At 38.9% G+C, this 288358-nt stretch overlaps 3 protein-coding genes, 1 long non-coding RNA gene and 2 pseudogenes across 6 annotated transcripts; all 6 read left to right on the top strand.

The window, feature by feature from the left end:
• The first annotated feature begins 55186 nt into the window (after nucleotides 1–55186).
• GAB1 (GRB2 associated binding protein 1) lies at nucleotides 55187–186905 on the top strand. Of its 2 annotated transcripts, XM_023226001.3 has the most exons (11): nucleotides 55187–56263; nucleotides 135546–135840; nucleotides 153556–153781; nucleotides 158243–158844; nucleotides 160050–160135; nucleotides 160321–160624; nucleotides 173742–173831; nucleotides 175450–175543; nucleotides 176485–176608; nucleotides 182737–182859; nucleotides 185792–186905. In XM_023226001.3, the coding sequence occupies exons 1-11, from the start codon at nucleotides 56192–56194 to the stop codon at nucleotides 185948–185950; spliced, it is 2175 nt and encodes a 724-aa protein (XP_023081769.1). In that variant the 5' UTR covers nucleotides 55187–56191; the 3' UTR covers nucleotides 185951–186905. The 2 variants fall into 2 exon arrangements, with proteins under 2 accessions (XP_023081769.1, XP_023081768.1); XM_023226000.3 differs by lacking the exon at nucleotides 173742–173831.
• LOC111551921 lies at nucleotides 100797–114642 on the top strand. The gene is made up of 3 exons (XR_002734505.1): nucleotides 100797–100879; nucleotides 110313–110509; nucleotides 113740–114642. It is a non-coding gene; the product is annotated as an uncharacterized LOC111551921 (long non-coding RNA).
• LOC111551920 (40S ribosomal protein SA-like) lies at nucleotides 144965–146087 on the top strand. The gene has a single exon (XM_023226002.1). The coding sequence runs from the start codon at nucleotides 145044–145046 to the stop codon at nucleotides 145875–145877; it is 834 nt and encodes a 277-aa protein (XP_023081770.1). The 5' UTR covers nucleotides 144965–145043; the 3' UTR covers nucleotides 145878–146087.
• A 35450-nt stretch (nucleotides 186906–222355) lies between the features above and the next one.
• Nucleotides 222356–222865, top strand: LOC111551911 (annotated as a pseudogene). Its single transcript, XR_002734502.2, has one exon. The product of XR_002734502.2 is annotated as a 40S ribosomal protein S15a pseudogene (transcript).
• An 8563-nt stretch (nucleotides 222866–231428) lies between these two features.
• On the top strand, nucleotides 231429–272077 carry SMARCA5 (SWI/SNF related, matrix associated, actin dependent regulator of chromatin, subfamily a, member 5). The gene is made up of 24 exons (XM_023225961.1): nucleotides 231429–232090; nucleotides 235380–235454; nucleotides 239381–239547; nucleotides 242245–242345; nucleotides 243352–243452; nucleotides 244187–244366; nucleotides 245788–245943; nucleotides 246507–246638; nucleotides 248383–248451; nucleotides 252382–252491; nucleotides 253964–254190; nucleotides 256064–256185; nucleotides 256258–256410; nucleotides 257804–257936; nucleotides 260918–261066; nucleotides 261263–261382; nucleotides 262145–262255; nucleotides 263160–263273; nucleotides 263610–263732; nucleotides 264470–264602; nucleotides 265081–265199; nucleotides 265690–265902; nucleotides 267700–267807; nucleotides 270828–272077. The coding sequence occupies exons 1-24, from the start codon at nucleotides 231914–231916 to the stop codon at nucleotides 270891–270893; spliced, it is 3159 nt and encodes a 1052-aa protein (XP_023081729.1). The 5' UTR covers nucleotides 231429–231913; the 3' UTR covers nucleotides 270894–272077.
• A 2618-nt stretch (nucleotides 272078–274695) lies between these two features.
• Nucleotides 274696–288358, top strand: part of LOC111551940 — a 13806-nt pseudogene continuing 143 nt past the window's right edge.

Raw genomic sequence — 288358 nt, 5'->3', positions numbered from 1 at the left:
CCTGCCCCAATGTGTCTGCTGACACTGGAAGAGGGAGAAGATTACTACTATAAATACAATGCAGAGCAGTGCACTGAAAGTAACGACAACGACAAAAACCTTAATCTAGTGCAAGCTATGACTGGATTGACTCAATATCCCACACTAATGGCCTGATAGAAGAAGCATTCTTATTTCTAGGCATAAATATTATTTGCCTCAGTCTCTACTATTCTTCAATGTACAATGTCTGACGTTTCATTAAATATTTCAGTCATACAAAAGGCAAGGAGAAAAAAACACCACCAATTGTTAAGAGATAAATGAATTACTAAAAGGAGACTCAGAAATGACCCAGAGGCTGGGCACAGCGGCTCACACCTGTAATCCCAGCACTTTGGGAGGCCAAGGCGGGTGGATCACCTAAAGTCAGGAGTTCAAGACCAGCCGGGCCAACATGGTGAAACCCCATCTCTACTAAAAATACAAAAATTAGAGGGGCATGGTGGCAGTTTCCTGTAATCCCGGCTAAACAGGAGGCTGAGGCAGGAGAACTGCTTGAACCTGGGAGGTGGATGTTGCAGTGAGCTGAGATTGCAAAGCTGAGATTGCATCACTGCACTCCAGCAAGGGTGACAGAGCTAGACTCCGTCTCAAAAAAAAAGAAAGAAAGAAAGAAATGACCCAGATGGGGGAAGTATCAGTCCGGGACTTCAAAATAACTACATATAATATGTTAAAGGATATACAGGAAAAGATGGATGACCTCCTTGAACACATTGGTATTTCAGCAGAGAAATGAAAACTTTTAAAAAGAGTCCAATGAAAATGCTAGAATTTTTTTTTCAGTAATAGAGGTAGCTTCCTTTGACAAGCTGATTAGTAGAATGAACGTGGTAGAAGAAAGACACAACAAACATTGTAACAAATGTGCCACTCTGGCAGGGGAATGCTGACAATAGGGGAGGCTAGGCATGTGTGAGGATAGAGGTATGTGGGATGACTCTGTACCTTCCCCTCAAATTTGCTTGAACCTAAAACTTTTTTTAAAAGTCTTTAAATAAATTACAATTTAAAAAAGAAACAGAGGAAGCCAGATGCAGTGGCTCACGCCTGTAATCCCAGCACTTTGGGAGACCAAGGCAGGCATATCACCTGAGGTCAGGAGTTCGAGACCAGCCTGGCCAATAATATGGCAAAACCCCATCTCTACTAAAACTACAAAAATTAGCCAGGTGTGGTGGCAGGAGCCTGTAGTCCCAGCTACTCAGGGGGGCTGAGGCAGGAGAATCTCTTGAACCTGGGAGGCAGAGGCTGCAGAGAGCTAAGATCACATTACTGCGCTCCAGCCTTGGCAGCAGAGTGAGACTCTTTAAAGAAAAAAAAAGGAAACAGGGATAATTGCGAAAAGAAGTTATGAAATAAGAAGACTAGAATGAGAAAGACTAACATATATCTAATTACAGTCCCAAAAGAAGACACAGGAGAGAATTTAGCAGAGAAAAGATTTGATGTATATTTTCAGCAAATCTTAACCATTGGTGAATGGTTAAGATTTTCTCAAATTCTTAAAATATAGCAACTCACAGATTCAAGATGACTTACGAACTTCAAGCAGGATAATTTTTTAAAAATCCACAACTATCTATTTCATAGTAAAATTGCAAAAGACCAAAGTCAGATAACATTTTAAAAGTGATCAGAGTTGTGAAAATTAGAATAACAAATTCAAAAAAGTGTCAGTTCTCCTCAAAATGATCTAAAGATTTAATACAATGCAAACAATTCTAAAATGTTTTTGTGGAATTTGACAATCCATTTCTAAGATGTAAATGAAAGTAAAAGAGGTCCATAAGAGCCAAGACACTTTTTTTTTTTTTTTTTTTTTTTTGGATAGAGTCTTGCTCTGTCATCCAGGCTGGAATGCAGTAGCATGATCTCGGCTCACTGCAACCTCCACCTCCCAGGCTCAAGCAATTCTCTGCCTCAGCCTCCTGAGAAGCTGGAATTACAGGCGCCCACCACCATGCCTGGCTAACTTTTTTGTATTTTTAGTAGAGACAGGGTTTTACCATCTTGGCCATGCTGGTCTTGAACTCCTGACCTCATGATCCAACCACCTCCGCCTCCCAAAGTGCTAGGATTACAGGCTTGAGCCACTGTGCCCGGCCTTGAGACACTCTTGAGAAAGAAGGTAGGAACTTGTGCTACCAGTTATCAAGTTTATAGTAAAGTCATTGTAACTAACACAATGTGGTTTTGGCACAGGAATAGACAAATGAGTTATGGAAGAGAATGGAACCCTATGTGCATATAGCCATTTGGTAAATGATAGAGTTGGTGTTGCAGTTCAGTGCAAAGTAATTGTGTACTTCAATGTACCACTGAACCAGTTCCAAGTGGAGGAAAGATCTAAATGTGAAAGGCAAAAAATAAAGCTTTAAAAATATAACAAAAGAGAGTATCTCCATGACCTTAAGGGTAATTAAAGCTTTTAGAAAGATTTTAATATTTTTTTTTTGTTTTTGAGACAGGGTCTCACTCTGTAGCCCAGGCTGGAGTGCAGTGGCTCAATCATAGCTCTTTGCAGGCACAATCATAGCTCACTGCAGTCACAAACTCCTGGGCTCAAGCAGCTCACCCACTTCAGCCTCCCGAGTAGCTGGAACTTCAGGCACGAGCCACCACACCTGACTAATTTTTAAAGTTTTAGTGGAGGCAAGGTTTTTCTATGTTGCCCAGGCTGGTCTGGAACTCCTGAGCTCAAGCGATCCTCTTGCTTTGGCCTCCCATGATAGTGGGAGTATGGATCTGAGCCACTGCACTCAGCCAAAAGATTTTTAATTGACAATTTTAAAGAAAAAGTTGACAAATTTGGTTACATTAAAATTAAGAATTCCTCAAAAGCTATCATGAAAAAGTAAAAGGCAAGACATAAAATGTGAAGAAGTATTTCAATGCATAAAGACACAAAAGACACAAAATTCAAATTCCGAATATTTTTAAAAACACTACTTAATACATAAAAGAGGAGAAAACAAGAAAAGGAAACAGTATTGAACCCTGGGAAAAGTTATGCCACAGAAAAGTGGCTTCTATATGCCAGGCAAGTAACAAATCTTAATTTCACAACGACTGGTCAGATCTATAATATCCTAATGTTTCAAAAAAGGAAACTGAGTTTCCAGACAGCAATAGCTTTTCCAGGATTACACAGCTAGTAAATGTCAATGTCTGAATTCAAGATTAAGTCTTCTGACCAAAACCCATAGCTTTTGCAGTTTACTGTGCATCTTGCTTTACACCATTGTCTGTGATTAACAAAATTCAGAGAGAATTCACTTTTCTTTGTTTACTTACCTGCTGGAGATTTGCCCCCTTCCTTAACAAATAATTTCTTCTTGAAACTTGCATCCAACACTTAAAATGTGTGTATTTAATGTATCTTATGAATGCTGCAGCTTTCCTTCATTGTAGACCCTGCCACGTGTGGTTTAAGAAGCCCTGCAGGTGATTGCAATTCACACTCTAATTTGAGAATCACTGCTCTGTACTTACCTTGATTTAGCTCAGAGAACCACACAGCTGGGCATGGTGGTGCACACCTGTAATCCCAGCACTTTGGGAGGCCAAGGTGGACCATTCCCTTGAGCTCAGGAGTTTGAGACCAGCCTGGCCAACATGGCGAAACCCCATCTGTACAAGAAGTACAAAAATTAACCTGGTGTGGTGGCAGATGCCTGTAGTCCCAGCTACTTGGGAGGCTGAGGCAGAGCATTGTTTGAACCGGGAGGCAGAGGTTGCAGTGAGCTGAGATCACACCACTGCACTCCAGCCTGGATGACAGAGTGAAACTCTGTCAAAAAGACACAGTTTTCATTTGTCTGAAAACGGCTTCCTCTCATCTCCTTAGAAAATTCTTTTTTGTCTTGTTCAAGCTCATTGCTAATTCTACTTAATGTAGGAAACTTTCCAAGCCTGGAGAAACTAACTTCAGTTTCTCCCATCATCTGGAAAGAGTCACCTCCCCCAGCTCCAACGCTATCCCAGTACAGGATATTCACATTGTTTCTTAAGAGAAAAATAAATAAACACAGAAACTGAAATCAAAACTTCAAACCAACCACAAAGTGCAGTTGGTGTATGTTTGAACAGTATGTGAATAAACATGTGACATGTTTATTTTACTGTTTAGAGCTTCAACTTCTGGACTAAAGGAACTATACCATATATGCACTCTCTGGCAATGTGGGAGCCAAACACATTTTTAAATATCGAATAATAGCAGAAATTCTCAAAGCATGGTTCTGCCTGAGTATTTGCTATGGAATCACAGGATTGGATTTAATCGATGTGAAAAATAATTGCTTGCATGTAAAAATTGTTCTTCAGAGGTTATGTCCCCATGATGCTCCAGATATTGCCTGGAATATATGCAGGCTCTGACCCCTCTTCCCATGGTCACCTCCCTGTGGCTTTCTGTGCTTCTGGCTTGGCTTTCCCTGGGAAGAAACGCTGAAAACTTTCTTGGTACTGAGCCATTCTCCCATCTGGGATAAAGATTAAGAAAGAGGAGGGGAGCTTTTGATCAGATTATAAATGCCAGATGCTACCACATTAATAGCCCTACAGATCCCAATGGTACTTACTTCAAACATTTGATTTTCCAACTCTCCTCTCTAAAGAATGTGCTGGTAACTGTCAGGAGTCACAGAGGAGTGGCCCACTACGTTCATGAGCACTTGCCACTGACAGATTAAAAGGAAATCCCCAGACCTTATTGTGGTTTATCAGCTTTCACACGGAGCAATGTTTCCCAGATTGGAGACTTCCATAGCTCAGGGAATCATGAGAATTGTTAAAGAGGTCAGCATATCGGCTTCAAGCCAAGAGGACATAAACCAACATCAACGAAAGGCATTCTAGCCTTAGAATTAATATAGACTTATAGGAAACCACTCAGTTATCATAAATAAAAAAGCTCTTTGATTGTTTTCCTCATAAAACCTGAGGAAGAGTACATTGGTCAAAGCTGATGTGCAGAAAGAAAGTGGCAAAAAGAAATGTGAGTGATAACAGAAAAAAGAGGAGAAAACAGAATAGTCAAAGAAGTGAATGTGGAAAAGAAATAAATAGTGAATAGAAGGAAGTAGTGCTATAGAACAAAATCAGTTTCTAACTCAAAATTCTTAATTATGGTAATAATTTTAAGCCCAGCCTCTGAGGGAAAAATAGTTATGATGGAGTCTAAGATCTATTGGACCAGGATTACTGATTTTTCCTCTTGCCTTAGACTCCATTGTGGCTTGGCCAGCACTGCTACTGACAGTCTTTATGTAAAATTTAGAAATTTTGTTCATTGTGGATTTTCTTGCATAATTTTATTTTTAAAATATTCCATTAAAATATTATGTACCTTGATTATGGAGTTTTTGGTGCCCCTTAAATTTTGCACCTAAGGTGAGTGCCTCACTTTTACCATTGTTTTGGCCCCATGAATCAATCACACTTTTCTTCAAAATTTAGTTTGATATCATCAGAATAAGTAAGGGAGATATAGAGGCATTTCTTTCAAATGGAAAGACCAGCTAATCATCTGGGTTAAGGTAAATAAAGATTTTAAGACTAGAAGACCTCTTGGGAGGCTATTTTCACAAATTATACCTTGAAGAATTATATGTGAAGATTTATTCTGAATAAAGTTTTTCCTGGGTGCTCATTTATGTGATCTAACCAAAGCCACATAAACATTATTATGATTACATCTTGATCTGTTACAGATATCAGGCCCTGAAATAAAACCAAAGACTCTTGTCCCACCAGCTCCGATGAAAACAGCAAACTGGCCAGGTTTGGTGGCTCATGCCTGTAATCCCAGCACTTTGGGAGGCCAAGGCGGGTGGATCACCTGAGGTCAGAGTTCAAGACCAGCCTGGCCAACATGGCGAGACCCTGTCTCTACTAAAAGTACAAAAACTAGCAGGGCGTGATGGTGGGCACCTGTAATCCCAGCTACTCAGGAGACTGAGGCAGAAGAATTGCTTGAACCCAAGAGGCGGAGGTTGCAGTGAGCCAAGATCATGCCACTGCACTCTAGCCTGGGCAACAGAGAGAGAGACTCCGTCTCAAAAAAAAAAAAAAAAAACCAAACTGGGAACACAGCAACTCCCAGGTATAAATTACAAATTACAATGTGAACCTGACAAGGTTCTCCCTCGAGCGATGTAAGAAAGTTCAGAAAAAACATGTTTTGAATGTCAATTCATCTGTTCCTGTGGAAAAGGATACATACACCTGGATTCATATTAAGTCTCTATATGTGGACTGTAGCAGAAGACTACAGAAATACATTTGGATAGAAAAAACCGTTGTGGCCAGGCACTGTGGCTCACACCTGTAATCCCAGCATTTTGGGGAAGCTGAGGAAGGAGGATCACTTGAGCCCAGGAGTTCGAGACCAGCCTGTGCAAAATAGTGAGACCCTGTATCTACAAAAATATATATATATGTATTATTTAAAAAATTGTTTAAACCCTCATGAAATAAAACTAAAGTGACAGACCTGAGAAAATCTGTTTTTATATTACCTCTCAAAGGAATATATGGCCAGGCGTGGTGGCTCACACCTGTAATCCCAGCACTTTGGGATGCCAAGGCAGGTGGATCATCTGAGGTCAGGAGTTCGAGACCTGCCTGTCCAACCATCTAAAAATACAAAAATTAGCTGGGCATGGTGGTGCATGCCTGTACTCCCAGCAATACTCAGGAGGCTGAGACAGGAGAATCGCTTGAACCCAGAAGGCAGAGGTTAAAATGACCTGAGATGGCACCACTGCACTCCAGCCTGGGTGACAGAGTGAGACTCCATCTCGAAAAACAAAAACAACAACAACAACAACAAAACATAAAAACAGAGGAATATATAATATCATGTTCCCACTGCAAATGTAGGTGACTCAGAAATTTGGTACATGTAATTAATAAAAATTGTTTTTATTATTTTGTTTTCATTTAAGAGAGGACAGACAGAGTGATAGGCATTTTACTATTATTATTTTTCTTAATTCCCAAAATAACCATAAATGGGAGATTCTACTATCCTCATTTTCCACATGAAGGAACTGAAGCTTACAAAAGAGTTTTGCCCCCAGCCAATCTAGCAACTTGTTAACAGCGGGTGGGGCAAGATTTTTAACCTGAGTCTGTTTGATTCCAAAATCTATGCTTTTCTCTATACCATCGGTTGACAAACTACAGTCCACATGCCAAGCCCACCATGCGACCTCACAGTCTGCAAGCTGAGAATGTCTTTTACATTTTCAAATGGTTGAAAAAAAGTCAAAAGAAGGATATTACTTTGTGACATGTGAAAATTACATGAAATTCAAATTTCAGTGTCCCTAAATGAAGTTTCATTGGAGCACAGCCACACCCAAATACTATCTATGGTTGTTTCATACTACAATGGCAGTTGAGTAATTGCTACAGAGACCGTCTGTTCCACAACCCTAAAATATTTACTGTTTAGCCTTTTTAAGCTAAAGCTTGCCAACCTCTGTTTTGAACTACCTTGTCTCTTAATTTGGTAGTGGAAATTTTAAAAGTATCATTTAAAAAAAAAATAATCCCAGTTTTACTATGCTTTGTTTAGTATTAGATATATATTAGATATAGCTGACACTCCTAAAGCACATCTCTTTTTTTATTATTTTTATTATTTTATTTTTTATTACACTTTAAGTTCTAGGGCACATGTGCACAACGTGCAGGTTTGTTACATAGGTATACATGTGCCATGTTGGTGTGCTGCACCCATTAACTCGTCATTTACATTAGGTATATCTCCTAATGCTATCCCTCCCCGCTCCCCCCACCCCACGACAGAACATCTCTTTATGCTGCTCTTGCAAAAGCTAAATCTCCCTGCTTGCACCTCCAACCTGCAAGAAAAATCTCATTCCTACCTCAACGTTCTACCAATCAGATCGTTACATTTTTCTTTAACTTAATTGCAGTTCTCCATTTAACCTACATGGAAGAGAAAAATCTAAACAGGAACACAGACGTAAGTGCTGGTTTCTTGACAAGTCATGGATTTCTGCCATGACTGATTATAGGAGCCATAAGAAGCCAAGGAGCTCACATTTAAGTACCAGCAAAAGAATACTTTTTCAAGCTATATAATTCCATGTATAGAGAATAACAAAATTATGGCAAACACCACCACACCACACTGCAAACAAAATAAAGAAACAATTGTAAAACTGTGGCTAAATATCTAGTTTCTAACATCTACTTCCAATGGATTTCTGCTGCCTGCATTTCCTTTGACAGCCAGTCTGCTGACCTGGCATCCAAGACATCATTATGTAAAATGTTCTGGGAATCCAACAGTCAGTTCTCAGCATCTTAGGTCTAGCCTCCAAGCATTATTTATAATGCTAATGTCAGCACCATGAGCCAATTGTATTCCCATAATCCCCTTCCAAAAGTAGAAGAAAGAAAACTCCCCAGAAATATCTATCCCTGGGATGTCAAAGGTAAGGCTGAGAGCAATGTTGCAGTCGCCTGTTTCTGTAGCTCTTGCTTTCTGACTCTCAGAGCAGTCTCTTTGGCTATTTCTCTAGGGCTTTCCAGTGCTACCCTCCAGCTTGTAATGTTTTTTCTTATGACTTTTTGCCATCCGCTAAAGGAATTCATTGAACTAATGTGAAATATTATTAACAAGGCTGGCAGAATGCTCTTCCGTGGATAATGAGGTAGAGGTTTCTCTGCCAAAATAAATTTTCATAGGTACACATTCTATTTCTCAGTCTGATCACTAGTGGTTTAATTTTTCGTTTCCTAATCTTCAGCCTTAGTCAAACCATCTTTTCATAGGGAAAATATTCCTAGCAACCTAAAGGACACAACTGACTTTCCATGAAAATAAACTCCACTTCTCCATTCTCCTAGCCTCCCAGATTTCTAACACATTTAATCTTTTCTAGAGTCTGCCAAAGTCAAAGGAGTTCATAAAATACATCATGCACCAATCTGCTTTTCAGACCAACTTGATATGATGCAGTTGAATTTTGACAGGCTAGCAGAAAGGAAATGACTTAAATCAGAAGCAGGCTTGGTTTAAAATTGTCTTGTCTGTGTGGTTGTTATTTTTTTCCTAGATGGTTCCAGAAAAAATAAATACGATTCTTGAGAGTGTCTACTTTGGAAATTGTTTTTTCCCTTCTTTGTCATTCTCTGTGTGATCCCAAGGGGCTACTGGAGAGAATTTTCCGGGAGCAAAAGGAAGGGAAAAGCCAGTGAAAAACTCAATTTGCTCTTAATAACAACTCTTTTTCACATGTTGATGAGCTGTCTCATCAGCCAGCAATGGAATCATTGTTAAAGACTTCTCTGATTCCTTGACCTTAGGAAAGTAAGTATCATTTAGTCCAGGATCAAAACCAGGTTGAAAAGTTCTCTTTAAGAATCTTCATAATAAGCCAGAAATGACTTATATAACTAGGTGGTTCGGATGAAATCTTTAATATTCAAAATACTTTAGAAAGAAAAACAAGCTTTTAAAAATGACAAACCCCAATGAGAGCAAAGAAAACCCTTTAAAAATGTGGGAAGAAGCTGAGTCAGACTCTGTCAGCAAGCTTCACTGAGGTCTGGGGACTTGTACCAACATGACTTTTTTTTTTTTTTTTTGAACTTACACAGCAACTTTTAGCCAAAGATCTCAGTGTATTCTATAAAAGGAAAATTATCTAACATCCCATTGGAGGGGATAGGTTCAGGATATTACCACTGTCTCTCTAAATCAGGGTTTGTCAACCTCTGCACGATTGACATTTTGAGTTGAATTATTCTTTATTGTGGAACCTGTCCTGTGTAATGTGGGATGTTGAGCAGCAACCCTGAACTCTACGCACTAGATGCCAGCAGCCTCACCTTCCCCGCATGTCCTTCCTCCCTTGTTGTGACAACCAAAAATGTCTCTAGACTTTGCCAAGTAACCTCTGGGGAGAAAAATAGCCCCCAGTTGAGAAACACTTTTCTAAATGAACCCACCAAGGCACAGAGCAGTCAATAGACTTATATGGGCCAGGCACGGTGGCTCATGCCTGTAATCCCAGCACTTTGGGATGTCGAGACAGGTGGATCACCTGAGGTCAGGAGTTTGAGACCAGACCAACCAACATGGAGAAACCCCGTCTCTACTAAAAATACAAAATTAGCTGGATGTGGTGGCACATGCCTGTAATCCCAGCTACTCAGGAAGCTGAGACAGGAGAATTGCTTGAACCCGGGAGGCACAGGTTGCAGTGAGCCAAGATCACACCATTGCACTCCAGCCTGGACAACGAGAGCAATGCTCCTTCTCAAAAAAAATTGACTTATATGATAGCACTCAGCCAAAAAGGCAGTCTCAAAACTAGAAGAAAATGATAATTCCCAAGTCCCAAACATGTAACCCATACCACCAGTGCTCCCTACTTTAGTGGAAACTCATCTCTCAGACCACCCCTGAGTCACTAATTTATTCCTGAATTTGGTTAGTTCTGGAAACACATCCACTAGGACTTAGTTGTCAGTATAAATTTTCCCTCATGCTGCACTGAATGGTTGGCTGTGTTGTGTATAACTGATTGGTGTTATTCTCCTGGGGATCACTAAGCGAATTCTGAGACTAACTTCTTTCTGAAAGCAGGTAAGTCTATATAGCATGAAACGGATCAGAAGCAACCCTGTTATTCTACATGCAGAATCATTTATAGCTAAAGCCTTTACTAAATGCAGAGCCACTGATGGAGCAGAACGGGATAGGACAAGGAGTTCACAGGATGACTTAGCTGAGCAGATGAACATTTTAGATTTTATCTGGTAAGTCCCTCAACCACATTAATTTTTGCAGAGCATTTCTTGGAAATTGTTGCTATGTGTACTTTTTCTTAACTGACTTATTTAAACAGAACACTTTATTTGCGCACAAATTTTTTGATATGTTGGTGCTTGTCTCTTGATAAATTATAAAATGCCTGTCCCCGGCCGTGCACAGTGGCTCACACCTGTAATCCCAGCACTTTCGGGGACCGAGGCGGGCAGATCATGAGGTCAGGAGATCGAGACCATCCTGGCTAACACGGTGAAACCCCGTCTCTACTAAAAATACAAAAATTAGCCGGGCTTGGTGCGGGCACCTGTAGTCCCAGCTACTAGGGAGGCTGAGGCAGGAGAATGGCGTGAACCCGGGAGGCGGAGCTTGCAGTGAGCTGAGATTGCACCACTGCACTCCAGCGTGGGTGACAGAGCAAGACTCTGTCTCAGAAAAAAGCCTGTCCCCTCCCTCCTTTTTGTTCACATCAGCTTGTGAACTTGCTGATCCCTCCAGATGAATCAGTGAAGGCAGGTACAGATTAACTTGGGCAATGAGTCACTTCAAGCATTTTGGGAATAGAAACAGGTGTAATAATTTATTTTTAAAACTTGAACTCAGAGACGCAAAAGAAGAGTGGAATGCCATGCTTGTGTGACTGTTGCAGAAAGCTGGGTGTAAAGCTGTACCATTTAGCTCTATAGTCAATGAACATATGCTGTGTATCTACTGAATCTGAGGCCCTGTGCTGATGCTACAGAAAATGCAAGAATGCCCAGAGTCAGATGGGCCTGGTGTCTCACACCTGTAATTCCATCACTTTGGGAGGCCCAGGCAGACAGAACACTTGAGGCCAGGAGTTCGAGACCAGCCTGGCTAGCATAATGAAACCCTGTCTCTACTAAAAATGCAAAATTAGCCAGGACTGGTGGCAGATTCCTGTAATCCCAGCTACTTGGGAGGCTGAGGCAGGAGAATCACTTGAACCTAGAAGCTGGAGGTTGCAGTGAGCCAAGATCAGGCCACTGTACTCCAGCCTGGGCAAAAGAGTGAGGCTTCATCTTCAAAAAAAAAAAAAAAAAAAAAAAAAAAAATGCCCCAGAGTCATGTTCTGCATTGATTTTTTTTTTTTTTTTTTTCGTCATAGACTAGGGAAAAACTGTTACATATGCAGAAGTAATTATACTGTGAGGCAGAAGGTAATCAGTGCTGTAAAGGGGAACAGGGGAAGTGTGTATTTTTGACATTCACAATTTTTGGCCCCACGATACCACAAAGAGTTAGGTTCTCATCACAAGATAGGGCAGGTGGTATATAGCAGAAAATGCTCTAAATTTAGGGTCAAAAAATCTGGGCTGAAACCTAGTTTTTCCATTTTCTAGTTGCATGTCTTTCAGCATGTTATATAACTTCTCCGAGCCTCCATTTCCTCATAACAGAAAGACAACAATAGTGCCTCAGAGGGTAACTAGGAACAGCATGACTTTCGTTAAACATTCAGACAAAAATGTTGCAGTTTCCAATGTTAGGGTCAAGCATAGCTATACTTTGTTGGATGCTTGCCTTGTGCAAAGTCTTTTAATATATCATCTTTAACCTACACAATTATCCTATAAAATAGGCATCATTAGTCCACTTTTATAGATAAGGAAGTCGAAGCCAAAAGTGACTAAGTGATTAGTCTAAAGTACACAGCTAGTATTCCACAGACTCTATTGAATCTATTGAACCCAAAGCCCACCCAACTCAAAAGCATGTATAATTTTCATATCACCATGCTGCCACTTCACCATAGTCTCTATTTTGTATAATAAAGCAAGAACATTACAAATAAACAAGTTAACATAGCACCCATTGACATATGAGATTGATAAAATAACCATCAAGAAAAATAGTATTGATTTATCATATTTCAAGAATGGAAAAATAGAACAAATACAAGTTACCCCCAACAGGATTCTTAAGAAAATGAGACCAAATGACCTAGAATTTGAGACAAAAAAAAAAATGTGTGAGGAAGTTTACAGAAGTCCTACCCGTTCCTAGAACTGGCAAGTTTCAACACCTGAGCAGATGGAGGGCCTGAAGCCCTCAGGAGCTTTTCTGAGTTTGGGTTTGAGCTCAGAACCCAGCAGCAACTCTCTTACCATAGGAAGAAAGAAAAGATCAGGCAACAGCTGTACTACAGGGTGCGAAGAAAAAGAAAGAATTAGCTATTTGTCCTCAAGAAATGGAGATATTTTCTTTTTGGCAAGCTATAGTGCAACATGTCAGGTGGAAATAGTCTATTTTCATATTAGGTTGGTGCAAAAGTAATCACAGTTTTTGCCACTTTAATGGCAAAATACTAATACTTGCACCTAATACTTTACAAATTGAAAATGTTGCTCTTCTGAGAGAGAACATGGAGATATAGAGTCAGGAAAAATATCTAAGACCAATCATGATTTAAGGAGAATCCCCCACCAATAAAGTAATCTACAAAGACTGGGTCCATACAGCTCTCTCACGTAATCCTCAGGACAACCACGTACGGCATATGCTCTATGACTATTTTGCAAATGAAAACATCTAAGTGCAATGATCCTTTCATTTTTCTCAAGGTGTCTGTGGAGCAGTCATTGTGTTGCTTTGCAAGAAGTGGCCACCTTCAACATGGGAAGATGTCCTCTCTGGCCCCATCTAGGTCTGCCTTTTCCCTCAACACAAACACTTCCCACTCAGTCTGCTCTACCTCTCTCTGCACACTGTCCATCTGGCACAAAGAAGGAACACCAGCTGGTACATAAACCAGCACTGGAGGTATTTCCAGTAGCCTATGACCTCTGAATGGATCAACCCTCCACAGTCAACTCCTGAGTATCTGCAAAAGACTTGCACATCTCCTTGGCAAAGTTCTGGCACGTAAGTGTTATTTCAACAACACAAGAGAATCATTCCACAATTTAAAGGAATTTTCATCTTGGCCAACACAAAGTAGTAGGAAGATAAATCTGCAGGGAAAAAGGAATTATAGAGCCTCCAATGTCAAAGAAAAATCCATTCATTGTGGATTATCTCTTGCTCTCCTCCATTAAGGCAGATAATTGGGGTTACCTGAATCTCTAACCTTACAACACTGCTGAAAGCTAGGTATTAATCTATTTTTATAGCTGATGAAAATGAGTGTCAGAGGTTAAGCAACTTGCCTCAGGCCTTACAGCTAGTAGGTGTTGGAAGAGCGGCTCTTCAACCTCACTTACCTTTGGTAAGGCACTCCCCTCCCAATAAAGCAAACAGCAGAGTGAAATGAAGGGAAGACACTCCTTCTCTTTAAAAGCATGATTAAGAACAGTTAAAAATTTGGGGCTCAAATATCCAGGCTTACACTTTGTCAGCTACCTATAGTGAATGTTGTATCTTGTCCTGGCCTTTTCCATATACCCAGTAACTTTCAGGCCCCTATCAATGGTCTGTGCTCAATGGCTAAAGAATAATATTAACATTAGCCCAAACAACATTGCATTGCAAAGAAAAAATCAAACAGGGAGAACAATATCAAGATATATGATTCAAGAGCTAAGCACAGTGGTGCACATCTGTAGTCCCAGCTACTCGGGAATCTGAGACAGGAGGATGACTCGAGCCCAGGAGTTCTAGTCTGAGCAATATAGTGAGACTCTGTCACTAAAAGTGATAACAATAAAAAGACATATGATTAATTCCAAGTCAGATAAAAAAGACTTCTCATCTTCAGATAAGCTTGGATCTATCACTTCATTAATACCAACAGTGAAAGTTGCCACTAAACATTGATTATGTTAGCTCTAATTTAGAAAGTAGAAGTTAACATTTCTATATCAAGTTGAGAAAACTAAAACTAAGCAACTTGCACAAGGCCATTGTCCTAATAAGTGCTAAAACCTAGATTCAACCTGGGTGTTTCTCACTTGTAAGCCTGCAGCCTTCCTAACTGCACTAACGTTTATAACTAAGAACTGTTTGTATGTGTAGCTCATCACATAATTACTTCTCAGTCCCTCATAATTCTTAGATGATGGAAAGTCACAAGACTGAGAAATCTGAATAGAGCCAACGCCCAGAAACTGTCACCACTGGATTTAGTGCCTAAAATTTCACACTTTCAGTCAGCCAATGAGAAAACCCAGTCAAATGCAAGAGCAAGCTAGAATGAATAGCATAACAACCAACTAAGTTGGTGACAAAGTCCTGGGAAACACTCAAGAGAGATTTCAGTTTACTGGTGAAAAAAGGAGGGCATTGGACACCCAGGAGAAGTAGAAAATGGCCTCAGCCTCAACAACAAAACCAACTGTAGCACCACGGCTTGCCCTTGCTAGAAGCACTCCCCATCTGATGCATGGAAAATGACTTGTATAAGATTTTTTAGCAAGGCAACGGTTAATGTAGTATTAGAACTCAGAGGGCCCAGCTGCTAATATAAAAATATGTTCAGAAGACAGGGCTAGTATCTAAATTGTGTCTTCAAGAAACAAATGGAGTCAAAATTCTGATTCCTCAGCCAGACACGTTTGCTACAGGTCCCAAACAGGCACATACATAGAGTCATCCCATGCCCACATACTTTATTATCAGTTGAGGTTCTGACCCCAAATCTTTCCTCCTCTGTTGAGCTGCGTAAACACAACCCCACCACTAGCCTAGTTAAGACTTAGCCTAGAAGCAGGTGAACTTTTGTAGGCCAGTGGCTCTGCATTAGTCACCTTGAGGACTTGTTAAAAGTTGGACTGCTGGGCCCCACCCACTGATATTTTGATTCAGTTTTTCTAGGGTAGGACCTGAGAGTTGTTTACATTTCTCATAAGTTCTCTGATGATGTTGATGCCACTGGTCTGTGGATCACACATTGAAAATGACTGTTATAGACCTACACTCAAGGCTTGTCCCCAGGGTCCTACAGCTACAGAAGCAGGAGGAGGCAAGGCGAATTCCAAGAAAATGCACTTCTACAGAACAGCAAAAACAGCTGGCCAACCCCTCCTTTCCCCAGAGTCCTACCTGAATCCTCCTAGGACTTCCAAAGGCCCAGGGCCACCTTTCAATTGACAGGCTACCTCAGGCCCATCTCTCATTGCACCAGATATATAGGGAAAAAAAGAAAAACAAAATTGAAAAGACAGTCTGAAAAGCAAAGTAAGTCCCACTTCCCTCCAAAGGTTATTCTAAGCAGTAATAAAAACATGTTAACCCCCTTGCTCCTCCCCCAGAAACTCCACTGTCTATCATGATGACCAAGTTATTGATCATCGCTTTTGTGGAAAAATGAGGTTAAGCTTAGATGTGCAATTAACAAGGCTTATAGTCACATGCTTTGCCAGCTGAACTACACTTTGCAAAAATATTTACCATAAAATAAAGAAATTGGCACATCCAATAAAAATATTACAGACATTTTATTTGGCCATCCTAGAGAAACAGCCACAGAAGTGATCAACACATAATAACCTCCCAGTTATTTTTCTCTTTAAGACCTATGGTTTCTTAAAGTGTTTTTTTTTTTTTTTTTTTTTTTTTTGAGACAGTCTTACTCTGTCGCCCATGCTGGAGTGCAGTGACACAATCTCAGCTCACTGCAAGTTTTGCCTCCCTGGTTCTCCTATCTCAGCCTCCTGAGTAGCTGGGATTACAGGTGCGCACCACCACGCCTGGTTAATTTTTACATTTTTAGTAGAGACGGAGTTTCGCCATGTTGGTCAGGATGGTCTCAAATTCCTGACCTCAAGTGACCTGCCCGCCTCGGTCTCCCAAAGTGCTGTGACTACAGGCGTGAGCCACCACGCCTGGCCACTTAAAGCGCTTTTAACCATGCAAATTGGAGAGGCTAGAGTTAATTTTATAATGCATTAGATAGTTACTGGGATAGCTATTGATTTTTTTCACTTCAAATGGCATTCAATTAAGGAATATGTACAAATATTCACTCCTTCCAGCTTGAATCATCATTTATAAAATTTTAGAGGCTAGAACACATAAAATATTTTTAGCTTGGAAGATGTGTTGCAGGGTGGAATGTTTGTGGGAAATGTCCTCTACATGAAGGATTTCTGCTCAAAAATGTCTTGATTAATTAACATAAACAGCTTTGAGGAAAAAGAGAACAGCATCTCAAGTCTGGCAGGATCCTGGCACGGCTCTTTGGAAATTCCAAGGCAAGCCAAGCACAGGGAAACCAGGCCTCTTCCATCCATGGCTGGTCCAGTTCCAGGGAAACGCCTTGGGCTTGGGAGAGCTCTGGAAATGCTCTGCTCTAGTTGGCAGTAAACCAAAGTCCATTTCTTCTTTTGCTCCCAGGTCCCCTGAGATAATGAATTGGCTTCAGAGCCCTGGAGAAATGGGATACAGCTGAGGAGACCTGGAGGACCCTGTTAAGAATGACCTCAGTCAGGTACAGTGGCTCATACCTATAATCCCAGCACTTCAGGAGGATTGCTTGAGGCTGGGAGTTTGGGACCATCCTAGGCAACATAGTAAGACCCTGTCTCTACAAAAAAAAAAAAAAAAAAAAAAAAAATTGAAGAATGGCCTTGATGCCCTGCTCTGCACTGTGAGCTTGTCCTTCCAGAATTTCAAAATAGAATGAATGGAATGTAGCATTATGAGAAAGAAATATAATATTTACTGAAAGTATCCTGCTGAGCTTTTAAAACATATGTTATTTAGTTCTTGCATTAATACTGCAAGACAGATATTATTGCCTTTTCTATAATACCAGGGGAAAAAAAGGTGAGCAGGAAGGCTAAGTCATCTGCCCCGCATCACGTAACACATTAGTGACAGAACTGGGATAGGGACAAGAGCCTGTTTTATACCAAAGTAACCATCTTCTCCACTGGATTCCTCCAATTAACTATAGAAAAGGGGAAAGTTCAAAACAGCTCAACACTATTATGTTATTTTAAGCCATTCAGACACGGCGTGGGAAATAAGTAGTTTGCAGGTTTTTCTCAATATCAAGGAGTGATTCCCACCACCAGGTTCTTGGGCAACATTGCAACATTGTGAAAAAGGTGATGTTGGTTTACAACCTTTCTATATCCCAGCCTCCCTCTCTTGTACTTCTACTACTCCTCTACCATCCAGGGCCTACATTAGCCCCTCATCAGAGCTCTCCTCTCACTCCTGGAGTTTTCCAGAATCCTGATGTGGTCTCCCATCCAATGTCATAAAGACCACGTAATTGCACCAGTGTACAGGGGAGAGGTCCTTTGTACAAGAAGAAACCCATCTCATACTAGTCTTAGACAAACACCCTTGCTTAAAAATTAACCTTTCCCCTCTTACCACCAACCTCTTTTCGGTACTTCCAATGCTTCCATATACCTGGGCTCAATTTGTGAAATAAGAGTAAAATGCTATCTGAGTAAAATAATTTGCACCACTTGGATGACAGATGGGTTGAACTATTCAGAGGTATCTGTATTTTAAAGGAAGAGTTCTTAATGAATTTTGAACACTGAAAATTTTCCTGAGCTGGAAAGTTTTTCTAGATGTATTTCTTTCTGATTCTATCATGGTTCACTCTTATCTCTCAATCAGTCAGGGAACAGTCATGGACTTAGTGTCCCCCATATGAAAGTTTGCCAAGGCTGGGTGCGGTGGCTCACACCTAAAATCCTAGCACTTTGGGAGGCCGAGGCGGGCAGATTGCCTGAGCTCAGGAGTTCGAGACCAGCCTGGGCAACATGGTGAAACCCCATCTCTACTAAAATACAAAAAATTAGCCGGGCATGGTGGTACACACCTGTAGTCCCAGCTCCTCGGGAGGCTGAGACAGAAGAATCACTTGAACCCAGGAGGCAGAGATTGCAGTGAGCCGAGATCATGCCCCTGTACTCCAGCCTAGGCGACAGAGTGAGACTCTGTCTTCAAAAAAAAAAAAAGTGAAAGTTTGCCAAAGTGTGATCTAACATTACCAGGTTTTGATTTGATTAGCCTTTTTGCTGCTGCAGTTTCTTCTAAATAAAAGAAAAAAATTAATATTTCCATGAATAATCTTCTACCTAGGACTAAAATAGCACCAAGAAAACCTATCAGAGTTCAAAGACCTATGTGACTTGCCCAAATTTTAGAAGAATTGAAATGTGTAGTTTTCCCGAAAATATGTCATTAAGTATTATATATCAGAAAACTTAAACCAAGTGTGGTGGCTCACACCTGTAATCTCAGCACTTTGCAAGGCCAAGACAGGAGGGTCTCTTGAGCATAGGAATTCAAGACAAGCCTGGGCAAGATAGCAACACACCCATGTCTACAAAAAAAGAAAATTGTTTTTAATTAGCTGGATGTGGTGCTATGTACCTGTAGTCCTAGCTACTTAAGCTGAAGTGGGAGGATCACTTGAGCCCAGGAGTTCGAGGCTGCAATGATCTATGATCACACCACTGCACTCCAGCAGCAGTGAGTCTGCTGGAGCAAGTGCCTGTCTCAAAAAAAAAAAAAAAAAAAAAAAAAAAAGAAAAAGAAAGAAAGAAAAGAAATTAATTGTTTTGATGTATAGTAGTCAAAATATTCTTTGTTCAGACATGCCACTTGCCTAGGATTGTTGAATAGCTGGTAAGTCCTGTCTTGTTTAGCATCAAAATACATATAGCCATAGCAATTTTAAGAAACTAAAATATTAAACTATATATTTGCTTTCAAAGCAAAAGTTACATAAAGTATCTTTGACTGTTATTAAGAAAAAAATGCCTGTATATTTAAAAATTCAATGCTATGTTTTCCAAAGCAGGATGGATGGAGACTCCCTTACTGGTGCAGAAGGTCAAGCTTGCCTTAATGGTCTTAGACAAACACTCCTTGCTTAAAAATTCGCCTTTTCTACAATGTTTGAAAATAGAAGGAGAAGGAAATATGGATAGTGGAAAGAAGAAAAAAGTAGGTGAGGCCTTCAGAACCCTGCCATCTGTTCTTTATCACCTAATATAGATCTGTATTTTTCCCAATCACCACTCTTTGGGCATCTACTATAGGGGACAGTTTATGTCAGTGATGACATAGTTACAGACTGTTCCTCCCAGGCCCACATCTATACAGTTTATGTCAGTGATGACATAGTTACAGACTCTTCCTCCCAGGCCCACATCTATACATGCCATCACTTCAGGTCCACAGGCCACCCCACTATTTCTCCGCCTTAACCCTGGCCCTTCTGTCCGTGGGCCTTTGCTCAAGCCATTTGTCTCTTCCAAACACATACTCACCCAATCCTCAATCTCCCTCCTAATTAAACTAATAGTAGATTAATCTTTAATTAAATTTTATGCTTTTCTCAAGGCCCATTTGAAATGCTCCTTTTTTCAAGGTCCCTTTCTTGTGGCTTCCCAAGGGTGGCACATTTCTCCCTGTTGGAACCTTTCAGGTATTGGCTTTGTGTTACTGAGTGGGCCTTGTGTGATAGTTATTTGTGTTCCATAACAGATTCCCCCTACTAGAACTTCTACCAGAAAAGGAAACAGCTTGTTTATGCTTGTACTTTTAGAAAGGGCTGCTACCGTGTCTAGAGCAGAGGAGGTGTTCAATAAATGTGTTTTCCAATGGAAGTAAGATGAAAATTTCAGACAGGCAATGAAAATAAATAACCCTAACTATTTCCTTCTTGAGTTTTTTAACTTCCCATCTGCCTGGACGCTTCCCCTGCTTTGCTTTGAATACGAGGTTAAGTTTTGTGTTCTCACACTTTGCCTTCGGTTAGCTGTGATCCTGCCAGGAGATGACAACCCTCATCTAGAGGGATAAGAGTGGGCACAAGCTATGGCCCACCATGAGGAAAAAGAAGTAATAGGAGACCAGAAGCCCGGCCAAGCAGGCTTGTTTGTTCATCTCCCATGCTGACCTGCTTGGTGGCTTTATAGGTCACTTTCTATATTAAGGCCTTATATCTAGTGCAAAAAAATTAAAGTTTATGACTTTTTTAACATCTGGAGAGACCATCAACAATAGATAGGGTCTAGTGTCCTGTGGTTTCATAGTCCCCTCTGGGCAATGGTATAGAACAGCATATTTTTTTAAGCCTCAATCAAAAAGCAGGTTTAGGTAGCAATCTGGAAGGTTCTCCATGCTAAGGTGTGTTTTGTTTTTTGTTTTTGTTTTTTTTGAGACGCAGTCTTACTCTGTTGCCCAGGCTGGAGTGCAGTGGCGTGATCTCGGCTCACTGCAAACTCCACCTCCCAGGTTCAAGTGATTCTCCTGCCCCAGCGTCCGAGTAGCTGGGATTACAGGCATGCACCACCACACCTGGCTAATTTTTGTATTTTTAGTAGAGACAGGGTTTCACCATATTAGCTAGGCTGGTCTCGAACTCCTGACCTCAGGTGATCCACCCACCTCGGCCTCCCAAAATGCTGGGCTTACAGGTGTGAGCCACCATGCCCAGCCCATGCTAAGTTTTTAAATTGTGCCTAAATCCTCTAGAGGCATTTTCATTTTACTAAGTGACTTGATAGTTTGTTCTACAGCAAGGTTATTTTTCCCACCAGCCAACCTCACCCAAGTACTGCTGCTTAGGTTTTTTTCTTTCTGTGCCACTACTGCCCATCAGAGAACATGGTCCCAGCCTTCTGGGCAGAGAGGGAAGTATTCACAAATAGCCTTAACTGCCAATGAAGACCGTCCATTGGGCAGTTTGCACAAAGGCATGGCAGTTTTCTGGAGACTTTGGTGCCTCTCCAGGTGTGCTGTGAGGTTAAAGAAAGGCGGGCCGGGTATAGTGGCTCAAGACTGTAATCCCAGCACTTTGGGAGGCCGAGGTGGGTGGATCACCTGAGGTCAGGAGTTCGAGACCAGCCTGACCAACATGCAGAAACACTGTCTCTACTAAAAATACAGAATTAGCTGGGCATGGTGGCACATGCCCGTAATCCCAGCTACTCAGGAGGCTGAGGCAGGAGAATCACTTGAACCCAGGAGGCAGAGGTTGCAGTGAGCCGAGATGGCACCACTGCACTCCAGCCTAGGGAATTAAAAAAAAAAAGGAAAGACTTGCCCTGGGTGCCATGGCACTGGCCTGGACATTGTCAGTAAGTGTATTCCAAGACATCCTCCCTCCTCTTCCTTTCCTACTGTCCTGTGTGCCCTGCCCACCTTGGCTCTGCCAGGTAACTCTCTTGTACTACCGCTTTGTTAGATTGTAAATTCCAGGGCAATCTCAGTAGTATATTGTTATTATCTAAGGCTGACTTGCCGGGCGCGGTGGCTCAAGCCTGTAATCCCAGCACTTTGGGAGGCCGAGACGGGCGGATCACGAGGTCAGGAGATCAAGACCATCCTGGCTATCACGGTGAAACCCCGTCTCTACTAAAAATACAAAAAACTAGCCGGGCGAGGTGGCGGGCGCCTGTAGTCCCAGCTACTTGGGAGGCTGAGGCAGGAGAATGGCGTAAACCCGGGAGGCGGAGCTTGCAGTGAGCTGAGATCCGGCCACTGCACTCCAGCCTGGGCGACAGAACAAGACTCCGTCTCAACAAAAAAAAAAAAAAAAAAAAAAAAAAGGCTGACTTAGGAAGTATAAAACTGAATAGAACCTGTTTCTTCTTCAGCTTCTTCACTCACTTGTCTAGACTGAGTCACTGCCTATGACCTCTTACTTATCCTAGGGAACAGTCCAGTTAGAGGCTCAAGGAGCATAGTTGGGAGACCTAGATGATATTTCAGCCTGAGAGAAGGAATATGTCTCCAATGAGGAGTCCCCAGGGACATCTCCTGGCTGAATCAGACCTGAAAAAAGAGAAAATGATTCCTTTTAGCTAGCTTGCATGTGCCACTCCTGCATCCCCACCTGCGTGTTACCCTGAATTAGCTTCTGAACTTCTCAGCTTCAATATCTTTCTGCACATGTCCCTGCCTTTGTTACCTGTCAATGAAAGCCAGAATAGCAAGCTGCTACCACTTTCTTACCGGTTGGCGAGAAAACACCTGAACTTCTCATATCCGCCTACTTTCACCTGTGAAAAGAGTGGGGCTACTCAGGTGTGAGAAGGATAAAAGAGAAACTGGGGGACCCAAGAAAATTCCCACCTGTGACACAGTTTTTCCTGAGGCCATGCTATGTACTCCCTCACCAGTTTATCTTCAACCCTTCTCTAATGATAAAAGCTGTGCACCCCTGTTGGTGGGAGTGTAAATTGGTTCAACCATTGTGGAAGACAGTGTGGCGATTCCTCAAGGATCTAGAACTAGAAATACCATTCGACCCAGCAATCCCATTACTGGGTATATACCCAAAGAATTAGAAATCATGCTACTATAAAGACACATGCACACATATGTTTATTGTGGCACTATTCACAATAGCAAAGACTTGGAACCAACCCAAATGTCCATCCATGATAGACTGGATTAAGAAAATGTGGAACATATACACCATAGAATACTATGCAGCCATAAAAAAGGATGAGTTCACATCCTTTGTAGGGACATGGATGAAGCTGGAAACCATCATTCTCAGTAAACTATCACAAGGATAGAAAACCAAACACCGCATGTTCTCACTCATAGGTGGGAATTGAATGATGAGAACATTTGGAAACAGGGCTGGGAACATCACACACCGGGGCCTGTAGGAGGGTGGAGGCCTGGGGGAGGGATAGCATTAGGAGAAATAACTAATGCAAATGATGAGTTGATGGGTGCAGCAAACCAACATGGCACATGTATGCCTTTGTATGAAAACTGCATGTTGTGCACATGTACCCTAGAACTTAAAGTATAATAATAATAAAATAAAATATAACAGTTCATAACAGAAAAAAAAAGCTATGCACCCAGGTGCCCCTCCACACTTCAGTGGGGACACTGGTTCATATGCATGCATGCCAATTTCCTGAAGCTCCTCAGACACATCTCCTGGGAGATTTTCCTTGGCACAAAAGAAAGAATGATAGATCTCTTCTTTATCCATTTCTCTAATCTGATTTTGTTTTACAAAATTGCAAATCCAGGGTGAAGAAGGTTAGTATAGTAGGTTAAGTGCAGGGTTCTAAAGTCAGAAAAGTCTGGGTTCAAACTGTGACTCTGTAACATATAGTTTTATGTCTGTAAGCATATCACTTTGGGTTTCTTGGCCTTCATTTCCTCAAGTAAATAAAGGAGATAATAGCTAACTTGCCCAGTACTGTGACGATAATACATGTTTCTACATGTCCTTAGCACAGTAAGTATTCAACAATGGCAGATATTACCCATACTGGGTGAAGGCTCAGGTCTACATGGTCATATGTGTTAATGGTGCTCCCTGGAATTGCTCAGTGCAATGACTGCAGGAACCTTTTACCCCATAGTTCTGGGAAGATGTAAGTAAAGATGAGGACCTTTAAAAGTTTACATGAAGCAGAAGTTAGACAGAGTGGGCAATTCCCAGCAGTGACACCAAGTATACACTTGGTTCAGGGAAATTCTGGAGTAAAGAGAAGAAAACATTATTTTTCTTTTTTGGAGACAGGGTCTTGCTCTGTTGCCCAGGCTGGAGAGAAGTGATGGGATCACAGCTCACCATAGCCTCGGCCTCCGTGCTTAAACAATCCTCCCAGCTCAGTCTCCCTAGTAGCTGGGACGACAGGCACGCATGACCATGCCCAGGTATTTTTTTTTTCTATTTTTTTCTTTTAGAGAAGGGGGTCTCACTTTGTTGTTCAGGCTTGTTTTGAACTCCTGGGTTCAAGTGATCATCCCGTCTTGGCCCCTCAAAGTGCTGGGATTACAGATATGAGCCACTATACCCACCCAAAAACTTTAAAAAATATTTTTTTCCTGCATCAAGGGAGTGATACATTGCAGAACTTATTTAAAGTACAGACTTGCATTTGTAACCAAATAAACACCTCAATTTTTTTTAAGAACACTATAAAAATAAAGAATAACTTTATTATTGTAAGTTCATGTGAAACACTAACTAGAATTTCTGAGTATGTAATGGGATATTAGGTACAAACAGGAGAGATGCTGTGCCAATTGGACATAATTAGAAACAGCGATTATACATCATTGTTGCCATTGAGGAGCTTCTGGCCGGGCATGGTGGCTCATGCCCGTAATCCCAGCAATTTGGGAGGCCAAGGCAGGAGGATCCCCTGGGATCAGGAGTTCAAGACCAGTCTGGCCAACATGGTGAAACCCTGTCTCTACTAAAAATACAAAAATTAGCTGGGCATGGTGGTGCATGCCTGTAATCCCAGCTACTTTGGGAGGCTGAGACAGGAGAACCGCTTGAACCCAGGAGACAGAGGTTGCAGTGAGCCAAGATTGTGCCATTTCACTACAGTCTAGACAAGAGCGAAAATCCAGCTCAAAAAAAAAAAAAAAAAAAAAAAAGGCTTCTGGTCAGGGATTCTTAACTTGAGAATTATGGACAAGCCTTGAAGGACCCACCAGCCTCCAGAAATTGTGTACACAATTGTGTGTGTATTTGTGGGCAATTTCTACTCAGAATGTCCAGAGCTTTCTTCAGATTCTCAAAAGGATTTAAAAGAGAAAAAAAGAAGAAGAAGGAAAAAGAAAAGATGAAGAATCACAGATCAAGACTAAATGACCATTGAATTATAGTAATTTTTCTACGGAATGCTACAAAAGTAGAGTACTCACGGTCATCTAATTCTGGGGTTCTCACACTGGTTTAGGTAAAGGACAAACTTAATTCTTGGCCTGCTGAACTTAAGATAAGCTTAGTGTTTCATTCCTCTGTAAACATGTGATTTTTCAATACATTTGGATTTCTCAGAAATTGTTCACAAAACTTGTGCCAAAATCTATGATTCCCTTGGTATTACATTTGGACTGCTCCAAGCCACAGGGTAATTTACAACCAGCCCACTGTGTTGAGCCCACCCCCCTGTATGACCAATAGGAAGAGAAGTTTGGCAGCAACACTGCCTTAATGAATGAAAAATGCAAACCTTGCAAATCCCTCTGCATTTAAATCCCCCAGAGTCCTGATGCAGACACATTTCCAAAAAGCCTGCATTTCCAAGATATAATTTACTGTCCTTAGAGGTTTGTGTGGGCCACCCAAAGTACATGGGCCTTATTAAAGCAGCTTTTATCAGCCAATCAGATATAGTGTTTTTTATTATCAAATGGGGGAAATCTGATGAAATGAGCAGCTTTGGTGAGAAATGATAAATTGCACAGTGTCATGGCATATTCTGGTGAGCATTTGCACATAGGGTCACAGCAGAGAGAGGAGCATTGATCTCTGTGTCTCCACATGGCTTCACCACATTCCACCCCAGTATCTTGAAGAAGGAAGAAGACTTTAGGCTTGTTGTACCTTTGTATGGCATATTCTACATAAAAACAAATGTGCACTGAGAGAGAAGCTACCACTAAATTCTCATGGGTAGAAGTCAGTGATTTTTTGTTGTTGTTGTTGTAGACTTGACCTCAGTGAGGCAGAGACTCCAGGGAGGTGCTGGATAGAGGAAATCTTGTCCTTTGGAAAATACGCTTTTCTTGGAGCATGGGGTACTAGTCCCCTAGAATAGGATTTTATTACACAACACAGGATACAAATTATAGTGCAGGTCCAGGATCCATTATTTAAAGCCCTTGGGGCAAGATGTGTTTCAGAATTTGAAATCTTTCATTTCTTAAGGCCAAGAACAGTGTCTCATGCCCATAGTCCCAGCTACTCAAGAGCTGAGGCAGGAGGATTGCTTGAACCTGAGAGTTTGAAGTTACAGTGAGATATGATTATACCACTGCACTCCAGCCTGGGCAACAGAGCAAGACCCCATCTCTAAAAATGTTAAAATAAAATAGAATCTTTCCAATTCTTAGAAGTTACAGCTGGGGCAGTGGCTCATGCCTGTAATCCTAGCACTTTGGGAGGCCAAGACAGGAGGATCACTTGAGTCCCGGAGTTAGAGACTAGCCTAGGCAATGTGGCAAAACCCTGACTCCATAAAAAAAATACGAAAAATTAGCCAGGTGTGGTGGTGCACACATGTAATCCCAGCTACTTGGGAGACTGAGGTGGGAGGATCACCTGAGCCCAGGAGGTTGAAGTGCAGTGAGCCAAGATCGTGCCACTGCACTCCAGCCTGAGCAACAGAGTGAAACCCTGTCTCGAAAAAAAAAAAAAAAAAAAAAGAGACTTGCTGAAGGCTCAGATGATCATTAGCATTTAAAATATTAATATAGGGTATATATACTCTATAAGTAAGAGGATGGGGAAACATCCTATTACTAAACAAATTATTTTCATTATTTTCTTCTGCCAATGTTAAAGTGTTGATCATGTCCCCTGTCATGGCCCCAAGATGGCGATGGGTACAGCAGATACAAGAATATTATTTTCATTCAGTGATAATCAACAGCCAGGAGAAAGGTGCTGGGGTTTCATGTCATGTTTCTCTTTCCTATCGTGGAGAAAAATTCATTCCTAGAAGCCCCAAGGAGACTTCCCTCAGATACTATTGCCTAGAACTGTGTCCCAGATATATCCAATACAAATTCCAGACAAAAATGCATTCCCTGAACTTGTGAGAGATATGTCTTCCCTGCACACACTGTTGTTATAGCTGAAGAAAATCCAGAATTCTTATGCAAGGAATAAGGACAAAATAGAACTGGATAAAGCAACAAATGGAGACTAACACCAGAGTGTAGCAAAAAGCCAAGACAAGGTTCTAATTCTTAGGAAGGAAATAGCATAAATTGCCGAAATAGCATCTGATTAAAGCATTAGCCACTTGAGATCATAATCTGCGTGCTGCCTCTTCTAAGAAGCAACCATGGGCACTGAAGCAGACTTGTTACTCAGGTACATAGACTAATTTTTATTGGTTTATCCAGTGGTGATTTGTATCTTATCTTGGGATTTTACATGGAAGTCATGATGCTTTACTCTCTGCAATCTAAGGGAAAGGAACGAAGCTGGAGGAGGTGGGAGTAAGAAAATAGAAAATGAGACCAGGCAAAGTGGCTCACACCTGTAATCCCAGCACTTTGGGAGACCGAGGCAGGTGGACCACCTGAGGTCAGGAGTTTGAGACTAGCCTGGCCAACATGGTGAAACCCCTTTTCTACTAAAAATACAAAAAATTAGCCAGGAGTGGTGACACGTGCCTGTAATCCCAGCTACTTGGGAGGCTGAGGCAGGAGAATCACTTGAACCTGGGAGGTGGAGGCTGCAGTGAGCCAAGATCACGACATTGCACTCCAGCTTGGGCAACAAGAGCAAAACTCCATCTCAAAAAAAAAGAAAAAAAAAAAAAAAAGAAAGAAAAGAAAAGAAAAAGAAAGAAAAGGAAAAAAAAGAAAAAGAAACTAGAAAATGAGGCAATAGGGTGGGTGCAGGGGCTCGTACCTGTAATCCCAGCACTTTGGGAGGAAGAGACAGGCAGATCACTTGAGGCCAGGAGTTCAAGACCAGCCTGGCCAACATGATGAAACACCATCTCTACTAAAAATACAAAAATTAGCTGGGCATGGTGGCACACACCTGTAGTCCCAGCTACTTGGTAGGCTGAGGCAGGAGAATTGCTTGAACCCAGAAGGCAGAGGCTGCGGTGAGCCGAGATCACACCACTGCACTCCAGCCTGGGCAACAGAGTGAAACTCTGTCTTAAAAAAAAAAAAGAAAGGCAATACAGAGATAAGTTATAGACTAGACAAGGAGGTCAGCAAACTACAGACTTTAGGTCAAATCCAGTCTGCTGCCTATTTTTATAAATAAAGATTTATTGGAACACAGTGATGCTTTTTGGTTTACGCATTGTTTATGGTTGCTTGTGTGCTACCAGCAGAATTGATTAATTGCAACAGAGACCATATGGCTTACAAAACCTAAATGTTTGCAGTCGAGCCCATCCTGGAAAAACTTGCTGATCCCTATGCTGGTCCCAACCACCAAAGCAAGGTGATAAAAAAAAAAAAAAATGTGCCCTAAAATCTAGGCACAAGGTCATAGGCATCTGCAAAGTTATAGGGCCATGGCCACTAGGAGAAAGGAAATCACAAGGGTAAGGCTGTAATTCAGAGTTCACAGCAGGATTAGAGCATTAAACAGGTGACTTAGATGAGATGTCACAATGAAAGCCAAGGTAGATGCATAGTTCTTCCAAATAAGCATCTAAATAAGGCAAGGGTGAGTGAGTGTGCGAGTGTGTGTCTGAGTGTGTGTGTGTGTGTGTTCATCTGTGTGTAATTCAAACACTGAAGGCAGGGACTCCATAATTAGGGTGAGAGCACCAAATATGAGCACACTACAAATAAGGGAAACTTAGTGGTCAACACAGATTTATAGCACAGAGCCCTACTTTGTATATTACGTTTGGGATAAACCTGGTTTGAGAGCAACCTAAAGTGACTGAAATGATTCCTGCCTCAAGTAAATTGTTTTGGCAAGTGAGGGGAGCTGAGCCATGTGTGGCAAGATCAGCAGCACATCTGAAAATCACTAGGATCAGTAGAGGAGGAAAATGAACACTAGGGTGCTGCATGAACTTAACCATTTCAATTTGGGGTAATTGAGACTGTTGATCTAGAATCATCACTCCCTACCTTTGATAGCACTAAAGAAAAACCAGACCAGGCCTAGTGGCTCACGCCTATAATCCCAGCACTTTGGGAGGCCAAGGTGGGTGGATCACCTGAGGTCAGGAGTTCGAGACCAGCCTGGTTGACACGATGAAACCCGGTTTCTACTAAAAACACAAAAATTAGCCGGGCGTGGTGGCATGCACCTTTAATCCCAGCTACTTGGGAGGCTGAGGCAGGAGAATCGCTTGAACCCAGGAGGCGGAAGTTGTACTGAGCTGAGATCACGCCATTGCACTCTAGTCTGGCCAATAAGAGCGAAACTCCATCTCAAAAAACAAACAAACAACAAAAAATCATATTCTGATTGTCTTTTTTCAAGATTTTCTTCTATTTGTGTAAGTACAAAATACCATCTACATCTCCCCTCTTCACTCTAATGCTGTTGTTGTAACATGATGCAAGATTATATTTTAGGTTCGCGTTTCCTGGTGGCAGCTGGAAAGGCACCTTAATATCTGTATTAAAAATACTTGGAAATTGCATTGTGAGAAGGCCTTCCTGTGGGCAGTGAATCCACCTCACGGTGGAGGATTCTCACAGCTCCATCAAAGAGGGTGTTCCCTTCCGGGGGCAGTGTCCTTGCCTCTTCCTGTTCTTCTACAGTCCAGATTTCATATGAAAGCCTCCCTGACCCTTAGAGATTTAGGTAAACTTGGCCTGAACTTCTAGAGTAGCAGCTTGTGTGAGTCCAGTGCCCCTAAACACACTTCCAAGAATTCCTGACCTTTTAACTCCATGGTTTCCTCTGCCTTTGCTCCTACACATGCTTCTGTAAACTGGGTTTCATCCTGTTATGGGTTTAATTGTGTGCCTGAAGAAAGATGTGGTGAAGTTCTAACCCCCACCACTTCAGAATGTGACCTTATTGGGAGGCAGTCAAGTTAAGATGAGGTCATTAAGGTGAGCTCTAATCCAACATGACTGCGGTCCTTATGAAAAGACAAAATTTGGACACCGAGACAGGTACACATAGAGGAAAGATGAAGTGAAGAGACAAAGGGAGAAGACAGTCACCTATAAACCAGGGAATGCCTAAGGCTACCAGAAACTCAGAGAGGTCCTTTCCTAGAGTCTTCAGAGAAAGAATGGCCCTGCCAATGCCATGATTTCAGAATTCTAGCCTTCAGAACTGTGAGAAAAGGCATTTCTCTTGTCCTAGGCCTTGTAGATTCTGTACTTTGTTACAGCAGCCCTGATAAATGAATGCATGTATACTCTACTGGCCTGGGCTCAAAGCTCCACCCCTTGCTCATAGGGCACCAACAAATCTGCTGATGCCACACCTTTCCTGAGTTCACTCAGTAATTACCAAGAGCAGTGACTGCACAGCCTCCACCCTGGATCTTTCTGCCTTCCCACGGCCTCTCCCTCACACTCCACCTCAGGGACATCTAGCACAAGAGGAAGCTTCCTGGGAGGTGAGGGCTGGATCCCTGGCCAAGCCTGTCTGCCTTTTTGAAAGCTCTCAGAGTTCTGAGAAAATCGTCTTCTCTATTTCATTTTTCTATCATGATGTTTAATCCTGGGGTTTCTGTTGCTACTTAGATTTGCACCTACTACTTTGTCCACAGATAATACAAAAGAATAGCAAAAAGATCTAGGTGTTACAGTTCAGAGGTGGAAAGAGAAGAAAGTGTGGGGCCTTTTCTTTAACTTAGGACCTCTGAGACACAGTGCATTGACTTGACAGCAACAGATCCAGGGACTAGAGCTCAGTTATCTGTACAGTCAACATTCCACATGATCAGAGAAGCATAATCTTGAAACCAAATGGCTAATCTGTTGATAGAAAGAGTCTAATTTTGTAAAAATGTGAAGAGATTTATTCTGAGCCAAATATGACTGACCAGGGACTGAGGCACAGTCTCAAGAGGACCTAAGGACACATGTCCAAGGTGGTTGTGCTGCAGCTTGGTTTTATACGTTGTAGGGAGACATAAGACATCAATCAACACATGTAAGGTGTACATGTTTTGGTCTAGAAAGGCAGGACAACTCAAAGGTGGGCAGGACTTCCAGGTCACTAGTGGATTCAAAGATTTTCTGATTGGCAATTAGTTGAAAAAGTTCGGTTATTACCTAAAGACCTGGAATAAACAGAAGAGTGTCTGGGTAAAGATAAAGGTTTATGGAGACCAAGGTCGGTATGCAGATAAAGCCAGGCTTCAAAGAGAATAGATTGTAAATTTCTTATCAGACTTTAAAAGGTGCCAGACTCTTAGTTAATTCCCTCCTGGACCAGGGAAAAGACCTAGAATAGGAAGGGGATGCTCTACAGAAAATAGATTTTCCCCATAAGAGACAGTTTTGCAGGGCTATTTCAAAATGTGTGAAATAAATTTATTTTGGGGTAAAATACTTCCATTTATTTCAGGACCTGCTATTGGTCATGTTAGTATCTTATTGCTACAAAGAGTCTGCCTGTCACCCAGGCTGGAGTGTAGTGGCACGATCTCAGCTCACTGCAATCTCCGCCTTCTTGGTTCAAGCAATTTTCCTGTCTCAGCCTCCCAAGTAGCTGGGATTACAGGTGCGCGCTACCATGCCCGGCTTATTTTTGTATGTTTAGTAGCGACAGGGTTTCACTATTTGGCTACGCTGGTCTCGAACTCCTATCCTCAGGTGATCCTCCTGCCTCAGCGTCCCAAAGTGCTGGGATTACAGGTGTGAGCCACCTCGCTCGGACTGTTTTAGGGTTAATGTGGGTCAGTTGTGCCTGAATTCTACAGGCAGAAAGGTATAATGAGTCATGTCTGACTCCCCATTCCCATCATGGCCTGAACTAATTCTTTGGGTTAACTTTATAATGCCCTTGGCCTAGAAGGGGGCCCATTCAGTTGGTTCAGGGGCTTAGAATTTTATTTTTCGTTTACAAACCCAAGAGCCCTACTTAATTTGCAATATAAAATATGATTGCCAAGCATGTGGAAATACTCAGATTATCTGGTCTGAGTGCAGTGGTGTTTGCAACTAATTGACCACACCAAGTACAGATTTCTTTGTTCCTTCTCCACTCCCCCTGCTTCACTTGACTAGCCTAAAAAAAAATGAATAAAAATAAAAAATAAAAATACCCAGATCATCTCTTGATAAAGTTTTGTTTTTTTTTTTTTTTCCTCTAAATAAAGTACACAGACAAGGAGAAAGATGTTATGATCTGGATGATCTATAAATATCAAATCAGTATAATTGCCGGCAGGTAGCATACTCTGGTTATGGTGATTAAAAGCATGAGTTCTATAGTCCAATAGAACTTGAGTTTTAACCACAGCTTTACTACTTAATGCCTATATAACCTCAGGAAAGTTCCATAATCTCTGTTTTTTAATCCTGTAAAATGAAGATAATAATGCTTAACTCATTATTATTATAAGTTACAACAATTACATGAGCTAATAATGCATGTCAAGTGCTTAGCACAGTTTCCGCCTAATCCTTCTATAGGTTTTATCTGTTATTCCTTTGAAAACACCATCTCTCTAGGTGGGAACACGGGTGTGGCTGCTAGCTGGCATCAGGAATTGTGTTTTGTTGCTGATAACACAGACTCAAAATGACAGTGATTTAAACAAAACAGAAGACATATTCTCTCCCTCTCTCTCTCTAAGGAAGAGTGAGCTGGCCATGGTGGCATACATCTGTAATTTCAACTACTCAGGAAGCAGAAGATTGCTTAAACCCAGGAGTTCAAGGCCAACCTGGGCAACATAGCCAGTCCCGGCTTTAAAAATAAGAGTAGTGGTGGGCAGCCCAGGGTAGGTATGGCGTCTCACAATCATCGGGATCCCAGAGCCTTGCCACTCTTTACTCATGCTTCCTTTCATGTGGCTTCCTTCCTTAAGGTTACTTCATAATGCAAGATGGAGCTCCAACCATTACGTCTGAATCACAGATCATAGACAGGCTCTATTTCCTTCAGTGAACCTTCCCAGAGTCTCAGCTAAAATTTCTGTTTACGTATCATTAGCCAGAACACAGTCAAATGACCACAACCACACCTAGCAGCAAAGTAGGCTGGAAATACAGTCTTTGAAGAGTTCTCTTGGCAGGGTGCAGTGGCTCACACCTGTAATCCCAAAGCTTTGGGAGGCTGAGGTAGGCAGATCCCATGAGGCTAGTAGTTCAAGATGAGCCTGGGAAATATAGTGAGACCCTGTCTCTAACAACAACAACAACAAAAATACAGAAATTAGCCAGGCATGGTGGCATGTGCCTGCAGTCCCAGCTACTTGGGGGCGCTGAGGTGGGAGGGTCAATTGAGCCCAGGAAGTCAAAGCTGCAGTGAGCAGTGATCACGCCACTGCACCCCAGCCTGGGCAACAGAGGGAGACCCTGAGACCCTGTCTGAAGGAAAAAAAAAGTTATCTGACTGAGGATGACAGGAAGAATAGGTTTTGATAGGCAGCTCTGGCCTCTAGAACAAGAGCCGTTCTCCTTCCCCAACATAATCTTTGCAAAGACTTGGAGCTCTAAAGGACCTGAGTTCTGAGGTCCTGAGAGAAGGAAGGGTCACCCAGAAAGGCCAGAAGAGAACTGAATCTAGGAGACCTGTCAAATCTCCTTGGTATGAAAATACAATATGATTTTTAGAGACAGAGGAAAAAGGGAATTGGCAGGAAACGAAGGCCTTGATTTGACAAAGTTCTCCCAATTTTAGAGAGTAGAATTTGAACATGTCTCAGTATCACTGTCCACTCTGAGCTGGTACTTTTTTAACACCTGTAAGGCAGTTACTGTCAAATAAACCCTGGACAAAGAATTCTGGGTCTGAACTGGCTCTACCACTCCCTCAAAGGGCTTCGAACAGCCTCTTTCTTCCTGAAAGGACGAGGAAAAGAAAATAACACTGACTGCCTATTTTAAAGGAAGAAGGTGTTTGCAGCTTTATATTCTTTATATCACGCTATCCTCACAACAGTGAGGTGGATATTCTTAACCCTCAAGGTATAGACTAAGAAACTGAGGATCGGAGAAGTTAGATAACTTGCTCAGGGACACTCAGCTAGGAAGTGGCAGAGCCAAGATTGAAGCTGAGGTCAGGCTCCTTCTGTGGCCTCAGCTCTTCCCTATAACCATGGACCAGCTTCCATGCCCTTCCCTTGGATTCTGGGTGAAGCAAAAATGAGCCTGACCCATTGGGAGGTGGATAAACTGAGATTCAAAAAGGCCACCTGACTTGGCCAAGACCCAGAAATTCTCCACCAGTTTTGCTCAGCATCCTTGCTTCTATTTTCTTATAGAACTATTGCGTCAGGCACGATTTTAGTATCTGTTGATAATGAAAATCATGATATGATGGTGGTGTTTTGTGTCACACTGTTCATTCTCTAGAGAAAACAAATAAAGGTTTAATGGTCAATTGCCTTTAGAAAATACAGAATGTAATACTCCCTTCCTTGATACTCTCAGTGCACAAAAAGCCTTCAGCAAATAATTTGGTTTAATTTAATTTAAAAGCATGTTTTAAAAATATTCCCTGTTTCAGTAAATGGTATTATCTTATCTTCCATCCAATTACCCATATCAGAAACTTTCAGACACACCGCCCAGCCTCTCCTCTCTCTGCCACACACATACTATATTTCTGCCCATCTCTACATACTCACTGCCTGTCACCTGGCTTCTGTCACTATAGCCCTTCTGCAGCAGCAAACTCATTGGATTCACCTGCTTCCAGTCTTTTCCCTCCTCAAATCTATTCCCCATACTATATCAAGGATGATCTTAAATATGTAAATCACCTCACTATGTAAACCTTTAAGACAAAGTCCAGAATCCCTAAGTTGGCCCAGACCCTTTCTCTGGCCTAAAACCCTTGATATGCCACATGCGTCACATAGGAATCTTTTCACATTTTCCAATGTTCTGCTCCATCTCTCCTCCCCATCTTTCTGTATATCATTCACCCCACTTGGCCCACTCTTCCTACACTCCTTTACCTGGCCAACTCCAACTTATCCTTCAGGTCTCAGTTAAAAATCTCCTTCCCTCAACTATGACCTGGAGGTCAGATTACATCTCCTGGCTATAGATTCCCACAGATGCCCTTGCACGTCTCCTGCCATCACATTCATCCCTGGAAATGAAATGTGTTGGGGTTTTTTGTTTTTGTTTTTGAGATGGAGTCTCACTCTGTCACCCAGGCTGGAGTGCAGTGTCACAATCTTGGTTCGCTGCACACTACACCTCTCAGGTGCAAGTGATTCTCCTGCCTCAGCCTCCCGAGTAGCTGGGATTACAGGCAAGTTCCACCACGCCCGGCTAATTTTTGTATTTTTTAGTAGAGACAGGTTTCGCCATGTTGGCAAGGCTGGTCTCAAACTCCTGACCTCAGGTGATACACCCACCTCGGTCACCTAAACTGTTGGGATTACAGGTGTGAGCCACTATGCCCTTGCCAAAACAATATTTTTAAATACAGGTTAGGGTAATATAAATAAAGAAATAAATAAATAATTACTTATATGGTCAAATTAATTCAAAGAATTCACAAATTCCTACGAATATTTCTTAAGGTCCTAGGGTATGCAGGGTTCTTTCTTGTTGTAAGTGGGACTTCAAAGTACATAAGAGATCTATGCCTGTAATCCCAGCTACTCAGGAGGCTGAGGCAGGAGAATCGCTTGAACCTGGGAGGTAGAGGTTGCAGTGAGCCGAGATCATGCTAATGCACTCCAGCCTGTGTGACACAGCAAGACTCTGTCTCAAAACAAAACAAAAAAGCATATGTACATATACAGTTTCACATATTAAGCCCAATCTCCTTATCTGGCTTCAAGACTCTTCAGAATCTTCCCAGCCTTCCTATCAATGATCCCTAGTCTCATCTTTTTGCATCTGGGCCTCAGGGATATTATTTTCTCCGTCTAGAATGTAAGATTTTGGCCTCTTATCAGCCCAAAACAGAACCACCCATCAAAGCCTAGCTCAGATTCAACCTCCTCCAAGGAGCCTGCCCTACCCCTACAGTAAACACTAATTTCTCCCTTCTCTGAATACTTTGTAAACCACCAGAAGTGTATGCCAGTGATAACACACCTAGCGTTCATGGTCATCTTGTTTCACAATTGTGGAGAACATTATTGTATAATAATTAACTACTGTTTTCTCCTTAGATTTTCTTGCTTCTTTCCTTTCCTTGCAACGCGGTCAGGGCCAAGTTCTGGCCACAGAGAAGGAAGCAAGAAAAAAAAATCTGTGTTTTGTGTCCCAAAAGCCTGAATTGCCAGAGCAATTTTTAAAATTAGATCAAAGGGAGGAAGAGACTAACAGAAGTTTCCCCCAGACTGGGTGGAGAAGAGAGAAGTAAGGAAAGAGAGATATGGAGCCAAGAGAAACCAATGCATCCCGCTGACAATTTCTCAACCTGTTTCAGGGCAGATCTCTAGGGAGGGGCCAGGACCTCTGAGAGGTGTGGGGATGGAAAGAAACAGGTGTCTGTATGATGCTTACTGGACAGAGCTCCAGGGAGACAGTCAGGTCCCAGAGAACTTGTCTGCAATATGTGTCTGAGCAGATAAGGATATGAATATCACAAATACTCTTAACCTTGGTTTGGCAAGAAGGAAGCCGAATAATTCCTGGGCCTTCCAAATATAGCATAGGAATATTCCAGAGGCTTGTAGGGCCTGAAGGGGCCATGCAGAGCCTTCGGGAATGAAGGACATCTTAGTGTCAATCTGTATGCAAAAACAATTGGAGCAGTGGATGCCTCATGGACAAATCAGTCAAGGAAGAGATGGGCCCCTTTTCCAATATCTTGGCACTCTTTACATTCCCTAGAATTTAGACAACCTGGAGGTTAACCCTACTAGACTATAAGCTTCTTGATGGAAAATATTTCATAAAATTTCCTTGTGGTATCTTCTCACATAGTGCCTAGGGTGGTGTCTTGTACAAGAAAGTAAATTAATAACTGAATAAATTGTGTTCTCCAGAAGGAAATTCCTGATCTCGATCTGGAGACTCCAAAGGAGTTCCTACTTTTCTCCCAGGCACCAAAAGGAGATGGACCAAGTCTCTTCATTGAATCTCCTTTGACTTTGTATACTGTTGGTATTGTAGGTGTTTCCATCAACTTACTAGACATTTTAATTATTTATTTATTTGTTTATTTACTTACTTACTTGAGACAGGGTCTTGCTCTGTTGCCCAGGCTGGAGTTCAGTGGTGCAATCTTGGCTCACTGCAACCTCCACCTCCCGGGTTTAAGTCATCCTCCCACCTCACCCTTCCAAGCAGCTAGGACTATAGGCATGCACCACCATGCCTAGCTAATTTTTGTATTTTTAGTAGAGACAGGGTTTCACTATGTCACCCAGGCTGGTCTTGAACTCCTGGCCTGGCCTCAAGGGATCGGCCTGCCTCATCTTCCCAAAGTGCTGGGATTACAGGCATGAGCAACCTTGCCTGGACATTTTTATTTAGGTATCTAAGTGCAGGAATAGAAGAAAAGAAAAAAAAGAATGATATTTGGTGGAATATGTTATTGCATAAGTTTAAATGACCTTAGCAAAATTTTAAAAAGAAATTCTGGCAAAATATAAATAAATTACAATTTTTTTTGTTTCATTATCTTTTTAGATAGGGTCTCGCTCTTTGCCCAGACTGGAGTGCAGTGGCACAATCTCAGCTCACTGAAACCTCCACCTTCCAGGTTCAAGCAATTCTCATGCCTCAGCCTCCCAAATAGCTGGGATTACAGGCTTGTGCCCCAACACCCGGCTAATTTTTTTGTAGTTTTAGTAGAGACAGGCTTTCGCCATGTTGCCCAGGCTGGTCTCAAACTCCTGAGCTCAGGTGATCCACCTGCCTGGGCCTCTCAAAGTGCTTGGATTATAGGCGTGAGCCACCTCACCCGGCCATTAGCTATAATTAGTGCAAAATAACTTTTGCAGTGAAGACGGTTAGACACTGGGTTTAGGAAATTATACTTTTTAAAGCAGGAGGGTTTGGAAGTCTGGGATGAAAGAGCTGCCACTCAGAAGTGTCCCCATTGCAGGCTGGGCGTGGTGGCTCAAGCCTGTAATCCCAGCACTTTGGGAGGCCGAGACGGGCGGATCACGAGGTCAGGAGATCAAGACCATCCTAGCTAACACGGTGAAACCCCGTCTCTACTAAAAAAAAATGCAAAAAACTAGCCGGGCGAGGTGGCGGGCGCCTGTAGTCCCAGCTACTGGGGAGGCTGAGGCAGGAGAATGGCGTAAAACCGGGAGGTGGAGCTTGCAGTGAGCTGAGATCCGGCCACTGCACTCCAGCCTGGGCGACAGAGCGAGACTCCGTCTCAAAAAAATAAATAAATAAATAAAAATAAAAGAAGTGTCTCCATTGCAACAAAATATTGCTGGATCTTCTGCAGGCACTTCTGGATTCTCATTCTGCACCTTGGATTCTCATTCCTATTTAGAATTATCATCTCATTTTCTCTCATGCTTCCTGATCTCAGCTCTTTGTAGATTTATAGGTCCACAAATATCCAGGTCTATTCTGATCAGCATTTGTTTTAAACAACCTGGAGGAAGGCTAAGAAGGGTCCACACCATGATCCAAGAGAGGGCTATGCCATGATGGCCAGGTCAGTGAGGCCAGAGGCAGTGGAGGTCACCTGCTCAAGTAGACAAGGGCAGTTCTGGGTTGAGCCCTCTATCTGTATAACTGGGTTCCCCATTCTTACCTCCTGGGTCACTGAAATTTATATCATCAATTACCCCAATCTCAATTATTCCATTTGGTTTGCAATTTAGCTTTGCTCCTGGCTACAGATTTCTGATACCTCCTAAAATCTATTTCAGTTTAAATGATGTTAGTACATTTTTAAAAAGGAATTCCGAGAAAATAGAAATAGATTTATAAACAGCCTTTCATAAGAATAGCTGTTGCCAGTTCAGCTGCTTCACCACAATACAGCCTTCCAGATATTGGGCAAGATCTGATACCCAACTAGAACTCTGGTCACTGAGTGAGTATAACTCCAGACTGGGTTTCAAATAAGCCTAATCAATAGAGCAAAATTTTCAAATACGTAAATGAAACAAAGCTAAAAGACATGGCTAATATGATGGAGACTTTTAAAGGCTTTTGAGAGCTTCAAAGGCTGGCTCAAGAGCAACAGAATGAAATTTAACAGCCCTGAGTTTGGGTTCCAAATACCATCTCATAAATACATATGATGGAAAAATGGCTTGACTATTTTATGTGAAGAGGCTTGGGTGTTTTTGTTGATCATAAGTTCAGTATAAAGTGACATAGTTGCTCTAAAAGCTAATCCTCCTGTAGGCTGCATTAATAGGATTGTGTCCAAATCACGTAAGGCAATAATCTCAATATACTCACCTTCAACTAGTCAGGCAGCAGCTGACTATTCTGTTGTGACCTCCTTTCTACAAGAGGGTCATTAACAACCACAGACAACACAGGGGAAGGAGAAGTCTGGGCTTTCCATTGTACAGGGAATTGTTGGGATAACTGTTTAGCCAGAGCAATGACTCTATATCAAAATTAAAACTCTTTTGGTTCAATAAATAGTTCATTTGGTTTAGGCAAAAATGGGGCGTGGATCCTAATGATATAGAAAGAGCTGCCATTCAGATGAAATGCACAGGTATTGCTGAGCTCATTGTTTATCTCTGGCATCTGCTCTGGTTCTTTGGTTCCCATAGAGTGCTGGCTTTAAATATTTTGACTATCACCCCTGGAAACAGGAATGTCTCGTACAATCCAAGTTAGGAATATTGCTGAGCTTTAGTAAAGGTGACAGCCAGGAAACGGAATGTCATTGGGAAGGCTGGCAATATTGGCTCTTGGTTTCTCCCTTCTGTTTTATTCTTCTTTGTTTGTATGAGACAGCTTTCTCCAGACCCTACTCCGCTTGTCAGAACCTGGCTTTCACTCTATCCTGGTTCCAAATTCCCAATAGAAGAAATTTTTCTGGCAGAGTATGGGTCAAGTGCCTTCCCCTACCAACAGTGGCCAAATGGGTAGAGTACCTTAGGTAAATATGGCTGCTAGAAACCCACTCCTGTGGATTGAGATGGGGATGATTAACACAGTCATTCCGTGGCAGCTAAATACCCCAAAACTTTTTATATAAGTTTCTTAATTTTCTTTGATGTCGCAGGCCCCTTTAAGAAGTTGGAGAAACTTGGCCAGGCGTGGTGGCTCACGACTGTAATCCCAGAATTTTGGGAGGCCAAGGTGGGCAGATCACCTAAGCTCAGGAGTTCAAGACCAGCCTGGCCAACATGGTGAAACCCTATCTCTACTAAAAATACAAAAATTAACTGGGTGTCATGGCGGGCGCCTGTAATCCCAGCTGCTGGAGAGGCCGAAGCAGGAGAATCACTTAAACCTGGGAGGCAGAGGTTGCAGCAAACTGAGGTTGCGCCACTGCACTCCAGCCTGGGTGACAGTGCAAGACTCCATCTCAAAAAAAAAAAAAAAGGCCAGGCGCGGTGGCTCAAGCCTGTAATCCCAGCACTTTGGGAGGCCGAGACGGGCGGATCACGAGGTCAGGAGATAGAGACCATCCTGGCTAACACGGTGAAACCCTGTCTCTACTAAAAAATACAAAAAACTAGCCGGACGAGGTGGCGGGCGCCTGTAGTCCCAGCTACTCGGGATGCTGAGGCAGGAGAATGGCTTAAACCCGGGAGGCGGAGCTTGCAGTGAACTGAGACCCGGCCACGGCACTCCAGCCTGGGCGACAGAGCGAGACTCCGTCTCAAGAACAACAACAACAACAACAACAAAAAGGCCAAGCGCAGTGGCTCATGCCTGTAATTTCAACACTTTGGGAGGCCGAGGCAGGTGGATCACAAGGTCAGGAGTTCAAGACCAGCCTGGCCAATATAGTGAAACCCTGTCTCTACTAAAAATACAAAAATTAGCTGGGCATGGTGCGGGTGCCTGTAGTCCCAGCTATTCGGGAAGCTGAGGCAGGAGAATTACTTGAACCAGGGAGGCAGAGGTTGCAGTGAGCCCAGATCGTGCCACTGCACTCCAGCCTGGAAGACAGAACCAGACTCCATCTCAAAAAAAAATAAGTTGGAGAAACTTACCTTTTCCTCCACACAAAACACACACACACAAACACACAATTTGGTCCGTGCTTTTATAACAGGTTCCTAGAACCTTGAAATGTATTCATTGATCCCAGAATAAAAAAACCCTGACCTATAGAATGAAATACTTAAGGGAGAAAATATGATTATCTGCAATCAAATAGCTAAAGAATTATTGGGAAAGGTGATGACAATTTGGAAATGTATGCATAGTAAAAAAAAAAAAAAAAACTGGAATGCTATGTAAAAATGTAAACGTGGTTCTCTCTGGAAGTGGTATAATGAATGACTCCTTTTTTTTTTTTTTTTTTTTTTTTTTTTTTGCTTGGTTTCCAATTATACTCCTGAGAACATATCTGGCTACTTTTAAAATGAGATAAAGCATTTTTTAAATAGAAGACACTAAGTTTTTAACTGTCCTAGACGGAGTTTAGAACAGTGGGTGGAGTTAACAAGAACACAGATTGTGACTCAATGGTACAGGTTGTCTCAGGAATAATCACATTGTCCCTGTATCTATCCTTGCCCTACTATAATCTGTTCTCAAAAGTCAGTTGTGTTAAAACATAAGTCAGAGTAAGTCTCTCTACTCAGAACCCTGCCAAGGCTGTCCAGTTTACTCAAGGTAAGAGCCAAATTGCATTTGCCTACAAGGCGTCATATGAACTTGTTTCTGTTATGCCTCTTACCTCATCTCCTGTAACTCTCCCTCCAGCTCGTTTTGATTGCTCTCTGTTCCTTAAATTCCATCACTTCCTTATGTCTTTGCAAATGGCATGTTCTCAGTGAGGCTCACCCTATTTTAAATTGCAATCCCCCTCCCCAGTCGCCACTGTTACTCTCCACGCACCTTACTCTACTCACTTCCTTTTTCCCACCGGACTTATCACCTTCTAACATACTAATGTAAATTACTTTCTGATGTGTTGCTTATTACCTGTTTCTCCTAACCTGAATGTAAGCTCCATTGAATTTGTTGTCTGATTTGCTGAATGCTAATCACCTAGAATAGTGTCTGACTGATAGCAAACACTGAATGGACCTGTGTTGGAGGGCGGTAGGAAGAAAGTGGAGTAAGCCAGAAAAATAGAGCAAAGGAAAGAGGAAGGGAAAGAAGACTGCAAGTGGTTGAGCAGAGAAGGAAATGCTTTCACAGAGAAGGAATTCCTAAAATGGGGAGAAGTATGGCTTGGATAACTTCAAAGTTTTACTGCAAATCTAAGATTCTATAATGATAGGACTCTTCATTTCTCCATCATAACTCAGATTTTTACTTAGATTTATTGCTTGCCACATGTCTTACATGAACGGAAGATAACTGACTCAGGTCACATTAAATAAAAAGAGAGGTTTTAACTTAACATGTGCAATTTCATGGACTCAGGGGTAGAAACTCCAGTGTGTTCCCTGGCAGGGCTGAAACCAGGAGGGCCTCTCAGTCCTGGTGCTTCATGAGCATTCATTTCTTCCTCTCAGCAGACATCTCATTTCTCCTTACTGGAGAGCCACAGGACCTCCCAGCTCCCGGACCCATCACTAACAAACTAGACTCTCTGTCTCAATTCCAAATTCTTCAAGTTTCAGAGTTTCTTATTCTGGGATCAATGGTTACTTTCAAGGTTCACTGATTGGCTTGGCACATCTTATCAATTGCTTTCCCATAGTTCAAGTGATGCTGTCACCAGAGACAACAGCATCAGAGAGTGAAACCATGACCAAAGGGTCCACCCTGCTGGGCTCGTGAAGGGAGGTAGCTCTGAGGGAGGACGCACATGGGCTGAACAAGCAAATTGGCTAGCACACCAAGGCACCATCCCACTGGAATCTAACTGCATTAACATTCTGAACAATCTAATTGCACTTCCAAAGCAATTTCCTGTCTGGAAGAGGTTGCTGGTTTCTTTGAAGCTAAAATAGGCACATCCTTCACTTATAAAAATAATAAACAGCTTTCTGAGAAACTTCTAAGGAAATTTTTCTACCACCTGGAAAAGCACAGTAAGAGGATTCATCTCCCAGAATAGGAGTGGCAGAGAATTTACCCTGAAATAGAGCTGACAACATTAGCAAAATTCTCCACCATGATCACAGACGTAAATATAACTGAATTTTTATTATGAACAAACTTTTCATTGAGGTGTAACATATAGAAATCTGCACAAATCGTAAGTGTTCAACTGGCTGATTTTTCCAAAAGTGAACAAACCCATGTAACCAGAACCCAGATCAAGATATCAACATTACCATCCTATTAGAAGCAACTCCCCAGCCCATCCACACACCCAAAGTAACCATTCTCCAGATTTCCAGAGAGTAGCATTGCCTAAAATTCCTGTTTAAATCTTTTACTTTTTTTCCCCTAGTTGGGTTGACTATCTTTTTATTTTTTAAAGCAATTTTATCGAGGAATAGTTGACATTCAATAAAGTGTAAGTATTTAAAGCATATAATTTGATAAGTTTTGGCACAGATACCTACCGTGAAACCATCACCACAATCAATATAGCAAATATATCTATCCCTCCCAACCCCAGGCAACCACTGATCTATCTTCTGTCATTACGGATTAGTCTATATTTTCTAAAATTTTATGTAACTGGGATCCTACAATATGTCCTTATTTTTGTCTGGCTTCTTTCATTCAGCATCATGATTTTGAAATTCATTCATGTTGTTACATGTAGCACAAGTTCATTCCTTTTTATTATTGAGTAGCATCCCATTATATACCACACTTTGTTTTTATCCGCTAACGTGCTGATGGGCATTTGGGTTATCTCCAATTTGGTGCTATTTAAAATAAAGCTGTTATGAACATTGTGCACAAGTCTTTGTATTGACATATGCTTTAATTTACCTTGGGTAAATATTTGGGAGTGGAATGTCTAGGTCATATGGTAGGTGTGTGTTTAACTTTATAAGAAACTGTCGGCCGGGCATGGTGGCTCACGCCTGTAATCCCAGCACTTTGGGAGGCTGAGGCGGGCAGATACCTGAGGTCGGGAGTTCGAGACCAGCCTGACCAACATGATGAAACCCCGTTTCTACTAAAAATACAAAAATTAGCCAGGCACAGAGGTGTGCGCCTGTAATCCCAGCTACTCGGGAGGCTGAGGCAGGAGAATCACTTGAACGTGGCAGGCAGAGGTTGTGGTGAGCCTAGATCGTGCCATTGCACTCCAGCCTGGGCGACAAGAGCGAAACTCCGCCTCAAAAAAAAAAAAAAGAAACTGTCAAAATGTCTTCTATTTCACATTCCCAAAAACAGTGAGTTTTACTTGCTCAGTCTTCTCAGTAACACTTGATATGATCAATCTTTTAAAATTTTAGTCATTCTAATATGTGTATGCATGTCAAATTATATCTGATTGTGATTTTAATTTGCATATTCTTATTGACTAGTGATTTTGAGCACATCTTTTGATATGCTTGCCATCTGCTTTTTTTTTTTTTTTTTTTTTTTTGAGACAGGGTGTTGCTCTGTCACCCAGGCTACGGTGCAGTGGCATGATCACAGTTCACTACAGCTTCTAACTCCTGGGCTTAAGCAATCCTCCCACCTCAGCCTCCCGAGTAGCTGGGACTATAGTCACATGCCACCACACCTGTTTAATTTAAAAACTTTTTTTTGTAGAGGCAAGGTCTTACTATGTTGCTCAGGCTGGACTCACACTCTTGGACTCAAGCAATCCTCCCACCCCAGCCTCTCAAAGTGCTGGGATTACAGACGTGAGCCAACACACCCAGCTTATATTTGTTGTTGTTGTTGCTTGTACAAATCTTCTACTCATTTTTAAGTTGGATTGTTTGTTGCTACATTTTTGAGTTTTATAGTTCTTTTTTTTTTTTTTGAGACGGAGTTTTGCTCTTGTTGCCCAGGCTGGAGTGCCATGGCGTGATCTCGGCTCACTGCAATCTCCATCTCCCAGGTTCAAGCAATTCTCCTGCCTCAGCCTCCTGAGTAGCTGGGATTACAGGCATGCGCCACCATGCCCGGCTAATTTTGTATTTTTAGTAGAGACGGGGTTTCTCCATGTTAGTCAGGCTGGCCTTGAACTCCTGATTTCAAGTGATCCACCCTCTTTGGCCTCCCAAACGTGCTGGGATTACAGGCTTGAGCCACTGTACCCAGCCTGAATTTGTATAGTTCTTTATATATTTTTGTAGTTTTAGTACAAAAAAATCCTCACTGAGGATCACACAGTGTTGAAATAGCTCCTCTTCTCCCCAGCCAGAGCAGAAAACACCATAATGCACAGAGCATTCATGAGTTCATTGAAGGAGTTTGTCTCAGTAGTGGTAAAGTTAGCGCTAGATTAAATGATGCTGTGATCCTGCCTAAGAAAACATGAAAACGTAACAGCAACGTCCCGTAAAATCATATTGTTTTCAAGTAACTACGTTCCAGAACAAAGCTCAATACATTTATAGAAAAACAAAAATATCCAACACTCAACAAGATAAAATGTAGAATGTGTGATATCCAATCAGAGATTAGCAAGAGTTAGGTAAATATGGCCCAAAATGAGTGGGGGAAAAAAATCAATCAATTGAAGCCAATTTAGAAATTAGAAGCTGATTTAGAAATTACAGATGATGACATTAGTGGTCAAAAACATTAGAACAGTTATTATAGCTATATCCCATATGTTCAGAAAGCTAGAGGAATGACTTAGCACGGTAAGTAGAGACACGGAAGATATTATGAAGACCCAAATTAAATTTCTTTCTTTCTTTCTTTCTTTTTTTTTGAGATGGAGTCTCGTTTTTGTCGCCCAGACCGTGTCACTGCACTATTGTCACCCAGAGTGCAGTGACATGGTCTTGGCTCACTGCAACCTCTGCCTCCTGAGTTCAAGCGATTCTCACGCCTCAGCCTCCCAAGTTATCTGGGATTATAGGCATGTGCCATCACGCCCAGCTAGTTTTTGTATTTTTAGTAGAGACACGGTTACACCACGTTGGCCAGGGTGATCTCAAACTCCTGACCTCAAGTGATCTGTCTGCCTCGGCCTCCCAAAGTGCTGGGATTAAAGGCATGAGCTACCATGTCTGGCTCATAATTTTGAGTTTAAAAGAAAATTGAGTTAAGTAAATATAAGTTTTAATTTAATGGAATATTTTTGCTGATGCAAAAGAGAAAAAGAATGGTTTAAATTCAAGAAGTGTGAAAAGGCAATAACCATATAAAATAGCTCTAATTCTATTTTATATATAGCGTTTTCATGTCACAATTACAAAGGGATTAGTTTATGTTTTTAAATAAAAACTCTCTTTTAGCCCACTTCATAACCTAAATTCGGAAAATTAAGTTTAGAGACAAAATTATGTAGCTTAGGCAGTGATTCCATAATGTGTTTACATTTATCATAGTCTACCCTGTAATGATGGCAAATAAAATGTTGATGAAAAGAGTCAAATTCTGTAAAATGTTTGAAGAGATTTATTCTGAGCCAAGTATGAGTGACCATGGTCCGTGACACAGCCCACAGGAGTCCTGAGAACATGTGCCCAAGGGGGTCAGGGTACAGCTTGGTTTTATACATTTTAGGGAGGCATGAGACATCAATCAAATATGTTTAAGAAATACATTGGTTTTGTTCAGAAAGGTGGGACAACTCAAAGCTGGGGGCAGGTAAGAAGGGGTGCTTGCAGGCTATAGGTAAATTTAAGCATGTTCTGGTTGACAATTGGTTGAGTTTACCTGAAGACCTGGGATTAATGAAAAGGAATGTTCAGGTTAAGATAAAGGACTGTGGGGGCCAAGTTTTATTGTGCAGAGGAATCTCTCAGCAGATTTCAGAGAGAGATATCAGGTTGTAAAATGTTTCTTTTCTTTTCTTTTTTTTTTTTTTGAGACAGAGTCTCACACTGTTCTCCGGGCTGGAGTGAATTGGCACAATCTTGGTTCACTGCAACCTCCACCTCCCAGGTTCAAGTGATTCTCCTGCCTCAGCCTCCCAAATAGCTGGGATTACAGGCGCCTGCCACCATGATCAGCTAAGTATTGTTATTTTTAGTAGAGACGGGGTTTCACTATGTTGGCCAGGCTGGTCTTGAACACTTGACCTCGTGATCCACCCTCCTCAGCCTCCCAAAGTGCTAGGATTACAGGCGTGAGCCACCGTGCCCGGCAGTAAAATGTTTCTCATGGGACCCAAAAGGGTGCCTGGCTCTTAGTTGATTATCTTGTAGATCTGGAAAGAAAGGAAGGAAAACAAAGGGGGAAGGGAATTCTCTATAGAATGTGGATGTTGCCGACTAGAGACTTTGCAAGGCAATTTTGAGGAATGGCAAGGAAATATATTTTGGAGGTTAAATATTTTTTTCCTTGTCTCATAATGTTATCCCAGAGTCAGACTGAAAAGTAAGTCACAATATATAGGGTCAAATAAAACCTGTCTGATGCGAATTGATGGTTTGTAGGGCATGACTCCCTAGACTCCTTAGATAGGAATTTGGGCAAGATAAAAAATCAGAGCTTAGTCCTCAAAAATATCTTAAAAATAAGCAATATTTTGTTCCTTTGCAAAGGACTATTTTCACATTATACCAATATAAATCTTATTGCAAGGATATTTTCATTTTGAGACTCAAACACAACTTCCTTATAAATGATTAAATGTGTAAACATTTCAAATTCTAAAGTGTAGGTGGGACCTTTGAGAGATAATTATTAGGTGAGTGCAAAAGTAATTGTGGTTTTTGCACTGTTGGAATTTGCCATTTGATATTGAAATACATTCTTAAATAAATGTGGTTATGTTATACATCATTTTAACGGGCACTTCTCACTTCATTTATTTTTTTATTTTTTTGCTAATTACTTATTACTTGCTGTTTATTTTATGTTTATTTTAGACTATGAAAATGATGTCAGACAAGAAGCAAATTTAAGTGATTTTCTTATTTGAGTTCAAAATGGGTCATAAAGCAGTGGAGACAACTTGCACCATCAAAGCATTTGGCCCAGGAGCTGCTAACGAAGGTACAGTGCAGTGGGGGTTCAAGAAGTTTTGCAAAGGAGATGAGAGCCTTGAAGGTGGAGAGTGTAGTGGCTGGCCATCGGAAGTAGACAATGACCAATTGAGAGCAATCATTGAAGCTGATCCTCTTACAACTACATAAGAAGTTGCCGAAGAGCTCAACATTGAGCCTTCTATGGTCGTTCAGCATTTGAAGCAAATTGAAAAGGTGAAAAAGCTCAATAAGTGGTTGCCTCATAAGCTGACTGAAAATGAAAAAATATCATCATTTTGAAGTGTCATCCTCTCTTATTCTATGCAACAACGAAGCATTTCTCAATTGGATTGTGATGTGCGACAAAAAGTGGATTGAATACGACAACCATTTGACAAGCAGCTCAGTGGTTGGACTGAGAAGAAGCTCCAAAGCACTTCCCAAAGCCACACTTGCACCAAAAAAATGCCATGGATACTGTTTGGTGGTCTGCTGCCAGTCCACTACAGCTTTCTGAATCCCGGCAAAACAATTACATCTGAGAAGAATGCTCAGCAAATGGGTGAGATGAACCGAAAACTGCAATGACTGCAGCCGGCATTGGTCAACAGAAAGGACCCAATTCTTCTCCATAACAATGCCTGACCCTACGTCAAACAGCCAACGCTTCAAAAGTTGAACGAATTGGGCTACGAAGTTTTGCCTTATCCACCATATTTACCTGACCTCTTGCCAACTGACTACCGGCGAGCTTCTTCAAGTATCTTGACAACTTCTTGCAGGTAAAATGCTTCCACACCTGCAGGAGACAGAAAATGCTTTCCAAGAGTTCATCAAATCCTGAAGCACGAATTTTTATGCTACAGGAATAAACAAACTTATTTCTTGTTGACAAAAATGTGTCGTTATGATTCCTATTTTGATTAATGAAGATGTGTTGGAGACTAGTTACGATGATTTAAAATTCACAGTCCAAAACCCTAATTACTTTTGCACCAACCAAATAGGTTATAAGAGCTCTGCCCTTGTAAATGGGACCGGTGACCTTATGCAAAAGGCCTACTGCAGCCTGTTTGTGTCTCTTGCTGTATGAGGACACAGCAAGAAGGCACGATCTATGAGGAACAAGCCCTCACTAAACATTGAATCTACTGGTACCTTGATGGTGGACTTACCAGCATCCAGAATTATAAGCAATAAATGTTTATTGTTTATCTATTACCCAGTCTAAGGTATTTTGTTACAGCAGCTTGAATAGTCTAGGTCACTCGATGGCAGAGACATCCATAAAGCTAGTGAAGCTTCAGCTCAGGGCCCTGTCATTGCACAGGCCTCTCATGAGAGTGGGGAGCTTCTGGGAGAAGTGGAGTGTCCTAGTGGGGAGAGGATGTCAAGCTGTACTCAGGAAGCATATGTATGTAAAGATTCTGGTAAATTACCTATAAATCTTAGAAGAAGGACATCTGCATCTCCAGGGCTTCAGGAATTTGTTGGTGATTTATTTCCTCATTCTAAATACATATTTATCATAATTTCGTATTTGTAATTGCATTTTTTTTCTTTAAAAAGACTCCCAAACTATATAAACTTCTGGTCCCAGGACATGAAGATTTGCCCCTGCAGAATAATTGTGTATCTATCTGAGGTCACTGAACATGAATTTACAGTGATGCCACTCATCCTGTTCTGTGACTTGTTCCAACAGCACTTGGCTGGTTGGGTGCAGAAGAAAGTACAGTCAAGCTGGGCATGGTGGCTTATGTCTGTAATCCCAGCACTTTGGGAGGCCAAGGTGAGTGAATCACCTGAGGCTAGGAGTTTGAGAGCAGACTAGCCAACATGGCAAAATCCTGTCTCTGTCAAAAAAAAATACAAAAATTAGTTGAGCATGGTGGTGTGCAACTGTAGTCCCAGCTACTGGGTGGGCTGAGGTGGGAGAATCACTTGAACCTGGGAAGCAGAGGTTGCAGTGAGCTGAGATAGCACCACTGCACTCCAGCCTAGGTGACAGCATGAGACCCCACCTCTAAAAAGGAAAAAAAAAAAAAAAAAGAAAGGACAGTCAGGTTTGTCCAGAGTTGGGGTTTTGTGAGATAGGAATGTTTACGGAAAATGTGGACCACAGAATTTAAGCTGGATAAGGGGAAGGGAGTGAAGAAAGGAGACGTCTGATAGATCACGGGAAAGCACAAGTCTTAATAGACTAGAAAAGCTGTTGAGAAGAAGGAATAATTACATAGGGAGATATTGACAAATCAAGTTGAAAGATGTATAGCTAAAGTGTGGGATGCTGGAAGGGAATAACAAAATGCACACAAGTGATTGCTTGAGGTAATTTGGATAGATTTTTGTTTTTCTTTCTTTCTTTCTTTTTTTTTTTTTTTTTTTTGAGATAGAGTTTCACCTTGTTTGGGTTGGAGTGCAATGGTGTGCGATATTGGCTCACCGCAACCTCCGTCTCCTGAGTTTGAGCGATTCTCCAGCTTCAGCCTCTGGAGTAGCTGGGATTACAGACACGTGCTACCATGCCCAGCTAATTTTGTATTTTCAGTAGATACCAGGTTTCTCCATGTTGGTCAGGCTGGTCTTGAACTCCCAACCCGACGTGATCTGCCCTCCTCGGCCTCCCAAAGTGCTGGGATTACAGGTGTGAGCCACCTCGCCCTGCCTGATTTGGATAGATTTGAATGTCACAGGAGATGAAATGGTCATTTGCTTTAAGAAAATGTCTAAATCTGATCTCCAAGGACCTGCATAATCTGTCCCTTGCCTGCCTCTGTACCTCAGCCAGTGCCAATGTCTTTGTCATTCACCTCACTGCTGCCTTCATTCAGTTCATTAAATGCTCCTTCCAGCCTGAAGACCTGCACACCTAGCACCTTCTCTTTTGTCTGGAATACTCTCCCTTACTATGTCCACCAGGCCAACTTCTTCTTATCCTGAGGATCTCAACTTAAAGTCTTTTCCTGGCAGGCGCTGTGGCTCTTGCCTGTAATCCCAGCACTTTGGGAGGCCAAGGCGGGTGGATCACCTGAGGTCAGAAGTTCGAGACCAGCCTGGCCAATATGGTGAAACCCCACCTCTACTAAAAATACAAAAATTAGCCGGGCGTGGTGGCATTCGCCTGTGATCCCAGCTACTTGGGAGACTGAGACAGGAAAATAGCTTGAACCCAGGAGGTGGAGGTTGCAGTGAGCCAAGATTGTGCCACTGCACTCCAGGCTGAGAGACACAGTGAGAATATGTCTCAAAAAAAAAAAAAAAAAAAGTCTTTTCCTCAGGAAAGTCCTTCCCAATCTACCACCCTACTCCTGGCAGGTACATCCACTATTATATGCCCAAACAATACTATATTTTCTTCCATAGAATTTAGCAACTGTATTGCAGAAATGATGGGGTTAATTATCTACAAAAGCTTTTCTCTAGGAAAGAGGAGTGTAGGGACAGGTCTGGCTTTTCTCCCTACTGTATCCTGGGTCCTCAGGGACTGGCATATAATAGGCATCCCATAAATATTTGTTGTATGAATAAAATTTAAGATATATGTAATAACTTTTTCCAGCATGCCTTTTAAGTTATAAAGATGTCAAACATGATTTAACAAATCATCTAAATGTGACATATAAAAATACGGCAAATTTCATTTCTAAAATATATACATGGAGACATATCTATCTTCAACCTCTCTTCAACCCGGATTTAATTTCCAGAAATACAAGCCTAAAACAACTCAGTAGAAGATAGGAAAAACACTTAAAGATTTCTTACATAGGAATGAGGTAACTAAATGCCTTATTTGAAATAAAGAAAAAGTTATTGGAAATTCCCAAAGCTAAATAATACAAGATATATTACAATTTTCTATTTACAAAGGACTTTATAACTGAGTGTAGGAAGTGGTCAGTTCGCTAAAGCCAATAGTTAACTATTCAACAATACTAGTCTTACTAATGCTAATTATAAATACTTTTGGCTTAATGTAGATACACGCTGCCTATGGGAGAAGTGGAAAACAAATTTGATGGTTTATTTTCATTTGGAAAATTTGTGGCATGATTTATGTTCACATACTTAAAAAGAAGTGCTTTGGTTTATTAGCTGCCATAAAAATTACACTTGCTTATGTTTCAGAAAGAACATTAAGGAACACAGCAACAAACAGCAAAAATCCTACAATATCTAATATGTGCCTGATATTTAAAACTACCACTTCTTTTTTCTTTCTTTCTTTCTTTTTTTCTTTTTTTTGAGACAGACTCTTACTCAGCCCCCCAGGCTGGAGTGCAGTGGCCCTATGTCGGCTCTCTGCAACCTCCCTGTCCGGGGTTCAGGGGATTCTTGTAGCTCAGCCTTCTGAGTAGCTGGGACTACAGGCACGCACCACCACACCCGGCTAATTTTTGTGTTTTTAGTAGAGACTAGGTTTTCACCACGTTGGCCAGGATGATCTCGACCTCCTGGCCTCAGGTGACCTGCTCACCTAGACCTCCTAAAGTGCTGGGATTAGAAGTGCAAGCCATCACGCCCAACCAACACTACCATTTTCCGTTTTTTTTGTTTTGTTTTGTTTTTTAGAGACAGAGTCTCTCTCTGTTACCCAAGTTGAAGTGCAGTGGCTCTATGTTGGCTCTCTGCAACCTCCCTGTCCTGGGTTCAAGCGATCCTCCTGCCTCAGCCTCCCGAGTAGCTGGGACTACAGGCACATGCCATCACACCCGGCTAATTTTTGTGTTTTCAGTAGAGACTGGGTTTCACCACGTTGGCCAAGATGGGTCTCGAACTCCTGAACTCTAGTGACCTGCTCACCTAGACCTCCCAAAGTGCTGGGAATACAAGCGCGAACCATTGCCCCGGACCAACCGACCAACACCACCATTTCTTTCTTTCTTTCTTTCTTTCTTTTTTTTAGAGATGGAGTCTCACCCTGTCGCCCAAGCTGAAGTGCAGTGGCGCGATCTCGGCTCAATGCAACCTCCGCCTCCCTGGTCAAGCGATTCTGCTGCTTCAGCCTCCCGAGTAGCTGGGACTACAGGCGCACGCCGCCACGGCTAATTTTTTGTATTTTAATAGAGGGAGGTTTTCACCTAGTTGCCCAGGCTGGTCTCAAACTCCTGAGCTCAGGCAATCCACCCACCTAGGCTTCCCAAAGTGTTAGGATTACAGGCGTGAGCCACCGCCGGCCAACACTACCATTTCTATTCATTAAACTTCTGCAAAATCGGTGTTACAATTCCCATTTCACATATCAGGAAACTGAGACTCAGAGACATTGTGTAGTTTACCCAAGGTCACGACTACTCACTTGATGACCTGAAAAGTGCATCCAGATCTGCAAGAAGTTCAGCCCTTGTGATACTGTTAAGTACATGCCAAAAGATGAAGGTCTCTAAGCCCCAGTGGGAATCAGCCTTTCTCAGATTTTTTTTTTTTTTTTTTTTGAGACTGAGTCTCAATCTGTAGTTTTGTTGACGCTTTATTTGCTTACTACCCTATGCCACCACCTCCATATATGCAGGGACCTTTGTCTTGTCACTACTCCAGCACCTAATTTCTTATTACAATCATCCAACATTTTCAAACTCAGAGGAGCTTCAGAATATGAATGTTGTGTTAATAAGAAAATGACTGAAGTTGTCTTTCCAGAAATGCTCATTTATCTCCTCATATTTTTAGCACTTCTATCTGATTATATTATCTGCTGAAATTTGCTTTGGGGCTTTTTCACAAATAAATTGGAGATGTTTCTATTACAGAATCATGTTAAACTCAGGATCAGGTATAATAATTGTGTAACACACAAGTAGGCAAATAGAACTAGGGGACCCAGTAAATTTCTTTCTCTCTATTTTTAAACGGAGTTTTGCTCTTGTTACCCAGACTGGAGCGCAGTGGTGCGATCCCGGCTCACCGCAATTTCCGCCTCTTGGGTACAAGCGATTTTCCTGCCTCAGCATCCCGAGTAGCTGGGATTATGGGCGCGCGCCACCACGCCAGGCTAATTTTTGTATTTTCAGTAGAGAGGGTGTTTCTCCATGTTGGTCAGGCTGGTCTTGAACTCCCGACCTCCGTTGATCCGCCCGCCTCGGCCTCCCAAAGTGCTGGGATTACAGCGTGAGCCACCGCGCCCGACCGACTTTCCCTCTTTTAGTCCAGCATCCCAACAGTAGATTTCAAACAAATACAAAGTTAATTGGAATAGACAACAAATGGAAGGAGTGTGAGACTTCAAAATGTCCCAGAGATAGGACCCAATCAAATCCTTGGCCCCGCCAAGCGCCCCCATCACTCTGGCAGAACAGCTCCAGAGACCAGTCCAGGCCAGCCCAGGGTTCCCATCTGTCCTCCCCTCCAAGCTGGTAGCGCCCGCGCCCTCTTGTTCTGTCCTTTAATCTCGCGTGGCGGGGACCGGCAGGATGGTGGTCTCCAAGCGGTTTTGTTTTTCGGGCTCTCAAGTAAAGAAAACGCCCGAAACTCCTGATCTCGGGCACAGCACAAGCTCCGAACTGACACCGGGCTGAGTCAAGACGGCAAGCCCCGGACTGAACATTCGAACGTCCCTCGGTCCTCCCCGCGCCCGAGCCCCGGTGCCTCCGCCCTAGCCGAGGCCTCTGCGGTCTTCCCGGGCGAGGAGCGGACTGGGGGCCGCCGGACGGCGGAGGACCCTGCTCCTGCTTTCCGAACTACAGATCCCAGGGTGCCTCTCGGACTCGCGCTCCCTCCCTCCCTTGCTCCCTCCCTTCGTCCGTCTCCTCCCCCAGCCCTTGTTGTTTTGGCTGGAAGCGCTCCGGCGGAGTTTCAGAGAAAGTCTGGGCAGAAACCGGAGCCGGGCCTGAACGTGGGAAGGGGAGGAGGAAAGGGAGGAAGAGGGATCCCGGAGGCCGGGAGAGGGAGGGATCGGGATCTGGGGCCGAGCCGCTCAGAACCTGCCGCGCGCCCCGGGGTGGGGGAGGCGGCGGGGGAGGAGCGCGAGAGGACGGGACAGCGGGATCCCTCCCAGGAGCCAAGTCGCCAAGCGCCTCGTTCCTCCGCCGCTCCCCGCCCTCTTCGGCGGCAACGAGAGCGGACCCACCCTTCAGCTTGACCTGCGACCTCCCTGCGCCCGCCGCTCAGAGACGCCCCTCGCTTCGCCGCCAACCCTGCGGCTCCATCTGTGACCCGGGACCAGCCCCGCGCCCGCTGCCCGTAGGCGGCTCGCGGCTTCCCCTTTCCTCGGCGTTCCCCGAGTGCCGCGAAGTGACCCACCCTCCCCCGAGGAGAGGGAAGGAGGATCGCTCCGGGCGCACCGAAACCTAGGGCGGGCGGGCGAGCGGGAGTGGGCACCGCGCGGGGCATTGTGTGTGTATGTGTTCGTGTGTGTGCGTGAGCAGCACTGTGTCTCCTTCGGAAAGCGCTCTGGGGAGGTCTTGTCCCTAGGGGGCGGAGCGCCAGGGACCGAGGCTCCGGCTCCGAGTCGGGGCAGAGTCCCGCTGAGTCCGAGCGCTGCTGAGGCAGCTGGCGAGACGGCACGTCTGGAGGCGAGGCGGACGCACCTTTTGAAAGGAGGCCGGCGAGCCCGCGGCCCCGGCTCGCGTTCTGTTCAGGTTCGTGGGCCTGCAGAGGAGAGACTCGAACTCGTGGAACCCACGCACCGTGGAGCCTGTCTGCCCAGTCCGTCCGGGGTGCGCGACAAGGAGAGCTAGGTTCTTGCCGCTGCGCGCTCGACAGGCGTCGGCTGTGTCGGGAGCGCGCCCGCCGCCCCTCAGCTGCCGGGCCCGGAGCCCTAGACGCGCGCACCATGAGCGGTGGTGAAGTGGTCTGCTCCGGATGGCTTCGCAAGTCCCCCCCGGAGAAAAAGTTGAAGCGTTATGTAAGTACAGCTGTGGGCACCACTCCGCGGGCCTCGGCGTCCACACCCCTCCCCAGTTGGCTCGCCGGCGGCTGCAGCTGGCCGAGCGCGGGGTTGGTTCTTAAACGAATGCCGGTCTCTTTCCCCTTGGCCCCTACCCCTGGCGGGCTCGGGACCCGGTGCCTTGCACTCCCTCACCCCCAGGCATCCACTTGGCTAGACAACTTTCTTCCTTCAGGTTCCAGACAGCCTGCTTTGCGGACCTGCTCGCCCCATAAAAGGGCCTAGACTTCCAGCTAAACTGCTACGTGCTTTTCTTCTTCCTTAGGAAGGATGGGGTGCGATGGAGAGAGGAGCCTTCCTGCTTTATCCCTGCATCTGATTATTGGGCTGATGGGTGCTAAAGTTCCCGCATCGGGAAAACCGCCGAGGTTTTAGGGCTCACTAGCCCTTTCTTTTTGGTGGGCGCTCCCTCTCCTCCGCCCCTCGAGATGGGTTGCGGGAAGCGGGCTGTGGACCTGAGGAGTTGATAGTAGAGACAAGCATATCGAATGCGCGCAAAGGGGAAAGAAAGAAAAGTTATTACGCGCCCTGCCGTTTGCTTAGCAGGGTTCACATTTTCGCGGTTTTGAATTGAGGGACTTTGGAGTTTGGCCCGGGAGCCTTGGCGGTTTGCTGCGAGAGGAGGGCGCTGGGGGGAGCCTAGTGGCTGGTGTTTGGGCGCCTTGGATGTGCTGTCAAACTCGGCAGGAGGGGACAGCTGAAGCCAGAAGGGTTTTCAGTTACGGTCCTTTCCCAGGGAACCAGAGTGACTTTAATGGTGTTTGTGTAATTGATACAAGATGCTATGTGTTAAACCGTTTTAGCTGTTACGAAAAATATTCCTTGAAAGTATCAACCTTGCTTTAGTGGAAACCTGTGTCCTCTTCAGAGGTCTGGGATCTTATTCTTCCTCTCCATTGGTGGTTTTGTTACTGCCCCCTTGCAAAGGAAAGAAATCACACTTTTGCCCTGACATCTGTACCAAATATTTTTCTAGTAAAATGTGTTTGCAAAAGCAAAATTTATGCCCCCTTAAATATATAAATTTAATGCCTGTAGTAATGGAACCCGTTTGTCGTTGAAGAATATCTACACCCAGTATTAGAGCTCAGGTTAATCCTATTAGTCACTGTTTGCTTGTATAGAACAGAGTGAAGTATTTAACTTCACTGACAACTCACCAGTGAATTTCTGATTTATTTTCTGCCAGAATTTATTATAGACAAGGAATTTTATTGAAGGACTCGATGCCACAAATCATAAGAAAGCTCTCCAGAGATGTGTAATACCTCCAAATCCTATCCATCTATCAGTTTTCCTGAATATCCTAGTAAAAATGCTAACTTTATTCCAAAAATATGAGGGAGGCAGTGTTTTTTTTTTTTTTCCAGCTGTTCTAAAGGGAAAGGGGTGTGTGTGTGTGTGTGTGTGTGTGTGTGTGTGACAGAGAGAGAAGGAAGGGAGGAAGGGGTAGGGACATAAATATATTTGTTTTGAGAAGGCCCAATTTAGGAAAGACAGATTCTTGGAGGAACTAAAGAATAAGACATTTGCTGAACAAGAAAGTGATAATATAGGTTTAATTCATTCTTTCACATGGTTCATTCATGACTAACTCAAAAGACGCCAGGCACTGTATTAGACACCAACCATAAGGTCAGAAAATACAGTAGGAAAAAAGCCCTGCCTCTTGGGCTTAGAATTCAGTTGAACTATTAACCAGGAAAAAAATCAGCCAAAAAGATTATGTCTTAACAAGAAAAACAAACAAAAAGGAAAGTATAATTTGATCATTACAACTGTTTTCTGAGGTAGATGTCATCTCTATTTTACAGAAAACAGTCCTGCATTTGAACCCAGATCTGCCTGATTGATTTGACTGTAAAAGGTTAATGACTCTCACCTCGTTCATTTCAAATGTGGAGCTTAGACTAGGTTATCTCTAAAGGTCCTTCAGGCTCACACCTGTAATCCCAGCACTTTGGGAGGCCGAGGCCGGTGGATCACCTGAGGTCAGAAGACCAGCCTGGCCAATATGGCGAAACCCTGTCTCTACTAAAAATACAAAAAATAGCCGGGCGTGGTGGTGTGCGCCTGTAATCCCAGCTACTGGGGAGACTGAGGCAGGAGAAATGCTTGAATCCGGGAGGTGGAGGTTGCAGTGAGCAGAGTTTGTGCCACTGCACTGCAGCCTGGATGACAGGGTGAGACTCTGTCTCAAAAACAGCAACAGCAAAATAAAGTTCCTTTCAGATTTTAACTTTTCCTGACTCTGAATATTAGTTGAGAATACAAGAATGAGGTGGGCTATGGATCAGGTACACAATGCTAAGGAAACGTTAAGACCTGGTCTTTGCCTTTAAGTAGCTTTTTGAGTCTTTAGGACCATGAGGCAAGCATATGTGAAAAAGGCAACGATGCAAAGTGGTATATGACTGTGTGTCTAAGTTGAGCGGTATGGATATTTTCTGGCTGTTCTGAGGAACAAGTTCAATGTAGACTGAAACTATGGGAACATTTGAGAGAGACAGTGGGCTGCCTACATTGTGTTTTCCACAGGAGGATGAATATGCCTAACAGCTTGGGAGAAACTAGGATTTTCTTTGCCTGGTGTAGCACTGGTGTTTTCTTTACCCGTGAATAAAGTAGATGCAGATAGTCTGGGAAGACAGTGGACAGGGTGGCTGTCAGAATAGAGGAAACCAGCATGGAGTATAATGAGTTAAATAAGGCTTATTTAACTGTTAGGTTAAATAAGGCTTTTATTTTAGCTGTCAGGTTGGTGGCCCAGAAGATTTTGACATTCCTAGATTATTGATCTTTGGCATTGGTGTCCAGTTTAGGTGGTTTTTGCTAAAGTAGCTTTGACCATCAAAGATATAGGCATGTATACATGCATTTCCTATGCTTATTTTTTTCATGTAGAATGTTTATTTTTCTGGATCAAGTAAATATTGTTGGCCACCCAGTAGGCAAAATGTTTCTGGATAATGATTTGTAATGAATGGATTCGCTATGAAAAGGTATCTTGAATTCTTGGTACTATAATTATTAAATGAGACTTCAGGGAGTTTGAGCATCATGATTCTGTTTGGAATATTTGGCCCATGGGACTTTGACAATTATCTCACTGTTCACAGCATTTATGGTAGTCCGAACACTGATTAAGATGATCCATAAGGGCTTTTAAGTGACAAAAAAATTGTTTTAATTTTTTTTAATTAATTTTTTTTTTTGAGATGGAGTCTTGCTCTGTCACCCAGGCTGGAGTGCAGTGACACGATCTTGGCTCACTGCAACCTCCACCTCCCAGATTCAAACAGTTTTCCTGCCTCAGCCTCCCCAGCAGCTGGGATTACAGGCATGCACCACCACGCCCACCTAATGTTTGTATTTTTAGTAGAGATGGGATTTCGCCATGCTAGCCAGGCTGGTCTCAAACTCCTGACCTCAGGTGATCCGCCCGCCTCAGCCTCCCAAAGTGCTGTGAGTACAGGCATGAACCACCACACCTGGCCTTAAATTGTTTTAATTTTATCTTTAAAGCCATCTCATATATGGCCCCCAGTGTATTCCATTTACAAGTCTGTTTTATGTTTACTGTTTCATAGTCAACTCAAGCAGGATTGGTTTTTTACACACTAGTGTGTTAGTCTGATGTGTAAGCTTTTCTTGAATTTTCTAAAGAGTGACACAAAAGAAAATGAAAGTCAAGAGTAGTCAGCAGATTCCCCAGCTTTTCCTTCTCTTTTTAATTTTTTCTATATTCGCAAAAGGGTTCTTTCTTCCTGTATGTGTTTCATTCTCCTGGAAGTTTTTAAAATCTACTTAAAATGTAGGTGAAAATTTTTAATGCTTATTTTCAGGGTTGCTACTGTGGTGTTGCAGTTTTCATCCTGTGTTATATATTAAACAGCTGCTTTTTTACTTTGTTAAGGACCTGATGGAATTATAAACAGATTACTGTCACTAGGGTTACAGAAAACAAGTAAAGTCTTGGTAGTATGCACTCAACAATGGTGCTCAGATTTTTAAAGAATTATTTAAAGAAATAATGGTGGAATTTTCATCAGAACCTGAAATTTTAGCTGAAACAAGATGCAAGTCTGTAAACAAAGTACTGTTTTAAGACAGCTGGCTCCCGCAGCTAGCTCTACAGGAGGAGCTTCCTTGCCTGAAGCCTGAACGCTAAGTTTGGGCTCCTCCATAGCCCAGCTGTCAGCATTGGGCAGGTGCACAATCTCAGCAGGAGAACCTGCTTCTGAGGCCAGAGCAAGGTGGCCTGTTAGCTCACAGTCAGCCTGGGAGCAAGGCCCCAGCCAGTTCTTAGGTGGGTAATCTGTACCCAGCGTGGGCTCTCCGTCTGCTCTGCAGCTGTCAATTAACAGGACAGCTCTTGTCTGGACTTCGAAAACACACCCCTGGTTCTGGAAATGGGCCTAGAAACAGAAATAGCCTCTCCTACTGGGTGGGCACCTGACATCTGACATGGAGGAGGGGGGCATGGGCAGGCCAAGTGTCAGCATCTCCTTGGTTCAAGGACAACCCAGGACCTGTGCTAAGCATGAAAGCCCTGCTCTGTAGTGTCACTACAACAAAGAGCACTGTCATGTCTAGAAGCTCTTCCTACACCTTTTTGGCAATTACCACTAGCAATCAATGGATTCTGATGTTTCTGCTTACAGTGACTGAATAAGCATAATTATTCTATTGAAGGAAATTTGTTCTTGCCATCCTCATGTTAGTAAACATAATTCAGATTCCCAGTGTTTTTACCTTTTAAAGTGTGTAGCAAGAACGTTTTTTCTATTAACATAGATCATCAACTTGCAATTACATGAAGCCTTTACGACAGTTAATGATAGTTCATTTGTTGTGCCTGGGCTTAATGATAAGTGCAAAACTCTCCATGTGAAACTTGCTGAATCTCTAAATCTGACTGCTACCTTTTGAGATTCAAAATTGCTGTTAGGAAGGTGCATTAGTTTGGAGAGTAGAGAATTCTGCTGGCTCTTTAAAAATTTTTTTTAAGAGATCATCTTGGAACAAAAGATGGCAAGAGTTATAGTTGGATAATCTGTTTGACAAGTGACTGGTTATTTCAGTGTATTTTGCCATAATCTGCTTAAAAATGTAAGGAGTAAAACACACCATTTTTTGAGAGTAAGTAAAATTCCATATTTTGGACTTAATGTAAAAATATGCAGATAAGCTATTGATAATTTGCAGACTGAGAAAGTTTCAGAGGTGATAGATTCTTTTTTTTTTTTTATTGGGACGGAGTTTCGCTCTTGTCCAGGCTGGAGTGCAATGGCATGATCTTGGCTCATGGCTTACTGCAACCTCTGTCTCCCGGATTCAACTGATTCTCCTGCCTCAATCTCCCAAGTAGCTGGGATTGCAGGCTCCCATCACCACACCCGGCTAATTTTTTTTTTTTGTATTTTCAGTAGAGAATGGGGTATCACCACGTTGGCCAGACTGGTCTCGAACTCCTGACCTCAGGTGATCCGCCCGCCTCGGCCTCCCATAGTGCTGGGATTACAGGCGTAAGCCACCTTGCCTGGCCAGAGGTGATAGATTGAAAACATGTATTAGGTACTCAGCCCTCCTAATTTTCTTACAGATACAGCCAGAAGGAGCGTTGTAGTAGGTGGGCTACTACTTTACTTCTGAAGAATTTTGTTTTAAAATGTAATTTGATGCAACCACTGATGCTTTTACTGGGGATGTTTTGCTACAGTGGAAGAAAACTCAAACTGAGTGTCAGGATCCGAATTCTACTTGGCTTTGCCACTACTCACCCACAGGAGCATTTGACCATTCTGATCTTCAGTTTCCTTATCTGTAATATGGGTGAGGGAAGAGCTATAGATCTTCAGCAGAAGCTCTGTTGCAGTTTAGCATTCCTCTTAGACATTTTCTTGGGTGGAAGGGACAAATGGGGAGCTCTTCAATAAGCTACAACATAAATTTTGGGGGGACATCATCCTTTTGGGGAAATCTTTATTATTTATCTTAAATAGTTTAGTGACTGCTTAAGCAGTATTCTTTGGGGACTCTTGGTTTTTAACTAAAGGCAGACCTGTGTGCAGGGCCTTTGGCTGCTGTGCTCCTGGGCTGGGTTCTGTGTCTTGAGCCCCTGTGCAATGCCTGGCTCAGAGTAGGAGCTCAACAGATGCCTGTTGACTGAATAATAAACAAGTATCGCAGGAGCTTTTGTTATGTGCCATGTGTGGAATGCAAGGAAGGAAAAGCCCACTCCCTGCCCTTAAGGAGTTTCTAATCTGTTTGTGAAGACAAGCTGTCAATCATTTTATAGGAGATATGTTATACGGCCATATATGATTAGTTGCCAAATGAAGTACTATTACCTAAGAGTTTAGAGTGAGAACAGGGGATGGAAGGGTGGGAGACGCCAGGGAGGACTCTGCAAATGAATTTTACACTTTGCTGTTGTAAGAGCTGGTGTACTGCCGGCAGCAACAGCAAAATCTTAAGGGAGGGCTGGTTTTAAAGGAAGAACAAACATTTGTGTTGAGTTTAGATGTCCTCATGAAAAAAACTGCTTCCCAACACCCCAGTTTCATGTGTGGAGTGTGGCTGTCAGCTGTATCTTCTAGTTTGAGAAGTTTTTGTTTCTGCTAAGATCTATTGTTCCTCATGGGCTCCTGAGCACAAGTGAATTTTCTGCATCAAACTAGAAAGGAACAAAACAACTTGTTTGGTCACCTGAACTTATTAAAATTCCAAGGGACATGAGTTGTTTAAGATTTCTTTATGTCTGTTTTAAGCTAAGTAATTCATTCTGGCAAGCAGTTAGTTTACAACAGAGAGGGAGCATGTTCTGGTGGGAGGGAGAATAAAAGAGCCTTTGATTCATTTGCTTCTGAGTTCCAGCAGCAGGGCCAGGGCTGCCTTGGGCTAGCGTCTTATTTCGGACTTTGGAAGCCATCTTAGCCCAGCTGTGTGAGTGCCAGCTTGTGTTGAGGGGGGAGAGAATAACACCAACGGATCACATGAAACCCCCTCTCACTGTGGATGGAGGGGTTTCTCTCATTTCACATTCCTCGCATCAACACGGTGCTTAATTTCCACGAAGTTAGAGCTCCATCTGAATTTGCCATTTGAACTTGGATTGAAGTCACGATCTTTCTGTGACTCCTTTTATCTCAGTCTGCCAACTAATACAGAAAACTTATCAGGTCACAGGTCTCTTTATTCTCCCCTCTTGGGGTATAACACCCATAAAATTAGCATTCTTTCTTTTTTATATTACCCCTGGCAAAAAGTGGCCCATTGTACTGTGGATTTCCATATTTATTAAATAACTAGGCTCTTCCGTTGCCAGTGGGATGGCTATAGGAGCCTCAGTCAATTGTAGATGACAATTTAGGCCAGTAGAATTGCTGGGGAAAGTCATTTTTAGTAACTGGAAATTTTTGCTCATTCTAGGCTTGTATGTTTGAGCATCTTAAATAATAGAAGAATGCCCTAACTAGAAAAAAGAATCATTTCTCTTTTAAGCAATTCACTTATTCATGGAGCAAAGTTCTCCCTAGTTTAAAAGTTCTCATTGCTGAATAAAGTACACTATAACCTAAGAGCTTTTGACCTTCTCCCAGCCCGTTTTTAAAAAGAATTAAGACTATGCACTGTAATGCATGTTTGGTTGTTATCTCTGTTACATTAGCTCTTGAAGCATTCTGATTACAACTTGTAGCTGCCAAGCCCTGTCCTGCAGTATTATCTGGAACAAAAATTTTCCATGTGGTTGTTTTTAGCAGAGCTACTATATGCAAACTGCACGTGGAGGATATAAGTTATAAAGGAATAGAACTTCTAGAAGGAGAAATGTGAGTTAACTTTTTTCTACCATTTAATCGTTCTTTCCTCACCTCTTAGTGTGTGTTTCAGTAATGTTTATCATCTTTCTAAACTGAGTTTTCTTTTATTTTTATATACTCAAAAGAATGCCACATTTACCAAGTGTTTTTCTGATGGTGGTTTTCTTTTCTGCCAGCTTTTTACTTTGAATTCATACTTGGCCTAGGCAGTTCTCTTAAGTTATGTGTTCAAAAAACAATGTCCTAAGAGGAAAAAAACAAATGGCCACATTGTGCCATGAATTAAAAACAATATACCAAGAGTCCAAACATTTCAATGTAAAAAATATTAAGCCTTTCTTTTTTTAGGAAGACAAATATTAAACTTTGCTTTAACTATCCTGTTGATTGTTTTTCCTTTTCCTTTTTTATTTATTTTCTTTTGGTTTGACTCATGTAGCTGAAATTTATTTCGAAAACAGTTTTATACGTACTAAAGAATACTGCACGTAGGGGAAAGCATCAAAATTCCATTTCACATTTCAAGAGAAACGTGAGAGGAGGCCATCCTCCTATCAGAAGAGGGGCAAAATGTCAAATAATACCGAGGTTTTATAACTTACTTTTATGTTGCTTGGTTAAGTTATTTACCATTATTGACTAGAGATATTTAGCTATTTAAATGTGGAATAAGCAGGTAAATGCAATTTAAGTTAAGCAAGTTTCATATTTGCTTTTGTGAAATGAAGTCCTGGACATAAGCATGGGAAGAACTCAACTCATTTTGTTGTAGTGTTTTAAACAGGAAATAGAGACAGGGTCTCTCTACATTCCCCAGGCTGGTCTCGAACTCCTGGCCCCAAGTGATCTTCTGCTTCATTTTTGTAGGTTTTATTGTATTTAATGCATTAGCCAGCCAGTTGCTATACCATTTTATTTGCTAACTTTTTTTAAATGAGAGGAAGGTAAAAGCACTCTGTGCCATAATTCCCTACCCTCTCTTTTCCTATTCATTTCTACTTCTCTGTGATATAAGCCTAGATATCAAGATCACAAAATATTTGTGTCCCAATCTTTACACACACATTCTTTCACCTTTTCTCTAAAAAGAGAGTGTTAATTTGTGTCACTCTTACGTAGTAATCAAGAAGAGAAATAATAATGTTCCACCCAGCATGTAGATTGTTTTTCTCTCCTGAAATGCAGCTTTTAGTTACTGCTGTATTGGGAAATGTGGTTAGGCCACTTTCTGACTGGCAGAACTCCTCCCTGAGATGACTACCTGATGAAAGAATTACCTGCCTGTGTGCCTTCCCAGCTCCAGTCCTTAGCACATTCCCATCACTGCTGTGGCCAGAGTTGGAGTTGCCAAGACTAAGGTGCTGGTGGAGGGACGATGACTCCTTGATTATCGAGAGAGAAGTGCTTTAATCTTTGAGTTTTGTAAGAGAGATACTAGGTAAAAGCTACCTTCGGCGTTTTGAATTCCAGTGCTGTTGTGTAGAGCTTGATGAGGAACGATGACCTCATTCAGCTAGGGGGATATTTTTTGAACCCTCTACCCTCTGGCAAAGTTATAATTGACCCCACAGTTATGTAGGAATATTTACTTTACATGTTCTTGACAGTTTCAGGTTTACATGTTTGAAGTGTTGAGAAAAGGTAAAAGGAAATATTGAACTCCTAAGAATGTAAAATATTTGGGAAGGTACTTTGTTCCTAGTGATGCTGTTACATAAAACCAAAGCCTTCTGAGTAATCTTTGCTGGGTATGTAGGTCATTTACCTCTAAAGAAAAAGGCACACAATTAAACTGGCGCTATTGAACGGTATTATTTTTCTTTCTATTCCTTTAAGCAGTCAAATAGTTGAGAGACAAATTTATAAATGCTGAATGTTTCAAATGGGAAAAGCAAGCCTAATATATTTTTCTAGTTGATTTTCATAGTGACCCACAGTATACAGAGAAAAAGGTGTATACACAGGAATTTGTGAAAATTATGGCTTCACTTATCATTCTTTGGTGTTTGTAATAGGATATTAATTTCCAGAGGACAGAGATGGCATTTGTTCTCTGTCTCAGCTATATAGTGCAGTGCCTTGCACATACTGTTAAACAGCACGATCAAATGTAGAATTTTGAGCCTAAAATTGTAAATTCTCTTGTCCAATGTTTCTTAACCTTTTCTAACCCACTCCTCTCTCATGTATTGTTTGAGTGTCCTTTGGCTTTTAATCCAGTTTTATTTTCTATGATTTGCATTACAAAAACAATAGCTATATTGAAACTTTTTGCTAATTACACATATCTCCTTCTCCACCCAAAAGAACCCAACCCAATCCTTTTATGGGGAATGAAAATAAGCCTAAGGGAGATGAATTGATTAGTCCAAAGTCATGCTACTTAACCAATTGTTCTGTCAGGGCCCATCTCTCACCTCCCAGATAAAATCCTTTCTGTCAGAGTGAATGCTCACATGAACAGGGCACTGTGAAGAATGCAAAAGAAGAGGACCAAGTGAACACTGTTTTCACCTTTGAGAGCTGTGTGCTGCTAGGGGACACGGGTTGCATTTCGTTCTACAAATTACATAATGATCAGTGATGTGTGAGACATTCTGGTAGAAGAATCCAGCAAAGATAGGTTAATTCAGGTACTCTGTGAAGGCTTAATGAAAGTGGCAAGAGCCGTTTCACCAGGACCTTAAAGGTGGACTCAATTTTCAAAGATGAGGCTGGAATAAGATCTGATTTCTGTTTCTCCTTTTCCCAGCCAGACTCTTGCATTGCTGTTTACATTTGGTTATCCCTTTTTTTCACCTGCTGTTCATTTCATAATGGAATACAGCTGGGTCCTTTTTCCATCACCCTTATTTAAACACCAGTCTCTGATGTTCCTAAGTGTTGGAGTTCTTGAGGGTTCCAGTGCTAGCCCTGGTTGGTCTCCTCCTCTTTTCATCTTAGTTGGTTCTTCATCTGTTGTGAGATCGTGAACTCCTTTGAAAATGTGAGGCTGTCAGTTACCATAAGAATTCTTACCAACTTAGACACAAACATTATTATAATCTTGGATGTTTTCTGACCTTTAAATCTCATCTATGGCTCTTAACACCTAGTTAAATGTCCTGAATTATATGTTGATAATTTGAGTACTCTTTCTCAGCCCAATTCTCATTCCATAGATCTATGGATCTAACGGTTTAAATCCAAAACTGCTTATATAGCCCACAGCAACTCAGAGTCAGAATGCCCACAGCAGATCTTATCATCCTTTCCCTTAAACCTGGTCTTCTTGGCTGTTCCTCGTACAGTGGCTCAGCCAGGTTTTCTTTTACTTTTCTCTCTCATTCTCCACACCCAATGACCAAACCCTGTCAGTTTTACCTCCCAAGTATCTCGATTTATTGGCCACTCTTGCTTAAGCGATCTTTGCCTTCTGGATTGCTGCAATAGCCAGTTGCAGTTGCTGCTCTCTGCCTCCTCTTGGTCCCCTCTTAACTGTCTTGTCAAGGCAGCCAGAATGACTTTTCTGAAATACCAATCTGATAATGCCATTCCATAGCTCGAAGCTGTTCTGCGGCATTCTTTGGCTCTTCGGAGTGCCTCTGCCTCTTCCTTTGGCTTGCATGGCCCTTTATGTGGCAGCAGCACATCCATCCAGTAGTGTTTGTTGTTCCCATCTCCACTCAGTCTCTCCCCTTCAGCTGTACTGAACTTTCATGGTCCAGATCAGCTCTGAGATTGCTCTCTCTCCGGGCCTTTGCACATGCTCTCCTCTCCTCCAGGAGTCCTTGACCCTCTCTTTTCTGTCTCACAACCAGGCTAACTTTGGGAGCCTTTTCTGAACTCCACCACCACTGCCACATGTACACACAGACATATTGTGCTGGGAGCATCTGTTTTGTCCTCCTGTCACGCTCTGTTATTCTCATAGCATAGCACTTGCCACACTTGATATTTGCTTGTTTACTTGCTTATTTCCCCTCCCATGGTGGGGCCATGTTGTGACTTTTGTGAGCCCCAGGTACATGTGCCTTCATAGGTTCCCCCCTCCCTAGGTTAAAAAAATTAAAAATTGTATTTTGCAACTATGTCAGTATAAAGATGAATATATTCTAACCTGGAGTAGTTATTTTTCATTTTTTATTTTGATTTTTAAAAGGAAATATTAAGACACTTTTTGTGTGCTCCTAAAAGTATCATGGGCCCCAAGCACTGTGCCTTCTGTCTGATGGATATGTTGGCCCTGTTAAATGAACAGAAATACTTTTAAGATAAAGTTGACAGCATATGTTAACTGATTGATGGGGACTAAGAAAAGGGAGGAGTTACGCAGTTATTTTGTCATGTGGCACTGTTATCATGGCTTAGATAGCTCACTAAAACACTCTTAACACTTTGTGTTTTAGGCTGGGCATGGTGGCTCACCCCTGTAATCCCAGCACTTTGCGAGGTGGGGCGGCTGTGTTATCTGAGGTGGGGAGATAGAGACCAGCCTGGCCAACATGGTGAAACCCTGTCTCTACTAATAATACAGAAATTAGTTGGGTGTGGTGGTGCATGCCTGTAATTCTAGCTATTCGGGAGGCTGAGGCAGGAGAATCTCTTGAACCCCGGAGGCAGAGGTTGTGGTGAGCCGAGATCGTGCCATTGCACCCCAGCCAGGGCAACAAGAGTGAAACCGTCTCAAAAAAAAAAAAAGGCTTTGTATTTTAGTCCCTGGTAATGGAAAAATATATGTGTATATATAGATTTATATAAAATACATTTAAAAATATGTATTTAGGAGCAAAATTTGATTATGTAAAAAATGTGTTCTATGAGCTGTTTAATATGCACATTTCTTCACGATGTTTCTGTGTATGGCAGTTTTTAGTAGACATGGGTAGGTGATTTTGACCCCCTCCACGGGACATTTTGAAACAGGAAAGGTTCCCTTGTCCCCCTCGCAGGGCATGCAATGGGGATGTGCTCACTTCTTCAGGGCCCCACTGCTCAAACCTCTAGGGAAGCATACAGACAAGCAGGCTGAGGGGCTCTGACCCCACCGCAGTGTCTAGGGGTGAAAGTTTACAATTGAAGCCCCAGTGGGCGTGTGTTACGGGGTGCTCTTTTAGTTTGCCCTCTATAGACAACGTGTGTTAACCAGCTCAGTTAGACCCCCTTCCTTATCACAAGGACAGAGGGATTTCTGTATCCCAGGGTTTCTTGCCTTGGTGTACCAGAAGAATTGGATCACACGTGGAGCTGGAGAATGAGTGCAAGGTTTTATTGAGTAGAAGTAGCTCTCAGCAGATGGGGGAGCCAGAAGGGAGATGGTTTTCTCCTGGAGTGGGGTCACTCAGCCGCCTGACTCTTCTCCAGCGTCTCCGGCCATACTCTGAGTTGTTGGGCCAGTCCATGGTCAGCTTGCCTGCGGGTGCTCTTCCACGGTGTGCTCGCTGGACGACCAGCCGCTTGTGTCTTCTCCCGCGAACGTCTTCGTCAGGACCTCCAGCCGCCTGTTCCTAGGGTCTCTGGAGGGGGAGGTTTTTATAGACACAGATGGGGGCGTGGCCGGCCAGGGTGGTCTTGGGAAAGGCGACCTTAGGGCGCCAAGGCTGGAGTGCCAGGCCTCACCTAGGATCGTGGGGGTTGACCCCTAGTCAGGGACCACGCCTTCCTCCCTTCCATATCATTTAAAGGGACCACGCTCTTCCCTTCCCAGCACTTCCATATCAAGTTAACAATTTCTGGAGACAGTTTGGTTGCTACAGCTAGGGGGAGGAATGCTTCTGGTATCTAGTGGGAAGAAGCAGGGATGCTACTAAACACGCTGTGTTGCACAGATTTATCTGGCTCAAAATATCAGTGTGCTGAAGTTGAGAAATCCTCATGTAGAGGGGTTCATAAAGCTTGGTTCTTTTAGTATTATGCAATTTTTAAGCAGCACAGCATACTCCCTTCATCTCACGGAAAAGAGGTGAAAGTTACTCTCTCAATTTTGGTTCTTGCTTTCCTATTCCACTCTTTGTAAGTGTTTACTTCTATTGGATTTTCTTTCTTGTCTCTTTATTAAGAGACATCATTAAATATTCATTTAGTATATTTCCCTGTGTTTCCAGTTGGATTGTGTCATAGCACCGGAAGCAAGCATTTATATTTCTGACCAAAATAATTTTTGAGAAAAACAGTCATTGAGATGGCTGAGCCTTTGATCACTAGAGGGTTTAGGTGATAAGCAAATTCTCTCTCCAAGGATCTATTGTCATTTAAATCATTACCAAAACACTAATTTTTTTCCTTTGCTCTCCTAGCTTAGAGTACAGCCAATTGTTGTATGGTAGGGGGATGCTGAGTCATTTTTTCATGCATTTTCTTACCTCTTGGCTGCAATATCACCATTCATTGTTCACAAGCCACCCAGCTTGTTTACTTTTTATAAATTACATGTAATCAAGTCCTCTTTCAGGTCTGGCTACTGTAATTGGCAGCAGCCACAGAGCAGGGCTGACAAGTCTGCATTTATGCTGATGTCTCATATTCAGCCCACTCTGCAAGCTTTCTTTCCTCTTCCATGTGTATTTTAGAGGGAAGGCAAATAGAAGGAATGCAAAGAGAGAACTGTTAAGGTGTTCTCTCTTTTCAGATGATCCTAAGATACTTATAGCTTGGCAGAGTCCTTGTGTCATTTGGTTGGGAAAAAACAAGGGTCTAGAGCAGTCAGTGGTCCTTAAACTTCAGTGTGCATAACAATCACTGGGTAACTTCTAAAGTGAAGATTCTTGGGCTCTACCCTCCTTCTAATATTTTTATTAAGTCTGGGTAGAGGTCCAGAAAACTGCAGTTTCTAACTTGAACCCCTGCTGATTCTGATGTAGATGGTCCTTAGGTTACTCTTGGAGAAATCCTGAGTTGGGCACAGAGGGAAAAAGAGACAAGAAAGAAAATCCAATAGAAGTAAATACTTATAAAGAGTGGAATAGGAAAGCAAGAACCAAAACTGAGGGAGTAACTTTAATCTCTCTTCTGTGAGATGAAGGGAGTATGCTGTGCTGCTTAAAAAGATAAGTGTTTAGTTTTTTTCTGGCAGTGAACGAGATCAAACTGTCCTTCAAAGAGGACATATTTAGAGGATGACAAAAGTGAAAAGGAATTTTTAGAAAGGTTAGAATATGAGAAAGTACCTGTTGCCGAGAAACTCAAAAGACATGATTAAATCAAAGAAAGTATTTTGTAGGTGTCTGTTTAAAGAAGAATGTGCATTCCTGAATCAAGAGTTTATGAATGGCTTAAAGATGAAGAGGAGAGATGAAGGAAGATTAGCTGTTCACCAGAAGTTCTGGTTATTCTGGTTATTGGATCTGAAAGCATATTATTAAAGTATAGTCTGGATTTCCTGGACTAGTTCACATTTCTAATATTCTTTCCCATTGTTTTTATAATACATGTCTGTTTTGCCCTAATTTTTGGTTAGTTGAGATGTGATGTGTAAAAGAACACCAAAAGTGGGTCTACTTCACTGAGGAAGCTCTCTTGCTTTCCAGCTCTGTGTTTGTGTATGTGCGTGTTAAATGTGTATTTTCTAATCTATCTCTTTTAACCTAAACTTTGATTTTAAAGCCCACATTAGAGAAAGAGCAAGAGAGACAGACTGACTCCACTTTAGAAAATTGGTCAAGAAGCGGACCAGGTGGGAATGGTTACTTAATCCTAGCAGAGGAATAAAGTACTTGATTTCCAGCTACCTATTGAATGTACTCTGCTTCTGGACAGCTATTCCTTTTCTTTTTTTGACATATTATTTCCATAGGGGAACTTGATAGTTTGATTCAGTAACCTTGGCGAGAGATCCTGACCGAAAAAAAAAAAAAAAAAGAATTTTGGAAGATAATTATAAAGTGATGAGTATCACCAGCATTTGTTAAATCATTCTTTCTTTATTCTAATTATCACTGTATTAAAGTGTTCACTTTTCCACATACATGCTCTAGAAACCCAGATTGTACTTTAGAACTTTCACTACTATAGTGTATTAACTAGCTTGCTAATCCTTTTTACCATCTTTCATGTTCTCTCCCTGCCATCTGCTCACAAGATTTTATAGAATCTTCATACCTGCATTGTAAGTGTTGAGGATCATTATTGTTATTGTATGAAGTGTCTACCACACCCTCTCATTGCACTCAGAGTCCAAGTAAGTGTAGTTAGTAGATCACTTTGCTCTGAAGTGAATAGAAGGGTTGTTGCTGTATGCTGGTGGAGACCCAAAACCAGCTTCTTCCATTTACTCTGGCAATCAAGAAAGGCTAGACTCCTGTGTCTTCTACCCTGCACTTTGAAGACTGGGCTTAGGACTTGCTGTCTTCATTTCAGGTGACCTTATTTTCTTGCTTTCTTTTGTTTTTAAAATCATATACTTGGTATATCTTGGTGTATCTCCTTTTTATGAGCCTCTTAGTATTCCTAACTTTTCAGATTTTTTTTCTTCCTTGTGATTTATTCTAACTCATATACTGTTTAACATAGTGATGGGTGTTTCCAGTGAATATTTTATATTTTCTGAAAACAAGTGCAAATGCTCTTAGAAGCATTTAATGTTAATTAAATAGCTATCAAAATGCAACATTAAGAAATCACATAAATTTTCTGTGGAAGTATTTTAACTCACAGTTTTCATTTTGTGTTTAACGTATAGAGAAAAAAAGGGTTATAAAATATTAGGTAAGCAGATTTATTGCCCTTTGCCTAAGTTACTAAAGGGAAGTGTTTCTTTTAAAAAAACTTGGTGTAGAAGATTTATCATTAAACTATAATATATATTTGACCTTGTAATATTTTTGTTTACTTATATTTGAATAGAAAATGTGCATAGATTTACTTAAAATGTCTAGTATATTGGTATTCATTATTTCTTTAAGTTATAATTTTTAATACGCAGAGATTTCCAAATCTTTAATATCTACCTACTTATGCCAGTGATTCTTAAATATCTAAAAGATACTCTTACAGTAGCTTTTATGCACACTAAATTTTTTAGCAAATGTACTTTGCTCCAAGTTGGAGAATTAGTTATATGTTGAGAAGCCCATGCTTTTACTAAGTGAAATTGAAACATAGATATTGAAATATTTTTCATCCAACTAAGTTCTAGCCTTGAAAACATCTGTTTGTTTTCAAACAGGATCTGTTTTTGTAAACCATAAACTTCCAAAGCAGAATAGATTTTCTTCCAGATTTCTACTGAAATACCTCAAGAAGAAGAACATGACTCAAAAGAGGATAAAGGCTAATTTTTCTTAATGAAAGAAGAAAAACATTTTTTACTCTTTCTATTCTTAATTTAGGCCTAGGAAATACCCTGAGTCCAAGGCCAGCTGGTTTCAGCATGCAGAGATAAGACTAGAACATGCTTCCTGATGCCCAGACCAGAGCTGTTCTCATTACCATTTCTATATCCACCTCCATCTTTAGTGGGTTGCTGTGATTTCCAGCATTCAAACCCTTGCACATTTCCAGAGCCTTTTAGCTGTCTCATGAAGCAGTTTATCCCAATTGCTGCCTTTTAAATTTTTATTTTCAATTGTAATTAAAACAAAACAACAACACATACCATAAACTTGACCATCTTAATCATTTTTAAGTGTATGGCACAGTAGGTTAAGTATTTAGATTGTTGTGCCAGCCCAATCTCTCCTGCTTCTCCGTTCAATCTCAGCAGCATTGGAAACAACAGAAGGGGCTTTATGCAAACACCTTTCAGGAAGGCGTGTGCCTCACCTGTGTTTGCTCCTTCACAGTAATAGGAAGTTAATTATGTGGGATTTGCTCACCTGATCCACAGAGATGATCCTACTGTAGTGCACATTTGGAAATCCCACACCCCTTTCTTCCCCTGAGGAAAAAAATCTTTCCTGATCCTAGATTCAGTGCTCTGTTTAATCTTGAGCATATGAGAATGAGTCACCATGGGTAAGTGTGTAATCTCATTTATACCTTTCTTCCAACCCCCCTTTAATTTTTTAAATTTATGTTACTGGATCCTGCTTTCCTACATAAGGGCTGGTGATTTGGAAACTAATTTTGGGACTGCGAGGTGTTGAGATTTTTTTTTTTGGAACCAGTGCTTTCTGTTCTGCTGAACATGAAGCTGCATGGCCTAACTTCTGAAATTCAGGCTATGTATGGAATGTCTGTGTGGATGAAGAAACAAGCCAATGCCTTTTTTTGGGTCGGGGCCGGGGGGAGGCTGGGAGAATGATGAATGAAAATGTTAAGATAGTCTGATTTTGTGGGGGAAACATTCAGATTTTGAAAATATGTACAAACCAAAGACGAGCAGTTAGTTGCTTTGTGATTTTATTTTACCCACAAAAGAAATACTTGATACTGTGCCGAAGATGATGTTGAATAGGTATATTAACTCAGATAAAATAACTGAGTTCTACTTTTGATTCCAGTTATCCCTATCTATACAATGCGTAAATGCTATTTCCATTTCTTCATTTGTGGAATGAAAAACATTTCACTGCAAAATTATTTTTAAAAAAGTACTTTAAGGTACATTGGAATCTTTAGGATACTTTGAACATGGTGCTTAAAGAATGTAAATGGTTAATACTTGCTTTCATGCCCATAGAGGAATATGGGAGTGGGACTGACTTGAATATCAAAATGAAACTCTGTATCCATTTTTAAATACAGTATGCATTTGAGCAAAGCCTTTCTCCCTAAATGCTTATTTTAAATTGGCAGTTGCTCAGCCAACAGTCAGTAATCTCAGTTAGCAAGTGTTTGGCACGCCTGTTTTTTAACCTGCACAGGTTCAGTTCACACAAAGTAAGGGAGGATTAGGTTATGTGATGCAAATACCACGTTAGCCTCATTAACATATTTTGAATAACTGTATTTGAATATTTGCCAGCTAAGCTAGGCCATCTGAAGGCCTTCCGAACGAATTGGGAGTTTCTGAGCGGAGTGTAGAGATTTGAGCCTGTAAACTTTCTACTTTTTCTTCTTGAGAGGAAAGATTTTAGAGGATGCTATTTAAAATGCTTTCCATACCCTTTCAAAAGAACACCCCCTTTTTTTTTTTTTAATTCTGCAGAAATTTTGGACTTTCTACCACCCTTTTATATATCTTTAAAAGAGGTACCATAAGGCATGTCTCAGAAATACCTTTAGGTAATCTATCCTGAGTGGGTTTGAGGTTCTACTCAGCCTGTTTTTTGTCTTTGCAGAATTTAGTCCTGAAGCTCTTTCTGTGAGTCTAGCTGGAGAACCTCTTCTGCAAACTTACTGTGTGAATGCCAGTGGTTGGAACAGGACAGATAGGATAAACTAGGGTGCCTGTAAACTCCTACTTAGTGGATGCTCAGATCATAAAGATGCCAGCCTGGTTCAACTCTATATAGTATAGAAATTGTTTTTGCAAGCCTCCAGTTTTGTGGCCTGACATCTGTATCTGTTCAGAAATACTTTTTTGACTTTGACACCTGTCTGGCTGAAACCACAACCTTGGGCTCTAAAACTGGGCAAGGGAGGAGTCCACTGGAACCAGGAGTTCTCAGATATTTTGATATACAGGGTTTTAGGGGTGAGAACATGAGGCAGCATATACTTAGCTCTCTAGTTTTCATTCTGGGGGACAGGTGAGGGAAGTATCAAAATCACCAGGGAAGTCTTTGAAAATCATTCACCTTGATTATTTTTTTCCTGTTTACCTGTTGTGGTGAAGGGTGGGTAGGGATGACTGTGTGATGAGGTGGCGTTTTGAATCTAGAATCTGCGGAAGCTGTGGGTGCTTACCACAGTGTGGTAGTTTCCATAGTTTGGGCCAGTTTGCAACCTGTCTTGTACTTTACCCTTTGGAATGGAAAGATACAGTCTCATGATGCCAACTCTTACCCCTCCTTAAGTATGTATTTAGTAGCATTTCCAGGAAATGATTCCTTCTACCTGAGGACTTTTTCCTTTTCTTTATCTCTTCAGAGATGATTCTTAAGACTTATTTTGAAATCATATATATATATACACACACACATATATATATATGAATTATCAGAAACAGGGAAGAATAAATTTGAGCATTCCTATTTTTTTATACATGTTTTGTAAATCTCTCCTTTAGTGGAAGGGAAAGAGGATGCAACTATGCTGAGAAATGTGTCTATTATGTAAATTGCTATTTAAAAAAAAAACACTTTTAAAAACTAAGAACCTGGGAAAGAACTCTAGTACATTAAACCAAGCCCTAAATTTTCAACAGACATTTTAATGAGTATATATTTTATACGTTGATTGTGTGTACATGTGTGTGTATGCTTTAAAGTTTTTAGATTGAAGTTACTAAATTTCAGCTCACTTTTGTTGAACTTAAATGATTTACTCGTAATTTTGTCAGTGATTCTTACATTACACGATCACCATCTACTCATAATTAATTGTATAGACACAATTTTAAATTTCATAACTTTTTTCCAGTTGATTTGTTACAGCCTGTTTAAAAGACAAATTTATAGGCAATTGTAATCTTCATGAAGCAATGTGAGTTGATGAATACCTTTGAATGTCGTTTCAGTATTTTTCTTTTTTATTATAAAATGTTAAATATGTCATTTGTGGAGCTTCTCTCGTGTTGGTTTGTTGTATTTGACACAATAGGAGTACTCATGCAGTGTTTGTTACCAGTTTCACGATATGCATTCAACATCTCTGAAGGTGGTGAATACAAAATCTGTTTTTCAAACAAGTACATACATGAAACTAAAACAATTTATTCAAGTCCTAAAACAACATTAGTGAAACTTCAGTTCTGCCACTGGGCCTACATTTAAACTGATAGCATGTGTGTGTGGGAAGAAGATACAAATTACTGATAATCTCTTTAGAATGCATTAATATTTTCAGGCCCAAATATGAATATTCAGTAGGTTCATCAGATTAAAAAAGCTAAATGAAATTTAAGTACTGACTTGTATGTTTCCTTTAATTAATTTTGGTGACTTACTAGTTGGTATTTGTGGGGATATGTAGAATTTTTTGAATTGGTTTTTGTATTCTCCGTGTTTTAGTTATAAGGCACTATAAGGAGAAAGTGAATGAAGAGGCTGCCTTCAGGTGTAGTAAGGTTTAACTTGTATCCCTGTTCCAACTTGTCCTACTCTCAGCTTGCTCCTTAGCTCCCTGGCTTATTTACATATTGTATAATCCAGACTGGCTTGTCCCGTTTGGTAGGTTGGTTATAAACTGCAGAGCTAAGTAAATGTGTGATAACATTTTAAATGGTATGAGAAGTTAAACAGTACTTAAGAAGTGATGTCGTAAAGAGCCCCAGCTGTCAGGTGCCCCAGGGTTGGCCTCCTTTGGGGCCATTTCCGTTTTCTCTGAGTAACAGGAAATACATGTGAAACTATAGTAAAGTCTGGTCAGATGATGACCCCCTCATCCAGATGACAAGCAGCATGCCGGATCTGATACTGAAAATGTTTGATACTAAAAGTAGATTATTAACTATTTCCATTAATGAGTTTTGTATATAGGCGGAACAAATCAACAAAAAACCCATGGAAGCATTTTTTTCTGTCTTTACCTGGTATGAAAACAGTAAAGGCTAGACAAGTCCTGTTCTCCTCCTCCCTTGGTGTATAATGAGAGAACATTTCCATGTGCTTTGTGATGACCATTTCTAATGGCTGCATCATACTGTGTCCAGTTGTAGGATTATTGGGTTTCCCAAAACATCCACTGCTCTTCAGTGTTTAACATTATGAAAAGTTGTGCCTTATCCCCTGTGTGAGTGCTGTAAGCTCTCTGTAAGGCTGTATGCCCTGGTCATTGTTGAGTATGTCCTTTTCATATTCATTTATAATCAGGCCAGCCAAAGATTGGAATCTAGTGGTAGATGTTGAAGTCTTTCTTAGAATACTTCGTCCTTCCCTACTTGGTCTCGCTGAGATTTTCTGGGGTTCCCAGTGCCAAAGGGTGTTTGTTAACCCCTAACGTGATGGTGATGATTTCTCCCTATCATGTTACACTGTGCAGACTCTCACTCTCATTTGCTCCAATTTCAGGGTTCCTTGGTTCAAAGATGCTGGGGAACCCTAACTTTGAAGATCTCAATTTAACAGCAACCTGCCTTTCTCCATGAGTCACTCTTAGTTCAAAATACCCAAAAAGAGATTCTCATTTCTGTAGGATGGGCAAGTTGCAGCCTGCTTGATTTTTTAGTCTGGTTTATAATGATTTTACAGAGTAGAAGAGGAAATGGCTCTTTGTTGAATGTTGCATAAAACTATATGGCCTTGTGCAAGTGATCTAACTTTATATGAATCCTGGCTTGAAGACAGAAGTTTCTTTTGTATAAGTGGATTCACCACTCTGTGTCCTACTCTGAAATAATGAGGGGGAGAATAATCCCATATATAGCACATCAATTTTAAAAAATCAGAATTCAAGAACTGGGAAATTTTTCAGTTTACATTCTCCTGATTCTGATTTTGTTTCTTACATTCTTTTTCTATTTTAAATTTGCTTTTATTATTTGAGATAAAAAATACTTTGTTTCCATTCTAAGTTTTGTTTTTTGAACTAAAGGCTAAAAACCCTGCATTCATGGTATTACTGCCTTTTCAGTGGTTAACTGTTAGATTTTATAATCAGAAGATTGAGATCTTTAAAGGACAAAATGGAAAATAAAATTAGGTTTGGGATAAGGAATCCTACTTGGACACTACAAAAATAGAAGAAAAAAAAGGTGAATGAATAATTGGCAAAACAAACTCTTTTTCCTGTAAGTTCCCTTTTCCCAAATTCTTGCCATCATGCTAAAAAAAGTTGTCTCATGGGTTGATTTTTCTCAGAATCTTGATGCTTGTTGTTAATAAAAATTTTTTTCATGTGCCAAAGTTTTGTTTTTCATGTGACTTCTGCGGCAATTTTGGTTTTACTGAAAATATTTTTTCAAGTATGGGGTAAAAGTTATTGGTAATAAGCCAAAAGGAAAATTTAAGGTGAACTTCTATACAATTTAGTTTTACTGACTAGGGGAAATCAAATGCATTGTCCAAGGTAACTGAAGTTAGATTATTGTAGGAGAAATATCAATTCTAATTAAACATAAACTGTGAGTGCTTATTTCCAGTTTCAAAACTTACATTTTTCAATTTCTACCTCATCCTTTCCCCATCGAGGCATATTTTTGATATCAAGCTAATATAAAGTGCTGCTACTGACTGAGCCAACCTAATGGAATGACATCACTGTTTCTGTCGGAATAGTTAAGCAGGGAGTTAAAAAATTCAAATTTTTGGGAAAGAGTTTTTTTTGGAGGGACTTCTTTTGCAATACACAACCTTCAGACATGCCAGAAAGTAACTGTGGATGCATTTTAGGGTGTAGCCAGTGTCGTATTGCATCTTTCAGTCTGATAGGTAAAAATAAATCATATTTTAGATTACTATTAAAATAGCATGCTGATATATTCATCTTGTCCTTCCTTTTAAGAAATATATTTCAGAAATGCTAGTAACATCTTGCTCAGCAGCTCACTCTGACACCCTGACTTACTAGGGAGATCTCACTGTACTTGTTTGTTCTGCAAATCTTACAGTGGCCTTTGACCAAAGGCAATGAAATGTTACCTGACTTGGCATATCAGTCAGGATTCTCAGTTGCAAGCAATAGACATCTCTGACTAATTTAATCATAAAAGGAGTTTATTAAGGATGTTAGGTAGCCACAGTTTCTCTGGGAAAGCTGAGAACCCACCTTGGCAGCTTATCAGCTAGGATCAATGATGCTGAACTGATCTAGGGAATATATTGCCACTGCCTTCTGGCACATGATCGTAGGCCCTGCATCTTTCACCACCAGCACCAGTCACGCGAGAACCCAAATGCCACCACCGCTGCCTTTGGGAACTGCATCACTGCCCCTGCCTCTGGCCCCGGTTTCTATACGGTTCTTACTATTTGTAACTGCTTGAGATTCTAAATGTGGGATGGATTATTTGGTGGAGCCAATGTACCTGGTAATGTGACTGCACTTTGGTTGCAAGGGTGGTTGAAAAAGCAGTGACTTGGAGTTTTCAGCTTTTGAAGTGTTGTGTGTGTGGTTTTTTTTTTGTTTTTTTGTTTGTTTGTTTGTTTTTAAGAAACATGGTCTTGTTATGTTGCTCAGGCTAGTCTTGAACTCCTGGGCTCAAGCAATCCTCCCACCTTGGCCTCCCAAGGTGCTGGGATTACAGGTGTGAGCCACCGCGCCTAGCCTGTAGTGTTAATGGTTTTCCAAACATAGGAAGGAAAGTTCAGATGCTGGGTAACCGAAAAGAATCACATAAGTCCACTATACATGGCATACTGGAGGTGGAGGGGGAAGGATAGAAAAATAAGGAGAACAGTTACCTTCCTTCAGTACTTAAAATGCTAATAATAGTTATGAGAAAAATGTTATAACAAAACCCATAGTTTCTCAGTATTTTCGTAATAGCAGCATCCATATGTTACCAGAAAGGGGTCCTGAGCCAGACCCCAAGAGAGGGGCTCTTAGATATCCTGTAAGAAAGAATTTGAGACAAATCTGTGGAGAGAAAAGCAAGTTTATTAAGAAAGTAAAGGAATAAAGAATGACTACTCCATAGACAGAGCAGCCCTGAGGGCTGCTGGTTGGCTATTTGTATGCTTATTATATGCTAAACAAGGGGTGGATTATTCATGAGTTTTCCAGGAAAGGGATGGGCAATTCCCAGAACTGAGAGTTTCTCCCCCTTTTAGACTCTATGGGGTAACTCCTGATGTTGCCATGGTATTTGTAAACTGTCATGGCGCTGATGGGAGTGTCTCTTAGCATGCAAATGCATTATAATTAGTGTATAATGAGCAGTGAGGATGACCAGAACTCACTTTCATAACCATCTTGGTTTTGGTGGGTTTTGGCCGGCCTTTTCTACTGACTTCTGTTTCGTCAGCAAGGTCTTTGTGACCTGTATATTGTGCTCACCTGCTATCTCATCCTGTGACTAAGACTGTCTAACCTCCTGGCAAGGCAACTCAGTAGGTCTCAGCCTTATTTTACCCAGCCCCATTCAAGATGGAGTCACTCTGGTTCAAATGCCTCTGACACATAGGCATAATACTCTGTTGAACAGTTGCTGTGTGCTTGATAGTTCTTTGTTTTATAATGTTATCTCTGATTCATACAACAGCCTTGAAAAGTAGACATTGTTCCCATTTTGTAAGGTAAAGGAGCTGATGCTCAGAGTAACTTCCCAAAATCACACAGCACATATGGCAGTACTGAAATTCAAACCCACATGTATCTGTTTCAACACCTCTCTTCTTGCTATCATATCAGCATTCCTCCTCATAGAAATTTTGTGAAAAAGCACAGATAACTTCCTTGATTTAAACTAGAAATTTTTGAGAGTCCTGAATTGTTTGCCTTAATAATCCACTACTTATCATTTATCATGAGCTGTGAGATCCTGCTAGGTTCAGGAGAGTGACTGGGACCAGAGCTACAGACTCAGGAGTCATAAGACCTTACGAGCTCCTGGGTGCTGTGGGCAATGCTGAGGTGGTCCTGGGAAGAACTTGCAGAGTAAGAGAAGTGGTGCTATAGGACCTAACAAAACATGAGCTAGAGGTGGGTTAGAAAGAGACAGAGTGGTTTTTACCTGGTAGAAGGAAAACCTGAACAGGAACCTGTTAGGGGAGCCCCAGAGCATAGCTGAAGAAGGAAAGTGTGGTTGGGAGCCAAGAACCAAAATAGGATAAGGTGGAAAATAGGCCATTGGAGTGGATGGCCAAGTGGGAAGTTATGCTCGCCTTTGTAGTTTGAAATCAAATTTGCAGAATCTTTACCTTCTCTGTAAGTGTCCCATGAGGTGCAGTGATAGAACCCCTGCACTAGTTTAGGTTCAGAGACTCGGTGGACACATGCAATTTTGTGTTTGAATTTTTAGTTTCTTGTTTTTTAATGCTGCCTTGGCTCTGGTGGTCTTTGGGGCCTCACCCAGGCAGTGAGCAGCCTAGATGGACTAGGATGTTCCCCACATCCCACCCTAGAGTCACATCTGTTGTGTTAGAGGCCGTCATCCCTTGAGAATGACTTAAATTCATCCTGGCCATGGTGGCTCAGGCCTGGAATCCCAGCACTTTGGGAGGCTGAGGTGGGCAGACTACCTGAAGTCAGGAGTTCAAGACCGGTGTGGTCAACATGGTGAAACCCCATCTCTACTAAAAATACCAAAATTAGCTGGACATGGTGGCAGCCGCCTGTAATCCCAGCTACTTGGGAGGCTGAGGCAGGAGAATCTCTTGAACCGAGGAAGCAGAGGTTGCGGTGAGCCGAGACCATACTATTGCACTCCAACCTGGGCTACAAGAGGGAAACTTTGTCTCCAAAAAAAAAAAAAAAAAAAAAGAAAAGAATGACTTAGATTGATTCCCTCTCAGTCTGTTATTTTGTATCTGCCCACATTGATGCTAATCTGCCACTCTCCTTCCTACTTGCCTGGGCTTGTGAAATCTCCTGACCATTTATGCTATTTGTCTTTTTGCAAATCAAAAGAGCCTAATGTCACCTTGAAGCATCATGGTAATTAAACTTAAGAAAGGATGAGTGATTACGGTTTAGCTTATTTGCGGGTTCGTTATTTAATTCCTCCCTCTTTAGAGAACTTCTAGAGTACATAGACATACAAATTTAGTTGCAAGTAAGAATGAGAGTACACCTGAGTAGTTTACATAAAATTGTGGGGAAGACTGGGTATGTGTTGAAACAGACAGTGTTTGTGGGGCTAGGTGTCCAGAGTAGAGTCTGTCTTGGATGGGCCTTCAACAGAATGGCTTTTTCCTGACATAGGTGCAGCCTCGTCTTGTGCATGCTTATCACAACAGCATGTTTCTCCTATGTTCTGGGGGATGGGGATTCCTTCCTTTCATTCCTTTCTCTTCACTGCTACAGCCCCAGTGTTTGCTTGTTCACTCCCCGCGTCCCACATCAATGTCAATCAACTCTACCCTGCACTAGTTGGCATTGAGATCTGTGAAAAGGAGTGGAAGCAGGGGAGACAAAAATTAAAGCTCTCCCTGCATCTCCTTTTTAGTTAATTGTTCCTCATCCTCTCTACCCCAATGGTGAAGCAGATGCAGGTAGAGGAAGAAGCAGGGGGAAATGATACCTAACATTACTAACATTCTTTTCTGTTCATCATACCTCTACTCCCTCCCCATTTACCCTCATCCCCATTCTCTTTTCTAATTCTTCAGTATCTTTCTTCCCTATTAGACTGTAAGATCCAGGAGGATAAAAGCCATGTCATTGTTGGTCTCTGATGTGCCCCACCAGTGTCTAGTACAGGACCTGACATATAGAAGACACCAAGATATGCTTGCTTGGTGAATGAGTGAGGCATGAAAGGGGGATTGGGGGAGTATACTGTTTTTCTCTATACCCCTCTTGACAACTTTACCCAGTTGTGATTTTTCACCTGTGTATCCTCCCATCTCTGATCTTGAAGGGGCCTGCCTCCTGGCCAGCAGCAAGAAGATGGATCCCACAGTGGGTGCTGAACACATTTTCCCATAGAGCATTTTTCTGCATGGTGGTTAGTGTCTGTTGGAAATATACTGTATACTTAAGGGAGCTTTCTTGGCTGGACATAGTACCTGTAACGTACAATATGGTTTTTATGGGAAAATGCATTGAGTTCAAATGAATCTACTTACATGCAAACTTTTGGATTAAAACTTTTCCATTAGTTGGGGACTACCATTACATGTTCTCCTGTCAGACTTTTATTCATTACTAGTATATAAATGAACAATAAGCCATTTCTTTGGAGAAAGACCAGAGCCAGAAGTCTTTCCTTCTGAGATTATAAATCATTACATTAAAATGAATTTCATTCATCCAACAAACGTTGGTAGTTTATTTCAAATGTATTTATAGAGTGCCTGGCGCATGTAGGGCGTTGTACAGAGGAATCATATGTAAATAAAATAGGGACCCTATCCTGGTGAGGTCATAGTCAGATTTCCGTTTAAATTGAAATTGGACTCATAGTCCACAAGGTCACTTCCAGCTCTGAAATTCAGTAATTCTGTGATTTTTATTCTCTATTCATTTGCATATTTTCCTTGTTGTATGTGATTCTATTATCAAATTTATTTTTAGGTAATAATAGAGAAAGCATATTTACATTAATAACAATTAAGTAACCCCACCATTATAGCTTTTAAGTAATTCTAAATTTGTTATTTATAAAAATGGAAAACCTAGGAACAAACCATTTAATTCTAGCTTTTTATTATAAAAAGAGTAGAGCCACATACATTATGAAATTGACGTAAAAATAGAATGACAGAGACTTGACTTTAAAAGTTTAAGTATTCCATAAGGATAATATATATGGGTGTTGGGATTGCAAATATTTTTGTGTTTTTTTCTAAATGCGTTTCTGTGGTTTTCAACGTTTATGTGATAGGTATGTGTTATTCCCTCGCTATCACCTCATATACATACACACATATGCAGGCACATTCATTCCTTGTTATTGCTGAGTAATATCTCATTGTATGGATATATCACACTTTATCCAAAATGGACTACACTAATTATTATTATTATTATTTTGAGACATGGTCTGGCTCTGTCATCCAGGCTAGCATGCAATGGCATGATCTCGGCTCATTGCAACGTCTGCTTCCCAGGCTTAAGCCATCCTCCCACCTCAGCCTCCCAAGTAGCTGGGACTATAGGCATGCACCACCATGCTCAGCTAGTTTTTTTGTGGGTGTGTTTTTTGTAGAGACGGGGTTTCGCCATGTTGTCCAGGATAGTCTTGAACTCCTGGGCTCGAGCCATTCACCTGCCTCAGCCTCCCAAAGTGCTGGGATTACAGGTGTGAGGCACCGGCCTGCCTGAATTACACTAATTTTTGAATTGAAAATCGCATGGTCCTCAAGGCCCTCCTTAATTTCCCAGGCTCATTTCTCTTCCCTGTCTCTGTCCACATCTCAAGCCTTTCATGGTTGGGTGCCATTCCTTCCTTCCCTTTTTTTTTTTTTTTTTTGAGATGGAGTCTCGCTGTGTCGCCCAGGCTGGAGTGCAGTGGCGCAATCTCTGCTCACTGCAAGCTCCGCCTCCTGGGTTCACACCATTCTCCTGCTTCAGCCTCCCGAATAGCTGGGACCACAGGCGCCCGCCACCATGCCCGGCTAATTTTTTGTATTTTGTTTAGTAGAGATGGGGTTTCACTGTGTTGGCCAGGATGGTCTTGATCTCCTGACCTCGTGATCCGCCCACCTCGGCCTCCCAAAGTGCTGGGATTATAAGCGTGAGCCACCACGCCCAGCCGGGTGCCATTCTTTCTTTAAGGACAATCTCAAATGGTACTTTTTTCCCAAAATTTTTTCCCTTGATTCATTGAATAACAGTGTTTACTGTATTTTATCCAGGCCACAGTTTTAGCTTGTGCTTTTTGTAATTTGTATAATTGTCTCTCATTTCAGATTCTAACCATGAGACAGGGACATTTCTGTTGGTATCAGAAATAGCCTTGCAAAGGCTGTAACGTAGGGTAATTGGTAGTTATTATTTCTAATTGGGAAGCTACAAAACTTTGTCTCAGGAATTAAGGAGGGTAACTACATTTTGGGAAAAAACCTGTCTTCCCATCGTTGGTACAGTGACCTAATGTCGCGCGCATAGTTGGAACTCAATAAATGCTTATTGGAAATGGACCCAATATCTGGTAGTAGGACTGGGGGCATTTTCAATGTCCCTGGAAAGGAAATTCGATATTTATTTATACCACATACTTAGAAGTCCTAAATTTAAAAGGGAGAGAGTGAGAATATACGTTGGTCAAATGAGGAAAATGTATATAAAGTACCTCTTTGCAGGAAAGCCCCAGAGCCATCGCTTTTAACTTTTATATTGGACATGCCATATTTGGATATGGTCAGTAAATGTTTGCTTTTTTTTTTCTTTACAGAGGGGTAAGTTCCAGTACCTTAATGAAACAGTCTGTAATAAATTCTCCTGTAAGTGCAAAGGCTGAGGGTATGTCTTCCATGTTTTTTGATGCCCTATTTGGATCAACCTTCAGTCAGATGTAGAAGTGCAAATCAGATGAGGGTCTTTTTTGAGACAGAGACTTGCTGTGTTAACCAGGCTGAAGTACAGTGGCACAGTCTTGGCTCACTGTAACCTCTGCTTCCCGAGTTCAAACAGTTCTCACGCCTCTGCCTCCCAAGTAGCTGGGACTACAGATGCCCACCACCATGCCTGATTAATTTTTGGTATTTTAGTAGAGACGAGGTTTCACCCAGGCTGATCTCAAACTCCTGACCTCAATCATTCCATCCGCCTCAGCCTCCCAAAGTGCTAGGATTCCAGGCATGAGCCACCACCACTGCTCAGCCAGGGTCCTTGAGTTCAAATCATGGAGCGGTCCACAGAGCACTCTTCTCAGGTGCAGGGTAGAAAGGACTTTGATTCTGGACTAGTATTTTTAGTCACATCTACAGGTCTTTGAAAGGGAAAAAAGATATTATTGATAGGTCCTGTTTTTTGAGGAAAAAAACAAACAAACATTCCTATCTACCTGGCAAATAATTTATTCTATTCTAATGATAATTATTTTATGTGGTTAAAGATCAGAGAAAGGGAGCCATAGGCAGGACAGCAGCCCAGTGTTGGTACCACACTCTTGGGAATTACTTAATTTCTGTTTTCTTCATAACAGTTGTCCGTTTCTTAGACTGTGCTATATTTGGAGTGGATGACACTGGTGGTGATTGTCTAAAACTTAGATATTTAAACAGTTTGAAAACTTGTTGGAGTAGGAATTATAAAAGCTTTATAGTTTTCATTATCTTCTCCATTCCCACTCTTCCAAGTTACTACAAATATGCCTAATTTCTATAAATATATGCAACCTAAAATATTTCAGTTGTAATACACAAGTAGTTCTTTGAAGTAGATTCCTATGGAGATTTTTCTTCATATTTTATAGAGTTCTTCAGATATTTTCCTCTTGCTTATAATACTTATAAAGCTATATTTATTTTCTTTTGTCTAAACTCATTCAATTTTATGTGTATTTTTCTCACCTGCTCTTTTGTTTGTTTACTGCGATATAAGGCTGTATAAAGAAATACTTGGTGCTTTCTGTGACAGCAGACCATATAAAGAAATATGAACTCTTTTTTTTTTGACAGAGGCTGGAGTGTAATGGCGCAATCTTGGCTTACTGCAACCTCTGCCTCCCAGGTTCAAGCAATTCTCCTGCCTCAGCCTCCTGACTAACTGGGATTACAGGTGCCCATCACCACACCCGGCTAATTTTTTTTTTTTTGTTTGTGTTTTGAGATGGAGTCTTGCTCTGTTGTCCAGGCTGGAGTGCAGTGGCATGATCTCTGCTCCCTGCAATCTCCACCTTCTGGGTTCAAGCGATTCTCCACCCTCAGCCTCTCGAGTAGCTGGGATTACAGGTGCACACCACCACGCTCGGCTAATTGTTTTTTAATTTAATTTAATTTTATTTTAGTTTAGTTTAGTTTAGTTTAGTTTACTTTAGTTTAGTTTAGTTTAGTTTTTGAGACAGAGGCTCGCTCTGTCGCCCAGGCTGGAGTGCAGTGGCTGGATCTCAGCTCACTGCAAGCTCCGCCTCCTGGGTTCACGCCATTCACGCCTCAGCCTCCTGAGTAGCTGGGACTACAGGCGCCCGCCACCTTGCCCAGCTAGTTTTTTGTATTTTTTTAGTAGAGACGGGGTTTCACCCTGTTAGCCAGGATGATCTCGATTTCCTGACCTCGTGATCCGCCTGTCTTGGCCTCCCAAAGTGCTAGGATTACAGGCTTGAGCCACCGCGTCCGGCCTAATTGTTTTATTTTTTAGTAGAGACGGGGTTTTGCCATGTTGGCCGGGCTGGTCTCAAACTCCTAACCTCAGGTGATCCACCCACCTTGGCCTCCCAGAGTGCTGGGATTACAGGTGTGAGCCACCGCACCCGGCCATTTTTTTTGTATTTTTAGTAGAGACGAGGTTTCACCATGTTGGCCAGGTTGGTCTTGAACTCCTGACCTCAAGTGATCCTCCCTTCTCAGCCTCCCAAAGTGCTGGGATTACAGATGTGAACAACTGCAACTGGCTAAGAAATACCAACTCTTACAAGCGCTTTAATTTATTTTATACCACTCTGGCTATAGTGAGAAAAGGCACTATTTTTACACTTGATATACTTTTTATAAGATAAAAATCGATGTAGGATGAAAATATCCTGTTGCTCTAGTAATTCCCACAGAACGTCAGCCTCAATAATAGAAGATGAGAAAAGAAGTTTTGTGGTGTTTGCTCTTTTATAAACTCATATTTGGAGAAGGAACACAATATATATATGATTTCCTCATAACTGCTGTTGGTGCCCCAAATCTGATATTGTTGCATGATAAACTGACATTGCTTCCTACTTCTGAAGGAATGATTGAATTTGAAGCTAACGTGCTTACTAAACCGGGAAGCTGCTATTACAGAATGCACAGGAAGTCAAGCTGCCTGTGTAGTTGCGCTGAGACTTGAGACTCATGTGTTGTGACCTGTGCTTTCTGCATGTCTCCCCATCATCATAACTGTTTTGAAAACTGGCTTCAAATAAGCAAAAGGCCTAGTGTTATTTCCATAGCAGCACTAAAATTAATGAATAAGAGTTACAGAGTTGACTGAATATAAAGGAGATATGTCTAACAATTACAGTTCTCCAAAACCTAGTGTGCTCCCTCTTGGTCCTTGTAAGTGGTCAAACAAAAATGGCATAAGCACTCACTTAGGTGTTGCATTGGTCAGGGACCTGGTGGGAGGCAGATGGCACACACAAGTTAGATAATTTGGGGAACATTTCATTAAAAAATAAAAATGTAGGAAATAGTAAGAATATACAAGGGCAAGTAAGAGGATATGGGGCAAGGGCTAGTATCTGTACGTGAAGAAGAAAGTGGAGGGAATGTTATCAAACCACTGGCTGTGTACAAATGGCTGCCTTATAGGAGCTGAGGTCTCCAGTCAAGGGAGACTGTCTACCGAGAACATACGGGGACATAGCCAGCAGTTCTGTTCCCTGACCCTGGGCTCCTCTGTCTCCAGCCATTGTCCCTTTTGACCAAACCTAACCAGTGGAAGACAAGGATTGATGCAGTCCTTGACAGATCAGACTCTTCAGGCTCAATGAGTACAAATAGGTGGGGAGTAGATTGGAGTTTAGTTGAAACAGTCCAGGGCAGATGTTATAGTGAATGGGACAACCCTGCTGTCCTCATTGATACTACAGAACTCATTTTTTTTTTTAATTATTATACTTTAAGTTCTAGGGTACATGTGCACAATATGCAGGTTTGTTACATATGTGTACATGTGCCATGTTGGTGTGCTGCACCCATTAACTCGTCATTTACATTAGGTATATCTCCTAATGCTATCCCTCCCCCAAGCCCCCATCCCACGACAGGCCCGGGTGTGTGACGTTCCCCATCCTGTGTCCAAGTGTTCTCATTGTTCAGTTCCCAACTATGAGTGAGAACATGCAGTGTTTGGTTTTCTGTCCTTGCGATAATTAGCTCAGAATGGTGGTTTCCAGCTTCATCCATGCCCCTACAAAGGACATGAACTTGGCCTTTTTTATGGCTGCATAGTATTCCATGGTGTATATGTGCCACATTTTCTTAATCCAGTCTATCATTGATGGACATTTGGGTTGGTTCCAAGTCTTTGCTATTGTGAATAGTGCCACAATAAACATACGTGTGCATGTGTCTTTATAGCAGCATGACTTATAATCCTTTGGGTATATCCCCAGTAATGGGATGGCTGGGTCAAATGGTGTTTCTAGTTCTAGATCCTTGAGGAATTGCCACACTGTCTTCCACAATGGTTGAACTAGTTTACAGTCCCACCAACAGTATAAAAGTGTTCCTATGTCTCCACATCCTCTCCAGCACCTGTTGTTGCCTGACTTTTTCATGATTGCCATTCTAACTGGTGTGAGATGGTATGTCATTGTGGTTTTGATTTGCATTTCTCTGATGGCCAGTGATGATGAGCATTTTTTCATGCATCTGTTGGCTGCATAAATGTCTTCTTTTGAGAAGTGTCTGTTCATATCCTTCACTCACTTTTTGATGGGGTTGTTTGATTTTTTCTTGTAAATTTGTTTAAGTTCTTTGTAGATTCTGGATATTAGCCCTTTGTCAGATGGGTAGATTGTAAGAATTTTCTCCTGTTCTCTAGGTTGCCTGTTCACTCTGATGGTAGTTTCTTTTGCTGTGCAGTAGCTCTTTAGTTTAATTAGATCCCATTTGTCAATTTTGGCTTTTGTTGACATTGCTTTTGGTGTTTCAGTCATGAAGTCCTTGCCCATGCCTATGTCCTGAATGGTATTGCCTAGGTTTTCTTCTAGGGTTTTTATGGTTTTAGGTCTAACATTTCAATCTTTAATCCATCTTGAATTAATTTTTGTATAAGGTGTAAGGAAGGGCTCCAGTTTCAACTTTCTACATACAGCTAGCCAGTTTTCCCAGCTTCATTTATTAAATAGGGAATCCTTTCTCCATATCTTGTTTTTGTCTGGTTTGTCAAAGATCAGATGGTTGTAGATGTGTGGTGTTTTTTCTGAGGGGTCTTTACAGAACTCATTTTTATAAAGAATCATTGACTTTCAAAAATACTTGAGATTACCCAGTTCAAGCATCAAAAAATACAGACTTCCTGTTCATTCAGCATCTAGTTTATTCAATTATGGAGAACACAGTTTTACATTATGAAGCATCTTGTCTGGGCACGGTGGCTAATGCCTGTAATCTGAGCACTTTCGGAGCCTCAGGTGGGGTGGATCACTTGAGGTCAGGAGTTCAAGACCAGCCTGGCCAACATGGTGAAACCCCATCTCTAATTAAAAAAGAAAAAGAAAATGCATCTTGTTCTGTTTTTGAACAACTGTAATTATTAGGAAGGTTATTCTTGCATTGAAATGTGCCTTCCTGTACCTTCTGTTGCTTGCTAGTTCTTTCGTTTGCTATTCTCTTGCGTTGTGTCTTTTGACCCCTTTATGACATTTTTGGTATTTGTTTAACAGGCACTCACTTATTCAACATCTATTTATTGAATGCTTGCTATGGGCCAGGACTTGTTCTTGGTGCTGGGAATTCAGTTGTGAACAACACAAAGCTTCTGCTTTCATGAAAATTACATAGTAGTAGATAGAGACAGACACTGAGCGAATACATAATATGATCTCTGTAGGTGATAACTACTGAGATTAACAGCAGTTAACCATGGTCACAAGAGAAAACTGTGGCTTAAATTAGTTCTGAAGTCGTTCTGAGTCAACTGTGTAATGCAGTGGCCAAAAAGCCTAAATCCATCTTAGACTGTTTGAATCAAATGACCATGTTAGGGAGGTTGTGTTTGCTTTCTTATTGTCAAGCTGAGCCTGGTGTATAGCGTTTACATTTTGGAGAGACACTGGCAAGTGGAAACTTGTTCAGGGGCATCCCCATGATAGCCTTGTAAACAGTTGAAGAAAGCCATCATATTTGCATGGAGTGTTCCCTAAGCCAAACCTTTCTGGTTTTGCCAGCAGTTTCTCATGTGGTATGATTTCTATACTCTTAACTGTCCTGGTCTTTCTCCAGATAATTAATTTCCTCTTAAAATGATGCTCCCAGAATTCAACTCATCTTTCCAGATGTGGTTTCAACTTGGGTAATGCTTATTAGACTATTTCTTCCCTTGATCTAGTTATTTAATTTTACTAATGCATCTGAGGATTGAATTTCCTTTAAAAAAGAAAAAAAAAAAAAACAGCTGTGTTACTTGACTCTTAGTGTTGAGCTAAGCTGTAAAGCCAGGTCTCCAGCACTTCCGTTCGTACAATTTATATACATAAATATATTAGCCAACATCTCTATTAAAATGTCATCTCATCGCTGTCTATGCAATATTCTACATTAAGATCCTTTGGAATATTGTCTTTCATCTAACTTGTGTCATCTACAGAATTAACAAGCATATTCTCAAACTTCATCTAGGTGTTTAATATAATTGTTTAATTAAAAAAGAGTAATAGCACCAGACCTTTCCTTCAGATTATAGCAGCTCAATAATTAATCCTGTTTTAGTATGACATTTCAAATAACTGTGAACAGCCTTAATATGTCATCCATTTTACATTTCTGCATTTTATCCAAACATTTTGAAAAATGAAGATACAGTCTTCATTTCATGATGGCATTTCCATCTGGTACTAGGCTTAACAAAAAACTTACTAGAGGCTGGGATTGGTGGCTCATGCCTGTAACCCCGGCATTTGGGAGGCCAAGGCGGGCAGATCACTTGAGCTCAGGAGTTTGAGACCAGCCTGAGCAACGTGGCAAAAATGCAAATCTACAAAAAAATACAAAAATTAACTGGCCATGGTGGCATGCGCCTGTAGTCCCAGCTGCTTGGGAGGCTGAGGCACAAGAATTGCTTGTGCTGGGAAGGCGGAGGTTGCGGTGAGCTGAGATTGCACCATTGTACTCCAGCCTGGGTGATGGGAGTGAAACCCTGTCTCTCTCTTTCTCTGTAAATATATATATATATAAAATTTACCTCTCTAACCTTGCAGGGAGTGACCTTTCTTTTTTGTTCAGTCTCAGTTATGTGTCCAAAGCATTGGTATATGTTTTTGGTTTAGTTTTTAATTTGCAAGCTCCATGTAAGACTACAGTGGGTTTTGTGTCAGATGCCTTCATATTTATGAGTTGGAGTGAAGACAGGGGGAGTATTGACCTCATTCTTCCTGGAGATCTTCTTGTTTTCCAAGGAGTTTGGTGTCGTATTTTATAGGATTTTCTAGATTATATGTATGACATCTTGACTCCACTCAGATGCCCAAGAACCCTTACATTTTGGTGGCAGCATGACTTTCAAGAGGGTTTGCTTCTCTTGCTTAGTACAAAAGTGTCCATGGATTAGAATGTGATTAAACACATCAAGTCAGGTGACTTGTCACTGAGGGTTTGTATTGGTTGCAAGTACCAGAAATGTGCCTGTGCCGACTGGGGAATCAGTCAAAGGAAAGGAAAACCTGTTCAACAATTTTTCTTGCTTTTCATGTGCTGCAGAGAAAAGGCTAAATCCCATCTGGTGCACACTATTGTGGGAATCTTATACTTTAGATTCATAAACACAGTATGTTCAAATTTGCTATATTTGGCATTTGCTTGAGTATGTTCGGTGTGTATTTTATACTGTCAAATTTCTTTCCTTTTGATAATAGCTGACTTTTAGTTGACTAAAAAAGTAGCAGTCACAGTTAGGTTTACTATCTGTGGCTATCACAGGGTTCACATGGGCATCATTGTCCAACCAAAGTTGCTTCTGAAGTGCTGCCATACAGTCATGGTCCTCATGAACACTTGTCCTTTGTTTTACCATTGTCCTGGAAGAATTACTTTCATGAGTGTCTGGGTTTGGAGGAAAAATTGTATAGCTCCTATGGATATGTCCCAAAGTATTCTAGAAAGCAAGTCATTCCCATTGTGCAGTTATTGCTTTGACATCTGGCCTTCCTTACTTACCTTTGCTACAAAAAGAATCCAGAATGACTTGTAAGGCTGGTAAACCCAGCGATTCTTGGAATACTTTTTCAAGAATGCTCCTCCAGGAATGCTCTTGGAGTCTCACTCTGTAGCCCAAGCTGGAGTGCTGTGGTGTGATCCTGGCTCACTGCAACCTCTGCCCCCTGGGCTCAAGGGATACTCATGCTTCAGCCTCTCGAGTAACTGGGACTACAGGTGCCTGCCACCATGCCTGGCTGATTTTTTGTATTTTACTAGAGACAAGGTTTCACCATGTTGCCCAGGGTGGTCTCGAATGCCTGAGCTCAGGCGATGTGTCCGCCTCGGCCTCCCAATGTGCTGGGATTACAGGCATGAGCCACTACACCCGGCCTGAAAACACATTTTCTTAATGTGACTAAACTTTTCTAGCTGAATGGATCTATTTTAAAACTTGCCAATGAAAGCTCATTAGTAGTATCTGCTAATTAAATGCAGTTTTTATACCTAACAGACCTTTTAAAGACGTGTGGCCTTGCAAACCCCATTGCTTCTTGCTATATCTGAGCACTTGCCACCTGGTGGTAAGGAGACCATTCCATCTCCTTCACTAAATGGTAGCCCCTGGATGTCAGGGATCATTGCTGACTTATCTTGCCTCCCAACATTGATCATGCAGTAGGTATGGCTGAGAAAGAGGGAGATAAGGGAAGAAAGGGAGCTGTGAATAAGCCATTGCTTTCTGCTTCATTTGTAGGAGTTGAAGTCTCTTCAGCTACCTGTTTAGGAGAATGAAAGCAAGTATTTTAGGAAATGGCCTCTGCAGTTTTCCGAATCATTTAGTTTCCTAAGCTTGTTACTCTGTAGGGGACTTCTCAACCTCTGCACTGTTGATATCGTGGCCTGGATCATTCTTTGTTGTGTGGCCTGCCCTGTGCATTGTAGTGTGTTTAGTTAGCAGCAGCATCCTTGGTCTCTGCCCACTAGATGCCAGTAGTGCACCCCATCCCCAGCTGTGACAACAAAAGTGTTTCCAGGCATTGCCAAATGTACCCTGGAGGCAAAATAGCCGTCCCCTAATTGAGATTGAGAACTGCTGCTGTGTAGGAGCTCCTGTCTGGGACAAATGCAGACCAGAGAAACCAGCAAGTAATAGAAATGTGGCTTTGGAAGGGAATTTAGAAATCATCTGGAATGTTGTATCCTGGAGAACTCCTTGCCCCACACCAGCACCACTCCCCAACCCCCTACACCCCCAACCCCCAACCCCGCCTTTATACCTATGCTTTATACTTGCAGAACTATAACCTAAGGGAAGGAGTGAATATTAAAAAGAAAAAAATACAAGTATATGAGCTAATACTGTTTGGGGCCTGTGGGGTTATTTGTTTTAAGTTTGCTTACAGATCATGAACATGTGTCTACTTTCAAGTTACTCAAAATAAGAAAGCATAAGCTTACAGAAATAGGTCAGGGAGAAAAACACAGAAAAACTAATGTTCAGCACCACTAAAAAAGAATTCAAGGTGTATGTTGAACATTTTTCAGATTAAAAAGAACTCACTGGAGTGTGGCTGGATCGCTGGTGCAGCCCTGTGTAGCTCTCTGGGCTTCAGCTGAGGCTATTTTTAAGTACATGCATCAAAAAAGAGATATAGAGAAGAGTATTTAAAGTAATGATAATTTGTCTTTTTCAAAAAATGACTTATTTTCTAAACCTGAAAAATAGCCATCATGATACTGGAGAAATAGCCGAGACATTAATATTTCCTCTATAGCTTATTATGTTTTATAAGGGCATTTTGTGTCTTACTAAGAATTCTCACATAAAGGTAAGAACACCAAATTAAATATTAGCTCTCGTGGTTATTTTAAGACTCATCTCAATAACCAAGAGAATTTGGTTCTCACACTTTGTACCTTTTGATTGTAAACAGCTTTAAACAGGTTTATGTTGTACTTCATCAAAAATTATAGAGGATCTGCAGACTGAGACGCATTGGGACTGAAATTAGGCAATTCAGAGTTTCTCATGCATGTAAGCTGCTTTTATTGTGATCCCTATCATTCTTAGTCTGTCTTTTCAAATATTCTACTGGAAAGACTTGTGAGTTGAGGGCACAGGAGAAAATGGCAGGATCTCGAGCCACCAGGCCTCACCATACCTGCTCTTTGAGGTAGAGTAGAAGCTAACTGATGCATGTTTTCCAGAATAATATTTAGATTTAGTCTGGTGTTTTTTGTTTCTATTTTCTTCCTCTTGTTTTGTTTGCTTTGGTTTAAGCTCAATACAGTCACATCTGAATTTACACAACAAAAATGTTTCCGAAAAGTTGTGGATGAATCCATTTTTAATAAGCCAAGTACTATAAAAAGCATCAGAAGAACTTGTTAATTGAACTTATCCTAATGTTGTTCTAGTCACCTGTTTCTTTTAATAGACGTTGTGGTTGCAACAATCCTTTGATTAGTTCCTTTTTGGAAGCTGACTTTTGTTGGGGGTGGGGGGGAGAGGGTTTAAACTTAAATTTGACACCTTGATTCTCATTGAAAAAACTTTCAACCATGTATGGTTGGTGATTTGTTGAAATTTATAACTGAAAACCTGCCACTCTGCTTTTAGTATTTGAAATCCCTTGGCAGGGAGACATTTTTCTTAGAACAGATATTTTGGAGGACCTCAGGAAGTTAATTATTCTGGCAAGAAGTTTTTTTGAACTTTTTTGGATCATTTTGATATTATGCTAATTTATCTTAAAAAATGGATACTAAGTTGAATAACTGTATAATCCTGGCAGATAAGAGCATGTCAGATGTCTTGGCACAGTTTGGGGAAAGAGGGGACTTTCCCATTTCTTTATGTAATCCACCATCATGATGTGGGAGTTTTATGAAATTTCTTCTGTTATACTGAAATACTTAGCTTTTTATGCCATATGTGCTGCTCAGTGAAAACAGGCTGTGTGTGCCTGTATATGTTTAAATGAAATAAAAAAGAGAAGTGAAATCCAAGAAATTTCTGGTTTGCAGTGGTGATTATTTTTAGCCACGTTCATGTGTTTTAAACAATCTCTTTTCGGTCTGTTGAATGGAACTTGGTACAGAACGTCCCATAGAAATAATAGTATAGTACATGTGGTGGCAAAGTTTCCAGATTAGCCCTCAAAGATTATTTAACTCATCATATACTCACACGCTTTGCCGTACAGGGGGCAATGATGTATAGCATATAAAAACACTGTTTAATGATACTAAACCTACAGCAACTTTCAATACTAGGAATGAAATAAAATTGAAAAATTGTAAAAATGAATAAGGATAAATTTTGTTTCTCTGAAAGGGTTGCTTCTGAGGAAAAGTAGTTTTAAAGAGACTTAGTGGTGTGGTAGAAGAACTCCCGGCAGACCTAAAGATGTAGCAGGTGTGTAGCAGTTTGGGCATCTTGTAGATGTGTAGATGTGTAGCAGTTTGGACATCTTGGACAAGTAAATCATACTCACAAGCCTGTTTCTTTTAATGTCATGGGGGTAGTTGTATGGATCGGAGCAGAATTTGTGTGAAGGTGGTTTGCAAACTGTAAAGTCCTGTGCAAATATACAATATATGTTCTGATTCTTTTCTTAATTATGAAAATCCTGTGTCCTGGCCTTTCTTTTTCTTGACACTTGTACATTAGTAATAAAAATCTTTATGCTTAACAACAATTAGTAAGGTCCTTTTTCACTCACAAATATAATAAATGCATGTTATTTTGACTCACATGGATAATACAAACATTTGCTTTTTTGATACAGCCTATTGGAACTTCCAAAGTCAGTGTCTCTCTCTCTCTCTCTCTCCCCCCCCCCCACCCCCTCTCTCTCGCTCGCTCGCTCACTCGTTTTTCTAGGCTCTAAACCTCTCTTGTTTTTTCCTTGTCTGAGTATCTCTTTCTTAACCACCTTCTCAAGTTTCAGGTTATACAACAGAGCTAATACTCCAAGCCCTGGCCTCTCTCTGACCTTGTACCTGTGGCCTGGGACCAGCTCCCCACTGCCAGACCCTGCAGCTGACCCTTTGTATCTCCCAGTAGTCTGAGCAGCATTCATTTGCTCAAGGTCTCACTAGAGACCAAACAGAGGCAGCCTCTCTGGAGAGACCATGGCCTCCCAACAGTATTTTTGATGTCACTGGCCTACCCTTAGGCCCTGATGCCAGGAACTAGAAGTGATAGGGGCCAAATCCCCCAAACCCGAGGAACTTTTCTGGTAAAAATTGTGTTATGATAAAAAAGGGGACTCAGTGGCCATTGCAGACCAAAGCCTTATTCATTGAGGTGGGATAGGGATTGCTGGGGACCACAATTCAGAGTTATGTATGTAACAGAGTTGTGCATATAATTCAGCAAAGAGGCAAGTTGAAAAGGGTTTATTAAAGCATTAATGTTTGTGTCAAATGTATAAAATTCAGGAAACAGGCACAGCAATAACATTTAATGTTGGAAGAGGACTTAGAGATACAAAAAATACAGTTTATTCATTCTGGAGCAGAGAAATCTTAAGCTGGATAGGTTAACTGATTTGCAGGTGTCTCCTGCCTTCCAATCCTGAGTCCTTAAGGATATCCTTAAGATGATACACCTGGGTTTTGCCATGCTCTGTTCCCTGGGTACGGTTAACACTGATTTTGCATAACTATGTGCTGAGACCCTAGGATCTAACAAACTATAAAGCCTAGAAATGAAATAGGAGGTAGCCTACAATATCAGCCACCTCTGATTCCCTTCTCCCACCACAGGGAGAATTAGATTGACTGGCTGATCGATTGACTGATTGAGACAGGGTCTTGCTCTGTCACCCAGGCTAGACTGCAGTGATTTCCACTCACTGCAGCCTCGACCTCCTGGGCTCAAGTGATCTTCCCACCTCAGCCTCCTGAGTAGCTGGCACTACGTGTGCACACCACAGTGCCCGGCTAATTTTTTGTCTGTTAGAGACAGGATTTTGCCATGTTGCCCAGGCTGGCCTTGAACTCCTGGGCTCAAGCTATCCTGCCTTGGCCTCTCAAAGTGCTAGGATTACAGATGTGAGGCACTGTGCCTCGCCAGGAATATGTATTAAGCAAGGTAATTTGTAGGAGCTTGGAGAGAACCAGCAATATGACACAGTTTCTGCTCTTTTGGGGCTTACAATGCAGTATTAGATCATCAGAGGGGGTCCATTCTGGACCATACCTTGAATTAGGTGGTAGCATCCTAGATTCTAATTTTGTTTTTTCCATTGAATTTCTAACATGGACCCTGGTTAAGTCTAAGAGATCATTTAAATCTTGGGCCTCGGTTTTTTTATTCATAAAATGAAAATATTGAATCTTGAAACCCTCTTATTTTTACATTCTGTGTACAAAAGTCTCATGGTACTATCTTTGTTTTACTTATCAGATTTTGAATCTCTAGTACTCTTTTTATTTGAAGATACTCTTAGCCAAGCTATAAAATCAAATTAATTTATATGCTGTTATGACAGGCAACTTAGCAATTCATGTAACCACAGGCTAGAGAAAGTTTGGACATATATAATGATTCATTTCTTCAATTTTAAGGCAGACCTACATCCCAAGCTTATGTAAAATAATTTGGATTATTACATATTCCCATAGTTCTGCCTAAAATAAAATATAATTGCTTTGGAAAATTCAGAGACTTAGAAAGTAAATTAGAGGATTGTTTATTATAAAAGAACTTTGGACCCTACAAAGGAATTTAACCACAGTTTTCTTTTCTTTGTTAATAGACAGAGTCTGGCTGTGTTGCCCAGGCTGGTCAACTCCTGGCCTCAAGTGATCCTCTTTCCTTGCCCTCCCAAAGTGTTGGGATTACAGGCTTGAGCCACCACTCCCAGCCGACAGAATTCTTTTCAGTAGTGAATTCCTCTAGTGCATTGAAAATGTAATATGATTTGCAGATGTTTAGCTTATGTACACCAGAAAGAAATAGTTACATGTATTTACAGTTGATGGTTCTCTGCAGCAGTGCTGAGTATATGCCAGATATGCTTTTCGTTAACTAATTGTGGGGATTTTCTGTAGGTTGAAAGATTTTTTGCTGTTGTGTTGGAATTTTACTGACCTGTCTTTCCTCCCTCTCCACGTTCTTCCCAGTAGTTCAAATAGCATTCACATGTAAAATGACTGGTTAAAATATGGGAGATCATCTCTGGCTGTGGGAGAAGTCACCCATTTAGGGGATCAGCCTGTAACTGAGGAGGTAGGACACTTTCTGTAGTGGGAGGAACATAAGCCACGTACGACCAGATTTAGTTCAAATGCCAGTGCTACCTCTCCCTTGCATTAAGCAAGTTACTGAAACCTTCAGAATCTAGTTTTCATCTGTAATATAGGAGTAATGATGATAATGCTTTAATCACTAGGGAATTTGTCTTTTCTGAAAGGGCTAGCACACAGTAGGTACTCAATGCAAGTTAGCTTTTGCGCTTCCCTTCAAATCCAGGGAACATGTGACAGCAACAAGACTGTAGCCCTGGGAGTTGCTGTGTCTGCAGCCTCTTTAAGGTGTTAGGCAGACAGGATGTAAGCACTAGAAAGATTCAGCACGGTATCACTGGGTATAGTGGTTCAGCCCTTGGCCTCTGTAGCCCAAGAGCCTGTGTTCGGGTCTACTAACTGTGCTCTTGAAATGTCTGCTACTTTTAGGTCAGTTTCCTTATCTGTAAACTGAGACTAATGGCATTTACCTAATTGGGTTGTTGGAGATCAAGTACCTTAATTGATATAAAGTCCCTGGGAGGTGGTGTTTTGCTCCAGTCTGTTATAGGGGGAGAATTTTGTTCTTAGAGTTCGGTGAAGACCATTTTTTAAAACTGAGTGGAATAGCTATAGGCATTATAAAGACAACCGATATGTCCACTTGAAGAAGCTCTTGTTTCTGAACAGTACTTGGCCAGTTTCTTTAACAGGAGATGGCTTTGCTTTTAGAAGCCTGCCCTGGAGTCTTCCATCTCTTCCACCCTCCCTGCACGTCAGCTCTGTATGGCTTTTGTTATTGATGTGGAGCAGTTGAAGTCACTGAGTTGGGTGCAGGCCAGGTCAGCATTACTGAGGTCATATATTACTTTCCTAGACTCTAGTCATGAACAGGATGTTGGAAGTCAAAGGTACAGAGAAGCTGCCTTTTTAGGCTGCTCACATGAAAGGTGTGTTTGCTTTCTTCATCATTTTTATTCTAATAGATCAGAATCTTATTCAGTATCTTGGTAGCATTTTTTTCTTTTACTCTACAACCTTTATGCCGCCGGGCTGTCATTTTGCTTATTCTTTGGTTAGACAGACTAATGCTGTTTTGTTATGCACTTTCTTCATTGTTATTTCATTGTTGAAACATCTCTTCTTCAGTTAACTAAATATTTATTTAAGGCAGGGAGAATTCCTCAGTGAAGCTGTATATTTCTTTAGGTATTACAGATATATTCTAAAACATTTAGGAATTATTCAGTTTACATATTTTTTTCCTGTGGAAATGAAATAATACTGTGGAGAAAGTATTCATTGAAATAGCAAGTGAAAATGTGTTTCCCCCAGGAATAATGTAAAAAGAACATGGTTTTATTTTCTGCTTTGCTTTTGTATTTGGGACTTGGGGAAACTATGCTTTTGTTACTTTGGAAAAGGAATGGAATTTTATCAGACATTTTCCTGAAACTCCCTACCTTCTTTTTTTCCTGAAATACTGCCTTCAAAGTCCTGTTTTGGTCTGTTAGGAGGTTCCATCATTCAAAAAATGAAAGAGCTTGGTTAGTTTAGGTTATTTTGTTGATCTGTTGTCTTTAAAGAAAGAAGAGACTGTCAGAGGAAGATAGTCTGAGAAATAACAGTTGGAGGATCATATGACCAATAGTGTGAAACTTGGGACACTGATTTTTTAGCTTGAGCAGTTAAGTTTTTTTTTTTTTCTTTTTCAATGTCTGCAAGTAAATACGTGGCCTCAGACCCTGTTATGGTTTATGATGGGTGAGAGTGCAGAGAAAGTGACATTCTCCAGGTTTAAACTTTATTCTGACTCTGTTCCCTAATCGTGAGGATTTTTATGGTTTTTGTAACTGCTATTGTGAAATAGAAACTGATTGCTAGTTGACTTTGGCTATTGCTAAATTGTGACATGCGTGCACTTCTTTTTAATTTAACAGTTGTTTTCTGCTGCTTTCTCAGTTTGAAAGTACTAATTATGAATAAGAATTCCTAGAAATATTCTTCTTCCATAATGATATGTCACAGATGTTTGAGTGCTACATACACTCTCCTCTCCATTTTTAAGTCAATTTAGTGAAGATAAAATGTAGATAATAGCTGTGTGTTTTAATGAGTTTGGGGCCACTCCCCAGAGGCTCTGTATTTCAGTATGTTATGGGACCCCTCTGATCTTTCTGAAATGGCCACCATCAGATCATTGAAACTTAATGTGCAGTTTAAAATGTGTGTTTCTGAGATTTATATATATGATTTGGACACAGAATAACTTGCGCTGTTTCCAAAACCACATTCTTCGTCCTCTTATAGAACCCAGTGAAAGGAGGAAGCTGTGCCTTAAATGTCATGTTCTTTATACTTAGGTCCTTAAAAAATGTATACTTTTATCATTTGTTATAGAAGATTTTGAAAATTCTGAGAAGTGTAAGAAAAGAAAAATTACTTGTAACTCTACTGCTCAGAGAAAAACTGCTGTTAAGATGTTGAGGTATTTACTTCCAGACTCATTTTTCTATACATATTTATATAGCTATATATAGTTATTCATTTGTAAGAATGACTATAAACTGTTTTGAAACCTGCTTTTTTAACATAACAATATATGTGAGCACATTTTCCACATCCCAAAATATTTTTGAAAAATATTTCTTTTAAATGTCTGCATAGTTTTGTACCCATTATAATTTGGCTCTGGAAAAAGTTCAAGGTATGCTAAATAGCCCTGGCACAATAGCTCACACCTGTAATTCTGATACTTTTGGGGGCCAAGGTAGGAGGATCACTTGAGGCCAGAAGTTCGAGACCAGCTTGGTCAACCTTGTACGACCTATTTTACAAAAAAGTGAAAAAACTACCCAGGCATGGTAACACTGTCATAGTCCTAGCTACTTTGGAGGCTGAGGTAGAAGTTGAGCCCAGGAGTTTGAGGGTGCAGTGAGTTATGATCGTACCACTGCACTCCAACCTGGGTGACAGAGCAAGACCTTGTCTCCAACAGCAACAACAAAACATATATATATATAAATATATGTGAAATTCAAAAGTCCACTTTGGTGATAAGGTCTTCTTTCTAAATTATAGAAATAATTGGCTTAAAAGGGAAATTGAGAACATGCTAACTTTGTGCTTTATTCAAGATAGGTTTGTTTATTCTTTACTGCATTTCTATAACAAAACATTTTCTTCAACTGTATAATCCTTGGCATAGTAATAACTAGTTATAATAATTAATTTTTAATTAGTTGTTCGTGAAGTTTTCAAAACATCAACTTTTATCCCACTAAAAATAAGTGAAATAATTTTGAAACATTTCTTTCCTTTAAATTTGAAGTAAGATTCAAGTTTTTTGCAACTAAATTTTGGGTTCGTCTGCCATGGTAAGTTGGTGCTATTGGCTGTGCTGTAATTTCGGGGTGAACCTGACTTTCCTTGATAGGACAGGAAAGGCTGTGGCTGTCAGGGAAATGGAACCAGATGGTCTTCATGATGGATGCCAAGCTCCCAACAGAGACAAATGCTACACCCGACAGACTAGGGCAGCAGCACATGTTAGGGTGATTGCTCACCCTTTCCTGGAGAGGGGAGAACTCTTCCCTTCTGCTGGTGTATTTTGCAGCTAGTTTTTGCAGGCTCTGTTCAGTGTGGTGTAGCAAGTATCCAGGCAGTTAACTTCTAATGGGCAGTGATGGAGGAGGTGATGGCAGTAGCTGGGACCGAGTTGGCAGCTAGTGAGGCTGTCTGATGAAATCCACATTTTGGCATCCTTGAAGTCTTTCAAAGGAATCTGGCTAAGTCACTTAACCTTGTGTCATTTTGGTTTACTTGGCTTTTAAGGGGGAGTAGTAATTAAACCAATGGGAGCCATTAGTCAGTGGCTCTTAGTGGCAGTTTGCAGTTTAAAAATGGAAACCTGCAGTCACAGAGCCATTGACTCGTAATAACACCAGAGGCTTGTCCTTGACCCAAGGGGTTTGATTTGGGGAAATGAACATGTTTGAGAGTCCTGTGTCCTGAGTTTATTTATCAGCATAGCTACTTAGGAGTAGTATAGTATCACTTTGGACATACTTCTTAATCTCTCTGAATCTCCTCTGTAAAAATAATCACAATTCTTTAAACATAAGTGAGAGCTTGTATTTTATATAAGTATGTGGCACAGTTATTAGTTCCTCACTAGATATTAATTAGTTCCTATGAAAATGATAGATCGGTGCCAAGTCATCTGACCTTGCTGTGTAGGCTTATGTGTATGCAGATCACTGGGGTTCTGCAGCCCTGGAACAGTGTTTTCTTTTCTGAATTAATTACAGCCTCATGTACCGACCTTAACTCCAATATGCAAATCATTGTGAAAAGATGCCCAAAATACAGTGACTTAAACAAGTTAAGAGGTTGTTGGTGCTTTCCTCCTCTCAGAAGAGCTCAAGGGATCCATACTGATTCAGGACTAGCATGGTACCTCAATAGAAAAATTCCTTCCTCTTGTTTCTCCGCCATCTTGAGAGAGTTGCCCTCATCTTCACAGTCAAAGATGGCTCATCATGTACTTATTTCAGCCTAAGGGAAAGGAGATGATCTACAAGTTGTACAGATCATTTTCATTTACATCCTATTGGCCAGAACATGACCACAGCGAGCTCCAAGGGAGGCTGGGAAATACAATTATTAGCTAGAAGACACCCTGCTAGAGCTTCTGTTACTATAGAACAAGATCAGCAAACAGTGGTCTGAGTGCCAAGTCAGCCAGCCACAAATTATTTACAAATTAACTATAGTTTGTAAATAAAAGTGTATTGGCCGGTTACGGTAGCTCATGCCTGTAATCCCAGCACTTTGGGAGGTCAAGGCAGGAGAATAGCTTGAGCCCAGGAGTTCAAGACAAGCCAGAGCAACATGGTGAAACCCTGTTTATACAAAAAATTAAAAAAAAAATTAGCCAGGTGTGGCTGTGTGCACCTGTCATCCTGGCTACTTGGGAGACTGAGGTGGGAGGATCAATTTAGCCCAGGAGGTCAAGGCTGCAGTGAGCCATGATCGCACCATTGCACTCCAGCCTGGGTAACAGAGTGATAAATAAATAAAAATAAAAGTGTATTGGAACACAGGTGTGCCCATTTGTGTATAAATTACCTGCTTTCACATGACAGTGGAAGAGTTGAGTATCCAAAATGCATGGGACCAGAGTATTTCTAATTTCAGATTTTTTTGGACTTTTGGAATATTTGTGAATACGTAATGCGATATCTTGGGGATGAGAGTGAAGTCTAATATGAAATTTATGTTTAAGTATACCATATGCATAGCCTGAAGGCAATTTTGTATAAATAATATTTTTTATTTTTGAGACAGAGTCTTATTCTGTCACCCAGGCTGGAGTGACAGTGGTGTGATCATGGTTTACTGCAGCTTTGACCTCTTGAGCTCAAGCGATTCTCCCACTTTAGCCTCCCAGTAGCTAGGACTAAAGGCATGCACCACCACGCCCAGCTAATTTTTTGATTTTTTATAGGGATGAGGTCTTGCTATGTTGCCCAGGCTAGTTTCAAACTTCTGGGCTCAAGCAGTCCATCCACCTCACTTCCCAAAATGCTGGGTTTACAGGCATTAGTCACTGCTTCTGGCCCAATTTTATACAATATTTTAAATTACAAAATTTTGTACATGAAACAAATTTTGATTGTGTTTTGACTGCAACCTGTCACGTGTGGTCAGGTATATGAATTCTCACTTGTAGTGTTGTGTCAGTGCCCAAAAAGTGTCAGATTTTAGAAGACTTTAGGTTTTCAGATTAGTAATACACAACATGTAGTTGCTACAGAAAACCTAAAGTATTTATTATATTGCCCTTTACAGAATATTTTTCTGTTGACGTCTACTATAGACAATGGGAAAATGAATATGCGAGGAGCAACTGGTAGTCTCTGCCACAGTAAAGGGAATAGTAAGAAGAGTGAATCACTACCTTGGAAATGTAGAGTTAGAACTTTGTACTTAGGCATACTAGTGGCCCATGGGGCAGTGAGTTGGTATGCAGGTGATTTTGTTGTTGTTGTTGTTGTTGTTTGTTTAAGACAGAGTTTCACTCTTTTTGCCCAGACTGGAGTGCAATGATGCTATCTTGGCTCACAACAACCTCTGCCTCCTGGGTTCAAGCAGTTCTCCTGCCTCAGCCTCCCGAGTTGCTGGGATTACAGGCATGCACCACCATGCCTGGCTAATTTTGTATTTTTAGTAGAAACAGGGTTTCTCCATGTTGGTCAGGCTGGTCTCGAACTCCCAGCCTCAGGTGATCCACCTACCTTGGCCTCCCAAAGCGCTGGGATAATAGGCATGAGCCACCATGCCTGGCAAGTGATTGTTGAAGAAGTAAGGTTCAGGGACGGATTTGAGGAGCCAGGCATGAAGTAGCCTGGTGGAGGTGAAGGGAAGAAGACACAGAAGGCTGCTTACTGACGTGAGCTTCCATCTTTAAAGTGGAGCATCCTAACTCCTGGACTTTTCCCTCTTCCTGCAGCTCACTGCTGTGTCTTGCATTCGATTCTTGCTTATCAGCAGTGCCACTCTGGTAGGTCAGACTCTTTCCTCCCATTGACTTCTTACTGGTCTCCCTGCCTGGACACTCATCCTTCTCCACAGTCACCTCCTCTAAGTGTGGCTCTTACATTAGTCCCATCTAAAGAACTTCCAAGGAGTCCCCATTACCTACTCAATAAAGCCAAGCCCCTAAGGTCCTCCCACTCCTTGATCCTGATCTTGATCCTATCCTGTCTTCCTTCACAATCTTACACACGCTGTAGATGCCAGCCCAACAGAAACACCTTGTGTCTGTGCTGTACTTTGCCATCACCACGTATTTGCTCTTGTCTCCTTGCTTCTGTCCAAAGGCTTTGGGGATTTGGGACTATGGCTTAGCACGTGGTGGAACGTTCATTGCTGGGCACAGGGGGTTTCTGACTTCATTGTGGCACCTCTCAACATCTGTATTTCCCTCTCCAGGCCCCACCCCCTACCCTTATAACCTAAGGATAAGTGCTCCCTTTTTGAATGCCCCCTTTTTAAATTATACCAAGCACTATATATAACTCCCGAGGTACTTACTGCTTTCTGTGTGGGATTATAGTTATTCCATATATGTTTCTAATCTTGCAGAGACAGAATCTGAGGCCAGGTCCAGATCTGACTGATCAGTTTCATCTAATAGGTGCCTAGTGGCTATTTTGTTGATCAGTGTTGCAATGATGCTGTCTACAAACAGTGCTACCTACAATTTAGTGTGTTTCACTAAAAATGTAACTTAACACCTGGAGGAATTTAAGTGCAAATGCAAATAGATTTTTGTATGTGTGTGTGAGACAGAGTCTCGCTCTGTCGCCCAGGCCAGAGAGCAGTGGAGCACTCTCTCCTCACTGTAACCTCCACCTCCCGGGTTCAAGCAATTCTCCTGCCTCAGCTTCCCAAGTAGCTGGGACTACAGACGTGCATCAATCACCACGCCCAGCCAATTTTTGTATTTTTAATAGAGATGGGGCTTCACCATGTTGGCCAGGCTGGTCTCGAACTCCCGATCTCAGGTGATCCACCCACCTCCGCTTCCCAAAGTTCTAGGATTACGGACATGAGCCACTGCGCCCGGCCTAGAGTTCTGATAACTGTGTTGAAAATAAGTACCACTTAAGATCTTAAAAACACCAATTTTTAGGTAGTTGTTAGCAAAAAAAAAAGTATATGTATATATATTTAACTGTTTTCTTCAGACCTGAAGCAGTATTTAAATACATTCATATTAGAAGTTTTAAACAGTTCCTTGAAAAGCCAAGGCTGAGCCAGAAATCAGACAGAGCTTTTGCGAGGCATAAGGAGGAGCATGTGGGCAGAACCCCCTGAGTGCAAGAGCTGGGCCACCTGCAGGAAAACTGCCCAGTCTACTCTGCAGAGAAGGATTGGAGCATTTTCTACACCAGCCTGCCAGGAACACACCTGACTGCACAAAGATCCATCTAAAATCACTCACATTCTACTCACAGAAGGTGGTATTTTCACAGCTTCATCTTTCCTCAGTTGGTAATCAAATGTAAGAAGAGCTTTTATTTTTATAGGAATGATTTAGCTTATGGAGTACCAATCTAATCCTTTTCCTTCCTCTGTCTTTTTACCCAAGCATAGAATGAGGAGACCAATATATATGATCTAATACTTGCTTACGCTGGAAAAGGATTTATGTCATTCACTCATCTCCTTTTCATTAAAAAAACCTAGTGAGATTGGCGGCAATGTTGAGAAGCAGATGTTTGAGCATAAATTTCAAATGTGTATTTAGAAAAATTGAAAGGATTGTTAGGAAAGACATTAAGCAGGTAACGTGGTCGGGGGGTTGAATCTGTGAGTTCAACAGCAGGCGCTTGTAGCATAAAATATAGTAGTGCTTCCAGCCCCCTCTGACCTAGGGATGTCTAAGAGATGAGGAAGGAAAGTGCAAGGGTCTCTTTTCTTGTGGTTTATGCATTTTGAAGTTATTAAAGCATAAGACAATTTATTCTGGAATTTTTACTCAAGCTTAAGATAAAAACTATGACCTTTTTGTGAACATTACTGCTTCACCTCCCTCTCCTAACTCTACTTTTATTTAATATTCCATATCCAGTGTCTAGCAGCGTACTCATCAAACAGTAAGTGCTCAGTACATATTTGTTGAATGAATATCAAATAAGTGGATTCTGGCACTTAATTATAAGAGCTTTTTGGAAGATGAAAAGATTCTTAAGCAAAATGATTTTTTAAAGATGTAAAGATAAAAGAAGCTTGTCTTCCAGTCCCCTTCCTCCCTTGACTCTGCCAGCCCCCTTCAATACATGCCTTACTGGCACCTCTCCTGGATTTAGCTTTAAAAGTTCGGGAGGAGTGAAGGTGTGTGTCCTCATATTACTAAAAGAAAAACCCTAGTGTTGTGTAACAGTGTTTCACGGGCTCTTTCATAATAAACATAATATTAGACACAGCCAAAGTAAGTTCATTTGGAATTAATAATCCAATATTTCACAGTGCTGGTTTGAGGTACAGATCTAGGCCTTGTGTGCAACAGAATAGAATTTTAGAAGTAGAGTAAAAAGTTTCATCCACTAAGCTGTTTCTCATTGGCCTGCAGTCTGATTATTTCAAAGTTTTGGAGTTTAACACGAACTTAGGTGTTCAGCTAATAATAAGATTAAGGGTGTTTGTGGGCAACCAAATATAATTTATATCTCTTAATTTTGAGCTCATAATATTTCTGCTCTGGGTGTATAAGAGGTATCACAGAAGAAAAATCTCAATTAGAGTGAGATAATTTGTGAAGTAATAAGTAGGTTTTTTTTTTTGGTTTTTTTTTGTTTTTTTAAGGAAGCACACTAGTGTAGTGGTTAGGTTTTTGACTTTGCATCATAGAGACCTGCAGTTGATTATTTTACCAACCTCACTATTTTCTCTCAACCCTCCAAATCTTTATTTCTTCACCTGGAAACTGGGAATAGTAACAGTACTTTCCTCAGAGACTCATTGATTAGATAATTCATGTAAAACACCCAGAACAGTGCTACATAATAGTGTTTATGCCAGTTATGATTAAGCCTATGCTGCTGGGCCAAAGAGCCCCCAAAATACAGTGAATTAAGGAGCATTCAACTTTTTTTTATATTGCTCATATGAAAGGGTAAGTATTCCAGGCTTGCAAAGAATCATGTTCTTTGCAGAAATTTAGGGACCCAGATTTCTTCCATCTTGTTGCTCCCTGCTTCCTACATCTCAGGGTTCCTCTACATAGTCAAAGATAGATGGTCGGTAGGTCTGTGTCCCAGCTTGAGGGGACAAGAAGAAGTGTGGAGGCAGCATTCCCGCTGTCTTTATGCTCAGACCTAGAAAAGCCATGCATCCTTGCCATGTACTTTGCATTGGGGAGAATTAAGTAACATGGCCGCCCACATCTGGCTGCCAGAGAGACTGAGTAGTGTAATTTCTACCTGGATGACCATGTGCTCAGTTACAATCCATTCATTGTGGAAGAACAGAAGAACAGATTTGGGTGAGCAGGTAATGGTCTGCTGCATGGTGCTTAATAAATGCAACCATTATTTATTTATTTATTCAAAATAACATTTCAAGTAATGGTCTAAATGTCTTTGTTCTAGGGGAAGAGGAATCGAAGAGCTTCTGTAACACAGTCTGTGCTACATACCACATATCTCTCATAAGTGTTATTATTTTTTGGAAGGGAGCCCTTTAAGTATTGAACTACAAATCAAGGTAAACCTTGAGGAAGAAAAGAAAGAGTGGATAATAAGCAGTAGAAGGGATGGGAATGTGTTAAAAGGAGTGAATGCTAATTAGCTGTATGCTCTTCCTTCCTCTCAGCCAGCCATCTGGGCAACAAGAAAGGCTTGCTAAAGTTAAATAAATTTAACCCCTTATCTGACCTGGCAAGGACAAAGTACACTGGCTTCTGAAGAAACTTTTTCTTGGGAGCAAGGTAGTTATTTCAAAGTGCAGAAAAAGGCAAAGGGGCGCAGAGAAGCACAGAGAAGGTGCTACGGGTGGGGGCAGTTGCACAGGTAAAACATTCATCTTGGCTTTTCTTTTTAAAAGATAAACTTTGTCCCATGTAAAGAGGAAAACGACATAGATATTCATGGAGATTATCTGATTTGTCACTGTTGCCAAAGAAAAAAAACAAAGGTAAAGTACATGAATTTCTGCATTCAGAAGAAAGTACTTCAGGTAAAAATTAACTATTAAGCAACTTTTCTCAACAGAAGAAATGCCCAAATTCTTAAGGACAGCCAAGTTGTGAGTCAGAGAGCTAGTGTTAAAACAGATATTTTTAAATACATGTATGAATTACCTCCTTACATTACTTTATTCTTGTGTTTTTAGCAACTGCCAAAAACAATTATAAGAAATGAAATAATGTCCTGAGCTGCCACATGATATTTTTTAAAATCTGCAATTTTATTCTTGACAAGTAACATACACTACATGCTTTTGTGTGCAAGTAATGCTCAGATGTTTGATAACGGAGTGATCTTAAAGAGGAGGCATCTGTTTTTGTTTTTATAAGTAGTTCATTGCCTAACTACCGAAAATAGCTGCAGTTATTTTAAACAGATGGTCCCAAGTTTAATAGGGAAGAAAGTAGAAGTGAGTCTATTTCCCCAGTTTTTATTTTTACCCCACAAAAATGGTAAAAATAATTAACAGTATATAATTTGAACCAAATTCTGTCAAAATACTTTTTTCTAAGGTACTCTTTCTGAGAGAGGAGATTTGTAAATTGAAGTATTTGATGTGGTAGAGTTGAAAGCCAATATAATGCTTAAATTTCTACTTTCTGATAGTGTTCATCAAAATGATTGCTGCATTGTTGAAACAGAGCTTTTGATTTTTAAAAGACAATTAGATTGTGGTAAGATGTATGAAACCCACCAAAACTTACTTCAGAAGTTTGGAAATCTTAAGAGGGGTGGTGGTGGTGACATGTTAAGAGTAGGATCTTGCCAGATGATCAGAAAGAATATGGGTTGATGACATTAATATTTTTATGATTTCTGAATTCCTCAGGAGTCCTAAGTTAATAGTTGATAACCTACTCTCTAGTTTCTGACACTGAAGCTAATGAATATTTTGACAATGCAACAACAAATTTGTATTTATAAGGGACTCCGAAGAAGAATGCATTTGTGTGGTATACAGATGCTGTTACTATACCTCAGTTTGAGCAGATTATAGTAGTAGCTGGGCCCAACTCCTATTGTATATCGCTCTCCATCTGTAAAGAAGATGAATAGGTGAAGTTTTTTACTTCTGAAATACTAGGTTGTTAAAGCTTACTGAGATTTTTACTTTCCATTAGTGATAGCTGTACCTTTTTCATATCTATGGGCTATATTTCCATGTGTATGTCCACAAAGTACTTGCAGTTCTTTGATTTTGAATTTTGCATTTTCTTTACTATTTCAGTGACTATGCACAACTGGTAGTTCTTGGGCATTTGTGGACTGTGGGCTGTAAGCCTGCTTACATGGAATCTTTCAGTTTTGCTTCTGTCCGAATTTGTCTACATGGAAAATACCAGACTGGCTCATATGAAATGATAAAATCGTAGTCCACGGGTAGCAAACTATGGCCTGTGGGCCTGATACTGTTTAAGAAGGTTCTTCACATTTACAAAGGGTTTAAAAAAAAAAAAAAAGAAGAAGAAGAAGAAGAAGAGTACGAGACAGAAAGCATGTGTAGCCTACAAAGCCTAAAATATTTATGCTCTGGCCCTTTACAAAAAGATTTGCTGTCCCCTGTCATAGATAAATAGTACAGTGTTAAGTGGTTAAGGGCACTGGCTCTGGGTGAGGCCAGACTACTAGGTTCAGATCCTGGCTTTACTGTTTCCAGTATGACCTTGGTTAAGTTACTTAATGTCTTTGTGACTCATTTTCTCATCTATAAATGAGAATAAATTACAGCCTACCTCATAGGTCTGTGATGAGGATTAAGTTAATGTATAAAGTGCATAGAACAATGTCTGGTACTTAATGAGTATTCAGTAAATGTTAATAATTGTTATTGCATTGGAAAAAATCTTGAAAGATCATCTAAACTAATGTTTGCTTTCCAGTGGCGAATGTCCAAATTATTAAAGACCATTTTTCTGATTTCTGCATCAAGAGTGGAGGGTCATTTTCTTTTTAATGCTGCCTGCTTTACCAAAAAAAGAAAAGACAGGCCCATAGTCAAATGTAAAAAGTGCTTGAAAACATAAAAAAGTTTAACCACAGCTGCTTTATAAGTTAAGAAAAGGACAATCAAAGCTCTTTAAATTAAATGAAACTTAAAAAAAGGCAAGCACAAAAATCCTTTTATATACTTAGGACAAGCAGAAGAAGAAATAAAGTGGAAATAAAAGATGTGGAAGATAATGTTAGAAGGAAGGGGAAACAGGAATAAGAAAGGTAGTCAGCAGCTGGGCGCTGTGTCTCACGCCTGTAATCCCAGCACTTTGGGAGGCCAAGGCAGGCGAACCAGGAGGTCAGGAGATGGAGACCATCCTGGCTAACACGGTGAAACCCTCTCTCTACTAAAAATACAAAAAAATTAGCTGGGCGTGATTGTACACGCCTATAGTCCCAGCTACTCAGGAGGCTGAGGCAGGAGAAACACTCCTCCCAGGAGGTGGAGGTCGCAGTGAGCCGAGATCATGCTACTGCACTCCATCCAGCCTGGGCGACAGAGCGAGACTCCGTCTCAAAACAAAAAAACAAAGGTAGTCAGCAGAAGAGAAGAAAGATTCGGATCAGAAGGGAGGCTGGAGGTTTTTTAAGGAAGTCCAGTGTTGACATCCCTCCTTCCCTTGGGAACCCACCTCAGTTAATCTGTGTGTCCAATTTAAATGCTTCCATTTGAAGAAAAGCCTGAATTGTTTATTTTCTATTGCAGAAATAAATTTTTATCATCAAGTAGTATTAACTGAATATACATTATATGTAACTTGTGTTCCCTCAGAAAACTGATCATGTGTATACAAAAGCATCATATTTTGTATCTTTATTTTTAGGTCAAGCAATTCTGTCCCCCTTAGCCACTTAGTTTAATTATCATCATTGTCAGCATCAAACATTTGTTAGGTTCCTAAATACGTTTCTTCATGTTTAATGCTTCTTTATTCTACTTGTTCTTTCAAGTAGGGAAAGGACAAACTTAATTATTTCCAAAATGTAGACAATGGTTAAAAAACAGGAAAATTTTTAATGAAGTGCAATTCATTCTCTCTTTTTCCTTCTTTTGTACTCAGGTTGTTTATTCTGTTGATGGATATTGGACTGGAGTGATGAGTGTTCTAGGATGGGTATTTCATGATGTCAGGGGACTCAAGTAATGGCTTTGCATGAAGATTACACAGTAAAGCTGCACATTGATCACCTCATCTTATTAGCTGATGGAGATGTTTGAGAGGACAGGATTGCTGGGCTTTCAAGCCTATAAGCTCCCAGGATTTGATCCTAAGAGCTTGATCATTGTCATTGCCCCTAGGGACCGTATTAAGAACAGTCGTGGCTTAGTCTACTTAAACACATCTTATGAGAGTGTTAGAACAATTCCCCATGTCTTTTGAATTGTTTAGATAAGGTTAGGACTTTCAGATCAACTTGAGTTTTAATTTTTAGCATTTATAGAATTCTAAAGTTAATCCTGTTTGTTTTTGTCTTCCTCCAGTAAAATTTAAGTTTGCCGAGGTAGGCAGAATTTTGTTTCTTGAACCACTATCCCTCCAGCGGCTAGAACAGTGGAACATGTAGGTGTTCAATAAATATTTTTAAATAAGTGAATGAATGAATAGGTTAAATATAATCATTATTTTTTAATGAACTCTCCTTTCCAGAGACATATAAGTTGCCAGTTGATGGCATTTTCGATTTCTTTTTGTAAAAAGAATATTTTAAAATTTGAATGAATTCTATTTAACAGATACACAGATGAGTACATAAAAGGTGCTTTGAACATGAAATCCATGTTTTCGTGGATTCGTATTTTTGCAACTTAAATGGTGAATGATAAGATTGTTAGATGCAAATAACACTGGAAGTTAAAGACCTTTAATTGTAACTCTCCCTAAAATGTTTGTGAGAGCTTATAAAATGTTGTTCCCTTTATTCTATTATAAAAGGGCATTATAATAAATATGAAGTTTTGAAACTACGTTCTTTTAAATGAGGTGAATTATAGAACTCTGTTATTACCCATTATACTGTGCTCCCTATTTTAAAGCATGCCCTCCACATACCCTTTCTAAAGACTTGCGGGTAACAAAATGAGAAGTAAGTCAAGAAAGGAGAAGGCACAGCTTGCCGAGATTGATGGACTGCCCCCCACCCCCGGGAGAGCAGCATAGGAAATTGCAGGATGAAATCTGTGTGCCAGTCTTGGCAGCACCCATTCCTGTTGAAGGAGAAGGACATGTGGATGAGGGGGGGAGGATTCCAGCAGAGGGGACCCAGGAAAGGAGGGGATGGTGACAACAGGAAGTGTAATGGGAAGATTGGGGAAGTTGAAGATCTGATAAAGGTAGTTGGTGAGGTGAAGAAAGGAGACTCCACTAAAACTTGACCCTAGGAGCATTCTCTGCCAAATGGCATGGGGTAGTGATACTGACCCTGGACAAGGAGAGAAGCAAATGTACTCCTAGCCCTACTTGGGACCTTAAGGAAAGACTCATCCATGGTCATGATACTGTAAATGCTGTTTATTGGTTTTAAGCTCTTTAACTCACCCCTTGGAGTGAAAAACAATAGAAAGTTGAGCTGGTTACAGAACAGACTGTAAATGTTATGAACCTTGAAAATGTAAACTATAGATACAGCAGATGGAAATTAGGAGTGGAAGGGCATGAGGAAAGATGGGGGGAAAGGATGAAAACTGATTGTTCCAAGGAGCTAGAAGATGTACTCTAAGACTGATTAAAAACAGCAGCTCGATCGTGTGGCTTAATGTCCTTCTGGTTGAGGGACTGGAATGTGTGGTGCCACTACATTGGGGTAAAGGAGGTGGGTAAGCTGTCAAGACAGGACTTCAGTAGATAATATCTAAAAGAGATAAGTCATATATAAGCATATTATTTGGAAATACGGGGTTTCTCTTTCAGTGTTCTGATAAGAGACTGGATTCAGCCCAGATAGTTCAAATGCATACTATAATGAATGGGCTACTTATGGTGTTATGGGTGGTTTACATTCTTGGGGTTGAGGGACAGAGGAAGAAATAATAAATACTAATTTTATAAACTGTGTCCACAGGCTCATTGAGCCCTGAGACAGTGGAAGAGTGGCCACCCAGGGGTGCAGTGGTCAGGGATGTAAGGAGGCACTGCTGGAAGCACAGGGAATAAATGCTCCCACCTCTGCCCAAACACAGAGAAAGGCAGAGATTGAGTGGGGGTTAGGTAAAGTGGGGAGGGGTAAGACAAGAATAACCAGCAGGGAAGGTAGGTAGAACTTGGGGTGGGGTTATTATATTGCCTGATAAACTCTTCTATACAGTTTGATAATCTCTTGCAAGGAGATGGAATATTTTAATGTAAATATTTGCTTTTAGCACCTACTATTTCATCTAATGTGACAGGCGCTTGGTGGACCAGTAGTGACTTAAACAAGATCTCTGCCCTCAAGTAGCTTATAGTCTGATTGGAAAGACAAAATGCTACCAAAACTAGCAAAAAAACAAACAAAAAATACGGTTACACATTGTGATTAATGCTGTAATTTAATTTCAGAGCACACAAAAAGGTTAGTCCTGCTTGTATAAACTTAATTCTATAATAATGATACTGCAGTGATTTTTACAATATAATTAATTATTTGGGAGTGGGAAAAAATCTTTTGAGTAGCCCATTTTGCTCTATTTAACTATAAATACACTACATGCTACAAATCAGATGTACAGATGAAACAGCTGCTGCTTCATTGTTTTTTTCCTGTTACTCATTTTAATGAATAATTTGAACAGACTCCAAAACATTAAATTAGATGTATAAACATACTTTAAGGATTATATCATAATGTTGGTGTATTTAAAACTTAGTGGTGATGTCATTATCTAAAAATAGGAAATTTTAAGAAAACAAATTATTTGAGCTATTTTATCCTCTATACTTTGGCAGTAAAACAGACAAGGGCTAAAAATCAACCCAAGCATCCATATCCAAGTGTAGAGAGCTGTGAAATTCCCCCACCTTCTTCCTCCTGACATATGAACCTTGATAATTAAAATATATCTTTCTGAGGTCCCTGCATGAAATTTGACTTTTCTTGCCTTTCTAATAGAGATACGAGCAATGGCAGAGACAGGAAAAAGGACTTAGAAGCAGAAGAGTTTTACTCTGTCTTCCTTGATGCTTTCTGTGGCTGAAGGGTTTTGTCCAAAGGGAAAAGATAAATGAACAGAGGAAGATGGATATAGGCTCATTCCTCATCCCTCCCACCTTCCGTAGCATTCACAACAGTCTGAGAACTGACACATTCGAGTCCTGGGTTCCTCTATCATAAGCATTTGCTTATTAAAATAAACCTTTGAATACTTCATCTACTCTGATTCAGGCTACTCTCTTTCCTCCATGAAAAAGCTGGTGAGGGTGTTTGAAGCTGATACTATATACATGTAAGATGTAGTCATGAATCATTGGAAGCTCACTGCTTTTAGAACCTGCCAAAATTACCATACTAATGCACTTTTGTGAAGGCTGTTAAAATGGTAATTAAGAAAATAAACTCTGCTTATTTTAGTATCTTTATTCATTTCAGAATTTTTTTTGTGTGGCTCTCTCATTTGATTTTTACACAGTTTTTAGAAGCAGAATTTCTGCTGTTGCAGGGGGAAGTTTTATATGTTCAAGTATTTAAATATGAGAGAAAATCTAGAATTGCCTCTACAAATCATTTTGTTTATAATAATCATGACTTATGCATTCTGTGTGCTCTAGAAATCAAGAAATAGAACACTGAATCATTTAAGGCCAGAAACTATATCCACTACTTGTATCTCCCTTTCGGGATGATTTTCTGATGTTTTGTTCAGTGTGTGTCATTTGTGTAACCCTGGCTGTCTGTCTTGAAAATTTATGTCACTAATGATGGTAGGGGGTGGGTGGGTGGGGGGGGCCATCTGATTGGTTGTTTACATAAATTAGTTGTAGTGTCTGTTATCTTTATATTTAAATAACTGTGTATGTTAGTACAAAACTCTAGTATAAAATGGGCAGCTGGCCGGGTGCAGTGACTCACATCTGTAATCCCAGCACTTTGGGAAGCTGAGGCAGGAGGATCGCTTGAGCTCAGGAGTTCGAGACCAACCTAAGCAACACGAGGAAATCTCATCTTTACAAGAAAAAAAAATTAAGTAAAATGGCCCGTTGGTGTAGAGGAGAGACAGACAAAACCCACACCCTTTCTAGACAGAAAGATCCCCGTCTAGATGAGTGTGCTTTCTGGTAGGAGTCACACAGTCTGCCATCACTGAACCATGTGTCTTTTACTTTACCTGTTCTTTGATTTTGAAATACTTTGGAAATGAAATCTTAGATTTTTCAGAGTTGTCTTTATGGAAATGATTTTGTTTGTTATTCATGTCTAGGACATCTGAAAACCAAAAGTGGCCAGACCATGTCAATCTTGAAACTAGCAGCCAGTAAATTGTCTTCTTAAATATTAAGAAAGCAATATACTACCTAGATGCAATCAAAGATGTCAGCTTTTCCTTAAAAGGCAATGATCAAAAGTCCAAAGGTGCACAAGGAAATAGTTGACCTACCCAAGTTGAAACAAAAGTTCTGTTTCTAGGACAAAAGTGTTTAATAGGAATTCATAAGTAATCTTTCTGTTTTTGAGTGACTGATTTGCAGTTCAAAGTACAGGTAACCTCTTTGTGCTTTGTGTTTTATATTGTTGTGTTTTTGTTTGTTTTCCCACATTTTGCCTTTTTTGAAATTTTCCCTGCTCATAAGCACTCCACTAGGGGGCAGACAAAATAATAGAGAAGAAAAGAAACCCGTATCAATACACTGCATCCAGTATACATTTACGTGACATGTTTGCTGCTCCTTCTCCATACTGTGGGGGAAAGTCTTTCCCTTCATTTGTCCTTCTTATAAGGGCACTCAAAGTGATTTTTAGCACACTTATTTTTGCATTTAAAATATAAACATGTTTCCACAAGTTTAATGGTAATTTAAAAATTCGTTGTCATAGTAATTTTTTATTTTTTTTTCTGGTATGTCTACCAGTGAACCACTTAATAACGAACACTTAGTTGTGTATTTATGACTGTAATGACGATCCCTATTTTGTTTACCCATCCACACTAAATTCAGTCTCTACTTTTTTTGTTTGTTTGTTTGAGATAGGATTTCACTCTATCACCCAGGCTGGTGATAGAGTGGTGTGATCTCGGCTCACTGCATCCTCCACCTCCTGGGTTCAAGTGATTCTCATGCCTCAGTCTCCCCAGTAGCTCAGATTACAGGTGTGTGCCACCACGCCTGGCTCATTGTTTTGTATTTTTAGTAGAGACAGGGTTTCACCATGTTGACCAGGCTGGTCTTGATCTCCTGATCTCAAATGATCCACCCTACTTGGCCTCCCAAAGTGCTGGGACTACATGCGTGAGCCACTATGCCTGGCCTGAGTCTCTACTTTTTGTCAGGCACGTGTCCATGTGTTCAGTTTTGAAAATACAGCAGCAAAGAGAAAGAGCCTGGATGATTGAGTACAGAAAGGGGGTAGTTATGGCTGCCTCCTAAGCCATTTGGTGAAAAGACTAGGCTGTGAAAGGAAACAAAAGAGATTCTTGATGGCTAATGCTGGGTGGTTTTTATTTCTAATTATTCCTTTATAACAGCTCATAATGATTAGAATGCCATATGGAGCTGGAGTTGGGGCTTCAGTTGTGAGAGAATAAGTTCCCCTTCTTAATCTATGCCATGTCTTGGGAGGCTAGCTGAAGACTTTTTATTTTTTATTTTTAATTCTTCCTTTATCTTTGCTCCAGCAAGAATCAATTCCAGTTACCAAAAATGTATTTACTTTAGCCAACCTGGGGTTACAGACTCTTTAAATGAAAGTCAAGCAATGGCTGGGTGCAATGGCTCACGTCTGTAATCCCAGCACTTTAGGAGGCTGAGGCAAGCAGATCACCTGAGGTTGGGAGTTCAAGACCAGCCTGGCCAACACAATGAAACCCCATCTCTACTAAAAATACAGAAAATGATCTGGGTGTGGCAGCACACACCTGTAATCCCAGCTACTTGGGAGGCTGAGGCAGGAGAGTCACTTGAACCTGGGAGGCAGAGGTTGCAGTGAGCCGAGATCACACCACTGTACTCCAGCCTGGGCAACGGAGCAAGACTCCATCTCAAAAAAAAAAAAAAAAAATCATTGCTTTGCCTCTTTGTGGTCAGTTATTCAGCAAAATACAGAAGGGTGTTTTTGTTTTTATTTCTTTTTTTATATCATAAAATTTATTTTAACTACAGATGTGTTTTGTTTTCTCAACTTTCTCTCTAGGTTGGAACAGTTATCTTTGTAGATAACTATAAGTAGGTTGTCTAGTAAAGTTTTAAAGTACAAACACTTAAATTGTCTAGGAGTGAAGCTGATTTTTTTTCTGAGACTGTCTTTAGGTTACAATGCTTAACATAAATTGAAGTATCAAGAGATCTTTTTTTGGAATAAATTATTCATCTATTAGATTTAATAAATCATTCCACACACTGTGAGACTGCAATTGTTGGTAAACAAGGGGATAACATTTCTGTTGTGAGGATTATACAGATTTGTTTTAGTCATTATTTGCTTAGAGCATCAACTGCATTCTGTACCAGACTGAGCAAGGCCTAACAGAACATTCATTGAGTTATAATTACATATCTTAAATGCTAGAATGATTTTGGGATGCTTTGTTGAGTTAGAAAGTAAATAAATATCTAGTGTTTTTATAATCATGAAATGCATTTTCTTCATGGGTTTCAGGAAGCATTTCAGTGAGGGCTTCATCTTTTCCTCCATAATTCTAGCATGGTAAGCAAGACTTGGGAAAAGTCACAATAGGTGGAAAATTAAGGAATTAAAATTTTAAACCTGCTTCAGAAGGTTGTGTGGCTCATGAAACCAAAGATATATTCATCCTTATTTTAAAAACTAGCTACTTAAAAGTATGTATGATATGAATAAAGATTAGATGAAAATATGGAGACAGATTTTTTAATGGTGGCAGGATTATGTATAATTTTCCCCCTCACTTTTCAGTTGACGTTGTTGCTAGCTTTTTATTAAAAATAAATTTGTTAAAGTAAATGCCCATATAGCTTACATGATTTTTTTTTTCTGGAGAACACTTTGCTTGGATATCGGACAACCTTCAGAAATAATAGACTCCACCATAGTACTTTAAGAGGCAAAGACATTTAAAATTTATGATTTATAAGTATAAGCTAAGCTTATGTTTGCAGGGTTTTTTTTCCTCTTCTTTTTAGCAGCTGCTAAAATTTTAAGATTTCTTAGAATTAAAGATGAGAAAATTTAAACCAATGCTATCCAGTGCTAAGAGTGATTTCACATAAATTATAGAGACCAAATAGACTTTTGTCTACACTAATAAAATATTCCTTTGAATCCTTCATAATCTTAGAATAACTGCCCTAGGCAATCCAGGTTGATTCAAGCATTACGGATTTTAGTTGGAAAATTTTCCCTGTGTTTGATTTAGAATTATCTAGCTTTTCCAGGAACAGAACAACAAAGAGAATTGTTGTCTTTAACATGCCTACCCTTATGTACCATTTGGGATATAAGGACGTTTGTCTGTGTTCATAGCATATGTATCTGTGTTCCACTTGACTTCTGGCCTACTTTTCTCTATTTCACCAGTATCTATCTACAGTCTTAGGAATGAGGAATGGGGAAGAGATCACTGGATTGGAGAGGGGATGTGTTGAGTGGAAAAATACAGGCCAGATAACTTCCTTCAGAATTTCATGAAGGTCAGGTTCGACCACAAAGAACTCAAACAAATTTATAAGAAAAAAACAAACAACCCCATCAAAAAGTGGGCAAAGGATATGAACAGACATTTCTCAAAAGACGACATTCATACAGCCAACAGACACATGAAAAAATGCTCATCATCACTGGCCATCAGAGAAATGCAAATCAAAACCACAATGACATACCATCTCACACCAGTTAGAATGGCAATCATTAAAAAGTCAGGAAACAACAGGTGCTGGAGAGGATGTGGAGAAATAGGAACACTTTTACACTGTTGGTGGGATTGTAAACTAGTTCAACCATTATGGAAAACAGTATGGCGATTCCTCAGGGATCTAGATCTAGATGTACCATATGACCCAGCCATCCCACTACTGGGTATATACCCAAAGGATTGTAAATCATGCTGCTATAAAGACACATGCACATGTATGTTTATTGTGGCACTATTCACAATAGCAAAGACTTGGAATCAACCCAAATGTCCATCAGTCACAGACTGGATTAAGAAAATGTGGCACATATACACCATGGAATATTATGCAGCCGTAAAAAAGGATGAGTTTGCGTCCTTTGTAGGGACATGGATGCAGCTGGAAACCATCATTCTTAGCAAACTATCACAAGAACAGAAAACCAAACACCACATGTTCTCACTCATAGGTGGGAACTGAACAATGACATCACTTGGACTCGGGAAGGGGAACATCACACACCGGGGCCTATCATGGGGAGGGGGGAGGGGAGAGGGATTGCATTGGGAGTTATACCTGATACAAATGACGAATTGATGGGTGCTGACGAGTTGATGGGTGCAGCACACCAACATGGCACAAGTATACATATGTAACAAACCTGCACGTTATGCACATGTACCCTAGAACTTAAAGTATAATAAAAAAAAAAATTAAAAAAAAAAAAAAAAGAGTTGGAGATTTGTGGTATTTTGAAGCCCTCTAATTAAATGGGGGAATAGGTACCATCTCTTCCTTTCTTGTTCACCTTCCCCTGTCCTACCCTTCTTCATTCTAGTTAAATACCAACAATTGTATATTTAAAGTAAAATACTGAAATGTGAAATTCTGTGGTGAAATGTGGGATGTCCAGATGACATCTACTTAAACCCAAAGCCAATCCCTGTGCTCCAAACTCAAGGTTTATATTTAGAAGACAGTGCAGATCCTGTATTTTTAAAACGCCGTAAACATGTTTATGTGGTTATTTTTAGCTTTTACAGACTTTAGTGAACTTCCAATTTGGCAAGTCAGACACGGTTGTTGTCTGTTACCTCAGATGCCAGCACTTTCTGAATGACTCGGGTTGTCTCACTGGGTTTCTAACATGTTGAAAGCAGATGAGTGTGTAAGTTATCTTGTGTCAACTGCACATGGTCTATCTAATCTAATCTAACCTATCTATATGGGTGATTGTATGTGTACTTGTTTTCTTTTTTCTTCTTTATTTTTTTTTTTTTAGCTTTTGTGAACTGGTAACAATTTTGCTTGGAGCACAAGATGAGTTGGGTTCTGCCAGATGGCACTGTTATTTCTCTGGCAGAAGTAGCAAGTCATTTTCTCTTTTCCTTCAACACTTCTCTCCTTGTCCTCAAGCATTAAATCATGCATATACAATACAAATCCTTACAACCACTGTTCTTTTCAGTCCATTGTATCTATTTCCTGTTGACCAAAGGTTATGAGGCTTGGGTAGTGTAGAGGGAGATGAAAAGTTGACAGAAAAAAGAAAGCTGGGCTCATTTTAGGGGCAAAACACCATAAAATAGGCAAGATGGCGCTTGGATTTATTGAAAACAAAAAGAAATAAATAGGCAACCATTTTTCTTGTATGGTGAGATGATTTTCTGCATGGTGCATGCATGAAGAATCGTTTTCCTCCAAGAATCACGTTTTATGAAAGGGTGACACCCCTAGCCCACATGGGGAAAGAGGGAGACGTCATTATTGGCACTTGAGCTGAGCCTTCCACATTTGCATCAGACATCTTGATTTTGTAATCTGTGCCATAATTTTTTTCTTGCATTCAACCTTGTACTTAGTCCTTCTCTTTAGATGAAGTTATTCATTCTTGCTTATTGGACTTAATGTAGTTTATAGTCAGTGGCTCCAGAATGCATAATTTATCTCCTTGGAAGGATGTCTTTCTAAAGAAACTTTTCATTGCCATATATCTTGTTCTGGGAGCTTTAGACTGAGTTTTATGTTCAGAAGAAAATGATATTTAAGCATTATTTTGGCTTTTTACATATAAATATAATTATGGAAATTTGAAATTTGATTTGTAACACTTCAGTGTTTTCCCTCTAGTTCTTAATGTGAAAGTGTTGTTTTTAAACAGTGATACAAATCTTAATATAGCAGCGTTTTATTTTGTTGTAAATTGTGGTGAATGTTCAATAAGAAACTCAGAAAAGAAAATGGGAATGTTTTGTTTTGCTGGAGACTCAAAACAGTAGTTCTAACCCAGAAATAATTATTTTGGATTGGATAGCTGAACAAGAAATATAATTTAGGATCAGTTCATTTTTTGAAGATAAATTTTCATTGAGAAATTCTGGATTGTGTTTTATTAATTGGTGTTTTATTAATGATCAATTTTATTTAAGCAAGCATTTCCTTTCCTAATCATGATAATAACAACATATGAGACATATTTTTAGGAAAGAGTAAGTTTGTGGAACACGGTGAAATTAGGAAATAGACCCACATACTTGTTAGGATCTCAGGCACAACTGCTTGCAATAGCATTACACAATTTAAATATTTGTTGTGGATTTTATTATTAGAGCTGTACCTTCTTCAGCAATTGATCTTGCTTGTCTCTTAAGTTGAAGAAATATCCTTTAAAACTGCACTGTCCAACCTGGGCAACCCACTGAAACCTAATCTCTACCAAAAAATTGAAACGTTAGCCAGGCGTGGTGGCATGCACGTGTGGTCCCAGCTACCGGAAAGGCTGAGGTGGGAGGATTGCTTGAGCCCAGGAGGTTGATGCTGCTGTGAGCCGTGACTGCACCATTGCACACAGCCTGGGCAACAGAGCGAGACCCTGTTTCAAAACCAAAAACAAACTGCATTGTCCATATGATAGCTGCTAGCGACATGTGACTAAATTTAAATAAGTTAGAAAATCAGTTCCTCAGTTGCATCAGCCACTTTTCAAGTTTTGTAGTCACATGTGGCTAATGGATCCTGTGATGGTCAGCACAGCCATTTTCATTATCACAGAAAGTTCTGTTGGACAGCACTGCTCTAAAACTGCAGTTAGAATTTGCTTCTGTGCAGGAAGATTATGTCTTTAATTTGAGAGATGACATGAATTTTCTGCTGCATAAAAAACATTTATTTTCTCATGGTCTTATTCTTTATTTAAACAAGACGTTATTAAACGTCAAATGGACATTGACATTATACTTCATAGCATATGCCATTTTATCTTTATTCTCTGTGACGACGTTACATTCTGCCCTCTGAGAGACTGGGAAGTCATCACACACACACACACATACACACAAATGTATGGATATACAGAGAGAGACTGTATATGTATATATACATAAAAATGCTATCAGATAATATTCAATGACTAAAATGTGTGGGCCTTCTCATAGTACTGTAGGCACTGTGAAGTTGTAGGCGCCTAATATTAACATATTGGCACGGTTTCAGTCTCCCAGGGTTCATATTGACTTATTCCCTAATTAAGTTAGTTTCACTTTGTGTTCACTGAGCCTTGTGGGCTGGAGATTTGAGAGTTTATGGCTGAATTCTTACAACAATAAGAAAACCCACTATTGGTTTGTTACATCATCCATTATACCTGAAGGCCAAGTTAGTGAAGAACAGAGACAGCATCATTACCAAATGAATTAAGACATTCATTCATTCGTTCATTTATTCAGGCAACAGTTACTACCCATGCCTTTTAACCACCAAGTCCTTGCATGCTGTACACTATGCTGAACACTTAAAGAGGAATAAGACAGAGTCTTGGGGGAGGAAAGCAGCTGTACAAAGGGTTGATTGAAATGCCAAGGGAGAGTGCTATGATGGAGGTTTGCACAAGGTACTGTGGACATTTTGGAGTAGTCAGCTGGACCTGGCCGAGGTGACAGGGGAGCCAGTATTTGCAGAAAGAAAGGTGTTGTCAGTACTCCTTCACACCAAATTCCATCTACTCCACATGGAAAATATGAGTTTCTTACCATGATCTCTCAGTATTTTGGGAATTTTGCAAACCATGGGGAGAAAAAATCTCTTAAAAAAAAAAAAAAGACATTCCTAAGCATCACTTTGATGGCTGTGTAAGACTCCTGTATGGTGGTATATCATCGTTTATTTACTCAGTTTCCTATTGTGACCAACCATCCGGGTTTGTTCCGGACTGAGCCATTTTCTAGGATGTGGCACTTGCAGAGCTAAAACGACAGTAGTCTCAGGAAAACTGGGATAGTTGATCATCCTACCTTCTGTTGACTATTTAGATCATTTCAAATATTTACTTATAGAAACAATACTGTGCTGAATATTTTGGTGCCTAGGTATTTAGCCACATTTTTTTTTTTTTTTTCATTATTTCCTTAGGTGAGAGTCCTAGAAATGGAATAGCTCAGTGACTGTGGACATGTTTTGGAGCTCATGGCAGTGCTCAGGGTTCTTTATTGCATTTTTTGCTGTATTCAGCTAGATTGGTAGGAATCTGCCTGGACATTTGCACCACTTCTGCCTCCACAAGGTCTTAGGGAGATGGGCAGAAGACTTGTTCTTCACTAGTTGCAACTCATGTTCCAAATCTCTAGCTGGCCAGATGGCATGTAAACTCCAAGTAACTCTTGTCTTGGCCAGAAGTAGGCCAAAAGCCAGTCTCAAAAGATGAAGTGAACTCTGTGTCCCCATTTTCCTCTGCCCACATCCTGACCTGAGCTCACTGACTGACTGCACATGGTGGTAAGAAAAGGGTGAGCTCCAGTGGACCCAAGGCCAGTGGCCTTTCTTCCCAGTACACACTGAGCTGTGAGTCACCCCAGGCCACCATCCTACTCACATGGAACATTGCATGTTTAACTTTGTTTGGCTCCCAGCCAGTTTCTCACTTTTTCAGCCTCCTCTTGGTTAGGGTAAGGAAGCTTACAAAACCACCAGAGTTAGAGTGTGGGCACAGCCCCAACAATTGGGAATATGAGGAGAGAAATGAAATGGTACTTTCAAGTAAAAATATACTCAGCTTGCCCCACAATGCTGTAATGAGAATTAATACAGCCATGAGGTGACATACTTTCCTGTGGAACTTAATAAATAAATTTTCCTAATTGGGGTCCAAGGCATACCAGCCTCATACCAAATTGTTCTCGGTAGTAAGATGTATTAAAGTCAAGTCCTATTTTCAGTGTTCTTAACGTGTTAACAGGGGTCCTGTGAACCCTTAAAACTGTACAATATTACCTATATGCCTTTTTTCTAAGAAAAGTTTTCATTACTTTAATCAGATACTCAAAGCAGTCTATGACCCAGAAAAAGTTTAAGAACCACCTGTGTATATTAAATACTAAGGGGTTTTTGTCATTGCTTTTTTTTTTTTTTTTTTTTTTGGCTTTTTGTTTATTTTATGTAGTGCTTATGCCTAGGCTTTGAGGTAGACATTAATTTAGCAGTAGTTTCAACAAGTAAATTATATGCACTATTATTGAGAAGTCAAAATTCCTGAAGTCTTTCCCTAGCTAGTATAGTATTTCTGAGTCAAATTTGATTTTTTTCCTCTTATGAAATTGTTTTATTTCCAACTAATTTGTTGTATCCAGGCAATGTATGTAAACTCTAATATCTTAAGTTTATGGAACAGTTGAAAGCTTAGATCTAGGCATTGTTCTGCATTATTTTCGGTGTATTCTTTTGTTTATATTACTAAGCTAAAGTTAGCTCAGATAGCACAAGGCTAGAAAATGGTGACAATAGTTTGAAAACAGGAAATTTTAGGCTTCTGTGTGTTTGGAACAGATGATCATAATGATAGAGCCAGTGGAGTGGAAACTTCCACCGAGCCTGTTTTTTCCTTATTTTGCTCTATGAGAAAAGATGGTGCTTCCTGGAAAACAACTCAAGTATTTTAAAGCAAATGATTTTCCTTTGTCCCTGCTTCATGGTTAATTTGTTTTTCTTTATTTTATTTACCCTAGTAATAGTATTATGGAAATATTTTTAATAGGCAAAGTAATTCCCAAAGTACTTTTTTTAGGTATTTAAATATCTAAATGTATTACCATTAACTGCATGGTTTTTAAAGAAAATTAAAGCAATATATTATAATGACTTTAAGGAAAGAAAAATAAATTAATTCCTCCATTTTAAGTGTTCCCAACTTTCCTTGTTTATTTGTTTAACCCCCTAAGTGCCAGTCTTTAAAGTCGTTATTCTTTATCTGTCTAGGCTATTTCCTGGCTAAGACTCCTTCCACATGTATCCAGGAATTCTATATTTAAAAGAAAAGTTAAATATCCATTCACTAATTGCAGAGTAATAATAAAATAGCATTTCCACATACACACAAACTTTTTGTTCTGTGCACATCATTCCTAGATTATTTTAAACATATAATTTTTTAAAACTATAAAAGCAATAAATGGAAACATTTTGAAAAACAAAGTATATAAAATAAAAATATGAGACTCATCTGGCCCTTTCATCTGGCCTATTCCTAGTCATCACAGTTAACAACTTAGTATGTGTCCTTCCAGACCTGTTCTCTAAACATAGTGTGTGTTTGTACAAACACACAGTTATCTCACACAAATGGAATTATATACTGTATGTACAATTCCGCACCTTGTTTTTTTTATTTAACAGCTATCTTGTGGGCATTGCTCATGTGTATAGATCTGTGTCACTTTTTGAATGACTTGCCTAGCTTTATTGTGTAGCTGTTCCATAATTTATTTGACCATTATTCTGCTGATAAAATTTAGATTACAACCTATCTTATGAAAAATAGCATTTTCATCTTGTGAAACACACATCTTCAACCCCAACGTTTTACAGATTTCTGAGAGTATATTGAAATTTTGAATTCTACTAAAGAAGTCACAGTAATGGTCTTTCCTTAAATATCCGTTGTGAAATACCCTTTAAGAGATTTCTTTTTTTTTTTTTTGAGACGGAGTCTCGCTCTGTCGCTCAGGCTGGAGTGCAGTGGCCGGATCTCAGCTCACTGCAAGCTCTGCCTCCCGGGTTCACGCCATTCTCCTGCCTCAGCCTCGCAAGTAGCTGGGATTACAGGCGCCCGCCACCTCGCCTGGCTAATTTTTTTTTTTTTTTGTATTTTTAGTAGAGACGGGGTTTCACCATGTTAGCCAGGATGGTCTCGTTCTCCTGACCTCGTGGTCTGCCCATCTCGGCCTCCCAAAGTGCTGGGATTACAGGCTTGAGCCACCGTGCCCGGCAAGAGATTTCAAAATAAAAAATTCTGCTGTACTTTTTTCCCCACACTTTCTCAGGAAAAGAAAGGGTTAGTAAAATTATAGTGGTGAGGCTTCCTGGTAGAAGGGAAGTTGGCTCAGGAATGTAGAAAGTGTTGCTCTTCAGCTATCTGGACAAGGTATACTTTGTTAGGGCTTAACAACTACCAAGAGACCCCAAGATGCAGTCAGCAGAGTTCTTTTTCAAGTGCTTAAGGGAATGGGCTTGTTAATGGACTACTTGTGCGATATTGCTGAGAGCTCAGAGCAACAGGAGCAGATGCCTTATCTCAGGGGGAGTTGAGGAAAGCTTTAAAGAGCAGGTCTTGAGGTAGTTCTTGAAGGATGAGTAGGAGCTCATGGTGAGGGAGATAAGGTATTTCAGACTGAAAAACCAACAAGGACCATGTGGGTGCTGTCCGAGGCCATCTGTGGAGGTAAGAGATTGGAGAGATGAGACAGTTAAGTATGGTTTGGAAGAACCATGTATGCCATCTTACTGAAGGAGTGTGGACTTCAATAACAACTTTGAACTTTTTTTTCCCATCTGAAGTCTTTTTATTTAATCTCAATGGCTCTCTGTGATGATTATTCTGATGGACAACATCTCACCAAGGCTTTGAGCACTTACAATGTGTGAAGTGCTGTTGCAGATACAAAAAAAAAAAAAAAGGAATTAGCTTTCAAGGAGCTTAATGTCCAGTTGTGAAAATAATTCGTAAGTGTTTGGAGAGTTTGAAAATGTTAAATAATAAACTGTTCCAGTCTATTCTACAGCAATGCATGAGGTATTACAGAGCAGTAATTGATTGTCAGTGGTAGAAAGGGAGGGTGTGGGGAGGAAAGGGGAAGGTTGGGAAAAAAGAACCTTGAAGAATGAATTGGGTTTGAAAGATATTTGCTAGTGGGGTAAATATTGTGAACAAAAATAGGAAGATAGAGACAGCACTGACATGGACAGAAGGTATTACTATAAGAAGATGAAGAATGAGACGTAGGCTTGAAAGGACCTGTGTTTTTTTTTTTTTTTTTTTTTTTGGAAATTTTACTTTAATGACCAGTATAATCCTATTGATTGGATCTGTGGTTCTCAATCTTGGTGGCACATTAGAATCATCTGTTGAGTGTTTAAAGCTGCCTATTCCCTTCATCCCCACCCCCCTATATTATAATCTAGTTGGCCTGAGGTGAAGCCCCAAGCTTTTTTTTTTTTTTTTTTTTTTTGAAGCAAAGCTCTCCGGATATTTCTAATGTGCATTCAGGTTAGAGAACCCATGGACCACCCTGACCTCTTCTCTGATCTTCTCTCTTGCCTGCCCATATATTGGCTACTTCCTCCATAATTAGCTCTTCCAGTAAAGGTACAGGGAAAAGATTAGGGAATTTTGGCAAGCATCACACCAGGCATGTGAGCTGTCATTTATACCACAGAGAACTCACAAAATGGGGTGTACAGCAGTTACAATGTTTTTCTTTAAAGCTGAAGCAATTTGCTAGTTAGGTTAATTAGGCAAAATTTGTGAATTTGTTAGTAATGTTACAGCCATTAATGGCTTGGGGTTAATCCAGGTTAAAATATATTTCCTTCCCACCAAATAGTGGGACTCTATCTGTACTTTCTTACCCATACTCTAAGGTGTGTGAAAAGCCTGTCTTAAGACCCAGCTTCAGTGTGACAGTTCTACAGGTTAGCATATCTAATTTGCTAAATACAGAAAATGTTTAAAAAATAGTTCTTTTAAAATGATGTTTAAAAACATCTCTTTTATGTCTGTAGAGTTTTAAAATACACACCTCTAGGCTTGTCTAACCAATTCTTGAATGTGCTGGGCAGATCGCAGTTATATCACTATCCCTGTAATGCATAAATAGTAATGAGAACTTCTGTATTTTTAATCCTTGCCTCAAATATTTTTGATTGCGTATTTAGCAGACATTGACCGAGCACCTCCTTAGCGCTAGGCAATGGGAAAGGAAAGAAGAAAGGTTAAAATGCCTTCAGCCCTCAGTAACAATTCAAATGTAGAGATGTCAAATGATGTAGGAACAAGGTGGAAATAGAGAGCTCAGAGCCTCAGAGGGCTGAGCTAAAATCTAGGGAGTAGATTTTGTGCCAAGAGGTCAGAGGCAGGACAGAGCAGAGTGTTTGGGAAACTACAAATATTTCCAATGTGGTTGGAAGGCAGAGAGGCAAGAAGTGAGGCTGGAAAGATTTAGGGGTGGAGATGGGGCACGAGTTGATTGGAGGGCCCTGTGTACCCTGCCAGAGTTTGGCTTTTAACCTGTAGGCACAGGAGGCAGTCACAGGAGCATAGGGAATTGGCTTAAGATATTGGTACTTTTAAGTTACCCCCAAATCCAGACTTAACTGTTTACTTCTTGTTAACAACATTATTTGTTCAACTCAAAATTGGAGTGACTATTGCATATAAGAAATGGCTACAAAATAAGTTTTTACATAGTCCTTCTCAACTATGCAGACATCTTGCAAATTTTAGCTTCCTCATTACCTGCTCGTAATGGCAGTCTAATCGTTAAAATGCTTTTTTGTTTGAATTTCTTTTAAAATTACTTTGAGTATTTGGTTTTGAAGGTTTCTAGAAAGCCTGTCCTTTTTGTCTGCTACTGCTCTGCAGGATTGGCAAGGCAGTGTATGGCTTTCTCTCGAGCTACCAAGGCAGCAAGGATAAAAATAGGACAAACTTTAAGAATCTCAGATATTTTCAGATAACAAAGACTGATTTATGTGGGCCCGTTTTGTGCTCTGACAAAACATAGAGACGCTTTTGTGCTGAGATTAGCAAGGGTGCTGATGTCAGTTCTCTTGTCGAGCATCAAGCTTTATTCTGTGGCTAAATTGTGCTTTGTACCATAATCCAGAGAACCTTTGTATCTGCCTTATTAAAGTGTGTAGTTTATGTAATTGCTTTTGTTTTCCAGTTTAATCTGTGCCAGATTCAATGAGGGTGACTCATTTTGTGACTGAGACAAACAGTCACATTTGGACCATGTTAAAAATAAATAAATAAATGGCAGGTGCTGCTTGGCTAAGTTCTGTGTTTTAATGCTGTAATTTCCTGCCGTAAGGGTTCACGTCTTGTATAATGTCTACTCAGCCTCTAATCGCAAGCCCAATATATCTAGTGCACCTCAATTCATTGCTACTCATTTCTTGATTATTTATTTTAGTTCCTAAGGGCTTTTTGATTTTTAACAATGTGATTTCAATAGGGAAACCAAGGAATGAATGGGGGGAGCCACAGTTAGCTGGAAAACAAAGAGTGACACATAAGCTGTAGCAAAAGGACATGTTTCATGCTTTTCTGTTTTTGCCATTTTCCCAAGATGTTTTGTGCATGTGTTTTGGTAAAGTTATTTATGTTTATTTTATTATGTATGTGTTCAGTATTGGAGTTCTTTTTCTCAAATGGAAGATGCTTTGAAAGCACTGTCTTCATTGTGGCCCATGTATCAAATCTAATCTCAAAAATTTTACAAGTCTACTCTCTCAGGAGAATTCTATTTATTTATTGTACAGATATTCTATGTACCAGGCCCAGTGCTATGGCAAATAAAGCAGACATGGTCGCTATCTTACCAAACTGTTCAGTCTGTTTGGGGAGTTAGATACTACACAAATAAATACAAGGAAAAATTGAATTGCAAAATTACACAATCACTACATAGGTAAGTAATAGGATCTCTAAAACTATGCTATTACTTTACTTTACACTGGAGTTGGTTGCGTTGAGGGTAGTCAGGAAAGAGAAGCCGTGAAGGTTGGAGTTGGCCAGGCAAAAAGTGAGGGAAAGAATAAAATGTATTTAGGAGAAAACATGTGCAAAGTCCCTGAGACAGGTAAGAGTTTAGCCTCCTATAAACCCTATTATTGGAGGGGAAAAGTGACAGTTGATAAAAATTGAGAGAAAAAAGACAGGAAACTGTATTTAAAAGATGAGCTATACAAGCACAGCAATATGGTACTATTTAATAGTACAGGGGCAAATGACACTCCATACAGTGCAATAGCCTCTGACAGCCTCTTAAAGTGCAGTATAGAAATGGATGCTTATAACACTTAGTCTGAATCATTGGGGAATGGATTATGTTTAGTGAAGAATGTAGTAAAGCATTTTAGAAAGATTTGCATGCAAGACAATATTAAGTTTTAAAAAGTCATTTCTGTATCTTTAAATACATCATCTTTAAATGAAGCTTCACTGTCTGGAAAAATCACTTACTGAAAGATACGATTTCTTTAGAGCCCTGTATAAATAACATCATATTCTATATTATTTTGCTTTACTTCTGCATTACTTTTTAAAGCTTACTGCTTGATAGGGAAGTATCCATAGAGGCATAATTTTACTAAGAGGGGGTATTTATTTATTTTGCAGTGAGTAGATCCATATTCAATGAATGGATTTTTATACTCCAGAACACAGTGCTAAAATCATGTGAATCCAACACTTTATGACTTTCAATATTATCTAAAACATCCATAGGATTCTACCCTGCCTTCCCCCGGACACGAATTATTTACGTATTCCTTTGAGCTCGGTGAAGAATGAGAAGTTAATTTAAAATATTGATGATATTAAAGACCTATATAATGTTTTTAGGTCTTTGTGATCTCTCTAGTAATCCTCTTGTTAAAGGATTGCCTAAATATTCCTTGTTAAAGGAATACCTGTTCATTTAGCAATACCTCTGCAGACATTTTGCCTGGGTTGCTATAGTCTCAAGTATTTTCATGTGTGTTAAACCTTTTTTTCACAATTAGTCAATTCTTTGAAGGTAGCAATAATGAATTATATACTTGTTTTCCTTCCCACAAGTAGCAAAGGGAATGTTTTATTCCACTGGGGTTCATAAGATGTCTTGTTTCTGAGTCCTTCCACTTCCCAGAGTGTCCCCACTACCGCCTGCCCTGCTTTCTTCTTCTTCTTCTTTTTTTTTTTTTTTTTCTTTTTTTTTGAGGAGGAGGAGTCTTGTTCTGTCCAGGCTGGAGCACAGTGATCTCAGCTCACTGCAACCTCCCACTCCGGGTTTAAGCCATTCTCCTGCCTCAGCCTCCTGAGTAGCTAGGATTACAGGAACCTGCCACCACATCCAGCTAATTTTTGTATTTTTTAGTAGAGACGGGTTTCACCATGTTGACCAGGCTGGTCTCAAACTCCTGACCTCAAGTGATCCGCCCACGTCAGCCTCCCAACGTGCTGGAATTACAGGCATGAGCCACTGTGCCCAGCCCCAGAGTGTCCTCTTGAGGCAATCTTACCTAGAATGTTGAATCTGGAGCAGAGAATGTCTCTCAGTAAATGACTGAGACTTGCTAAAATAGGCCTCTTTCTGTCTAGCTGCCTCCCTGAGGAATAATTTCAAAGAGGAGTAAGGTGTAAGTTTGTTTCCAGGCACACATGTTGGGGTTAAAAGCTGATAAGGAAGACTGTTTGTCATTTGGTTCTGCTTTTATTATTTGGTGAACATAGATTTAGGGAGGGTGATAGTAAAATAATTTTTAGGCTTCTTCTCTAGGTGTAGTATTAACTTCAAATTTTACCAGAACCTGTGGAGGAGGTGTATGATGAGTGTAGTACAGATTGCCCATGTGTGTTTGTTGGGAAGAGGAGGGGAATTATTAAAAAGAGTTAAATCCCATACTCAAGAATACAGGTCTTATTCGTGTAGTCTTTGAACAACAGGCTGTGTGGCTAAAAGAGAGACACAATCGATTGCTTCCCAGGCAAGAAGCCAGAAAAGCTTCAAAACCCTTTTTCCCCTCCCTACTTCTTACCACTACACCTAAAAAAAAGAGAAGCCTTTTAAATGTTTAAAATCTGTAGGAGTCTTATGAAGAAGCAGCTTTATGTGTATTCTTTATGGAATGATACTAACGCATGAAAATTTGTTGCTTTTTAAAAAATTGTGGCAAAATATACATAACAAAATTGATCATTTTAACTATTTTTAATATACAGTTCACTAGCATTAAGTATTAATACAATCACAGCGCCACTGCAACCATGGCCACCATCATCTCCAGAACTTTATCTTCAACTAAAACTCTAGGCCCATTAGATGCTAGAATAACTCTCCATTCCCCACCTCCCCCCAGGGGCTGACAAACACCATTCTGCTTTCTGTCTGTATGAATTTGACTACTTGAACTACCTCATATAAGTGGAATCATACAATATTTGTCTTTTTATGACTGGCTTGTTTTACTTAACAAAATGTCCAGCTTCATTCTTTTGCACATGGATTTCTAGTTTTCCTAACACCATTTGTTGAAACCATGACTTTTTCATATTTAGTAAAAACTGAATCTTCCTTGATTTATTGCCTTGATATTATATAGCAGGAGATTTAATAGAAGATACTGAATATATATACATTATTAAGTTAATTGAATTGTTAGTAAACATTGCTTTGCAGAGTGGCAGATATCCTGTGGTAAAAACACACACACAAATACACACACACATATTGTGACTTTCTCTGAACAATGCATTTGTAAAATCAGTTTGATAAATGTGCATCTTTTTGAAAATATTATCTCAAGTTAATACTGAATGGATATTTTTGTTTTGTTTCTAGGCATGGAAGAGGAGATGGTTCGTGTTACGCAGTGGCCGTTTAACTGGAGATCCAGATGTTTTGGAATATTACAAAAATGATCATGCCAAGAAGCCTATTCGTATTATTGATTTAAATTTATGTCAACAAGTAGATGCTGGATTGACATTTAACAAAAAAGAGTTTGAAAACAGCTACATTTTTGATATCAACACTATTGACCGGATTTTCTACTTGGTAGCAGACAGCGAGGAGGAGATGAATAAGTGGGTTCGTTGTATTTGTGACATCTGTGGGTTTAATCCAACAGAAGAAGGTGAGTTCAAGATATTATTCAACCTGAATTCTTCTTTTCTGCTACATTTCTAGAAATGTCATACAATTCTTTGTTATTTTAGTTACACAATATTATGTTTTATTTTTATAATAGGAACTTGACATTTGGAAAAAGCACTGACTCCTTTAATTAGTTTGGGGAGAAACTGTTTACAAGTTTTAGAGTGACAGACTTAGACATATTGGGGCAGTTTTTAAATATCCTGAGGTAGAAGGTGACAAGAAGACATTTTAAGAACATTTATTGAGTTCCAATATAAATATTCAGTTTAACCATATAACACTGTGGATATTTGACTATTTTTCACCTATTAAAAAATAGCATATTTGGCCGGGCGCGGTGGCTCATGCCTGCAAACCCAGCACTCTGGGAGGCTGAGGCGGGCAGATCACGAGGTCAGGAGATCAAGACCATTCTGGCTAACACAGTGAAACCCTGTCTCTACTAAAAATACAAAAAAGGAAAGAAAAAAAAAAGCCGGGCTTTGTGGCAGACACCTGTGATCCCAGCTACTCAGGAGGCTGAGGCAGGAGATGGCGTGAACCCAAGAGACGGAGCTTGCAGTGAGCCGAGATGGCGCCACTGCACTTCAGCCTGGACGACAGAGTGAGACTCCATCTCAAAAAAAAGAAAAAAAAAAAGCACTTTTATGGAACGCAACCCAGTTCTTTAGGTGCTGTTTAAAAATGTATTTAAAAACTATATTAGATTATGGCCGGGCACAGTGGCTCATTCGTGTAGTCCCTGCACTTTGGGAGACTGAGGCAGGTGGATTACTTGAGGTCAGGAGTTCTTCAAGACCAGCCTGGTCAACATGGTGAAACGCCATCTCTACTAAAAATACAAAAATTATCCTGGCGTGGTGGCACATGCCTGTAGTTCCAGCTACTCAGGAGGCTGAGGCAGGAGAATTGCTTGAACCCAGGAGGTGGAGGCTACAGTGAGCCAAGACTGCACCATTGCACTCCAGTCTGGGTGACAGAGCAACACACCGTCTCAAAAAACTATATTAGATTATCCCATTTATGCCTAGTGTTCCATTATTGGAACGCCAAGCATGTGGGAGTTATTTTTATCCCACTGCTCAAGGTCATCGCCAAGGTCTGATTGTAAACATTCAAAAAATTGCAACCTCAAGCATAAATGGGTTATGAAGTTGGGAAATAGCCAAGGAGATTATCATTACCTGTGAAATGCAAGTGAGAATCAGTCACAAAACACAATGAACAAGTACCAAACAAATGAATTACTTAGCACAGGTCCTACAAGGAGCATGGAGGAAGGAAGAGGGGTTCAAGGTTTGGGTAAGAGGTAGTGAAGGAAAGCTTCTGAAAGGAAAATAAATTGCAAAATGTAGGCTTTTGAAAGAAATAGTATTTCTGCATAAATGAAAGGAGGGATGCAGAACCCTCCAGGCTTAGGGACTTGGGAAAGAACAGACCCAAAGAGGGAACTGAATTTTACTTGACTGGGGCAGGAGGGCTCTGAATGGAAAAGGCCCAAGGACAGTTGCTTACAGATCTTGAATGAGGGACTGAGATTTGGGGTACCTATCCTGGAAAGAGCTGAGTGACTAGAGGGCTCAAGAAGAATTTTACAAGGGGAATTCTACCTTGGGTACTTTATTATCATTATTATTATTATTATTTTTGAGGTAGGGTCTCACTTTGTCACCTAGGCTGGAGTACAGTGGCATGATCTCTGCTCACTGCAACCTCTGTCTCCCAGGTTCAAGCAATTCTCGTGCCTCAGCCTTCTGAGTAGCTGGGATTACAGGTGTGCACCACCATGCTTGGCTAATTGTTAGTATTTTTAACAGAGATGGGGTTTCACCATGTTGGCCAGGCTGGTCTCAACTCCTGGCCTCAAGTGATCCACCCGCCTCAGCCTCCCAAAGTGCTGGGATTACAGGCGTGAGCCACTGCACCTGACCCCAGGCACTTTTTTATAGCTGGCTAACCACTTCTTCTCTCTGCTCTTCCTTTTTAAACAAACGCTAAACACGTAGGTAGGGGACTCCAGTACAAAGTAGCTTTGTAGAGCCAAGAATCAGAAATAAAGGTGAACTGAGGTCTTTGACCTTCTTGTCTTTGTGGTTATACTCACATTTAGAAGTGTGCATTTCCGAACATCTACATTTAGGAGTGCTGTAGATACCATAAGGAGTGGAAAATTGTGTTAATAATCAACACCAAGATTCGGATTGAAGTAGAACTAATCATCTCTAATGAGCTCAGGCCAGCGTGCTGCTTCCTCTCTGGCCAGTCAGCAGCCCTGGGGAAAGGAGCCTGCCAGGGCTGGGGTTTGCCCAGTGGGGTTGGGGAAACCCCTTGATGAGGGAGTTCAGAATCTCACGGGAACAGCACTCTAAGAGGGAAGGAAGGATCCAGCTTCGCTAGGAGGGGCTGATGAAATAGAGATCTTCAGCAGAGCCCTAGTGATTAAAAACCTCAAGAAATTGTTTCACAGGAGGAATTAAGGCTTCAGTTGTTTTTGTGCAGTTACTAAATGTGATCACAGTGTAAGTGGGCATGGGGGTGCTACTTCTAACTTCAGTTAAAACCCTATCCTTTCCTGTTTGCATTTATAGTTTGTATTTGAGTGCAGCAGAGGGTTTCAGAGTTAAAATTACAAATAAGATAGCTCTTTTTAATGGTTAACATCTAGTCAGTAATGATAATTATTGGATTTAGACAGCACATTAGTTTTATTATGTGATGGATTTTCAGTTAAAATAATTTGTCATTTTATCATCTTCTTCTTGTTTGCCTATTGCCTTTTCAATGTAGAATTTGTTTGGGGTGACATAAGGGCAGACTTTTGTCTCTGTTGGTTGTCTGTATAGATTGAGCTGATCCAAAAAGCTAAGTCGTAGATGTCCTTCCACCGCTCTTACTTCTTTTTACAATGCTCCTAAATATATTTACAAAGGAAATGGGATGTTCTTATACAGAATGTGCATTCTTCAGTCAAGGAATATGAGTCTGATTTTTTGAAGCCCATTCAAGGGTGGGTAGAGTTGAGAACCCAGAATAAGAATTTCTAATTCTCAAGTGTCTGAGATTAACTTTGCAAGTTTTAAGGCACAGCGTCTTGTCTATTTGGCCACCTTAGGATGATTCTTATCGTTTGGGAGCCTGACAGACACCCACTCAGCTCTGAGAAGGAAAGCTTGGTGTGCTTTTAGAAAATTGATTGATTAGGTCAACAAATTATTTGAGTTTGCTGACACTCTACTAGGCTGTGGGAATTCATTCAACAGATATACATTAGGTGATTAGTTAAGGAGCCAAAAGGTAAACATCACAGACTGAGCATCTAATGGGAGAGGAGTCATTAAGAGAAATATCCAAAATAATTCATGATAATAATTGATGAGTGCAAGTTTATATATACACATGTATATATAAATTATACATTAAAATATATATACAGTGTATATATATGTGTAAAAGTATAATTATGTGGAAGTTTATGAATATAGTTCTTTTGCTCATAGAGCTTACAGTCAGTCTAGTAGGAGAGACAAATAATCCAGGAATTATACTACTGATTCATAAACGCTCTGCTAAAGAAGAACTAGATAAGCATAGTTAGCAGCAGCATCTGATTTAATCTTAAGAGGGTCAGGAAAAGCCTAGGTAGTTTTCAGTGGCTCTGTGATTATAACTGATAATGTACTGAGAGCTTTATTTTTGTACTTAGCAGAACATTTTCATCAATTTTAGAAGTCAGAATCAGTCTCTCCCGATGTCTGTTTTCATGTTATAAAATTTCTACCAAATAGAGGTGAAGTTTCAAAACGTAGAAGCTGCAGTGATCTTTTCAGTGGCAAAACTCCCAGGTCCTTACAAAAAAAAAAAGATGAGAGGTATATTTAAGTTGAATGCAACTCTCAATTTGTGAACTTTTCGTCTTTACAATATCCATGGTTGGGGGAGGGTTGTAAGAAAATTCATAGTATGATTAATCAGATTTCTTATATATAGTCTGTGAGTTGGCTACCAAGTACAGCTGTGTTAATCACAAGTCAGTTTTATGTGTTCATTAACAGAGAAAACAAGTATCTAAGGACTTTAATCTGCCAATACATTCTACATTGAGGTAATGAGCTATATCAAAATGCAACTGCATTTATTTTTTAAATTCTATGATTGAGATTTTTCAAAACTTCATCCTGGTTATTTCCCCAAATAGCCGCATTTAGAAGTGTCTTAATATACTGTGTTGAAGTATTTGTTGAGTTTCTTGGAATGAATCTGTAAAGCATGAACAGTTCTTCATTATGTAGTATTAAGCAGCCAAAATCATATTTATTCTGTAATTTTGGTTTTTGATCCATAATGGCAAAACTGCAAAAAGACTTTGAAAGTATTTCACACATTTAAGTTCTAAACAGCAGAATACTGCTATTATCCTTTGTAATCATATTCATACAGTTTAATAGGACAGGGTAAACATCAAAATGCCTTTGTTCTTCCACTGACTTGACTACCTGCTTTATATTCTCTTGTGTCCAAATAGATATCACCACCAATCACTAAATAATAGATGTTTTTGTTTTTATCTAGATCTGTCCCAAGCCCTCTGTTCTTCCTGTTTCAGAGAGCTGACTGTCCTCCTACTCTTGGCTTGAAAATTAGCTAACAGCACAAGATAATTTTTTACTATGCTAATTTCAGACTAGATGTGAGAAGAAATAGACCATGCCTGGTTATCACAGTCTAAGAAAATAACTGTCCCCAGTCCCTGTGAGAATAACTAATTTTCCCCTGAAAACAAAAGGAAAAGGGAAAAATCTGACCTGTGTTTTGATTCCAGGAACCTCTCAAAATATCGTTACCATGTTATTTCCGCTGCCCCAGGTGACCACTGCTATTATTGAATACTCAAAGTGCTGGCAGGCTATATCTGTTTTTAAGTCCTAGCTCATTAAACTGTGTGTGATTCCTATGAATGCTTTTCTTTAGTAGTTTTGAGGGTAGAAACTAATTTCTTTGTTTTTCTTGGAAATGTACAGATTTATTTTTGTTTCTACAACACAAGGTAGAAGCTGTTAGATCTGCTAAACAAGTATTGGGAAGCAGCTCACTAACTTCATATAAAGGCCTCTAGTCTAATTAGATGCAGAATTAGAAAGTTGCCTCTGAGTTGCTTTTCTCAAAATGCGCATATCATGGTGGCTTAATAAAAAATAAGTAAAATTATCTGTTTGATATTCTCCCCTTGAGTCAAGTAGGTTAAACTAACATGTAAGAATATACATACACTTTCTTTCCTGTAAAGCAGTCTTTCTCAATTGGGGGCTTTTTAAAATTTCTTTTTATTTACTTTTTTTTATTGAGGTATAACTTACTGTGAGGGGCACAAATCTTAAGCATACAGTTCAATGTAGTTTTATATATTGATCTGTATCTACATGGAGAATACAGATGTCTGTGTATAACTGCCCCTCAGATTAAGAAATGGAACACTTCCCTCCTCCCCTAGAAAATTTTCTCGTGCCTCTTTCCAGTAAAGCCTCCACCCAAATTAACTTTTTTAAAAATTGCTTTTATTACTATGGATTAGTTTGGCCTATTCTTGAACTTTATGTAAGTGGAACCATTATTTTCTCCAGTATTAAGCCTGTGAGATTCATCCATGTGGTAGCATGTAACAACAGTTCTTCATTCCTTGTAGCATTTCATTGTGTGAATATATCACAAATTATGGATCTATTTGAGTGTTGATTGATGTTTGGGTTGTTTTCAATTTTTAGTTAACACAAAGCTGTAGTGAACATTTCTTTATATGTCTTTGATGAACATAAACACTTAGTTCTTTTGGGTATACACCCATGAGTATGACTGCTGTGTTACAGTACAGACGTATATTTAGCTTTAATAGGTTGAACAGGTGTAGTTTTCCAGAGTTAGTGTACCAGTTGCCTACCTACCAGCAGCGTGTGAGAGCTTATATTCTCATCAATGTTTGATGTTGTCAGTCTTTAATTTTAGCTATTCTATTGGATGTTAGTGGTATCTTGTGGTGTTAATTTGCATTTTCCTGAGAACCAATTCAACTAGAGAGTTTTTAGTTCTTTTTTCTTTTTCTTTTTTTTTTTTTTTTTTTCTTTTTTTGCACATTTCCAAGCCACTGCTCCTGAGATCTTGATTTATTGAGTCTCCTATGGTGGGGCCCAGTCAATTAGGTATCTACAATTCCCCACAAGTGATTCTTAGGCCTTCAAACCTCTGGATAAGAATTACGGCATTTGTCAGCATTTCTTAAAGGTTTATTTTAAAGTCTCCAAGAATATTTCACAATCTACTAAAGAGAGAGTCATGGCAAATAAAAAGTTTTTCTACTTGAAACAGATTAAACAGATCATGCTATATTTAAGCGTCTTCAGTAGTTGAGTGAATAAATTGAAGAAACTGCAATGCAGGCTGCTTCCCAGAAAATTGCAACTACTGCCATGTCTTATTTGTATCCACTTGTTAGCTTTGCCTTTTTCAAATGTTCTTCCATAAAAAATGGTGTATTTAGAAGTGAGAAAATGGTATGTTAGCATTAATGATGATGCATGCTCTTTGTAGACCCTTATTTGCTAAGTTAGACAGTTCTATTCGAAATGCTTCTCTTTACAGGAAGAAAAATTCTTAAGCACACCAGATAAGTCATTAATCAATAGAAGCAGAGTAACCCTGACCTGTTTACATTTAATTGTGAACACGAAGGTAAACTTTTACACTAGAAACCAAAAAAATTATTCTATCAGTAGATATAGCCCATCTTCAGGGAAAAGAATCCTATCTGGTCTCCTGAAAAGAACATGGGGCTCACCACAGTTTTATTATGGTATGCTCAGGTACAGTAAGTTAGTGGTTACAAAATCAAAAGAGCCTGTCACGTCAAGTTTGAAACCTTCTACCTCACGAATAAGAAAGAATAGAATTGTTTCCTCGGGCTTCAACTCTTCTGCCATTTGGGGTTTCTTTAAGTAATTATTTTGAATGTTTAGAGTCATTGTCTTGGCACCCCAACTTTTGTGAGGGATACTAACACGAGGGCATTATGGTTTCAAATAGAATAAACCGGGCATGAGGTTAGGGGTCATGTGGGCCAGTTTATTATTTGTGGATTTCATCACATGATAATCTACTCTTCACTGGAAGCTTCTTCACTGAAAGGCTTTCCCTAGCAGTACTTAATAACTTCCTAAGTAAATTTCGATTAGGAGTTTGCTCCCGCAGCTTATTGGCCTTTAATGGATGTTAATTGTACTCTTCATGCCTTCTGTTTGAAGAAATAGGAAATAACTTTATACACATAAGCAAACCCTAAACTCATGTTTGGTTCTTAGAAGCTTGATACCAGCATTACTTAGAAAGAGCAGTAAGTCAGAAACTCAAGGCAGAAAGCAAAATGGCCTTTTCCATTACCGGTATGGTAGTATAGAATAGAGGCAAATCACATGTCTTTATAAAATAGAACAGAAGTTTATTTTTTCAGACCAGTTGCTTAGCTTTGGTCAGAAATATAATGTTAGAGAATATTTACACACAGTGAAATGCTTGTATTAAAATATGCAGAGCTGAGTACATAGTCAAATTAACATGAGTAAAATAATCCCAAAGACTACAACTTTGAAGATAGTGCATTGTAGATAGTGCATTGTCTGAGCCAAAGTAGTGGAGTGGTTCCCTCTTCCCTTTTAAAGTCCTCTGTATGTTAATGTGGTTTGGAGGGGTCTCTACTAAAAATACAAAAAATCAGCCGGGCGAGGTGGCGGGCGCCTGTAGTCCCAGCTACTCAGGAGGCTGAGGCAGGAGAATGGTGTGAACCTGGGAGGGGGAGCTTGCAGTGAGCGGAGATCATGCCATTGCACTCCAGCCTGGGTGACAGAGCGAGACTCTGTCTTTAAAAAATATATATATATATATATATATATATGTCTTCATGTGCTATGAAAAAGGTTTTTTTTTTGTTTTTTTTTTTTTTGTTTTTTTTTTCAAAAAAGGAACCTTTGAATCTCTGTCCTCTTTTCAGAAAATTGAGAGGATCTTGCAGGTATAAAGAGGGTAAGATACTTCTGTCATTTACAGGTGGGAGAAGTGGAAGGTTAACAATGAGATGGTCCCATTGTGTTAATAAAACAAAGTCAGACAAATGTAATTGCCTGGCTAGGTGATTTTCTTTTCTACTCAGTGCATTTAGTGTATAGCCATGAAGTTTATAAAAAGTGCTAAAAGTGTATCTGTAAAAACAACCACCTGAAAAAGTTATTTTAGTAGTTACAGTGAAAAGCTAGAATTCATACTATTTCATATAGGGAAGTATTTCCAGTGAGTAGTGTTTTTTGGTCAGAACTAAAAATTGAGCTGGTTTATTCCATTTTACCATGCCTTTACTGTAGAGGAAAGGGGAAGTATATGGAATATACTTGTGAATACAGTTTGTAGGATACATTAACAGTTTTCTGAGTGGGCTGCTCGTTTTTCCTCAATATTGTATATATATTTTTTAAGCTCTTCTTTAAAAGATAAATATTTTTCATACTTCTGTTAAATCCTCAAGGATTAACTCTGAGTCACAATTTGTGGTATTTTAAATCTTTTTAAATAAATCTGTATATTTGCAACTGAATCAAAACAGTAAAACATTTCACAGGGTAGGGTCTGATGACCATTTTATAATCAACATTTTTAGACGCCACAACAGGTATTTATGAGCATCCACTGAAATTATGGCATTATGTCATATAAATATGCAAAAATTCATTTTTCTATTCTTGTGTTTATACATAAGAAAGAAAATGCCGGGCATGGTGGCTCCCTGTAATCCCAGCACTTTGAGAGGCCAAGGCAGATAGATCACGAAGTCAGGAGATTGAGACCATCCTGGCCAACATGGTGAAACCCTGTCTCCACTAAAAATACAAAAATTAGCTGGGCGTGGTGGCGCCTGCCTGTAGTCCCAGCTACTCGGGAGGCTGAGGCAGGAGAATTGCTTGAACCAGGGAGTTGGAGGTTGCAGTGAACCGAGATTGTGCCACTGCACTCCAGCCTGGTGGCAGAGCAAGACTCCGACTTTAAAAAAAAAAAAAGAAAAGAAAAAGGCCTTTCTGTGCTACCCACAGAGGGGTCCATACGGCATTGTTCTGGATTCCCGTCGTAACTTAAAGGGAAACTTTCACAATGTCCAGAGCCCTTGATGGCCTGTGGATGAAGGAGGAGGATGTCCTTAAGTTCCTTGCAGCAGGAACCCACTTAGGTGGCACCAATCTTGACTTCCAGATGGGACAGTACATCTATAAAAGGAAAAGTGATGGCATCTACATCATACATCTGAAGAGGACCTGGGAGAAGCTTCTGCTGGCACCTCGTACCATTGCTCCCGTTGAAAACCCTGCAGATGTCAGTGTTATATCCTCCAGGAATACCGACCAGAGGGCCATGCTGAAGTTTGCTGTTGCCACTGGAGCCAATCCAGTTGCTGGCTGCCTCACTCCTGGAACCTTCAGTAGCCAGTTGCAAGCAGCCTTCTGGGAGCCATGGCTTCTTGTGGTTACTGACCCCAGAGCTGACCACCAGCCTTTCATGGAGGCATCTTATGTTAACCTACCTACCATTGCTCTGTGTAACACAGATTCTCCTCTGTGCCATGTGGACATTGCCATCCCATGCAACAACAAGGGAGCTCACTCCGTGGGTTTGATGTGGATGCTCTCTCAGGAAGTTCTGCGCATGCGTGGCACCATTTCCCGTGAACACCCATTGGAGGTCATGCCTGAGCTCTACTTCTACAGAGATCCTGAAGCGATTGAAAAAGAAGAGCAGGCTGCTGCTGAAAAGGCAGTGACCAAGGAGGAATTTCACTGTGAATGGACTGCTCCAGCTCTTGAGTTCACTGCTACTCAGCCTGAGGTTGCACAATGGTCTGAAGGCATGCAGGTGCCTTCTGTGCCTCTTCAGCAGTTCCCTACTAAAGACTGGAGCGCTCAGCTCCTACCCATACCACTGAATGGGTAGGAGCAACCACTGAATGGTCTTAAGCTGTTCTTGGACGGGCTCTTAAGCAACATGGAAAATAAACATCAGTATCTAAATAAAAAAAAATTTAAAAAAACAAAAAATTAACTCCTGGCATAAGGTGTTAGCTTTTGTTAGATGAGCTATGAAGACTTGACATTACATGGAGCATAGTAAAGATAAAGTTAGAAGTTGGTTCAACTTCTCTTTACTCAGGCCAGATTCTCTAACAGAAAATTTTTGAACTTGATTCATCTCGGAGTGCTCAGAATTTTTGAGGAGCAAATCCCAAAACTGCACATGCAGATGAATGGGTCTTAACAGATTTGGAAGTGCTGCTTGCCTTAATTTCTTCTAACTTGACACAAAGTCTGTAATCCCAGCACTTTGGGAGACTGAGGCAGGAGAATCTCTTAAACCCAGGAGTTTGAGACCAGCCTGGGCAACATGTGAGATACTGTCTCAACAAAAAGTTTAAAAAATTAACCAGGTGTGGTAGTGTGTGCCTGTAGCCCCAGCTACATACGAGGGGAGGATCGTTTGAGCCCTGGAGTTCCAGGCTGCAGTGAGCTAAAATGGTGCCACTGCACTCCAGCCTGGGCACAGAGGGAGACCCTGTCTCAAAAATAATAATAATAAATAATAAAACAAATAGAGCGATCAGTGAGTGTCTGCCCTGTGAATGAAACATTTTTTCAGCATCTGCAACATGTAACACAATGCATAGGAGTTCTGATCCTTGTTTGTTATTGGGATTAGATATACACTGTCATATTTAGCCATATTAATGTGTGATTATTCAGGCTTCATAATTAGGATATGACTTCTTAGGTCCAAGAGGTTGTAAAATGAGCTAAATAAACATGATTGTGGTACATTTGTGAATATTACAGTTAAATACATAAAGGCATTATCAAAAGCATGTGGATTTATTCTTATAATTTATTATCTAGAGAAAATAGAGCAGATATTTAACCTCTCTATGGTAAATTAACAAGCCAAATGACATGCGTTACTGATGCAGAACTTTGTTCCCTAGTTCAGCTAAACCGGGCTCTTGTCACAAGACGAGGAAAGATTAGGAACACAGACACATTGAAGGGTGAGGGGAACGGAATTTATTGGGCCAAAGAGGAAAAGAAGAAAAAAAGTACCTTCAGTAACGTGAGAGGGGGTCCTCCTAATAGGCTCCCCACCTCACAGACTGAATTCCAGGCCACCACCCAGGAACTGAAAAGGCCAGGCTCCTCCCCGTATCTATCACTCCCCGCTCTAAAGAAGTACATCTAACTGCCTTTAGAGTAAGGGTAAGGACGAAGACCAGTCTTAACTTCTTCCTGCTGACAAGGGTACCTGTTTTGGGAAAACAGCAGTCAGATCCCCCTCAGCGGCCATCTAGGGTCCCTGGCAAAAGGGGCCATCATTCAAGGCTCCGGTTGTATGACTGTTTGGAGTTTGATGACCTGAAGGTGAGAATAAACAAACCGGGTTATTAGAAAACATGTATCAAAACAGAACGGGGTAGCGGATAAGGACAGCTCAAAAATCCCAAGGCCTTTTATTGGTTTGCACAGGGAGTGGGAGGCCAAAGCCTGACTGGTTAAAAAAAAAAAAAAAACTTTTACTCTTTATCCAGCATGTCAGGCTTCTGTGTTCCCTTCCCCCAAGCACAATCCTAAGTCAACTAGTTTAAGGTTTGGGAAATTAACTTTTCCCAGTTTGGAGGATGCATCAGAGGGGAGGGTCCCGTAGTACAGAGACACAATTACCTATCAGTGAAGGGAGGACAGAGGAGGAAAAAGAAGATTTTTTCAAAGGAGTCCTAGGGATTCAGAATGCATTTGAAAGGGGTACAGACTAAAGGTGAATGGCTACTCATCTAGAAAGAGGGGAGCGAGGCATCGCAAATTCCCTTCTCTTCCTAGTGAATACCCAGGGTGTGTGAGGGAGAGAAAGTGAAGCATGTCTTTCTTCCATCATTATATCCCCAAGTCCCCACAACCTCTACAGGGTGCCACCCATGGGTGTCAAAGTGGCCCTATGTTAACGGGGGCCTAGGAGGGTGGGAATATCTGCTCTTACCCACACATGCCCTATCCTCCCTGCTGTCAGTAGCCTTTGAATTCCCTAGACTGCATTTATGCCATGGATATTGACATAGCCTTTATGCATAAAAGGAGAAGCCTGGCTTAATGGGTAGGAATAAGTCATGCTCACCTGCACTGTGCCTTTTTTTTTTTTTTTTTTAACTTCCATTATTGTCTGCTTGTGGACCTCTCAGATCTAGTTTTATTTCCTAGGGCCTTTATCCAAAGCTTAGAATTGAGTTTGAGACAAAAATGTGTCTTGGGGGTTGTGTGGACTCCTTATCATAAGCCGAATGCTAAGGTGAAGCTGTGGAATTTAGTCCTCCTCCAACAAGAGAGAGAAAAGGATGTCTTGTGACACACCCAGATAAATGGTGGCTATAGTTATGCTTGCTAAGATCTGGGTGCATGGGACCTGGCTTTGGTTAGCTCCCCTGGTCTTACTCTCCCAAAAAGGAAACTTCCGGGTGATGGGCATCCTGTTTATTCCCATCACTTGACAGGAATTGCAGGATAATTACTGAGAACTAGAATATTGCTCCAGATTTTTACATTATCCATCCCCTTAGCTCCTTCTGAGCTGCAGCCAGAGATTGCTGGTTGGTTCACAGGAATAAGCAGGGTTAGTTTAAAATGTAGACAAGAACTTAAAAACAACGAGTGAGTCTAGAATATAATGACAAATGTATGACAAGTTTTGAAACATTTTCTCTCTCCAGTTCTCGTTTTTGTTAAAAACAAATCATGATAGTACTGAGTTGTTTGCAAGATAGACTTTAGTCTTATACTTGGCCCCATTTGCATAAAGTGCACCAAAATATATATATATATATATATATCTATATATACACACACACATATACATATATACATACACACATACACATTTTTTTTTTTGAGATGGAGTCTTACTCTGTTGTCCAGGTGGGAGTGCAGTAGCACAATCTTGGCTCACTGCAACCTCCACCTCCTAGGTTCAAGTGATTCTCCCACCTCAGCCTCCTGAGTAGCTGGTACTACAGGCACGCACCACCACACCTGGCTAATTTTTGTATTTTTAGTAGAGATGGGGTTTCAACCATGTTGGCCAGGTTGGTCTTGAACTCCTGACCACAAGTGACCTGCCCGCTTCGGCCTCCCAAAGTGCTGGGATTACAGGTGTGAGCCATTGTGCCCAGCCCAAATAATTAATTTAACATAGGCCTTTTAGATTGACTTTGATGGAACTCGATTCCACAAGGAATCTCAGATAGGACTTTCTAAAGCCAAGTCCACCCATGAGTTTGTACCCTCAAATACCTGTAAGTTGGGTAAACTCCACTCTTCTTGAGATCCCAAGAACATGTGGTTCCCGGGCCTGTCGGAAAGTGACATTCTCTACTCACCACAGGTTAGGAACCCTGTACAGGACTGTGTAGATGAGCTATGAGGCCAATTTTCCCAAGGGGCTTTATTCGGCTCTCCAAGTAGAGCTTGACTCCTTAAAGGGAAGCATACCCTTCCAGTCAAAGCCTTGGTAAAACAACCAGTTTCTCCAATTGCATCCTGTTGCAAATGAAAATGGATTCTTATTGCACTGATGCAAACAATCATATTGCCATAAGTTAAGAATACTCACAACTAGTTTCCAAATTCTGGAGAAGAGAGGCAGAGAGACAAATATGCTCCAAACTTTGTTCACAGGATTATACCTTACTCAATTATTAAAGGCTGTGAATAGCTCAAAATAAGTTTCCTTGGAGTCTGATAAACAAGGATCAGCAGTGTTCCAGGCAAAAGTCAAAAAGGTTACTTCAGTTTTCTATTAGTTCAGTCCATTTAGTTAACTCTTGTTTTGCTTGATATTTGTGAACATTTCAGCTCTCCGTGAGTTGTGTGCATTTTTCCTTTATTCCAATGTCACAATCTCCTAAGTTATCAGAAACCTACGTTTGAAAGCATGTGTCAAAGTTCTGTAGCCGATTATAAGCCATCTTTTGAAGAGGATCAAAACAAGACAATTGTCTGTGAGTAATGAAATGTCAGGGTAGTTATAGTCAGAAACACAACTGAAAAAGAAATTTGGTTATCTCTGGTTTACAATAACATAACAACCTTAATTGTGATTGATAGCATATACTCAGGTATTAGAATTTTAGAAATCCCATACAATTTTGGAACATATAATAATAATAATATTCCCTAAGATATAACCTGAAGAAGATTAAACATCATTTTGGCAATCCCATGTACCTAAACATATCAAATCTTCTGGGTGCTCTGGGGCCCTCTGTAGCATCCAAAAAGCCAGGTGTCAGCAAAGACAATTTTGAAACTGAAGTTTGATTTTGGGAAGCCTGTTAATTATGTTAGAGGGTTAAAGCACTTGATATTATGAAATAGAATTCCAGATTACCTTAAGTTATTTATTTTGCCAAAATGATGACTCAGAAATTTTTGGAAAAGCAGAAACCTTTTATAACCCCTTAAGACTTTTGCCAAAGAGATTAGTGCCTTAAGAGTACCTTATTGTGCTTTTATTTCAGTGCTCAATTTACAGAAAAACCATATTATACCCTTTTAAATTTAGTTAATATGTTCACACTTGGAATTTATTTTGCAAGATTAATTTTTACAATCCTTTCACAACTTGTTTGAACTTTTAGCTTTATCTTATCAAATTCAAAATAATCCTTTAACCCCAGGCAAAAATTTACATTTTGACATCTGCATTTTACCAATGATCTTTAGGCTGTTTCTATGTCTCAAAGATTAAAGTCACGTGAACTAAAAAAGTACCACAGCTTTTATCTTCCCTTTCAATATTTGATCCAAGCACCTATCCTTTTCTATAATTAATTAGAGCTCTTTTTATAGACATCACATATAACAGCACATATATAACTACACAGACAGGCAGAAGAAAACCCAGTAACCACAAGTTTTTCATTTGCCAACTTCCTAATTGGATGATTTGCCTCCGGATTGAGCCCATAAAGAGACAGGGTTAGGAAAACATGCAGCTTCTAAGGCCTAATAAGCAGGCATAACTGGGAGGCAAAAACAGATTTTGAGAGAGATCTATTCACTTTTAATTCTTGGGGTTTCATGAGGAAAACAGAGGTCTGTCCCTTCTCATGCCAGCATTAAGGGTGGCAAGGCAAAATGGAGAAAAATAATTCAGGTGACTAGAAAAAACCCTTTTCCAGCAAAGCAAGATCCAGGAAGAGAAAAACATAAAGGCCTTTTAAATATACCTATAATTTGGATATCCATTTTTAATTAAGCTGAGTGCTGTTTAAGAAAATTCTTTTAAATTCCTTGTTGTCCAACTTTACCTGCACCAAGTGGTCAGTATTTGTGGCTTTCAAACTTTACTAAAGGCTCAGAAAAGGAAAATCAAGGCAGTTTGTGGAGAGGAAGAGAATAAACAAATAGCAAAAGTCACATATATATCAAACCAGAAAGGACTCTGCCTAAGCCAGGATTGAGCCTGGGCCGCCACTGTAAAATGGCAGAGGCTAAAGAAAGCATTGCCACATGTTTATAGGTCACACTTCCAAGGACGTAAAACAAGATGGAGGCCTGCAGCAAAGTTTGCTACTGACCATACAGAAAGACATGCCAAGCACACCAGATTGGCTAAAGCTTAAGACAAGCCTCACAAATCTTTTTCATAATTAAATTTTACAGAGAAATAAACAGTTATCCTTATTCCTAGTCTAGTAAAACATCTGCCAAAAAAAAAAAAAGGGGGGCCTCGCTTTAAAGTAAGTTAACTCCTGACCTGGTGGAGAAGAGGAAGACAGCTTAAATGCAAGGCTGTGTTAACTGCTAACAGGGTGGAGAAAAGAAAAAGATGCCTGATGAAGAACCTCTCATTCTTATGCAAATAGGTCTCAGTGTCTACTAGGAGAGAGACATGGTGGGGAATGCTGGCCAGTCCGCTGCGCAAAGGCCTTTTGGCCTTAGCTACCACTGTGTATCTCAAAAAAAGGAGGAAAAGGCCGACATTCTCGATCCCTGGGAGTGACAGGAGTTGTGGGGAGGCGTAATTTACTCTACCCTCAGAAGTCTGAGGACAAAAAGGCTTAGAGATGCAAGGTAAAAAGACTTTTTGGTTTGCATCTTACCCTTTCTCATGCCCCACATTTGGGAACCAAAAATGATGCAGAATTTTGTTCTTAGTTCAACTAAAACTGAGTTTTTGTCACATGACCTGGAAGGATTAGGAACACATTGAAGGACACTTTGAGGGGAACGGAATTTATTGGGCAAAAAAGGAAAAGAAGAAAAATAAACTTCCAGCAAAGCGAGATGGGGTCCTTCTAACAGGCCCCCCAACCTCACGGATTGAATACGAGGCCACCACACGGGAACTGAAGAGGCTTCAGTTTCAACCCAGCCTTTTCTTTTCTGTAATAATATAAATAACAATATAAATTTGAGCAGATTTATTCATGTATGAACATTTGCCTTTTTCTGGATTATTTATGGCCTTCTATTGCTAACCAGACTAACAGAGCATTTTTTTCTGGGCCTTTAATATACTTGGTTATGGCAGTGACTACAGCGGGATTTTATTCTAGAATTTCACCTGGTTTTCAAATTGCTTCATTCTGTACAATTTAGCTCTTTTCGTATTTCTCTCAAAACATAGTTAAGGGAATAATAAATTACTACTTTACTTGCTGGGCCTCTTTTCATGAAAATACTACAAAAATCCACTACATGGCAAATAAAGTTACGAGCTGAGGGAAGAGGTGATGCCTTAAAGAAGCTCTTGCCTTGAACATGAATAGACTTTATTTTCACCATCCCAGAATTAGAAGTATTTATCTCTAGTCTGCTAAGAGGTAGAAAGAAAAGAATGATCATCGAAATAAACACAGGGTAAAGAGCTGACCCTGCTACTCACAGGACCACGGGCCTGGTGGCTCAGGCCTGTAATCCCAGCACGTTGGGAGACCGAAGCGGGTGGATCACGAGGTCAGGAGATCGAGACCATCCTGGCTAACATGGTGAAACTCCATCTCTACTAAAAATACAAAAATTAGCCAGGCGAGGTGGCGGGCGCCTGTAGTCCCGGGTACTCGGGAGGCTGAGGCAGGAGAATGGCGTGAACCCGGGAGGCGGAGCTTGCGGTGAGTCCAGATCGCGCCACTGCACTCCAGCCTGGGCGACAGAGCGAGACTCCGTCTCAAAAAAAAAAGAAAAAGAAACTGTGTAATTAAGTGGGTCTCCTTGGAAGGTTGGGTTGGCTCGGGAAGCACTTTATTATCATGGAGTTTTAAAGTATCTTTCTCTTCCACTAAGGTTGTAGAACAGCTTCCTTCTCGTAGCCTCAAAACTGAAGACTGTTCAAGGCAAGGTTAGCCGTGGCTTTTTTAGAGGAGCGGGAATATATAGAGAGTCCTACTCTTTAGATCTCTTTGACAAGAATAAAAAATACTTGCTGTATAAAGTTCGCCATTTAGGTAGTGTTGTTTTAGCTGACATTGTCATGATTTATTCTGTTTGTGTGTGTTGAAACCATTTGTCTCCACAGTAGCTTTGTTTTTCCAAAAATTCTCTAACTGTGATAGACGTGATAGTTAAACTTTGTGTTGCAGATCCTGTTAAGCCACCTGGCAGCTCCTTACAAGCACCAGCTGATTTACCTTTAGCTATAAATACAGCACCACCATCCACCCAGGCGGATTCATCCTCTGCTACTCTACCTCCTCCATATCAGCTAATCAATGTTCCACCACACCTGGAAACTCTTGGCATTCAGGAGGATCCTCAAGACTACCTGTTGCTCATCAACTGTCAAAGCAAGAAACCCGAACCCACCAGGTAAATTATACATGCCTGTGTGAGAGAGACACAGAGGCGTATGTATGTGTGTACACATTAAGATTCTTATCTTTTAAACTTTTTAAATTTTGACTTGCAGGCTTGAAAGAAACCATCTGTATAGGCATATGTTTAGGCTTTATATTTCAGGTTTACATTCCCCTATTGATTTCTGATATTCAGGAGATTGTATCGAAGAGACACAATCTCTGCCATCTTTGACAAAGAGCAGTTTTCCCTACAAGGCTCTTTTGGAAGTCTGTCTACTATTTTGTAGTCTTTGTTACAGACTCACAGTATTACTTGCTTAACAGATTTCACTGATTTATAAATGGTGATCTTGCTCCATTTCTTATGTGATTATAAACCAGCCAAGGGTCATCTTTTGTTTCTGAAGAAGGAGAGGAATACCTTCTACTAGAAGATTTTGAAAGCAAAACGATTCCATTGCAGTGAGTGTGTTGTGGTGGTTTTGGATCTGTGTGAGAAATTAATCATACAGGTAAAATCCCGATATAGCAAATTCCATGGAATATACAAATTGGATGTTAGTGAAATTTGATCAAATATATTCCTAAAATATTATGAAACTTTTAGTCTTCATATCTAGCAATGAAGCAGAGCTTACCCTTTTTTTTTTTTTAACCTTTTTTTCTGTTTTTTTTTTTTAAAGAGATAAGGTCTTGCTCTGTTGCCCAGGCTGGAGTGCAGTGGCACACTCATAGTTCACTGTAACCCCAAACTCCTGGGCTCAAGTATTCCTCCCACTGCAGCCTCCTAAAGCACTGGGATTACAGGTGTGAGCCACTGCACTTGACCTCCCTTTACAAATTTTTAAGTAGAAAGAAGTATATGGAGTACAGCACTTGACTGAAGGAATCATCAAGCCTGTCCCAAATTCTTAGTTTCTCTACCATCTCCTTCCCTGCCCCCACATCCCTTTCCTCTTCTAAGCTATAAGGCATTTTAATTGGATCCTCCTTGTTCCTTGATGTTGAATAGTTGGAAGAGTTAAGGCAGTAAAGAGTCAAGAAGCAGTTGTTTTACTGTTTTTAAAAGGAGCAGAAAAATGATTGAGAGGCCAGTCTCTGCCATTAATAGCTATGTGACAATTAGTGATACCAGTCAATTAAGTATATTTTATTTATGTATTAATCAGCTGGGGTCTGGATAGAGAGTATATTTCTTGATAGACATGAAAAAAAATTTTTAAACAAGATTATTATATTTTTTAAGCATTATTTTATGACAAAAAGATTTTTTTAAATGCAGAAAGTGATTATTGCTGGACTAGGATCAGACAAAGTACTTGTTCAAAAATTTTGATGTAGAATATGTTAAGATTCACAAAATAGTTTCTCTGAACCATGCCCTGAGATGATGGAAACAGCTCACATTCATTCCAAAGCTGGATTTCTATGTATTTGTTGTAATGGGATTTTACCTGTAAGAGCAGAAAAAAATTTATAAATCAACATTTGTTAATATCAAATTCTAACTTGATTTTGCTTGTTTGCTGTGAGTATTTAAAAATTATACACTGGCAACTTTGTTACCTATGCTACTAACTAATATTTTATTTTATAAAAGTTCACAATTATTTTTCAGTAGCAACTTTTTAGAAGCCAACAGCCGAGTGACAGTTCTATATTTTATTTTTATTTTCATAATTTCACTGGTATCACAGCTTTCCTCTTGCAGTACAACTTATGCTCAAAATCATCACCCAGATGTATTTTGCTATCTATATTTTACAAAAGTGACAGTTAAATAGCAAATATTTATGAGGTAACCACTATGTGCCCAATATTATGCTAGGTGCTATGAAGGTACAAACTATATAAAATAGAGTCTACTCAGATATAGTCACCTTTGGAGTTTACAAGTAAGAGTTAAGTGAAAACATGCAACCATTAAATATTTAGAGATGAAGATAATATACGAGAGTTGCCTTGCAAACTCTTGTTTGTTCTGCAAGACTTTGGTTAGAATGTGCTCCTCTAGGAAGCATTCCTCTCAAACTCCCAAGTTAGCTTAAATATCTTTCTGGGTTTTTATAGTATCCCAGTTATGCCTTCATACCTTGTTTTATCGCAGTGTTAGAAACGGCTTGATGTTTTTACTTATTCTTCACTAACTGTAAGCTAGTCAGAGCAAGGAGCTTTACTTATTACTCATAATTCCTCTAGCTTCTCTTAACTCTGCATTTGAATTAAATGAAGTACAAATTTTAGAATATGCATAGGCGCATTAGAAATTCCACAAAGGGACAGTGCAAGTGTTTTTAAGATGGAGAAAACAAAAGCCTCATAGGAAGAATAGGATGTGAACTACACCTAGTTGGTGAGAGAAGAGAAGAAAATCATTAGTAATTTGTGCAAAAATAGCTTGAGGGAAAGAAAAGATGTGAGTGAGCATGGTGGGAGGAAGATAATGAGGAGGAGAGCGTCTTAGAGGATAGGATGGAGAAGGTGGAGCCAGGTTATTAGTAGCCTCAGTGTCGCGTGGATTCGTGTGAGGCCTTATAGTTCCCACACCCTGTAGGGGCCCTTACTAGGTTTTTCTCTTGAATATGTGAGTGGTATAACAGCTGTGCTTTGAAAATATTGATCTTATGGAAGTCTGGCCCCATGAATAGATTGAAAGAGGCAGAGAGTAGAGGAAATTCCACTAAGGAGGTTTCAGTCACATAGATCTCAGCAGGGACAGGGACCTGAACTTGGGATTGTGGCAATGGGAATAGAGCAAGGGAATAAGTACACGGCTAAGAAGAAGGGCTCGGTGCCTGCATGACTGGAGATCAAAGAGAAGGAATCAAGCTGATTGCGTTTTGAGCCTAGGGAATCTGGATAAAGTCATTTTTTTCAGTGCAAGCCAGAAAAGCAGTCAACTTAAGTAAATGGATTTCAATTTGAGGCACACAAGCAAGGTAATACTGGAATAACCAAGTAGAAATATTAGTTTGAGAACATGGGACTTGGAATTTGGTAAGATGATGGAAGTTGTCAGCATTCAGAGAAGAAAATGAAGTTCTGAAAAAGGAGGATGATCTCTAATAGCATGTGTGGTAAAAGGTTAGGACTAATCTCTGTTGGCCATACGCTGGGAGAGAGACAGGAAGGAGCCAGTAAGTGAAACAAGAAAGTAATCAGCGAGGGAGAAGGGTTTAAAATGGAGGGTTTTAAGATGTTTTTAAGATGAAGAAAACAAAAGCATAATGTGGCACAGTGTGGGTTTTTCTCATAGTAAAGGGGGAGACTTTACTGTGCTTAGTGCCAGATGTTATTAAGAAATCATGGAAGGTAAGCCCTTAAAAAAAATCATAGTTATTTATTTATTTATTTATTTATTTTGAGACGGAGTCTTGCTTTGTCCACCAGGCTGGAGTTCAGTGGCGCGATCTCGGCTCACTGCAAGCTCCGCCTCCTGGGTTCAAGCCATTCTCCTGCCTCAGCCTCCCGGGTAGCTGAGACTACAGGCGCCCGCCACTGCACCCGGCTAATCTTTTGTATTTTTAGTAGAGACGGGGTTTCACCGTGGTCTCGATCTCCTGACCCTGTGATCCGCCCGCCTTGGCCTCCCAAAGTGCTGGGATTACAGGCGTGAGCCACCGTGCCCGGCAATCATAGTTATTTAAAGAAATATTGTTTAAATTCCTACAGGACTTTGGATAACATGCAGAAGTAGTTCAGGTATCTTGTTTAGCATTAAGAAAGTGAGACTGTGCTTGTGTTTTTAGCTTCATCTTGTCATATACCCAAATTTTGTGATACCTCAAAATGCAGAGACTGAAAATGTACGTAAATGTACTTTAATGAGATTTCTCAAAGTGAGTTATTGTTTGGAGTTGGTTAACTCTGTATCATGTATTTCGATCCTCTTTAATGTTGGCTAAATGTTTGTTAAAGAAAAGTAGTGGAAAGGAAGATATGTGAAAAACAATTAGATGTCACTTTCTTGTAAGTCACATTGACCTTATTCAATACCAAGTAATCATTAGACTTTTAATTTTACAGAACAACAAATTTGCCACAGGGAGGTTTAAGACCAATGGATCAACTATATAAACTGTACTAGCACTAGGTTTTTGCATGCTCTTCAGAGGAAATGCTTTTCCTTGTGTCTATGCATTAATCATTTACCTTTCCCAGAGTTTTGTAATGTTTAATTCCAGTGCTTCAGGGATTGTGTTTTTATGTGCAAATTTAATAGGTGGAGTTGGGGGTGTGGGCAGATATAGGACAGAATTAGAATGCTTCTGTTGGTTTTGTGGTGGCGGTTTTGTTGTCTGGTGTATAATCATAAAAGCTAAAGAACATTTATGCTTTAAATCCTATGGATCACACAAAAAATCTAATGAGAAAAGCCCTACCTTTTGATTGCTAAGCTATGAATATGTTTATAAAAAATGTATTCTTAGTCTTCACCTTGTTTATTCTGTCATTAACAATTTTTATTTAGAACACACGCTGATTCTGCAAAATCCACCTCTTCTGAAACAGACTGCAATGATAACGTCCCTTCTCATAAAAATCCTGCTTCCTCCCAGAGCAAACATGGAATGAATGGCTTTTTTCAGCAGCAAATGATATACGACTCTCCACCTTCACGTGCCACATCTGCTTCAGTTGACTCCAGCCTTTATAACCTGCCCAGGAGTTATTCCCATGATGTGTTACCAAAGGTGTCTCCATCAAGTACTGAAGCAGATGGAGAACTCTATGTTTTTAATACCCCTTCTGGGACATCGAGTGTAGAGACTCAAATGAGGCATGTATCTATTAGTTATGACATTCCTCCAACACCTGGTAATACTTATCAGATTCCACGAACATTTCCAGAAGGAACCTTGGGACAGACATCAAAGCTAGACACTATTCCAGATATTCCTCCACCTCGGCCACCGAAACCACATCCAGCTCATGACCGATCTCCTGTGGAAACGTGTAGTATCCCACGCACCGCCTCAGACACTGACAGTAGTTACTGTATCCCTACAGCAGGGATGCCGCCATCACGTAGTAATACCATTTCCACTGTGGATTTAAACAAATTGCGAAAAGGTCAGCTCTAGTTGACTTCTTCTCTATTAGAGGTTAATGATAGAAAATCGATTTTTCTGAATATTTGTTCTTTTAAGTGTAGTTAAATATATTATGCTACAAAATACAGTCCATTTTTTTCCAGCTCTACAGTTACCTGGACGGGTATATGTGCATTCATGCTCTGCTAGAAGGGAAAGAGAGTTGGAGTTTCTCACCCCTGAAGAAGTATGGCCTTAGTAATGCCTTCCTGCCTCAGGAAGTGTGCCCTTCTCTCTCCCACTGTCTATAATCCTGGGTGGATAGGCCCTCTGTTGGGACAGAAGCGCAGGAAATGGACCAGCCACAAAGCCTCTCCGAGTCATACCCTTTCCTGTATTTGTATGCCATTATGACCGCTTCTAAGTCACATCTGTTGGGCTCTATTTCCTTCCTTCCTATATAAGCAGTTTTTGTGTTGTGTCTGACAGGTGATACTCTGTTCTAGTCAAGCCATTCTGCTTTCTCTTTGATTTTTACTTGTGTTTAAAGAGCTGAATCTTCTTTCCCCTTATCACTACTACTTCACTAATTGTTAGTGAGTATACTTTCCTATACTGTCTCCTAGAGTCTGAACCAAAAGTTACAGACCTTGAGAGGAGAAGAGAAAATGAGTCTGGGTGATTCTCTGAGATTCTCAAAGTCCTAAAAATAGAAAGCTAAAGTTTTTAATGCACATATTCTAAATACTATGTGCTAAAATTTCTGTATTTTGTGGTAGAGTTTTCCCCAGCTATCTCCAAGAAGATAAATATTTAATTGTGATTACTACTTAAATCAGTACTTATTTCACCATTCAATAACAATTTCTAACTCCTTTCTTGAAGTGACTGTATAACCTAGTTATAAGTTAGTGAGATGTAAGTTAGGCCCAAGGTGGTGCAAACAATGAGAAAATAGAGGTGTTTCTCTTCATCTTTAGATAACCTATCTTATCCCAGACTTAGACATTCACTCACACTCAAAATTAGATATTGGTGTTGGTTAGCATAGGAGTGAGTGTCTGCATTTTCTAGTGGTTTAATATGCCGATTCAAGATACAATTCTATGAGCATCCTTTTTAAAATCTATGTGTGTGCATGTGTGTCTGCATATGTATAATGAGAGAAAGAGAATAGGTCATCCCAATGACCCTGAGAGCTGGCAGAGATGGGAAGAAATGTTGATAGTTTGTTCTTTATTTTAGATGCTAGTTCTCAAGACTGCTATGATATTCCACGAACATTTCCAAGTGATAGATCTAGTTCACTTGAAGGCTTCCATAACCACTTTGTAAGTATAATTGACCTTGGCATCATCAAGTATTTCATTGTCTAAATCTTCATAATTAGTGCCATGGGACTAAGTGATATCATGAAATAAAAGTATGCTGAGATCCATATGAATGGGTTTGACTTACAATTGTGTTTTCATGTGTGACAAGAGTTTTTATTAAAATAAATATATATGTGTTTTAGAAAGTCAAAAATGTGTTGACAGTGGGAAGTGTTTCAAGTGAAGAACTGGATGAAAATTACGTCCCAATGAATCCCAATTCACCACCACGACAACATTCCAGCAGTTTTACAGAACCAATTCAGGAAGCCAATTATGTGCCAATGACTCCAGGAACATTTGATTTTTCCTCATTTGGAATGCAAGTTCCTCCTCCTGCTCATATGGGCTTCAGGTCCAGCCCAAAAACCCCTCCCAGAAGGCCAGTTCCTGTTGCAGACTGTGAACCACCCCCTGTGGATAGGAACCTCAAGCCAGACAGAAAAGGTAAGGAGAGCATGGCAAAGTAAAAGGCTTGGGGAGTGCCAAGTTAGATCTATTTTTAACTGCCATTAAATCCAAAACAGAATTTGGACTAGAAATTCTGAAATATTTCATAGTTCCATAGCCATCAACTTATTTAAGCAAAGCAGTACTGCCATTTATAAATTAACAGTTACTATATCACATGTTGATGTGAGGTGATATTTATAAGTCTCCTATCTCTAGAGCAGAGGTTACATGCTAAAATACTCATAGGGTGAGCGGACAACTGGGGAGAATTAGAAGAAACTGGACTGCCCTAGCCCCATCTAATGGGAGTAACTAACCTACTCGGCTACAATCCTTTGTTGACTTGTGAAGTGATGCACCCATTCAGGCAAATCTTCTGGTATTTCAGGAGAAGCCAGAGATTTCAGATTTTATATGTATTATCTCTCGATTTTTAAAGTTCTATCAACTAATTTAATTATTTTTAAGAAAATATTGCAGGCCAACCCAAACACTTCTGCAAGCTAGATAATGGCCTTCAGCCGCTATTTAGTAACCTCTTCTCTAGAGTATATAATATCAAATCAGACTTAAGATTATTAATGTATTTGTCATAATTATTTAAGAACAGTGAGACTGTATAATCTTTCCATTCTGTTCCTATAACAACTTCTTAAGAATTACTTTGTCTTTGCTGGGGTAATAAATGCTTCTAGTCTATCATTTTTTTTTTTTTTTTCATGCTGGCCTGCATAAGTAACATTAAGTTCTAAGGTAACATAGTTTGTTAAGAAGTCTGTAAAGGAAACTGTTCAGCCAAATTGGGTAATATCTACCCAGGTTTTTAAAATTGGGGTTTAAGTGGTTAAAACACAGACAATTTGATTTGTTGCACTATGCTGTTAGTGTGGCTTAATCTTGACAACCAAGTAAATTTGTGTAAATGTAAATGTGATGAATGATACAATATCTGGCTTACCTAAGGGTGTTTCAGCACATTTGAAAACTCTCCTGCTATATGTAGCTTTTTAAGACCGCATAATGTTTGTGTCAGTTTCTCCTTAACCTGGGCTTAGATAATTAATAGTAGTTCTAATTAAGTCCTGGTTGTGAGGAAAAGAGACTGAGGCTCAGAGTATCTTAAGAAAAAGGATTTGGTTTTGTTTGTAAGTAAAGATAACCTCCTTGTTTCAATAGGAGGTTAACCTCCTTCAACAAGGAGGTTTTCAGGAACTGAGGCAATTCCAGGGGACTGTTGCTATGTCCTGCTCTCTCTGTGCATTTCTGTTTTACAGGAAATCTTTGCATCTGGTTTGTTCTCTTTCGCATTCTTACCTTCTTTTCTGTTTTCTTTTCTGATTCTTTTCTGTTTCTTACTCTGTATCCTCTACTTAAATGGATTCTGCTTTCTAAGAGCTTTGGCCTCCAATGCTCCCCTTCTGTGGCCTCAATTCTGCCTCCTAGCTCCTTTTTATGTGCCCTTGCAGCTTCTGCATCAGCTTCTCATTGCCTTACTTATTATTTACTCACTTTAGATTGCTTAGAGATTATGTGATTGGTCTATGTGTGTCACACCCACGACAACCCAGTCTGCCCAGGCAGCAGGGCTGTGATTGTGATGTGGATCTCAGAAAGGATGTGAGCATCAGAGACTCTCTATTGGATAATGCTTCCTTTTGTTTTTCTTTTTCTTTGTCTCTAAATCTATTTTAGACACTACTGGTCATTTTCTTTGCATATGATTTGCAAAAATATGTTTGGACATGTATAGCTTTGTAATTGGTTCACACAGATCACTGAAGGATTGAGATACAAGTGTCATGAACTCTTTGAAATATTGAATATCTTTTTTAATGTTAAACTGGTGCTTTCCTTGTTTTCCAGTAACGAGTGCATGTTAGTGGCAGATCTCTACTTTTCAACTCCAAATCTAACAGTTTTATATTTTGAGGTCTCGCATAAATGTGGAGGGAGTAAGATTTGGGTGAGGGTGCAAAGCTCTTAAATCCTACCTCCCTTGCTCCTCTGCTGCTCTTTTCTCCCCTTGAGCTCTGTAGAACAGTTTGAAAACTCCAGTACATTTCACAGTTGTGATTCCATGTGGTAAGCATAATATGAAATCAGGAAACATCTTTGTTTATAAGTTAGAAAAGACCTGAGATCATAGTGATTAGCTTTTAGTATCCTCTAAGTCTGATATCACTCATGTATCCCACATTATTATGATATACGTTTTATGTATATATCACAATATATACTACATATCATGTATACTGCATATTTCATAATTATACATCCCTATGTGTTTAGTGAAAGTGCTATTATTCTAGTACACTAGAGACTAACCGCACTAGTTCTTTAACGTAAAGGAACTTAATAGAACAGAACAAAGTAGGTTCTTAGTTATTTCTAGAGATTGTGTTCATTCTTTTAAAATTTAACTGAACTGATCAGAGACTATCGTGAGTTCATTGGCCACATTATTTATTTGGCACGTTTGTTTAGATACAAAAATGAACTAAAAAAGAGCACCCAGAGTGAAATACCCATATAATTTTTGCTAGAATCAAGAATAGACTCAGCAAAACAGTAAAGAGGTCCCTAAAGTCATAGTATTCAAAAAAATTTGCTTTTCTTTAGTACTATTCTACTTTTTAAATAGTTATGATACAGGAGAGGAGGCTTGAGAATGTATTTAACATTACAAGGCAAACTTTGTAAACTCACTTTACAAAGTTATGACTTCATAAACTCACTTTACAAAGCTATAACTTCAAGAAAAACACATTTTAAAGTCCAAATTCAGATCTCAAAGCAGTTTACCCACAAACACTTAAACGAAAATAATGTCTCATTTGGTCCTATAATTTTTCTCAGTATTCATAGCATCAGGTGAATCTATTTTCTTTTTTTTTTTTTTTTTTTTTGAGACGGAGTCTTGCTTTGTGGCCCAGGCTGGAGTGCAGTGGCCGGATCTCAGCTCACTGCAAGCTCCGCCTCCCGGGTTTACACCATTCTCCTGCCTCAGCCTCCGGAGTAGCTGGGACTACAGGCGCCCACCACCTCGCCCGGCTAGTTTTTTGTATTTTTTAGTAGAGACTGGGTTTCACCGTGTTAGCCAGGATGGTTTCAGTCTCCTGACCTCGTGATCTGCCCGTCTCGGCCTCCCAAAGTGCTGGGATTACAGGCTTGAGCCACCGCGCCCGGCCAGGTGAATCTATTTTCATTTCAAATTTCATGACGTCAGAAAAATGACTTAATCTATTATTTCAGTATCTCTTATGTAAAACTCATAATAAGCAAATCTAATTCTATCAAATATGGCTTGATTAGTTTCAGAGCTCCATATAACTAGTTCATTGCCCTGTATGTCTGGTTTTTGAGATTGTCTTTGGAAGGATCTCTAAGAAACCGGTAACATTCTGGTCTTCTTTATATCCCCAATTATAGATGTCAGCTGCTGTAGTTTGCGTACAGATGAACTTTTCAAATACTTCTGACTAATTGAAGCTGCAGAAATACATAGATGTTCTGAACACTTAAACATAATTATCTTAGACCCTTTGCCTATCACCCAATTCATGATAGTGATATTGTCATCATACTGTTTCTGTCACTGTAGTGTTTGTTTTGAGCTACATGTTGTCTGTATTAATAGAAGCGTATTTTATGCATACTGTATTAAATATTGGGAAAGCAGATGAGTCACTGGAAATACAGGACAAATTATATTTTGACCTCTTCAATTGAAAATTTTATATTTCTGATGGAAAGGGGATTTTGTAAAGTTTGGGAAATTTATCTATCTGTTGTAACTTCTCTTTATGTCATGACATAAATCTACTATCGTTAATCGCTAAACTTATCTAAGGCCCCCTATCTCTGTCTAGTCCCTGTCTAGCATGATGCAGCAGCTGTGTGAGCCCCACGTGGTGTCTTTGTGTTGTTATGTTTGGCCTTGTCCATTCACTCCTTTCTGCAACAGTCTGAACATTAATTGCTGTACTGACTTTTTTTTAAGCCAGTGCAAGGTTTTGTATGGTGTTTTTATACACCAGTTTGGTTAAAGTACCTTCAGCCTTAGATCCTTACTACTGTGTGGGGAGCATACAGAAGACTGACTAATCCTGAGAGCTTCCCTGGGTGGCTCTTTTGGCACAGTGATGGATTTCCTCTAAACGTTTTTTCAAGAGATCTTTTAAAGTTTCTGAATGTGATTAAAAATTAACATGCACTTTTTAAAATTTTTATTCTTTTGTATTGCAATTTTTATTTTAGTTTCAAGGGGGTGCATGTGCAGGTTTGTTACCTGTGTATATTATGTGATGCTGAGATTTAGGATATGAATGATCCTGTCACTCAGGAACTGAACATAGCACCCAATTGTTAGTTGTTCAACCCTTTCCCCCTGCCTCCTTCCCCTCTCTGGTGGTACCCAGTGTCTGTTGTTGCCATCTTTATGTCCATGTTTAGCTCTCACTTACAAGTGAGAACATGTGATATTTGGTTTTCTGGTCCTCCGTTTATTTGCTTAGGATAATGGCCTCCACCTGCATCCGTGTTGCTGCAAAGGACATGATTTCATTCTTTTTATGGCTGTGTAGTATTCCATGGCGTATATGTACCACATTTTCTTTATCCAGTCAACTGTTGATGGGCACCTAGGTTGATTCCATGTCTTTGCTATTATAAACACTGCTGCAGTGAACATGCGAGTGCATGTGTCTTTTTGGTAGAAAGATTTTTTTCTTTTGGATGTATACCCAGTAGTGGGATTGCTGGGTTTTATGGTAGTTCTGTTTTAGTTCTTTGAGAAGCCTCCAAACTGCCTTCCACAGTAGCTGAACTAATTTACATTCCCACCAACAGTATATAAGCATTCCCTTTTCTCCACAGCCTCCTGAGCATCTGTTGTTTTTTGACTTTTTAGTAATAGCTGTTTGGACTAGTGTGAGATGGTATCTCATTGTAGTTTTGATTTGCATTTCTCTGATGATTAGTGATGGAGTATTTTTTAAATATATTTGTTGGCCACTTGTATGTCTCATTTCTGTATGTGTCAGTTCATGTCTTTCATCCATTTTTTAATGGGGTTGTTTTTTGCTTGTTGAGTTTCTTGCAGATTCTGGATATTACCCCTTTGTCAGATGCATAGTTTGTGCATATTTTCTCCCATTCTGTAGGTTGTCTGGTTACTCTGTTGATAGTCTCTTTTGCTGTGCAAAAGCTCTTTAGTTTAATTAGGTCCCACTTGTCAATTTCTGGTTTGTTGCAATTGCTTTTGAAGACTTGGTCATAATGTCTAGTTTCTTGAGGGTTTTTATCAGAAAGAGATGTTGGATTTTATCGAAAGCTTTTACTGTGTATATCGAGATGATCATATGTTTTTTGTTTTTAATTGTTTACATGGTGAATCACATTTATTGATTTGTATATGTTGAACCACTTTGCACCTTAGGAGTAAAGACTACTTGATCATTAACGTGCTTTTTAAAAACTACAAGTATACAATAATCAGTGTTTGGAGAATGTATCAGTAATACCAGTACATGTAACTAGATTTTGATAAACAGGTATTAAAGTTTAACTCTTAAGTCAAGCTTTGGGTTAGATTTGTTACCATTTAAAGGAAATAAGTATGGAGCGCATTTTTACAGGATAGCCTTAACATGGGGTTTCTTCCTCTCAATATTCTCTTGACTTCAAAGTATAATTATCATTATTACATTTCTCTTTATACCATGAGACCATTAAAATGTATAACAATTTTTCACTTCTCTGCCTTGATTACTTTCTGGAATTAACAAATGATAATGTGAATTACTTTTACTCTTTCTTGATTTTGGAGATGCTTACTGAAAGTAGTAGAATAGTCTGCAAAACTTTTAGAAGAGTAAAAAATGTAGGCTTAAAAAAAGTTTAGTCTTTGTAAAGCCTGTAGTAATACAGAAAATAGAATGTCTACTTTGTGTGGAATTTATGTAAGTAGTTACCTATTAGAATAATGCATTAATAGATCACATCTGTTTATTTGAAATATGACCTCGCATGACTGCCTTGACTGTATTTGAGATGACCAACTTGAAATACCCTTAGAATTTAGTTCTTCCCTTTTTCCATTTAAATGACAAGCAAAAATGACTGGGCACAGTGGCTCAGCCCGTAATCCCAGCCTTTGGGGAGACCAAGGTGGGCAGATCACCTGAGGTCGGGAGTTTGAGACCAGCCTGACCAACACTGGCGAAACCTGTCTCTAGTAAAAATACAAAAAAAAAAATCCAGGCATGGTGGCACGTGCCTGTAATCCCAGCTACTCGGGAGGCTAAGGCATGAGAATTGTTGGAACCTAGGAGTTGGAGGTTGCAGTGAGCTGAGATCGTGCTACTGCACTCCAGCCTGGGCAACAGAGCAAGACTCCATCTCAAAAAAAAAAGACAAGCAAAAATGTCTTTTTTGTGTGTGTGAGATTGATCAGATTAAACACCACTAGCTTTAAGAGAAAGCCAGTTCATTAACATTCATACAACACAGATTTAAGCACCTATCAGTTACAGGATATAAATTCTCCAAACAAGGAAAAGGTTGCTCCCCTGAAGAAGCTCACCCTCTAGGAGAGGACGTGGAGAAGTAAACACATTATCATAATTACCGTGGAAGGGGCTGTGGTTGAAGTAAACTCTTGGCACTATTAGGGAAGCTCCCCTGAGGAAAGTCTGAGAGTGTGAGTGGCAATTAAATGATGCTAGGGGAGGGCAGCCTGGCAAAGTATCTTCTCGTTAGAATAAACAACATGCCCAGGTCCTTTAAAAAGAGGGGAGATGAGACAGGCCCAGAGTCGTGGGGAGGTAGGTGGGCGGGCAAAAAGGAGGGAGGAAAGTACCAAAGGAGGGATGAATGCCAGATGCCTTGTAGTTGCCTGATCCTGAAGGAGTTATAATTTATGGTAATGAGTTTGGACTTTATTCTGAGCGCACCATTAAAGAATTTTATGCAGGCACATAACATAATCAGGTTGGCCCTAGAAAGCTCATTCTGATTTAAGAATACAATGGAGAAAATAATTGTATTCTGTAATGTAAGATGTTATAAAAATCACTTTTCTTTCTCAGAGAGTGCTTTGTCCAGTTTTCCAAAATCCAGGGTTCTTGAAGCCTTTGTTAAGACAGGATCAAACAGGAAAGGCATAGCAAAAGTCCCCGTCTGGCTCCCTCAACTTGGGGAACTTACAGTGATTTTTGGAAGTTTTGAGGCACTTGGAGCATAAGTGGAACTCATATAGCCATGCAGTGCGAGTTCATCACTTCCAGAGAAACAAAACAGGTAAATGAAGTGCTCATTTTTTAAAAAAGATATCAGACAAACAATTTTTTATTTTCTGGTGTGAATGTCTGATGCATGTCAGGGCCTTCATTTTAAAAGAGCACCCTGCTCTTTGCTGCTCTGTTTCTTAGGGTTGTATGAAATGGTGGTGCTACATTAAGACTAGCTTTACATTTTGCCTTGACATCAGTGTTTGCACAGAAAGATTTTATGCAGTTTGCAAGGCTATTTTCTTTCTTTTTCTTTTAGAGATGGGTTCTCACTGTGTTGTCCAGGCTGGTCTCAAACTCCTGGGCTCAAGTGATCCTCCTGCCTCAGCCTCCCACAGTGTTGGGATTACAGGCGTGAGCCACTGTGCCTGGCCTGCAGTGCTGTTTTCTTTGGCATACTTGGGGACAATTCCTTAGAATTAAAATTGTCTCTTTTTTTTTTTTTTTTGAAGGGCTTTAGCTTTTAAGGGTTTAAAAGTGTCCTCCTCTATAAGAATTCACGTGATACAAGAGAACAAAGCAAAGGGAGGGTATGAATCATATGCTGCATGCTCTTCTAGATGGCATATATTTTCTAGTTAGCGTGTTTTCCGTTTTTTCTTTTAAAAACCATTAAAATAATTTACAGTGATGAGGTTACAGTGTACAGCAGTATATTAGAAAAATGTTAGACCAAGAATACAAAAAGCCAGAATTCATTTCTGGTAATACTATTAACAACCACTCCTTCCCATTAAATGACATTGGACAAATCCATTGACTTTTCTTCACATAAATTTTCTTATTTTAAAATGTAAAATTAGATCATCTCTAATCGTACTCCCAATTAGGGAGCATATCACATGATCAAGAGATTGACATTAACAACCCTCCTAAGAATTAAAGCACAGATAGAAATTTCCCCAGTTGTCAGTGCTCTTCACTAAATTATGTTGCACTCTTTGTTCAAACCAAGTCTAGCAAAAGCCAAGTTGTAACTGCCTTGGACTTAAAGGTTCAGGTTCACATGAGTTCTCTGTTTACTCTCAGAATTTGAGAATCACCAAAGTTGTTTTATTTTTGCCTTTGCTTTAATATTCTTATTTCTTATTATCTATTTTCATACTTTTCTTCAGCAATCAGTAAAACATTGGCCTATACAGGCAGTAAAGGAGGAGAAAAGGCTAAGACAGGCCTTCTTACACCTTGGACTTTTTTTCTCCTTTCTCTCAAGTAATATAGGGCTATTCTTTGGGTATGATTTTCATGTCTGTCTGGAACATAAATGTCAAATTGAGTTTGGAAGCATAGAGAAATCAAGCTAACAAAATGCCTAAGTGACATAGTACAATTCAGTGCAACATTTCCACATTGTAGCTACTGCCCTAAAATTAACCTTAAGCTTTGCACAGAGTAGAAAATACATGTAACTTTTATAAATGCATTTTTAAAAATCTCAATATGATTATATCATATTGTTCTATTAAGAAAACCAAGGAATACCCTAGAAAAGGAGTATCCTTTTAGTACCCACCCCAGAAAAAAAGGTAATGGAGATGAGGAAGAACTTGAGTGAAAGGCTTACTGATTTCTTGCATCTGATTTTGGCTCATACGAGTCTCCTTGGAACATATGACATCTTTAAAAATTACTTAATCCACATTATCTTCATCATTACAATCACTTACATTTTATATATGTTTTCACTGTTACCAAGAGGAAATTACTGGTCATGAAGGTAAACCCTTCAGAGAAATGTAACGATTTTACAGCTCTGATGTTGGAAGTATTTAAAATTTAGTTGAGATAACTTACTATATACAAAAGCAAAGCAATACAAATACTCTTCTAAGAGTAACTATAGTAAAGACTGTAGGTTTGAAATAAGGATATAGGACGAAGAATATGAACCCTCTCTCTAGATGCACAGGATTTACATTCTGGCTCTACCAGTCATCATCTGTGTGACTCTGGGCAAGTTACTTAAGTTCTATAAACCCCAACCAGCTTGGTGATACAATTATTAAAATCTCTTTTAAATTGTACCTTCCTGACATGGTTGTTGAGAGGTGTTAGCATGTCTAATACCTAAGAACTTCTCAATAGATGTTCATGATTGATAATTAAGTGTAATGGCATTTCTCTGGGCAGTCTTAGAGAATGTGTTCTAACTTGAGCTTTGTGTAGAAATTAAAGTCACTGATTGATAAAGCAGTGATGGATATTGATAGTAAAAGAATGTAGAAAAGGGCTGAAATTTTAAAGATGTACATGAGAAATAGAGAATGGTCTAGCCAGAGCAGAGCACAATTCAAGGGAAGAATGTGATGTAAACACATCCGTAGTTTATTCTTGTGGCATTTCCATATTCTCCATGACTTCTCCAAATAAGTCATATGTATTCTGTGTTCTTGTCTGTAAAATCATTGCTATCTTGAAATGTAATTCATTGAATAGAACACTCGAAAGTTGCTGGATACTATGTTGCACTTGTTGAAGTCAGAATAAAAATACACAGATGAATCTTTAACATTTTATTTGGGAAGCAAGACTGCAATTTGAGATACACAGACCAAGTGGTCTTTGTTATGTCTGAAGAACAAGGAGGAGGTTGGGAGTTTTATTAGAAAGAGAAATCTTACGTATTGTTTTAAAAGAAAGCTCACTGGCACTAGAGAATTTCTTGGGAACTGGCAAGATCTGACTGGTGAATGATGGTGGTAGGTGAAACCAGTTTTAGAGTCATGGCAAGTCATTTCAGCAGCTACTACATAAAACCGGTCTTAGGGTTGCAGCAGGCGTTTCAGCACCAGGGGTTGTGGAAATGTTAATTCTTGGGTCAATTGCTCTGTGCCGTGAGTGCTTTTTCACCCCGGCCCTCAACCCTAATTTAGTTGGCTACAACAAGAATGGCCCAATTTGTATAATCAACTTTCACACACCTTTGTCACATAATGGACCTTTAATGGCTGCTGTCTTTCTTCTGTCCTTTTCGGTTTGAAAATCATTCTCCTAGCTAGAGAAGACTAAAGCAAGATAGGAGTTGAGTTTCTCTTGCTTTTTTAATTTTTTTTTAATCTATTATTATTAGTTTTTCTTCCCAAACACGTTTGTTCTTGCCTTGTTTCTCTTCCTCTAGGAATAGGTTTTTAAAAGACCCTCCATGTAATTTTTCATAGGCTGTGAGCATTCTGGATTATATCATCACACCAGCATTCACACAGGCTCGGGTAACTTTCTCATTGACCTTGACTCCCTGCTCCTTCCATTTCAGTCCTTCCCATTTTAAAAGCTCTTTTTGTTGTCATATTGGGAAATTATTAGCATTTTGAGACCAAATGCAGATGCTCAAAGGGGATGGACTACATAACTCTGAGAATTTGTACCTAAGGATCCAGGAAATGGTGTCATTACTAAGGGCGTTGGAGGTGGAAAATGGCATTGGTTTGGAGGAGAAACAATTAGTTTCAGCTTCAGAAGGATAATTGGAGGTGACCTGTCAGGCAGTTGGAAGGTAGAACTAGATAAAAAGGTGAGAAACCATAACTTGGTAAGATTTAGCAGTCATGTGACCTTGATTATTTAACCACAAACATAGATAAGATACTGGGGGCGCAAAGCTGAGAAACACAAAGAGTGACCACTGGGAGATAACTATGGTGAAAAAAATCAGGAGGGAGCTGCAGAGCTAATGAAAACAGATCCTTCAGAAAAGGAGGAGTGTATCTCACACATTAGGTCAAGACCAGCAAACCAAAAGTAGTTCTAAGAGCATTTTGTAATTAAACCTGACATCACTGATGTGTCAACTCTCTGTGGCATTCACGTTGACATCCCCCCAAGCCACATCTGTAAATCCAGAGTAGTATCAACTAGAGACATAAGTGTAGGAATGAGCACATTTCTTCTTTCCTCTACTTGGGTTCCTTAGTTTGTGACTGTGTAGCACAGAGTGCTGCAAGATCTCCAGCCACAATGGAGAGTTCAAAACTGAACTCCAAGCAGCTCCAACATAGTATCCAGCTGAATTTCCTAAGATTCTCTGTATCCCTAAAGGTCTGGAAAGGTAAGACAATGTGGTATAGAACAGGAGTGCCACACCAGCAAGTGGCAGGCTAGAGGAAGTCTTAACTCTGCCTCCGGTTAAAGTGTAACCTGAACAAATCACTTAACCCCTTTCTTTGGGTGAATCTCATTCATAAAATGAAGAAACTAGATTTGTAAGGGCCTTTCACTCCAAAATAATCATATTATTTTAATACTAAGACTTACCCTCTTCCTCTGTTCTTTTTTTTTTTTTTTTTTTTTTGAAGGGTAGCACACTATTTGGGGGAGTTTAAAAAGTCATCGTAGCCGGACGCGGTGGCTCACGCCTGTAATCACAGCACTTTGGGAGGCTGAGGCAGGCGGATCACGAGGTCAGCAGATCGAGACCATCCTGGCTGACACGGTGAAACCCCGTCTCTACTAAAAATACAAAATATTAGCCGGACGTGGTGGCGGACGCCTGTAGTCCCAGCTACTCAGGAGGCTGAGGCAGGAGAATGGAGTGAACCCAGGAGGCGGAGCTTGCAGTGAGCTGAGATTGCACCACTACCCTCCAGCCTGGGAGACAGAGCGAGACTCTGTCTTAAAAAAAAAAAAAAAAAAAAATTGTCGTCTTCCTTTGCTTTAGAAAAGGGTCCTGCCGGTGTGGGCCCTGGGTTAGGGAGTTTTAGGGGTAGGGAGTGAGTCTTGCCCAAAATTTTAGTATTTACCTTTTAAAATCAGGCTGCCTCATTTCTGAATAAACTGAATGTATTGTCATACTTAGAAAATTGGTTAGGAAATTTTTTATATAACCTCTACAGAATTATATTTTAAGAAGCTTTGAGATTTCGATAGGTAAGGTGCTAGATATCAGCATTTAACCAGCAAATTCTGATTCTGCCACCTAATAGATGTCAACTCAACTTTGTAAATTCCAAGAAAAAAGAAAATTTAGTGCCACTAATAATGGAGTGGCTTAAATCACTGATTCAAATGATACTGCAACTCTGGCATCCAGGCTTCTAATGGGAAAGATGCCTTTCACAGGCTTTTCAGCAGTGCTTTTATGTGGCAGACATTAAATGAAAGGAAGACGATGGTAACTGAATTTATGCTTTCATATACTTAATTAAACTGAAGCTAGGCAATCGGTATAACCAGAATCTAAACATCTAATTCTTGCAGATGAAGCCATTGGGCAACCAGTTAGTATCCAGAGGAAAGAAATGTTGGTCTTGTATTGGTTTTAGATTAGTAAATATAGTAGTGGCCACTTGCTTCTCTAGAAGAGTCTTGGTTAGGAGGTGCAGGACAAGATTAAGGTTTTAAAAACATCTCTACCAAATTAGAAAAGTAATATTACAAGGACGTAGGCCTTCAGGCTTTCATATGAGACACTAGATTTCAAAGAAAAGAAAGATGTAATTGAGATCTGACTAGGGTATTCTACAAATTTTTTATTTGATCCAGTTTTCTAAGACATGTTAGAAGAAAAACTAACATGGCACATATTTTCCCTCTGTTCCCCCAACTGAAGATAACAACTAACCAGGCTGATTATCGCACTAAAATCCTACCATCTTTTATACCTCCTTGCTGCTTACATGGTTGCATGTAAATTCCTCTTTTCCGTTGTGCTGAGCATGAGCATGAATTTTATGTGTAGCAAGACTGAAATATTCTCCACAACAAACTTTTGTTCATGCTTTTAGATGTAACATTTTTTGCACAGGGCTTTGTTGCTTTTTTTACAGAATCCATTTTCCAATTAATAAATAACATTATATTAAGAGAGTCTTCTTTTTACCAATTAGGTCAAAGTCCTAAAATTTTAAGACTCAAACCCCATGGTTTAGAGCGAACTGATTCACAAACCATAGGTGACTTTGCTACAAGAAGAAAGGGTATGTACTTTAGCACCGCATGTGGTATGGGGCACTGGGAATTTATTTTGTAATGTTCTTTTTTTTTTCTAAAAGAAAGAAGAACCTTAAATACTATTGCTGTTGTAAATAAAACTTTCCAGCACATTATTTCTAAAGTGAATGCTTCCCACATATGCCATTAACAGCATGTTAAATATTTGATAATATGTGATATTCAGACTTGTCCTTTTGCATTATTCTTTTAACTTTTTAGACAACATTTTATCCTTTAAATTTGTGAACTGTTTGTGATTTTCTGTTGTCTTCTGTCTTTGTATGTATATGTATTCTGTTCTGACACAGAAGAATCATTTCCATGGATTAATTGTGCCATTATTTAAAATCTGACAGCTAAACTGCTATTAGCCTTTGGTTGTCAAAAAGTAAAACATTAACAGTTAAAGAAATACTTTCAGTCAGTGGAATATTCTGTATCTGTCTATTTTAAGAATATAGAGAAGCAAAATGGTTTTAGCTAAAATTTAATAAGTTTATTTGGTCTTCATTATATGTGAGTTGACAAAATACTTATGAGCCTCAATGTGTATGGTCCTTTAAAATGACCATTCATTTTATAGTGTAATGGTAATTATGCCATAATTGATTAAAATTGAACATACATGGGCAAAGACTATAAATAAATCTGGAAAGATGAAATTTTTTGTTAAGAGTGGCAGAATGAAACATAACTGAAATATTTACCTAATATGTTTAGGTAGTCTCCTAAAATATCTAGTATTAAATAGTATTGTTTTAGTTCTTTTGCTCACTCCACAAATTTCTGAAAAGATCTCAGTTTTGACTTTAAGAAAATGGCTAAGAACTCTGGTATATACTGGTTTAATTGTCTACTGCAATGTGAGGTAAATAAAGATCACTTATAAATGGAAATTATTATTAGCATTTACTTAATTGTATATAATTTACCAAGAGATTTGTTGGTTAAATTACACTAACAATTTGAAGTAAAATAATTGTGGCCTTTTTTCAGAGTAGAGTTTGGATCTAAAGATATAAATACTGTTTCGTTTTGTTTGTTTCCAGACTGGGCATGAATTATTTTAAAAGATTCAAACATTTTTTTGGTTTGGGGTTTTAACAAAGTTTTGTTTTTAATAGTTTCTATGCATCATTTTATATATATATATATATATATATATATAGTTATATACTTCAGTATTGAAGAATAGGAATGATTTTACATAGATGATTAAATTTCCTTATAGAGTATGAAATTGGTGAAATAATTTATCAAATAATGAAACGTATAAAGCAACTATAGAGAAACTGGGTCACATTACTCTTTCTTCATCTCATTTAGTTTATATTCATAAAACATGTACTTAGGCAACATGTTGTAATAGAGGTTTAGGCTTTGAGGTAACAATCATGAAACATTTGATTTAGCTTTTACCACTAATTACTTAGCTATGTAACCTTGGGCGAATCATGTAACATTCATGAACCTCATTTCATGTGTGAAACTAGGTGGTCTTAGGTTTGCTCTATCAAATATAGAGTTACAGAGAGAGAATCTTGTTTGTTTTCCAAAGTTCTGTACACTAAAAATCTCTTTTTCTCTTTTTTTTTTTTTCAGTCAAGCCAGCACCTTTAGAAATAAAACCTTTGCCAGAATGGGAAGAATTACAAGCCCCAGTTAGATCTCCCATCACTAGGAGTTTTGCTCGAGAGTAAGTCCTTTGTCTAAAATATGTAGTTTGTATGAATAATGTGACTATCTAGAATTGTTCATTATCCTGGAAAACATCTAGAATAGTGGTTCTCAATGGATGATCTGAAGAGCCCCCTTTTTAGGGGTTCTGTGAAGTCAAAACCATTTTCATTAATATATTAAGATGTTATTTGCTGTATTTATTCTCCTACTGAGTGTACAGTGGAGTTTTCCAGAGGTTACATGATAAGTGATGATATCATTGTGACACCCAATAGAATGTGTGTGTTTGTGTACTACTTGTGTTTTAAAAATATGTCTATTCTCATTTCTAATGTGGCAAAATGAATAGGTACAACTCATGTAAACAAAAATTTCTTGGGATTCTCAATAATTTTTAAGAGTGTAAAGGTTTATGAAACCAAACATTTCTGAGGATTACTAATCTTGAAAATGTGGTCATCTCTTGTGGAGATTATTTAACCGAGACTTATTTAAATGTATATAGGGAAATGAGAGGAATTTATGAAGTTACAAACCTGCGTTGAACATATATTCATGTTTTACGTGTGTATATATTATATATTATGTACATTATATATTATATAATATATATTAAAATATATATAGTTTTTTAAAAATAGAAATTCTTGTCTTCCGTTTTATGTCTGTAACTTTCTACTTATCACCAAGTCACTGGTAGTGGGTTTTTTTTTTTTTTTTTTTTGGCTTGTTTTACACAAAATATTTTGCTGTCCAAAATATACTTTTATAATACAGTTATAAATATTAGTTATGTGTTTATGCACAAAAATTATGTCATTATAAATTTGTACAATGAATGATTGTAAACATAAGGGAATATTTCTGAAAGAATGCAGACTATCATTTTTATTTGGGGAATAATTTTAGGTATTGTTGTCAAGGCTTATGTTTGTGATAACATGTTTCTGTAATTAGCTCTTCTAGGTTTCCCATGTCCCCCCGACCGGATTCAGTGCATAGCACAACTTCAAGCAGTGACTCACATGACAGTGAAGAGAATTATGTTCCCATGAACCCAAACCTGTCCAGTGAAGACCCAGTATGTAAAGTTTTAACTTCTCCTTTTCTGAGCAGCCCTTTTCAGTCAATTCAAGCTAGAACTGTTCTGTCTATAAATTTTATCCTCATATCTTTATATACTTAAGAAAAAGCAATAAAAGACAACTTTTTAAAAGCTTATTAAAAATAATGTCATAAACTCTAAAAACAATAAAAGGTGAAAGTAAACTGTAAATGAGTTAAAAAAAAAAAAGGTTGCCTGGCACAGCAGCACAGCCCTGTAGTTTCAGCTGTTTGGGAGGCTGAGGTGGGAGGATCACTTGAGTCCTTGAGTCCAGCGGTTTGAGGCTAGCCTGGGCAACATGTCACCCCATATCTAATTAGAAAAAAAATAAAGTTTTCAGTTATATGTCATTTAAGAGATACTTGATTTTTGCTACTCTTCAAGAAAATACACTGGCAGCATTTTATAATATAGTTCTCTAAGGCCATGTCACAGCACTCTAATGGTGAAATGGTCTTATAAATAAGTAATATACCCTTAGATAGGTGTAAAGATTAAATAAGACCTCTTATAAACGTAACATGTTTCAGGTTGGCTATACTATCATAAAGCATGAGAATTTTCTAATGGTAGTGAGCATTTTGTTCCTCAGAAATCAGGTAGTTGCCAGAAAATACTTAAAATGTTTAAGAATACAAACCAATTTTAATTTTAAAAAATATTTGGCTTTAGCTTTTCCTTAAGTCAGATTTAATGTTTGCTTTGTTATTTGTATTTTAGTAGATAAGTATATCTGTTAGGATTACATTCCCCTCTGAATAAAAGAAAATAAATATTCGTGACTCAAGAGAGAATTTTCTTTCTTTCTCATGGAAAAGTCTTGAGAGAGTCAATCCAAGGCTGTTGTGGCAGCTCTGTTCCATAGAGTCTTCAGGGATTCAGACCTTTTCCAGCTCTCCGGTCTGCTTTCCTTGGGTGTGGCACATATGCTCATTGGACAAGATGACGCTCCAGCCAACAGAGTCACATGCCAACTCCAGGTGGAGGAAAGGGAGAAAAAGAAGGGTATAGCCCAACTGCCTCATAAGGACAGTTCCTCAAAGCTGCTGTATACAAACCATTAACCAGAACTCAGCCTGTGTGGCCACACTGAGACACAAAGGTGCTAGAAAACATGGCCTTAGATCCGAGGAACAGTGAGCCCACCTGAAAATCCCATGCACATGGGAGCGGGGAGAGCAGGTATTGAGGGACAGTCAGGCCATATCTACCAGGATAAGCAAATACTTAATGTCAAAATTTGGAATGAGTAACATTTTAGTGGCCCTATATTATTTAAAATAGCCCTATTTAGAGGTATAAAATAGAAAGCCCAATTCTATCAATGAATTGGTTTTTCATCCTTTATAGACTTTAGGCAGAACCAGGTTACTTACAACTATATGTTGTCAGGAAACATAATTAAGTGATATGAACAACTTGATTTTGTGCTTAAATTACTTAACTTTAAAATATTACCAAATCTTAGCCAGGCACAGTGGCATGCGCCTGTAGTCCCAGCTACCCAGGAGACTGAAGCAGGAGGATCTATTGAGCCTAGGAGTTCACACCCAACCTGGGCAACATAGTGAGACCTCGTCTATAAAACTTTTTTAAATATCAAATTTATAAAGTATTCAAAAATAATATAATCAATATATCAATAATATTTTCACTGATTTTTCAAGGCAGGGTAATTTTTATTGACTTTTGCTTTTGTATTCACTACTTTTCAGTTTATTATTATTTAAGTTAATTAGTTTTCCTCAGTATAGTAAGTTGACTCTAGTAAAACTCTAGATCCTAAATTCTCGGTCAGAGTAGATATTGTCACCTATTTCTAACTTTGGGTAGTTAAGTGAACTGTTTTTTTATTTTCAAGTAGTTAGAGTATTTTCGGAGGTACTGAAGACTGTGTCTTTTTGCCCAAAATAGTAAATAGCCATAAAAAATTTGGAAAGGCCCATATAATAGGAAAGTTTAAAAATGTGATTTGTCATAGGTAAGTGTTAGATGAAGGGAAAAGATGAAGAGTATTACAATCAGAAATCAAAGGAAATCAAAATACAATTTTTTTTTTTTTTTGAGATGGAGTCTCGCTGTGTCGCCCAGGCTGGAGTGCAGTGTGGCCGGATCTCAGCTCACTGCAAGCTCCGCCTCCCAGGTTTACGCCACTCTCCTGCCTCAGCCTCCCGAATAGCTGGGACTACAGGCACCCACCACCTCGCCCGGCTAGTTTTTTGTATTTTTTAGTAGAGACAGGGTTTCACCAGGTTAGCCAGGATGACCTCGTGATCCGCCCGCCTCGGCCTCCTAAAGTGCTGGGATTACAGGCTTGAACCACTGGCCACAAAGGTACTTTTACTTGCCACCAGTAGAGGTGTCTAAATAAACACAATATAGTGAATTTCTTTTTTTTTTTTTTTTTTGGAGCCAGATTCTCGTTCTGTCACCTAGGCTGGAATGCAGTGGCATGATCTCAGCTCTCTGCAGCCTCCACCTCCTGGGTTTCAAACAATTCTCCTGACTCAGCCTCCTGAGTAGCTGGGATTACAGGTTTGCGCCACCACTCACGACTAATTTTTGTGTTTTTGGTAGAGATAGGGTTTCATCATGTTGCCCAGGATGGTCTCAAACTCCTGACCTCAAATGATCTCCCTGCCTTGGCTTCCCAAAGTGCTGGGATTACAGGCGTGAGCCACTGCACCTGGCCTGTGATGAATTTCTGAAGTACTTAGGTCCTATGTATTAGAAAAAAGCACAAATGACCCAGGAGGACATACCTATCTACCAAGTACAACAGAAAAGTCAATTCCATCTCCTCATGCTGCCAAATACAAGGACTCATCATAGTCCATTGAACTCTCCCTTAGAAAAGAATATGAGAATTATAGCAAATATTTAACAAACTTCTTTAATTTTGCATCAAAACTCATGCATTATCAAGTGAATTCTGAATGTGACACCTGAAATTCAAATGATGGTAAACCATAACTAAAGGCATACATATTGTTATGTGATAATAACAACAAAAATATGTTAAATGATTTTACATAATTTTTTAAAAATCTAGGCCAGGTGTGTTGGTTCACACCTGTAATCCCAGCACTTTAGGAGGCTGAGGCGGATCACCTGAGGTCAGTAGTGTGAGACCAGCCTAGCCAACATGGTGAAACCCCATCTCTACTAAAAATACAAAAATTGGCCAGGTGTGGTGGCAGACGCCTGTAATCCCAGTTACTCAGGAGGCTGAGGCAGGAGGATTGCTTGAATCCATGAGGCAGAGATTGCAGTGAGCCAAGATCAAGCCACTGCCCTCCAGCCCAGGTGACAAAGACTCCACCTCAAAAAAAAAAAAAAAAAAAAAAAAAAAAAAACTAGCACTACTGGTTTGTTGTTTAATTCAAAGAGCACTTATAATACCTTATGGAATCTTAGAGTTTCTCTAAACTGTTTTGGGAAAATACTGGGTGAAAGGCTAGAATACAGACAGGCTGTTCCCACTGGAGATTAAATCAAGAGCAAATAGACTTCCTTGTAGACACACAAATGTTAACAATACTTAAAGATGGAAAAATGTTCAGTTCTAGTAATAGCAGACATAAAATAGGTTAACTAGCCACCCTGAGAAATTCTGTTTAGGAGCAGCTATGCAGGTCTTTTGAATTTATGCATTTCTTTTATAGCCTTGTAATACTGTGAACACTTCTAGATATTTCTAATCAGAGAAATGGAGGTTATGGGTCTTTCATTGATCACATTTGAATATAGAATTTTTTACACACTCATGGCTGATTTTATGTGACAATGATATATAGAGTCATTCGGGTAAAAAATTTCATGATGATTTCAGTTTCTCCATGAATTAGAAAAAAGGGAGGGATTGCTATTTATATCGAGGACCAAAACTTGCTTACATTTTTTGTGTTCTACATGTTATTTTTGATTTTTTATTTTTTTCAGACAGAGTTTCCCTGTTGCCTAGGCTGGAGTGCAGTGGTGCGATCTTGGCTCACTGCAACCTCCGCCTCCCGGGTTCAAGTGATTATCCTGCCTCAACCTCCCAAGTAGGTGGGATTACAGGCGCCCACCACCACACCTGGCTAATTTTTGTAGTTTTTAGTAAAGATGGGGTTTCACCATGTTGGCCAGGCTGGTCTCGAACTCCTGACCTCAGGTGGTCCGCCCACCTCAGCCTCCCAAAGTACTGGGATTACAGGCCTGAGCCACTGCACTTAACCGTTTTCTATATTTTTTTAATGTTTTATTTGCAGTAATTGTTAAATTTGGTTGAAAAAATCTGTTTCTTCAAATAGGAACATTACATTTAGTTGTGCAGGTTGTTTACTGCATAAACATACTGCATACCTGATTATATGAAATTCAGGCTATGTGCTGCTTACCACGCTGCACCCGCCCACAGCACAGAGCCGTGTCAACCCAGTGCAAGCACCACCTTTTAATAATTTGCAAAAAGGTTCCATACCAGCTATTAGCAGCCTTGCTACGAAATGAGGGAATAGTGTCAATATTTCCCTAGAAGTGTCTTTTCCCTAAGGCACAGTTTTTTCTGCTTAACCTAAGCAAAAAGAAATGAAGTAGCAACATAAAAAGAATCAACAGAACCACCAGATGTATGCAGTTTTCAAACTATTTTATTCATCATAACATGTACAAATTTTTAACTTTGTTAAATCATTATGGTTTTCTTCAAAAGTATGAGATAATATATAAGCATTAATATCAACAGTGCACAAGGATGAAAATCCCTAATGAGAAATACAGTCTTGCATATGAGAAGCCAAGAACGTTTCTAGATTGGGTTAAAAGGAGTAAGGCATGGAAACAAGTCACTTGTTTGAGCACATGTATAATAGAACCCTGTTGTAATTAGAGTGGAGGGAATATATAGGGACTTAGGTTCATGCCAGCTTTTCCTTTCTATTTAGCATTGATCTTCAAGTGCCTGTTTTTCATTTTTCTGCCTCAAGTTTTTTGTTCCTGTTGTTTATTGCTGTCATCTATCTTCCTACCTTCTTTACCTTTTTTTTTTAGAGAGTAGTCCTACTGTACAAATCATCTGAAATGGTTATTTACAAATTCCAGAGTTGTCTTCATTCTACTCTCTTTAAAATCTTAGCACTATTTTTGTCCAAAATTTTAATTCTTTTTAAACCCACAAGTTAGTATTATTAGTGCTCTTGTTATATAAACTATGCTTATTTATGTTTTTCTGCATGTTTAGTGGCTTATCACTTCTTCTTGTATCTCAGGTCTTCCTTAGGTAAAAATTTTCCTTCTCTCTTAAATATGTTCTTTAAAATGAATGCCTTTCAGGAAGGAAAAGATCAGGCTAAGGAAATTAAGTGGTAAAAAATCCAGTCGATTGAAACAAAATAGACTTAGCCAATGGAGTCAAATAAATTTTAGTGTGAAAGCCTTTAAATAAAATGCAGAAAGTTTTTTAAAAATTTAATTTGAAAACAAGGAATATAAAGATCCTGCAAATGCATAATTGAGTACAGATATAATTTTAATAATGTTCAAGTTGGGTTATCATAGCGAACTATCTCTTGATGTCTCAATCTTAGTGTGAACCAAGTTTAACTTTTGAAACTACGTTTAGCTTGCTCTAAGCTAGGCTTTAATCAGTTTTTTTTTTTTTTTTTTTTTGAGGCGGAGTCTTGCTCTGTCGCCGGGACTGGAGTGCAGTGGCCGGATCTCAGCTCACTGCAAGCTCCGCCTCCCGGGTTTACGCCATTCTCCTGCCTCAGCCTCCCGAGTAGCTGAGACTACAGGCGCCCGCCACCTCGCCCAGCTAGTTTTTGTATTTTTAGTAGAGACGGGGTTTCACCGTGTTAGCCAGGATGGTCTCGATCTCCTGACCTCGTGATCCGCCCGTCTCGGCCTCCCAAAGTGCTGGGATTACAGGCTTGAGCCACCGCGCCCGGCCTTTAATCAGTTTTTTAAGTATTACTTATTTTCTTTCTATCCTAAAAGGTTGTTTAACTTTTTAAGCTGTGTCCTCTTGAAAGCAAAGATTTAGGCTTCCATAGATGTCCAACAGTATGAGTGGTATGTCTGGTGAATGTCTGACCGTTGATTTTGTTGTCTAATACTTTCAGAATCTCTTTGGCAGTAACAGTCTTGATGGAGGAAGCAGCCCTATGATCAAGCCCAAAGGAGACAAACAGGTGGAATACCTAGATCTCGACTTGGATTCTGGGAAATCCACACCACCACGTAAGGTGAGTGACATGTGACATGCCTCTTCTGTGTATACAGTTCACACTTCAAACCTGAAGAATTATCTCCTTTGGGATAATTTTATTAAGTTATGTTTAATATAAATTTAGTCTGGTCTGCTACTTGATGCTGTCTCATAAATCACAAATAACATAGTTATGGAAAGTGATTTTTTTTTCCTTTCTGACGGTTAGAAGTTTTATACTTTCTACTCTTTTAGTGGTTACCATTGAAATAATTATTTAACAAATTGTTTTTTGTTTTTTTTGTTTGTTTGTTTGTTTTCTGAGACAGAGTCTTGCTCTGTTGCCTAGACTGGAGTGCAGTAGTGTGATCTTGGCTCACTGCAACCTCCGCTTCGCAGGTCCAAATGAATCTTCTGCCTCAGCCTCCCAAATAGCAGGGATTACAGATGTGCACCACCACTCCTGGCTAATTTTTGTATTTTTAGTAGAGACACGGTTTCACCATGTTGGTCAGGATGGTCTCGAACTCCTGACCTCAAGTGATCCACCCACCTCAGCCCTCCAAAGTGCTGGGTTACAGGCGGAAGCCACTGCATCCAGCCATTATTTAATGAATTCTAACGTTAACCGGTATAGTGTCTTTACTCTCCTTAAAATGTTCAAATTATGTGCTATTTTTATCCAAAATTTTAATGTTATCTTTTTTGTTAAACCCAAAAATTAGACAGTATTATTACTGCTCTTATTATATAACAATGTTTATTTACATTTTCCTACATGTTTACCAGCTTATCATTCCTTCCTATTTCTCAGACTTTCCTTCTGCAATAATTTTCCCTCCGCCTGAAAGGAAGGTGAAAGGACACTTCTAGGGAAATATTGACACTATTCCCTCATTTCGTAGCAAGGCTGCTAATAGCTGGTATGGAACCTTTTTGCAAATTATTAAAAGGTGCTTCTTGCACTGGGGTGACAGAGCTCTGTGCTGTGGGTGAGCAGCACATAGCCTCCCTTTAGAAGTGCCTTTAGTGGAGGTCTGTTGGTAATACTTTTTTTCAGTTTCTGTATAACTTAAATGTCTTTATTTTGCCTTCACTCTTGGAAACACAGTTTTCTTGAGTTTACAGTTCTTAACAATAATTTTCCCTCAGCCCATGGAAGATACTGTCCCACTACTGTCTTGCTTCTATTCCGATGGAAAAATTGCTGTCAGTCTAATTGTAATTCCCTTGTAGGTAATGTTTTTTCTGACTGGATGATTTTAAGGTCATTTCTATATCTTTGGTATTCTATAGGTTCACTACAATATGTCTAGACATAGATTCCTTTTTATTTATCTTGCTTAGAAGTGCTCCCTTCTTTTTGGATTCATATTTTTTATCATTTCTGGTAAAATCTCAGTCACTAATCAAATATTGCTTTTCCATTTCTAAAATGAAGTTCGGTTTGGGTCTTTTTCAAATATGTCTGGCCAATTTAATAGCTCCTCTTTCAATATCTGAAGTCCTTGGAGGTCTGAATCTGTGTATATTGTTTCTCTTCACACTCTCTACAGCTTGTTTCTTTGTGCGCTTTATGTATTTTTATTGCAAACTCATTTTGTTGAACATATCTTCTGAGGACCTAAATTTCCTCCATAAACTATTTGTATTTGCTTCTGCTAGGGACCAGGAGGTGCTACCACCCTAGGACTACATCACTTCCCTTCAGGGGTCCCTAGCTTGATGGGATAGTCTCAGTTTCAGCATCACCTCCAATCCTGATTGCATTTTTGAGACTGACATTCATCCTAAAGCCAACACCACGTTTACATTTAGAAGCTCACCACTCCCTCTACTTCTCTTATACTGTAGACATTTCACTTTCTAGTGAGTGCAGCAGTGCATTGATAATTTTATTTAAGTATCTATATCTTGTTGAATTTTCGGAATAAGAAGGCATCAGCTTATGTAGTTTGTCATTCTTGAAATATAACTTTTCAAAAAACATTTCTTGTTAGCTCTCAAAGTAAACACTGATTCATGTTCTCAGAGCTTAAGAGAAAGTCAAGCTTAAGTCGACAGGAGAATCAAGCTATGTTAAGATGAAACGGCATTTGCTGTCCCTATTTTATATGAATTTCATCTGTCATGGAAGCATTAGTTTGAATTCTTTTTTTTTTTTTTGAGACGGAGTCTTGCTCTGTTGCCCAGGCTGCAGTGCAGTGGCACGATCTCAGCTCACTGCAACCTCTGCCGCCCGGGTTCAAGAGATTCTCCTGCCTCAGCCTCCCAAGTAGCTGGGATTACAGGCGCATGCCACCGTGCCAGGCTAATTTTTGTATTTTTAGTAGACATGGGATTTCAGCATCTTGGCCAGGCTGATCTTAAACTCCTGACCTCGTGATCCAACCATCTCACCTTCCCAAAGTGCTGGGATTACAGGCGTGAGCCACTGCACCTGGCCTAGTTTGAATTCTTAAATATAATAATTTTAAATTTAAGGCAAAAATAGTATATAGTTAGGAGAGAGACATTTTTAGGTTGAGGTAGTTGATGTTATTTTTTGTGTATGACCCAGAAGAATTTTAAGAGTATTCATGGCTGGGCGTGGTGGCTCACGCCTATAATCCCAGCACTTTGGGAGGCTGAGGCAGGCAGATCATGAGGTCAGGAGTTCGAGACCAGCCTGACCAATATGGTGAAACCCTGTCTCTACTAAAAATGCAAAATTGGCCAGGCATGGTGGCACATGCCTGTAATCCCAGCTACTCAGGAGGCTGAGACAGGAGAATTGCTTGAACCCAGGAGGCGGAGGTTGCAGTGAGCTGAGATCGTGCCATTGCACTCCAGCCTGGGCAATAAGATCAAAATTCCTTCTCTAAAAAAAAAAGTATTCACAGTGCATGTGTGTTTGTGTTTTAAGACTGAGTTGTACTCAGAAACACTCCTTTATATGTTGGACTTTTTGTTTTTTCTTTGTGTTTTAGCAAAAGAGCAGTGGCTCAGGCAGCAGTGTAGCAGATGAGAGAGTGGATTATGTTGTTGTTGACCAACAGAAGACCTTGGCCCTAAAGAGTACCCGGGAAGCCTGGACAGACGGGAGACAGTCCACAGAATCAGAAACGCCAACAAAGAGTGTGAAATGAAAATATTGCCTTGCCATTTCTGAACAAAAGAAAACTGAATTGTAAAGATAAATCCCTTTTGAAGAATGACTTGACACTTCTACTGTAGGTAGATCCTCAAATGAGTAGAGTTGAAGTCAAAGGACCTTTCTGACATAATCAAGCAATCTAGACTAAAGTGGTGCTTTGTGGTATCTGAACAATTCATAACATGTATATAATGTGGGAAAATAGTATTGTTTAGCTCCCAGAGAAACGTTTGTTCCATAGTTAACACACTCGTAGTATTACTGTATTTATGCACTTTTTCATCTAAAACATTGTTTCGGGTATTCCCAATGTACCTTACCATAATTCCTTTGGGAGTTCTTGTTTGTTGTCACACTACTTTATATAACAATACTAAGTCAACTAAGCTACTTTTAGATTTGGAAATTGCTGTTTAAACTACAGTCTAACATTAAAATGAGAGGTAGATTCACAAGTTAGCTTTCTACCTGAAGCTTCAGGTGATAACCATTAGCTTATACTTGGACTCATCATTTGTTGCCTTCCAAAATGCTGAGGATAATGTATGTACTGGTGTCAGGACCTAGTTCTCTGGTTAATGTACGTTTAGTTTTTAATGGTGGAACTTTGTTATATTTTGTTAATTACAGTGTTTTTGGTTCATTGAGTGAAGATTCCGCCGGGTGGGATCTTGCACCTTTGAAAGACTGAATAATTATACTACCAAGAAAGCCTACAAATCATTGATGGCATGCAGTGATGATGTGCTCTCACACTTGTTAACATGTATTAAGTGTTATTTGCAAAAGGTAGATTATGTAACTAATCAGGTACGTACCAGGCAGTGATGTGCTAATACACTGATCAGGTTTAGACAATGAGCTTTGGTTGTGTTCTTGTTAGTCCTAATATTGGTTTTCAGTTTGGAATTAATAAAGCAGTTGACATTCACTGTTAGTTACAGCAACATACTGTGATTTTTAATTAGATAGTAATTCAGATTTATTACTCTAGAAATTCTGTCTTGATACCATAGTGCCCTTTCTATGATTTTTTTACTTAATATTCTTCTTGGCCTTATATTTAAATCCCTATGCAATTAATATTTTATATCTGCATTTTTTTTAAAAAAAAATAGATGTTATATAAGTGATTCTTATATGTAGCACCGGTTGCTCTTCCACTAAAAGAATTACAGATTTTGTACTGTGATTTATATTCACTGCCCCAATTCAAGAAATATTGGAGCCTTGCTACAATGTGAAATGTTAGCCACGGACTCCTTCCAACCAGATTTCTGAAACCACCAGAGGGATGGTATAATTCTGTCTCACCTATAACACGGTCCTGTGACATAGATATTAAGACCACAAGTTATAGTGAGGCTACAATTATATTCATCTGTCTTGGCTTTGCAGCCTAATTTAGAAAGCACATATAGTTGTTTTTTAACCAAGTTACATACAATCTCATGTACTGATTTGAGACTTACAACAATTTTTGGAGGGGGCATAGAGAAAGGAGTGCCCACAGTTGAGGCATGATTCCCTCCATTCAGACCTCTGACTGTTGCCTGAGTACACAGATGTGCCCTGATTTCTGGCCCATTGGCCATAGTACTGTGCTTAATCACTGTAATAGGTTTATTTTCCCAATCCACAAACTAAAAATGTTCATAACAAGATGAATTGTATACTAGTAACATTTGATGTTTTAACATCAAATGTTATATTTGCTTTAACATTAATTTTTTAAATATTTGCTTCTTTTTAAACAAAAACTAAAACCGGAAGTGAATTTTTAGGTGGATTTTTAAATAAACAAGATTGATTGAGTTTGGTGTGCAAGCTGTTTTATAATGAAACCACAAAATAAAATCTAAAATCACTGAAATGTGCCTAAACTATCAAAACACACGATATAGCTAATGTGTAAAGATACTAAATTCTGTTACTTGGAGGATGAATATATTTAAGACTTAAAACACAATAATTATTAAGTACATGATTCATTCAAAAATAAAAATCTTTACAGCTGCCTATCAGAAGGGTCTAAAGCACTTATGAATGTTTTTAGTCTAATTTATCATTGACTTTTTACAAGTCACCATATTTGAAGATCTGTAGCACTCTGATTTTCAGAAAATTTTTCATTCTGAATAATTTTTAAATGGTGATGTATTAGAAAGGCAGTTTGCTTTAGAAAACTAAATCGCATTGAACATTGTATTCAAGAATTAAATTAAAAGTTTCTTACAGAGCAGTATTTTCCAAAAGTTTTTAACACTAGAATCTTCTTTAGATGAAATTTTATGTATAACCCCAATACATGAAGCCTGAAAACTCAGTTTTATCAATATAAATGTATTTTAGGTTCACATTATGCTTATTCATTTTGGCTCATTACTAAGCATAGTAAGATTCTGAATTATTTCTGAATAACAAAAATGTGGAGTTATACATAGTTGATGAAACCAGCAGCCAATTTATAGCTGTGCCCTATTTTATATGTATACTTAATCAAGAAAATTTTGATTCACACAAATGTAAGCAAAAATAATAGGTTTTAAACATACATCTCAGGAAATTTTTTAATTAGAGATAGCAAAAGTTATTCAAGATCTATAGAAAGATAAATTATCCTGGTAGTGCAAGTTAATACATAAGCAGTCTCCAGTATGGTAAAGTAGGGTATATAACACATCAGGATGTGCATTTTTATTAAGTTTTAAAATATGCAAGTATAAAAACTAAATTTGAATCAAACCCTTTTAACTCACCTCCAAGAAGCTACACTTTGGCCAAGAATGGGCTAAAAACCACTGGTTCACCATGTGACAGTTATGATGTTGGAGATTGGAAATCTTCCTTCACATTAGAGTTCTTTACCTTAATTCCTTATTTTGAAAAATTGTAAGATTTTATGAAGGTTTGAATACCAAAGCACAGTTCTGCTTTCAAACATTAAAATTCAAACTTGAAAAAGCTGTTTAACCCATGGAAGATATCATTTAGTAAGATGTAAAAGATTTTTTAAATCTACACTTCAGTTTATACATCTTTATCATTATCAATACTATGTAAGTTACTGTGAGCATTTTAGAGAATTCCATAAAGGTACTATGAGTGTGTCTGTATGTGTGTGTATATATAGCATTGTATTTAATCATAGACTAAATTTAATTTGATATAGAAATATTACTTTACTTGTACATTAAGGTCATAATTTCTGCTGGACTCTTTTATATTTAATTAATGGGGATTATAGTCTTCCTTCATAAATGCATTTAAACCGGAAATTGAACACCAGTGTTTTTCTTTTTCTACTTATGGGGAGTTGTCTGCTTCCCCCTTTAGAGAAAACAGTATTTTTATATTTTGTTAAAATATTAACTACTTTATGCCTACACACTATGCTGTAGATACTGATCATAATTCTTGGGTGTTCACAAACACTCCTAGTGCCTCTTTTTTAGCCCATTGAAAGTGTTGGTATTACTACCTTCACTACAGAGCCTTTGGCCCTCTAATAATGCTGAGGTGGGCTGATCCTTCCTGTTTCTGTCTTCAGATCATTCTGGTAGGTCTTTTCCTCCACTGTCAGGTAAGCAGTCAGGTCCGTGACAGGGATTGGACATAGGAACAAATTAAGTGGATACACACAGTGAGAAAGATACATACATTCTGTGGTAACAACTACTGTCAATAACATCTGATGTTACATGCACATTTATATATATATAATTTTAAAAACTGAACTATGAGAAGCCATGGTATAAATGAATATTGTAGACATCATGGACTTGATATGATAGAAATCAACTGTCAGGTTGAGATAGTTGTTTTTAATCTGTCTAAATAGTTTATGCATTACTACAGTTAAAAATAATTTAATTTGTCTTCTATAGACTTAATTTTATTCCGGTTCAGTATAATCTCTATTAACAGAGTTTCAGCAAACTGATTGGTCAAGGTATTAACATAACTTCTACTTCCTTTGCTTAAAAAGATGTGGTTTTACGTAAGTTCTTGATTACTGATGATCATCCCAAATTTTGACAACAAAATCATATGTATAAATTTATTTCTCCCGTCTTGCTCATCATCTTTTGTAAAGGTCCATTGTAGATCTTTTCTGCTACCAAATAAAACTTTTCAAACAATTTGGTTTCAAGACCTTAAATAGACAATTTGGATACTAAGATTGTGAACTGATAAGCACATTTAAATTTGTATTTCCAACCCTTCCTTAGAGTCTTTGTCTGCATCAAAAACCCAATTCTGCCATTAACTGTGCTTCCCAGTCCCACCTCTGTATGTCACTTATTTTCTGCAACAAAGATCTCACTAAATCATGTTGAAACACAAGTCATGATCCTCTCTAACTAAATAGGAAAAGCTCCCTGGAAAAACTCTGTTGCCACATGCATATGCCCTGTTACTCCTCCAGCCAGCCAGTGCTGCCAGCATGTTATTGAGTAAAAGGCCAAATAAATAAGGGCCTGCATGCAACCTTTATCTTCAGAAACTAGGTTTTATATGTAAAAGATAACTTGGGAAATGATTGTTTATTAACTGGCTGGGATTTTTCATTTCTGTGAGAGTTTCAAACGTCTCTAGTACTTTATAAAATCTCAACAATTGCTGTAAGTCAGCACTTTGGTCCATTCAGCCCACCCAGCCCACTTGCAACTCTGACTGTCACTGAATCATATCTGGGAAGTTTGGGTAGGGTGAGGCTTTCTTCTTCAAGATTATTTTCTCATATGTCTATCACCTTCTAAACCATGAGACTTCTGGGTATTTGCATGTAACTTCTTTGAGGAAGTTAACACCATCTCTGATATAGACACACTTTTTGAGTTGCAGTTTCTATTAGAATTTTTTGGAGACTAACTTGCCAATTCTGTGAATATTACTGAATGTTTAAAAAGCTGAGTCTGTAATGGGAAGCATTTTATTAACTGTTGTGATTGGGTAACATGTCCCCTTAGATTCCTGATTTAAAATTACACAAAATAACTATTTTTGATAAAGGAACACCTACAGAAAATTAAGTTTCTAAGATGTTTCTATACTTCATTAGAAAAGATTTTTTTACTATTCCTTACGGTTATTGGTGGTGATTAACACTTAACGTGTATCTCCTCTGATTTTGTGTTCCATTTGGTGCTTGGAACATTTGGAGTACTTTGTGCGGGGGACGTACAGTGGTATAGGAAATTTTAAAATTCAAATAATACCCAAAAAAGCCCACTTTATCAGATATGGTATTGTGATGGTTAATATTATGTGTCAACTTGGTGAGGCTATGGCACCCAGTTTGGTCAAACACTAGCCTAGATGTTGCTGTGAATATATTTTGTAGATATGATTAACATTTACAATCAGTTGATTTTAAGTAAAGCAGATTCTCATCCATAATGTTGTTGAACCTCATTCAATCAGCTAAAGGCCTTAAGAGCAAAAGCCAAGGTTTCCAAAAGAAGTAATTCAGCCTCAAGATCATAACAAATTAATCCTGCCTGAGTTTCCATCCTGCTGGCCTACCTGCCTTGTAGATTTTGAACTGAAGACTGCATCGTCACCTCTTACCTGATCCAGTCTGCTGGCCTACCCTACCAATTTCAGACTTGCCAGTTCCTACAATCCTGGAGCCTTTCTTAAAACTAATTCTCTCTCTTTCTCTCTCTCTGTCTCCCCTGTGTGTGTGTGTGTCTGTGTGTATGTATGTATCTTCAAACACACATATAAAACATATAGGTATGTAAGAATATATAGATATCTTACAGATAGTGTATCTTATTGGTTCTGTTTTTCTGGAGAAACATGACTGATAAACATTGAATCATTAATCTGTGTGCCTCTCATACCAGGCAATGGTTTTGAAGTTTAATTTGCAGTGTATTAGCAGTCTGCTCCAAAAGTTTCTTTTGAAGCCATTTACCGACAGTGAACCTTGTTTCCACTTCTGGCCATAACTTTTTATCTTCTAGGAACCATCAAATCAGCACCTCCAATGATGGAAAACAGTATTCTAAGAACACAGATTATTGGATTCTCGTCACATAGGGTACAGGATACTATTAAGGACAGAATTTCATTTGTAACCCTGGGATGTAGTCTTCACCTCTTCACCTTTGTTACATGCTATGACCCTACACATTTATTTAGTTTTCCCTGCTTTAAATTTCCATTTTGTTTGTAAAACATATTACCCTGTGTACCTCTAAAGCTGTTTTTTTTGTCAGCCTTGTTAAAACACTGCATTTGAAAGTTGCTTATTCCAGTCCTTAGACAAAACAGTAATTTTGGAAGTCACACTAAGAAGAAAATACTGTTGTCCCAAATTTTGTTTCTACTTGATGGTGGTTTATTCATAATTTAGTCATTTCACTAAGGTAGCTGCTACACATGTTGAATTATTCAAGGTGCTTTCGGAAACATGAAATAAATCTACCTCATCTTTATCTTTACAAATATGTGTGAAAAAAAAAATACACAACAGTAAGTAATTATTTCTGAGGTACCAACTATGAGCTACCAAAGAAAAAGTTCTATAGTCAAGAAAACCTTCATAAAGATGGAGATTGAGCTGGACATTGGAGGATTTGCAAGAAGGTTAGCTTGCTGTTGGTTTGTTTCATGAGAAGAGGTACAGAAAAAGACAAAAGCAGAATATGGAGAACTATGTATTGGGTGGAGGCTTATGAAATATTGTATCAGTTATGCTGTATAATCAGAATGCAGTGACTTTAAAAAGTCATTTATTCTCATAGTTTCCATGATCAGAAATTTAGGAGTGTCTTGGCCAAACAGTTTTGGTCCAGAGTCTCTACTGAAATTACAGTTAAGTCAGCTGTGACTGGAGTTATCTAGGGCTGAAGGATCTGCCTCAGGTGGTTTAGTCACATGGCTGGCAAGTTGGTGCCGCCTGTTGCTGGGAGGCTTTGTTCCTCTTCATGTGGCTGCTTCACAGAGCTGCTTGAGTATCCTTGTAGCACAGGGGCTGGCTTCCCCCAAAGCTAGTGATCCCAGATACCAAACAAATGACCTAGCCTTAGAGGTCACACACAGTCATCTCTGCTGTGCAGTAATGGGTTTTACAGTTCACTCCTTGATTCACTGTGGGAGGAGACTTGCAAGGGTATGAATCCAGGAAGCAAGGATCACTGGGAGCCATTTAAGATGCTAGCTGTCACAAAGGCAGAATTAAGAGTTGAGAGATGAGGCCAAGGATGGAAGACTTTTGAAAATGTCAGAACAATAACCCAAAGCATGGAAAGAGTAGGCCACAAGAAGTCAGGAGGCAGTTCTAAACCTAGGTCTGTGAGTTTCACTGTGTGTGCTTTTAAACTATTGAACAGTTGCTGTTCAATATAATACATAGGTAGTCCTCATACTACACATTTATCACAGGTCAGGTGGCTAGAAGTCAAGCATCAAGGCTGGGTTGATTTGATTTCTTCTGAGGTCTCTTCACTTGTAGATAGCCATCTTCTCACTGTGTCCTCAGATGGTCTTTTTTTCTGTGTTGACACCCCTGGTTCTGCTCTCTCATTATAAAGACATCAGTCATACTAGATTAGGTAAAATGAATAATTTTACCTTAATTACTTCTTTAACGACCCTATCTCCAAAAAAAACTGACACATTCTGAGCTTGTGGCTATGTTTATATCTCATCTACCTGGCTATGTTAACTTTTCCCATCAGGAAAAGATGGCACACTCAAAGGAGTAATTGAGGACAGTTGAATGAAGGGACTATTGCATTGGCAAGGTTAAGGGAACCAACAAAGAGTGGTTAAAAACCCTGAGTAATCTGCATGTGGTGGTGCATGCCTATAGTCCCCGCTACTCAGGAGGCTGAAGCAGGAGGATTGTGTGAGTCCAGGGGTTCAAAGCTGCAGTGAGCTATGATCACACCACTGCACTCTAGCCTTGGTGACAGAGCAAAATGACCTCAGCTCTTAAAAAATAAAATCCTGAGCAACGGTAAGTGACTAGCAGCAGTGAGAAGCCATTACCACTTCTAGAACTACGGAGGCAAGTGGAGGAAGCTGTTATACCCAGCAAGAGCTGTAGCAGGGGGAGACAGTTTGCCAACAGACACTTTAATCTTAGGTAAAGGGATACACACACTATCAAATGCTGACCAGCAGTGAAGAAACCAGGGTACCTCTCTCACAGCTTGCCATTGGCTAAAACCAACCAGCAGCCAGAAAGCCTGGGAACCCAGAATATGTAATACATAGAAGTCAGTCTCCCAGGGCACATGGGAAGGCAGAGAAGGGTGGAGGACACATCAGGTACAGCAAACAGAGAAAATCCTTAACAATCTTCATATCTGTCATCATGTCAAACCAATAAGTCAATTAATCTTTTATTGATGATCCTCATGGAAATAAAGCATCTGTAGAAGACTGGGTTGCTTAACAGCTGATCCAACCTCTCTCTGGAGTACCCTCCTGTACTTAAGCTGTAAGGATAAAAACTACATTTCCCAGACTTCCTTGCAACTAGGGCACTGCTTATAATTAACTTTTCACCAGTGATACTTGCTTAAACTCAGAAACTGAGTTCAGTGGAGAGAAAGAAGTCTGTGAGGCATCAATATTAAATCCCGCAGTTTGCATTTAGGATGTGAAGTAATGGATTCCTGCTAAGGAATTCCTGCAGTGGTGCATGCTTGAAGCCAATACTTGCCATGGTAGATTACTGTACCCTGAAGGTGTTATGGTTTCAACCACTGGTTCAGTGGTTTCCTAAACCCAGATTCCTGATTGTTCCCATGTCTAGCAGTTCTGTAGCGTTGTTCTGAGAATCCTTCCTAAAGAGCCTTCATACCTACCAGTGAGTGGTGTGATTTTAATCTGCATTAAATTATCTGTTGTTTAAAAATTACTAGCGTGGATTAATTCTCTTGAGCCAAGCTTGTTGCATTCTGAATTTTTTTTTTCTACTTTCACATTGTAAAACTCTAATTAAAGACAATCTGGGAGAGTAACAAGAAAAATGCCCACAAACCATGTTACTTCCCTACCTTTGCCTAAATGTGCAGTTGAACTTTACTTTTTGCATTAACTATTATCATAAATGCTTTCCTGGTGTTAAGCATCTGAATTATTTTTAAAGACTGCATAATATCCCTTCAAATATTTTGAAATACTAAGTGATCATATCCAATATTGATATAGATGTGAGTGATAGGACACTATCATCTACACAACTAGGAGCATAAATTGGTAAAACTTTTTAATTTTTTTTTATTTTTAATTAATTTTTTTTATTTTTGAGATGGAACTTTAACTGTTGCCCAAGCTGGAGTGCAGTGGCGTGATCTTGGCTTATTGCAATCTCCACCTCCCAAGTTCAAGCCATTCTCCTGCCTCAGCCTCCCAAGTAGCTGAGATTACAGGCATGCACCACCACACCTGATTAATTTTGTATTGTTAGTAGAGATGGGATTTCACCATGTTGGCCAGGCTGGTCTCAAACTCCTAACCTCAGGTGATCCACCCACCTCAGCCTCCTAAAGTGCTGGGATATTACAAGCGTGAGCCACCACGCCCAGCCTCAACTTTTTCAAAGAGCAGTTTATACACATGATTTTAAAGTCTTGAAACCGTAGTTAGCCTTTAACTTAGCAATTACATTTCAAGCAATTGGCATTAAAGAATTAATCACAAAAAATTGTCTCCAATGAATCAGGGGCTTATCCAACAATGGAGAGGCAATTAAGTTGTACATACACATGTATATAGCAATTTATAATATAGAATAATAATTTTTAAAAGCATGTCCTTCCAACAGAGGAGACCTCAAAAAGGAAAGGCAGATCAAGTATTTGAGAGATCCAGTCCTACCTTATCCTTGTTTAAATTACATTACCTTCACATTTTTGTTTGTACATTGGAAGATAAGTTTAAGATTTTATTTGGAAAATAGGTTTTACTACTTGAAAAAAATGTTAACTCTTGCAATAAAAGAATATTTGATGTCATGAATGGTTCTTCAAGACTATTGGTGTAAAAATTAAGACTATATAACCTGAGTATAATCCTGTTTTTGCATATAACTAACAGGATTAAAACAGCAGGATATCTCTACAGATACTGCAGACATTAAAATGATAAACAAGAAAAATTATGGACAACCTTAGGCCAATGTATTTGAAAACTATATAAAATGAACAAATCACTAGAAAAGACAATTCACTAAAACTGAAAAAAAAAATTGAATTGTTCTGTATCAGCTAAAATGAATTTTATAATTAAAAACCTTTTTCCAAAGAAAACTCTGAGCTTAGGTAACATCTCAATGGGTTCTATCAAACATTTAAGAAACAAATAGTTCTACCAAATATTTAAGAAATAAAAAATAAATCCTGATAAGTCAAGAATGCAAGGTTCTTATCAATAAAAAAAGAGGAATTAATCACATGATCTCAATTGATGCAGAAAATTGTTAATGAACTTCAACATCTATTCATGATTTAAAGAACAACTCTTAGCAACATGAAATAAACGGGAAATTTATGAAAAAAAGAATATTTAAACATTTATCAGCAAACCTCACACTTAATGGTGAAATATTGACACCTTTCTCTTTGAGACCTGGAACAAGACAAATATGTCCATTATCACCACTTCTATTCAGCATTGTACTGAAGGACCTATGCAGGGAAAATTATAAGAATTGGAGAAGTAAAACTGCTGTTATCCACAGACAATATGACTGTGTATGTAGAAAGCTGAAACAAATATACGGGTAAAAGGTTGTTAGAAATAAGGTTAACATACAAAAATCAATTTTTGTATATAACAATTTGAATATGAAATTTTGATAACATCAAAGAATCGATCAGAAATACATTTAAAATAGTATGTGCAAAACCTCTGCTATAAAATATTAAGAATAAAGTCAAAACAGGAATAAAAAAGAGTATATGATGTGCATGGGTGGGGTAATTCAATGATGTGAAGATACCAGTTTTCCCCAAAATTGATCTTTAAGTTCAATGCAATCTCATTCAAAACTCCAGGAGGTTTTAGTTTTTTGTTTTTATTTTGTTTTTGTTTTAAATGAACCTGAGAAGCTGATTCTTAAGTGTCCACGGAAGTACAAAAGACCAAGTATAGTCAAAATATTCTTGAAAAATAACAATGTGGAAGAAGTATTCTACAGGATTTACAACTTATTATAAAGATGTAGCAAGTAATATTGGTACCAGGAAGAAAAAGTACGCCAACGGAACTCAAAAGAGAACACAGAAACAGAACTACATATATATGGACACTGATTTATGACATAGTAGCTGCAGAGCAGTGGAAAAGCAATGTGGACCACATGGATATCCATATAAATAAAAGAAGAAAATTGACCTGTGACTCACATCATAAACAAGTATCAATTCCTAGTGAACCGTAGATATAACTGTTAAAGGCAAAGCAATAACAAAGCTTATACAGGATAATCATATGATTCAAAAAAAAGGTTTCTTAAAGAGGACAAAAAAGGAATTAACCAAAAAATAAAAGATTGACAAATTGAATTATATCAAAGTTAAGAACATCTACTCATCAATAGATACTGTTACAATAACCAAAAGCAAAACACACAGTGGGAAACTTAACAAAGGATTCATAAACTAATTATATTTAGAACTCCTATAGATCAGTAACAAAAATGCAGTAACTCAAAAAGGGGCAGGAGACAAGAGAATGCAAACAAAACCCACGTTATACTACTGCACATCCACTCAAATGATTAAAAAGACTGTCAATACCAAGCATTGCCAAGAATGTGAGAGTTAATCTCATGCAGTGCTAGTAGGGGTCAAATAAATAAGATCACTTTGAAAGACTGTCATTATTTACAAAAGTTAGACATATGAATACCTTATGGCCTAAAAATCATACTACCGAGTTAGACCCAACTGAAATGCATGCAACCTGTGTACCAAGAGACAGACGTAAGAATGTTCATGGTAGTATTATTTATAAAAACAAAATGAGCAAAATAATCCAAATGCCCATCAACTGTAGAAAGGATAAGTGAATAGTTTTATTTTAATAATTCAGATATTTAAATGAATAAATTACAGCCACTCATAAGCATATAGATGAATTTCTCAAATATAAGATTGACTAAAAGATGCTAGATAAAAAAGAATACCTAACATATGATTTTACCCAAATAAAGTTCAAAGACAGTGCAAAAACTAAACCATGGTGTTTAACGCATGCTTAGATGGCAAAACTATAAAGGAAGTAAGGAGTTAATTTCCTAAAAATGAGGATAGTAATTACACTGGACGGGAAGGACAGGTAAAAGGTTGGGAGGGGCGCGTGTGGTTTTTGGAGTGGTGGCAATGTTCTATTTATTCACTTGGGTGGTGGTTGCCTAGGTGTGTTCACTTTGTAATAATTCATTGTGCTGCATATTTTTGTTTTGTGAATTCTATGTGTGTTTTATTTCATAACGAAAAGATTAAAAATAAACTACTGCCAAAAATGTTTGACCTGAATCTAACATCCAGAAGACAGAGGGACAATTTAATTGACACCACCAGGAAACAGACAAAATATAGAACATTCTATATAAGACAACTTGCCTGGTCTCTACAAAAAGATGAAGTCTTTTTTTTTTTTTTTAAGTGAGGGAACGCTCCAGAACAAAAGAGACAAAAGCATAGCAACCACAATACTTCATGGGGGAAGAAAGTGATTTAAGACATTTTAGGCACAAATAGCACATTTAAAATATGAACTAGATAATAAATGGCATTAAATAATTACTTATAATTTTTCTGGTGTAATAACATTATGGCAATGTAATTGAATGTCCTTCTTATATAAATGGCTGCTGAATTATGTAGGGTTAAAACATCTGAAAATAATATTGGAAAAAAATGCACACACATATACATATAGGTACAGAGATAAATAAAGCAAAATAGTTGGCATGTGCCTGCAGTCCCATCTACTTGGGAGGCTGAGATGGAAGGATTGCTTGAGCTCAGAAGTTTTTGAGACCAGCCTGGGCAACACAGTGAGACTCTGTGTTTTAAAAAAATAAGATATAAGTTAAAATCAAAATATTAATAATTATTCCATCAAGGTGGTAAATGTTTATCGTACTATTCTTTCAAATTTTCTATTGAAGAGTTTTATAGTAGACAGTTGAAAAGTAGTCGAACAATTCAATTATCTTTTTTATACCTGGAAAAAATGAGAGGAAGAGAAAAAAAAGGAAGGGAGGAAGGCAGGCAAGAAGCCAGGCTGTCAGGAAGGAAGAAAGGAAGGAAAGAATACACATATAATACATGGGAAAATGCTTGGATTCATTAGAAGAATAAGTAAACAAAATAAGCCATTAGTATGAATTGGCAATGATTTAAAAAAAATGATTCGAATAATATCTCTGTATGTTGCATATGTTCTCCACATCCCTTTTCTCAATTTCACATGTTAATCTAAATAACATCACAGAATAATTTTTGTAAGGTATATATTTCATTCTATTCTACAATGTTTTTAATAAATAATACAATCATAGGGTTCAAAACATAAAAAGCATAAAAAATTTTACAGAAAAAAGTCCCCCTCTCTCCTATGCCTATGTTATATGTCCTTCCAGAGATATGCTGTGCACTCATAAGCAAACTCAGACACACTAGTTCATATGTATTAAGGGACTTTTAAATTTAGGTTCTTCTTGACCTTACTTTGGTTTTTTCTCCTAAGATTATATATGCACATTGCCAGCAGCCATGAACAAGTTGTTATTTGGTGGACAGCACCCTCTTGTGCATGAACTGAATTTTCAAGGGAACTCTGACAAAAAGTAGAATAAATTACATGAATATTCTCTCACGGAATTACAATTGTAAAAGTTCCTTGAAGCCATATGGTCTGCCCCCTTACCTTCAATAAATCAGTTATGGCCGGCCCTAAAGTATTAGTCATTTTCTTTTAAATCTTCAGAAGAAGGTGTCCCCACACTTGCCTTACCAATTTCACATACATTTTGTGTTTTTTTGATCTCCAAAACATTCTCACATCCATAATATTTTGTTTGATTACAACCTGAATTATTGTCCTCCTTTTCCACTGAAATATGTAAATAATTTGCATACCACACAACTCGCCCATTTAAACTATATAGCTGATTTTTAGTGTATTTGCAGCCTTGTACAACCATCACCACAATTAATTTAGAGCATTTTCATCAGTCCAAAAAGAAATTCCATACCCATTAGCAATCACTACCAATTCCCCCAGTCTTGCCCCAGCCCTAGGCAATCATGAACCTATTTTCTGGTTCTATAGATTTTCTTTTTCTGGACAATTAATAAAAACAGAACCCATACAATATGTGGCATAGCCGTTTACGACTAGCTTCTTTTCTTTAGCATACTGTATACAAGGTTCATGTATATTGTAGCATGTATCAGTACTGCTTTCCTTTTTATTGCTGAATAATATTCCATTTTATGGCTGTGCTACATTTTAATTATCCATTCATCAGTTGATGGACTTTTGGATTGTTTCCACTTTCAAGGCAGTATGAATAAACGCTGCTCTAGATATTTGGCCCCCTTTTTATTTTATTTTTTTAAGACATTTTAGGCACAAATAGCACATTTAAAATATGAACTCCATCTCACTCTGTCACCCAGGCTGGAGTGCAATGGCACGATCTCGGCTCACTGCAACCTCCATCTCCCAAGTTCAAGCAATTCTCCTGCCTCAGCCTCCCGAGTAGCTGGGATTACAGGCATGCGCCACCACGCCCAGCTAATTTTGTATTTTTAGTAGAGATGGGGTTTTACCATGTTGGTCAGGTTGGTCGCAAACTCCTGACCTCAGGCGATGCAGCTGCCTCAGCCTCGGCCTCCCAAGATTACAGGCGTGAGCCACTGTGCCTGGCCTTTTTTTTTTTTTTTTTTTGAGACAGAGTCTTGCTCTGTCACCCAGGCTAGGGTTGAGTGACACAATCTCGACTCACTGCAGCCTCCACTTCCAGGTTCAAGTAATTTTCCTGCCCCACTCTCCCAAGTAGCTGGGACTACAGGCACGAGCCACCACGCCCAGCTAATTTTTGTATTTGTAGTGGAGACGGGGTTTCACCACATTGACTAGGCTAGTCTCGAACTCCTGGCCTCAGGTGATCCTCCCACCCTAGCCTCCCAAAATGTTCGGATCACAAGCGTAAGCCACCATGCCCAACTGCCCTCCTTTTTCAACTGCAAAGATGGAACTCTCCTGAGCTGAGATGATCAGAGGCTTACAAAAAGAGGACTCGACTTTGCCCATCGCCACCACCATTACCAAAAGCACTCCAACTACAGTGGTATCCCCCACATCTCCAATTCACCTAAGTCCTGTCATCTATCATCTCTAATTCTTCACCCCCAAAATGACCATCCCATCACTTGCCACAGTCTCCCACCTCTTCCTAAGCCTTAAGCCTTTCCTCTGGTTCTCTAAAGGAAGAGCTATATCTCAATTTTATTCCCAAACTGACTTCACTAAACGTGAGCTCTCCTGAGGATACCACTTCCCATCTCCTTCAAGTGCAAGTATTTTCCTGTCATACCGTAGACCCTAAGAGCAGGACACGAGTTCCCTTCCTGCTCTTCCAACACTACTTCAAACAAGTTCTCAATCCTCATCCCCAAACTGTAACTAGAGGAGCTTAAGACACCACCATCCTTGTCGCTATATTCTAGTGACGTCTGTTCACTCCCTCTCATTCAGAGGTCACTCTCTCTCATCCCCCATGCCTCAATGCCTTCCCTTCTTCTATACCTCTTGCAATTTTCTGGGTAACTTTAACATCCTTCAGGGCAATGTGTACAGCACACCAGCCTCTCCGTGTGCCTTGAACTCCAATGACCTTTTCCTCCAGCCAGCCAGCCACTGTGAAGTTTCTTCCCTAGAACTTGTGGAATCAGGCCAATTCACTAAATGAACAATTGGCAGAATATACTTTAATATTTGTTACTATTAATAAAGCTTACCACTGTACTCCACATCGGATGGGATAGATTTAATAGCTTTTGATAATTTCCTGTGACATTTTAGTTGAATAGTGTTACTTCATCTTCACAACAGCTTTTAAGGAACGTGCAATTCATTTCTGATCTGATCGTTCTGTTCTTGTAGCTGAAAAACGCTGCACCAGCAAAAAGATGGAGAAAAGTTGGAAAGGAGGCTAGGCAGCACACAGCAAGTCTGGTGCCTGATCCCAGAGGGAGGTAAGATTGATAGGCAGGGAGGTGGTGAAGATGGAAAAGTATTCAAGAATAGAAATATATTAATGACACATTCATACTTATCAGTGCATGTTTTCTTATTAATAAATTTTTATGACCTTCAGTCTTTTCTTTCTCCTCAGATAATGAATATTTTCATTCTCTTCTCTCTTTTCTTCTGTTACTGCCTTAGTTTGCTCCTACCTCTTTTATCACATATATCACTGCTGGTTACCTCCCGACTGCTGTCATCTCTAATTATTTCCCCACCCAGTGTCTCCTGTGCCTTCTGAATTCACGATCTCTATTCACCTTCATGACTGCCAAATGAATCTTTCTCCATCACAAATCTGATCTCATAACTCACTTGCCTAATACCCTTCAGAGGCTCCCACAGCCTTCAAAGTAAAATCCAATTCATTCATTAACTTTTTCCTCAAACCCTACGCTTGGAGCTGCACCTCTGGGTGCCTTTGGGTAGGCACCTCTGGGTAACAATAAATTTTAAGTCAATATGTTATTTAATTCTCAACAATAACAATGATAAAAAATGTCATATGTAAAGTCAATATAGCATCTGAATAAATTACATGTATCAGATGTAAACATGAAATTATAGGAAGTTTAAAATTATCGAAATCATTGAGGACTCAAAGTCATCATAAACTGATAAAAATGAATTATGATGAGCAGGAACTCAAAGTCACTATGAAGGAATCAATTTTTAAAATAAAACTTTGTTAAAATTATAAAAGTAAAGTTCTTTAGGATCATTCCAGTGCTTACTCTAATATCTTGTTTTCTTCAGAAATAATCACCAGATTTGCCAGTCTTTCTTGTGATATTGTAGACTTTAAGTGGTTCTAAAAAATTTTTGATTTCGAGAGGCTACGTTTTCACACACAAAATGATACTAGAAAAGAAAATATATCTTTGAGAATTTCAAAGTATTTTGGAATGTGTTCAGTAAATTATCTCCATTAATATATCACAATAATTAAATAGAATTAATACTAGTCTTTGGAAAATAAGGTTTCCAGATACTCATACATCAATGAACCACAGCTATCACATATATGGAATCAGAACCTACTTCTTATTATAACATGACCCCCCCCGATGACTCATGTGTACATTAAAGTTTGAGAAGCACTGACAGAAAAGTCGTGATGCCTCAGTATTGTTTTTTCTTATTTTGAAAAAATAAAATGATGTTGAGATATAATTCATGAATATGAAACTGCATGTATTTAAACATATAAATTGATGAGTTTCAATGTATGTACACGTCTAGGAAATCACCATTGCAATCTACTTTTTAAATATAATACTGTTTTAGCTAATGTAGAAACAAAGAAAAGAGCATGTTATTTGATGCTGGATCAAAGAGGGCTTGATTTTGACATCTGGAGTCAAATTGAGACATCTTAGTCTTCTAGATTGTCTTTGCAGTATCAATATCAAGGGACTTTATTTAGAATTTGTAACATATGTTTTTTAAAGTGGTAAGAAACACATAAAATTAACCATCTTAACCATTTTAAAATGTGTAGTTCAATATTAAGTATATTCACATTGTTGTGAAACATATCTCCAGAACTTTTTCATATTGCAACTGTATACACATTAAACAACATCTCTGTCACTCCTATTTTGGTATATGTGCTGCCAAAGCAAGCACAATAACGTGTGCTTTTGTAAGTTTATCACTTTATTTATCTTCATAGAATTTCTTAGTTTCTTTGATGCTTTCAAGGCCATTATTTACATCGAACTTAGTCCTGCATCATGTTCATTATACCTGTATTTTGACTTAAAATATGCCAAATTAGTCCTAAGAAAGTAGGTTTAAAGTGGATATTTTCAATTTATGCCTACATCTTGACTTCTAGACTCTACATCTTTATTAATATTATCAATACTTTCCACAAAAGGATTTTATACTACCTACAATTCAGTTCTTAGTGGCCTGATGGCATCATCTCAATTTTCCCATAGATATTGACAATAGCTTCAAATTTATGTTCAATAAACGTTTTCTCTGACATATTTCAACATGTTGAAACAAAAATGTATTATTTATTATAATAATTGCATAGTTATTGGGTAAAATAAAGAAATTTAGTGTCAAAACAGATTCTTCTGCTGCTTCATCCATTACCAAGTTTAAAGAGTGAATAGAACAAAGAGTATAGAATCTCTAGAATGTTTTTTGGAGGATCCTGCTTTGAACTCTGTTGTGTTTGATAGGGAGGCAGAGCAAGATGGCAGAATAGAAAGCTCCACAGATCATTCCCCCAACAAGGACTCCAAGCTAACAAGCATCTACACAGAAAAAACTCCTTCATAAGAACCAAAAGTCAGGTGAGCACTCGTAGCACCTGGTTTCAATTTCCTATCACAGAAAGAGGCACCAAAGAGATGGAAAAAAACAGTCCTGAGTCGCCAACACCACCCTTCCGCCACCCCCCAGCAGCAGCAACTCTGGGTGCTGGAGGAGGGAGAATACAGCAATCGTGAGGCATTGAACTCAGTGCTGTCCTGTTAGAACAGAAAGGAAAACCAGACCAAACTCAGCTGACAGGGAGTGAGCATTTAAACCAGGCCCTAGCCAGAGGGAAATCACCAATCCCATCCCAGTGGTCTGAACTTGAGTTCCTGCAAACTACAACGCCAAGGGCTACGGCACTCTGTGTCTCCAAGTACATTTGAAAGGCAGTCTAGGCCATAAGGACTGCAGCCCTGAGCAAGTCCTAGTGCTGAACTAGGTCCAGAAACAGTGGACTGGGAGGGGAGCACACGGCATACTGAGACAACAGCCAGGGCAGCCAAGGGAGTGCTGGCATCACCCATCCCCTAACTCCAGGCTGCACAGCTCATGGCTTCAAAAGAGACCTCTTCCTTTCACTTGAGGAGAGGCGTGGGAAAAGTGGGGAGGACTTTGTCTTGCATCTTGGATACCAGCTCAATCAACCACAGCAGGAAAGGGAACCAGGCAAAGTCTTGAGGCCCCTGTTCCAGGCCCTAGCTCTCAGACAACATTTCTAGACACACCCTGGGCCACAAGGAATCTGCTGCCTTGAAGAAAAGGATCCAGTCCTGGCGGCATTCATCACCCACTAACTGAAGAGACCTTGGGCCCTGAATAATCAGTAGCAATAAACAGGTACTACATTGAGGGCCTTGGGTGAGCCTCTGAGATTTCCTGGTTTCAGGTGAGAGTCAGAACATTCCCAGCCTTGGTGGCTATGGGACAGAACTTCTCCTTCAAAAAGCAGAGGGAAATGTAAGGGACTTTGTCTTGCACTTTAGCTACCAGTTTGGCCACAGGTGGGTAGAGCACCAAGCAGACTCTTGGGGTCCCTAGTTCCAGGACATAACTCTTGGACAGCATTTCTTGACCTGCCCTGGGCTTCAGGAGAGCTCACTGCCCTGAAGGATGCATCTCAGGTCAGGCAGCATTCACAACAAGCTGGCTTAAGAGCCCTTGGGCCTTAAGGGAACATCGGTGGTAGTCTGGCAGTACTCCTCATGGCCAGGGTAGCCGTGGCTATGAGGTAAGGTTCCTCTGTCTTTGGAAAGGGGAAGAAAGAGTGGGAAGGACTTCATCTTGTGGTTTGAGTGCCTGCTCAGCTGTAATATAATAGAACACCTGGTAGACTTCTGAGGTTTTTAAATCTAGTCCCTGACTCCTGGACAGCAGTTCTGGACCCACCCAGCACCTGGGGGACCTTGCTGCCCTGAAGAAAAGAACAGAAGCCTGGTTGGCTTTGCCACCTGCTGATTGTAAAGCCCCAGGGCTTGAGCAAACATAGGCCATGGCCAGGGAGTAGTTATAGCAGGCCTTGTGCAAGATCCAGTGCTATGCTGCCTTCAGGTCTGACCCAACACAGTCACAGTGGTTGGTCACATGGGTGCTTGTGTTACTCTACCTCCAGCTTCAGGTGGCTCAGAACAGAGAGAGATTGACTCTGTATGCTTGGGAGAGAGTAATGGAAGAGAACAAGAGTCACTGCCTGGTAATCCAGAAAATTCTGCTGGATCTTGTCCAAGACCATCAAGGCGGTACCATTATGAGTCTGCAAGAACCACAGAGTTACTGGGCTTGGGATGACCCAAAGAGCAGATATAGCTTAGATCACAACAACCAAGTCTTTTCAATATCTGGAAAGACTTCCCAAGAAAGATGGCTATGAATAAGCCCAGACAGTGAAGATTACAATATATACCTAACTCTTCAATGCCAAGACACCAAAGAACATCTAATAACATCAATGCCATCCAGGAAAACATGACCTCACCAAATGAATTAAGTAAGTCACCAGTAACCAATTCTGAAGAAACAGAGCTATGTGACCTTTCAGACAGAGAACTCAAAATTGTTGTGTTAAGGAAACTCAAAGAAATTCAAGATAATGCAGAGAGGGAATTCAGAATTCTATCAGATAACTTTAACAAAGAGATTGAAATAAAAGAGTCAAGCAGAAATTTTGGAGGTTAAAAATTGCAATTGGCATGCAGATAAACGCATCGAGTCTTTTAGTGGCAAATTTGGTCAAGGGGAAGAAAGAATAAGTGAGCTTGAAGGCAGGGTATTTGAAAATACAGGTCAGAAGAGACAAAGGAAAAAAGAATAAAAAACAATGAAGCACACCTACAGGATCTAGAAAATAGCCCCTAAAAGGCAAACATACGAGTTACTGTAGAGGACTACGTGCTCGCAAACAAGACGTTCCCGATAAGTCCTGCTCTTGTAAACGAAGCAGGGCGTTCCCGAAAAGCAGGGCGTTCCCCACAAGTCCTGCTCTTGAAAACGAAGCAGGGTGTTCCTTCCCTGTTTGCAGGGAGGACAAAGGAGCCAGCTGCAAACGGCAGACCCTGGGGGCTTGTTTATGTGTAAACGTCTTGAAAATCCAGAAAGTCAGGGAAAGGTCAGAAAAACAACAATGTGTCTTGTGACACAAACGACTGTATAAAATAAAGCAGAGCATGCCATTCGGGGCGGCCGCCATGTTTGTCTTGTCTTGTGTTGTCTTGTGTGTTCATTCCTTTGTTTAGGAAACATGCGGACCCCAGCAGTTACTGACTTTATGCTGTGCACGGTGGCTCACACCTGTAATCCTAGCACTTTGGGAGGCCAATGCAAGAGGATCACAAAGTCAGGAGATCAAGACCTTCCTGGTCAACATGGTGAAATCTCGTCTCTACTAAAAATACCAAAATTAGCTGGGGGTGGTGGCGTGCACCTGTAGTCCCAGCTACTCAGGAGGTTGAGGCAGGAGAATTGCTTGAACTCAGGAGGCAAAGTAAGCCGGCATCATGCTACTGCACTCAAACTTGAGTGATAGAGTGAGACTCTGTCTCAAAAAAAAAAAAAAAATCGTAAGTACACAGAAAAACAGAGACTATTACAACACTGTAATTGTAGTGTGTAAACTACACTTAACCTAAGTAGAAAGACTAAACAATGAACTGATCAAAAATAATAACTAAAACAACTTTTCAAGACATAGTCAATACCATAAGATATAAATAGAAACAAGAAAAAGTTAAAAAGCAGGGGGACAAAGTTAAGGCACAGAGTTTTTATTCGTTTTCTTTTTGCTTGTTTGTTTATGCAAATAGTGTTAAGTTCTTATCAGGTTAGAATCACAGGTTATAAGATAACATCTGCAAGACTCATGGTAACCCCAAACCAAAACACATACAATGGGTACACAAAAAATAAAAAGCAAGAAACTAAATCATATCACCAGAGATAATTACCTTCACTACAGGAAAACAGGAAGAAAAGAAAGAAGGAAGAGAAGACCACAAAACAACCACAAAACAAATAACAAAATGGCAGGAATACATCCATAATTATCAACAATAACATTAAATATAAATGGACTAAACTCTCCAGTGAAAAGTCACAGACTGGCTGAATGAATAAAAAAAAGACCCATTGATCTGCTGCCTACAAGAAACATGTTTCACCTATAAAGACACGTAGACTGAATATAAAGGGATGAAGAAAGATATTCCATGTAAATGGAAACCAAAAAAGAGCACGAGTCTCTATATTTATATCAGACAAAATAGGTTTCAAGACAAAAACTATAAGAAGAGACAAAGAAGGTCACCATATAATGATAAAGGGGTCAATTCAGCAAGAAGATATAATAATTGTATATATATATATATATATATATATATATGCACCCAATACTGGAGAATCCAGATATATAAAGGAAATATAATTAGAGCTAAAGAGAGAGATAGGCCCTAATACAAAAATAGCTGGAGACTTCAACATCCTACTTTCAGCATTGAACAGATAATCCAGACAGAAAATTAACAAAGAAACATCAGACTTAATCTGCATTGTAGACCAAATGGATGAAATAGATAATCACAGAACATTACATCCAAGAGCTGCAGAATACACATTCTTTTATTCAGCACATGAATTAGTCTCAACAATATGCCACATGTTAGGTCACACTAAAGCATTCAAAAAAATTGAAATTATATCAGGCACCTTCTCTTACCACAATGGAATAAAAACTAGAAATTAATAACAAGAGAAATTTTGGAAACTATGCAAATACATGGAAATTAAACAATGTGCTCCTAAATAACCAGTGGGTCAATGAAGAAATTAAGAAGAAAATTGAAACATTTCTTGAAACAAATGATAATGAAAACATAATGTACCAAAACCAATGGAATACAGCAAAAGCAGTACTAAGAGCAAATTTTATAGCTATAAGTGCCACATCAAAAAAGAGGAAAAACTTCAAATAAACAATCTAACAATGTATCTTAAAGACCTAGAAAAGCAAGAGCAAATCAAACCCAAAATCATTAGAAGAAAATAAATAATAAAAATCACAGCAGAAATAAATGAAATTGAAATAAAAAAATACAAATGATCAATGAAAAATATTGATTTTTTGAAAATCAACTTGACAAAATCACAATGGACAAACCTTTAGCCAACTAAGAAAAAAAAAGAGAGGATCCAAATAAATAAAATCACAAATGAAAAAGGAGACACTACCATGAATACTGCAGAAATTCAAAATATCATTAGTGGCTACTATGAACAACTATCTGTTAATAAGTTGGAAAATCTAGAAGAAATGACAAATTCCTAGATACATACAATCTACCAAAATCAAAATAGGAAAAAGTCCTAAACCTGAACAGACCAATAACAAGTAACAAGATCGAGGCTGTAATAAAAACTATCCCAGTAAAAAAAAGCTCAGGACCTCACGGCTTCACTGCTAACTTTGATCCAACATTTAAAGAAGAACAAATATCAATCCTACTCAAACTATGCTGAAAAATAGAGGAGAAGGGAATACCTACAAACTCATTCTACAAGGCTAGTGTTACCAAATACCAAAACCAGACAAAGGCATATCAAAAAAAAGAAAATGGCAGGCCAACATATCTGATGAATACTGATGCAAAAATCCTCAACAAAACACTAGCAAAGCTAATTCAACAATACATAGAAAAATCACTCATTGTGATCAACTGGGATTTATCCCTGGAACACAAGGATGGTACAACATATACAAATCAATCAATATGAAACATCATATCAATAGAATGAGGGATAAAAGCCATATGATCATTTCAGTTAGTGCTAAAAAAGCATTTGATGAAATTCAACATCCCTTTATAATGAAAACCCTTAAAAAACTGGGGATAGAAGGAACATACTTCAACATAACAAAAGCCATATACAACAGACCCACAGCTAGAAGGCTTAGAGGAAAGAAAATCTTTCCTCTAAAATCTGGAACATGACAAGGATGCCCACTGCCATCACTTTTATTCAACATAGTACAAGAGAACAAGACAAGAGAATGATGTAAATCAGACAAGAGAAAGATATAAAGGGTAACCAAATTGGAAAGAAAGAAGTCAAATTATCCTTGTTTGCAGATGCTATCATATTACATTTAGAAAAAGCTAAAGACTCCATAAGAAACAGAACTGATAAATTCAGTAAAGTTGCAGAATACGAAATCAACATATAAAAATTAGTAGCAATTATAGTACTGTTCTATATACCAAGAGTAAAAAATGTGAAAAAAGTAATACTATTTACAATAGCCACACATAAAATTAAATACCCAGAAATTAACCAAAGAAGTGAAAAATCCCTATAATGAAAACTATAAAACACTGATGAAAGAAATTGAAGAGGACACCAAAAAATGTACAAATATTCCATGTTCACAGATTAGAAGAATAAATATTGTTAAATGTCTATACTACCCAAAGTAATCTACAGATTCAGTGCAATCCCTATCTAAACACCAATGACACTCTTCACAGAAATAAAAAGAAACCTAAAATTTATATGGAACCACAAAAAAACCAAAATAGCCAAAGCTGTCCCAGCAAAAAGAACAAAACTGGAGGAATCACATTATCTTACTTCAAATTATACTACAGAGGTATAGTAACCAAAACAGCATGGTACTTGCATAAAAACAGACACATAGACCAATGGAACAGCATAGAGAATCCAGAATCAAATCCACAGACCTACAGTGAACTCATTTTCGACAAAGATGCCAAGAACCTACATTGGGGAAAAGATGGTCTCTTCAATAAAGAGTGCTGGGAAAACTGAATATCCATATTGAGAAGAACAAAACTAGACCCCTATCTCTCACCATATACAAAAATCAAATCAAAATGGATTAAAGACTTAACTCTAAGACCTCAAACCATTTAACTACTACAAGAAAACATTGGGTAAAATCTTCAGGATATTGGTCTGGGCAAAATAATTATTGAACAATACCCCACAAGCACAGACAACGAAATTAAAAATGGACAAATGGGATAACATCAAGTTAAAAATCTTCTTCATAGCAAAGGAAACAATCAACAAAGTGAAAAGATAATGCACAGAATGGGAAAATGAGGAAATACTACTCATCTAAAAAAGGGATTAATAACCAGAATATACAAGGAGCTCAAACAACTCTATAGGAAAAAAACTAGTAATTCTATCAAAAAATGGGCAAAAGATTTGAATAGATATTTCTCAAAAAGAAGACATACAAATAGCAAACAGTCATATGAAAAGGTGCTCAATATCACTGATCATCAAAGAAATGCAAATCAAAACTACAAAGAGATGTCATCGTACCCCAGCTAAAATAACTTATATCCAAAAGACAGATAATAACAAATATTGACGAGGATGTGGAGAAAAGAGAACCCTTCCTTATACATTGTTGGTAGGAATGCAAATTGGTGCAAGTACTATAGAGAACAGTTGGAGGTTCCTAAAAAACTAAAACTTGAGCTGCCATATTGGTCCTGCAATCTCACTGTTGGTTATAGGCCCAAAAGAAAGGAAATCAGTATATCGAAGAGACATCTGCACTCTATGTTGGGTGCAGCACTGTTTACAATAGCTAACATCCAGAAGCAACATAAGTGTCCATCAACAGATGAATGGATAAAGAAAATGTGGTACAAAGATACAATGGACTACCACTCAGGCATAAAAAAGAATGAGGCTGGGTGTGGCTCAGAAGTATGAACAGACTCAGGCCTGTAATCCCAGCACTTTGGGAGACTGAGGTGGGCAGACTGTTTAAGCCCAGGAGTTCAAGGGCTGCCTGGGCAACATAGCAAAACCCCATTTCCAGAAAAAATGGAAAAATTAGCCATGCAAAGTGGTGCACACCTGTAGTCTGAGCTACTTGGGAGGCTGATGTGGGAGGATCACCTGAGCCCAGGAAGTCAAGGCTGCAGACAGACATGATCATGCTACCGTACTCCAGGCTGGGTGACAGAGTGAGACCCTGTCTCAACAAATGAAAGAAAAAAACAGTAAAGAATGAGATCCAGTCATCTGCAACAACATTGATGGAACTGAAGATTATTTTGTTAAGTGAAATAGGCCAGGCACAGAAAGACAAACATCACATTATTTGTGGGATCTGAAAATCAAAACAATTGAACTGGTGGACAAAGAGAGTAGAAGATTGGTTACCGGAGGCTGGGAAGGGTAGTGGGAGACTGGCGCGGTGAGAGAGGTTGGGGAAGGTGGGGGCTGGTTAAGAGGTACAAAAAAATGTAGAAAGAATGGATATCTACTATTTGATAGCACAACAGGGTGACTATAGTCAATAACTTAATTGTACATTTTAAAATTAAAAAAAGAAATCTATGTTTCCCACAAATACACATGGCATTGGCATTGTCATATCCATGATATCTCAACCTGTTTGGAACAAGATTTTATCCTTGCTTGGTCCCCTCACCAATAGGATTTATCCTTGCTTGGTCCCCTCACCAATAGGAAGAATTTATCTACAATAAGTTTCTGAAAAATCCCAGTTTGAGCTATCCTTTGAAAGTTAAAATTTCTTACACTGTAACAGACTCAAGTCTGGCTACTTGCTGCTCAGAGGCTAAAAACAAGAGAAGCAAGTTTTGGTGAAAGAAAAGCAACTTTATTCAAGTGCCAGCGCTTGGGGAATGGCCACGCTTATGTCCTTAAAAGACCATTCCAAACTTTAGGCTGAGGAGAGGGGATTTAAAAGGTGAAGGTGGAATGGGAGGCATGTGTAAGTGGTGTGAGATACAAGGTCTGTGTGTCCATGTTCCAGGGGCTATCTTGAGTCATGAACCACATGGAGCCTGGGCTGGTGTCATTTCAGCAATGGCCAGGGCTGACGCAGTGGCTCATGCCTACAATTCCTGCATTTTGGGAGGCCAAGGCGGATGAATCTCCTAGAGGTTGGGAGTTCGAGACCAGGCTGACCAACATGCAGAAACCCCATCTCTACTAAAAAATACAAAATTAGCTGGGCATGGTGGTGCATGCCTGTAAACCCAGCTACTTGGGAGGCCGAGGCAGGAGAATCGCTTGAACCCAGGAGGCATAAGTCACGGTGAGCCGAGATCGCGCCACTGCACTCCAGCCTGGGCAACTAGAACGAAACTCTGTTTCAAAAAGAAAAAAAAGAAAAAAAAAGAGAGTGAACCATTGTTTAACATTCAAATTATTGGCCATGACCTAGAAAGATTATTAATAGAGTCTCTGAGGCTTTTTTTCTCTATGAGGTTTTTCTTTATATTCTTCTATTACAGTTGATATGAAAGCAGAAAATATATTCTTAAACTGTTCCATCAATGATATAATAGTTACATTTTGATTCATTAATGATGATCTGGTTTTTGTTGCCCAAGCTGGCCCTTGAACTTCTAAGCTCAAGAGAACCTCCTGTCTCAGCCTCCTGAGTAATATGATAACATGATCTGTTTTACATGAAGTACTTATGGATTTAAACTACTGCTGGGACCCAGCAATAGGATATTGGTATAGTAAAGAAACGGAAAAAAATCTGAGCTGCAATATAAAATGTCAAATTTAGCCAGTATACCAGTACCAATAGGAGATTGTTTTAAGTTTCCAAGACATTTGATAATCATTACATCAGCCAGAAAAATAGCTCTTTGTTTATAAGCATGGGTTATTTTAGATATTTTAGCTATTAAATCAGTGAGATTTGTCATTTATCAAATTTGTTCCTCTTTTACAAGCAAAATATCAATCAGATTAGAAAATGGCCCTTCCATCTGTTAGAAAATTATAATATACTGATTTTGTTAGAATAAGATACATTAGTACCATCTGTTGGAAAATTATCACTATAATTATACAAATCATCTGAAATAATTAAGATATCTGTATTAGTCATCTATTGTTCCTTAACTACCTGACAACTTAGCAAACTTAAACAACAACATGGTTAGCATCTTACACAGATTCTCAGGATCAGCAGTTGGAAGTCTCTTAGAGGGCAAGTTCTTGCCGAAGATTGTAGCCAAGATGTCAGCCTAGGCTCTAGTTATCTGAAGGCTTGACTGGGGCTGGAGAATCTGCTTCTAGCACGGCTCCTTCACATGGCTGTTGGCAGGAGGCTTCAGTACCTCACCCAGTGGGCCTCTACCTAGGTCAGCTTAAGTGTCCTAACATTGTGGAATCATGCTGAAAAGCAAGTGGAATATTCCTACAGTGTCTTTCCTATTATTCTATTTAACATGTAAACAATTAATTTAGAGATGAAAATCTAGAGGCTTGAATTATAAAATAAAGTCTTCATAACAGGTCATATCATACTGTTTAGAAAAGGGTGGCTTAGTCCAAACCAAAATACTTAGAAAACCTAGGAAGTTAGGTCCCAGACTTAGAATGTGGCTAGTGAAGTGATAAGAAACATGCCTTGATCCATATGAGCTAGACCATGGGCACAAATCCAGAATTTCATTTAGTTTTATGAAGTTACAGTGGCCTAGGTCAGGATTAAAATAAAACAAAATAAATAAAACAAGTTGTCTTCCTATTCCCCTTGAATTGAAAGCAGAGTTAGGGAAAACATGAAAACCCACAGAAATTTAAGATTTAGTTGCAATTGTATCTTTGAGTGTATTTTTTATTTACAGTTTTCACTCTTCCAATAAAAATTATCTGTAATGTGAAATTAAACCCTATTAATTCAAAGCAATAGATTATTTTTCCCAATGAGAGGTAGTTACCAGAACACTCAGTTGCCTAACTTACAAAAAAATCACCTAGTAAGGTATTGGAGCACTAACTCAAGAAGAAAATAATAAAAGAGAATAAGGCTTCTAACAAGAGAGTGGGCAGTGCAACATTCCAGCCAGTACTCAGCTCTGGAAATATGATGTGTGAAATAACACTTGTTTGGGGCAAGTTTTGGACCAAGCCAAGGGCCTTTTCACTATATTTAGGACCCAGAGTTGGCTGGGTGTGGTGGCTCATGACTGACCACACTTTGGGAGGCTGAGGCGGGTGGATCACTGAAGGTCAAAAGTTCGAGAACAGCCTGGCTAACATGGCAAAACCCCGCCTCCACTAAAAAAAAAAAACAAAAACAAAAAACCAAAACCCCCAAAATTAGCTGGGTGTGGTAGCAGGAGTCTGTAATCTCAGCCACTCCAGAGGTTGGGTGGGAGAATCGCTTGAACCCGAGAGGCAGGAGGTTGCAGTGAGCCAAGGTCGTGCCACTGTACTCCAGCCTGGGCAACAGACTCCATCTCAAAAAAAAAAAAAAAAAAAAGGACCCAGGGTTGTTTGCAGTCAGAGCAGTACCACTTGGCTGAAGACATCTGTATTTAGGCAGAGGTAGTGGCAAGAAAGAGCTACTCGGCATAAAACATAAATGTAATCAAGAGTATTATTTAAAATGTTACCAACAAGATCAACTCATCTGTCATTCTCATACATTGCATGTGATTTGGCCTTACTAATATGGATTTCGCTAATGTTTCAACTGCCTGTTCTTTGTGTTACTATTTTTAACAAGGAAATGGAGGTTGAGAGAAGGGAGAAAAAGGCTACTGCCTTAGTTCCTGAATCAGCCAAGGCGTTTTACATTTTTATCTTTTAATCCAAATTATCCTGGAATCAGATTCTCAGCATATTGGTCAAGGTTTTGCTTTCTGTTAGCAACTAAAGACAGCATCCCATACTTTAAAATAGAAAAATGTGTTTCTCTCTCCAGAGAGCACACTGGAGATTTCAAAAACAGAAAATACTTGTCTTAGTCAACTCAGGCTGCTATTAGGTTGGTGCAAAAGTAATTATGGTTTTGGCCATTGAAAGTAAAGTAAAGTAAAGTAAAGCCATTACTTTCAATGGCCAAAACCACAATTCCTTTTCCACCAACCTAATATAACGAAATACCTTAGATTGGGTAATTTATAAACAACAGAAATTTATTTCTCACAGTTAGGGAGGCCGGGAAGTTCAATATGAAGGTGCCAGAAGATTCAGTGTCTGAATCCTCATATTCCTCATAGATGGCACCTTCTGTCTATCCTCAGATGAAGGAAGGGCAAACAAGATCTCTCTGGCCTCTTTTATAAGGGCACTAATTCCATTCATGAAAGCTCTGACCTCGTGATCTAGTCACCTTACAGATGCCCTACCTCCCAACACCACTGCACTGGTGATTAAATTTCAATATATGAATTTTCAGAGGGCACAAACATTCAGACCATAGCAATACTTTACATAGAAATCCATAAAACTAACATAAAATAGAAATGAAATGGCCAAAAAGGCAACAAGCCTTTGAAATTTTGCCTTAAGTTCTTAATTAACTTTTTACTTTTATGGACACTGATGTTCTCGTTTATCTTTTATTATTAGTGGCATTGTTGAATTCCAAGTTTTTAAAAAGGCCTTTATTTTAAATCCAGATATCTATTATCTTATTACTCTGCTGGCTCCACTGTTAAATGTCAATTAAGTAGTTAGCATACATAAACACAACTAATTGAGATCAAGTATTAATCGATATTAAGAGCCATCAAAGACTTTTCAAAAAACCTGATCTAAAAAAGTTAAATAGAACAAATGTGGTGGGTCTGTTTTTGGAACACTGCTTAGGTTCCATAAGGATTAACATAAGATACGTTAACCATACATACTCATTATGGGATATTTCAGTTGCAATTTAATATTTACACTACATTTAGTTAGGCCCCAATACCCTTACAATTAATTTTCCTTTTCTTCTCCTCCTCCTCCTCTTCCCTTCTTTTTCTTTCTTTCTTTCTTGAGACAGTGTCTTGCTCTGTCATGCAGGCTGGAGTGCACTAGGGATCATAGCTCACTACAACCTTGAACTCCTGGGCTCAAGCAATCCTCCCGCCTCAGCCTCCCAAAAAGCTGGGACTAAAAGGTGCATGCCACCATGCCCAGTTAATTTTTAATTTTTGTTGTTGTTGTAGAGATGGAGATCTTCCTATGTTGTGCAGACTAGTCTAGAACTCCTGGACTCAAGGGATCCACCCTCCTCAGCCTCTCAAAGTCCTGGGGTTATAGGTTTGAGCCACTACACCCAACCTTTTCAGGCCATTGTAATAGTCATTTCACAAAGAGCTTCACATTTCCCAGGGTGCGATCAGGTTCCTGGGTCCCCTCTTCACTCTGCATTGGATCACAGTTGATAAGCCCTTGTGAATGTGCTTGTTTTCAGCAATTTCTCTTCTGAGCCTGTATTTTTACCCTCCTCATTCTGGTGCTTGAATTTTTCTCTCACCAAAACCTGGAAACACATCTTCTAATTCATGTCCTTTCTAATTATGTGGCACGAAGCTGGGCAAGGAACCCTACAGCATGCTTGGAGCTCCAGCCCATAGTAGGAAGGCATAAGCTTGCTCCAGAGCCTCATTCCTCTTTCAGGTTTCTGGTAAAACTGTTTTCCTCTCTTTAATACTGGTCATTTAACACCTTTCCATCATTTACTGAAGAAGAGGAAGGGACAGTCTCAAAATTCCACCTATCTCCAACTCCATTTTCCCCATCTCTAAGTCCACAGAAGCCACAGACACAGGGCAAGCTCACAAGCTAATATAAGCCATTATACTGTTTTTTTTTCCTCCAAGACTTAAAAAATTGGTGATTTCCAGCCATGTGCTTAGCTTCTCCTACTTATCTCAGCCCGGTAAAGTAATCTTTAGTTAAAATTATATATGAAATAGCAAGTTATCTAATATTTTGATATAGTGTCAATACAGTTTGATTTCAGTATATATAAAAACAGTGGGTCACTTTTGGAATTGATGAACCTTTTAATTATGATACATTAAATTTATTTTAAACATTTGCCATTGTGTCTGGACACATGACATAGACACATTTATCTATAAAGCATTATTTTTAAAAATAAAATTGTTGGATGCTTGAGAAGTATGACTTTTATGTGTCAATGATGTCCTTTTGTTTTCCATTAAAGGGCACCTGCTGTATGTGCAAAAACATTTTTTAGTCTCTGTTTCCAAATAGTATTTTCTCAGTTAGTTTTGAAAATCATAGTCTCAAAGGCTAACATTATTCAAAGGAGAAAAAATAAATATGGTATTACTGAGGAATTGCATGAGGAATTGCACTCATCCTTCACTCACATGGTAATACGGTTTGGCTCTGTGTCCCCACCCAAATCTCATCTGGAATTGTAATCCCCATAATCCACGTGTCAAGGGAGGAACCCGGTAGGAGGTGATTGGATCATGGGGGTAGCTTTCTCATGCTGTTCTCATGATAGTGAGTGAGTTCTAACAAGATCTATGGTTTTACAAGGGGCTCTTCCCTCTTCACTACTCACACTTCTCTCTCCTGCCACCATGTGAAGAAGGTCCTTGCTTCCTCTTCACCTTCCACCATGATTGTAAGTTTCCTGTGGCCTCACCAGCCATGTGGAACTGTGAGTCAATTAAACCTCTTTCCTTTATAAATTACCTAGTCTCAGGTATTTCTTTATAGCAGTGTGAGAACAGACTAATATACATGACCACCTCTGGCAACACGGGAGGATGAGAAATGAAGACTTTATTCAGGATACACAGATGCCTGGTTAACTGAGAGAGTACTGGAGAATGGTTGTTGAAGGACAGCTCTCAGTTGGTCATAACCACACACTGTAAAACACTTTATCAGGTAAAATTTAATACAGGAACTAGCAGAGGCACTAACCTTTTGAGTGTTCATAGAACCAGGTTTCTTCACTGTTGTATTTACATACACTATATATACATACACACACATATATAGTATGTATACATGTGTGTCTATACATTGTATATATAGTACATATATACATATGTACAAATGGTACAGCATACACACATATACATATAATTTATATATTTGTTTAATATTTTATTAAACTTTTTATTAAAAATTAAACATTCATATGTTAAATTTTATTGGCATTTAAGATAACCTAAATAGCATTTTATTGCTATTACTATTAAATAGAAGCAAACTATTCTGCCGGGCACAGTGGCTCAAGCCTATAATCCCAGCACTTTGGGAGGCCGAGACAGGCGGATCACGAGGTCAGGAGATCGAGACCATCCTGGCTAACATGGTGAAACCCCGTCTCTACTAAAAAATACAAAAAACTAGCTGGGCAAGGTGGCGGGTGCCTGTAGTCCCAGCTACTCAGGAGGCTGAGGCAGGAGAATGGCGTAAACCCGGGAAGCAGAGCTTGCAGTGAGCTGAGATCCGGCCACTGCACTCCAGCCTGGGCGACAGAGCGAGACTCTGTCTCAAAAAAAAAAAAAAAAAAAAAAAAAAGAAGCAAACTATTGTTAGCAGAATTATTAAGATAAGTTGAGTGATTTTCCCCTTGAGGGACTGAATATACAAACTGACTCTATGCAACCACAGAATTGTGACACACAACGTCTGTAGCAACTAGTTGGAGAAACTGTCTTAGTCCCTTTGGGCTGCTATAACAAAATACCATGAACTGTGTAGATTGAAAAAAAAGAAAATTAGAAATTTATTTATCATAGTGTTGAAGACTGGGCAGGCCAAGATCCAGGTGCTGGCAGATTTAGTGCCTGGTAAGGTCCTGCTTCCTGGTTCACAAATGGAGCCTTCTCACTATGTCCTCACATGGTAGAAAAACGAGCTCCCTTGGGCCTGTTTTATTAGAAAACGAATCCCATTCTGTGGAGTTGTTATGACCTAATCACCTCCCAAAAGGCCTACCTCCTAAAACCATTACCTTGAGAGTGAGAATTTCAATATATGAATTTGGGGGAGACACAGACATTCAAACCACAGCAGGAGTTATACCACAACCTCTGCAGCAACAGCTCAGTATGGTCACAACTTGGTCAATGACTGCTTACTTCCCTATTTTTTGCATCAGGACAACTTTCAACTCTGGATCAACTAGAGAAAGCCACATATACTTCCCAAACCAGTCATCCTAGATGTCTTATTTGTATTTAGCCTGCCTCCAGTTCCTCCATGCCAATGAGCTCCACTCAGAGCACAACACTATAAAGCTTTTCCAGTTCCCACTCTACCACTGTTCTGCTTTGCCGAGAGCAAGTGATGGTGGCTGAGTCCCTTGATATAACAAGTTCTGAATAAATAGCATCTGTTTGTTCTTGTCTGGGTGACCTTCAATTATTTCCACGATCTCAGTAAGTTACCATCCTTGAGCTACAGGTTTCATCTTTTACTCTTATGCAATTTAGTCTAATTAATCTGCCATATCATACATTGACTGTATAATACTATGTAAGCCACTCCACCTTCTGTGTCTGTTTCTCTGTCTGCAAAATGGGGACAAATATTATCCCCTTCACAAGGGCTAATGTGAGGGACAGTGAGTCAAAACATAAAAAACTTCAAACACTACATGCAGCAAATAAACTTTAGGTATCATTATCATTATCATCACTGTGATCATCAAAATACAAATCTTCTTTCATCTAAATTGTATTTGAGTACCTGGGATCTCTGTGAGTCCAAAATCAGGGTTCAATTATAAATACACATTTTAGTTTTCACCCTGAAGATTGTATAGTGTGTGTATGTGTGTGTGTGTGTGTGTAAAATTAGCTGAAATTAATTAAATTTAAAAGATGATGAATTTGTTGAAAGTATACTTCTGTCTCTTTCTACAATATGCCTATATATTCTTGTGAAACTATGACACTCAGATCTACTATGGCAGTCCCAGCAGTAGCCCCTCTGGATCCAACTCTCCATCCCTCCATCCTCTCATCCCTACTCCCCACTTACTCCATGTTTGTGCTTAGGGCCCACTTTTCTCAGGTTATACCCAGCAGGCAGTGGTACTAGTGCAGGAACATTCTCATGGAACATACTGCTCATGTAATGAGCAACTTTCGCTTAAAGATGCCCCATCTGCCTGGTCAAAACTTTCTCAGAGCTCTGCTACAAACTGAAATTCTTCTTTCACAATCTCCCATCCTTCCCTTGTCTTTACAAATGTTAGTTTTGCCTGTCTGTCTCGAGTCGCTCCCTCCTTATTCATGCTTCCTCCCTTTATTTTTATTCATGTATTTTTTCTTTTTTTCTTTTTTGAGATGGAGTCTTGCTCTGTCGCCCAGACTGGAGTGCAGTGGTGCGATCTCAGCTCACTGCAAGCTCTGCCTCCCGGCTTCATGCCATTCTTCTGCCTCAGCCTCCCGAGTAGCTGGGACTACAGGTGCCTACCACTACGCCCGGCTAATTTTTTGTATTTTTAGTAGAGATGGGATTTCACCGTGTTAGCCAGGATGGTCTCCATTTCCTGACCTCATGATCCACCTGCCTCCGCCTCCCAAAGTGCTGGGATTTCAGGCCCGAGCCACCACTCCTAGCCCCTTTATTCTTAACAGTTAGTCCCTCTAGTAAATATCTCACATGCTTGACCCTGTCTTGGTGTCTGTTTATGTGGGGACACACACACAATATGTAAATAAAACACAAAACAGCTAAATTATACTATTGCAATCTATACCATAGGTTCTGGTTTAGAATCAAAGTGCATAAGATATACTCGTTTTATAAAGGTAATTGCAGCTCCATAAATATTTCATTGAGTTCAATTATAAATCTAGAATTAAAATTCAGTCTACTTCCAAATATCATTATTCATTAATTCATATTACTGAGAGAACTGTAATAAAAGAAAAATCAATGATAAGGAATTTAGGTTTGAAATGTTCAGCACAAGCTGTAACAAAAGTGACAAGCAAGAGCAAGCTGCAAAGGTTAGTCTTACACAGTTCTTACTGTCAAGGTCTCTGTTCTATAATTCCTGATTCTCTTACAAAATAGTAAGTGGAAAATTCCATTGACTTAAAATCCTTCTATTTTCTGTCTGAAAGCAAGACTTACAAAATCTCCACTTCTTTCCACTAATTAAGACCCTGAGGTGGCCTGTCTTGATAGGGCAAAACCAAAAGTGCACTCTTTTTAAGAACACAACTCAGTGGGTCTTCTGACCAGTAACAGAGTCACACGGCTTCCTCCTTACATGCGTTCTGGAGCACTTACCATTCAGAGAAGATTAAGTTCAACAGTTGTGAAGAACAGGTACTTTGAGATGAATAAGAAACTAAAAAAAGTTTCTTTGAATTTATAAGATACTAAGTCCATATTATCTTTCATGATGAGTTATTATAGAATAATAATTACATACCTACAAGTGTTATGAAATTTTCAAAAGGCCAAAATTAATCTCCACCTCTCACAAAAACATACTTCAAATACATTTTAACTGAGTACCTCAATTTTAAGTGCAACTGGGCTTAGAATTGGCAACTTGGATGAAAATTGAACCATGAAATGAAAATTAAAAGGACTCTTTCCGCCATCTTTCCGCGCTGCCACAATGGTGCGCATGAATGTCCTGGCTGATGCTCTCAAGAGCATCAACAATGCCGAAAAGAGAGGCAAATGCCAGGTGCTTATTAGGCCGTGCTCCAAAGTCATCGTCCGGTTTCTCACTGTGATGATGAAGCATGGTTACATTGGCGAATTTGAAATCATTGATGATCACAGAGCTGGGAAAATTGTTGTGAACCTTACAGGCAGGCTAAACAAGTGTGGAGTGATCAGCCCCAGATTTGATGTGCAACTCAAAGATCTAGAAAAATGGCAGAATAACCTGCTTCCATCCCGCCAGTTTGGTTTCATTGTACTGACAACCTCAGCTGGCATCATGGACCATGAAGAAGCAAGACGAAAACACACAGGAGGGAAAATCCTGGGATTCTTTTTCTAGGGATGTAATACATACATTTACAAATAAAATGCCTCATGGACAAAAAAAAAAAAAAAAAAAGAAAATTAAAAGGATCATAATGCTTGAATGGGAACATTAATAAATTTTTCTATCACAGATAGTTTACTTTTCTGCAACATAAACAGATCATTAACATATGCTAGAGATGCCAGTCAATGCTTTACACTAATCTACTCTTCTTTCTAAGACAGCCTCCATTCTTGGTTGCTGCTCAAGAGGTGGCCTAGGTAGCCATGTTTATATCTAGTGGCCTGGTCTCTATTCACACCTGTTGAATCTGGAATTGGCACCCGACCTAAACTGAATCAATCTGTCTCCCGACCTTGAGATTTGTAATTGAAACACTGGTTGTTGTCTATGAGGTACCATAATGCACAGCCAATTGGAGTTGGAACAGACTAAACACAATGCACTTACTTAGAAGCAGAGAAACCAAGAGAAAACAAAGAAAGCTATTCTGGAGAGATGCAGAATGACAAAAATACATGCTGCAGTGGTTACAAGTTTGCATATGGGTGGAATTTCAGTTCTTTCACTTGACGTAAAACAAAGGCAGATTAACCAGTGGGTTACTTAAGAGTCCAAATGAGAATCATTTACAATAAAACTATAACAACAGCGCATAGGGGAAAACATTTGCTTAAATAGAAAATCATGAATTGTCTTGACTCCAGAGGACAAACTTTTGGGTTTTCTGACTCTATGGGAGCTATTTTACAACTCTGTAAATTGTAAATAATTTATACAAGTGCAAAATAATTCTTGTCTGTACATATGTGAGTGTTGTCATATGCATTAGAAAGTAAATTGACCTCCTTCCCCTCGTGTGGAAGAAGATAATTTTACCTCCACTTCCACATTCATTTCAACTTTTCTTTACCCAATATAAATCTGTTTTTCCTTTTTTAATCTTTAAACTGGTTGTAACACCTCACTAACTTCCTTATTAGTGAGTTAAATAATATCTTTAACAAGTGTTCTTTTTTATATATGTATGAGAATCATGCTTTTACTTTTTTGAAAAATTTCTTTTAACAGTTTTGGGAGTCTTCCACGACCATGTCCAGTGGATTCACTTAACAAGACCAGGTGTATTAGTCTGTTTCACACTGCTATAAAGAAATATCGGAGACTGGGTAATTTATAAAGGAAAAGTTTAATTGACTCACAGTTCTGAATGGCTGGGGAGGCCTCAGGAAACTTACAATCATGGTGGAACGGGAAAAGGCATATCTTACATGGCAGCAGGTGAGAGAGAGAGAAAGGAGCAAAGGGGGAAGAGTCCCTTATAAAAACCATCAGATCTTGTGAGAACTCACTTGCTATCACAAGAACAGCATGAGGGAACTGCCCCCATGTTCCAGTCACCTCCCACCAGGTCTCTCACTAGACATGAGGGGATTATGGGGATTACAATTCAAGAGGAGATTTGGGTGGAGATACAGCCAAACCATATCACCAGGTAAACTGTCACCAGAAAAGTGCATCTCATAAGTAGTTTAAGCCCAGCATGTCTTGACTTCCAAAGGTAAATCCAAAGCAGCAATAGAAATTTGCTGATGATGTTTTTCTATTTTCAGTTTTCTTCTCTACTAATTTTATGTTTTGTTTTTTGTTCTTTTGCAGCTGGTAAGTTATTTCCCATTAGTGGCAGCAATAACTGGCAATTTGGTTTTTATGATCTGACCATTTGATTTCTGTAGAATTATTTGTGGCTAATAAAGATCTATTCTCTGCTGAGTGCGAGACAACAAAGTGTTGGATTTGTTGGTCTTTTGGTTTGTCAATTTACCTATTTAGGGCTCAAATCAATTAAGAATTTCCTATCAGGAAAGAACAGCTCTTTAGTATCTGAACTGGAAAGTTATTGTGATATTGCATTTACTCTTGACCAATGGCTGAAATTTTAGAATTAAAACTCTAAGTGCTATCTATCTCTGTCTGTGTATGTGTCTATAATTCAGAAAGAATTTCACTTTCCTTTGTGTGTGTGTGTAATGTTTTCCATCTCAGGATGTTATCAGTAAGTTCAATTACAAACTGTTAAAGGGGCCTGTTCTGATTGACTAATAGAGACACTTACACAGATTGAGTAATCCAAAAATTCCCAGAAAATAATAAACTTCTAACAATTCAAGTGTGCTAAATCTAAAAGAAAAGGATTCTTACTGAAACTAACAAGTAGAGAAGCCATGTTCACAAAGTTTAGGTGAATCTTTGGCAAACAATACTAATTTTTTGGTTTTAATAAAGTCATCTATGTCTTATCTAATGTATCGATGTTAAGTATAATGCAATCCTATACTAATTTTAGTTGGGAATGTTTTTCCTAAATTAATACTGGTTTATTGATCAAATAAACTAGCATTACTTCCACTTTATGGTTAAAGATTATGAAAAATATAAATTTGTATTTGGCCAAATCGAGTCATTATTCTGATTTTCAACAAAAGTTTTATTTTATGTCAGTTTGAAGATAATTTTAGTGATCTCTATTTTTCCTTTTCAGCACTGTGTTGAATATGAATGGTATAAGCAGAAAACTTTCCCTGTTTCAGATCTTAGAGGGAGAGGATTCAATCTCACTAAACATAACGTTTGCTGTAGGTATTTTGCAGATGCTCTTTATTAAGAGGAGGAAGTTCTGCTCTATTTGTTTTCTCTTTTTTTTCTGAGAGTTTTGTCATAAATGGGTGTTGGAATTTTGTCAAATGCATTTTCCTCATCAATCAATATAATCACGTGAGTTTTCTTCTCTAGCCTGTTAATATGGCAGACAACATTGACTAATACTCAAATATTGAATCAGTGTTGAATATCTGGAATGAATCACAGTTGGTCAGGCTGCATAATTATTTTTACACATTGTTTAATTGTATCTGATAATATTTTGTTAAGGATTTGTCTGAATTCATCAGTGATACTGGTCTGTCATTTTCTTTTCTTTTTTTTGTAGTGTCTGTCTGATTTGATATTAGAGATATAGTACCTTCATAGAATTAATTACAAAGTGTATCATCCTCTTCTATTATCTGTAGGAGATGGCATAGTATTGGTATTAATTCATCTTTAAATATTTGGTAGAATTTTTCATTGAAACCATCTGTGCCTGAAGATTTCTTTTTTGGGAGTTTTTAATTTCTAAATTTAATTTCCTAAATAGTTATAGTGCTATTCAAATGATTTTTATACTGTTTGAGTTAAAGTGGCTTGTATTTTTCAAGGAAGTGGTTTATTTAAGTTGTCAAATTTATGTGTGTCGTATTCCCTTACTACTCTTTTGATGTTTTTGGGGTCTATAATGATAGATCCTGTTTTATTCCTGATATTAGTGATTTGAGCCTTGTTTCTTCCTTCCTTCCTTCTTTCCCACTCTTTTTTCCTTTCTTCTTTTCTTGTCAGACTTCCTAGAGATTTGCCAATTTTATGTATCTTTTCAAAGAACCAGTTTTTGCTTTTTATTTTCCATATTTAATTTCATTGACTTCTGCTCTTACCTTTATTATTTCCTTCCTTTTGTTTACTTCGGATTTATTCTTGCTCTGCTTTTTTTTGGGTTTTTGAGGTGAAAGCTTGCATTTTAGACTACTCTTTTTTCTCAATGTAAGCATTTAGTGTATAATTTCCCTCTAAGCACTCTTTTAACTGTGTTCCACAAATTTTAATATATTGTATTTTTTTCTGTTCAATGTACTTTTTCATTTCTCTTGAGACCTCCCTTTGACCCATAGATTATTTAGAAGCATGTCATTTAGTTTGAATATATCCCTGGTAACATTTTGTTATTGATTTCTGGTTTGATTCCAATGTGGTTAAAAAACACACTCTGCATGATTTCAAATCTTTTAAATTTGTTAAGGTTTATGGTCTATCTTGCTATATGTTCTGTGGGTTCTTGAAAAGAATGTGTGTGGTCCTACTTTCGTAGAAGAAAAAAAAATGTGTGCAGTGTCCTATAAATGTCAATTCGATCCTATTGGCTATTGTTAAGTTCTTCTATACCCTTGCTGGTTTTCTGCCTAGTTGTAGTATCAGTTGTTGAGAGATGCTGCAGTCTCCACATATAATTGTGGATTTGTTATTTCTAATTTCAGTTCTGTCAGTTTTTGCTTCACATATTTTGCAGCTGTTGTTTGGTACATATAGATTTAAAATTGCTATGTCTTCTGGTTTGATACTCTCATCATTATATAATGTCCCTCTTTGTCTCATAATTTTCTTTGCTTTGAAGTCCACTTTATCTGATGATATAGCCACTCCTGTTTTCCGTTTACTAATGTTTTAATGATACATCTTTTCTATCATTTTACTTTCAATATTTTGAGCAAAAGACTGCCTAATTTCCTTTGTCTGAAGTTCCTTTTAATAAATGAGATAAGAACTAAATAAAAATCTCTAATTTCTTAATTGAAGTTTTGTAGTTTATTCTTTCAAAAAGGTTTCAAAGATGGTGGATAAAATTTAACTTTGGATCATAATATTTGAGTTCCTAGGAATACTTTACCTATAACCAGTCCAACAAAAAAGAAATTATTTTTTCATGAGCAGGAAGAAATACAGAGAAAACCTGAAAAACTTTGACTATATAAACATATGTGTACATACCAAGCAGCTATAAAGTCTCCCACTATTTAGTTGGTGACTAAATATGAGGGGAATTAAGGGAATATATCCTTACCTATTTAACAGTACAGTTGTTGTTTCTCTTTAACTGAAATCTCTGTACACTGACAAATGACCTATGTGGGAGAACTCTAAAAAAGATACATACAAGGTTTCATCATTGGTATCTGGTGTTGGAAATATCCATTTTTAGATACAAACTCAATATGGTTTTATTGCTTGCAGTAATCAGACTTTATTTTCTTAGGCTTTGACAAAAGGAGTTGCAAAGAAGAGAGGTGCTGCATTTCTTCTTTGTCCTTGAGAAAACATTAACTCCTTTCTGTTACCGTCCAAGGACACAATGCTGAGAGAGCCCTGGCTCTTTGGCACATTTTTGTCCTCTGGCAACATCTCTTTGTTCCATTGTATTTCTGTACTGTACATGCTGTTCTAGCACATTAAATCTAACAGAGGAAATTTTAGGTGTAAACTGTGTATATACATATTGAAGATAGAACACTAACATTATTTTACACTGTAGCATTCTGTTGCTGGGAACATAGCTAAAGCTCTAATCCTTTCTGGTGTTTTCTTGCTACCAAACTCCTTACCCTCCTCCTTCTTTGGTTCTTCTTCTTTCAACTAGACTCTGAACGTTAGGCTTATGATTCTCAAGGATAAGACTATCTGACACTTGAACGGAGAGCTCACTATATGTCAGGCACTGTATCATGAACCTTGTACTGTCTCATTTAATTTTTATGACATCATAATAAGAATATTAACTCAAAATAAAGCTAGGATAATATAATAATAAAAAGATGAGAAAACTGATTTCAAAGAGGTTAACTTGTCTGCATTCACACAGCTACTAAGTTTTAGAACCTGCACTGGAATCTAGGCTTGCCTGCTCCCCAACCCACTCTTTTACCAACACATGAATTCTATATTATGTGGTCAATTCAACAACTAGCTGCTAGATTTAGCCTTTTAGCAGGATTTTGTGATTTGGCCACCATATTAGTACTGCTATCTGCCTGAGGAACACAGCTAATGTCCCTGTAGCTGTTTCTAGGCTTCCTGTCTTTTCCGTAGCTCTTCTCTGCTTTTCCTTTCTGGTTCTCAACTCTGCCAAAAATCTTTTTCTCTATCACTTATGCTAGATAACTGAGTCCGAACATTCTGTGTCCCCTTTCTAGTTTCTATCTTTTCTCTATAATTTCCCCCCAAATGATTCTAATACAGCTTTCATATGATCATATGAGAAACTCACATATAAATGCACATGTTAAAAGACAACCACCATTTTGGATGCAATTTTTATTTATTTATGTGCATTGTTTTCCTTGCTATTCATTGCTTTCTTTAAATAGTTATCAGACTTAAGATCCTTCCATTTATATACCTACGTATAACTTTAGGGTTTCCAGACCAAGACCCAAGATTTCTACCTAAGACTATAAAAAGTGAAGAAACATTTTGAATACTAAATTAATGTTTTAGTCTATTTAATGTAAATACAAAAAATTATTCATCAAGTATTTATTAAGTATGTGTCAGGTTCCACCCTAGATGCTACTTTCTTACCCTTTCACATATTTTTTTTTTTTCGGTGAAAGAACATTTTTTAAAACTAAAAATAAGTTTTCTAAAAATGGGGAGATGTTGGTCAAAGGATACAAAGTTTTGGTTATACAGGATGAATAATTTCTGGAGATGTAATGTACAGCATGGTAACTATTGTTAATAACACTGTTTGCATAGTTGAAATTTGATGAGAGTAAATTTTAAATGTTCTCACCATGCTGGCAGGGATATGCTTATTAGCTTGATTGTGGTAATCATTTCATAACGTGTTTATATATCAAAACATCACACTGTATGCCTTAAATATACACAAGTTTTGTCAATTATACCTTGGCAAAGCTGAAATTTTTTTAAAAAAGTTTTCTTAATAATAGGCAAATTCAGCAGTCTGTCACAGTGGCTGTCACCTGTAATCCCATCACTTTGAGAGACTGAGGCAGGTAGATGGCTTGAGCTCTAATTGTTGTTCAGGACGAGTAGAGGCAACATGGTGATCCCTGTCTACACACAATAAATACAAAAATGAGCTGGGCGTGGTGGCATGCACCTGCAGTCCCAGCTACTTGGGAGGCTGAGGTGGGAGAATTGCTGGACCCCAGGAGGCTGAGGCTGCAGTGACTCATGATTGGGACACTGAACTGCAGCCTATGAGACAGAGCAAGCTGCTGTCAAAAAAAAAAAAAAAAAAAAAAAAGGCAAATTCATTTTATACAAATGAAAAACATGCAGTCAAGCAAAAAATAATTAGGAAATACCAGCAACAATCACTTTCAATACTTTTGTAAATATGCTTCCAACTTTTACCTACGTTTTTGAACTGTTAAAAATTTTTTTTCAGTTAACACTTTATAAATTAACATTCTTCGGGACTGGGTGCAGTGGTTCACACCTGTAATCCCAGCACTTTGGGAGGCCTAGGCGAGCAGATCACTTAAGACCAGGAGTTTGTGACTAGCCTGGCCAACACAGCAAAACCCTGTCTCTACTGAAAATACAAAAATTAGCCAGGCATGGTGGTGCAAGCCTGTAATTCCAGCTACTACGGAGGCTAAGTCATGAGAATCCTTTGAACCCGGGAGTTGGAGATTGCAGTGAGCCGAGATCACACCACTGCACTCCAGCCTGGGCGACAGAGAAACTCTGTCTCAAAACAAAACAAAACAAAACAACCATTACTCTACATTAACGGTTGTTAAAGGTTAATAGTTCATTTTCTGGGTGTATGACAGTTTTAAAGACGTAACTTTTAATACTGGATTCAGCCTACTGCTGTTAGCTTTTTGCAGTTACATATGAAGAGTATGATGAACACCATTGTAGGTATTTATCTTCGCATATGTCCTTAGACATTTCCTTACAGTCTAAGAACTAGCATTTCTAGTGGAGTGGGGACATTTTTCCAGATGTCAATTAAAGAATTATTTCATTAGTTAAAAAATTTGCAGGCTATATATTTAAAGGAGATCCTTTTTGTTTGGAATTCAACATAACCAGTTAGCTCAAACCTCAACTCTTGAAAAATGTGCCTCCTTTATTAATAAACATTTATAGAATACTGAATATGACGAACAAAAAAAGAAAAGACAGACCCTATGCTGGGTAGATAATCTACTGTAGTATGCAGATTTGTCATCAAATAGACTACAACGTATTTAAATTTTGTAGGAGATGAATGCACAAGGCCCTTAAGCTACATTGAAGGCTGCCTAAGGCAGTATACAAAATTAGTGCTGAACACTTGAGAATGTGCGTTTTAATTTTAATGTTTGATGCTTGAGGAAAATATTACATCATACCACCTATCTTCCCCACATACTATTTGTGTTTCTCACTTACATGGTAGTGTGCATGTTATTTGCTTACCTTTAGCATATGAATTCAGAAGAAATATCATTTAACTCTGTGCTTATAGAGGATATTTAGAAATAACTGACGCAGCTAACATGAGAAGGCAAAAAAAAACAAAAAAACAAAAAAGAAAAAACTAACGGACTTTTTTTTTTTTATAACAAAACACTTGAGACGTCATTTGGGGTAACCATAACGTCGTCAAGGCTGTGGCGTCACGCCTCTAAGCGGATACGGCAGAAGTTTTGGGGCCAGAAACAAGACTTCCAAGTTTGAATGGGCAGCGCAAAACTCGGGCAAGTTTTCCAGTCGTGCCGCCGATCCCAGCCAGGCCCAGAAGACCCAACGAGAACCATAAGCCCTTACGAAAGCCTAGAACACTGAGCTCGCGTGCTGCCAGGCAGCAGACGCACAAACCTACGCCTCCGAGCGCTCCCTCGAGGTCCCGCCTACTTTTCTCTCCCGAGCCCGCTAGAAGTCTGGAGGAGGAGGGGCAAAGGGTGAGGAGGAGGGGCCAAGGGTAAGGAGGAAAGTATGCGCATGCGCACTCGGTACCCAGTCAGTGAGCCAATAAAAAATCTCGCGAGGGTTGAAAGTCGGTGGCGTAGGTAGTCGTCCTGGATGCTGGCGAGATAGATGATATCTGCCAGAGGAAGAGGAGGAGGAGGCGGCGAAGCGTTTTCCCAGCCTCAGTCTCTCTTTCGTTTTCCTTTTCCCTTCCCCCAACCCTCCGCCCTTCTCTAAATCAGCCCGCCTTCCTTGACCTCAGTGACCCGTCTGGCCCCGCCCATCCTCGTCGACGTGATTCCCGCCGTGAGGTAAGCGCCGGTGGAACCTAGAGCCCCGCGGAAGAGCAGAACGTCTGGGAGTGTGCAGCTCCTGGGCCCGGCTCAGGCCCGTCGCGGAGGCGCGGCGCGGGGGAGCGCTCGGGTGGGAGTCTCGCTCCTCCACCAGTTTATTGCGACGTAGCCACCCAGGCCTAGGCCTCCCCGTCCATCCCCGCCGGACTCGGCCTCTGGCAGCAGCGGGTGACGCACACGGAACATCATGTCGTCCGCGGCCGAGCCTCCGCCACCCCCGCCTCCCGAGAGCGCGCCTTCCAAGCCCGCAGCCTCGACCGCCAGCGGCGGGAGCAACAGCAGCAACAAAGGCGGCCCCGAGGGCGTCGCTGCGCAGGCGGTTGCGTCTGCGGCCAGCGCGGGTCCCGCAGAAGCCGAGATGGAGGTGAGGGCGGCTTGCGGCGTGGGGAGCGGGCGCAGCGGGGAGGAGGAGCTGGCTCCCTCGCCGGATCGTGGCGATCGGACGCAGAGCCGGGCTCCTCTCTGCACCAGACTCAGCTTCACACCCTGTGGATACGAAATGATGCTCTCACCCTTGCTCCCTTGTTCTTAACCTATTCGAGCCAAGCAAAATGGATTTCCGGCTCCTCACATTGAAATTATTTGTCTCTTTCGTGAATCTTGACAAATCTTTGAACGCTCTCAATGAACAGATGTTCTTGGTGACCGTGGCCCGGGGGACCCATCGTTTTTTTCTCACTAGACTCCCATAATTCCCTCTCCTACCTCCGAATGTGATTTTTAGTTTCCACCAAACTTCGGGGAAGGGCGAGGAGATGACCCCTTAGGAGCGGGATGCACGGGCGGGGTGAAGGAGGCATTTAAAAGCAGCGCGTCCGAGGACTTGGGCCTCCTTTTCTTCTTCCCGTTCCTTGCGGGGGCGGTATCTGTTCTGGGCAGAAACAATGGCGAGAGCTGGATGGCCGAGTGCGCAGTGGGGATAAGCGGGGCGCAGCTGCTTCTGTGAAGGGAGAGGAAGCCCCTCCCAGGCACTGTTCCACTGGAAGGAAAGCAACCAAGGCAGCAGCAGCTGTCTCGGATCCCCCATCGAATTTAGGGGGGGATGAGTAAGTGTAGGAATGAATTAGAGAACCAGGCGCAGTTGATTGGCTCTCAGTCCGGCACTTTTTCTCTTTTTGGCCTCTGGCCTTAAAAAAAAAAAATTGATACCCCTCGGCTGCCGAGACTTCTGGGTTTGGGTTGGCCAGGGGGTGTTGACAGTACTGAGGGGCTGGAAAGATGAGGAAACTGCCAGGCGGGTAAATTGGATATGCTTCCAGGCTTTGCAATATCTGGGGAAAAAGTAATTGCTCCTTCCAATTGTTATCCTTGGCCTTCGACCTGTTTTGAAATATTTTGTAAGTCGGAGCCCAAAGATTTCTGGGATTTTCCTATCCTTAGAATGAAAGTAATACTGCTCCGAAGATGAGTCTTGACGCACATTGTACAGTAAGGAAATGGGAGCGTAGTTTACCATTGAGGCATTTGGCACAGTAGTTTTATTTGGGTAGCTGGGGTTAAGTAACATTAATGTTAGTAATCTTTTAAAGAACTTTTAGTGTGAGGGTAGGTTTAGTGACATAGGAACTCCTGATAGTTCCTGTAGTTTTGAGTGATTAAGATAAGATTTCTTTCAAATTAAAATATATTCAGTGTTGTCTTTTTTTTTCCCTTAAGGAGGTGGTTCTTTTGGGTTACCAGGGCTCTTTAACTTGAATTCCCGTTCCAAGGCTTAAGGGGTTTGATACAAAGCAATTGTGTGTAACTGTGTAGTTCTCGACAAAAATCTGTTTGTAGTTATCCTCAGCCTCTCAAAGGGGGGTCTGCCATCCAAACTTTGGAAAAATAAATTTTCACCAGAAGTCTTGTTAATATCTGAACACAGAGTAATTTTAAGCCGAAAGCAAGTCAACTTTTTTGACTTGAAGTTGCTATTTTAAATGAAAATTGTTTTTAAGTTTAAATGTGAGTATAGATGTTATCACTACCGTATTAAATTAGTGACATTTTCATTTGCCAGATGGGGAAATTGAGTTCTGCTAGGTAGAACCTGTGATAAAACTCAGGTCTGCCTTTCAGAGTGAGCCTTTTCCCACCCATCTTGCTCTGCCCTGTTCTTACCAAAAAAATGTATTTGGCAGTTCAATTTATTGAATAACATAGTTATTTTTACCTTCCTAGTATAGAAATATTAGGAATTTTATTTTTTATGCATCTTATGACTGACTCGTTTTGTTTTTTTGTTGTTGACATAGTGTGATTTTTTTGTCTTAAAATGTACTGTCAGTTTCCTGTTTAACAAAATTCAGAATCACTGCAATTCATGATAAAAACTAAGTTTGAGCACACATGCCTAATATATGTCACAACTTAATATGTTTTGCACTTGGAAAATGAATATTTTATAAATGCCTTTTTCTTGTTTGGAAGTATGATCTAAGGTGTTTTTCTAAAATCACAGAATAAACTCAGCATTCATGAATTTGTTGTGTGTGTGTGTGTGTGTGACAAAGCTGATTTTCCCAGAAATAGCCTCCCTATGTATTCAGTTACTTTTTTTCTTTTTGCATGATACTAACAGGTCAATGGAGCAACTTGTTTTTTAGTTATCCTTTTGGCAATGTGGAACTCTTCTGTGTTCATCCTCATCTCTATTGACTAGATTGATATGCCAATAATATGATGTCAAAATACCTGGAAGTCAGTTTTGTTTTGTTTTTTTTTTTTTAAACTATGGAAGAAATAATGACTACCGTTGGAAAGCACGTTTTATTTTTGTAGGTTGCATTTCATGACATTTTTGAATTTTGTAAACGACTGGGTAGTTGGCTTTGTCACTTACATATGGAGACCAGAGATTTATGATGAGCATAGGGTCACACAAGTGCCAAGGGTATTAACAATGAAGTTATATTTGACTTAAGGTCATTTTACCTTTTATTCCAGTACCATACCAGGTCTCCTCCCCACAACCTCTTGGTCACAGATAGTTTTATTACAGCGTGTATTGCTAAGCATAGATTTGTGCATCTTTAATGAAGATTATACTTATGCCGATTTTATTTTAATGGATGAATAGAACTTTGCAGTGTAGAAGTTGTTGATTTTGTTGCTTGTCACATATGAATGTCAGGATAAATACATTTGCAAGAATAACGTTTATTACTAGTTTAGGATTCAGACTGTAGTTAGAGTATTCAATTTAGGCTGGGAGAAAAAGTTTTTGTAATATTCCAGATGGAAATCAGGGTGACTAATCCTGATTTCTTTGTATACATTTGTGTAGTAGCACAGTAGATACTGTAGTTTTGTGACAAAAAGGGAACTTTTCCCCATGTTTTATACTGTTTAATTTGATTTCATGGTTATTACAGAAAAGAGAAACAGATTGGTTTTTATTAAATGTAGTTTTCTTTTAGGATGATGAAGATAATCTTGTGTTCTAATCTTTGCAACAACCATCAGTTTATATGGGTTAAATAGGTTGTTATTCCCATAGTATCTAATATCATTTTATCAATTTTTCTGTTAGTTTAGATGACAACCATTTAAGTTTCTAGGAAGTTTGAGGTGAGAATATATTATTAGAGATGTGGTTTGGGCAGAAATTGGTCTATAATGGTATGTTTACTGTTTGTGAAGACCAATTCTATTTAATGTTTTATTTCTACCAGGAAGTATTTGATGATGCGTCACCTGGAAAGCAAAAAGAAATCCAAGAACCAGATCCTACCTATGAAGAAAAAATGGTATGTTCTAGGCTTATGAATAGAGTCTATAAAGAAAACTTTTTATTAGGTGATTAAATGTATTAAACGTCTATCTTAATCCATTTTGTGTTACAACAGTACCACAGGCTGGGTAATTTGTAAAGAAAGGAAATTTATTTCTTAGAGTTCTGGAGGTTGGGAAGTCCAAGGTCAAGGCCAGCATTTGCTGAGGGCCTTCTTGCAGCGTCATTGTATGGAGGAAGGCCAAGAGAAGAGAGCAAGACAGGACTGAACTTTCTTTTATAACAAGCCCACTGGTGATAACCTCCTCCTGAGATAATGACAGTAATCTTTTCCTAATCACCTCTTATTAGGCCCTGCCTCCCAAAACTGTTGCAATGGGGATTAAATTACAACATGGGAGATTTGGAGAGGGACACAGTCAAACCATAGCAACATCTGTTCAATTTTGTAATTAGGGCACAGATATCCATTTGAAATATGTGTAATGTGGAATATTATAACTTCCATATCTTATGTGTCTATTTAAACCAAATGGAAGTATTGTATGAATTAACATAATATGATGTCATTATCTGGTTATGTTAACAACACCTTTAAAAATTTAACCTTGGAAGTGAGGTGACCAGAATAGTTACTCAATGTATGTTTATTCTGCACCTGGCTAGCATTATACTCTGCTAGTTACCAAAAAAAGAAATATGCTCCTTGCTCACAGCATTTTTATATTATAGATGCGATCTTTACAAAAAGAACATGACATTATACTGGAGTCATTCAAGTCCCAGTTCACATTCCGTATCGTCTAAGAAACTTCTCAAAACTATGACTTGACTTAAACAGTACCTACACAGAGCTTTAAATTTAAATTCAGTTTTAATAATAATAGTAGTGGCTAACAGTGAATGTATGCCATATCTGGCCCTGTTCTGAATGCTTTATATGAATTAAACTCATTTAATTGTATTGAAATCTTAAAAAGTTAAAATAACAATGTATTAAATAATACCACTACACAGTGTGCTCCTGTAGGGTAAGAACAGTGTTTTAATCTTTCTTTCTGTCTTCAGTACCCGGAACAATATCTGGCACATAGCAGATCTTACATATTTTTTAAAACATACTTTTTTCCTTTGACTTTCTCTTCCAAATCAGTAAATATTTTTGAATCTCTTAAATAACTTCAAAATCTTAAAATTATGATATGTATTCTATGTGCATATAATACTACGTAAATTATAAATGATTTATCTTTAGGTTTGATTTGTTACATAGTTTACATATATATATGTAACTGTCACCTTTTTTGCTATCAAATTTAGAGAGAAAATAGATTTGCGTATGTTTTTTAAAGTGAATACTATTTTGAATACAGTCTACATATTTTAATACTGCTTTAACTCTTTATAGTTTAGATTCTGACACTATGCCAGTGAATCTAATTGCCAATTCTGAGGCTCAGTGTTAGTTTCTTGATTTGTGCTTCATATTGTTGACCATTCCTCAAAAATCTTGACTTGCCTTGAAAGACATTTTTTCCCTTGATAATATCCTCTTTGCTTTTTTATTCCTTTGTCTTTCCTTATTAAAATTTGAACATTTCTTCCTAGATAGTTTGATTCTTACTGGTTTTTACCTGGTATATTTAAACTGAATATTTTCAAATACTTAACCTCTAGCCCAGAAGCCTGTAATCAATATTTTCATTTACTTTAAAATCCTATTCATACCTCTTACTTGAGAATATCCAAAACTGTATTCATAATTTTTACTTAACATACCTTAGCGTTACCTCAATGAATGAAAACTCCTCTTCAGGTATACTCAAGATGTCCATGACATTACTGCATACTTTTTAATAATAAGTTTACTTACAAGTTTATTCTTTTTTCCATATCACCCTCGTTCAGTATTTTTCTATTATTGCATGGATTATTTTGTGCTTCTTTATTTGCCCCCTTTCTTATGATCTTGCCCCTTCCGAGTTTCTTAATATTTTTGCAAAGTATTATTTAGGACACAAATTTGACTGTGAAATGGAGGTTTTTCAGTGGTTTTCTACAATGCTTTTCATTTTCTTAGTGGCCTTTATTGGAACTCTTCTCATTTCTTCCAGGTTTTTCAGTCTCCCAGCATCATTTCGTTTTTTGACATCGTGATCTTCACCTGAACAGTTTTTTTCTAAGCAAGCTCCCCTGTCATCTGCTAGTTCCTAACCATAGATAAGTTCACTATCCACTCTTCATTCTTGAACCCAGAATGCTGAGTACTACTTCAGAAAACTAAATACTAGTGCTGATTGGTGCCAGAATAAGTGTATGGTTTTTATTTTCTTGGACTTTGAGTATTTATTGCCTGTCAATCTCATTTAGCCATTCTAAAATGTGCCCACTCTGATCAGTCTTTCTTCTCCATTTCTCCCATGCCCTCGTTTTCAGTCTTCCTCTACAAAGAATTGCAGGCCTGTCTTTATTTTCTTTCTCTTTTCAAACATATGTATAGCTCTACTGTCCTACCTCATTTCTTCCTCTCTCAAAGAAAGAAGCTAATCCAAAGCTAATTTCCATTTGATTTTGTGATTGATTTCTTCCAGGTTGCTAATCATACTCTCTTGTTCTGCTTTTTAGGTTCTGTTAGTTTTTCTCCCTCAAGACATTTCAGTTTTAACCTTTTAATTCTCTCAAGCAGTTTGTCTTGATTCTAAACAGTCACAATAATTATTTTTTTCAGTCCAAACATCTTCTAGATGCATGCTCTTGACTTATCTTTCATTATCTATAAATTAAGAAATGTAATTATGTAAAATTTGCATTCACATATGTATCTTGTTCAGTACTGTAAAAACAGTCCGTAATTTTGGGAAACAGAAATAGCAGAGGCTTGTCATCTGTAGGACATTACTGGGGTTCTAGCATGTTCTCAGTCTTGTTATTGTGCAGATTCATTTGCTGCTATGACTGCCATTTGTGACCCAATGAAACACTATAACCATGTGCCTTCCTTTAGTAAGTCGGGCTTCAATTTTTACATTGGTGTGACCTTAAAAAATGATTGTGTTCCTTTTAAAAATACATAGTTGTTACAACATTATGGCATTTGGATACTTCTTGTGTTTGCTAGGCAATTGTCTTTTTGTAATTCATTCCCAAACTGACATTTTAGACATTTATAGATGGGGGTGTTGAGGAGTTGGTTTCCCTCTTTATTGAGCTTTTCTTGTCTTCTCCTTTGTTTCATCAAACTATTATTGTTTCTGTATAAAGGCTGCCTAATGGCTCTCAATTTCATTATTTTTATGAAAATTTGTCTTCAAGACTCTTAAGGGTTTTTTTTTTTTTTTTTGCCCAAGTAAATGTCTTCCATTCTCTCGGTTTTATAATAGGGAACATTCAAAGGGGCAGATGGCAGATACGAAAGGAAGGAATAGTATCAAGCCCAATATCATGTTAAAATTTGTCACATTTTTTCTAGCTTCTGAATAAATTCACTTGTGTTGCACAGTGCCTCTTAATATTTTAAAAATTGTTCCAATCAACTATATTGAAGTATAATTGACATAAAATAATTTTAAGTTTGCAATTCAATGAGTTTTAGCAAATATTTATTTAAATACCATCACAATCATGATGCAGAGTAGTTCCATCATCCCCAAAAAGTTTGCTCCTGCTCCTTTATAATCAGTTCTTGCTCCCACCTTCTTGCCACTTCTCATCTGCTTTCTATCACTAGTTAGCATTTCATTTAAGTGGAATCATACAGCGTGTAGTCTTTTGTGTTTGGCTTCTTTCACTTTGCATAGTGCTTTTGAAACTCATCCATGTTGTGGCATGTATCTGTAGTTCTTTTTTTTTTGGGGGGGGGGGGGCTGAGTTCATTGTATGGAGGCATGATTTCTGAAGTTTTAATTGATACTCTGATAAAATGTATCTTAAATTTTTTTTCAGCAAACTGACCGGGCAAATAGATTCGAGTATTTATTAAAGCAGACAGAACTGTTTGCACATTTCATTCAACCTGCTGCTCAGAAGACTCCAACCTCACCTTTGAAGATGAAACCAGGGCGCCCACGAATAAAAAAAGATGAGAAGCAGAACTTACTATCAGTTGGCGAGTGAGTAATAGTTTAAACTTCATAGTTCAACCAAACTTATTTTTGATAGTCTTCTGTAGAAGCATAAAATCACTATGATAAATAACTTAAAAAATTATTTTAGTGCCATTATTTATTTGGCCCTGCTTGACTTGGCATGATTTAGCCATAAATGTATAAGTATATAAAAATACGCATATTGGTTAGAGCACAGTGGCTCTTGCCTGTAATCCCAGCATTTTGGGATACCAAGGTGGGAGGATTGCTTGAGTCCAGGAGTATGAGAGCAGCCTGGGCAACGTAGGGAGATCCCATCTCTACAAAAAAAAAGAACAATAAAACTATATAACGCCTTATTTTTTGTAGCATTACACAGTTTATGAATTGTAACAATCATACTGAGTATGGAATTTAGATGTCATGTCATTCCTCAGAGAGGAACCAAATGCAGAGGTTAAGTGGCTTATTTAATATCACATTGAAAAATGATCCAGACTTGAATTTGAATCTGACTTGGGTGTGCTCTAGGCTCCTCCATCACATACAGATGTTGATGGTATTTTATCTAAAGTGTGGTATGTGGGATATTGTGATGACTTACATCACAGCAGCTTGTTTAAACTTTTTGTTGCATACTTAGTTGTTTTTATATAAATTGAAGTGTCAGGTTGTATGCCGTCCTTTGGTGGTTGTTGAAAATAATTCTTACATGTTGAATTTGGAAATTCTGTAGAATTTTTGTCCTGGTTGGATAAATAAGATGTTTAATTAGTAATAGTAGATTTAGGGCAGTCTTGGCTCCCTGAAATGGCTTTGTGTAAAATTCCCAAAGTGAAAACTGTGATTAGTAATTAAAATACAAAAGATTGTCTAAAAGAAATATCAACAAGGTTAAATTCACTACACAATTTGTTGAAAGGGAAGTATGAGCTTATTGAAGGGGTTATTGTTGTAAGCATAATACCTTTTATTTGGGGTATTTCACTCATTCAGTGTATCTTATTTCTCATCCATTGTGACCAAAGCACTATTTTAATACTTATTAAAATATTTCAGACTTCAGAAGTTTGCAGATATTTAAATATCATTAGTGTCATGGCGTGAAACTGGAAACTACTGTAATGAATATTGTTATGAGATAGTCAATATGATGTCTCGAAAAGAAACACTTCTGTTATTCTTTTCTGTTTTATTATTCTCCTAATTGGAAATACATAATACATTGTTCGGCTTGATGTGTTATATAGTGTTACTGGGGAGAAAGAGTCCTAGTTAACAGATTTCTTTACTCTTCAAACCATTTTAAATGGGAAGCTAATTTACCTAAAGTAATGAGGGTGATAGTATTGTCTTTGAGTATCAGGAATACATTTTTTTAAATCTTTTTGTTGTTTGTTTTTATTGAGACAGAGTCTTACTCTGTGACCCAGGCTGCAGTGCAGGGGTGTGATCTCGGTTCACTGCAACTTGTGCCTCTGGGGTTGAAGCAATTCTTGTACCTCAGCTGAGATAACAGGCTCACGCCACCAAGCCCAGCTCATTTTTGTATTTTTAGTAGAGATGGGGTTTCACCATGTTGGCCAGGCTAGTCTCGAACTTCTGATCTCAAGTGATCCACCCACCTCGGCCTCCTAGTGTTGGGATTACAGGCATGAGCCACTGTGCCTGGCCAGGAATACGTTGTTGTTGTTGTTGTTGTTTTTTTAGGCATTCACAATTATATTCAGTTTTTAACAATAAATGACAACTCAACTTTTAAGTTTTACAACTGTAATAAGCATTTTGAGAGTAACTATAAAGGATTTTTATAAAAATGTTAAAATTATCTCCCAGTTTATGGAGAATAAATTGGGGATGGAAGTAGATTTTTGTACTCAATTTCATAGGCTCAGAATGCAGAGAAGTACAAGGAATAACAGACTAGGATGTACTGATTATGATTAGAAGCATATATAACAAACAAGAAGGCCCTTGAATTTCTGAGGAATGCTTCTATCTTGGAAGGCCAGTTATCCTTTTACCACGCATGTAGTTTTGGTAGAAATGAAGTTACAAATTATATTCAGGGGTCTCAGTAGAGGCATAACCTGCCTTTTTCCAAATAAGATGAAAATATTTGTTGAAAGTGTCAGAATTAGGGAGTAAGTATTAATAGTTTTATTGAACCAAGCCCTTTAGAGATTAATTGGGAGTATTAAAACTTGAGAAAATCAATTTTCAAGGGGGTATATCTGATTCTCTTAGGATGTAGAATTTAGATGTGTATTTAAAAATATTTTTGGTTAATCCCTGGTCACTGCTTAAATTTCTGAGTCCTCATGCCGCCCCTTTTGCTCACAGTTGCAGTTTTAAACGTGTGGTTTCTGGAACTTTTTTTTCCCTTGGCAGAAAGATTTTTAAAAAGGTGTACACTTTAAAATTCAAATATTGAGATTTTCTGACTACATAGTTCTTGAAATTTGACTATCATATTTGAGTTTATTGGGTTGTGGTTAATCTATAATACTGCTATATTTTAATAACTAATGTATATTTTAAATAATTATCTAAAATGTTGCAGATTTAAATTTACTCATATTTTCTACTGTTCACTGGTTGATGCCTGTTAGAAGTTTAATTTTGTGGAATCTTGGTCAGCCCCTTGACTGTGATGTTGAAATAGTAGCTGAGAATTAAAGCCAAAACTCAAATCAGGTAATTTTGTTTTCATCTTAACAGTTACCGACACCGTAGAACAGAGCAAGAGGAGGATGAAGAACTATTAACAGAAAGCTCCAAAGCAACCAATGTTTGCACTCGATTTGAAGACTCTCCATCATGTATGTTAAACACACTTGATTTTTTTAAAAATTGCCCTTTGAGACATCCTTTGGTTAATGTTTTGGATTTGTGTAGGCTACTATCTGTGAAGCAAATTTTTAGTAATCTTAGGTGTTTATTGGTTGTGAAATAAACTTCAGATTTTGATGGAGATGAGAGCATATTATAGGACAATAGTGCTATATTTCAAAGTTATATAAAATGTCATTGTGTTTGTTATTGCCCTGAAGTATATGTAAAACTAGGGATCATTTTGCTTTATTTTTGTCCCAGATAAGAAAACTAATTTATTTTAAAAAAGGTACTTCATGAACACATCTGCTTAGTTATTTTCTGATGTTTTTCTATTAATTTGTTTTAATATTTTGTAAATGTATTTGTTTATTGGTTAGCTTTTTATCCTCAAGTGTTTTTCAAAAGGAAATGAGGGGTACGCTGTGTACATATTAAAAAAGAAAAATCAGGTGACTGTTATGTATATTTGGTAATTATTCTGGGGAGCAAAATAAGTAGTATACCCTGAGTATTTGGAATAAGTAGTATTCCAAAGAGAGCACATTGGAATGTATAAGATATATTGGAAAAGTAACAGGAATTTCCTATTTCCTTTTTTTATTAGAAAGAAAATAAAATCCCCAGATAACCTGTATCTGGTCTTTATGAAAGCTGAAAATACTTGGTTAGGAACACTTGGGTTGTCATTAAAAAGACAAGAGGCCAGAGAGTCTCTCAGAGCAGTATATGGGTAACGTAAGAACTGAGTTGTTGGAGTGGGTACTCTGATTCCTGCAGTCGTGTTTCCCTCACTTGGTTATCTTCCATGTCCAGCGTATCCACTTCAGACCATGGCAGCTACCTCTAGTACTTTGGAACTTGCAGAGTTCCTATTCTTCAAGAATCCCTTAGTAATGAAAATGAAGTCAGTAGATATTGTAGGCCCAGATGAAGAGATTGCCTTGTATTTCTTGTCTTAAAATGCGTATTGTGCTTTTCTTTTGTTCTTAGATGTAAAATGGGGTAAACTGAGAGATTATCAGGTCCGAGGATTAAACTGGCTCATTTCTTTGTATGAGAATGGCATCAATGGTATCCTTGCAGATGAAATGGTATGTGTTGGTAGATTTTTTGAAGGGTATGTTTTGTATTTAAAATATCTTATACATTAAATTGACAAAAGTTTCTTACAGTCTACAACTGTTAGCAAATGGATCCTCTCTGAAACTAGTATAAGCAGCTTGCCTTAATTGCGTGTGATCTATATTTTAATTGTGAGAAATTTCCATCTGTGAAAATATAATAAATTTAAAAACAGTACATTTGATAAACATGTTTTTGGATGACTTTTATAGTACACTGATTTATTTCTTTCCAGTTCTGTAAAACACAAGTGAGGTCATTAGTTGTTTATAAACGATAAGCATTTTTTCCAGGTGGTAGCTTGTACAGTTCTTATAAAACATTTTATCTTTTGTTAACTACTAGTTATGTAATGAATGTTTTAAAAAGTTTCCTTATTGCTATAGTGCTAAAACGTTTAATTGGTTGAAGAAAGTATGAGGTCAAAAGAAACATGTTTCAATGCTAGCTCTGCTAGATGGCTTTGGGAATGTCACTTAAACTGGGCCTTATGTGGGTGATAATAATACCTGCTTTAGAGACTTGTGAAGATTATATGACATAACACTTACAAACTTTGACATATGTTAAGTTTTTGCCATTTATTAACTATTATAAATATGTGGCATTTCTCTTAAATATTTATCTCTGTATGTTGGGAGGTATAATTGTGAAATGATGTTTTTGTTTTTCATTGCTTCACGGTTATTTTGAAATCTTTTAGGGCCTAGGAAAGACTCTTCAAACGATTTCTCTTCTTGGGTACATGAAACATTATAGAAACATTCCTGGTCCTCATATGGTTTTGGTTCCTAAGTCTACATTACACAACTGGATGAGTGAATTCAAGAGATGGGTACCAACACTTAGATCTGTTTGTTTGATAGGAGATAAAGAACAAAGAGTAAGTTTCTAGTATTTCATTACATTTTTGATGCTAAAATAATTTGAATTCAGGCTTGAGTATGGGTATAGCGGAAGGAAGGATAAAAGAAATGGGATCTTCGCAAATATTAATATTTACAAATGTAGCATCGTCTTGGTGGATAAAAAACAGCACTTTGGGAGGTTGAGGCAGGTGGATCATGAGGTCAGGAGATTGAGACCATCCTGGCTAACACAGTGAAACCCTGTCTCTACTAAAAACACAAAAAATTAACTGGGTGTGGTGGCACGCGTGGCCTGTAGTCCCAGCTACTCGGGAGGCTGAGGCAGGAGAATTGCTTGAACCTGGAAAGCAGAGGTTGCAGTGAGCCGAGATGGTGCCACTGCACTGCAGCCTGGGCAATAGAGCAAGGCTTCATCTCAAAAAAAAAGAAAAAAGAAAAAAGAAAATCATTCCGGGGAGAAGACACTAGAAACTGTAGAAAACTGTAAGAATATATTGTGTTTCTCTCCCTTTTGGGAGTGGTTGTATAAAATCAGTGGTTTTGCTCTCATTAGAAGTATTTTCTCGTTTTTAAAAGATGTTTTGAAATGTGAGTTGGTTGGAATTTAAGGAGCCACATATTTAGATGAACGTGTGTAGTGGTAATAGTCACAGAATTACCATTTTTAAAGACGGTTGAGTCATATATAGTAATTTGGTGATTTATTATGGTATCTAACAAAATAAGTTAAAATTTCGATCAGTTAACAACATCCTTGTGGGAAGAAGAGATGGAAATAATAACATTAGTATGTAAAGTTCAGATTTGGAAATCTATTCAGACTCTACTAAATAGCTGTGTACTTGTTTTTTATTTCCCCTTCATTTACCTGTGAGTGATAAGTCTAGATTTTTTTTCTTTTCTTTTCTAGTTACGTTTGGTATTTTAAATTATCAAATTTTGTTTGTTTGGGAGCCCAGAGAGTGGTTAATTACTTAATAACCACTCTTTGCTTCAGTTTTCTTACCTTTAAAATAATACTATTAGGAATGTGTTAATGCATTTATAAACCTGAAAAGAATGCAGATGCCTACTACTGCTAACTATCCTTCCGCCCTCTTCCTTTCTTTATGTTAAAACCTCCCTCTTTTTTGTCTAAACCTGTCTCCTAAGGATATCCATATCTAGTGGAATTGCAGAAAGCCATTTTAAGTGTCTGTTGAATTTTGCACGGGTTAACTTTGTCAGTTTTTTAAAACTTAATGTTTCTGACATTTAAATGATTGATGACGTTACTTCAGTGTTAAGAAAACTGATTCTAAACGTTTGCATAATACAGCTACTCTACTCCTTTTTAATATTCCCACCTCCTTTTACATATTAGATTACTTGTCATCAGTAAATTTAATGCGTGGTTTATTTCTGTGTGATGTAATTTTTTTCTCTTGTTACACAGGCTGCTTTTGTCAGAGACGTTTTATTACCGGGAGAATGGGATGTATGTGTAACATCTTATGAAATGCTTATTAAAGAGAAGTCTGTGTTCAAAAAATTTAATTGGAGATACTTAGTAATAGATGAAGCTCACAGGATCAAAAATGAAAAATCTAAGGTAATTTGATACTAAGATGTGAAAAGCTTTCCTGTAAGAATTTGATTAAAGTACAGATTTTTTTTTCGTTTAACTTTAAGTTATGAAATACACGTGCAGAACGTGCAGGTTTGTTACGTAGGTATGCATGTGCCATGGCGGTTTGCTGCACCTAGCAACCCATCATCTAGGTTTTAAGCCCCGCGTGCATTAGATATTTGTCCTAATGCTCTCCCTCTGCTTTCTGTCCACCCCGTCAGGCCCTGGTGTGTGATGTTCCCCTCCCCGTGTCCATGTGTTCTCACTGTTCAGTGCCCACTTATGAGTGAGAACATGCAGTGTTTGGTTTTCTGTTCCTGTGTTAGTTTCCTGAGAACGATGACTTCCAGCTTCATGCATGTCCTTGCAGAGGACATGAACTCATTCTCTTTTATGACTGCATACTATTCCCTGATATATATGTGCCGTATTTTCTTTATCCAGTCTATCATTGATGGGCATGTGGATTGGTTCCAGGTCTTTGCTGTTGTAAATAATGTAATATGCAGAATATTCTCATGGCGTATTTGGTTCTTTTCTTTCAGTTGTCAGAAATAGTGAGGGAATTCAAGACTACAAATAGACTATTATTGACTGGAACACCTCTTCAGAACAACTTGCATGAGCTGTGGTCACTTCTTAACTTTCTGTTGCCAGATGTGTTTAATTCAGCGGATGTAAGTATTTCCTGATGCTTTCTGGTAATAATAATATTTTGCTTAATGCTATATATTTTTGTAATGAAAGTGGCCTGTCTTAGCATGGCTTGAGATTAGTATTAATTTTTTATGCTTTTATTTACATAGTTAGCCTGGTATTATCTCCTAGGTTGTCTCTGTATAATGGGAATTTACTTTTGTGCCTTTGGTTTCAATCTTACTTCATTATTATTATTCTTTTATGTTTTTTTGAGACATAATCTCACTCTGTCATACAGACTGAAGTGCAGTGGTGTGATCTTGGCTCACTGCAACCTCCACCCCCGGAATTCAGGTGATTCTTGTGCCTCAGCCTTCCCAATAGCTGTGATTACAGGTGTGTGTCACCACACCTGGCTAGTTTTTGTATTTTTTGTAGGGATGAGGTTTTGCCATGTTGTCCAGGTTAGTCTCAAGCTCCTGCCCTCCAGTGATCTGCCTGTCTCGGCCTCCCGAAGTGCTGGGATTATAGGCGTGAGCCACCACGCCAGGCCACAGTCTACTTTAAATCATTGTTTTCTCTATCTGAAATGGCATAAAGTGTCACTTCTATTTGGTAAGTCATGTTGGCCTGATTTTGTTTCGGTGGCTCTAGGTTGACTGGTTATGGTTTTAAGGTGCTGCTCAAGGTATTCCTGAAGTGATTTGTGTACTTCACGTTGCTTATGTTTTAAGTCCCAAGGGTGACTGTCAAATTTAGTGAAATCTGTCTGGCTTTTCTTTTATTATAGTCTAACAAACAAATAGAACCTAATCTTTATGGATTATTTGTAGTCATAGAAATGATAGCAATGGTTAATTAGCTATTTGAACTGTTAATAGTAATATAATAGCTATGTCAAGAGTTTGTGCTATTAGAAATTGCAGGGTTTTTTTTTGTTGGACCAGCGTTTATTTTTGAAGCTTTGTTTGCATAGCTGGCATCTTGTGTGTATTGGAGGGATTTGAAGAGCTCCACGTTAGTATATTTTTGTACAGTTAAGTTATAAAGAGGTATTAATTTTGTTTTTTTCTGTTGAAGATTATTTGGAAAGAATAGTGATTTTGTGTTGTAAAAAGATATTTAATCGATCTCGAAAAGCAGTTTTAGTTTCGATTTTACGTATTTTGATGTTCTTGAGATAATTCCTTTTTTCTCACTACATTGACACTTTCATTTACTTTAGTTAAAGCAGTGAATTCTAAGATTATGTTTACTCAAAAACAAAGCACATATATAATACATATTTTCAAGAGATGAGGTTAGGGAAACTGTCCTTGTATCCTAACCAAATATTAATGAAATGCTGGTAATTTCAATTTCATTTAGTAAGTTTGATTAAAATTGACATTGTTCTGTAAACTCGTATTTGAGAAGTCTGAATGGTCTTAGAGAACAAACTATAAAATGTTTTAATTTTCAAGCTTTTATGAAAATTGAAAGATATTTTTCAAGAATATTAATTTTCTAATTCTATAGAACTTGCTTTCCAAGTTTTCTTTTTACTGTGAAACTTGTTATTTTGATGTTTTTGAGAAGAATATTTAGAAGGTCATGTGATTTCTGATCTACTTGTTTTAAAATTTGTTGATAATGACATATGAAAAATGGGGTTGGACTAAGTTTTTTTTTTTGTGGGTTACAATTAAAATTACTAATTCTAGAAATCATTTCTATATCTGGTATTATAGGGTATTTATTAATATTATCTCTGATCTGAGTATTTTTTTTTTGTTAATCTAGGACTTTGACTCCTGGTTTGATACGAACAACTGCCTTGGGGATCAAAAACTAGTTGAGAGGCTTCATATGGTAAGTATTTTAGAGTAGTGTTAAAGCATATTTCTGATGGGAAAAAGGATAAAGGTTTAAATTAGTAGATTATTTTCCTACTAATAAAAAGCGCAATGGCTTAAGAATCAGATCTGCTTGAATTCTGACACTTAACTGTTACATCTTACAATCAATGTAGAGGATGATGTGTGGTTGTTTCAGTGTTAGAACCTAGAGTGGAATCCTGACTTAAGGGAAAAAGTAATCTCTTACAGTTATACAAAGTACAGTGGGGGAAAGAAGAATTGCATAATAATTAATATAGACAAGTTTTTTTTGTTGTTTGATCTTGGCTCACTGAAATCTCTGCCTCCCAGGCTCAAGCAGTCTCTCCCCACTCAGCGTCTAGAGTAGCTGGGATTACAGACACTCGCCACCATGTCCAGCTACTTTTTGTATTTTTTGCAGAGACGGTGTTTCACCATGTTGCCCAGGCTAGTCTCGAACTTCTGAACTCAAGTTATCAACTTGCCTGCCTTGGCCTCCCAAAGTGTTGGGATTACAGGCATGAGCCACCACGCCTGGCCTTACAGACAAGTTTTTAAAGCTTAGTTCAATTAACATTCCATAGAAGAATCTAACAAGTTCACTTTTGAAAGGGCTAAAGATCCATCTGTTTTTTTTTTAAATCTAGTGACATTGTGTGTAAGCAACTGCCTTGCATAATGAGCAGAGTTGGTATGTTTTTGCTTTGCTGTATAGCTTTGTTTTTACATACAGCTTCCTGGGACGGTTCTCAGGTAAAAGTTGGTAGGTAGAGAAACTTCTCTAACAGACTCCAGATTAAAATACCCTGGTCAGCAGGTTAAAGCAGAAGCTTGTAAGAATGTCATATGAAGCCCTTAATGACCTAATTCAGGAATTTTCAGCCTCCTTTGACATTTTGGTCTGGGTATATCTTTGAGAGGGGTAAGGAGAGAGGGGAGAACGTGATTGTCCTGTGTGGTGTTGTATGTTTAATAGCATCCCTGACACTTCTACTCACTAGATGGCAGTAGTAACATTCCTCCAGTTGTGACAACAATGTGCCCCTCCATGACCTAACCTTTTTAACGTTCTTTGGCATCTGTTTTACTTCTTCTTATATTGAGCTTTAATTTGATAGATTGCTGACCCCTTGTCAGTTTTCTCTAAACATTGTGGTGATTCTAATCTATTTTTGCTTATCATTTTTGCTACATCTAGAATCCTTTTTTCTGGTCTCTTTACTAATACCTAGTCCAAGACTCAGTTACATTACCTCCACTGAGCCAGCCAGGCTGAGGCTGACCTAGCCATCTGTGTATTCCATCTTTAACAATCTGAGCACCCTAACATTATAGGACTTTGCAGAGGATATTGAGATGATTCACAAGTGTTTTCCATACTGGATTGTAAGCACAAAGGCAGGAAGCACATATTTATTTGTCTTTATATACCTGGCACAATGCCTAGTTAGAGTGGATATTTGAGCAGGGAAAAAAATTTAAGTTCATGATTGTTCAAATATTTCATTATAAAGTACTTTAAAATCCTTAAATACTGAGAGTTTTGTTAAATATTTGAAGGTAGTAATTTCCTAGCTACCTTTATTTCAATTCAGATGGCATTCATGCGTCTGAGCACTCTCTTCGTATTTACTTAGACCAAGGATTGTGGAGTGTATATGTAATCTTGGGAGTAGAAAAGGAGGCAGAAGAACGTGAATTTTTTCATGCATTTTTTTCCCCCTTATTCCTCTGCTCTTGGCTTTCCTGTAGTAAATACATAGGTACATCTAGGTAAAGCAAATGAACAACCCACAGAGCAGAATCAACCAGATTTGGAAACTGTTTTATTCACAGGGTATTTTGAAAATGCTTATGAAGTCAAGGAGAAGAGGTCTTGTAGCTATCTCTCTATTTTCTCCTGCTCTTTACTTTGAAGTTTCTAGAGTAGCACCTGTGGTCTCATAATGAAAGGAAGGTTTAGAAGTCAGTATGGATATGCTTAGGAATGAGATAACTCTTATTTGATGTGTTAGTTATCTAATGCTGCAAAAGAACCCCTTATTCCCTCCACCCCCCAAAAACACCTTAACCCCCCTTTAGGGGTAAATAAGACTCCCTTATTTCCCCCACCCCCAAAACACTTAATAGTTTATTAACAACCCTAGAATTTATGGGTTGACTGGGTGGTTTCTTTATGGATTACACCTGGGTTTATCCAGTTAGATTTATTTAGCTGGACAATGCTAGAAGAGAACCAGTTGGAGCTAAAGGTCTTCACTTACACATCTGGCAGTTGCTGGCGCCTGTCGACTAGGGCTAAACTAGCTTTTCTACATGGTGATATTAGAGAGGTGTTGATGATATTTTCCCCAGTGATGTCTAATTTGTTTTGTGATATAGTCACTGTTTTTAAAAATCAGTGTAGCTAGAACAGAGGTACAAAAAAGGGTATTTTTAGTTGTATAGTTAATTTTAAAACTTACTGTTTTATGAAAATGAGTGAACTACTCATTTTCGTGGATTACATATAACATATAACGTGGAAATGTCTCATTGTTTAATAAAAGAAACCAGATATAAATAGGTGCTTATTGAGTGAGTCCATGTATATAAAGTTAAAAATGATAGGTGAAATTAATTTATGGTGTCTAAAAGTAAGAATATTGCTTACCCTTGGGAAGGAGAAGAGGGGATAGTGACTGGAAGGGACACAAAAATGATTTCTAGAGTGTTCTATTTAGGTAATAACATGGGTACTTTTCTAGAACTGTACACTCATGATTTATTGAAGTGTATACTTGTATATTCCTTCTGTAAGTTAGGACAGTAAGTTTAAAGACCAACCATAAAAGAGATCTTAATGAGACCCTTGCCCATTCTTAAGCAGTGTTAGACAGTCTGCATGCAAGTAACTAGTTTTAGACCTGAAAGGCAGCAAATTGTTGAAAGCATCATTTTAAAAATTTACTATTGTTTTTTGTATTTTATGGTAGTATAACAAGCACATACTCATTATGTATACGGCACATCTCATTACGCTTTGCAGTGCCTCACAGATACTGTATTTTTAAGAAAAATTTACTTTTCAAAACAAATAGATGGTTTGTGGCAATCGTGTGTCAAGGAAGTCTATCAACACCATTTTCCCAAGGCTTGTGTTTACTCTGTTTTTAGCAATAATGTATTGCTTTAAATGATGTATCACATTTTTAAAGTAATAATGTATTTTTAAACTAAGGTACGTACTTTTTTAAAGACATCATGCTATTGCACACTTAATAGTGTAAATGTAACTCTTAGATGCACTGGGAAATGTGATTTGCTTTATTGAGGTAGTCTGGAACTGAGCCTACAATATCTCTGAGGTATGCCTGTATTGAATAAGTAATGATCTTGTATTATTACCCTTCAGGAACCCAGTAGTAATAAATTATATACAGTTAGCCCTTCATATCCATAGGTTCCACATCCATAGATTCAATCAACTATGGATTGGAAATATTTGCCCCCAAAACAGATAAAAATAAAATGGATGGTTCCATCTGTGTTAAATACACTGACCTTTTCCTTGTCATTATTCCCTAAACAGTATAGTGTAACAAGTATTTACATAGCATTTACATTCTATTAACTTATTACAAGTAATCTAGAGATGATTTAAAGTATATGGAAGGATGTTTGTAGGTTATATGCAGATACTACATTTTATATAATGGACTCGAGCATTTGTGGATTTTGATACTCAAAGGGAAGGGGACGGGAACTCGTCTCCCACAGATACTGAGATATGACTCTATTTTCAGGGAGAAGTCCTAAGAAATCACTTGATACTAATGAAGAGAAATTTCTTTTTCATATATTTTATATACAATTCTAAGATGCTGAAATATGACCTTATGTGTAATATTGGTATTACCTATTTATTTTTGTCCTTTTTAAGGTTTTGCGTCCATTCCTGCTTCGTCGAATTAAGGCTGATGTTGAAAAGAGTTTGCCTCCAAAGAAGGAAGTAAAAATCTATGTGGGCCTCAGCAAAATGCAAAGGGAATGGTATGTGTTCTGAGATATACTTGATAGCACTATTGATTCTTCCCTAAATTTCATTTGTATGTTGTTTTCCTAATTTGTGTTTTCATGGAATTGCAGTTTGCTGGATTGAACTCAACCTGAAAAGAGTTTTCTCGTCATGTAGTAGAGGGCTTGCTCATTAAGTTCGTTATAGAAAATTTTGAACCTACTAGATGACAGAATCAGGATGGAAGGCTTATAAATCCAAAATTAAAATTGGGATTTAAATAAATGGGTTTCATATGAAGCCATCTATTTGGGTTTTTTTAAAAGGAAACTGTGATAGCACAGTGTGGGAAATAAACGGTTCACTTAGTAGTTCATAAATACTGGGTCAGCAGTGTAAAGTGGCTGCAGAAGAAGATACTGTTATGTAAGTGTAGTGTTCAAAGGGGGGGAAATAAATTTACCCTTTACTGGTCTCATATTTCATGTATATTTAAGTGCATACTTAAATTTTGATAAGTATTTACAAGAGACTAGAGTTGTTTGGTTAAAGAACTTAATATCATAGAACTGGGCATGTTATCTGGGTAGGAGGTTTTCTGTAGAAGGTGGTTGGTCCTAAATGTCCTCAAAACTTTTGAAAGAGTAGCAGATACTAGGCTTAGCTTAGATGACTGTAAAACAGAACTAAGATGAGTCAATGCTAAGAGAAGACAAATATTTTTTAAACATTTGAGTGAACTTTATATCAGAATTGAAATGGAAAGGTCTGCCTTGTTGTTTAAGCATAGATTGCTTAGGCTACTTATTTTGTTCAAAGGATCCAAGGCTCTAAAACTTTAGTGCTTAGACAAATTACTCATTCTTTCATAACAATGTCTTAAATTCTTAGTATACATTCAAGGCTTTTTATAATCTGGCCTTAGCTTATGGCTGTAGCTTCACAGACCTACCTCACAGACATATCTCCCTCCCCCTATGTATTTATATGTATGTTTAAATCACGTTGTATTCATATTGTTCTCATCATCATGCCTTACCATTTCATTAGTCTTCTTGTCTTCTCAGATGTTAGGGTTCTTACCTAAATGCTACACTAGCTATGGGGTATATAAAAATCGAGTAGTGGCACTTTCTGTTGCAAAAAACGACAAACTAAAATTATGTTTAAAACTTACATTTTTAAAGTTTTGCTTTATACTTAAAAATATAATATCTTACTGCTTCGTTTTAATTCTACCCAAGGGAACTGTTTTTGTACTTTTAAAATAATATCCTCAAGGCCCAAGGCATAAGTGTGAACATTATAACGCTATGTACAATAAAGAAAAATGGAAGCAAAAAGAAAGAGGTTACAGATGTTAAATTCCTAACCATCCCTAGAAGTTGATGAGTAGTTTTTTACAGATATTTGGGGGTTCAGGTGGGGAAGGGGGTTAAATATGTAAAGTGGCAGGGGTTGATCAAGAAACGTTTAAGCTCTAAAAATATTTTTCTTCTTTGAATAGGTATACTCGGATATTAATGAAGGATATAGATATACTCAACTCAGCAGGCAAAATGGACAAAATGAGGTTATTGAACATCCTGATGCAGTTGAGAAAGTGCTGTAATCATCCATATCTCTTTGATGGAGCGGAACCTGGTCCACCTTATACAACAGATATGCATCTAGTAACCAACAGTGGCAAAATGGTGGTTTTAGACAAGCTGCTCCCTAAGTTAAAAGAACAAGGTATCTGTTACCTGTATCAAATTATCAAAACTGTTTTAAAATGCTCATGTTAAAACAAAGGAGCACTATACTTTGAAATGACTGCTCTGATGCTTTCCAAAGTTGAAGTGTAGAATATTAAAAAAACCTATTCATTATCTGAGCTCTAACCCCCACTCCTGATTTTAGGCCTTAAGTCTCTTAGAAGGTAAGCAATAGTTAGAGCAACCATACTCCCTTGATTTTGGGAAGAGTTTACACTTTATATATACTTTCCTAGAAATTACAGCTTTCTGTCATAAAATGTGAAGATTGCACCTCCCTCCCACACATGGTTCCCAGATCCATTGTTAGACAGTGGTGTGTTCATGATACTGTTTTTTAATTATTTATGTGGGGTTTAGTTTAATTAGGTATTATGTACATGGACCTGAAACATTTTTATTTATAGTATGTTGACTTTTTATATGAAAAGGGGTATGTCTGTGGTGTGTGTTTGGGTATATTTAAATTACACGAATGTAGAAAGAACTTAGAAGCCAGCTTCCAATTTTAACTAATAAAAAATGTTTTTAGTCTACTATACTTTTCCTCCTCCCAGATTATTTGAAGCAAACGTCAGACACTATAGCATTTCATAAATTATCTCTCTCTTAAAGATAAGAAATATCACTGGTACAGTATTAAGTGTACAGATTCAAGTTTGTTTGTGTTTCTCTCTGTATTTTAATAAGAATGACAGTTGTACCAGTAGATGAATCTCCTCTATGATACTATCAAAAGCATATTGTAAGAGTTGTCAGTGAATGGGTTTACTTTTTCCTTTTTACAGGTTTTTGTAGAGATAGATTTTTTAAAAATGCTTTCCTTGAAAGCAAAGTAATTGAAGGAATTGAATTGGTGGGGAGGAGTGGCAGGAACTTGGTGGGAATATTCAGATATTAATGTAAAGTATATTAAACTCTGCAGGGAAAATGGAGACTATTAAATGTTCTCATGTTGCAGTACTTTTTGGAAGGCTGAGGTGGGCAGATCATTTAAGGTCAGGAGTTCAAGACCAGCCTGGCCAACATGGTGAAACTCCATCTCTACCAAAAATACAAAAAATTTAGCCGGGCATGGTGGCATGCACCTGTAGTCCCAGTTATTTGGGAGGCTGAGGCAGATGAATCACTTGAACCTGGGAGGCAGAACTGAGATGGCGCCACTGCACTCCAGCCTGGGTGTCAGAGCGAGATTCCATCTCAAAAAAAAAAAAAAATTCTTACGCATTTGAGGTGCAGGAACGTGTGACAACAGCAGATTGTCAGCCTCCGCTTCTAAGACGGGATCATTTCATAATCATTACTTTTCAAATGATCCTTTGTCTTGATGCATTCTACTGAAAGTATTAGGTAGCTGCCTAAAGAAGTGGAAGGCAGTCAGATAGTTTGAATCACATCAGATCAGTGAAGGATAGTGATTGTAGATATATGAGGCACATATTACAGTCCTTTGATCTGGAATGGGTCTTCAGAACCAGATTGAAACCTAGAGTATTAGGTGTGTGTTGGGGGTTTGGGGAGTCATACGCATTGAAGAGGAGTTGTGGAGTAGTGGAGGGTTATTTTTAAACATATGTGGGGTAACAAGATAATGATTATCTTACCCTTTGAGATGGGAAAGCCTTCCAGACCAGAGGCAAATACGCTTTTCTGTACAAATGTTACCCTTTTTTATTTGTGCCATGGTGAGAAAAAAGTGGGAAATGACTGACTTGGATAATAATGTGTAGATTTTTTTGCCCCCTTGTAACCAAGTAGGTAACTTTGGAATTACAGATAATTGGTTAGTATTACTTTTGGTTACCCTTAAATTTTTCTACTTTTGAATATATTAATATATTCACTAACAGGTTCACGAGTATTAATCTTCAGTCAAATGACAAGGGTATTGGACATTTTGGAAGATTATTGCATGTGGAGAAATTATGAGTACTGCAGGTTGGATGGTCAGACACCCCATGATGAGAGACAAGTGAGTAAAATTTGGGGAGGGAGATAAAAAAGAATCATAAATTTTTTGACAATAATTTTATTTTATCCATAGGACTCCATCAATGCATACAATGAACCAAATAGCACAAAGTTTGTTTTCATGTTAAGCACGCGTGCTGGTGGTCTTGGCATCAATCTTGCGACTGCTGATGTAGTAATTTTGTATGATTCTGATTGGAATCCCCAAGTAGATCTTCAGGCTATGGTAAGAGATAACAAAATAAATGTATTCTGTGCTTAGTAGATGAATTAGTTAGGGTGAGCTAATTCTACAAATATCAGTGACTTAACCCGATACAATTTTATTTTTCTCCAATCCAGTGGTTCAGTGAGAGTATATTGAGTTGATGTTCCATCTAAATATAAGGGTATTCCCATCTCAGAGATCTGCCATATCTTAGGACCCTGGAGTCCTCTGCTATGTCCTCTGCATCCTGTTGGCAGAGGGGGAAAGGATAGAGTTGGAGATTTCCCAGGAAATTTATGGGTCAGACCTTGAAAGAGCCTCCTTGTCTCTCCACCCTCTTGATCAGACAGTTGGACAGAACTCAAATCATGTAGCATAACTGACTGCAAGGGAATTGGTAAATTATATTGTAGTTGTATCACAGGACGAAAGAGAATTGGGTTTGATGAGCAACTAGCCTGTCTGCCACTTTAGATATTTAAAAGATACACCTGTGTGAAAGTACCAGTCAGATCAGGAAGATTATTTTTAGATTGAGATAATTGATACTGCAGATTGGCCTGACCCATGATACTGGTGACTATAAACCCAACTGTAATTAGTCTTTCTTTTTTTTTTTTGAGACGGAGTCTCACTCTGTTGCCCAGGCTGGAGCACAAGGTCCGCCTCCCGGGTTCACACTATTCTCCTGCCTCAGCCTCCCAAGTAACTGGGATTACAGGTGTGCACCACCACGCCTGGCTAATTTTGTATTTTTCTTAGAGATGGAGTTTCACCATGTTGGTCAGGCTGGTCTTGAACTCCTCACCTTCAGGTGATTCCCTCACCTCGGCCTCCGAAAGTGCTGGGATAACAGGAGTGAGCTACTGTGCCCAGCCCATTAATCACTTTCATCTTGTGCTCTTACTAAGGTTGACTGGGGAAAATTGACCAATTATTAGAAATAAGGGAGTTTTTTAGGAATGTAGTTAGCAAAAGTGGAACAGAAATTCCTATTCAAACTAGTTTGACTACTTGTATGTAGTTAATTGGGTAATATTTAAAGATTAGAATTTTTATGTTGTTTGCTAAGTTCCTTGTTTCATGTCACTTTTTTGCCTGATAGCAGTAACAATTTGGGTTTGATTTAGATAGAAAAACATTTTGAATTTAAACCTAGGGAAAAAGACTTAAAATCTTTTCTCATCAGACTTAAAAATTACAATTTGGTGTATTGTTTGGAGACATTGTGTGTGTTTTATCTGTGTAACCTAGCAGAATTCATCTGATTCCTTACAGATTCATTGTTATTACAAATTTTTAAAAGTTTTATACTTCAGAATATTTTAATTTTTGTTTCTCAGTGTACCCATTTCAGTGTTATTTATGTGACTTTTAAACTCAATTCAAAATAACATGGTAATTTATTTAGGACCGAGCACATAGAATTGGACAGACCAAGACAGTCAGGGTGTTCCGCTTTATAACTGATAACACTGTAGAAGAAAGAATAGTAGAACGTGCTGAGATGAAACTCAGACTGGATTCAATAGTCATTCAACAAGGTAAGCCATGGAACTTTAAAACTTTACCAAGTTGGATTGACACAACCTGTTTTTGTTTGAACATCATCTTAGAAGATTCTTGTTACTAAGCATCCATTGAGTCAAGCTTGCAGCCAGTAGAGATGACTTGTATTGCAAATACAGTAAACTTTAGTTTTGTCCTTAAGAAGATTTATTTGGGCTCAGGACAATTGAGTTTTGAATAATGACTCTGCCAGTTAGCAGTTCTCTCTGGTTACATGAACACATTTCCTCATCTGTTAAGTGGGGATAAAAATACACTTAAGGATTTTAAAGGATTAAAGGGGATAATATATATAAGATATCTGATATTCAGTGTGGTAGTTAATGATTTATATGTACTAATTACTCTGGATTACTGTGGGGAATACTGAAGAAATAAAAATCAAAGAGCCTGATTTTATTCTTTTTTCTTGTCTGCAACTTATTGAGTACCCACCAGATGCTAGGCACTGTTCTTGGTGTTGAGAATTCAGTGGTAAATGGAACATTCAAGTATTCTTACTTTCAAAGAGTTTACAATTTAGTTGGGAGGGCAGATGAAGTAAACAAGGTATAAGTAGGAGTAGGGGGTGAGAGTGGGATTTTATTTTGAATCGATGGAAGGAAACTTAAGTTCTCATTCCAGATCAGCTTTTAAGGATGACATAATTTATGTTTTCGTGAAACTTACTGTAAAGTTGATGATAGGAAATACAAAATTCAAGAAAAGGGGTGGGAAACTTAATAACTTCAAATGTGCATTAGTTTCCTTTATAACTGCATTGTGGGCATGTATTTACTGTCTATAAAGCTGAAAGGCATATTGTTACATTGTTTACTGATTATGTAGGTATCTTGATTTTGTCAGTCTCTTATTTGCATGTAAGAGGGTATTTTACATGTCTTTGGTATCCCTAATGCTATTCATAGTGTTGGCCATTTGTCTGCATACCTAAAGACAATAAATTATTGCTTATTTTTACAAATTGTTTCCCTTAGTAAAGTGTTTACTTTGTGCCAGGCAGTGTGAACATTTCATTTTCTCCTTTAGTCTTCATGCCAGCTTGAGATGTTAGCATCAGAGGTAAAGGCTTTTGAGAGGTTAAATTACTTGTTCGTTGTACATACAGCTGGGAAGTGACTCAAGGGGGATCAAGAACTTTGTTAACTATTAAGTATTTAATTAGAAAGGTCTTTGGGGGCTTCTCGAGGCTGCCAACCCATGAGGTTATCTCATGGGTGATATAATGGCCAATGTTTAATTTTTCTGCACACATCTATGTGTTTTGAAAAACACCTGCCATGTGCTTCTTGTTCTCAGTTATTTTCATCCATGAAACACTTTTTTTGAGATGGAGTTTTGCTCGTTGCTCAGGCTGGAGTACAATGGCACAATCTTGGCTCACTGCAACCTCCACTTCCCGGGTTCAAGCAATTCTCCTGCCTCAGCCTCCTGAGGAGCTGGGTTTACAGATGCCCACCACCAGTGGTGCCTGGCTAATTTTTTTGTATTTTTAGTAGAGACAGGGTTTCACTTTGTTGGCCAGGCTGGTCTCAAACTCCTGACCTCAGGTGATCCACCCATCTCGGCCTCCCAAAGTGCTAGATTACAGGTGTGAGCCACCGTGCCTGTCTGAAACACTTTTTTAAATAAAGATTAAAAAATCTTAATTGATTCATAAATTTAGAAATCTTGAGGTTTTTCACTTCATATTTACTGTGGCAATTTTTGGAGCAAACCTTCAGGCTAATAGCTTTCTTGTGCCATTTGTAGACATGTTAGTCAAATAGCAAGGCTTAAGTACATACCTCTGTGTTACTGTTTTTTATTTGAGGGACATAATTGAAAACGAGAGTACACAAGCACTTTACATCTGAAGGTTCCCTTTCTGCCCAACTTGGAAGTAGTTTGTATAAGCATGAGACCATTTTGGTAGCAATGGCAGCATCCAATCCAAAGAAACGTACTTTCTGGATATTGCCTCACTTTCAAAGTCACGGATGTTTGGTTGTATATTCTGTTATGGGCCCCAAACTGTGATACAAGTATTTAAAGAAGTTGTTGAAAACTTGGATCTTGTTCTACTTAATTACAAGTTGGTTGGCATATAAAAATCAAAGCTTTAATTAGATGTATGTGAGTGACTCTTGAGGTGGGTGAAAACAAGTCTTTCTGGGTTTTTTTTTTTTTATCTGTATTTTTGAAAACACAAATTACAAGGTTGTCCAAATTCCTGCCAACTGAAAATCTTTAGTAATTTATTAATGGTGAGTTTCTTCGATGATCCAGATACATTTTCTCACCAGGTGTGGTAGTGCATGCGTTTAGTCCTAGCTACTTGGGAAGCTGAGATAGGAGGATGGCTTGAGCAGGGAGTTGAAGGCTGCAGTGACTGTGGTCCTGTCATTGCACTCCAGCCTAAGCAACAGAGCAAGACTGCGTCTCAAAGAAATAAATGAATAAAATAAATTTTTAGGAGTTTCAGTTCTTCTGGAAGTTTTCTTTAAAAAGAAACTGATGTTACGTATTTCAGTTCTGTGTAAAGTTTGGCCTGTGTGAAGGATTTTTTCACTTTACTTTTCTAAGGAGAAAAAGCTGATTTGGGGAGTATTAGTAATAACACTTTCTGCTCATCAGAAACTTGTGTATATAATGCTTCCATCTGTTGAAACCTGTAGGTTTTAGAAAACTTTGTCATATGCAGCTTTCACAAAAGATTATATTTCATTGACACAGTATACAGTAGGGTTCATTATATAATACATCAGCTTTAGGAATGTTTTGTAGCTTAGCAACTGAAAATTTGGCGTTAAATTTAGTGCAAAAATGAAAATTATCAGATGTGAATAAACAGTAAACAGAAATGATTGACATTTGAGACAGAATTATAAGGCATTAAACCTTACATTTAAAATTTCAAGTTTCCAGTAAAATAAAGTCTGTTCAGTTAACATAATGCAACACAATCTTTTTTCAGGGAGGCTGGTGGATCAGAATCTGAACAAAATTGGGAAAGATGAAATGCTTCAAATGATTAGACATGGGGCAACACATGTGTTTGCTTCAAAGGAAAGTGAGATCACTGATGAAGATATTGATGGTATTTTAGAAAGAGGTGCAAAGAAGGTGAGATGTAGATTAAATAATGCTTTTAATATAGAATGTTTTAGACCAGAAACAGGAAATATTTGTTACATTGATGATAAATAATTTTATTTCCCTAACAAAAAAGCTTTTATGTACCTGAAGTTAATTTATTTTGACTGCAGGTTTCATGCTTGCTTTGTCGTGAATCTAAGAAGTTGATTGTTTTGTTCTCTAGACTGCAGAGATGAATGAAAAGCTCTCCAAGATGGGTGAAAGCTCACTTAGAAACTTTACAATGGATACAGAGTCAAGTGTTTATAACTTCGAAGGAGAAGACTATAGAGAAAAACAAAAGGTAATTTAGAAATAGGTTTGGGTTACATGAAAGCTTTATTTTACTGGAAACCTGGAATTTTAAGTGTAACTGTAATGTCTTGTAATTTTGCTTAAAACAGCAGTCATTTTTGCTTATTCACATCTGAATATTTTCATCATCATGTAAAATTTAATGCCGGTTTTTCAGTTGGGAAGCTCTGAAATATTTTTAAAGTTTTTGTAATGAAGTTTGTGGTATATGTTTACAGTGAAATATATTCTTATATGAGATGAATAGTAATGTGGGATGGTAACCTGATTCATTTTATTTTAAACAGCAGAAGTGGCTGGTAATAAAGGGCACATTTTCTTACTTCATAAGTAATACTACGTAATATAGAGATAAATTGAAAAATACCCATAGAGTACAAGAAAAAAATAATTCTATCCAATGTTTTTCTTGTTAACATTTAGGTCTGTATCTTCAGAATTTTTTCTAGGCTAATTTGTATCTACACTTTTCTCCTAGTTTGGATTTATACGAAACATTCAGTAGTGTTTCTCCCTCATTTAACAGTTGTTCCTGTAAGCAAGAAATACTGAATGCTTACACTGTTGACTGGACACTGTCTCATGTGTTAATTATATACATAATATTGAGCAAAGTATCATATTCCCCATCCTCATAGAGCTTATAGCCTAGGATTTTGTGAATATCTTTCCATTTACAAACATCCTTCTTGATGATGATTTGTTACTGTGGAATAAAAGTCTGTGATCTGAGTTGTTTCCCATGTTCTAGATTGCATTCACAGAATGGATCGAACCACCTAAACGAGAAAGAAAAGCCAACTATGCCGTGGATGCATATTTCAGGGAAGCTCTTCGTGTTAGTGAACCTAAAGCACCCAAGGTGAGTTGACTGACATAGCATAAAAATATCTAAAATTTTTGCAAATGTAATTTTTTTCTTATATTCTTGCAAAAAGATTGATACTTACATTTTGTTTCTTTCTTTCTTTTTTTTTTTTTTTTTTGAGACAGAGTTTTGCTGTTACCAGGAGTGCAGTGGTGCAATCTCAACTCACTGCAACCTCCACCTCCCGGGTTCAAGCAATTCTCCTGCCTCAGCCTCTCGAGTAGCTGGGACTACAGGCGCCCACCACCACCCCTGGCTAATTTTTGTAATTTTAGTAGCTATGGGGTTTCACCATGTGTTGGCCAGGATGGTCTTGATCTCTTGACCTCGTGATCTGCCTGCCTTGGCCTCCCAAAGTGTTGGGATTACAGGCGTGAGCCACCACCTCTAGCCTACATTTTGTATTTCTTTGGAGTGTACTCCCTTCTGTTTTTAGTTAACATTTTTAAAAAATTAATTTTGAATCTGTGCATTTAAAATTAAGATATCATTCAGTTGCTTGCAGAATTGGCTGTCATGGTTTCTGAAGACTAAGAATACATTTAAAACAAAATTTCGGCCGGGCACGGTGGCTCAAGCCTGTAATCCCAGCACTTTGGGAGGCCGAGACGGGCGAATCACGAGGTCAGGAGATCGAGACCATCCTGGCTAACACGGTGAAACCCCGTCTCTACTAAAAATACAAAAACTAGCCGGGCGAGGTGGCGGGCGCCTGTAGTCTCAGCTACTCCGGAGGCTGAGGCAAGAGAATGGCTTAGACCTGGGAGGTGGAGCTTGCAGTGAGCTGAGATCCGGCCACTGCACTCCAGTCCGGGCGACAGAGCAAGACTCCGCCTCAAAAAAAAAAAAAAAAAAAAATTTCTTTTTTATGGATAATGCTTATTTTTATTTTTCTTAGGCTCCTCGACCTCCAAAACAACCCAATGTTCAGGATTTCCAGTTCTTTCCTCCACGCTTATTTGAATTACTGGAAAAAGAAATTCTGTTTTACAGAAAAACTATTGGGTACAAGGTAATTGAAATTATCCACCTTTCTGTTCATTCCTATCCAGAAATTATGGAAGGTATAAACATTAGTTATAAATATTTATTTAATTTGGACCTAGTAGGAAAAATAATTGCTTTAGCCTAGTTGTATATGTGAAATATGTAAACTTGGGTCTGTTGTTCTTTAAAAAGAAAAAATAAGACTTCATGACCAATCTAGTTTGTTTTTAATGTCATAAATGCAGTGTATCAGTGTATTTTCTTTCCTGGTTGAATCAAAACTTGTGAAATGTCAGTTAGTTGGTTTGTCACATGCTCTTTAAAATTTACTGATTTAATGGCATAGGAAAATATCTTTTAGGTACCTCGAAATCCTGAGCTGCCTAATGCAGCACAGGCACAAAAAGAAGAACAGCTTAAAATTGATGAAGCCGAATCCCTTAATGATGAAGAGCTAGAGGAAAAAGAGAAGCTTCTAACACAGGTATAGCCTTTAATCAGTACAAACTTTAGTAACAGTTTGTTGTAAAGGACTGTTTTAGGTTATGTTGGGGCATACAAATAAGTAAGTTTGTGCTTTTAAAGATGGAATAATTGGAGACAATTATGGGCATGTGGATAAATGCTTCATTTGATTGTCACTAGTTGAGGTAGTTGACACTACGGATTTTATTACTCTGGCCTCGGTAGAGTGGGTATCCTTTTTATCACCTTACTTTGAATGTTCCCATCTTTCCTATGAATTTTCCACATTGCTACCCAGTCACCATTTTCAATTATAAATCTTGGCTTGGTGTTTTTTAAACATCCTTTGGTGTTCATCAAGGTCTTTCAGAATCTTGCCTTTGACTTACCTTTAAAGCTTTATTTTCCTTCCATTTTTCTACTTGCTCATATTTTTGCCCTTTATGTTTTTCACTCTTTCTGGCCAACTGCTAATAATCCTTCAAAGCTCAGTGAGACTGTCACCTTTTCGTACAGTGTTCCTTACTCTCTCCCACTCATATTTAATTGCTTGAGTATTTGAGCAATGTATAATGTGTTGTCAAAAGTGTACATTTACGTACACGAAAAATTACCACCCTAAAAGAACTTAATAAATAAACTAGCAGCAATTGAAAATTTGTTATTGTAATATTTAGAAGAATTGCTAAAGTTTTAATAGCATGTTTTCCAGTTTAATGTGCTGTGATTAAATATTTTGTTTCTGTTTCTGTGAAGGGATTTACCAATTGGAATAAGAGAGATTTTAATCAGTTTATCAAGGCTAATGAGAAGTGGGGTCGTGATGATATTGAAAATATAGCAAGAGAAGTAGAAGGCAAAACTCCAGAAGAAGTCATTGAATATTCAGGTAATTCTTTTAACCAGGCTGTTGGAGTTTAGTAAGAGCTGTTGGAAGGTTCTTGTTTTCTTACTCTGAATTATGTTGTGATTAACTAATTTTGTCACAACGTAGTTAGTACCTTCTTCATTATTTTTTACAAATTAGAAAATGTCCCCTTCCCAAAAATAGCGTAGTGGTTTCCTTTTTAAAAATTTTTTAACCCTAGCTAACTCTAGCCACAGCAGAGAAAATCAGAATAAGTCACTGGATAATTGCCCTTGTGTTTTTATCTTAATTTCTCTCCATAACTTCAAGTATTATGTGTTGTGTTTCCTGAAGTCATTTGTATTATCAGGTTAATATAATGAGGGTATGCTGTGGTGAGCCTGCTTAGAATAGCAGAAATTTAAGAATTAGAAGATAAATAATCTAGTTGATCCTATTTTTGTTTACACTAAAGAAATAAAAATATACATGATTTGTTTACTTTGTCCAATTTTTACAGCTGTGTTCTGGGAAAGGTGCAATGAGCTCCAGGACATAGAGAAGATTATGGCTCAGATTGAAAGGGGAGAGGCGAGAATTCAAAGAAGAATAAGCATCAAGAAAGCACTTGACACAAAGGTAATTTGCTTGTTAATAAGTTATGGTAGTTAATAAAATAACTCCTAGCTGAGAGTTATTTTTATATAATGTGTAGAGTTATTTTTATATAATGTGTTGTAGTCAGTGATACAGTCACTTAGAGAGTTACTTTTTATAAAAGGAAAAGAAGTAAGGGTTCACAATTTAAAATTTCTTTGAGTAGCATTCAAATATGGTGTTGTCAACAGAATTTACCTGTATAGCTAGACTGATAGATCTGAGTCAGAGGCACTAAGATTAGCTTTTTACTAAGTAGAATCAGAAAGTCTTAGTCTGTATTTCTCTTTATAATGATAATAAAGACTATAAAGGTCTTTCAGGACAAAGGTTATATAAAGCAATTGAGGTGCTCTGGATAGAAAATTCTGATTTGAAATACAACATTTCAGCCAATTATACTAAAGCTGCATTTGAAATACAGATTATATAGCGTTTGTATTTTATATAATACAAAATCTGACTTTCATAGATTGGACGGTACAAAGCACCTTTTCATCAGCTGAGAATATCATATGGTACTAACAAAGGAAAAAACTATACTGAAGAAGAAGATCGTTTTCTGATTTGTATGCTTCACAAACTTGGATTTGACAAAGAAAATGTTTATGATGAATTGCGACAGTGTATTCGCAACTCTCCTCAGTTCAGATTTGACTGGTTTCTTAAGTCCAGAACTGCAATGGTGAGTGCTCAGGGCTTTTTTGTGTACTGTAGCCAAGTTCAGAGTAAATGTCATCTTTGGTATTCTTTAAGGTGACCTTAAAAAAATGTATGAAGTAGACTTTTGTTACAATATTGTTAGTATCATAAAACCTAATAGCAGGGATAACTTAAAAGTTTATTGATCCCATCCTTTAATATCTTACATCTTTAAACATCACTATATGATAAGACTAGCTTTTCAAGTTCTAAGTGGGAGGAAGTATCAGTTTCAACTTCTGAGTGTCATGACTTTTTGGTTTTTCAAATGAACATATTTCTATAAAGAAAAATGGTCCTTACATTGAGGCATCTGCATACTAGAATGCTGAATATGGATTATTTTAAGATGGCTTATTGTAGTAAACACTATTTTTGTACTAATTTAATGCTAGGTTTTGTTTTTATTCCCAATGTCTGGCTAACTATTTCTGACCAAATAGCCCCATTTCTAGTAACCTAAAATTTGAATACAGAAAAGTTTAGCTTTGATGGATTGCTCCTTTTCTTCCTTATTTCACCACCATTGAACTTTGAGCTTCAACTTGTTTTCTGCCAGATGAGGATAATGCTAATAAGTTCTGTAGTCTTAAGTTTGGGATATTCTGGGATAAGTAAAGTTTAAACATCTTTGTGTTTGTTTATAGTTAAAGTAAAATGTCACTTTGTAAGACAGTGGATAGTAAACAGTATTTTCATGTTTGACCACTGAAATTTTTATTTCACTAGACATCACTATTTTGTGATACCCAGGTTTGGGAAATGTACTAAACTTAAATACGTAAAGCTACTTTGAAGATAAAACATGTGTAAATATATAATTAGAGAAAAGATCCAGTTGCTGAAAACTTGTTTCTTCTTAAGTGGGAACAATTTATAGAGTTAATAAAGAATAATTTGATAGTGATTGTAACAAGACAGTGTCATGTTAATTTACCTAGTACAGTACTATAACTTAAAACTCTGTTACTTCTTAACATGTTCCATGTTAAGATGCACAAAAAATGATTTTTCTATCTCTATATACTATTTCTAAGCCTTGTGTGGTGTATTCTATAGAGTAGTATTTTAAAATTATTTTACTGTAGTTGTGTGTGTAGTAGTATCACTTACTATAAGAAAAAAATAATTTTGCCCTATAAGAAAGGGAGCTGCTAACCAGCAGCCATGCAAATGGACTTCTCTTTCTTTCAGGGTTATCTGCTACTTCTACGTTATACTTTAAATCTTTTCTGGAGACTGTATGTTCAGTTTGCCAGAGAGAAATGAGATAGAACCTATCGTAGACTTCCATGGCTGGTTTTCCAAAATTGGGAAACGTGCCATGTGATTCATTGACCACCATAATTCTAGTGATACTTTGAAGGGAAAGATTATACACACCTGTTAAAGTTCTTGCTTTTGACCCTCACATACGTACGCTATTAATCTATTTAAGTTTTGGATATAAGTAGCACAGTACTTATCAGACATAAACACTAAGTAGCAGTATTGCATATGTTATGAGCTGTTCATTTTTATTGCTTTAATTCCTAAGTGCAGGAAGAATTTTTGAAGAATACACAGTAGTTTGGCTTTAAAGAATGGTGTAAAAACATTATTTACAAATATCTTGCTTTTAATCTTCATAGCATGAATTGTATATGAAAATCGTTTTTTTTTTAAATTAGGGATGTATTAGTGGTTTTATATTATCCTATTAAAACATACTTTGTTTTAAAATTGAAATCATGAAACTTGTAGATGGAAAGTACATGTACTGTGTTTGTTTATAATTTAGGAGCTCCAGAGGAGATGTAATACCTTAATTACTTTGATTGAAAGAGAAAACATGGAACTAGAAGAAAAGGAGAAGGCAGAGAAAAAGAAACGAGGACCAAAGCCTTCAGTAAGTATTCATGAATATGTAAATATGTGGATAATGTAAATTTCTCCTTTCTAAGTATTTAACACTGCTTGGCTGTCATTGATGTGTTAGTCCCTGTTATGCACTCCATCCATTGCCTTTACTTTTTTTTTTTTTCCCTTAAAGGGGAACCCAAAGTCATAATTTGAGATTCGTCCACTTTCAAATTTAGGTAGTGGTATAAATTTTTTATTTTTAGTTGTTATGAGTAGGTATATGTATTTATAGGTTATGTGAGATATTTTGATACAGGTATGCAATAAGTAATAAGGACATCGGGGTAAATGGGGTATTTATCACCTCCAGCATTTATCCTCTGTTACAATTTAACTCTTAGTTATTTTAAAATGTATAATTAAATTATTTTTTGCTGTAGTCACCCTGTTGTGCTATCAAATAGTAGGTCTTAAGTCACTCTTTGTATTTATTTATATCCATTAGCCAGCCCCACTTTCCCCCACCCCCACGACCTTTCTCAGCCTCTGGTATCCATCCTTCTACTCTCTATCTCCATGAGTTTAAATTATTATAATTTTTAGCCCCCACAGATAAGTGAGAATATGCCAAGTTTGTCTTTCTGTGCCTTGCTTATTTCACTTAACATAATAAACTCCAGTTCCATCCATGTTGTTGCAAATTATAGGGTCTCACTGCTTATGGTTGAGTAGTATTCTGTTGTGTATACATACCATGTTTTCTTTATCTGTTTGTCTGTTGATGGACACTTAGGTTGTTTCCAAATCATGGCTACTGTGAATAGTGCTGCAGTAAACATGGGAGTGCAGATACCTCTTAGATACACTGATTTTTTGGGGGGGTGTGTACCTAGGAGTGGGATTAGTGTATTGTAGGGTAACTATATTTGTAGTTTTTTGAGGAACCTCCAAATTGTTTTCATAGTGATTTGCGTTCCCGCCAACAGTGTATGAGGGTTCCCTTTTCTTCACATTCTTGTCAGCATTTGTTACTGCCTGACTTTTGGATAAAAGCCATTTTAACTGGGGTGAGATGTTACCTTATTGTAGTTTTGGTTTGCATTTCTCTGATGATCAGTGATACTGAATAGCTTTTAATATGCTTGTTTGCTATTTGTATGTCTTCCTTTGATAAACATATGTTCAGATCTTTTGCCTATTTTTAAATTGGACTGTTAGGATTTTTTTCAGTAGAGTTGTTTGAGCTCTTAAATATTCTGGTTATTAATCCTTTGACAGATGGGTAGTTTGCAGATATTTTCTCCCATTCTGTGGGATGTCTCTTCACTTTGTTGATTGTTTCCTTTGTTGTGCAGAAGCTTTTTAACTTAATGTGATTCCATTTGTCCATTTTTGCTTTGGTTGTCTGTGGGGTATTATTCAAGAAATCTTTGCCCAGTCCAGTATTCTGGAGAGTTTTCCCAATGTTTTCTTGTAGTTTCATAGTTTGAGGCCTTGGAGTTAACTCTTTAATACATTTTGTTTTTATTTTCGTATATGATTAGGGATGGGGTCAAGTTTCATTCTTCTGTTTGTGGGTATCCAATTTTCCCATTACCATTTATTGAAGAGACTGTCCTTTCTCCAGTGTATGTTCTTGGTACCTTTGTCAAAAATGAGTTCCCTGTAGATATATGGACTTATCCCTGGATTCTCTGTTCTTTTCCACTGTTGCACTGATCTATGTATCTGTTTCTATACCAGCACCATGCTGTTTTGGTTACTATAGCTCTGTACTATAAGTTAAGTCAGGTAATGTGACTCTTCCAGTTTTATTCCTTTTGCTTAGGGTGGGTTTGGCTATTTCTGAGTGTTTTGTAGTTCCATGTAAATTTTAGTGGTTTTTTTTTCTATTTCAGTGAAGAATGCCATTGGTATTTTAAAGGATTGCATTGAATCTGTGGATTGCTTTGGGTGGTATGGACATTTTAACAATACTGAATTTTCTAATCCATGAACATGGAATATCTATTTTTTTGTGTCTTCAATTTCTTACATCAGTGTTTTGTAGTTTATCGTAGAGATCTTTCGCTTCTTTGATTAATTCCTGGGTATTTTATTTCACGTGTAGTTACTACTTTTTATTTTTCACATTTTTCACTGTTGGCATAGAAATGCTACTGTTTGTTATATGTTGATTTTGTATCCTGCAGTGTCACTGAAGTTGTTTGAGTTCTAATAGTTTTTTGATGGAGTGTTCAGGTTTTTCCAAATGTAAGATTATGTCGTTTACAAATAGGGCAATTTGACTTCTTTGTTTCCAATTTAGATGTCCTTTATTTCTTTCTCTCGTCTGATTGCTGTAGCTAGGACTTCTTTGAAATACTTAAAAAGTATAAATTTAGCTTGACTGGGTTGTGTGGGAAAAATCACATCTTGATGATATGGTAGTCCTTAATATGGGGCTTCATGAAAATCTGGGAACGTATGTCTCGTAAATGCCAAGTGTGTACACATCTCGTTGGGAATACAAGTTATAATTTTAGAATAGGAAACATTGGAAAAGCAGTGGTATTATGACTTTTACTGTTAGTCTCTAAGTTTTGATTGATTGTTTCAGTGATGTTTTAGCAATGTGAAGGCAAATACTTTAAGGGAAAAAATGTTACTTAATAATAGTTAATTTAATAAAAAATGATTACTTTATAAAGTCATGAGTAAATGAATATCTCTGGATAATATTTCATATTTATGTAACTGCCTTTTAAAAACTCAGGTGTTTCTTATTACTCTTTTGGGAAGCGTGCATTTATTTGATGCTGATTTACTACTGTTAATTGTGCATTATTTTTATAATGTCATTATTAACATTAAACTTTTTTATTCTGTAAGTAAAATAAGTAGGTAAGATTATTTGGAGGCTTTATAGTTTGCTTTGAAAGATTTATATAGCCTGGGAGAAAAAATCTCATATACCTATTACTTTGTAGTAGTAGTTATTACTAAAGTGTTATAATGTGTCTATTTTTTTTTATATTTCATATTTATATGAGTCTTGTGAAAAGTAATCCTTTTGTCTGTTTGTAGACACAGAAACGTAAAATGGATGGAGCACCTGACGGTCGAGGAAGAAAAAAGAAGCTGAAACTATGAATATGTTTTTGTTTCTTAATCACTAACTTTAAACCAGTAGTTCTTTAATTTACGGGTCTTCATAAGATGTACTGTACAATGCTCAATTGTTATGTCATTTAAAGACATCAGGTTCATCTGTTTACTGAGCTAGAAACATAGTATGTAGTTTCACTTTTTTAAATGCAACAGCTGTGCTGAAATTTTTTTATCATTAACACTTGAAGTAATAAAATAGGCTTCATTTATTACTAAGTGTTTCATTTGATTTATTTTTCTATTGTAGTTCCATTTGTGAAGATTGTGACTTTTTGTTTATTAGCTATAATTTCTACACTTGTAAGATTTAAAAACAAGTTAAAAAGAAAATTGCAAATAACATTTGTCCCTTTCAGTCTTCATTTAGTTGTATAATTATTTTAATTCACTTTGCCTTTGCAGAAATTTGGGTATTTTCTTTGTAGTGCTATTGAGTCTCATCTGGAAAGATTATATAAATTGCATTCTCCTTGCTTATGTGGGTAGAATGGGAAAAGAAGGCAAGACAAAGTATACTTAAATTCTATGCATATTTCTGTTACGCTTTGTTTTTTTAGTTGATTCTGAAATGAATACGCCCTATTCTTTTGAAAGAATGGCCTTTTAGTTGTATAGCCAAAGACATTTAGTATTTTCCGATTCCTTAAGGTATTACTGTACCATTTTGTAAAAGGAATATTATTATTATTATTTTTAATTATTTGGTAAATATTTTGTCATATGACCTTCTGAAGCAGCCACAACTTAGATAATGTCAGAACTAAGGTGATTTTTTTTTTAATTTTGAAAGAGCCAGCCAAAATGAGGTGTGAATTTGTCATACTGTTACATTGAAATTGGTAACAAAATGTATCCCCTCCCATTTTGAGTTTTAGGGTAAATGAAAATTTTATTGTATTTTAAAGTAATTTCTAAGTGTTAGCAAGACTGACTGTAATTCCAGTTTCTGTTTTCTACGGACAGACTTGATAAACTGGAGACCCTAAAGCAGGAATACCCAAATTATAGTGTCAGGATTTTAGCTGTACCAGAGGCCTTTATGTGCTACACATAATTTGTATAAAATTTTATATGTGCAGATTGGGTACATAAACAGTTCTCCATTTTTCTAAGGGAATGCAATAAATGTAGCATCGTGAATAAATATAACTTTTATAATCTGTAAAGTGGTCTTTCCATTTCTTTAATTTTTTTCTCAATTTTTATTCACTTTTTCCTTTAGGACACATTTCCCTTAATTGGATATCTTTCCCTTAAATTTCTATTAGTAGTTGTTTTCATCTGCCCACATGTAATTGAAGATTTAAAAAAAAATTTGATACCTGCAGTATTACTAATACTGCTTAATTTCTTGAAATGTGGAATTGCTGCTGTTAATATCAAGCAAAATGTGTTAAATTGTAATTGAATTTAGTGTTCCCTCAAAATTAACTTTTTAAATACTGTGTTAGATTCTTAACAGTTAAAGGTCTAATACATGTGTGAGGAATGGTTACCTTTTTCATGAAAGGAAGAATTTGTACGAGTTATGACCTCAGTTTGGAAGAAATTGAAAAAATGTAAGGCTGAAGAAAACTTAAACAGAGGTCACAAAAGTGATGTTTTCAAGAAGAAGAGAAACTGGGAGGGAGATACACAGGGGAAATGCAAAATGAATCAAGTGTAGTGCTAGCCCTGAATGCTTAGGGACTCAAATGGAAACTGTGTGAAGGGAAACTCACTTGAAAAAAGCGTGAACCAGCTAGGCCCTGCCACTGTGTTTGACCGAGTTCACAAATCTGTTTTAACCTGTCGCTTCCCTGTCACCTCTGGCTTTCCTCTCCTGCTAAGCTTTGTTTCCTGGCAGTGATTAAAATCTTCTGTCAGTGCCACAGCTACTACTGCTACTGGAACTGCCATAGCCACTTTGGCATCATGGTTTGGCAAGGTATTGGCCTCTACCACCATAGGGGCCAGAGCTTCTGCCTCCAAAGTTTCCTCCCTTCATGGGTCCAAAATTTGAAGACTGATTGTTGCCATTGCCAAAATCTTTGTAGCTTCCACCACCTCCAAAATTGTTTCCATCATTACCGTATGTATTACAGCAATCCCCACTGCCACCATATCCACCACCACCACCATGGCTGCCACCAAAGCTACCACGATCACAGAACTTGATGATCTATTATATAATTATATAATTAGTATTTGTGACTAATTATATAATAGGTTAGTCTCTGTTCTGTGGAAAGTGTAAAGCATTCCAACACAGGGTTTCAATGCAGCATTTTTTCTTTTGTACCCGTGCTGTTGATTGCTAAATGTTTTAATAGTCTGGTCATGATACTGAATAAATGTCTTCTTTTTTTATTTAACAAAGCATGAAAGATTGCTTAATTGTACATCTGACAAAGTACTGGCGGCTATTATAAAGTATAATTATTATTACTACCTTTTAAGAGATGGGGTCTTGCTCTATCACCCAGGCTGGAGTGCAGTGGTGCGATCACAGCTCACTGCAACCTCAAACTTCAGGGCCCAAGTGTTCCTCCCACCTCAGCTTCCCAAGTAGCTAGGACTACAGATGTGCACCACCATGCCCAGCTAAGTGTTTTTAGTTTTTGTAGAGAGAGGGCCTTGCTATGTTGCCCAGTCACGTCTCAAATGCCGACCTAAGGCTGTCCTCTTGCCTCTACCTCCCAAAGTGCTGGGATTACAGGTGTGAGCCTACATTCCAAAGTGCTGGGATCACAGGTGTGAGCCTACATTCCAAAATGCTGGGATCACAGGTGTGAGCCTACACCACACCTGGCCTACATTTTAATTTTTTCATAAAGTTGAGAGAAGCAAATCCTAAGCATAGAGTACAGGTTGAGCATCCCTAATCAAAAAATCGAAAATCAGAAATGCTCCAAAATTTGAATGCTCAAAGGAAATGCTTATTGGGGCATTTCTGATTTTTGGATTAGGGATGCTGAACTGATAAGTATAATGCAAGTATTCTAAAGTCTGGAAAATGCTAAAAACACTGCTGGATCCAAGCATTTCAGATGATTGCTCAATCTGCCCTTTGAGTATTTAATATATGCTGATTGTTTAAACTGATCTGGATTTAATTACATAAATGATCTTTGGCTTACTGCCTTTCTTAAAAATTTCAATTTTAAAAAGCATTATAAAACACCCCTGTAGTTTTTCAGAAAAATTTGAGTGAAAAATAAATTTCATCTTGTTCTATCCTTTTTTTTTTTTTTTTTTTGAGACGGAGTCTTGCTCTGTCTCCCGGGCTGGAGTGCAGTAGCCAGATCTCAGCTCATTGCAAGCTCCGCCTCACAGGTTTACGCCATTCTCCTGCCTCAGCCTCCCGTGTAGCTGGGACTACAGGTGCCCGCCACCTCGCCCAGGTAGTTGTTTTTTTGTATTTTTTAGTAGAGACGGGGTTTCACCGTGTTAGCCAGGATGGTCTGGATCGCCTGACCTCGTGATCTGCCCGTCTTGGCCGCCTCCCAAAGTGCTGGGATTACAGGCTTGAGCCACCGCGCCCGGCCTATCCCTTTTAATCTAAAAACAAATCTTTTTGAAAGAATGTGCTACTATATTTCAAGCCAGTTGTTTTGGAGTAGAACATTGCTAAAAAAAAACAGGTACTAAAGAGGGTAATTTAAACAAAGTAGATTAATGACACAAGGATTGATGAACTCATAAATCCTAATGAATGGAATGCTAGAAGACAGGTATTAACAGAGTAGAAACTTTGAGGTACATAGCTGTTACCAAAATATATCCTTACTTGTTGGAATCTGACATGAAGATCAAAGGTGATGGCATCCCACAGATGACAGATAATGGGCAAAATATATTATTGGTGTGGAGCAGTGCTGCCGAATTAACTTCCCTGTGTACATCCCCGAATCGTTTTGGATCTGTTAAAGGTTTTTATTAGAATGATTAAATAGGCTTTTGCAGGATTAACTTCACAGTAGTTACCAGAAAAGGCTATGCTACAAGAATGAAAATTGAAGAACAAAGACCGAAATGATGTGATTCTAAATGAAAAAAATAAAGAAGTGGAATAGTTTCTCTATAGGCATATAGGAGGCAAAGCATTGTTTCAGAAGTGGACTGGCACCTCACCTGAGATACTCAAGACTGGCAGCATGGGTCTTCATTCTTTGTTATCACTGAGGTTCCCTTGTGTCCTGAGAGATTCCCTAGCTCTAATGACAGATTTTTAGGGGGGGGTGGGGGTGGGTAATGAGGCTATGAGAAGATGGAGGATCTAGGTGCTTGCCTCTAATTCTACAGCATAAAGGTGTGTGGCTCTTATCTCTAGGACACCAATATTTAATGTTGCATATCATGTATCTCCAGTACAAGAAGGAAGTTTATCAGAATTTAGTTAATGTTGGAAACTTTGTAATACAAACAATGTAAACACTACATTGACAAAAATATTAATAATTATGCATATAGTTTGCTTACTATAGAAATTTTTGTTTTTGATGTTGGATACAACCCAAAGGAGTTTTGATGTATATAGACGGTGAATCAGTTGGGAAAAGAAATAGAGATAAGTAGAGATTATTTCAGTTCATTAAACTTTTGAAGTCCTAATTTAGTTCATGTGATTATTTGTAAATTTTTCTTTATTAGTCTTCCTCACTCATTGAAGAACCCAGGATTCAAATACAATACTTAATGGAAACACTCTTTCATCCCTAACTAAATCCTGGCCTGCAAGCAGAATTCACTGTGAAATCTGAGATGAAACCCCAGGGCTATTATGCTGGTCAGTGGAAGGTTGGTTCACCCCTCGAGAGGTGACATTAGAGTGGTCTGCAGACATCACTGGAGTGGACAAAGATGCCTGGGTGGTTGGGGAAAACACAGATCATAGACAACAGCAGCCTCTTTCTGGAGCTCAGTTGCAATAAACACCATGGTTACTCATCAGACACACTGGAAGTTCTAGTTCTTCCCATGTTTCAAAACTCTAGAGAATTCTAGCATGGACTAAGCACTGCTTCTGTAGACCATAGGTATTTCTCCATGGCTGTTTGAATTTTGGGGAAAGCTTCTGTGTGTCATGCAGACCAGTGACTTTTGACTCTTGTCACCCAGGTTGGAGTGCAATGGTGCGATCTAGGCTCACCGCAACCTCTGCAACCTCCGACACCCAGGTTCAAGCAATTCTGGCTCAGCCTTCTGGATAGCTGGGACTACAGGCACGCACCACCACACCTGGCTAATTATTGTATTTTTAGTAGAGACAGGTTTTCACTATGTTGGCCAGGCTGGTCTCGAACTCCTGGCCTCAAATGATCTGCCCGCCTCGACCTCCCAAATGTTGAGATTACAGGTGTGAGCCACTGCGTCTGGCCTGATGCAGAGTGATAATTTCTTGAGTGAGGCAGTGCTGTTGTCTAGAAGCAAGGCTTAGCTAGGTGAGACAGTACTAGCTGCCTTCAGAAATGGATCTCTGCCCTGAAGTTTCTTTTGCCCTCCACCAGCCTGCTTTCCTTGATGCGCGTGCTGGCTGGGTGTAGGGATCCGGAGTGGAGGGGAAAAGATGCGGATACTGGCTGGGTGTACGGATCTTGAGTGGAGGGAAAAAGATGCGGATGCTGGCTGGGTGTAGGGATCTTGAGTGGAGGGAAAAAGAATATAGATGATACAGATTTACTGTGCAAAGGCGGAGTTCTTACCGGCTCTTCCTCACAAACAGGCTGGTGATTAGCTGACTTTCAGACTCCTTTCTACGACGGTGGCAAGGGGCCATCTGGTCATCCTAGCTTTGCAAGGAATTTTTTTTTTTTTTTCATTTTGTATTCCCTTTAATCCCAGTAGACGGATAGGTTTGCTTTCTTAGTATGCTTTCCAGTTGTAGAAAGGTCTTTTCTCTGGTTACTGGCTTTCCCCCAGGCCCCTATTTTTTGTGCTCCTCCTCTTCCCCAGCCACCTCTTTCCCTGGGAGCAAACTTGAGAAAATTAATTGCACAGGTCTTGCAGAATACTCCTACCAATCTAAGTGCTGCAGATGCCACAGTGCTTTCTTCTCACCCATAATAGTCATAAGTTAGAGGGAGCTCCTTCAAGAGCACGCTGAGTTTAGTTTCTTCATAGCAGGAATTAATCTTAAAAAAAATTATCATTGGGCTCCTTATTGTACCTGGACAGTACTGGGACTGGGTGCTAGATAAGAGAATTAATAGTTAAAGTAGTTACAGTGAAACCACAGGCACCTGTAGAGGTCTCCCCAGGCTCACCTTGAAGCTCTGATTGGCGGCTGCAGACAGATGGCGGTGTTATGAACAAAGGTGAGCTGCAGCTCCCACTGCAGGTCAAACGCTGCCAGCTACCAGCTGCAGCTGGGAGTGAAAGACAAGAATACAGAGGCGCAGGCAGTCACTTAGGACGGGGCCGGGTTTAACACCTGAACAGTGGTGCTAGAAGGTCAGAGTCCTCTAGGTACATGTCGGAAACATCCTTGATTGTCTAGCACCAAGACTTGTAAACACAGGGGGACAAATCATCCCTTTGGGTATTTGTAATTGTTCCTCAGTTCAAATCTCTTGGTTTTTAAAAAATACTTTTCCTCGGCGCCACCGGTGCATCACGTCGCGCGCGACCAGTCCGCAGAGCTCCTCCCGCGCTGCTCTTAGCCCGGAAGATGGCGGCCCAGCCGAGGAGCGGAAAGCATGGTCTAGGGGGCGGCGGAGGCCTGATAGGCGCTCTGGCCACTGTTGTGGGGCTACGTGCTGGCGCTGCAGGGCGGGATGCTGTGCCCCCGAGAGAGGCCGTCGCAGGAGCGCAAGAAGCTGGATGGCCCCTGGAGGAGCTCCTGCGCCGACTTCTTCGACAACCAGTGCCGTGGCTTCTAGGAGCAGTGGTATCTGCGTCTGCTGCAAGAGTCGGACCCCATCCTGGACATGCCGGTTCCCTCAAGCTTCAACGACATTGGCCAGGACTGGTGGCTGCGGCATTTTGTAGGCTAGATGTGGTACGAACGGGAAGTGACCCTGCCGGAGCAATGGACCCAGGACCTGCACACAAGAGTGGTGCTGAGGATTGGCAGTGCCCACTCCTATGCCATTGTGTAGGTGAATGGGGTCGACGCGCATGAGGGGTCTACCTCTCCTTCGACACCGACATCAGCAGCTTGTTCCAGGTGGGGCCCCTGCCCTCCCACCTCCGCATCACTATCACCATCAACAACATGCTCACCCCCTCCACCCTGCTACCAGGGACCATTCTCGACATGGCCGACACCTCCACGTGAGTACCATCCTGCCTCCACCGCATGCGCCCACCTTCCTGCCCCACCCCATGGGGCATCACTTTAGGGTGATGTAAGAACATATCAGTGACTTACAAATTTTGTAAGTAATTAAGAAAGTTTCAGTGAGAAGTATGGAGCTGAATATTTACATGAACCCTTCAAAAAGTGATAGTTAATGGAATAAATGAAAATAACCAGGAGAGTCTTCTTGTTGAAAGAAGACAAAATAGTCAAGGAAGTGATAGAGGATACAAAAGAAAGATGAAAACTTACATTCATTTAATGTCTAACATATGCCAAAGACAATATTATTATTTAGTTTTTATAACCACAACATTTGGTGGATATGATGACTTCCATTATATAGGTTAGGAAAGTAAAGCTTAGAGGTTTGTGAACCCACTAGTTTGAAGTTGTGTAGTGAATAGGTGGCTGAGTGAGAATACAGAACTGGAACAGATTTGCTTGATCCAGAATTATTTTATTGTCCATGCATTTTCTTCTACATTGTACTGCCTGTAAAGTGGCAGTCAGTTATGGGAGGAGACCCAGAATGTCACAGGTTTTGAAAGCTGTTGTGGAAAATTTGGAAAGAGGCACTGGTTTTAACAACTGATACAGGTGAGTGAAGAATGACTTTGGAGAGAACAGTTTTCTTCAATGGCATGGTAGTGTTTAAAACAGAATTTGATGGTAAAAAAATGTAGAACCAGTGTGTGTAGACTCATTGATGGAAAAGTTTATTTGCAAAATATCAGAGGAAAATTGTAATATAGATTTGTCCATTCAAACCCCCCGCCTCCCCCCACAAAGTCCAGATTCTTACTACATTCTTTGATGTAGCCAATATACAGCAGTTGAGTTCAATTTTGGTCCCTGTTTATGTGTATGCTAAAGAAAAATAACAATCCTAAGTATATGCCACTTAAACAAGAGGATGTGATTATACTATGAAACACTTTTGACCATAGGAATATAGCAGTGCTAAGGCAAGATAGGTCTTAACTCTTGCTGTCATTTGCTGCCATTGTTTGCCAAAGGTCTAGCACCCATCTTCAGAGGAAAGTCAAGAAATTAGTGCTCAGATGGTGGGATGAATTCCTGAATTACTGTTGGCTCTAGTAGTTTCTTCAGATCAATTTTATAGTTTCTTTAGAACTAGAAAATTAGTTCTCAGAATGGCACTTGGCCACCCAATGTGTATAATGCAATTACCCAACCAGCTGCTTGAAAGCAAGGGGCAACAGAGAAGTCAGCTACTGGCTGACCTCAGGCAACAGGAATTTTGATGATACTCCTTGGTCAAATCCTTCATTTAACATACATTTATATAGAACCTTTCTGTGTCAGGCACCATTCTAGGTACCATAGATACAACAATAAAGAGAACTGACAAAACTTCAGCCTTCATGGAGTTTATATGCTAACACATATGCATAAACAAACACATATAAAAATCCAGAAAGTCATTACTGCTGTGAAGACAAACAACACAGAGTAAGCAGATACTGATATTGCCTTAGGGTGGTCAGCAAAATTGTTTCCAGGGAAGTGACATTTGGATGAAAAACCGAATAATGTAAGAGAGTTAACCTCAAATATCTGTGTGAAGATCTTTAGGAGGAGTGGGGGAACAGCAAGTGCAAAAGCCCTGTGATGGGAAAGTGCTCGTTATGTTTGAAGAACAGCAGTAAGACACCATGACTGGAGTGTAGTGGGGGAGGGAGAGAGAGGTGGGAAATAATATTGGAGACTTAGTGAGGGCCACATCATGTGAATAGAGCTTTTGCAATCCTGTAGACAGGAAATATGTTTTGATTTTTCCCTAAGTCCACAAAATAGTTTGTGATAGAAAGCCATCGAAAGATTGAAAACAGGGGAGTATTATTTGTAACCTCAGTTGCTGTTCCATGCAGGCATAGGAAAGAATAATGCTTCCTTGCTCCATATCTATTGCTGAAACAGTTCTCCATGATCTCTTTAGTCTGAGGACAAATGCCATTTTTTCTGGTTATAAGACAGAGGGGATATGCCATCCTAGGCATTGAGATTGGGAAATATCAAGCATGTATGTGACTGCCAAGTATTAAAACCCATTTTCTGATGACCACTAGGATTCCAGGTATCAAGCCCATAAAGTGAGCTTTTTCTGAGAAGAATGAAAGATGGCAGGCAGAAATGATTGAGCTAGTAAAGAGGACTGAGGCTTATTGTTAAAGTCTGGGACCCAAAAATGTCAGGTTTCAAAGTGATCAATTTGGAAAATAAAGAGATTTGGACCCTCCTCTGAAACCAGGGAGTAGGGAATATGTAGAGTCAGAATGTAACTGAAAATTCTGGAGAAACTGTGGAAGCAGCATTTTGTAGGAGGGTGGGGGAAACAACACCCTCAACTAGTATTCCTACCTTCTGGTAAATCTATAACTTTACCTCTGCTAGTCAATAAAACTTTTTCATGTGTTGGTACATTTAAAGAAATGCTTTTCCTCTTTCTATTACTTAAATTTCACATTACAGCTTGATGTTGGCACCCAATGATAGCATGTACGGGCACATTTTTCTACTGTGTGGTTAACTCTGCTTGGTATCTGACTTGTTACAGATCTTCTTGCTGGATACATATCTTTAGGAACAGAATTAATCTTTTTTCCATTTTAGAGGCCAGAAAACCCACGAAGAAAGGTAGTAAGAAATTTGAATCCTGTTTATATTATACATTATTGAAGGTAATCTTCAAGGCAGCCTCTCCCTTCACAAGTCCAGAGGTCTAGGAGGAAAGATGATTTTGGGAACCAAGCCTCGGGCCCCTCATTACCCTGTACAGAGTCAGGACACTGTTCCCCGAATCCTAGTTGCTTTGGCTCCAGCCTCAGCTCAAAGGGCCCCAGATACTGCTTGGGCAACTGCTCTGGAGGGCACAAACCATAGGCCTTGTAGGCTTCCACATGGTGTTAGTTCTGCAGGTGGGCAGAAGGCAAGAGTGGTGGAGCCTTGGCAACTTTCCTCTAGATTGCAGAGGATATAGTGGAAAGACTGGGTGCCCAGGAAAAAGCCTGCTGCAGGAGTCGAGGCCCTGTAGAAAGACTCGATAGGGCAGTGCTGAGGTGAAATATGGGGTTGAAGCCCCCCATGGAGAGTCCTCACCGAGGCACTGACTAGTGGAGCTGTAGGAACAGGCCACTACCTTCCAGATCCCAGAATGGAAGAGCCAGCTATACCTTCAGACTTGAAAAGCCACAGGCATTCGACTCCAACCCATGAAGGCAGCCATGTGAGCTGCACCCAGCAGGGTCATAGGGGTGGGGCTACCCAAGACCTTGGGAGCACACCCCTCGCACCAGTGTGGCCTGGATGTGGGACATGGAGTCAAGGGAGATTATTTTGGAGCTTTAAGATTTAATGTCTGCTCTACTGGGTTGCAGATTTCTGTGGGGCCTGTTGCCCCTTATTTTTGGCCTATTTCTCCATTTTGGAATGGAAATATTTATCAATCTTTATTTCATCATCGTATCTTGGAAGAACATAACTTTTTTTTTTATTTTTCAAGGTAATATTCTCAATATTATTTATTATTTATTGATAGCACATGACTTCAAGAGAGGTAACACATTTAAGTTTAAAAAATGATTTGCTTATAAGTAAAAAATAGAATGTAACATACAGAATAAAAATCTATATAGAGAAAATCATACACAGTAAAGATAACTGAATTAATTTAAAAAGGCACATAATAACAAGTACTTTTTAAAAGAATGTTTATGCTTTTGGTTAAATATTATAGTGAATGTATTTTTATTACTTTTCCAGAATTATGAATAAATAATACCCCATCATATTTATCATTTTCTAAAATTATGTTTTATATTCTGGAATAATTTTTATGTCAGGCAATTCTGTCTTTCTATACCTGTCTTTGTATACCTTGCTATACAATTCTGTCTTTCTACAAATTTAATCTTTCATATTAGATGAAAGTAAGTCCAAGTAAGATAGATATTTGATATTTACGTAGTTAATTACTGAAGATAACCCATATTCTTCCAGGCTGTATTTCACTTTGTCCCTTGCGTTTTCACCTAAATATTGAGGGAAGAAAATTACTTTTTGGCAGATAACCGTTTTCCTCCAGGTTTTTAATCTAAAGGTGGTTATATGCTAAAGACAATATGATATTAAGAAAGCAGAATGTGTCATATTCTTACTCAAATGCTAAACCTTTTCTTAATGGAATGAAAATATGTAAACTAAATATATAGTTTCTGAGACCTGAAGATTATAACTTTTTAAATGTATTTCAGTCTAAAAGGTTAGGATCCCATGTATAAACATGGCAGTGCATAAGACACAACTGAGAGGCGGACTGCTGTACTATACAGAATTGTTAGCAGTTCTTGTGGCTGGTGTATGCTTCAGAAAAAGATCAGTAAGTTACCACACTTTTCTTGTAAAATTGTATATAAATTAACCTGATAATCTTTTTATACCAAATCGTGGTTACTAAATATTGCTATTCTGTAAAAGTACCTAAGAATCATTATTTTCAACACTATCACCCTAGAAACAGTAAGAGAAACCTGAAAGTGGTAGGAGAGAATGAAAGGCCTTATTAGTCATCAAAATTATAAGTGTTCTTGTATGTTGTTAATATGGACATTGTAATTATAATTCAGTATTTTCTTTGGGTCCCTGACTCATTGTTCTTCACTCACTCTTACTAGGACCTCTGGAAGATATAATTTATCCTATTTAAGTGAGCAGGATTCCCCCCTAGACATACTTTATAAGCATTTTCTCATTAGAAAACTAGATGTGCTATAACAGTAGTTTGATTTGCTCTTTACAATATCAACAGATACTACTTGTTTTTGTTTGTTTGTTTGTTTTTTGTTTTTGTAGAGACAGGGTTTCATCATGTTGATCAGGCTGGCTTTGAACTCCTGACCTCGTGATCCGCCCACCTTGGCCTCCCACAGTGCTGGGATTACAGGTGTGAGTCACCATGCTCAGCTCGTTTTTGTTTTTTATTTCAATAGTTTTGGAGGAACAGGTGCTGGTTGGTTGGATGAAAAAGTTCTTTAGTGATGATTTCTGAGATTTTTGTGCACCTGTCACCCAAGCAGTATACACTGTACCCGAGGTGTACTCTTTTATCCCTCACCCCTCTTCCCACCCTTCCCCCAAGTCCACAGAGTCCATTATGTCACTTTTATATATGCCTTTGCATCCTCATAGCTTAGCTCTCATTTATAAGTGAGAACATATGATGTTTGATTTTCCATTCCTGAGTTACTTCACTTAGAATTATGGTCTCCAATTCTATCCAGGTTGCTGTGAATGCTATTATTTCATTCTTTTTTAGGGCTGAGTAGTATTCCATGGTATCTATATACCACATTTTCTTTATCCACTCATTGGTTGATGGGCATTTAGGCAAGTTCCATATTTTTGCAATTGTGAATTGTGCTGCTATAAACATGCATGTTCAAGTGTCTTTTTCATATAATGATTTCTTTTCCTCTAAGTAGACACCCAAGACTGGGATTGCTGAATCAAACAGTAGTTCTACTTTTCACCACATCCACACCAACATCTGTTATGTTTTGATTTTTTAATTATGACCAGTCTTGTGGAAGTAAGGTGGTATCACATTGTGGTTTTGATTTGCATTTGCCTGATCATTAGTGATGTTCAGCATTTTTTCCCATGTTGGCCATTTGTATATCTTCTTTTGAGAATTGTCTATTCATGTCCTTAGTCCACTTTTTGATAGGAGTATTTTTTTCCCCCCTTGGGGCTGTTTACTCTGCTATTTCTTTTGCTGTGCAGAAGTTTTTTAGTTTAATTAGGTCCTACCTATTTATTTTTCTATTTGTTGCATTTGCTTTTGGGTTTTTGGCTTAAGCCAATGTCTAGAAGAGTTTTTTTGATGTTATTTTCTAGAATTTTTATGATTTCAGGTCTTAGATTTAAGTTCTTTTCCTGTTTGTTTTTTTTTCTTGAGACAGAGTCTTGCTCTGTCACCCAGGTTGGAGTGCAGTGGCACGATCTCAGCTCACTGCAAGCTCCACCTCCCAGGTTCATGCTATTCTCCTACCTCAGCCTCCCTAGTAGCTGGGACTATAGGCGCCTGCCACCACGCGCAGCTAATTTTTTGTATTTTTTTAGTAGAGATGGGGTTTCACCGTGTTAGCCAGGATGGTCTCAATCTCCTGACCTCATGATCCGCCTGCCTCAGCCTCCCAAAGTGCTGAGATTACAGGCATGAGCCACCACACCCAGCTAGATTTAAGTTCTTGATGAATCTTGAGTTAATTTTTGCATAAGGTGAGAGATAAGGATCCAGTTTTATTCTCCTACTTGTGGCTTGTCAATTATCCTAGCACCATTTGTTGAATAGGGTGTCCTTTCCCCACTTTGTTTTTGTTTGCTTTGTTGAAAATCAGTTGGCTGTAAGTATTTGACTTTATTTCTGGGTTCTCTATTCTGCTCCATTGATCTACAAGCCTATTTTTATACCACTACCATGCCGTTTTGGTAACTATAGCCTTGTACTATAGTTTGAAATCAGGTAATGTGATACGTCCAGATCTGTTCTTTTTGCTTAGTCTTGCTTTGGCTATGTGGGCTCTTTTTTGGTTCCATATGAATTTTAGGATTGTTTTTTCTAGTTCTGTGAAGAATGATGATGGTATTTCTATGGGAACTGCATTGAATTTGTAAGTTGCTTTTGGCAGTATGGTCATTTTCACAACGTTGATTCTTCAAATCCATGAGCATGGAATGTGTTTCTATTTGTTTGTATCATCTACAATTTCTTTTAGCAGTGTTTTGTAGTTTTCCTTGTAGAGATCTTTCATCTCCTTGGTAGGTATATTCCTAAGTATTTTATTTTTTTGTGGCTGTTGTAAAGGGGGTTGAGTTCTTGATTTGATTCTCAGCTTGGTCATTGTTGGTGTATAATAGCAGTGGTACTGATTTGTGTATATTGATTTTCTATCCTGAAATTTTACTGAATTCATTGATCAGATCTAGGAGGTTTTTGCTTGAGTCTCTAGGGTTTTTTAGGTATATGATCATATCATTGGTGAACGGTGACAGCTTGACTTCCTCTTTACCAATTTGGATGCCCTTTATTTATTTTTCTTGTCTGATTCCTCTGGCTAGACTTACAGTACTATGTTGAATAGAAATGGAATAGAAATGGTGCAAGTAGTCATCTTTGTCTCGTTCCAGTTCTCAGATGGAATGATTTCAACTTTTCCCCATTCAGTATAATGTTGGCTGTGGGTTTATAATAGATGGCTTTTATTACCTTGAGATATGTCCCTTTCATACCAATTTTGTGGAGGGTTTTGATCATAAAGGGATGCTGGGTTTTGTCAAATGCTTTTTCTGCATCTGTTGAGATGATCACACTATTTTTGTTTTTAATTCTCATAACTTGTTTTTGATCTTACAGGCTTATAGATGGAAGGAACTTTCCTTGAGTCTCAGATGGACTTTTTAAATTTTTTATTATTATTATTTTTTGAGAAAGGGTCTCACTTGGTCTCCCAGGCTGGAATGCAGTGGCACGATCTCAGCTCATTGAAGCTTCTGCCTCCCGGTTTCAAGTGATTTTCTTGCCTCAGCCTCCCAAGTAGCTGGAATTACAGGTGTATGCCACCATACCTCACTAATTTTTATATTTTTAGTAGAGACAGATTTCACCATGTTGCCCAGGCTGGTCTCGAACTCCTGACCTCAAGTGATCTGCCCACCTTGGCCTCTCAAAGTGCCGGAAATACAGGTGTGAGCCACCATGCTCAGCCTCAGATTGGACTTTTGAGCTGATGCTTGGAGTGAGTTAAAATTTTGGGGTACTATTGGGAAAGGATGATTCTTTTTTGCAGTGTGAGAAAGTCATTAGATTTGGGAGGGAAGGGGTAGAATGATATAGTTTGGATATTTGTTCCCTCCAAATCTCATGTTTAAATTTGGTCCCCAGTGCTGAAGGCAGGGTTTGGTTGAAGGTGTCTGGGTTATGGGGTGGATACTTCAAGAATGGCTTGGTGCATTTTTTACAGAATCAATGAGTTCTTGTTCTGTTTTTCCACAGGAGAGCTCGTTGTTTAAAAGAGTGTGGCACCTCCATCCCCTTTGTTCCTTTCTTGCCATGTGACACACCAGCTCCCCTTCACCTTCTGCCATGATTGAAAGCTTCCTGAGGCTTCACCAGAAACAGATGCTGGTACTATGCTTCCTGTACAGCCTGCAGAATTGTGAGCCAAATAAACTTTTCTTTATAAATTACCCAGCTTCGGGTATTCCTTTAGAGCAACACAAATGGACTAAGACAGCAATTTTCAAAGCTTTCTACATTTGGCTGTATGTCTGTTTTCTCTTCTACAGCTATCTAACCTGCTTCTTATTTGCCCCAAAGGAGGATACAGAGAAACTTTGGGCTCATGTTAATGCTCATAGGTACATGTCAGTAGTGATACTTCTGGATCAGGTGAGGCTGTCCATTTGACTTTTACACTTGAACCCATCAGAAAGCTTTACTACTGTGTTAGTCCATTCTCATGCTGCTAATGAAGACATACCTGAGACTGGGTAATTAATGAAGGAAGGAATTTAATGGACTCACGGTTCCACATGTCTGGGAAGGCCTAACAATCATGGCAGAAGGCGAAAGAGGAGCAAATTCATGTCTTACATGGCAACAGGCAAGAGAACTTGTACAAGGGAACTCTCATTTATAAACCCACCAGATCTTGTAAGACTTATTCGCTACCATGAGAATAGTTGGGGGAAACTGCCCCCATGATTTAATTATCTCCACCTGGCCCCGTCCTTGACACATGAGGATTATTACAATTCATGATGAGATGTGGGTGGGGACACAGCCAAACTGTATCATTCTACTCATGGCCCCTCCCAGATCTCATGTCCTCACATTTCAAAACCAATCATGCCTTACCAACAATCCCCCAAAATCTTAACTCACTTCAGCATTAACTCAAAAGTCCACAGTCCAAAGTAATCACCCTTGACACATGGGGATTACTACAATTCAAAGTGAGATTTGAGTGGGAACATAACCAATCCATAGCAACTACCAACGTTAAATCACTTTTAAAAAGGTGCCAAGAAATCTGATACTTTGCTTTACATTTAAAAGAAGAGGATAAGAAGTCTAAAAAGGCCTTAGGAAAAATCTTTCAAATCACCCTCCATTAGGTGGAGTAAGCACTGGGCTAGCTAGCAGTCAGGAGAATAGAGTCATAGTCTCAGCCCTATCACAGCCAATGTGATGCTTGACACATGAGGATTATTACAATTCATGATGAGATGTGGGTGGAGACACAGCTGACATGGAACAGGAGCTCATCTTTTTTTTTTTTTTTTTTTTTTTTTTTTGAGATAGGGTCTCATCGAGGCTGGCTGGAGTACAATGACACAATCATAGCTCACTGCAGTCTTGAACTCCCAGGCTCAAGAGATGCTCTTGCCTTAGCCTCCCAAGTAGCCAGGACTACAGGTGTACAACACCACACTCAGCTAATTTTTACTTTTTTTTGTAGAGATAGGGTCTTGGTTTGTAGCCCTGGCTGTTATTGAACTCCTGGCTTCAAGCTATCCTTCTCCCTTGGCCTCCCAAGGTGCTGGGATTACAAGTGTGAGTCACAACACTCAGCTAGGGGCTCATCATTTTAAAGCACTTTTGCTTGTACATTTCAGTTGAATCAACTCAAGCCTCTGTTTCCTCAGGTTCCATGATTCTTTGTATCATTCTATACTTACCAGCTATGAGTATAAGCACATCAACAAATCACAGGTACTTCAATTCACGCTTTTATGGCAAGATGTGGAAGAAATGTAAAATTAGGAGTCAGGTGACGTGCGCTCAAATCTTAGCTCCACCCCTTGATACCTGAATGACTCAGGAGTATTTTTGTTTCTATTATGGGGTATTACTAAACACCTCATATTGGACAAAGGATGATTAAATGAGAAAAGGATATGAAGGCGTCTTGTAAATTCCAAGTAAGGAAACTGTTGAAAGTGAATATGATGGTATCTAAAGCTCCATTTGAAATTTCAGATGTGGAGCTGCCTCTTCAATTGCTTGATTTATCTGGAGTTCATTCACATTTACACTCACATTTAGGATTGCTCTAAGCCTTTAATGGATTATTCTGTCCCC

Source organism: Piliocolobus tephrosceles, chromosome 3 (assembly GCF_002776525.5).
Source record: "Piliocolobus tephrosceles isolate RC106 chromosome 3, ASM277652v3, whole genome shotgun sequence".
In the NCBI taxonomy this organism is placed as follows: Eukaryota; Metazoa; Chordata; class Mammalia; order Primates; family Cercopithecidae; genus Piliocolobus; species Piliocolobus tephrosceles.
Note: the sequence above shows the minus strand (reverse complement) of the source record. Positions and strands in the feature narration are given on the sequence as shown.

Coding starts and splice junctions, on each gene's coding strand:
- GAB1 (XM_023226001.3), top strand. CDS start 56,192: ATGAGCGGTGGTGAAGTGGTCTGCTCCGGATGGCTTCGCAAGTCCCCC. Junction 153,782..158,242: donor AAGAAACCCGAACCCACCAG/GTAAATTATACA, acceptor ATTTTTATTTAG/AACACACGCTGATTCTGCAA. Junction 160,136..160,320: donor AAGGCTTCCATAACCACTTT/GTAAGTATAATT, acceptor TATGTGTTTTAG/AAAGTCAAAAATGTGTTGAC.
- LOC111551920 (XM_023226002.1), top strand. CDS start 145,044: ATGTCCAGAGCCCTTGATGGCCTGTGGATGAAGGAGGAGGATGTCCTT.
- SMARCA5 (XM_023225961.1), top strand. CDS start 231,914: ATGTCGTCCGCGGCCGAGCCTCCGCCACCCCCGCCTCCCGAGAGCGCG. Junction 235,455..239,380: donor CTACCTATGAAGAAAAAATG/GTATGTTCTAGG, acceptor ATTTTTTTTCAG/CAAACTGACCGGGCAAATAG. Junction 254,191..256,063: donor CCCTAAGTTAAAAGAACAAG/GTATCTGTTACC, acceptor ATTCACTAACAG/GTTCACGAGTATTAATCTTC.